The 261,404-nt window shown below is 43.5% G+C and overlaps 2 protein-coding genes across 2 annotated transcripts; both read left to right on the top strand.

Annotated features, from left to right (window-relative positions):
• The first annotated feature begins 81,478 nt into the window (after positions 1-81,478).
• rpn1 (ribophorin I) lies at positions 81,479-117,070 on the top strand. The gene is made up of 10 exons (XM_060835326.1): positions 81,479-81,815; positions 92,646-92,710; positions 100,327-100,633; positions 102,263-102,472; positions 104,471-104,663; positions 105,188-105,287; positions 107,364-107,502; positions 108,314-108,433; positions 112,665-112,910; positions 116,276-117,070. Exons 1-10 carry the CDS (start codon positions 81,579-81,581, stop codon positions 116,456-116,458), a joined length of 1,800 nt encoding a protein of 599 aa, XP_060691309.1. The 5' UTR covers positions 81,479-81,578; the 3' UTR covers positions 116,459-117,070.
• A 4,734-nt stretch (positions 117,071-121,804) lies between these two features.
• On the top strand, positions 121,805-237,563 carry LOC132822224 (host cell factor 1-like). The gene is made up of 26 exons (XM_060835325.1): positions 121,805-122,139; positions 146,420-146,568; positions 157,749-157,909; positions 161,261-161,466; positions 164,736-164,820; positions 164,921-165,027; positions 172,114-172,293; positions 176,182-176,544; positions 179,160-179,335; positions 183,636-183,833; positions 184,594-184,821; positions 191,166-191,267; positions 192,469-192,688; positions 195,671-195,807; positions 196,525-196,672; positions 202,197-202,390; positions 205,244-205,502; positions 206,626-206,786; positions 210,184-210,571; positions 216,722-217,024; positions 221,282-221,400; positions 223,916-224,059; positions 227,646-227,834; positions 229,448-229,745; positions 233,154-233,211; positions 234,152-237,563. The coding sequence occupies exons 1-26, from the start codon at positions 121,980-121,982 to the stop codon at positions 234,195-234,197; spliced, it is 4,779 nt and encodes a 1,592-aa protein (XP_060691308.1). The 5' UTR covers positions 121,805-121,979; the 3' UTR covers positions 234,198-237,563.
• The last annotated feature ends 23,841 nt before the right edge of the window (positions 237,564-261,404 follow it).

Genomic DNA, 261,404 nt, shown 5'->3' with positions numbered 1-261,404 from the left:
CTTACAGTTCCTCAGAAAACTGAAACTGACGCAAATCGTGCTTGAATGTTATCTGTCTTTCTTAAAATAGAGGCACTTTTAAAAGTCTCCTGTTGACAGGTAAACATCTCCCTTTCCCCTTTCCGGCCAGCCCTGGGTTGTGTTGCATAGCTCTCTCTGCTAACACCTCAAATCATTTCCTCTGAATGATTGTCCTGATCACTCCCTTTACCAGTCTCTCTGCTCTCAGACTGAATTCACTATTCAGATTTGTAAAACTTCCTTTTTGTTGCTGGCATTTATTGCCCATTCCTAATTCTTCTTAAGAAAGTTGTGGGGAACTGCCTTTTTGAACACTGTAATCCTTGGATACAGATATATGTGTATGGAAGGACAAGGATATTTCCAAGTCAGGATGGTGAGGGGCTTGGAGGGGAACTTGCGGGGAGTGGTGTTCCCATGTATCTGCCGTCCTTGTCCTTCTAGATGATATAGGTCACAGATTTGGAAGGTGTTGTCTGAGGATCTGTGGTGAACTTCTGCAGTGCATTTTGTACACACTACTTAGGATAATGCACACTGTCTCTACTGAGCGTCGGTAGGGGAGGGAGGGGGTGTTTGTGGATGTGGTGCCAATCAAGCGGCTGCTTTGTCCTGGATGGTGTTGAGCTTCTTGAGTGTTGTTGGAGCTGCCCCCATCCAGGGCAAGTGGGGAGGATTCCATCACCCTCCTGACCTGTGCCTTGTAGATGGTGGACAGGTTTTGGGGAGTCAGGAGGGGAGTTACTCACTGTAGGATTCGCAGCCTATAACCTGCTCTTGTAGCCACTGCATTTATGAGGTGAGTTTAGTTGAGTTTATGATCAATATTAAGTCCCAGGATGTTGGTAGTGGGCACTCAGCAATAGTAACACCATTGAATGTCAAGGGCAGTAGTTAGATTGTTTCCTATTGGCAGGGACTGCGGTGGTATGAGAAGGCAGCTCACCACCACCTTCTTAAGGGGCAGCTAGGGAAGGTCAACAACCACTGGCCAGCCAGTGACACCCACATCCCATGAGTGAATGCAACTCGCTGTCACATCTGACTGACCCTCTGACAGTGTGGCACATCTTCAGTACTGACCCTCTGACAGTGCAGCACTCCCTCAGTACTGACCCTCCAACAGTGCAGCACTCCCTCAGCACTGACCCACCAACAGTGCATCACTCCCTCAGCACTGACCCTCCGACAGTGCGGCACTCCCTCAGCACTGACCCACCAACAGTGCATCACTCCCTCAGCACTGACCCACCAACAGTGCAGCACTCCCTCAGCACTGACCCTCCGACAGTGCGGCACTCCCTCAGCACTGACCCTCCAACAGTGCGGCATGCCCTCAGCACTGACCCACCAACAGTGCAGCACTCCCTCAGCACTGACCCTCCGACAGTGCGGCACTCCCTCAGTACTGACCCTCCAACAGTACGGCACTCCCTCAGCACTGACCCTCCGACAGTGCAGCACTCCCTCAGCACTGACCCTCCGACAGTGCGGCACTCCCTTAGCACTGACCTCCGACAGTGCGGCACTCCCTCAGCACTGACCCTCCGACAGTGCGGCACTCCCTCAGCACTGACCCTCCGACAGTGCGGCACTCCCTCAGCACTGACCCTCCGACAGTGCGGCATGCCCTCAGCACTGACCCTCCGACAGTGTGGCACTCCCTCAGCACTGACCCTCCAAGTGTGTAGCTCTGAACCGACTGTGAATGTATCAGGGATGCAGTCATTGCCTGACTCTCTCTAGCTGATCTTGAGCTTACAATCCTATGATAGACCGGCAAGAAAGGAATAGCTACCAACTGTGACACAGCTTCCGAAATATAATGGTGTGAAAATTAATCTTTGTAATCCTTTGCTGCCCCTTTCTCTGTGTTTTGCTCGGTATGTCTTTTCAAGGGGAAACCCTGAAAAGTAGGTCCAGCCTCAAAAGAGCAAGGGCAGCTTCGAAGAACAATTCATCAATCTTGAATTGTTTTCCGTCTCTCTCCAGTTACTATCACAACCTCAAGCAATGGGGCACTGTGCAGATGGTGTCAGGGGAGCAAATAAATGGAGGGACAGGAAGCAGGTGCTTGGGGAATGGTTCCTGCTGCTGGTCTCTGTCAAAGTCTGTTTCATTGTTTGTCTTATTTCTCTCTGTCTCTCTCTCTCTCCTCTGCAGCTGGGCTTTAGGTTACAGCTGACTGGAAATGAGTAAAAAAGCACCAGACCCTTCTACTGTTACTAATGAGCCCAATAGAACTTGTGAGATGACCACAAATTATGTGTCATGTTTCTGTTTGCTTCAACTTGCTCTCACTCCTGAACTCAGAAACAGTTTAAAACCCAATCATCTGCAAAAGCTTCAGCTAAGGTCTCTGATTTAATCTTTCTCTCATCCCTGCCTCCCAAAAATCCTTCGATTTTTAATTCAGAATCTACATTTCAATTTTATCCAAACCTTGGCCTATGTGTCATTTTCTGCCTTCAGTCCTCCAGCTTGACTTTTTTCCTCCTTCTTAAATTATACACTGGCCTCAACAAACTAAACCTAAAAGCCAAACTGCAGGTATTGTTTGGTCTTATACCCTAAACCCTATACGACCCAAGGCCATTTCCTTGTGAGCTTAATTCAGGGCTGCTTTCTTGAGACTTTTTTGTCCCATTGAGCTCATTAGCTCCTTCAACCATCTCTCTCACGGAGCATCAGTGTTTTCCCTGTTCTCCAGTTTATCAAAGGCTCAGCAAAGTTTTCCAGAAGGCACATTCAGATCGAGCCTCTGGCCAATTACTTCAACATTGAGAATTTTGTGATACATTCTCCTTGATCAGCAATTACAATTTAATAATAGCTCAGGAGATAACGCACCACAGGACCTCTCCCCTCCACACACACTGCAGGCAGGAGTAACACTGTCGGCAGATGTTGGTTCATTTGGGGACACTCACAAGATTACAAATTCAAGATTCATTCCACAGATGCTGGGAAGCTCTGGAGGGGGCTGCAATGATCATCCGCTCAGTATTTCTGGCTAAATATTGTTGCAAATGCTTCACTCTTGTCCTTTGCACCGATGTGCTGGGCTCCCCCATCATTGAGGTCAAAATCATTGGGCACCTCCTAGCAGAGCGCTTTAGGGCTCATCTCCGGGACACCCGCACCAATCAACCACACCGCCCCGTGGCCTAACATTTCAACTCCCCCTCCCACTCTGCTGAGGACATGGAAGTCCTGGGCCTCCTTCACCGCCGCTCCCTCACCACCAGGCGCCTGGAGGAAGAATGCCTCATCTTCCGCCTCGCAACACTTCAACCCCAGGGCATCAACGTGGACTTCAACAGTTTCCTCATTTCCCCTTCCCCCACCTCACCCTAGTTCCAAACTTCCAGCTCAGCACTGTCCCCATGACTTGTCCGGACTTGTCCTACCTGCCTAGCTCCTTTTCCACCTATCCACTCCACCCTCTCCTCCCTGACCTATCACCTTCATCTCGTCCCCCACTCACCCATTGTACTCTATGCTACTTTCTCCCCACCCCCACCCTCCTCTAGCTTATCTCTCCGCGCTTCAGGCTCTCTGCCTTTATTCCTGATGAAGGGCTTTTGCCCAAAACGTCGATTTCACTGCTCCTTGGATGCTGCCTGAACTGCTGTGCTCTTCCAGCACCACTGATCCAGAATCCCCCATCATTGAGGATATTTGCTGTCAGTTGCTAATTGTCCATCACCTTTCATGACGGGATGTGGCAGGACTGCAGAGCTTAGGTCTCACCTGTTGATTATGGGATCTTTTGTCTCTACCTTTCACTTGCTGTTTCTGCTGTTAGTCGTGCAAGTTCTATACTTCCACCTCATCTTTGGCTCCTCTGTGCATACAAAAACATGTCGTCTGTTAGATTTGTTTCCGATGTTGGAATTTAATAATTCCACTCTTTATTAATTGAATTTAAATTCCTTCAGCTGCCATGATGGGATTTGAACTCCTCTCACCTGAATGCTCCCCCTTCCTCTTGCAGGGTAATCTGAGGTAAGTCTGGGCACCATTTCAGGGCCAAAAGTGAGTGTTTGTGATATACAATGAGTGATGATTCCATCAGGATTACCATCATCCTGTAGGATAGTTTTGCTATACCCTATCTCCGCATCATATAAACACAACAAGCAGGTAGCTATGATCCTAGAATCCCTACAGTGTGGAAACAGGCCATTTGGCCCAACAAGCCCATACTAACCCTCCAGAGAGTAACCCATCCAGACCCATTCCCCTACATTTACCCCTGATTAATGTCACACAGCCCTGAACATTATGGATAATTTAGCATGGCCAATCCACCCTAACCTGCACATCTTTGGATTGTGGGAGGAAACCATAGCAAACCCACACAGACATCACCCGAAGTTGGATTCAAACCTGGGTCCCTAGCGCTGTGAGGCAGCGGCGCTAACCACTGAGCCATCATTCCGCCCTGTTCACCAGGTTGTTAATAAGATTATGGATTCTGGATCAGTGGTGCTGGAAGAGCACAGCAGTTCAGGCAGCATCCAACGAGCAGCGAAATCGACATTTTACCTTGTTAATAAGATTAATCCTGTAGTGTGTGGGAATGTAGGAATCCTGAATATTGGCCAGTGAACATAGGCTTTCAGTCGATAACAGCAGTGATAGTAGGAGGGAGAGGGAGGTGATAGCTTAGTGGTACTATGGCTGGACTGTTAATCCAGAGACCCAGAAATTATTCTGGGAACCTGGATTTGAATCCTGCCATGGGTGGTGATGGAATCTGAATTCAATAAAAGAATCTGAAATTAAGAGTCTAACAATACCCATTGTCAATTGTACTAATGTCCTTTAGATTGGATTAGATTCCCTACAGTGTGGAAATAGGCCCTTTGGCCCAACCAGTCCATGCCCGACCCTCCGAAGAATAACCCACCCAGACCCATTTCCCTCTGACTAATGCACCTAACGCTACGGGCAATTTAGCATGGCCAATTCACCTGACCTGCACATCTTTGGACTGTGGGAGGAAACCGGAGCACCTGAAGAAAACCCACGCAGACACAGAGAGAATGTACAAACTCCACACAGACAGTCGCCCGAGGCTGGAATCCTTTACTGCCTACCTGGTCTGGCCTATATGTGACTCCAGACCCATAGCAAATGACTCTTAACAGTCCTCTACAAAGTTAGGAATGGGCAGTAAATGCTGGTCAAGTCAGCAATGTCCACAGCCTGCAAATGAATAAACAAAATAACTAATTTTCAGACTTTCCATCTCGTCATCGAGGAAGGGGAGCTCATTTGATGCTTCATTTCGATGGAGGATGGAGTTTATTAAGAGTGAAGCAAGCTGTCTCACATTGTTACAATGCAATAAATTCACAAGTGATCTCTCCACTCACAGTATGCTGATGTCAAGTCAGAACAACATTTTGCCTACCGTTCTAATAAGCAATGTGTTTTGAGTTCTAGTGCCAGTAGGTTGGACGTCCCAATGACTGGCAGGCTGCATGAAACAACAAGTCCACTGACCATTCACAGCTGGCAGCATGCTGACTGTATTCAACCAGCCTGTTTTTGCAAATCTCAGAAAAAGTATAATCACCATTAGATGTGATTCTCACACTGAAAATCATTTATTACAAAAACATAGACTGTGCCAAAAGTTACACCGGAATCCTGCAGGATAATTTAAGGCCATCAGCTTTGCCAGGAGTGTTTGCATGTGCTCGGAGCTACATACATGAATACTCAGGACCCTCTTTTATGGAAACAAAGGGAATTCGAACATAAATTGCACATTTTTAAAAATCACTGTCTGGAATCAGCCTAATTCTGCTGCATCTTATTCAGAACCTGCCTCTCTGATTTGAGGATTAAGATTGATAGTTAATGTCCTTGCTGTATCTCAATGCCAGTCGTGGATTACAGATTAAAATCTTTGTTCAAGACTGTTCCTTTACATCCTAATTCTGATGAGGACAAGATAAAAAGTTCAACTTCTGGGTTCCAAATTATCTTTATATGACTTTGTTGTTTTATGTAATAAACTTGTGTTCCTCTGTTAAAAGTACGTTGACAGCCTCATGTGAATATGTTCAGTGACTGACCGTCACAGTAACCAAATTGCAAAACTGGAACTTTATAGTTCATCAAGCCAAGTTTCATTCTGGGACCTGACTTGTCCAGTATTACCACAAACTGAGTTCATTACAATACCAAAACTCAAAGTAAGGGCAATCATATACACATTCACGCAGGGCACCATCTCCCACTGGTTGGACTTGAGGAGGAACCAGGCCAGAACATCAGATGGCGGGAGGAAGGGGCGTGAGGTTGGTGAGATGGTATCACTGGGGAATGTAGTTTCGAGATGGTCAAATCTGAGTTTAATAAAAAGTATCTGCAGTAAGAACTTAACCCATTGGCCAACACATAACTATTCTCAATTGCTGCCAAAAGCTATCTGGTTCACCAATGTCCTTTAGGGATGGAAACTGCCATCCTTACTTGGTCTGTGATGACATGTGGCTCCAGACACATCAGCAACATGGTTGCCTCTTAACTACCCTCTGGGCAAGTAGGGATAAGCAACTAATGCTGGCACAGCCAGTGATACCTACATCCCATGATAAGACAAAGAAATGGTCCCTTCCTCCCAAAAGGTTCTGATGACTGAGGGGGTCAATGGGGGGGGGGGGGGAAATGTGTGAATCAACTAGACCTTTCAAAACTAAAAAGTTTGAGCGATCTTGGCTGGGTAAACAATGTAATGGACAATCATTTGTTTTAATGTATCTTTTGACACTGTGTGGAAAAGGATATACACATTTCATTTATGTTAACTAGCCCATTCATCTCTCAGCCAGGAATCCATCTGTTTACGATTCACTCCATGGACATCAGCACAACGAATCTAACTTAGCAGGTCACCACTGGGGGAGTGCTGCACTGTTAGAAATGTTGTCTGAGAACTTTCAAATCAAAACCCTCACAATTTGAAATCAAATTAAAATGCACCCTCTAAGCAAAAGGATCTACAGTGCTTTTTCAAAGCGAGAGAGGGAAAGCTTCACACTGTTTCATCCAGCATTTTACACCAACGGCGATTATTTGGTTGCCACCACATTACTGGCTGTGGGATCTTGCTGTGCATAAAATGGCTTCTATGTTTCCTAATGCAAAAGTGACGAAAGATTATTCTAAAAATTCCTTGTGAAACATTTTAAGCCCAGTTGCTTCTTTGCATGCTGCTGTTACATTTTCAATGTACGTTCACCCTATCGTAAACAGGAGGAGCATTCGAGTGACTGGTGTAACATCTCGATAATTGCTGCTCACTCAAGCCTGGAGACAATGCAGCAATAACAGTGACAGAAACTGCACTTCAAAGTTCCCACGTATCTCCTCATGTGGCTCAGTGTCCCACTTTGGGCGATAAACATTCCTGTCAATAAAGGTTTATAAAATCATGAGGGCCATGGATAGGATAAATAGACAAGTTCTTATCCCTGAGATGGGGGAATCCAAAACTAGAGGGCATAGGTTTAGGGGGAGAGGGCAAAGATATAAAAGAGACCTCAGGGATAACTTTTTCACACAGAGAGTGATGCCTGTATGGAATGTGCTGCTAGAGGAAGTGGTGGAGGCTGATAGAAATACAGCATTTAAGAGGCATTTGGATGGGTATATGAATAGGAAGGTTTAGAGGGTTATGGGCCAGGTGCTGGCAAATGGGACTCGATTAGGGTAGGATATCTGATCGGCATAGACGAGTTGGACCGAAGGGTTTGTTTCTGTGCTGTACATTTCTATGACTCGAAGTAGAACATAGAACACAGAACATTACAGCGCAGTACAAGCCCTTCGGCCCCTTGCACCAACTTGTTGAACCAATCTGAAGCCCATCTATCCTACGCTATTCCATTTTCATCACCAAAATTGGAGGTGTGGTGGACAGCGAAGAGGGTTACCTCAGATTACAACAGGATCTGGACCAGATGGACCAATGGGCTGAGAAGTGGCAGATGGAGTTTAATTCAGATAAATGCGAGGTGCTGCATTTTGGGAAAGCAAATCTTAGCAGGACTTATACACTTAATGATAAGGTCCTAGGGAGTGTCGCTGAACAAAGAGACCTTGGAGTGCAGGTTCATAGCTCCTTGAAAGTGGAGTCACAGATAGATAGGATAGTGAAGAAGGCGTTTGGTATGCTTTCCTTTATTGGTCAGAGTGCTGAGTACAGGAGTTGGGAGGCCATGTTGCGGCTGTACAGGACATTGGTTAGACCACTGTTGGAATATTGCATGCAATTCTGGTCTCCTTCCTATTGGAAAGATGTTGTGAAACTTGAAAGGGTCCAGAAAAGATTTGCAAGGATGTTGCCAGGGTTGGAGGATCTGAGCTACAAGAAGAGGCTGAACAGGCTGGAGCTGTTTTCCCAGGAGCGTCGGAGGCTGAGGGGTGACCTTATAGAGGTTTATAAAATTATGAGGGGCATGGATAGGATAAATAGACAAAGTCTTTTCCCTGGGGTCGGGGAATCCAGAACTAGAGGGGATAGGTTTAGGGTGAGAGGAGAAAGATATAAAAGAGACCTAAGGGGCAACTTTTTCACGCAGAGGGTGTTACGGGTATGGAATGAGCTGCCAGAGGATGTGGTGGAGGCTGGTACAATTGCAACATTTAAGAGGCATTTGGATGGGTATATGAATAGGAAGGGTTTGGAGGGATATGGGCCGGGTGCTGGCAGGTGGGACTAGATTGGGTTGGGATATCTGGTCAGCATGTACGGGTTGGACCGAAGGGTCTGTTTTCATGCTGTACATCTCTGTGACTCTATGACTCTATATGCCTATCCAATGATTATTTAAATGCCCTTAAAGTTGGCGAGTCTACCTCTGTTGCAGGCAGTGCATTCCACGCGCCTACTACACTCTTGAGTAAAGAAACTACCTCTGACATCTGTCCTATAAACTCCTTTTTATGCTAACATGACAGCTACATAAGTTCAAGCTGTTGTTGTTGCATGTGCCAAAAAGATATCACCGTATAATTGAGAGATTTCTTAAAATTTCACACCCTGAACAGTTAGCTGCAGCCAGAGTTAAATAAACAAAGCGGGAGCCTGGTGGTGACTGCATCATTCTCCATTTTCCGATCACTATTATATTTAGACAATAATTCCATTTGACACGTAGGTCACAGCTGGAGACACTTTAACAGCCAAATGTACTCAGATGGAAATTGAAAACAAGCTACAGTGATGTGATGCTTGTGGTCAGTCATCCCCCTCTATTAACTCGACCATTTCTTTTGAACTGCAGAGTCCAGGTGATGAGCCAAGACAAAACAGCGCCAGAAGTTGCCTTGATTTAGCAGCTGGTACAAAGCAAAGATGTACCAAAATACATCAGAGGAGATGGGCCAATGAGACAGTATCTGAAAACTAAAACGCAAAGAAATCGAACCAAAAACAGAAATTGCTGGAGAAACTCAACAGGTCTGGCAGTATCTGTGGAGGTGAAGCAGAGTTAACGTTTCAGGTGCATTGACCCTTCTTTGGATCACAGTTTCTATTTTTCTTTCAGACAGTATTCGACAGCAAGCCAGATAAGGACGTATGAGGGCAGATGACCAAAGACTTAAAGACGTTTTTTTTTTAAGGAGCATCTTAAAGAAGGGAAGAGGGAGAGAGGTTTAGGGAGGGAATTCCATAACTTGGGCTCCATGCAATGTAATACACAGCCTGAAACATTGAAGTGGTTAAAATTAAGGTTGTGCAAGAGATCAGAAATGGAGGAGTGCAGAGATCACTGGTGGGTGGGGGTGTGAAAGGAAATTGCAGCTACAGGGGGTGGTCACAAAAATGCAGGGCTCCGAAAACTAGAGTGAGCTTTTAAAAACTGAAATATTTCTTGATTTGGAGATATTTCTTAACAGGGACACAATGTAGGTCAGTGAGCATTGGGTGATGGGACTCGGTGTCAGCTAATGCGTCTGGGTACAGACTAGACACCAGAAACAAGAGGGCACAAATCAGACAAAAAGTTTACGAAGACTTTCCTGTGCAGACAGCAAGCAAAATGTGGGACTTGCTGAATGAAGCAATGAATATTGATGCATTTACAGGAAGGTTTGATGCATTCACTGCATAGAGGGAGAGAAGGATACAGTAGCAGGGAGTGGATAGGAATTAAAATGGCAAGAGACTTCAAACACTAGAATAAACATATTTCTATTTGTAGATTTCATAAAATTCAAGGATCCCAGCACATCACCCAGACATTGGTTTTAGTTCTTTTATGGGACATGGCCATTTCTGGTAAAGCCAGCCGCTGTTGCCTATCTCAAAAACTGAACATCAAGAGAGAAAATGCTGGAAAATCTCAGCAGGTCTGGCAGCATCTATAAGGAGAGAAAAGGGATTACGTTTTGAATCTAACTGACTCAGTTAGACTCAAAACGTCAGCACTTTTCTCTCCTTACAGATGCTGCCAGACCTGCTGAGATTTTCCAGCATTTTCTCTTTTGGTTTCAAATTCCAGCATCCTCAGTAATTTGCTTTTATCGAAAACTGAACAGTTTGCCTGGGCATTTCAGAAGACAGTTAAGAGTCAACCACACTGCTTTGGCACTGGAATTTCGTGCTGCTACTGCACAGGACATTAGTTCTGTCTATTCTGAAGAATAGACAGAAGAAGTACTTCTGTCTATCTCAGATTAACCTGGAAGGTGAGGATGTCTCTAATATTTGAGCAAGGTCACTATTTCGAGCTGCTACTATGCAGTAGCAACACAAATCGTATTTACCACTAACAGGATGCTGCTGTCAAACCACAGAGATGCTCTGTTCTTGATATATGAATTTCAGTGCCAGTGTGATGCCAGGTTTGTAGGTTAGTCAGATTAGATTGAACAGCCTATCCCCTTGGCTGTTCACAATAAGCAGGTTGTTGACTGCATCCAACTAGTTCATACATGCAAAACTCAACACACTGTGTCCAACATTAAATGTTATTCTGCGATTGAACAACATTTGCTAAACAGTCCATGTGTGTAAAGACTTATGCTGACAACTAATTGAGGATTATCAGTAAGCTCACATCGTGGCTAATGTGCACTACCGGAACTTACATACATAATTATAGAAGGCTCTGCTTTTTCCAGACAGAATGAACTTGTAGACACATTGCACCTGATTCAACTCAACAAAACAGGCAACAGCTATCCCCTGGGTCATTCTTCAGGCAATGTTTTCACAATTCAGTGTCATCCTGCCTCTTTTATATCTAAGCAAAGATGGGCAGTTATCTGTCAGTCATCATCTAACTGGTGCATTTTCCAGGATAAATGTGATTCTCCTGCTGGGAAAAAGATTATTCTCTTTTACACTGAACTCTTAAGTCCTTCTGAACTAAAAGTTTTGAATATTCTGATCTGAAGTTAAAGCTAAATTAATTGCCTTACTGTATTTCCTCCAGCTATCATAAACCCAACAGAATAACCATTATCCATTAACACCGCAGGGATTTTCCAAGGTACTTTACCACAGAGACATTCTTTCTTGGAACTAATGTACTTCACTCATTGATCCAAATTTACTTTCTACCAAAAACACCTTCACAGAACTGACCAACACATCTGTCTTTGTTACTATGCACCATACACACTCTCAACCTCACTCTTTTATAGCTCTGACTTTGTTGTTTATTTGTCCATGGAATGTAGACGTCACTGGCCCCACATTTATTACTAGGAGAAAGTGAGGACTGCAGATGCTGGAGATCAGAGTCGAGAGTCTGGTGCTGGAAAAACACAGCAGGTCAGGCAGCATCCAACAAGCATCCTTCTCCTCGGATGCTGCCTGACCTGCTGTGCTTTTCCAAGACCACACTCTCGACCCACATTTATTACTCATCTCCAATTAACTCCAAGGGCAGTTCAGAGTCAAACTGCATTGCAGGGGTCTGGAGCGAGTAGACTTCCCTCCCGAAAGGGCATTAGTGAACCAGATGGGCTTTTAGTGGTTACATGGTCGCCATGTAATATCACTCCTCCACACGGTGGCACAGTGGTTAGCACTGCTGCCTCACAGCGCCTGAGACCCGGGTTCAATTCCCGACTCAGGCGACTGACTGTGTGGAGTTTGCATGTTCTCCCCGTGTCTGCATGGGTTTCCTCCGGGTGCTCCGGTTTCCTCCCACAGTCCAAAGATGTGCGGGCGAATTGGCCATGCTAAATTGCCCGTAGTGTTAGGTAAGGGGTAAATGTAGGGGTATGGGTGGGTTGGGCTTCAGCGTGTCGGTGTGGACTTGTTGGGCCGAAGGGCCTGTTTCCACACCGTAAGTAATCTAATCTAATCCAACCCCAAATATACTCTCAATTCCATTCCCATTCCAAACACACTCTCAATTCCATCCTCATTCCACATAGACTCTCAATCACATTCCGTATTCCAAAGTTACATTCACTACCCCATTCCATATTCCAAATACATTCGCTATTCTTTATTCCACACACACTCTCATTCTCATGCCATGTTCTATATACATTTTCGACCCCATTCCTCATTCCAAATCCACATTCAATCCAATTCTTTATTCCAAACACACACTCAATCTTGTTCCTCAGCCTATTCACCCTCTTAAATAATGATAAGAAATGTTAATTCTCCTGTTAATATCCACTGTGGACTCACCTTATTCACTTCAACCATTGTCATTCCCTTTAACGTTTGTTCTGTGAAACTAGTGCCACCTGATCTCCTTCATTCGCTAATCTTGCCTGATCTCCCTATCTGTTCCACTTCCTTCTCCCCATCTTTCTTCCAGTGTTAAACTCATCGCTCCACACCTCTGTCTCTTCAGCTCTGAGGAAGAATCATATGGGACTTAAAACACTAGCTCTGTTTTTCTCTCTCCACAGATGCTGCCAGACCTGCCGAGCTTCTCCAGTGCTTTTTGCTTTCATTTAATCAATGATATTTGTTTGACTTTCACCTTGAAAGGCAGCTGAGGGAGGAGAACTGCAGCACATGAGGCTTCGAGCTCAGAGTCATAGAGAATGAGCTGACAAGATTGGAACGGGTCCAAAAATTAACAACAAAAGGCTGGTCTGTATTCACCCATGCAGAGCTGAGGGATCTGTGAAGGGTAGGCATGGAGAGACTGACAGATAACTGTGGATGGGAAATAAGCTTGGTTGAAAGATGGATGTTATTCAGGGACAGTGTAACCAACTACTTCAAACAAAAAGGGCCGATCTCTGTATGCATTCTCTGAATGATTGCATTCACTCATCAACAGGGATGTCTCTTTAAGATGCAGTCAAGTTTTGTATCTGATGTTGGAATATTTGCTGTGACATTCTGCCCCCCTGTGGTGACAGCGCTACCACTGCAGGATCATCCTGGATTTATTTTTAAAAGTCGGTCCGGTTTTCTCACCATCACTCTTTTGCTTTTTCTTTTCCGGGGGAGGGGAGGGTGATTTTCTACTTATACCCCACATTTAATCAGTGATAAGTCTCCAATCTTTCTGCAAGAAAGGTCCGTCATTCCCATACACACACAGCTCCAGGACACCTCTGCAGGAGTTCCTCAGGGCAGTGTCCCAGGCCCAACCATCTTCAGCTGCTTCATCAATGACCTTCCCTCCATCATTAGGTCAGAAGTGGGGATGTTCGTCGATGATTGCATAATGTTCAGCACCATTCACATCTCCCCAGATACTGACGCAAATGTGTTGCTGGTCAAAGCACAGCAGGTTAGGCAGCATCTCAGGAATAGAGAATTCGACGTTTCGAGCATAAGCCCTTCATCAGGAAATCCCCAGATACTGAAGCAGTCTGTGTTGATGTGGTGTATAAGGATTTCAGTAAGGCATTTGATAAGGTTCCCCACGGTGGGCCAATGCAGAAAATATGGAGGCATGGGATTCAGGGTGATTTGGTGGTTTGAATCAGAAATTTAGCGAGCTGAAAGAAGAGAGAGATTGGTGGTTGATGGGAAAAGTTCATCCAAGAGTTCAGGTACGAGTGGTTACCACAAAGTTCTGTTTTGGGGCCACTGCTGTTTGTCATTTTTATAAATGACCTGGATGAGGGCATAGAAGGATGGGTCGGTGGATTTGAGGACAGTGCTGAAGGATGTTGCAGGTTACAGAGGGACATAGATAAGCTGCAGAGCTGGGCTGAGAGGTGGCAAATGGAGTTTAATGCAGAAAAGGGTGAGGTAGTTCACTTTGGAAGGAGTAACAGGAATGCAAAGTACCGGGCTAATGGTAATATTCTTGGTGGTATAGATGAGCTGAGAGATCTCGGTGTCCATGTACATAGATCCCTGAAAGTTGCCACCCAGGTTGACAGGGTTGTTAAGAAGGTGTATGGTGTGTTAGCATTTATTGGTAGAGGGATCGAGTTCCGGAACCATGAGGTTATGCTACAGCTGTACAAAACTCTGGTGCGGCCGCACTTGGAGTATTGTGTACAGTTCTGGTCACTGCATTATAAGAAGGATGTGGAAGCTTTGGAAAGGGTGCAGAGGAGATTTACCAGGATGTTGCCTGGTATGGAGGGAAGGTCTTATGAGGAAAGGCTGAGGGACTTGAGGCTGTTTTCGTTTGAAAAAAGAAGGTTGAGAAGTGACTTAATAGAGACATCTTAGATAATCAGAGGGTTAGATAGGGTGGGCAGTGAGAGCCTTTTTCCTTGGATGGTGATGGCTAGCACGAGGGGACATAGCTTTAAATTGAGGGGTGACAGATATAGGACAGATGTCAGTGGTAGTCTCTTTACTCAGAGAGTAGTAGAGGTATGGAATGCCCTGCCTGTAGCAGAATCGGCAACGTTAAGGGCATTTAAATGGTCATTGGATAAACATATGGATGAAAATGGAATAGTGTCGGATAGATGGGCTTCACTGGTTGCTGCAACATCGAGAACCAAAGGGCCAGTACTGTACTGTTTTATGTTCAAATGCAACAAGATCTGAACAATATACAGGCTTGGACTGATAAATACATTTAGTCTACACAAATGACAGGCAATGGTCATCTCCAATAAGTGACAATCTAACTTTCACTCCTTGATACTTCACAGGGTCCCTCTTATTGAATCCCTCACTATTAACATTCTGGGAGCTACCATTGACCAGAAACGCAACTGGACTTGCCACATAAACACAGTGGTTTCATGAGCAGGTCAGAGGCTGGGAATCCTTTAGTGAGTAACTCCCCTCCTAACTCCCCGAAGCCTGTCCCACCATCTACAAGGCACAAGTCAGGAGTGTGATGGAATCCTCCCCACTTGCCCTGGATGGGGGCAGCTCCAACAACACTCAAGAAGCTCGACACCATCCAGGACAAAGCAGGCCCTGCTTAATTGGCACCACATCTACAAATATCCACTCCCTCCCCCACCGACGCTCAGTGGCAGCAGTGTGTACCATCTACAAGATGCACTGCAGAAATTCACCAAAGATCCTCAGACAGCACCTTCCAAACCCACAACCCCTTCCATCTAGAAGGACAAGGGCAGCAGATACATGGGAACACCACCCCCTGCAAGTTCCCCTCCCCATCCTGACTTGGAAAAATATTGCCATTTCTTCAGTATTGCTGGGTCAACATTTTGAAAACCCCTTCCAGACAGCACTATTGGTTTATCAACACTACATGGTCTGCTCTCACCAGCACCTTCTCAAGGGGCAACTAGGGATGGACAATAAATACTGGCCAAGCTAGTGATACACATATTCTGAAAGTGAAGGAATTAATAAAAATCTTACCATGCCTGAGGGACAGTCAGTACCATTGTTGGTGATGAGGAAATCTGTTAAGACTTGAACTTTGTATAATTTTAACCTCAACTTCCTTCCTTCTCACTACAAAGTCCTGGATGAGCATCAAGCTGTTTAGAGAAACGTTTTATTCTCAGTTCTGGCCGTCACTTTATAGCAGCTAAGATTTCCTGCTGAGTCCTCCCTGACCAAGGGTCACCCTGTGACAGGATGAACCACCTTCAGAGGAGGAACATTCAGGGGGTATCCTTGCCCCTTCATCCTGCCCTGCCAGCACCCTGTGGATCAAGGAGGTTTGAGGGCCCAGTACCAGGATTGGACAGGGTTGTTAAGTTTCTGGTGGGGATAGTGGAGCAGGTTGTAATCAGGAATCTCAATGTGATCACAGCACAGAACTGGTAGAGTGCTGTAGTGTTATCGCATTGGACAAGAAACCCAAAGGTCATGAGATAAACCATGTATTTCAATTTACTGAAGATGATAGTCGGTTCTCGAATGATAAGATGAAAGAAATAACTTGCAGTACATAGCACCTTTCACAACCTCAGGACACCTCAAAGTGCATTACAGGATGGTGAGGGGCTTGGAGGGGAACTTGCAGGGGGTGGTGTTCCCATGTATCTGCTGCCCTTGTCCTTCTAGATGGAAGTGGTTGTGGGTTTGGAAGGTACTGTCTGAGGATCTTTCATGCATTTCAGCAGTGCTTTTTATAGCTAGTATTCACTGCTGCTACTGAGCGTCGGTGGGGGAGGGAGGGGGTGTTTGTGGATGTGGTGCCAATCAAGCGGCTGCTTTGTCCTGGATGGTGTCGAGCTTCTTGAGTGTTGTTGGAGCTACCCCCATCCAGGGCAAGTGGGGAGGATTCCCTCACACTCCTGACTGGTGCCTTGTAGATGGTGGACAGGCTTTGGGGAGTCAGGAGGGGAGTTACTTGCTGTAGTATTCCCAACCTCTGACCTCCTCTTGCAACTGCAGTATTTACATGGATGGTCCAGTTCACTTTCTGTTCAGTGGTAACTTCCAGCTAATGAATTAAATTCTAGTTCCAATAGCAATAATGATCATGAAACAACTAAATTGTTGTAAACAGCGAGCTGTCATTACACAGTTCTGTCTTTATTTGGCTGTTAACAGTCCTCCAGGCTACAATCATTGGCTTACCATATCAGAAACACAGAAACATAGGAAATAAAGAGCAGGAGGGGACCATTCAGCCCTTGAAACCTGCTCTGCTATTCATTATGATCATGGCTGATCATCCAACTCAGTCCCTGTTCCCATTTTCTCCCCACATCCTTTGATCCTTTTAGCTCTAAGCACTAACTGCTAACTGCTTCCTGAAAACCATTACCTTCTCCAGGGCAGATAGACACCGGCAATAACCGTCAGCCTTGTACATTCTAGGATAGAAAGAAGATATCGGAAAAGGGGAAAGTGTTTCTTGTGATTGGAGCATTCTTTCCCAGCCAACCAGGCACAGTGCTTCAATATAAAAAAGATTATGGTTTTAAACTGGGTCACACAGAGTCATAGCCGAACGTGTCTGCGACTCCCTGACTGAATTGGATTTAATCGAGGTGACTCACACTGGCATCTTTTGTTATCTGTATGTCATATAAAAAGTACCTGTCTGGTTACACACAGACCACATGTCTTGGTTTCCAAGCCTTACTTTTTCACATTGTAAGGTAATAAACCTCTTTTGAGATGGAGATAAGGGACTGAGAGCTTCATTGATGCACAGTCAGGTCAAAAACAACCGAAAGGTGGAGATAACGTCAGCAATCGTGGAGCCCATGAGCGCAGCGGCAGACAGGAAACCTGCCCAATGGAGCTAAAACCCATAGAGCTAGGTACTGATTTGTGATCAGGTTATTATCAGATCATCAGTTTTAACAGAGAAAAGTCCTGATTGATACTTACAATGCAACATCAGCACTTACAAACAGCATTTCTTAAAGGGAAAATACGTTCCCACCAACATCTTTCAACCAACACCACCAAAACTGACTGTTTGACCATTTGGCATGGTGCCAATGTGGGATCATGCTATATGCAAAATGGCTCTGCACTCCCCTTTATATCTGTTCTCAATGGGGTTTTGAAAGATGAAGGAGGAAATCTCATTGAAACTTGAAGGATACTGAGAGGCCTGGATAGAGTGGACCTGAGCAAGACATTTCCATCAGTAGGAGAGACTCAGACCCAAGGGCACAGCCTTAGGATAAAGGGACGATCCTTTAGAACTGAGTTGAGGAGGAATGTTTATTAGTCTGAGGGTGGGAAATCTGTGAAACTCATTACCGCAGAGGGCCGTGGAGGGCAAGTCATTCAGCGTCTGTGAGATGGCGATAGATAGATTCCTGATTAGTAAGGGGTCAAGGGTTATGGGGAGAAGGCAGGAGAATGGGGTTGAAAACCATATCAGCCAAGATTGAATGACAGAGTAGTCTTGATAGGCCGAATGTCCTGATTCTGCTCCAAGACCTCATGATGTTATGATAACGATGCTGTCAGTTCCGGCTCAATGCGTAATGCACACTCACAGCTCTGAGCCCGAAGGATTTGGGTTCAATCCCTGCAGTAGGGTGATATTCACCTTGAGCTGAAAATGTGTTGCTGGAAAAGCGCAGCAGGTCAGGCAGCATCCAAGGAGCAGGAGAATCGACGTTTCGGGCATGAGCCCTTCTTCAGGAAAGGGCTGAAGAAGGGCTTATGCCCGAAACGTCGATTCTCCTGCTCCTTGGATGCTGCCTGACCTGCTGCGCTTTTCCAGCAACACATTTTCAGCTCTGATCTCCAGCATCTGCAGTCCTCACTTTCTCCCTGATACTCACCTTGTCGTACTGAGGGAGTGCTGCACTGTCAGAGATGCCAGCTTTGAGACGAGTTTTTAAACCAAGGAGCTCTGTGGTTTCTCAGATGGTCTAAAACATCTCAGGCCCTACTGAAGGAGAGCAGGAAAGATCTTCTCAACACAAACCCTAGCTGATATCTATCCCTCAACTAATATTGAAAAACCCTCTGATCAATGGTAACCTCCAGTTAGGGAATAAATCAGGTCACAATTCCTGGTTTCATTGATAATACTGAACATGGAACAAATCGTCGTAAAAACATTTTGCAGAGAAAACGAGTTGTCCTTATCAACTCTTTCCCATGTATAACTCTTAAGTTCATAACCTTAAAATAATCTTTCTATTGTATGTGGAGATTTACTGTACAATGATCACTACACTTCAAAAAGTTCTTCATTCAATGTAAAGCATTTTGCAAGACCTTAAGGTCATGAAAGGTGCTATATAAATGCAAGTCTTTCTTTAACTCATATAACTTACAATATCATGGAACTCTGTCAGACAGGTCAGATGCTTTAATATTACAAATTATCCTGGATCAAGCCTAAATCTAGTGTGATTTTACCTGAGTGGTTATTCTGCACATGTGAAACTGGGCACCAAATATTGGCTGGCTATTCACCTGTGGAAGGCTTTGCAGCTTTCCTCATCCTGTTCACACCTTAGACTCAGGTAGGTGCATACAGGGGGACAGGAGGCCATTCTGATACCTGTACCTACACAGGTACAGGCTCTCAGAGTTTGAGAGTCCATTCAGTATACTGTAACACAGTAGGGTAGAAACTGTTTTGAATCCGGCTGGTGCATGTGTTCAGGCTTCTGTACCTTCTCCCCGATGGTAGAAGTTGTAGAAAAACATTGCCAGGGTGTGATGGATCTTTGAGAATGCTGGCAGCCTATTCTCGACAGCGGGGCCTGGTAGATGGATTCTGTAGATGGGAGGTTGGCCTTTGTGATTGTCCAGGCCGAGTTCCCCACTCTCTGTAACCGTCTCCGATCTTGAATGGTACAGTTGCCATACCAGGTAGTGATACATCCAGACAGAATGCTCTCGATGGTGCACCTATAAAAGTTGGCAAGGGTATTCACCGTCATGGCAAATTTCCTCAGCTGCCTGAGGAAGAAGAGACGTTGTTGGGCCTTTGTAACCAGTGCGTCCACATGAAGAGTCCAAGAATGCTTGTTGTGGATGACCACCCCCAGGAGCTTGACACTTCTGTGCCCAGGAGGCACAAAGAACCTCAGGAGAGCTTTCTAGAGCATTCAGTCTAGACAGCTGAAGGCATCGTTACCAATGGTAGTGTGATGAGAGTGGGCTGTGCAAGGAAACTGTTGCAACGCTGAGTCCTTAGGAAGCTGATGGTGTGTGAGTTTCGTCCAAGTACAGCGGTGTCTTCCCACGTTCCAAAGATGTGTAGGTTAGGGTGCATTGGCCATGCTAAATTTCCCATAGCGTCCAGGAATGTGCAGGTTAGGCAGGTTAGCCGTGGGAAATGCAGAGTAACAGGCATAGGGTGGGTCTGGGTGGGATGCTTTTTGCAGGGTCAGTGTGGACTTGATGGGCCAAATGACCTCTTTCAGCACTGGAGGGATTCTATGAAAAAGCAGGCCACAGAAGGATTTGAAATTAAGGACGAGAATCCTTAAAAATCCACAAACCAGGAATACCCAAAGGAATACAATTTTAGGAAAATGGGAATGAAGAGATGGAATTGGATTCATAATGCATATAAGAAAGTAAAAATTGAACATGCAACATTAAAAATAGGGCAGTGAATGGGAAAACCTAATACAGTAAGCAGGACCCAAAGCATTAACTTTGATTTCTCTCCACAGGTGCTGCCAGACCTGCTGAGCTTTTCCAGCAATTTCTGGCTTGTTTCTAATTTACAGCATCTGCAGTTTTTTTTAAAGATTAGATTCCCTACAGTATGGAAACAGACCCTTTGGCCCAACAAGTCCACACTGACCTGCCGAAGAGTAACCCATCCCCCTAACTAATGCAACTAACACTACGGGCAATTTAGCATGGCCTGAGAGAGGAAACCAGAGCACCTGGAGAAAACCCACGCAGACACGGGGAGAATGAGCAAACTCCACACAGACAGTCGCCCAAGGCCAGAATCAAACCTGGGACCCTGGCGCTGTGAAGCAGCAGTGCTGACCACTGAGCCACCACAAAGCTCTTGCAGCTTTTATTTAGGCAGGACCAAGGTCTAACTCCGCACAGGGAATTCACTAGTAAATTTTAAACCAGAGAGACAGTGGGGCAGTGGGGTGGTGGGCAGTGATGCAGTGGGGCAGTGGTGCAGTGGGGCATTGGGGCAGTGGGGCAGTGGGGTCGTGGAGCAGTGGGGCAATGGAGCAGAGGGGCAGTGATGCAGTGGGGCAATGGAGTAATGGGGCAGTGGGGCAGTGATGCAGTGGGGCAATGGAGTAATGGGGCAGTGGGGCAGTGGGGCAGTGGTGCAGTGGGGCAGTGGTGCAGTGGGGCAGTGGGGCAGTGGGGCAGTGGGGCAGTGGTGCAGTGGAGCAGTGGAGCAGTGGGGCAGTGGAGCAGTGGTGAAGTGGGGCATTGGGGCAGTGGGGTAGTGGTGCGGTGATGCGGTGGGGCAGTGGAGCAGAGGGGCAGTGGGGCAGTGGGGCAGTGGCATAGTGGAGCAGTGTGGCAGTGGAGCAGAGGGGCAGTGGGGCAGTGGCATAGTGGAGCAGTGTGGCAGTGGAGCAGAGGGGCAGTGGGGCAGTGGAGCAGAGGGGCAGTGGGGCAGTGGAGCAGAGGGGCAGTGGGGCAGTGGAGCAGAGGGGCAATGGAGCAGAGGGGCAGTGGGGCAATGGAGCAGAGGGGCAGTGGGGCAGAGGGGCAGTGGTGCAGTGGAGCAGAGGGGCAGTGGAGCAATGGGGCAGTGGAGCAGTGGGGCAGTGGGGCAGTGGAGCAGAGGGGCAGTGGGGCAGTGTGGCAGTGGAGCAGAGGGGCAGTGGGGCAGTGGAGCAATGGGGCAGTGGGGCAGTGGGGCAGTGTGGCAGTGGAGCAGAGGGGCAGTGGGGCAGTGGGGCAGTGGAGCAGAGGGGCAGTGGGGCAGTGGTGCAGTGGGGCAGTGGGGCAGTGTGGCAGTGGAGCAGAGGGGCAGTGGGGCAGTGGTGCAGTGTGGCAGTGGGGCAGTGGGGCAGTGGAGCAGAGGGGCAATGGAGCAATGGGGCAGTGGGGCAGTGTGGCAGTGGAGCAGAGGGGCAATGGAGCAATGGGGCAGTGGGGCAGTGGAGCAGAGGGGCAGTGGGGCAGTGGAGCAGAGGGGCAGTGGGGCAGTGGAGCAGAGGGGCAGTGGGGCAGTGTGGCAGTGGAGCAGAGGGGCAGTGGGGCAGTGGAGCAGTGGGTCAGTGGAGCAGAGGGGCAGTGGGGCAGTGGAGCAGTGGGTCAGTGGAGCAGAGGGGCAGTGGGGCAGTGGAGCAGTGGGGCAATGGTGCAGAGGGGCAATGGTGCAGTGGGGCAGTGGGGCAGTGGGGTAGTGGGGCAGTGGTGCAGTGGTTCAGTGGTGCAGTGGTGCAGTGGGGCAGTGGGGCAGTGGTGCAGTGGAGCAGAGGGGCAGTGGGGCAGTGGTGCAGTGGAGCAGTGGAGCAGTGGGGCTGTGGAGCAGTGGTGCGGTGGTGCGGTGATGCAGTGGGGCAGTGGGGCAATGGTGCAGTGGGGCAGTGGTGCAGTGGAGCAGAGGGGCAGTGGAGCAGTGGGGCAGTGGTGCAGTGGGGCAATGGAGCAATGGGGCAGTGGTGCAGTGGGTCAGTGGTGCAGTGGGGCAATGGAGCAATGGGGCAGTGGGGCAGTGGGGCAGTGGGGCAGTGTGGCAGTGGAGCAGAGGGGCAGTGGGGCAGTGTGGCAGTGGAGCAGAGGGGCAGTGGGGCATTGGGGCAGTGGAGTAGTGGGGCAGTGGTGCAGTGGGGCAGTGGGGCAGTGGTGCAGTGGGGCAGTGGTGCGGTGGTGCGGTGGGGCAGTGGAGCAGTGGTGCAGTGGGGCAGTGGTGCAGTGGGGCAGTGATGCAGTGGGGCAATGGAGCAATGAGGCATGAGGCAGTGTGGCAGTGGGGTAGTGGAGCAGTGGGGCATTGGGGCAGAGTGGCAGTGGGGCAGTGGTGCAGTGTGGCAGTGGAGCAGTGGGGCATTGGGGCAGAGTGGCAGTGGTGCAGTGTGGCAGTGGTGCAGTGTGGCAGTGGTGCAGTGGGGCAGTGGTGCAGTGGGGCAGTGGGGCAGTGGTGCAGTGGGTCAGTGGTGCAGTGTGGCAGTGGTGCAGTGTGGCAGTGGGGCAGTGGGGCAGTGGGGCATTGGGGCAGTGGTGCAGTGGGGCAGTGGTGCAGTGGGGCAGTGGGGCATTGGGGCAGTGGGGCAGTGGTGCAGTGTGGCAGTGGTGCAGTGGGGCAGTGGGGCATTGGGGCAGTGTGGCAGTGGTGCAGTGTGGCAGTGGTGCAGTGTGGCAGTGGTGCAGTGGGGCAGTGGTGCAGTGGGGCAGTGGGGCATTGGGGCAGTGTGGCAGTGGTGCAGTGTGGCAGTGGTGCAGTGTGGCAGTGGTGCAGTGGGGCAGTGGTGCAGTGTGGCAGTGGTGCAGTGGGGCAGTGGTGCAGTGGGGCAGTGGGGCAGTGGTGCAGTGGGGCAGTGGGGCAGTGGGGCATTGGGGCAGTGGGGCAGTGGTGCAGTGTGGCAGTGGTGCAGTGGGGCAGTGGGGCATTGGGGCAGTGTGGCAGTGGTGCAGTGTGGCAGTGGTGCAGTGTGGCAGTGGTGCAGTGGGGCAGTGGTGCAGTGGGGCAGTGGGGCATTGGGGCAGTGTGGCAGTGGTGCAGTGTGGCAGTGGTGCAGTGTGGCAGTGGTGCAGTGGTGCAGTGGTGCAGTGGGGCAGTGGGGCAGTGGTGCAGTGGGGCAGTGGGGCAGTGGGAGAGACAAGACTCAGGGAAACAATGATGGAAATGAACGGTAGAAAAGTCGGAAGGCAGAAGAAAGACAGAGGCAGCAGAGGAAAGGCAGGGGAAGCAGAGCTCAGGACTGGAGTGTAAACAAAATGAATGAAAACGTCAAAAGACAAAGTATTGTATCTGAATGCATGGACCATTGCAATTAAGTTGATGAATTCACATCTCAGACTGTTGCATGTGGTCTGCAATATGATTGTAATTACAGCTGACTGCAGGGTCACCACAGCTGGGAACTGTCAAAGGCATTCAATTTTCAGGAAGGATACACAAACCAGAAAGGGAGGTGGGATGGCATTGTTAGTGAAAGATCAAATCAGTGCAATAGGGAGAATAGATACTTAAAATAACTCCACAGAGGCTGGTATCCCATCCCCAAATCACCCTTTATTTATGCATGGAGAGTCCTTGACACTGAACTCGCTCCCTCAGAGCCAGCTCTCAGAGTGAACCTGAACCTCTGACACTCCTGTTCATATCTGTCAGCCAGGGCTCCTTGATTGGGCCAGATTAACAGCCCCCATCAGAGTACTCATATTTTATGAAGTCTACCTGGCTGACCTCATTACAGCTTCTACATCCCTCCGGCTTTGAATCTGAGGACATTGACTGCTTTATTTTGTAGTTTCTTCTGGGTTGTTTTAGCACCAGGTCAGGTTGTCACTTATCTCAAAAGGGTTGGAATATAAAAGCACCGTTGTGCTACTGAGACTTTATAAAGCTCTGGTTAGGCCCCATTTGGAGTACTGTATCCAGTTTTGGTCCCCACACCTCAGGAAGGACATACTGGCACTGGAGCGTGTCCAGCGGAGATTCACACGGATGATCCCTGGAATGGCAGGTCTAACATACAAGGAACGGCTGAGGATCCTGGGATTGTGTTCATTGGAGTTTAGAAGATTAAGGGGAGATTTAATAGAAACTTACAAGATAATACATGACTTGGAAAGGGTGGATGCTAGGAAATTGTTTCTGTTAGGCGAGGAGACTAGGACCCATGGACACAGCCTTAGAATTAGAGGGGGTCAATTCAGGACAGAAGTGCAGAGACATTTCTTCAGCCAGAGAGTGGTGGGCCTGTGGAATTCATTGCCGCAGAGTGCAGTGGAGGCCGGGACGCTAAATGTCTTCAAGGCAGAGATTGATAAATTCTTGATGTCACAAGGAATTAAGGGCTACGGGGAGAATGCGGGTAAGTGGAGGTGAAATGCCCATCAGCCATGATTAAATGGCGGAGTGGACTCGATGGGCCGAATGGCCTTACTTCCACTCCTATGTCTTATGGTCTTATAGGTTCCTCCAACCCTGCCTCTGATACAGACAGGTTGTAACGTACAGGAGCTCTCCTCTTGCAACTCTCTTCTTCAGGCAGCAAGGACGGCAAGGCAGTGACACCCGCCATGTCCCTCCAGATTCCGAGATATCATCAACACTTGGAGAGGGAGAACCCACCTGTTCCAGAATAATTGGAAAGGATTGAGGAGTAATGCATATTTTGCTACTGCAATGTTTGTGAGTTTGGAGCTTTCAAATGATCCATGTGCTTGTTCAGGATTTCTGAGCTGTATACATCTCTGGATCAGAACTTGCATTGACCAAGCCTCTTACCCATGCAGGGCCATTCCCGTGATCCTTACACCTAACTTCACCCCCTGAAGTAAACTGGTTCTCTCACTTAGCAGAGTTTTGTATCTGGCATTAGTGTTTCTGATGCTATTTCACTGTCCCTCCCGTGACAGAGAAGATCATATTTAACCTGATGCAGAGTCTTCTCCTCATTAGAGACTCCCTGTAGTTGCATGAGGGCTGGTTCTATAATTAACTAGGAATGGGGAAGTTTGCACTGTTTCTTTAAGCCTGCTTTCAAAGTTTGGACTGTTCACTCTGCCAAACCAGTGGATCATGGGTATGGAGCTGTCCTTATATGTCAAATACCATATAACTTTAGGAAATACCATATAACTTTAGGAAATACCATATAACTTTAGGAAATATGCAAATTCCCTGCTGTTAGACAATGGCCCGTTTACTGTGAGCAACACTTTTGGGAGTCTGTGTATTGCAAAAGGTGCACGCAGTTTCTCTATCGTCATCCTCGTGCTTGACGAATGAACTCAATGCACACCCAGCCACTTTGAGTAGGTAGATGCCTACAATGACTAAGAACAGTGAGCCCATAAAATGACCTGCATAGTCGATGTATAACGAAGCCCCGGGTTTACCCAGCCTTTCCAATGAATGTTGGGGAGCTGCTGGTGGTAGTTTTTTTCCTTGTTGGCACTGCCCCACTAACACAGCTACGTCTGCATCCAATCCTGGCCATCAGACATAACTTTCCACCAACATCTTCACTTTGGACACCCTTAGAGACCACAGTGGAGTTCAGCCAGTATCGGGTGGTAACCTTTGCTCGGGACATTCACTCTTGCTCCTCATTATAACATGCCATCCTCTACTGTGATCTGATCTCTCTGGGCCCACGGAGGTTTCAATTCTAGTTGTGATTAAGAGGGGAAAAATAGATGATGAAAATAAACTTACAAGAAACATAAATACAGACTGTAAAACTTCTATAAGCATATCAAAAGAAAAATATTAGTGAAGTCAAATGTAGGTCCATAAAGTCTAAATGAAAAAAATTAATCATTCAGAACAAAGAAACCACAGAGCAATTAAACAATTATTTTTGTTCTGTCTTCATAAAAGAGACAAGCAACTTCCCAAAAGGGAGGAGTTTAAGGAAATTAGTATTCATAATAAAAAGTGCTGGAGAAATGAATGGGTCAAAAATGTTGATAAATCTCCAGGGCCTGATAATCTACATCCCAGGGTATGATACCTCTTAATTACCTAGAATTATCTTGCCATAATCTCTCTGCCTATATATTTCTGGATCAGTGGTGCTGGAAGAGCACAGCAGTTCAGGCAGCATCCAACGAGCACGCGTCTGTGTACACTTCCCTCCACTTCACCTGACAAACGAGCAGCACTCCGAAAGATTGTGATTTCAAATAACCTGGTGTTATGTGGCTTCTGACTTTGCTCCCACTCGCCAACCCGTACCAACACCAGCACCTACACATCATGAAAAATAGGGATGGAGAAAACTTGGAATTACAATTAGCCTAAGATCAATTGGAGGAATGCTTTGGATTCTAGTATAAAGAATGTAATAACATAACGCTTAGAAACACCAAAATAAAGCAAAGAACAGTGGATGTGTAAATTAAAAACAGAACTTTTGTATTCAATGATGGGATTAGACTGACATTTATTGCCCATCCCTAATGACCCACATTGCTGTCAGTCTAGAGTCACATGCAGGCCAGACCAACTAAGGATGGCAGAAACAAAGACAGTAATTGCTGGAGAAATCCAACAGGTCTCACAGCATCTGTGGGGAGAGAAACAGAGTTAACATTTTGAGTCTGGGGACTTTTCACCAGGATTGCTAGCAGCGAGGAAAAAGAGATATTTATGCTGAAGCCAAAGTTGGGGTGTGGGGAGGCATAGGTGAGCAGATAGGTAGGTGGCACAGTGGTTAGCACTGCTGCCTCACAGCGCCTGAGACCCGGGTTCAATTCCCGACTCAGGCGACTGACTGTGTGGAGTTTGCACGTTCTCCCCGTGTCTGTGTGGGTTTCCTCCGGGTGCTCCGGTTTCCTCCCAAAGTCCAAAGATGTGCGGGTCAGGTGAACTGGCCATGCTAAATTGCCCGTAGTGTTAGGTAAGGGGTAAATGTAGGGGTATGGGTGGGTTGCGCTTCGGCGGGTCGGTGTGGACTTGTTGGGCCGGGGGGCTTGTTTCCACACTGTAGGTAGTCTAGTCTAGTCTAATCTAAGATAGGTAGAGATGCGCCCAGAAAGAGAGAGAGAGAGATGAAAGGGATAGGTAAACAAGGAGATAATGAATAGGACAGAAGAAAAACTGACTAAGTGAAATTAAGAGCTAAGAGTAGCAGATAATGGGTGTGCTGAATGCATCCTTTGTAATGTAATGAGAATGAGTCTGAGAACTGAAGATCTGAGGAAGGATCACTGGACCTGAAACGTTAACTCAGCTTTCTCTCCAGATACACTGACAGATCTGCTGAGTTTCAGCACCATTTTCTGTTTTTGTAACAAAAAATACCAGTGGGATTTCACAAAGTCAACATGGATTTATGAACAGGAAACCGACAAACCTTTGAGGATTTAGCTAGTGGAATAGATAATGGATGTGATGTATTTGGATTTTCAGAAAGAAAGCACCTGGGAGTGGTGGTAATGTACTGGCATGAATTGGTGATTGGCTAGCAGACTGGAAACAGTGAGGAGGAATAAAGAGGTGATGTTTGGAGTGGACGGCAGTGACAAGTGGAGTACCACAGGAATCAGTGTTTGAGCCCCAGCTATTCACAATATACATCAATGAAGTGGGTGAGGGAATTGAGTAATGTGTCCATATTTGCTGATAACAGAAACTGTGTAGAAGTGTGGCTGGTGAGGATGAGAAAAAGAGGATCCAGGGTGATTTAGACAAATAGAGTGAATAGTTGAACAGTGTGGTGCCTGACCAGCTGTGCTTTTCCAGCACCACACTTTTTGACTCTGATCTCCAGCAACTGCAGTCCTCATTATCTCCAAGTTGAGTGAACAGGCAAATACATGGTGGACTGAGTACTGAGAACACTGAGCAGACCTGGGCACCATAATTCAGAAAGGATATATCAGCCTTGGAGGGAGTACAATGTAGGTTTACAAGAATGTTACTTGAACTTCAGGAGTAAAGTTATGAAGAGAGATTCAACAAATTAGGTCAGTTTTCTCTGGAATTTAGAAGCTTAAGGGTGATCTAATCAAAGTCTTCAAGATATTAATAGGAAACGACTGGGCAGATAAAGATAAACTAATTCCAGTGGTTGGAGACTTTAGAACTAGGGCATGTAGTCTGAGAATTAGGACCAGACCGTTCAGGAGAGATATCAGAAAGGACTTCACAAAGGGTGGTGGAGGTTTAGAACTCTCTTCCATTAATGGCAGGGAATGCTGGATGAGTAGTTAGCTTTTAAATCTGAGATGGATTATTTCTTGTTAAGAAAATGTATGAAAGGTTACGGGCTAAAGGCTGGTGTATGGAGTTAGGCCACAGATCAGACACGATCTCAGGCTCGAGGGGCTAAATGGCATCCTTATGTTCCCAGGTTCCTAAGAATGCCTTATAACGTGGACACATGTGAAGTTGTCCACTTAAGTCAGAAACACAGAACGGCAGAGTATTATTTAAATGGTAATAGATTGAGAATGGTTGACGTACAAAGGGACCTGGGCGTTCTTGTACACCATTTGTAAAAAGCCAGCATGCAGATACAGAGTGCAAATTGTATATTGGCCTTGATTGCAGTTGGATTTGAGGGCTGTCTTACTGCAACGTACAGGGCCTTGATGGGACCGCACCCAGAATATTGTGATCAGATTCCATCTCCCTACTTAAGTAAAGATAAGCTTTCCATTCAACAGGCCAAGTGAATGTTCATCAGATTGATTCCTGGGATGGAAAGTCTGTCATATGAGGAGTGATTAGAACAACTGGGCCAGTACTCACTGGAGTCTAGAAGAATGACAGGGAATCTCCTTAAAATGTATTAAAATTCTGAAAGTGTGGGACAGACTGGGTTCAGGGAGCTTGTACCTGCCAACTGGGGTAATCTAGTACAAGGGATCACTCCTTGTCTCAGGACCATTTCAGACTGAGATGAGGAGAAATGTTTTCACTCAGAGGTAATGAACCTGTGGGATTCTCCACCACAGAAGGCTATAGACATAAAACTACTGAATATATTTATGAAAGAAATATAAAGATTTCTAGAAACTAAAGGTATCAAGGAGTGTAGGGAGAGAGGAAGAGTATGACATTGAGGTAGAGGATCAGCCATGATCATGTTGAATGACAAAACAGGCTCAATGGGCCAAATCGAATCATAGAGTCATCATACAGCACAGAAACAGACCTTTCACTCCAACTCATCCATGCTGTTCAAATTTCCCAAACTAAAATAGCCCCATTTGACAGCACTTAGCCCATATCCCTCTAAACCCTTCCTATTCATACACCCATCCAGATGCCTTTTAAATGTTGTAATTGTACCAGTCTCCACCACTTCCTCTGGCAGCTCATTCCATACACTCAATACTCTTTGCATGATAAAGTTGCCCCTCAGGTTCCTTTTAAATCTTGCCCCTCTCGCCTTAAACCTATGCTCCTAGTTTAGGAATGCCCCTCCCTAGGAAGAAAACCTTGACTTTTCACCCTGTTGATGCCCCTCGTGATTTTATAATCCTCTAAAAGGAGTCTCTGATGCTCCCGGGAAAAAATCCCCAGCCTATCCAGTCACTCCCCATAGCTCAAACCCTCCAGTCCCAGCAACATTCTTGTAAATCAGTTCTGCACCCTCTGAGGTTTGACAACATCTTTCCTATAGCAGGGAGACCAGAATTGTACACAGTATTCCAAACGTTTGGTCTTCTCTTGCTTATGTTTTCCATGATTATAAAGACTGTATTTTATGGGAATGTAGGAAGGGATTGCAGAATCCTTCAATGGTTGATGAAGTTCTTTAATAAATAATATAAAATCCTTAGCTCCATAGACAGAGTACAGCAGCAGGGGCATTTAATAATCATTGGCCTGTCCTCTGTAGGAATGTCCAACAGGGGCACCTTGGCTTTGAACTGATGTCACAGATACAGAGAAGTCCAGAGAAGACTTTCAGCATGTTCCAGGACTAAGGGATTTCAGTTACAAGGTGAAGTTGGGTCTGTTCTCCTTAAAACACAGCAAGTCAAGAAATGATTTGATCAAGATATTCAAAATTATGAGGGAGTTCAACTGGATTAATAAAGAGAAACTGATTCATGTAATGGAAGATTCAGTAACTAGAGAACACAAAGTCACAAAGATTGGCAAAGGATCCAAAGGGAATAGACAATAGGTGCAGGAGTAGGCCATTCTGCAATGAGGGTAATGTTTTACACAGAGAGCAGTTGTGATCTGGAATGCTTTATCTGAAAGGCCAGTGGAGGCAGATTCTAGCAGATCTCTCCAAAAGGGAATAGGGCTTTTATTATGTAGAAAAGAAGTTTATTCATAAAACATCTCAAAATTGATTCCAAAACATTTCAAATTGAACATATTGGCAAATGCAATGAAATTAACTATCCTCCATTGATCATGTTACATTCATGGGTGTCTCAACCCAATTGCAAAACAAGTGACATTTACTCTGTATGTTCAGTGACAAGGCGTTATATAAGTTACCATTAAGGTGTTATATAAGGTGTTATATAAGTGTTATATAAGGTGTTATATAAGTTACCATTCCCCAAAAGGGAGAGTGTGCTGGACTGATTCTCAAAAAAGCTGGGCCACACTCTATAATCTTTTATCTGATGGAGGTAGACATTACAAATATGCCCCAATAATAGCTCCTAGGTCCAATCAGTTGCTATATATACAAGTGAACCCCTGTTTATTGATTATCTAGCATTGATTATAATTAAAACCGTATTAATATACAATTAACATAGACTATCTAACTCATGATGTGGAGGTGCCGGTGTTGGACTGGCATTGACAAAGTAGAAGTCACAGGACACTAGGTTATAGTCCACAGGTTTATTTGAAACCACAAACTTTCATAAAATAGTTGGTGTTATTGCCTGACTGAAATGTTTCCAGGTTGAGACTTTAGTTGGAAACTGTTGAAGCCCAGGCAGACCAGATGGAAGTCCTCATAGAATGACTGTAATATCTTTTTTTTTGCTTTATTTCTTACTTTCATAACTTATACATTTGTGGGATGTGGGCACCGCTGGCTGGACCAGCATTTACTGCACATCCCTACTTGCCCCCAAGATAGTGGTAAGCTGCCTTCTTGAACCGTTGCAAAATACCTTTGTAAATCTGAATGTAGTGTCACTTTCTTTCTTTATTCTCTTTATTTTTTGCACCTAAGATTTGTACCGAGGTACTTTATACCTCAGACGTTGCTGTGTGTTAGCGACATTGTACATTTTTCACTGTGCCCCTGTTCTCTTGTACATTGAGTACAATAAACCTAATTCTAACTCTCAGAAGTGAATCCCATAAAAGATAGAAAGATCATGTGTTTCACAAAGTGCAAAGTGCTTCACAGATGTTCAGTTTTGAAATGTGGTACAGGTCGTTCTGCTATAACACAAGTTTCGTTCACACAAATTCGCTGTAACGCAATGGACGAATTGGGGACACTGTACGTAAAGCACAAACTTTTAAAACATGTGTTGGCTGTAACCTGATTACATCAACAACATTGCACAAGAATCTAATTCATGTATCATTGGACATCGGAGTGCAGAGGGTGGTACGTGTATGGAATGAGCTGCCAGAGGAAGTGTTGAAGGCTGGTACAATTGCAACATTTAAGAGGCATTTGGATGGGTATATGAATAGGAAGGGTTTGGATGGATATGGGCCGGGTGCTGGCAGGTGGGACTACATTGGGTTGGGATATCTGGTCGGCATGGACGGGTTGGACTGAAGGGTCTGTTTCCATGCTGTACATCTCTATGACTCTATAACACATCCATTGCGTTATAGAAGAACTACCTGTATAGTGGTATGGAAAATGCAATTACTGGTGTTCAGCTTTACACAGAGCAAGATTCCACGAACAGCACTGTGACAATTCAAGACACTTTTCAGTATTCCTTTTCGTTATGCTGATTGATGGATAAATATTTGCCCCTTGAGACAATATTTACAAATCACCACTTTGAAAGAGAGGACCAAGAAAGGCCTTGGGGCTTTAGTTTAATATCTCATCCAACAGACAACATTCACAACAATGCAGCACAGCCTTAGTACTAGCGGTAGAATATGACTGAAGAAGTAAGGGACAACACAAAATCGAAAGATAAAACGTTGCAACAATCTATAAATATTGGTGTCCGTAAGTAAAGCCCTGCAAAAGGTGACCAAACAAATAACTACAAAAAACAAATAACTACAAAAACTACAAAAAAACTACAATAGGAGAAAAACTTGCAAGGGACATCAAAATCAACACAAAACAACTTTACAATTATGTTAGGAAATCAAGGATGGGTCAGTGTTAATGTGAACCTCCTCCCCCCCAAAAAAAAAGCTGATACAGTCAAAATAAAGACATGATGGACCAGCTGAAAATGATTTTGCATCAATGTTGGTGGCAATGAATTTGTGGCAAATAGATTTCAATGGAGGTAAACGTACCCAAAATGTAGAAAACATGGGACACACTAAATGGGGGAATGCAAGAAACTTCAATGTTCAGGTAATACAGATTATTAAAATGCAAAGAACAGGTACAAAAAGTAATCAAAAAACCCCAGTGGAATGCCAGCCTTTATGTTTAGAGGGGTGGAACACATGGAGTAGAGGTGAAGATTCAGCTGTAAAGCCCAGGTTACATCACACCTGGAGTTATTGTGACCTTAGGAAGGACATATTTGCCTCAGAGGGAGTGCAGTGTAGATTTATCGGGTGATATTTGGAGATCAAGAGTTAAATTTCAGAGAATAACATATAACACATAAAACTGGAACAGGCTACTAGTGCTTGTGCTTCATTTGAGCCTTTTCCCATCTTCTCTTACTCAAATCGATCAGAGAGACATTCTCTTCCTGTCTCTCTTTATCCAGCCTCTCCACAAATGTGTTGTTACTATCCTCCTCAACTGTTCCGTGTGGGAGCACATCCAGATGAAGAGCAGCAATTACGAAATCGAAGATTATGCCCCGTGGAATTTGGAAGATGGACAGATGATTTGATCAAACGTTAAGGGGAAGGTTGAGTTGAGAAAACCGTAGGTTGGGGAATCTAAGACTGGTCCACAATTGGATCCAACCTTTAAGGAGCAAAACGATGCAAGATGTTTGGGACTTCCTTCCATCAATAGCAATGGATCAATTATTAATTTGATGACAAGGTTCAATTGTTGTTCTATTTCCACAGGAATAGGAGGCAAAGGTGTGTGGTGTTACACTGCAGATTGATTTCATTGAATGAACAGAGTGGAGGAGCTAACTGACCTCCGTCTATTCCTATCCTCTAGGTATTAACCTGGATTAAATTCTGATATCTCTCAAGTAGGACCTCAAACCCAGAGCCCCAGAATATCTGATCCCAGCCTCATTCTAATGATTAAATCTCCCCATCCCACACACTTGCTCAGGCACATAACATCAACAAGAGCTGAACACAATCACCATGTGCTCTGTCAGCTCCCAGCATGGGTGGTATTTTACCGCATTGCCCTCCTACACATGTTGGCAGTTAAATGCCAAAGATTCAGGACTTTCATTGATGTATTGTTCTTGTGTTTTTCTAATAATATTGAGGCTGTGGTGGTTGAGGAGGTTTGAAGAATTCCGTTTAGCGAGGGATTAAGGGGTGGGTGGTGGTGGATGGGTGGGGGTTGGGGGGGGTAGCGAACGTGTCTTTATCCTGATGTGGTAACGACACTTGTATGTGAGACAGGCTTCCGCTGACAGAGGAGAATGAGATAAAACCCAAAGCTAGGGCCTGTTGGTCACCATGAGCTTCAGTCCGGAAAACATACCATGACATGAAGGGAACTGTGATAAAAATGAACTTAACTAGGATATGAAAGCAGAGAGATTAATGATAAAACTGTCACAATAGCTTAATAAGGCTGTGGCTTCAACTTAAAAAAAAGGATCCTAAACAGTTTATGAATCTTTAAGTGAGGCTTTGCCAGTATTTGTGTTTTGTTTTATTTTCTAGTCACACATGCACATATCTAATTGTCTCTGAGTGATGTGAGAAGTCACTCAGAATAATTCAGCCATAGGAGCCAATTGTAACGTTCATCACAATTACTCTTATTGATCTGACAGACATTTATCACTTAATGTTTTAGAGATTTTGCCAGGTAAGGAATGTTATACACAAGAAGATAACAGCATTGAACTAATTCAAAAACACTTTTAGTGAGAGCTTTATTTAAAATAGTCACACTCCCATAAAACCCACTCCCCAATGATTACTAGCTCCTCATATTTATCCAACCGGCTCAAACCCAATTAAATCTAAATTAGTATATCCATGACCTTTTAATTCATTCTGTTAGTACTCAGGCATTCCTTCAGACCCTGTTAAATATAAACAAGAGAATGAAGAGACGTGCGGGGTGGAACAGGATGAAGGGGCTGAATGGCCTCTTCCTGATCTACAGATTTTATTTTGTTATTTTCTGCTGAGCCAGAATGTCCTGATTAAAAGTTAAGGCCCAGAGATTTGCAACAATAATCGGTCTGGTCTGATCTCAGATCAGAATAGGCTGACCTGCCAGCAATTTAACCCTTTAAGGGCCGAGGTGCCGAATATATAAAGTTGTGCCCGTTGTTTTTCTCCCCCTGTCCACCTTTCACAAGGTTATGGCTTTCCGTTAAACAGAGACTGCCGCTGTCAATCCAGGAGTTCCGTTGGAGTTCTGCATAGCAAAGACACTACCTTTCAGATGAAATGTTTAAGCCTGTAGGGATATGAAAGCCAACGATAACATTTCGAAGGACAGCAGGGGAGGTTTCCACAGTGCCTGGTCAGCATTCATCCCTTGATCTCAAGTCAAGTTACCTGGTCATTTACTCAGTGCTTATGACGGGATCTTGCTGTGTACAAATTAGCTGGCATGTTTCCTGTATTACATCATTGGCTACCGTTCAAAGCATACTTCATTGGCTGTGAACCACTTTGAAACATGCTGAAGCTGTAAACGGGGCTACAAAAATGCAATTACTTCTTTCTAATGTTCTTTCCATATCATGCCCAGTTCACCTTAAAGTTGTGATCTATTGCTAGCTTACTCTTAGAGGAGGGCAGGGCATGTGTTGTGTTGATCTCTGCATCGTGACATTATTCAGAAAGGACTGCCAGAAATGATACCTGAGTGACAGAGCCATCTGTTCAGATGTGATCAAAGATGCTAGCATTGCTGCCACTGGTGTCTGTGACAATCTTTGGAAAATTGGCCGTGGACAAGATCTGACCGATACGTGCCTTCTTCAGAACTAAGTGTCAGGCAATGACAATCTCCAATAAGAGACAATCTAACCACTGCCCCTTAGGATTTAATGGAATTACCATCACTGAATTCTCCACTATCAACATCCTTGGTGTTACCATTGACTAGAAGCTCAATGGGACTTGCCACATAAATGCAGCAGCTATAAGCATAGGTCAGAGGCTATGAATCCTGCTGTGAGTAACTCCCCTCCTGACTCCCCAAAGCCTGTCCACCATCTACAAGGCACCGGTCAGGAGTGTGATGGAATACTCCCCACTTGCCTGGATGGGGGCAGCTCCAACAACACTCAAGAAACTCGACACCATCCAGGACAAAGCAGCCGCTTGATTGGCACCACATCCACAAGCATCCATTCCCTTCTCCACTGATGTTCAGTCACAGTAGTGTGTACCATCTACAAGATGCCCTGCAGATATTCACCAAAGTTTCCTTAGCACGTTCCAAACCCATGACACTTCCATCTAGAAGGACAAGGGCAGCAGGTACATGGGAACACAATCCCTGCAAGTTCCCCTCCAAGCCCCTCCCCATCCTGACTTGGAAATATATCACCGTTCCTTCAGTGTGGCTGGGTCAAAATCCTGAAATTCCCTCCCTAAGAGCATTGTGGGTCAACTGACAGCACATGGACTGTAGCAGTTCAAGGAGGCAGCTCACCCCCACCTTTTTAAGGGGCAACTAGGGAGGGTAATAAATGCTGGGCTCAGACAGTGGCATCCACAACCCATGAGAGAATTTTAAAAATCTTGATCTCCCTGTCACCACATGCACTGTCAAACTCTGCTTCCACTGACTGGGATTAACATCACTACTGAAAGATCACTTCAAACAATCTGAATCATCCTCTGTAAATCTGAAATTGTTGCATGAAATCCCATTCAACTACTTCAGTCCAGCAAGATCCCAACTATAAAACTCTTATCCTTGTTTCCGCATCCACTGGGCTGGTCTCACCTCCATCCTATTCCTTCTAGCCTCTGCAACCTTCCAAGGTAGTTACAGAATAGAATAGTATCCCTACACTGTGAAAACAAGCCCTTCAGCCCAACAAGTCCACACAAAGTCTCTGAAGAGTAACCCATCCAGACCCATTCCCCTATCCTATGACTCTACATTTACCCCTGACTAATGCACCTCACTGACACATCCCTGAACACTATGGCCAATTTAGAATGGCCAACCCACCCTATCCTGCACATCCCCTGCAAGTGGGAAGAAAACAAAGTACCTAGAGGAAAGCTACACAGACACAGGGAGAATTTGCAAACTCCACACAGATAGTTGCTGAGGCTGGGATTGAACCTGGATCCCTAGTGCTGTGAGGCAGCAGTGCTAACTACTGAACTTCTGTGCCACCCCTATCTGCACTTAACTCATTCTGGCCTCTTGTGAATTCATGATTTTAGTTGCTCCACCACTGGTGGCTGTGCCTTCAGCTTTGGAATTCCTTCTCTGACCCTCTCCACCTCCTTCTCTTCGAAGAGCTCCTTGAAGCCTATGACTATGTCTTAACACCTCCCAGTTTGGCTTGATTCATGACAGTCCCTATAAACGTTGATGTTTTCTGTGACCATTCGTTACAATGTACCATACATTTAAATATTTTTGCAAGCAAATTAATTGGATTGGCACAATGGCCTCCTCCAGCTTTTTTTTCACTCCATCATTCTGCAGCTTCCTCCTTCAGGCAATAAGCATGAATAAACATTTAACAAATCTTTTAAAATAAATTAGTAGGGGGGGAAAAGCCACAATGCAAAACAAAATGGGAAAGGCATCATTAAACTCAAACAATTTGCAAATCCTTCATCTCAATCTTCTGATTGCAATCTGCTCTTTGTACAAACAAGTATCTTCAGCGGGGCTCCCTGTGATCCTGCTGCATTCTTTGTGGTGACCACTCCCTGCAGCTGTGGTTTCCAGATTTCTAGGTTTGTGGGGCAGACTCTCCAAATCAGGGTCCTCCCAACCCACATCAACCACCACCCCAACCCAAAGAACTGCTCATGTAAAGCCAGTCAATCAAAAACACAAAGGTGCAAGGAGCATGGTGATAGCCAAGAGAGCCTGCATTGTAACCACACCCAATGGGTCTCTGGGATACTTGGCTACTCCCTCCTTTACGAACACTCACCATCACTCACCCACTGCCCATATTGGGGAGGTAGTGAGTAACTTAACTCCTCTCCAGAAGGATCCTGGAACACGTGGGTACAGTCTTTAAAGTTTTGGTCCAAGCCTTTCAAGAGTGATATCAGGAAGTAATTCTTCACTCAGAGGCAGGGGGGAGATCACCGACCCTCCCATCGCCTCCGGAAGCTGCGGATCAATTGAAAACTTCAAAACTGAGACTGAGAGATACTTGTTGGGCATTGATGGTTACAAGATGGTTACAGACACAGACAAGCTGTGATCAAACTCAGTCGGGGGCCGAATGGCCTCCTCCTATTCCTACCTTTGGAATAACACGAAATTTTTAAATCCTGTTTTAATCCTGCTCTCACAGCTCAGACGTTTCTTCTGATACTTAACCCAGACATGTCTCCTGGACAATACACAGGACAAAATTGCCATCTGATTGGTGAATCCAGTATCTGGCCTTTGTGTTAGTCTCTTAGTTGCGGCTCTCATTATCCAATTAGGTATATGCTCCTCTGAACTTCTACTCCTCCTAAACCAGCATTCTGCAAAGAAATAATTCCCAGGATGTGAACATTACTGACAAGGCCAGTGTTTAATGGGGCATTTCAGAGTCAGGCACAGAGGGTGTGGGCTTGCACTCACATTTAGGCACAGACTGGGTAAGAATGATAGCTTTCCACTTATAAAGATATTGACAAGACAATTGGATTTTCACAACCATCTGGCTAGATATTTTTCCAAATATTAGACGGAAATAATATTTTCAAGCAGCCTTGTGGTGATTTGTTTTCACAGGACCACCTAATCTTTACACTTGTCCGACATTGTCTCCCTGGTTTCTGCATCTGTATATTCAACTAAAAACAAGTTATGGAGTGATGGATTCCTACAGCACGGAGACAGGCCCTTTGGACCAAACTGATCCATGCTGACCAAGATGTCCATCCACACTAACCCCATTTCCCTGCACTTGGCCCATATCCCTATGAACCTTTCCTCTCCATGTATTGATCCAAATGCCTTTTAAATGTTGTTAATGTACCCGCCTCAACCACTTCCACTAGCAGCTCATTCCATATTCATACCATCCTCTGGGTAAAAATGTTGCCCCTCAGATTCCCTTTTTTCCCCCTCTAACCTTAAACTGATGTCCTCTACTCCTCAATTCCCTCAATTTTTGGGAAAAAGAGTGCATTCACCCTATCGAAGCCTCTCATAATCTTATACACTTCTATAAGATCCCCCCTCAGTCTCCTACACTCCATAGAATAAAGTCTGTTTGTCCAACCTCTCCCTATAACTCAGACCCTTGAGTCCTGGCAACATCCTTGTAAAGTTCTCTGCACTCTTTCCAGTTTAATAACATCCTTCCTAGAGCAAGGTGACCAAAACTGAACATAATACTCCAAGTGCAGCCTCACCAATGTCCTGTATAACTGCAACATAACTTCCCAACTTCTATACTAATGCCCTGACTGATGAAGGCCAGTGTGCTAAAAGCCTTCTTCACTGCCCTGTCTACCTGGGACTCCACTTTCAAAGAATCGTCCACCTGAACTCCAAGGTCCCTCTGTTCCACTAATTGTAGATTCTCTTGAAGTAAAATGATTCCACTCAGTTAAACATATATTTGGATCCACTTACTTTACTCAGTTCGCTAAGGTTGGTTAGTTCGTTTGGCAGGATGGCTGGTTTCCAGCACAGAGTGATGCTAACAGTGTGGGATCAATTCCTGCACCAGCTGAAGTTACCATGAAGGACTGTCCTGCTCAATCTCCCCCCCTCGCCTGAGACATAGTGACCCTCAGGTTAAACTGTCACCAGTCATCTCTGTCTCTAACACCGAACTGGGACTATGATGACTTTACCTTTACCTATTTTGCTCACAAGTCTCCCAGTGGGTCACAATTACATTTCTCTTCACAGACCACACATTTCTCACTCATGCAAAGCAAATTCTTTATGACCACCACTACATCCAGTTTAGTCTCTGGACTCGAAATTGATTTCTCATCAACAATGTTGGATCATAGGAGCAAGAGTAGGCCGTTCAGCCCATCAATACTGCTGCACTGTTCAATTAGTGATGACTGACCATTCAAGGAGGAAATCACAAGAGGACAGCGTGGGACCAAGACAGAAGAACCCTGGATGGCAAGGGACGTAAAGGTTAGAGTTAATAAAAAACAGAAGCTGATGGCAGTTACTGAGGGCTTAATATGGCAGAATCCCTAGAAGAATATAAAAAGTGTGGAGGTGGGGGAGGAATCCTTAAAAAGGAAATTAGGAAAGCAAAGAGCGTGTGTGAGAAAATATTGGCACGTAGGATAACAGAAAATCCAAAAAGTTTTTTATAAATATATAAGAAGAAAGAAATTAATGAGGGAAAGGGTAGGGACCATTAAGGGCCATAGAGGTAATCTGTGTATGAACCCAAAAGACAAAGCATAGACCTCAATGAACACTTTATGTCAGTCTTCACAATGGAAAAGGACGACACAGGCATAGATTTCATGGAGGAGGACCGTGAAATATTGGAAGAAATTAGCATAGAGCGAGAAGAGATACCAACAGGTTTTGTAGCCTTAAAAGTAAGCAAATCTGCAGGCCTGAATGAGATGTATTCCAGGCTGTTCAGGTGGGGATGGGGGGGGGGGGGGGGGGGGGGGGGGAGAGGGGCAAGGGAGTAGACAGGAAAGGCCCTAGCAATAATTTTCAAATCTTCTCAGGTCACAGGTGAGGTATTAGAGGACTGGAGCTCTGCTAACATTGCCCCATGTTTAAAATTTCTCTGTTCACGGACACTGCCAGGCCTGCTGAGTTTCTCCACCATTCTCTGTGGTCTTTTCAGATTTCCCACATCTGCAGTATTTTGTCTTTATTCATAGATTTAATAATTGAATGTTTTGAAGAGGTAACCAGGAGTGTTGGTGAGGTTAATGCAGATGATGTGGTCTACAGGGACTTCAGCAAGACCCTTGGTAACACGATCCCTCATGGCAGACTGCTCAAGAAAATAAGAGCCCATGGGATCCAAGACAAAGTGGCAGTTCCAACAACACTCATCCAGCTCAACACCATCCAGGTCAAAGCAGCCCACGTGGTTGGCACCACATCCCCTCCTTCCACCACCAACACTTAGTAGCAGCAGTGTGTACTATCTACAAGATGCACTGCAGAAATTCACCAAAGATCCTCAGACAGCATCTCCCAAACCATCAAGAAGGATGAGGGCAGCAGATAGGAACACCACCCCATCTGTAAGTTTCCTTCCAAGCCACTTATCATTCATGGGCAACAAATACCAGATTTCTCCAGTTTCCTCATTTCCCCTCCCCCCACCTTGTCTCAGTCAAATCTCTCGAATTCAGCACCGCCTTCCTAACCTGCAATCTTCTTCCTGACCTCTCCGCCCCCACCCCACTCTGGCCTATCACCCTCACCTTGACCTCCTTCCACCTATTGCATCTCCAACACCCCTCCCCCAGGTCCCTCCTCCCTACCTTTTATCTTAGCCTGCTGGACACACTTTCCTCATTCCTGAAGAAGGGCTCATGCCCGAAACATCGACTCTCCTGCTCCTTGGATGCTGCCTGACCTGCTGCGCTTTTCCAGAACACATTTTCAGCTCTGGTCTCCAGCATCTGCAGACCTCACTTTCTCCTCAAATACCAATAATACCCCTGAATCAATGAAACAAAAACTTACATGTTTGCTTATTTGATTGTTGACCTGCAGTTTTAGTGCCAGTTCTGTCTCACCTGGAACCATTTATGCTTCTGAACTGGAAGTGTGTGTGTGTGTTCAAGTCCCAGTTGGGAGAGCTGAGCACATGCCCCAGGATGACAGCCCCACTGCAGTTCTGGCTGTTTTTGGTAAGATATTCAGCTGAGCTCTTACTTGCTTTCTCACACAGTTGGCACGATTGTCACAGAAGGGGACATTTTCCCAGCCCTTATTTATGTGACACATTTGATGTCACATAAAGTGGGAGTTGGCTTGCAAAGCAGTTGGATGCCAACAGCATGAGTTCAATTCCCATCACCAGCTGAGATTACCATGAAGGACTTTCCTTCTCAACCTCTCCCCTCACCTGAGTCATAGTGACCCTCAGGTTAAATAACCATCAGTCGTCTCTTTCTAATGAGAGAATAGCCCATTGGTCTGTTAAGACGATGGCGACTTGACTTGATCACATCAAACAGGATTGCCTTTTGTAACCACGTTGGTGTTTGCAAGATCTTGAAAATGTGTTGCTGGAAAAACGCAGCAGGTCAGGCAGCATCCAAGGAACAGGAGAATTGACATTTCGGGCATGAGCCCTTCCCATGCCTGAAACGTAGACTCTCCTGCTCCTTGGATGCTACCTGACCTGCTGTGCTTTTCCAGCAACACATTTTTAGCTCTGATCTCCAGCATCTGCAGTCCTCACTTTCTCCATTTGCAAAATCTTGCCATACTCAAATTGCCTCCTGCATTTCCTACATTACAGCAGAGATGAAACTTTGAAAGTAAATTCAATTGTATTTTCCAAGTATTCCCTTAAAAGGGACTTAAAAGGGTCATGTAAAAACAGGTTGGCACTTCAATTTTGAATATTAGCCTTGAAATGACCCCTTTCTCTGTTTCAGGCATCTGTTGAAGACACCTAACTGATAGGGCTTTGATTTAAAACACCTGCACCAATGTTGAACTTTGAGACAACATGACAGATCAATCAGAAGGCAGTATATTCCAAGGTTCAAAGACTCTAGCCATCCCAAGGTAGAGCCTTGTTTTGAACAGACTTTAATCATCTGGCTTTGCCAATTTGAAATGCAAGCATTGAGATCTTGGTTCTCAGAACACTTGAGCAAATAATCCTGGCGGACAGTCCCAATCCAGTCCTGAGGGAATTCTGCACTGTCAGAGGTGCTCTCATCCAGGTGAGATGTTACACCAAAGCCTATCTCAGGTCCATGGATGATCTCACAGCATGTCGAAAATGAGCCTGCGAGTGCCCCCAGAACCAACAACTAACCCCCTAATAACATCACAATGCGAAGGCTTATCTGGTCCACATCAGTGAGCCTGCACCTGGAGTATTGTGTAACATTTTGATCCCCTTACTTGAGAGATGCTGCTGTTTCGGAGGCAGTTCAGTCTGCACAGTGGAGTTTGACGCCTCATGTCTGGCTGATAGAAAGTGAGTGTTAGCTGTTCACTAATCACTATGGCTCTGCTTTTTCATTCACTTGTGACACTTAGGTATCTCTTGCCAGTCAGCATGTATTGTCCCTCCGTAGTTGCCTCTTGACAAGGTGGTGGTGAGCTGCCTTCTTGAACTGCTACTGTCTACAGGTCATGGGGTCACATACAATGCTGTAAGGGATAGAATTCCAGGATTCTAATTCAGCAACACTGAAGGAATTGTGATATATTTCCAAGTCAGGATGGTGAGTGGCTTGGAGGGGAAGTTGCAGGGGATGGTGTTCCCATGTACCTGCTGCCCCTGTCCTTCTAGTTGGAAGTGGTCATTGGTGTGGAAGGTACTGTCTGAGGGTCTTTGGTGAATTTCTGCAGTACATCTTGTAGATGGTACACAATGCTGTTACTGAGCGTCGGTGGGGGAGGGAGGGGGTGATTGTTGATGTGGGGCCAATCAAGCGGCTGCTTTGTCCTGGATGGTGTCGAGCTTCTTGAGTGTTGTTGGAGCTGCCCCCATCCAGGGCAAGTGGGGAGGATTCCATCACACTCCTGGCCTGTGCCTTGTAGATGGCTTTGAGGAATCAGGAAGTGAATTACTCGCCGCAGTATTCCCAGCCTCTGTCCTGGTCTGTAGCCACTGCATTTAAATGGCAAGTCCAGTTCAGGCTCTAGTCAATGGTTACCTCCAGGATATTGAAATGAGGAATTCAGTACTGGTAACGTCACTGACTGGCAAGAGACAGTGTTTAGATTCTCTCTTATTGGTGATGGTCATTGCCTGACACTACGTAACTTGCAGTGGGAGGCCACTTGTCAGTTCAAGCCTGGATATTGTCCAGATCTTGTTGCACTTGAACATGGATTGCTTCAGTGCCTGAGGAGTCACGAATGGTGCTGAACACTGTGCAATCATTGGTGACCATCCCCACTTCTGACCTTATGATGGAGGGAAGGTCATTGATGAAGCAGCTGAAGATGGTTGGGCCTAGGACACTACCCTGAGGAACTCCTGCAGAGATGTCCTGGAGCTGAGATGACTGACCCTCCACAACCACAACCATCTTCCCGTGTGTCAGGTATGACTCCAACCAGCGGAGAGTTTTCCCTGATACTCATTGATTCCTGTTTTCCCAGGCTCCTTGAATCCAGCCTTGATGTCAAGGGCTGTCCCTCTCCCCTCCCCTCTGGAATTCAGCTCCTTTGTCCATGTTTGACCCAAAGCTGGAATGAGGTCAGGAGCTGAGTGACCCTGGGGGAACCCAAACTGGGCATCACTGAGCAGGTTATTGCTGAGCAGGTGCTGCTTGATAGCACTTCCATCACTTTACTGATGAGTGAGAATAGGCTGATGGGGGTGGGAATTGGCTGGGTTGGATTTGAGATTAGAGTGGTGCTGAGAAAGCACAACAGATCAGGCAGCATTCGAGGAGAGAGAAAATAAACATTTCAGGCAAAAGCCCTTCATCAGGCTTTTGCCCGAAACGTCAATTTTCCTGCTCCTTGATGCTGCCTGACTTGCTGTGCTTTTCCAGCACCACACTAATCTTGACTCTAATCTCCAGCATCTGCTGTACCCACTTCTGTCTGGGTTGGATTTGTTCTGCTTTTTGTGTCCAGAACATACCTGGGCAATCTTCCACATTGTCGGGTAGATGTCAGCGTTGTAACTGTACTGGAACAGCTCGGCTAGAGCAGCGGCAAGTTCTGGAGCACAAGTCTTCCGTACTAGTGCTGGAATGTTGTCAGGGCCCATAGTCTTTGCAATATCCAGAGTCTCCAACTGTTTCTTCTTATCATGTAATGTGAATCAATGCTATACAATACAGCACGGAACAGCTCTTTTGTCCCACAAAGCCTGTACCAATTCCTAATCCTTATTTAGACCCAGAATTCATTGCCCATGCATGGTTTCTATATCTCTGTTCACCTCCTGATCATGGGTCTATCAAGAAATGCCTTAAACATTGCTAATGAGACTGGCAGTGCATTGCAGGCACCCATCACCCTCTGGGTGAGAAATTTTCCCCACACTTCTCTCCTAAACTCTCCCCCTCTCACCTTGAACCTGTGCTCTCTTGTCATTGACCTTTCCACTCTGGGAAAAAGCCTCTGACGATCCACCTTATCTATGCCTCTCATAATTTTATAGACCTCTACCAGGTCGTCCCTCAGCCTCAATCTTTCCAGAGAAAACAATCTGAGTTATCGTGTAAAGTGAACAGTAGTGACAAGTTAGGGTTTTTCCAACAACAACAATTTTGTGGAGACTTTTAAAGGTATTAACTTTCTTTATATTAAACCGAATTGAAACTCTCAATCTGCTCAGGGTGGGATTTGGATTCATAACCTCTATATTGTTAACTCACTAACATCACAACTACTCCTTTAGGGCGTTGTAGCATTGTAGGATAATGTCACTAAATTGATCATTTATCACCCCAGGTAAATGTTCTGGTGACCTGGCTCCAAATTCCTGTGTGGCAGAACAGAAATGTGAATTAAAATTTTTTAAATCTGGAATGAAAAATTGACTTAGTGGCAATTTCTTTGGTTTACTAATGCCCCTTAGTGAAGGGAATCTGCCACCTTAATCTGGGCTAGTTTACAAGAGCACCAAAAGCAATGTGGTTGACTCTGAATTGCCTCTGAAATGGTCTTGTGACCCACGCAGCTCAGGGGCAATTAAGGACAGGCAATAAATGCCCCTGCCAGGTTCAAATAAAAAAAGAGCTGAAAATGTGTTGCTGGAAAAGCGCAGCAGGTCAGGCAGCATCCATGGAGCAGGAGGGTCGACGTTTCAGGATTCCTGAAGAAGGGCTCATGCCCGAAACATTGATTCTCCCGCTCCTTGGATGCTGCCTGACCTGCTGCGCTTTTCCAGGAACACATTTTCAGCTCTGATCTCCAGCATCTGCAGTCCTCACACTTTTTCCTCAAATAAAAAAGATCAAAGCCTTGACGTATTTTCTTTATCTCAGGATGTGCTGAGTTCAAGCCCAGCAGCTTTTAGATCCAACATGGTGTCTCTCTGAGGGAACAGTTGAATGGCCATCTCCTGCTTTGCACAATTATATGGGGTACAAGGGACAACAGAAAATTATGTGATGAGGAGGAGCTGATGTTGGACAGGGGTGGACAAAGTCAGAAATCACACGATACCGGGTTATCGTCCAGCAGGTTTATGAGAAATCATTAGCTTTTTAAGCGCTGCCCTTTGTCAGGTGAGGTGAGAGGGAAGCACACAGACACAGAATTTATGGGCAGGGACATCAAGAGCATAGAGATCAAAGTTCAGACAGATGGTGTGAGTGGAGTCGGATAATAAATCTCTGCAGGTGATCAAGAGTGTCAGACAGTGTGAGTAAAGTGTCAACAGCTGAATAACAAGTGAAGGGATGATCTATAATCCGACTAAATATGGCAGAGACATAATTACAAAAAATTAAAAGTAAGGTGGTGCTGGAGACAAACCAAATGACTGGAAATAACATGATAGGTATGCTGAGGGTCTAACCAAAGTAATAAATAATACATAAAACTGGACAAACTAATTAAGGTAGAGAGATCATAACAAGTGGATGAAAGCTTTTTGAAGAAGTAACAAAGAGGATTAATGAGGGCAGAGCAGTAGATGTGATCTATATGGACTTCAGTAAGGCGATCGACAAGGTTCCCCATGGGAAACTGTTTAGCAAGGTTAGATCTCATGGAATACAGGGAAAACTAGCCATTTGGATACAGAACTAGCTCAAAGGTAGAAGACAGAGGGTAGTGGTAGAGGGTTGTTTTTCAGACTGGAGGCCTGTGACCAGTGGAGTGACACAAGGATTGGTGCTGGGCCCTCTACTTTTTGTCATTTACATAAATGATTTGGATGCGAGCATAAGAGGTACAGTTAGTAAGTTTGCAGATGACACCAAAATTGGAGGTATAGTGGACAGCGAAGAGGGTTACCTCAGATTACAACAGTATCTGGACCAGATAGGCCAATGGGCTGAGAAGTGGCAGATGGAGTTTAATTCAGATAAATGTGAGGTGCTGCATTTTAGGAAAGCAAATCTTAGCAGGACTTATACACTGAATGGTAAGGTCCTAGGGAGTGTCGCTGAACAAAGAGACCTTAGAGTGCAGGTTCATAGCTCCTTGAAAGTGGAGTCGCAGGTCTAAACCCTTCTATTCATATACCCATCCAAATGCCTCTTAAATGTTGCAATTGTACCAGCCTCCACCACATCCTCTGGCAGCTCATTCCATACACGTACCACCCTCTGTGTGAAAACGTTGCCCCTTAGGTCTCTTTTATATCTTTCCCCTCTCACCCTAAACCTATGCCCTCTAGTTCTGGACTCCCCAAACCCAGGAAAAAGACTTTGTCTATTTATCCTATCCATGCCCCTCATAATTTTGTAAACCTCAATAAGGTCACCCCTCAGGGCCGGGTGGTGGCAGGTGGGACTAGATTGGGTTGGGATATCTGGTCGGCATAGACGGATTGGACTAAAGGGTCTGTTTCCATGCTGTACATCTCTATGACTCTACGACTCTAAGTGAGGACTGCAGATGCTGGAGATCAGAGTCAAGATTAGAGTGGTGCTGGAAAAGATCATAACAAGCTATCAAGGTGATAGTGTCAAAACAGGACAATAAGGAAGATTTTACAGATACAGAACAGTATAGTGGGGTTACAGTCTTGGTCACCTGCAGAGATCTAATATCCGACACTCCACTCACACCATGTGTATGACCTTTTCACCTCTCTGCTCATACATTCCGGACTTGGACTGGGGTTTTCAAAGTTAAAAAGCACACAATACCAGGTTATAGTCCAACAGGTTTATGTGGAAGCATTAGTTTTCAGAGCGCTGCTTCTTCATCAGGTACCTAGTACTTCCAAATAAACCTGTTGGAGTATAACCTGGTGCAGTGTGATTTTTAACTATAAATTCTGCGCCTGTCTGCTTCTCCCTTACTTTGACTGGCAATGGAACAGCGCTCCGTACGCCTGTGATTTCAAATAAACCTGTTTGTCTCTAACCTGGTATTGTGTGACTTCAGAAAATGATGTCTCAGAGTATATGAAGGCATGTGGTTTATTTGTTGATGAAATGTGTCATCTAGTGGCCAGGAAGTTGTTGACAGAGACTCAGCAGTGGTTCAGTGCTGCAATCAAGAGGCAGCATCTACTCAGCAACAACAGTGACTTGCATTCTTGTGGTGCCTTTGATATAGTAAAAGCTGCAAAGCGCTTAATAGAAGCTTAAATATAGTTGAATACATGGGAGGCCTTGCAGTGAAGCAGCACACTGGCTCAGTGGTTAGCACTGCTGTCTCATAGCACCAGGAACCTAGATTCAATTCCACTGTTGGGCGACTGTGTGGAGTTTGCACATTTTTCCCCGTGTCTGTGTGGGTTTCCTCCGGGTGCTCCGGTTTTTCCCCACAGTCCAAAGATGTGCGGGTTAGGTGGATTGGCTGTGCTAAAGTGTGCAAGAAGATTTGCCATGAGAAATGCAGAGTTACAGGGATATGGGGATAGGTCTGGGTGGGATGCTGTTTGGAGGGCCAGTGGGCCAAATGACTTGCTTCCACATTATAGGGTTTCTAAGGAATGATTACAGAAATCAAACAGGATGTAGGTATTGATCAGGATTTATTGCCAATTCCTAAATGCCCAGAGCAGTTCTGTTCATTGATTAGATTAGACTTACAGTGTGGAAACAGGCCCTTCGACCCTACAAGTCCACACCGACCCGCCAAAGCGCAACCCACCCATACCCCTACATTTACACTACGGGTAATTTAGCATGGCCAATTCACCTGACCCGCACATCTTTGGACTGTGGGAGGAAACCAGAGCACCCGGAGGAAACCCACGCAGACACGGGGAGAATGTGCAAACTCCACACAGTCAGTCACCTGAGGCAGGAATTGAACCCGGGTCTCTGGCGCTGTGAGGTAGCAGTGCTAACCACTGTGCCACCATGCCACCCACAAGGCTGAGGACCTGGAGTTACATGTAGTCCAGATCAGGTAAAGACAGTAGATTTTCTTCCCTAAAATACATTGGTGAACTAGATTTTCTTTAACATGGTCAACATCAGGCCAGCTTCTACCTCAGAGAGTTCTGAGGCTGCCAAATGTTGCAGAAATAAGGAAGAACACAGCCATGGAGGGAACTATACTCCTGTTCTTAACATTGTGACTGTATGATTTTTAAGTCCACCCGGGAGAAAAGATATAGTCTAGTTTCATGGACCATCTGAAAAACAGTTCCTCTGACTGTGCAGCATTCCCTCAGTTCTGCAAAGGAATGTCAGCCTAGAGTGAGCACCACTTCATTGATACTACTCCAGGGCATCTAACATCAACGTCAAAAAGGAAATGATGTTTGAATCCCAGCTCTATTTCCTGAGAGTGCCCTTACACTCTCATGTTTTAAATGATCTTTGTGTTCCCATACACTGCATTACTCTGCCTACTGTCACTTGGGATTCAGCAGGTTAGTCCAGCTCTGTGAACGGAACATTGTCAGGTTGGATCCCACTGCGTAATTCTGCATCCATAATCCAGAAGCCCACTGCAACATAGAGGGAGTACTGCACTGTTGGAGGTACTGTCTTTCAGGTGAGACATTAAACTGTCTCATCAACTAAATTGAAGGCTCTGAGAAGTTAACACAAGACAATGCTCGGCTAAATCCTAGTGAATATTCTTTTCACATTTCACAGCTTATGTTCATCGGTTGACTGGCAATTGCTACTCACAGAAAATGTCTCTAAGTTGCAAACAGTCCACCTTGTACTTTATACATAGCCATACCTTACATCTGATCTGGAGGGGCCGGCGTCGGACTGGGGTGGACAAAGTTAAAAATCACACAAACACCAGGTTATAGTCCAATAGGTTTATTTGGAAGCACTAGCTTTCAGAGCGCTGCTCCTTCATCAGGTGGTTGTGGAGAATATTTCACCACCACCTGATGAAGGGACAGCTCTCCGAAAGCTAGTGCTTCCAAATAAACCTGCTGGACTATAACCTGGTGTTGTGGGACTTTTAACCGTGTTATATGTGTGTGAGAGACAGCTTGTGTTTATTGTGTGAGAAAGTCTGTTCTATATGACAAAATGTGCATGGGTGTGTTTTTGTGTGAGAGAGTGTGTGTGAGGAAGCGTGTATGTATATGAGTGTGTTATGTGTGTGTTGTGAGAGAGTGTATGACAAAGTTTGTATTTGTGTGAGTGTGTACGTGTGTGTGAGAGAATGTGTGTGTGTGAGAGAGAGAGACAGAGAGAGAGAGAAAGAGAGAGAGAGAGAGAGAGAGAGAGAGAGTGAGCGAGTATGAGTTTTCCTTCCGTAAAACAGTTATATATAAAATCTGCAATTTGTCATTTGGTGAATAGTCTAAATTAAAACGGTTGGTGACCACAAAACCAGACGTGTGAAGAGCTGAGAAGCCAGGAGAGATTTTTCAAGCAGTCGTGGAAGCATATTTTCACCGAACATCATTGCGGCTTCATCCTGTGAAATTAATGAATCCAGATCCAGATATCAGACAGACTTCCTCAAAGTTACGTCTTATTCATTTAAGGGATGTGGGTGTTGCTGACAAGGTCAGCATTTATTGCCCATCCTTAATTTCCCTTGAAGTGTAAAGAAATGAGGAAGAAGCAGTCAGCTGGACTGTGAAACCTGTTCCTTTCCAGGGTCTTCAGGTAGCATGGGATGAAGGATCACCTTCTGATGTTGCTCCCAGCCTCTTGACCCTCTATACAACATCCAGCTGTTAGTCAAATGAAACTTCACTTACCCGTCCTGATTCAGCTGTTGCAAGTTGGTCAAAGTGGCCGATTTACTCCTTTAACAGTTTTGTTTCAGCTGTGAAACCCAAAGTGCAATTATGTCCTGGAGATTGATAGCATATCTGCTGAGTAAGGAGAAAGAGAGGGGGACAAAGAGAGAAATAGAGCAATTAAATTGAATTTGAAATGAATTGAATTGATTGTCCCGTGTACTGAGGCACAGTGAAAAGCTTTGTCTTGCGCGCAATCCAGGCAGATCACAGAGTTAAACAGCATCAATAAGTAAATAATAGGTAAACAGCTGCAAAAACAAAAACACAGGTACAGGCGAATGTTAAGAGTTTGAGAGTCCATTCAGTATACTGTAACACAGTAGGGTAGAAACTGTTTCAAAAATGGCTGGTGCGTGTGGTCAGGCTTCTGTACCTTCTCCCCGATGGTAGAGGTTGTAGAAAAACATTGCCAGGGTGGGATGGATCTTTGAGAATGCTGGCGGCCTTTCTTTGACAGCGGGCCTGGGAGGTGGATTCTGTAGATGGGAGGTTGGCCTTTGTGATTGTCTGGTCTGAGTTCACCACTCTCTGTAACCGTCTCTGATCTTGAATGGTACAGTTGCCATACCAGGTAGTGATACATCCAGACAGAATGCTCTTGATGGCACACCTATAAAAGTTGGCAAGGGTATTCACCGTCATGGCAAATTTCCCCAGCTGCCTGAGGAAGAAGAGACATTGTTGGGCCTTTGTAACCAGTGCGTCCACATGAAGAGTCCAAGAATGCTTCTTGCTGATGACCACGCCCAGGAGCTTGATACAGTCCACTCTGTTAATGTGTAGAGGGGGCATGAGTAACATCCCGCTGAAAGTCAATAATGAGTTCCTTGGTTTTGCCGGCATTGAGAGCTCAGTTGTTCTCAGTGCACCAATTTTCCAGGTCTTCCACCTCCTGTCGTTGTCTGTTTCGTCGCCATCTGAGATTGGACGACTATGGTGGTGTCATCAGCGAACCTGTAAATGGCATTGGTCTGGTATTTGGCGACATAGTCATGGGTATACAGTGAGTACACAGCCCTGGGGGGCTCCAGTGTTGAGTGTTAGTGAGGATGAAATATTGTCCGCAATCTTCACTGATTGTGGCCTGTGGGACAGGAAACTGAGGATCCAGTTGCAGAGAGTGGGGCTTAGTCAGAGATGACTAAGTTTAGCAATCAGTCTCGAGGAGGTAATAGTATTGAAGGAGGAACTGTAGTCAATGAGTAGGATTTTTACGTAGCTGTTCTTGGTGTCAAGACGTTCTAGGGAGGAGTGAAGGGAAGTCATATGACATCTGACATGGATCAATTGGTCCAATAGGCAAATTGGAGGGGATCAAGAGTAGTGGGGAGGCTGGAGTTGATTAATGCCATGATCAGCCTTTCAAAGCACTTCATAACCATCGAAGTTAGGGCAACTGGGTGGTAGTCATTGAGACATGCTGCATGAGCAAGGGTGAAAGAAAGCTAAAGAGAAAAGATAGGTCAAAGAAAAGGAGAGAAGAAAGAAAAAAAGATGAAGTGAAGCAAAAGAAGAGATGAAAGAGGGAAAAAGAATACACAGAGAGAAAGAGAAAAAGTATTTTTGTATTGCCTTCCACAATCTCTGGGTATCTCAAAATGTTCAAAGACATTTGGAACTGTTGTCACTGATTTTTTTTTGTATTAATTTATTCTGAATCTGCCATCATCACAACTTCTGGATCAGTGGTGCTGGAAGAGCACAGCAGGTCAGGCAGCATCCAAGGAGCAGCGAAATCGCCATTTCGAGCAAAAGCCCTTCATCAGGAATAAAGGCAGAGAGCCTGAAGCATGGAGAGATAAGCTCGAGGGGGGTGGGGGTGGGGAGAAAGTAGCATAGAGTACAATGGGTGAGTGGGGGAGGGGATGAAGGTGATAGGTCAGGGAGGAGAGGGTGGAGTGGATAGGTGGAAAAGAAGATAGGCAGGTAGGACAAGTCCGGACAAGTCATGGGGACAGTGCTGAGCTGGAAGTTTGGAACTAGGGTGAGGTGGGGGAAGGGGAAATGAGGAAACTGTTGAAGTCCACGTTGATGCCCTGGGGTTGAAGTGTTCCGAGGCGGAAGATGAGGCGTTCTTCCTCCAGGCGTCTGGTGGTGAGGGAGCGGCGGTGAAGGAAGCCCAGGACCTCCATGTCCTCGGCAGAATGGGAGGGGGAGTTGAAATGTTAGGCCACGGGGCAGTGTGGTTGATTGGTGCGGGTGTCCCAGAGATGTTCCCTAAAGCGCTCTGCTAGGAGGCGTTCAGTTTCCCCAATGTAGAGGACACCGCATCGGGAGCAACGGATACAATAAATGATATTAGTGGATGTGCAGGTAAAACTTGGATGAACGTGGAAGGCTCCTTTAGGGCCTTAGATGGAGGTGAGGGAGGAGGTGTGGGCACAGGTTTTGCAGTTCCTGTGGTGGCAGGGGAAGGTGGGTTGTGGGGGGGCGTGGACCTGACCAGGTAGTCAGAGAGGGAACAGTCTTTGCGGAAGGCAGAAAGGGGTGGGGAGGGAAATATATCCCTGGTGGTGGGGTCTTTTTGGAGGTGGTGGAAATGTTGGCTGATGATTTGGTTTATGCCAAGGTTGGTAGGGTAGAAGGTGAGCACCAGGGGCGTTCTGTCCTTGTTACGGTTGGAGGTGTGGGGTCTGAGGGCCGAGGTGTGGGATGTAGACGATATGTGTTGGAAGGCATCTTTCACCACGTGGGAAGGGAAATTGCGGTCTCTAAAGAAGGAGGCCATCTGGTGTGATCTATGGTGGAACTGGTCCTCCTGGGAGCAGGTACGGTGGAGGCGGAGGAATTGGGAATACGGGATGGCATTTTTTGCAAGAGGTAGGGTGAGAAAAGTTGTAATCCAGGTAGCTGTGGGAGTTGGTGGGTTTGTAAAAAATGTCAGTTTCAAGTTGGTTGTCATTAGTGGAGATGGAGAGGTCCAGGAAGGGGAGGGAGGTGTCAGAGATGGTCCAGGTAAATTTAAGGGTGGAATGTGTTGGTGAAGTTGATGAATTGCTCAACCTCCTCGCGGGAGCACGGGGTGGCGCCAATGCAGTCATCAATTTAGCGGAGGAAGAAGAGGGGAGTTGTGCCAGTGTAATTACGGAAGATCAACTGTAGTACGTAGCCAACAAAGAGACAGGCATAGCTGGGGCCCATACGTGTGCCCATGGCTACCCCTTTGGTCTGGAGGAAGTGGGAGGATTCAAAGGAGAAATTGTTAAGGGTAAGGACCAGTTCGGCCAAACGAATGAGAGTGTCGGTGGAAGGGTACTGTTGGGGACGTCAGGAGAGGAAAAAATGGAGGGCTTGGAGGCCCTGGTCATGGCAGATGGAGGTGTAGAGGGATTGGATATCCATGGTGAAGATGAGGCGTTGGGGGCTAGGGAAACGGAAGTCTTGGAAGAGGTGGAGGGCATGGGTGGTGTCTTGAACGTATGTGGGGAGTTCCTGGACTAGGGGGGATAGGACAGTGTTGAGGTAGGTAGAGATGAGTTCAGTGGGGCAGGAGCATGCTGAGACAATGGGTCGGCCAGAGTGGTCAGGCTTGTGGATCTTGGGAAGGAGGTAGAACCGGGCAGTGCGGGGTTCCCGAACTATGAGGTTGGAAGCTGTGGGTGGGAGATCTCCTGAGGTGATGAGGTTCTGTATGGTCTAGGAGATGATGGTTTGGTGATGGGGGGGTGGGGTAATGGTCGAGGGGACAGTAGGAAGAGATGTCCTCGAGTTGACATTTAGCTTCAGTGGTATAGAGGTCAGTGCGCCACTGCACCTCCTTTATCTGCTGGCTTGATGGTGAGGTTGGGATTGGAGCAGAGGGATTGGAGGGCTGTGCGTTGTGAGGGTGAGAGGTTGGAGTTGGGGAGGGGGGTAGACAGGTTGAGGCGGTTAATGTCCCGGCGGCAGTTGGAAATGAAGAGGTCGAGGGCAGGTAATAGGCTAGCGTGGGGTGTCCAGGTGGATGCAGTGTGTTGGAGGTGGGCGAAGGGGTCCTCGGAAGGTGGGCGGGAGTCCTGATTGTGAAAGTAAGCTCGGAGGCGGAGACGGCAGAAGACTTTGTCGACGTCACGGCGTGTATTAAATTCATTGATGCGTGGACAGAGGGAGATGAAGGTGAGTCCTTTGCTGATCTTTCGTCCCCTCAGTGAGGGGGAAGATCTGGAGGGATGGTGAAAACTTGGCAGGGCTGGGAGCTGGGATCTGGTGTGGGTGTGGAGCTGGGAGTGGGCGGGGAACCTGTAACTGGAGTGGGTGTGATGGTGGGGGGAATGGGGGTGGAGTAGTGAGCAGATGTGGTGTTCCCCTCAGGGTCCTGGGTGCCGGGAATGGTGACAGTGGGATCTGTGGGGGGCGTGTCAGCAGAATGCAGGTGAGTGGCGTTGGTGGGGGCGGAAGTGGTAGCAAACATGGCAGTAGGGGTGGCGGAAATCACTGAGTGTGTGACATCAGCGATGATGTGAGGGGCGGAATTGGCTGTGGGAGCGGCCGTGATGGGGCAGAAGTGACATCATCAATCAGAGTGAGGGTGGCAGCTGTACCAGCCGAATGGCTAATAGTGTCCGAGCAGTTCCAGAGGCCGGGGGAATCTTCTGGAATGTTTGAGGAGTGCTGGTTATGGAAGTGGGTAGATAAAAGTTTGTTGTACTTACAGTTTTTTATGTTTGAGATGGAGTTGAAATATTGTTTGTTGAGAGTATGAATTCTCCTGAGGATGTAGTACAGAGTGGGTCCTTTGCAATTCTGAGAGAGTGTGGCCCTCAGCTGAGGCAGGGCAGACTGTAGAGAGGTTAGGTGCCGGTGCATTGCTGTGAGCGTGGAGCGGAGGATCTTGAAGGAGAACCGTTGCTGGTGTTTATAAATCTGTAGTCTGTACTGTTTGTCCTGTTCGGGTCCAAGCTCTGCTGGTTTAAAGGTGGTCCACAGTCCGTGTGGGGTGAGTTGGTTAGGGAGGCAGGCAGTGAGGAAGCAAATGTAGCTGTGGTACCGAGTTTGTTTCATGACATGGTTGAAGAGCTTCAGGGCAGAGGAAATGACCTGGGAGTTGCAGTGGGAGAGGGACTCCCTGAGATTCTTGTAGAGAGAGGAGGAAAACTTCTTCAAGGCAGGCATCCTTGCAAGACCCTACTACCATCATCCCAACTCCCTCCTCCCACCAAGTATCAATCCATCTCATTGATAAAGTAACTCTCTTCTTTGCCCTTTTCAGTAAATGCTCCCTCAACTGATTGAGGATTTTTTCCTTTCTGCCTTGCAGATTAATATTCATATTCAGTCATAGATCTTTTTACATTATTAGATGGTTAACAACATAATATTTTGGTGATGTTGACTGAGGAATAAATATTAGCCAGGAACCCAGAGAGAACTCCCCAGTGTCATGGGATTTTTTACATCAACCTGAACAGGTAGAGGGGGGTCCTCTGTTTCTACCTGAACACGTAAGAGATCTTCCGAATAATACTACACCTGAAGGACGATGCAATGTTCTCTCAGTATAGAAGTGGCAGCCTCAGTTTTTACACTCAAGTGCTGGAGTGGGACTTGAACCTGGGAGCTTGATGATTCAATGGGAATAGGACTGACCAACTGAGTTATGCTTACTTGATCTAATGATCTGAATCCCAAATGCCGAATAAAATCCAGGCGATACAGGCCATTCAATCAAGCAGTTGCAAATCTCACTGTGTTTCTTGGATGAGACGGTTTAACCAAAGACCCCACAGACAGTTGTAAAACATCCCATTGGCATTATTGTGATTAAGAGTATCATGGACAATATCATAAGAAACACATGAACTGATCATTATCTGATCTCTGTGTGGAGTTTGCACATTCTCCCTGTGTCTGCGTGGGTTTCCTCTGGGTGCTCCGGTTTCTTCCCACAATCCAAATATGTGCAGGTTAGGTGAATTGGCCTGGCTAAATTGCCCATAGTGTTAGGTGAATGGGTAAAGGGTTTGGGTGAGTTGCGCTTTGGCGGGTCAGTGTGGACTTGTTGGGCGGAAGGGCCTGTTTCCACACTGTAAGTAATCTGATTGCTGTTTCTGTGATTATGCCATGCTGCCACATTTTGTCCCACCCACACTGTGTCACCATAGTCTTACCAGACCATAGGGGCTGCTTTCTCATTAGAGAGAAGCGACTGGTAGTGATTTAACCTGATGGCCACAGGTGAGGGAAGAGGTTGAGAAGGAGAGTCCTTCATGATAACCTCAAACCAGTTGGCGGGAATTGAACCCATGCTGTTAATATCTCACTGCTCTGTAAACCAACAATTCAGCCAACTGAGCTAAACCAATTCCCCACATTTTATCCATTACAGCAGTGACCACACTTCAATATTACTTCACTGACCACAAAGAACTTTAGGGTATCCTGAGATTGTGAAAGGTGCTATATAAATGCCAGTCTTTCTTTCTTGCTAGATGTTACAATTTTAAAAGGGCTAAAACAATAAAGAAATCTTGTAATGGGTAAGTACAAATGCTAGGCAGCCCCTAGTAACAAGACAAAGGTATTGATCTAGAACCCAGCTAATATACAGAAAAACTCTGTCTAATATTCATAGGGATACAGGTGTGAATCCCACATTGGCAGAGAGTGAAATTTGAATTCAATTAAAATCTAGAAATCAAGATAAGCAGGTAACCATTGTTGTAAAAACCTATCTGATTCACTAATGGAGAAGGAAATCTATCATCTTTCCTGGTCTGAACAAATGTGAATCTGGACTCACAGAGATATGGTTGACTCTTAACTGCCCTCTCAGCAGTTAGGGATTGCAAGAAGTGTTGGCCCCTCTAGTGACGCCCATATCCTGTGAGAGAATGAATTAGGAAGAATTGCTGAGCCTTTATAAGGTGTAAGTTTGGATCCTGTTCTGGGCATCACACAGAAAGTCATGAAAGTTTTGTAAAAGGTACCTGAGGTTTTTTGGAATGCTTCCAGGGATTTGGAATTGTGTACATGTAGATAGACCAGAGAATTATATATTCTGTCACAGGTCCTTTTCAAAGCTGGTCTATAGCTTGTTCCCAGCCAGTGGTCTCCATTCTTCCTCTCGTGATAAAGCTGACAATCTGGTACAAGTCATGGCTCTGAAAATTTCTCCCAAAGTTCTTCATTTCTCTCCCAACTTTAATGGACAGCACTACACCTTTGAGGACAAGTTGCATAGACTTGGCATGAATAAGGCAGATTAATGGGTGATCAACTTGAGATGTATGAGATGATTTGATCACTAGAAAATCTCAACAAAGAAATGGAAGTAGATAGAGCACCAGCATTGATTTGGACAAGAGCAGAAACAGCCCTTTCAACTCTGCAATGCCATCCTCATTAACATCTAGGGCTTGTGCCAACACTGGGAGAGCTGTCTCACAGACTAGTCAAGCAACAGCCTGAAATGGTCATACTCATAGTCCCAGGTGAGTCCCAGACACCACCATTACCATCCCTGGATATGTCATGTCCCAGTGGTAGGATGGACCCAGCAGAAGGGGCAGCACAGTGGGATACAGTTGGGAGGGAGTTGCCCTGGAAGTCCTCAACATTATTCTCCAGCAAGAGTGTTTTGGCAGCAGCACTATTAATCGAGCTAGTCGGGGCTGAAAGGACATAGCTGCTAGACTGGGTCTGTGGCAGGTGGTGAGGGGACCACCAAGAGGGAGAAACATACCTGACCCCATCCTTACCAATCTGCCAGCTGCAGATCCATCTGTCCATGACAGTATCGGTATGAGCGACCACTGCATAGTCCTTGTGGTGACAAAGTCCTGCTTTCACATTGAGAATAACCTCCATTGTGCTAGCTAGCACTATCACAGTGCTAAATGGGACAGACTTCAAACAGATCGAGCAACTCAAGACTGGGCATCCATGAGGTGCTGTGGGCCATCAACAGCAGCAGAATTGTACTCCAGCACAATCTGTAACCTCATGGCCTGGTATGTTCCCCACTCACCATGACCATCAAGGCAGGGCATCAACCCTGGTTCAGTGGAGAGTGCAGGAGGGCATGCCAAGAGCAGCACCAGGCATATCTGAAGATGAGGTGTCACCTTGGTGAAGCCACCAAACAGGATTGCTTGCACACCAAACAGCATAAGCAGCAAGTGATAAACAGAACTAAACGATCCCACAATCAATGGATCAGATCTAAGCTCTGCAGTCCTGCCACATCCAGTTGTGAATGGTGGTGGACAATTAAACAACTCACCGGAGGTGGAGGCTCCACTAATATCCCCATCCTCGGTGATGGAAGAACCCAGCACATTAGTGTAAGAGATAAGGCTGATATATTTGCAGCAAGTTTCACCCAGAAGTGTCAAGTGAGTGATCCATCTCAGCTTCCTCCAGTGGTCCCCAGCATGACTGATACCAGTCTTCAGCCATATTGATTCACTCCATGTGATATCAAGAAACTGTTCGAGACTCTGGATACTGCAAAGGCTTTGGTTCCTGACAACATTCTGGCAACAGTACTGAAGACTTGTGCTCCAGAACTCGCCGCTCCCCTAGCCAAGCTGTTCCAATTAAACTATACCACTGGAGTCTACCTGGCAATGTGGAAAATAGCCTAGCTGTGTCCTGTACATAAAAAGCAAGACAAATCCAACCTGGCCAGTTACTGTCCCACCAGTCTGGTCTTGATCATCAGTAGGAAGGTGTCAACAACAGTGTTAGCAAGTGTGGCATCAAGGAGCCCTAGAAAAGCTGGATTCAAAGGGTATCAGGGGGCAACGCTCCGCTAGCTGAAGTCATACCTGGCACATAAGAAAATGGTTATGGTTGTTGGTAGGTCAGTCAACTCAACTCTGGGACATCTCTGCAGGAGTTCCTCAGGGTAGTGTCCTAGGCTCAACGTACCTTCAGCTGCTTCATCAATGACCTTCCCTCCATCGTAAGGTCAGGCGTGGGGATGGTCACCAATGATTGCAAATGTTCAGCACCATTCATGAATCCTCAGATACTGAAGCAGACAATGTTCAGATTCAACAAGACCTGGACCGTATCCAGGCATGAGCAAGAAACATTAATGCCACACATGTGTCAGGCAAGACCATCTCTAATAACAGACAATCTAACCATCATCCATTAAAATTCAATGCTGCTACCATCACTGAATGCCCAACTATCAACATTTTGAGGGTTACCATTGACCAGAAACTGAACTGGACTCATTACATAAACATAGTGGATATAAGAGCAGGTCAGAGGCTAGGAATACTGCAGCGAATATCTCCCCTCCTGACTCCCTGTCCACCAACTACAAAACACAAGTCAGGAGTGTGATGGAATACTCCCCACTTGCCTGGATGAGTGCAGCTACAATAACACTCAAGAAGCTTGACACCATCCAGGACAAAACAGGCCATTTGATAAGCATCACATCCACAAACATCCACTCCCTCCACTTCTGACTTTCAATAGCAGCAGCGTATACCACCTACAAGATGCAAAAATTCAATGGGATCCTTAAACAGCACCTTCCAAGCACACAATCACTTCCATCTACAAGGACAAGGGCAGCAGATACATGGGAACTCCACCCCCTGCAAGTTCCCCTCTAAGCCAATCCCAATCCTGACTTGGTAATATACCGCAGTTCCTTCACTGTCAGCTTGGTTAAAATCCTGAAACTCCCTCCTCAATAGCATTGTGGGTCTACCCATAGCAGATTGATTGCAGCAGTTCAAGAAGGCAGCTCACCACCACCTTCTCAAGGGGCAACTAGGGATGGGCAATAAATGGCGATATATTCCCAAGCAGGATTGTGATGGGTCAGAGAGAAATGCAGGGAGTAGCGTTCACATATATCTGCTTCCCTTGTTTTTCTAGAAGGAAGTGATCATGGATGTGGAAGATGCTGTCTGCAAATCTTTGATGAATTGATGAATACCAGACAAATGTTTCTACCCTGCAGATGCTGTGCTGTCGAAATGGACATTTCTGTGTGAAATTATTCCATTGGATCCTGGACCTATTTTCTTATCCTGTTCCCAAACTGGTATTGCTGCAGAAAGGCATCAGAGTATTCCCCTTTGCTCCCAATGGCAAGCTGACTCATGCTGCCAAACAGGCGTTGTACATTGCAACAATGAGGCATGATGGCACAGAAAGGGTACCAACTGGGTCACTTGCCCCAGTTGGTGAAGTGCTATTACTGATCTCAAGTGAAGCAATGTTAGGGTATGAAATGCTTTTTGCTTGATTAGCTATTGAAGTGAGACCATCATGTCTGCTAAAGGAGGAATTGAAAGGAGGAAAAGGAAGATATCAAATAAATATGAATACTGGGGAGTGAAATAGAATTACAGTGGCCAGCAGCTCCATTGAAGAGTGCTGAATCCTATAAATTCTGTGAATAGTGGTGAATTCCAGTCCAATCTATGCGTGAAGTCCCAGCCAAGTGAATACATTTCTGACACTGACTCTCTAAAGCCTCTGCGGTTGCTTGAGCATGAATCAGGACGTTTATTCCGAAGTACGGAAACAATAGTGTGCTGCCCAATCATGTCCTCCTCCTCCCGAACCATCCCCACGCCTCTCTAAACACCCCCTCCCCCTTCCCACCTCCCCCACCCCCTCCATCCCTTGGGCCAGCTGCTTCAGCATGAGCAACTGAAGACAAGCATTCCACACAAAGCTTCCTGTGTGAATCTAGACAGAGCCTGTGTTGCCAGTCCTGGGTTTCCGGTTAATAGTTCTGCCGCTGCCAGTCTTGGGTTTATCAGTGGGGTGCCAGGTGGTGGTCAGGATACTGTGGTAAAACTGGAGAACAGGAGCCATCATTTGGGGTTTTCTTGAGTGTCAACTCTAAGACAGATTGGAGTTCCCGCACGCGGCCTTGACAGTTAGGATTGCATGAGCTGGGTTGTTTATGTCATTCCTTGACATCTTCAATCAACATGTAGACACTTTATCAAATATTCCAATAGCTACATTGTGAGAATTAAGAGATTACACAACCATTTCAGCCATCCAATTGCATGTTTCACAGTGTGGGAGCCAAACACATCAGTCAACTTATACACAGACATCATCAAAGTATCTTTAGTGCTTATTCAATCAAAAGAAGATATAAACAGAAATCTACACATTTTTTTTCTTCACTTATATTATCAAGTACGCCTTTGGTCAGTTCCCATGTTAGAATGTCCTCGTGTTACCATTTTATTTTCTCCTTCTAATTGCTTACTCACTTATCTCTAGGTCAGAAGGAACAGACGTCTTGCTTTGGCATTTCAGGTCAGGACACACAAAGGTGTATAAGAGTCCCACATGCCAAATACCACATGGCCCTGATACTGAAGACATGTCTATAGTGGCCAGATCATGCACTGCAAATGTTTGATAAGCAAATCCTGAATATTGTTTATGGTACTTTGACAATTACAAGGCATTGAAGTTGGTCAAAACGGATATTTTTTCATTCACTCATGGGACATGGGTGTCTCTTGCCCTGAAGCAGGTGGGGGTGAGCTGCCTACTTGAACTACTGCAATCCATGTGCTGTAGGTAGACCCACAATGCCCTGAAGAAGGGAATTCCAGGACTTTGAATCAATGAGGGAATGGTGATATATTTCCAAGTCAGGATGATGAGTGGCTTGGAGGGGAATTTGCAGGGGATGATTTTTCTTGAGTATGAATCAGGTCACAGAGTGCTATCAATCATCTCCTCCTCCACCACCTAACTGTCTCCACCTTAAAAGCTACACTGAAATAATACAATATAAATGCTCATATGTGAGAAATCCTGTCCAAATTACGGAAACAATAATGAAAAACACCCATGAAAATGCCTCCTACTATGAGACTATGCATTGCTGGCATTGAATGTACACTGCTGCTGGGGTCGACCTGCATGGACAATGAACATCCCAATCTAGTGCATTGTCACAAGTGTTACCTCTCAGATGAGATATTAATCCAAGGTCCCAACTACCTCTTTGAGTGGTCACTTATGCTAAAGCGCCCATGGAAACCATTTGTTGAAAAGCAAAATGCCTTGGTCTAGCATTCCTCCCTCATCATCCAAAATAGATTGTCCAAGTCATTTATATCATGACCAGTCGTTGGATCTTGCTAGGTATGTTTTCACACTTAACAGCAGTCATAATATCGCAAAATGTAATTCAACTCCTCATGAGAACTTTTTTAACATGTTTATAAGAAACCTAATAGGATGGAAGGGAAATTATACAATTTCTTACAACTGGAAATGTATCTTCTCAAGGTTTATCTCAGCCTTGATCTCATGAAAAATTCCTACTGCATTGTTAGGATATTCAAACCTATTCTCAACAACCTCTGACCTCTCAGGGTATTAATGTGAACGTAGTCCATGCTATTCTCATGGTATTGTTTCCATAGAAATAAATTTCTGCACAGCCCTCAGTTTGCTCCTTTTTATTTGTCTTCTGCTGTTGTTGTTGTTATTACAAGTTGTTGTTCTGGTCTTTCTCACACTCCTGGATAAAATACTGCCCATCATAAATTATTTCATAATTTATATGTTTTGGAATATAACTTGTGGTTTTAAGAATTAAAGTTTAACAAAAGTGAGGGGGTCCTAATCAGAACTGGTAATTATCTGATGTGATGCAACTCAAACACATCTGGGTTAAGGGATTGTGTTCAAATAATGACCGAAATCGGTGAGTGGCAAAAATGACTTCTTTATTCAGCAATCCCAGCTCAAGTTTGAGGCAGTAATAGAATCCCAAAATACAGTTCTTACAAGAGCCCCTTTATACACAGTTCTTACACATGTTAACATTCCATTACTGTAGTGTTACATTCTTTAATCTACAGTACACAAAGATTTGATGCATTCATATTAATTGTCTCTAACTGCATTGGAACACAAGACGAATTTTGTGTACAACAGTTAATATCTCTCTCACATAAAATCTCCAAACTTTTTCCTTTCATCCATTTCTTGATTCACTCAACTGTATTGCTATGAGAGTAATAGTAATAGAATACAAGCAGGAGTAGACCATTTGGCCCATCAAGCCTGCTCCACTCTCTGTTAAGATCATAGCTGATCCATCCATCGCCTCAGGTCCTCTGCAATATCCCCATAGTCTTTAATTCACTTCCCATGCAAAAACCCAACCAATTCTGTCTTGAATATATTTAATGAAGCTGCCTTGTCACAAAGCTGGTCCCATTTATTCTAAAAGCTGTTCCTTTTCTGTGTCCTTGCCTTTCTTCAGAGGGGTCGCAAACCCTCCCAGTGCTGATTAGACTGGTTTGGTACAGAGATTGAAGGGTATTGAGAGGCCTTTTTTGTTTATATGTAAACAGGTAAGACTTCAGGCCAAAGTGGTCATGTTTTAGAAGTGACCTGTATAATGAAAGAGGAGTGGTCAGCTCTCCAGCTGAGCAGTTCAGTCCAGAACCAGTTGGGAGTTCAGCAGTGAGCTGAATGGAAACTCTCTCTCTCTCTCTTTTTTTGCCCTTCTTACCAAACTGTAAGCATCTGTTCCATTTTTTAAAACTGTGTTTTAAGTGGATTTGCTTATTGGGACTATTTGGAACAGCATAATTAAGTCTAGTTTGGATAGACTGAGCTCTGTAGTGATTCTTTATTCTGTTCATTGCGTAATTTTGTGAGTAAATTTCTGTCTGTTTTAAAACCTAGTAGTCAACCTAGCTAGTTTACGCTGGGTAATTCTCACTGTACACTAACCAAAACAAATTGCGAAGTTATGGTCTGGGTTACCGGCTCAAGAATATTTTGAGTGGTCCGACCTAGTCCATAATAGCCTCTACTGCTTCCTTCGGCAAAGAATTTTATAGATTCACTTCTCTCTGGGAAAATCAGTTCCTCTTCATCTCTGTCCTAAATCTACTCCCCTAATCTTGATGTCTCCTAGTCCTAGTTTCACTCACCAGCAGACACAACTTGCCTGCCTCTCTAACTTATCTATCCCTTTTATAATTTCATATGTTTTTACAAGATCCCCTCTCATTTTTCTAAATTCTAGCAACTGCCCCAGTCCCAGGTGGCTCAACCTCTCCTCAGAGGGTAGTTCCCTCATCTCTGCAATCAACCTCCTTCGCACCACCTCTATAGCCAGTATATCCTTCCTCAAGTAAGGAGACCAGAACTGTACACAATACTCTAGGTGTAGCCTCACCAACACCATGTACAACTGCAGCATAACCTCCCTGCTCTTACATTCAATTCCTCAAGCAATGAAACCCAAAATTCTGTTTGCCTTCCTGATTACCTCTTGCACCTGCAAATCAAGCTATTAGCGATTCATGTATAAGCACTCCTAAGTTACTCTGCACAACAGCGTGCTGCAATCCTTCACCATTTAAATAATACTCTGACCTATTATTTTTATTTGCAAAGTGGATAACCTCACATTTACCAACATTGTATTCCATTTGCCAGACCCTTGCCCACTCTCTTAACCTACCTAAATCTCTCTGCAGACCCTCCACACCCTCTGAACAGTTTGGTCAAGTTAGTGTCATCTGCAAACGCGGATATATTACACTTGGTCTCCTCTTCCAACTCATTTATCTATATCATAAACAACTGCGGGCCCAACACCGACCCCTGCAGCAACCAGAGAAACACCCATTTATCCCAATTCTCTACTTTCTATTGGTTGAGCAATCCTCTATCCATGATAGTACATTCCCCGCAACTCCAAGCATCCTTATCTTATGGATCAAGTCTTTTATGCAACACCTTCTGGATATCCACGTATACAACATCTACCCGTTCCCCTCCATCCATCACACTTGTTACATCCTCAAAGAAGTAAAAAATAAGGTCTGCAGATGCTGGAGATCACAGCTGCAAATGTGTTGCTGGTCAAAGCACAGCAGGCCAGGCAGCATCTCAGGAATAGAGAATTCGACGTTTCGAGCATAAGCCCTTCATCAGGAATAAGAGAGAGAGAGCCAAGCAGGCTAAGATAAAAGGTAGGGAGGAGGGACTAGGGGGAGGGGCGATGGAGGTGGGATAGGTGGAAGGAGGTCAAGGTGAGGACATCCTCATCCTCAAAGAACTCTAGTATGATTGTCAAACACAACCTTTCCTTTCTGAATCCATGCTACGTCTGCCTGATGGAACTCTTTCCATTCTGATGCCTCACTATTTTTTCTTTAATGACAGCTTCCAGAATTTTCCTGACTACAGATGTTAAGCTAACAGGTTTATAGTTACCTGCCTATTGCCTACATCCTTTTTTAAACAGCAGCATGACATTTGCTGTCTTCCAGTCCACTAGAACCTGCCTGGAGTCCAGAGAATTTTAGTAAATGACCACTAACGCCATTTGTTTCAGCATCCTGGGATGTATTCCATCAGGACCAGGGGACTTATCTACCTTTAAAGCCTCAAGTTTGCTCAACACTACCCCTTTAGTGATAGCAATTGAATTGAGGTCCTCACCTCCAATTGTATCCTTAACACCATTCATTGGCATTTTAGACATATCTTCTACTGTGAAGACTGACACAAAATAGTTATTCGAGACCTCAGATATTTCCACATTACCCAATATTAATTCCCTTTTCTCATCCTGCAAGGAACCTATGTCCACTTTTGCCACCTGTTTCCATTTTCTATATTTATAAAAACTTTTACTATCTGTTTTTATATTCTGTACTAGTTTGCATTCATAATCTATCTTTCTTTATTGCTTACTTTTGTTGTTTCTTCAAGTTTTCTCAATCTTTCTGTTTCCCACTTCTCTTGGCTACTTTGTAAGCTTGAGCTTTTAATTGGATGCCTTCCTTTGTTTCTCTAGTTATCCAAAGCTGGCTCTTCCTACCCTTGTTATCCTTGTTTTTGATCGGAATATACTTTCTGTGAGCGCTGTGAAAAATCTCTTTGGAAGTCCTCCACTTTTCCTCAACTGTTCCACCATATAACTTGTTATCCCCATTTAATTTAGCCAACTCCTTTCTCATTCCATGATAGTCTTCCTTGTTTAAAGGTAACACCCTGGTTTTAGATGATACCATTTAACCCTCCATTTGTATCTGAAATTCGAACTGTGATCACTCTTTCTGAGAGGATCCTTAACTATGAGATCATTAATTTTACCTGTCTCATTACATTGGACCAGATCTAAGATTGCACGTGTCCTTGTAGGTTCAATAACATGCTAAGTCAGTTATCTCATTTTGTGCCCGCGATGTTTTGGTGCTTGTTACAAAGTGCTGGTGATGAAGTGTTTTGGAACTCATATTCTGTAGGGTCCAACTGGCTGACCTCATTACAATCACTACGATGGCAATGCATTCCTGAGGCCAACTCCATTTCTCTTGACCTCCATTTTCATGACAGTGAGATAGCATTTGTGTAAATGTAACAATCATCCTAATCCAACAGACTACACCACATAATGAAATGTTTTTGTTTCTTCATTTTCTCTTTCCATTGTAAAGTATTCCCCAATAACCTGGCGTAGTTGTATTAAATCATCTAAAAATATGTTAATCACCAAAATGAAACATTTTTATTCAACTTGTCCAGTCCTCCAAATAATCTGATTGCTGGAAATCACTTTACTGAACCGATTAAGTTACAGTGGTGTACACCAGATAGTTTTGGCAGTAAATTAAATCACTTTTTGTCTGAGAATGTGTTAAAAATGAGCTGACCAAAGCCTGTGCACTTCACACTATGAGTGCAATTAAAGAGCGCTAACCAATCAGAGCAATCCCCAGATACTTACTGGTTTGACTAGGGTGGAATGGACTGTTTTATGCCCAGGGTCTGATTCAGACTAATTGATTCGTGAACTGGTCAAATATTGCAGGAAACCAGAGCATTAGCTGTTTCAGGTGTAACTCACTCACATTAGCAGCATGTTGCTCAGTGGTTAGCACTGCTGCCTCACAGCGCCAGGGTCCCAAGTTCAATTCCAACCTCACGTTCTCTCCGTGTCTGCGTGGGTTTCCTCCAGGTGCTCCAGCTTCCTCTGTTACAAAGGTGTAGGTGTGTACTGTACATATAACATGTAAAGTACAGGCCCTTCGGCTCATGATGTTGTGCTGAGGATTAATCCTAATATAAAATAAAATAACCTAACCTATGCATCTCCCCAAAATTCACTGTTGTCCATGTGCGTGTTCAGCAGTTTCCTAACTCTGCATCCACCACCACTGCTGGCAACGCATTCCATGCATTCACAACTCTCTGCATACAGAACCTCCCTCTAACATCTTAAAACTATGATGCCGCGTAGCAGTCCTGGGGAAAAGTCTCTGGCTATCAACTCTATCCATGCCTCTCATTACTTTGAACACCTCGATCAGGTCACCTCTCTTCCTCCTTCTCTTCAGAGAGAAAAGTCCAAGCTCAGTCAACTTCTTCACGTAAGACAAGCCCTCCAGTCCAGGCAGCATCCTGGTAAACATTCTTTGCACCGTCTCCAAAGCGTCCACATCTTTCCTATAAAAGGGCATCCAGAGCTGGACACAATATTCCAAGTGTGGTCTCACCAAGGTTTTGTAGAGCTGCAGCAAAATCTTGCGGCTCTTAAACTCAATCCCCCTGTTAATGAAAGCCAAAACACCATATGCTTTCTTAACGACCCTAACCACTTGGGTGGCAACTTTGAAGGATCTGTGCACTTGAACACCAAGATCCTCCACACTACCAAGAATCCTGTCTTTAATCCTATATTCAGCATTCGAGTTTGACCTTCCAAAATGCATCACTTCACATTTATCCAGGTTGAACTCAATCTGCCATTTCTCAGCCCAGTTCTGCATCCTGTCAATGTCACACTGCAGCTTGCACTACCCCTCAATACTATCAAAGGCACCACCAATCTTTATGTCATTGACAAACTTACTAATCCACCCCTCAACCTCTTCATCCATGTCATTTATAATAACTACAAATCACAGAGGCCCAGGAATCGATCCCTGTGGGACTCCACTCACCACTCACCTCCAGGCAGAATACTTTCCATCTACAACCACTCTCTGCCTTCTGTCAGCTAACCAATTCTGAATCCAGACAGCCAAGTCTCCCTGTATCCCATACATCCTGACTTTAAGAATGAGCCTACTGTGCTTTGCTGAATTCCATATACACCACCTCCACTGCTTGATCTTCATCAACCTGCCTTGTCACCTCCTTGAAGAACTCAATAAGATTTGTGACCTTGACCTGCCCCTCACAAAGCCATGCTGACTATCTTTAATCACGCTATGCTTTGCCAAATTGTCATAGATCCTATCCCTCAGAATTCTTTCCAAAACCTTGCTAACCACAGACAGAAGACTGACTGGTTTGTAATTGCCAGGGATTTCCCTATTCCCCTTCTTGAGAAGAGGAACAACATTCACCTCCCTCCAATCCTCTGGTACGACCCCCGTGGAGAGTGAGGATGCAAAGATCTTCACCAGCAGCTTAGCAAGCTCCTTTCTCGCTTCCTGGATCAACCTAGGATAAATCTGGTCTGGTCCTGGGGACTTAGCAAGCTTACTGTTTGCCAAAATTTCCTGAACATCAACTTCCTCAATCTCAATCTGTTCAAGCCTGTTTCCCCACTCCTGAAAGTTCTCATTCACAACAAGGTCCCTTTCCTTAGTGACACCAAAGCAGAAAATTCATTTAGGGCTTTCCCTATCTGCTCAGACTCCACACACAAGTTCCCTATGCTATCCCTGGCCTTACCTTCTCTCTGATCATTCTCTTATTCCTCATGTACGAGAAAAATGCCTTTGGGTTCTCCCTAATCCTTCCTGCCAAGCCTTTTTTGTGCCCCCTCCTGGCTCTCCTCCGTCCACTTTAGAGCTCCTTCCTAGCAAGCCTGTAATCTTCTCGACTCTTGCTTCTTCGACCTTACATAAGCTGCCTTCTTCCTCTTAACGAGAAGCTCCTCTGTTTTTTTTCAGATTAGATTAGATTACCTACAGTGTATGGGTGGGTTGCGCTTCGGTTCAACAAGTCCACACCGACCCGCTGAAGCGCAACCCACCCATACCCCTACACTTACCCCTTCACCTAACACTACAGGCAATTTAGCATGGCCAATTCACCTGACCCGCACATCTTTGTGACTGTGGGAGGAAACCGGAGCACCCGGAGGAAACCCACACAGACACGGGGAGAACGTGCAAACTCCACACAGTCAGTAGCCTGTGAACCCGGGTCTCTGGCGCTGTGAGGCAGTAGTGCTAACCACTGTGCTACCGTGCCGCCCACTAATCATCCTTAATATTACACCTTCTTCCCTGTCTCTGAGGAACACATTTATGCATCACTTGCAACAACTGCTCCTTAAACAGCCTCCACATGTCTGTTGTGCCCTTTCTGTGGAACAATTAATCCCAATCTGTACTACCAACCCCTGTCTGATAGCGTCATAATTTCCTTTTACCCAATTAAATATCTTCCCTTGGTAACTGCTCCTTTCCCTCTCCAAGGCTATGCTAAATGTGAGGCAGTTGTGATCACTGTCACCAAATTGTTCTCCCACCGCGAGATCTGACACCTGTCCTGGCTCGTTGCTGAGCACCAAATCCAAAATGGCCTCTCCCCTTGTCGGCCTGTCTACATACTGAGTAAGGAAACCTTCCTGAACACACCTGACAAAAACGGCTCCATCCAAACCATTTGCACTAAGGAGGTTCTAATCAATATTGGGAAAGTTGAAATCACCCATAACAACAACCCTGCTATGTCTGCACTTTTCCAAAATCTATCGGCCTATGAGTTCTTTGATTTCCCTACTGCTATTAGGAGGTCTGTAGAAGACCCCCAGTGAGGTGGTTGCTCCCTTGCTGTTCCTAACTTCCACTCATACTGACTCAGTGGACAAAACTTCCTCAACAAACTTCATTTCTGTAGCTGTGACCTACTCTCTGATTAGCAATGCTACACCCCCTCCTCTTTCTCCCCCCTTCCTTGTTCTCTTGTTCTTTTTAAATGTTCTAAACTCTGGAGTATCTAGCAACCATTCCTGCCTCTGTGAAACTGATGTCTCCGCTAGGGCCACAATATCATAGTCGCAAATACTGGTCCATGCTCTAAGCTCATCACTCTTAACTCTGACACTCCGTGCGTTAAAACAGACATACTTTAACTGATCCCTTTGTTCCATCACATGAAAAACCTTTAAGAGAGAGAGGAAGCTAGCAAGCATTGACAGAAAGCAAAGAGAGTGCTGAACATAGTAAAACTGTAACATTTGGTTGAAACAAATAGCTGGAGTTGTATTACCATGGAACAAAAACAAATTTAAATTATGCCCCAGATACCAATTTAATTTAATTTAGAGTTTTGATGACATCAAGCCAATGAAATTATCCAATGTTTTGAGGTATAAAAACATACGTTTTGAGCAGCTAGGGGAGAACTGCCAAGCCACCAACAAGTAAAGACTGCTAGCCGAAAGTCTCTCTGAAAGGCACCTCTCCATAACAGCAGAACACCAAAGAAGGGACGACCCAGGAAAATACAGAGGCAAATCTACAGAGGCAAATCAACAAAGCTGACTGGTTTTGAAACATAAATCTTAATCGGGTTTTTTTTTATCAGACCAGTATTGTAAGTGGGAGGTAAAAGATAGGTTTAAGAGAAAGGAGTTGTAAATAGTGATTTTAATGTTCTCTGTTGGACTTTAAGAATAAAATTGTTAATTTTTACTCTATTAGTAAAATCTGGGATGGTTCTTTGCCTCTTGAAATGTAATAGATTACAGTGCGTGGTGAACGTCTCTGTGTGGCATGTTTAAATTAGCATAGGGGTTTTCCCCATGATGTGACACCTCCCACAGTCCAAAGGTGTTCAGGGTAGGTGGATTGGACATGCTAAAATGCCATGTAGTGTGTGTGTAAGCTAGGTGGTTTAGCCATGGTAAATGTGGGGATATGGGTATCAGGTAGGAGGCTAGGTCTGGGTGGGATGCTATTTGGAGGGTTGGTGCAGACTCAATGGACTGAATGGCCTGAATCTGTGCTGAAGCGATTCTAAGATTTAAAACTTCCGTGATCTTTTGTTTTGAGTTTATTTACAATTCCAATATCATTCCACAATTTAAATTTAGCCCCAAATTCTATGCATCCTGATTTCTTAGAATCCTCTTCTGCACCTTCTCCACCAAAACTTGTGGCCACTTATGCAAGAAGTATAAGGACTTCTTTCAGATTAGCTGCCTCTGCAGTGTCTGCTCCTTCCAGTGGCCTGCTAGGAGACGTTTCCTTTAAACTGCCTGTGCCTCAGGCTTGAAGTTGTGTCCTTCTCTTGTTTCTCTCAAAAGCTGATTGAGGGCAGATGTTCGCAGGTAAAGGGACGGCTGGAAACTGGGAAGTCTTCAGAAATGAGATAGCGAGAATCCAGAGAACGTATATTCCTGTCAGAGTGAAAGGAAAGGCTGGTAGGTATAAGGAATGCTGGATGACTAAAAAAATTGAGGGTTTGGTTAAGAAAAAGAAGGAAGCATATGTAAAGTATAGACAGGATAGATCAAGTGAATCCTCAGAAGAGTATAAAGGAAATAGGAGTATACTTAAGAGGGAAATCAGGAGGGCAAAAAGGAGACATGAGATAGCTTTGGCAAATAGAATTAAGGAGAATTCAAAGGGATTTTACAAATGCATTAAGGACAAAAGGGTAACTAGGGAGAGAATAGGGCCCCTCAAAGATCAGCAAGGTGGCCTTTGTGTGGAGCCGCAGAAAATGGGGTAAGTAAGGCGTTCGACAAGGTTTCCCATGGGAGACTGATTAGCAAGATTAGATCTCACGGAGTATAGGGAGAACTAGCCATTTGGATACAGAACTGGCTCAAAGGTAGAAGACAGAGGGTGGTGGTGGAGGGTTGTTTTTCAATCTGGAGGCCTGTGACCAGTGGAGTGCCACAAGGTTTGGTGCTGGGCCCTCTACTTTTTGACATTTACATAAATGATTTGGATGCGAGCATAAGAGGTACAGTTAGTAAGTTTGCAGATGACACCAAAATTGGAGGTGTAGTTGACAGCAAAGAGGTTTACCTCAGATTACAACAGGATCTGGACCAGATGGGCCAATGGGCTGAGAAATGGCAGATGGAGTTTAATTCAGATAAATGCGAGGTGCTGCATTTTGGGAAAGCAAATCTTAACAGGACTTACACACTTAATGGTAAGGTCCTAGGTAGTGTTGCTGAACAAAGAGACTGTGGAGTGCAGGTTCATAGCTTCTTGAAAGTGGAGTTGCAGGTAGATAGGATAGTGAAGGCGGCGTTTGGTATACTTTCCTTTATTGGTCAGAGTATTGAGTACGGGAGTTGGGAGGTCATGTTGTGGCTGTATAGGACATTGGTTAGGCCACTGTTGGAATATTGCGTGCAATTCTGGTCTCCTTCCTTTTGGAAAGATGTTGTGAAACTTGAAAGGGTTCAGAAAAGATTCACAAGGATGTTGCCAGGGTTGGAGGATTTGAGCTATAGGGAGAGGCTGTACAGCCTAGGGCTGTTTTCCCTGGAACGTCGGAGGCTGAGGGGTGACCTTAAGAGGTTTACAAAATTATGAGGGGCATGGATAGGGTAAATAGGCAAAGTCTTTTCCCTAGGGTTGGGGAGTCCAGAATTAGAGGGCATAGGTTTAGGGTGAGAGGGGAAAGATATAAAAGAGACCTATGCGGCAACTTTTTCACACAGAGGGTGATACATGTATGGAATGAGGCTGGTACAATTGCAACATTTAAGAGGCATTTGGATGGGTATATGAATAGGAAGGGTTTGGAGGGATATGGGCCGGGTCCTGGCAGGTGGGACTAGTTTGGGTTGGGATATCTGGTCAGCATGGACAGGTTGGACCGAAGGGTCTGTTTCCCTGCTGTACATCCTTATGACTCTATGACTCTCCTGTGTCCCCTCTGAGCTCATCTTGTCCATGAGACCCAAGTCCTGATCCCTCAACTCTATTCCCAATCAACTGTTGATGACTCAACACCATCGTCGCTATGCTAGCCAATACTTTTAATTATTTTCTTTCATTAGGTGTTGTTTCTCTCATTTAAATCTGTTGACAAGATTCCTCTCCTCAAAAAACAACTCTTGATTCTACACATCCTAGCAAACCACCCTCACTGTGAAAAGGACAGAAGGAAGTTGCCAGCAATTATAGATCGGTTGAGTGAGTTAACAAAGTTTAGGTGATTAAGTATAATTTGAAAAGAATGTAGAATTGTTCAATTTGGAAGGAAGAATAAAAAGTGGAGTGTTATTTATGAGGTGTAAAGGGATCTAGGTGTCATAGTGCAAGAGTCTCAGGAGGTTAGTATGCAGGTACAGCACATAATCATGAACACTTTTGTCAGCAAAACAAAATAACTGACCATTGACTTCAGGAAGAAGGGGACACCGCCATCCACATCAATGGAGCTGAGGTACAGAGGGTTGAGCACATCAAGTTCTGAGGAGTGACGATCACCAACGACCTGTCCTGGACCTGCCACATCGATGCTACGGTCCAGAAGGCACAACAACACTTCTTATTCCTCAGGAGGTTCAGAAAATTCTGCAAGTCCATAAGGACCTTCACCAACTTTTACACATGCGCCATTGTAAGCATCCTGTCCTGATGCAGAACACTTTGGTTTGACAACTGCTCTGCCCAGGACTGTAAGAAACTACAGGGAGTTGTGTGCACAGCCCAGACCATCATAAAAGCCAACCTCCCATCTGTGGACTCCATTTACACTTCTTATTGCTGTGAAAAAGGCTGCCAACATCATCAAAGATCCCGCCCACCTTGGTAATACTCTCTTCCAACTTTTTCCGTCGGACAGTAGTTACAGAAATTTTGAAACACATAGCAACAGGTTCAAGAACAGCTTCTTCCCTGCTGTTATTAGACTGCTGAATGGACCTCTCACATTCCAAATCTAATGTTGATCTTGCTTTTGTGTACCTTTGGTGCTAACCTTATCTTCCTTGCTCTGTCTAACACCCTTATGATCTGTCTGTACCACTTGCAAAACAAAGCTTTTCACTGTACTTGAGCACATATGACAACAATAATTCTAATCGAATCATATCCAATCAAATCAATCAAAGGAATGTTATCCTTTACTGCAAGAGGAATTGAACATAAAATTAAGGATATTATGCTGCAGCTATTTAGGGCATTGGTGAGACCACATCATGAATACTACGTATAGTTTTAGAATATAGAACATAGAAAAATACAGCGCAGTACAGGCCCTTTGGCCCTCGATGTTGCGCTGATCCAAGCCCACCTAACCTACACTAGCCCACTATTCTCCATATGCCTATCCAATGCCCATTTAAATGCCCATAAAGAGGGAGAGTCCACCAATGCTACTGGCAGGGCATTCCATGAACTCACGACTCACCTTATGTAAGGAAGGATGTAAATCCATTGGAGGTGGCTCAGCGAAGGTTTACCAGATGGATACCTGGATTAAGCAGATTGTCTGATCTGGAAAGATTGGACTGACTGGGCTTGTTTCCACTAGAGTCTAAAAGAATGAGGAGTGACTTGATTAAAGTTAATAAGATTTTGAATGGTCTTGACAAGGTGGATGCAGAAAGTACGTTTTCTCTCGTGGGACAGTCTGCAACTAGTGAGCACCTGGAGGACAGAGATGAGGAAAATATATTTTTCCTCCAGAAGATTGTTCAGTTTTGAAACTCTTTTTTTGAGAAGGTGATGGGGGCAGGTAGCGCCAGTCCCTATACACTTCCATCTGCCATCATGAAGGCATCAAAGCCTTCCGCTTCTTCCGCTCCCGCCGCACCAACCAGTACCCTTCCACTGACACCCTCCTTCGACTGACTGAACTGGTCCTCACTCTTAACAACTTCTCCTTCCAATCCTCCCACTTCCTCCAAACCAAAGGAGTAGTCATGGGCACCTGCATGGGCCCCAGCTATGCCTGCCTCTTCGTTGGATATGTAGAACAGTCCATCTTCCACAGCTACACTGGCAGTATCTTCTACCTTTTCCTCCGCAACATCGATGATTGTGTTGGCACTACCTCGTGCTCCCACGAGGGGGTTGAACAGTTCATCCACTTTACTAACACCTTCCACCCTGACCTCAAATTTACCTGGACCATCTCAGACTCCTCCCTCCCCTTCCTGGACCTCTCCATTTCTATCTCGGGCGACCGACTCAAAACAAACATTAACTACAAACCGACCGACTCGCCACCAGGACAGAACCCCACTGGTCCTCACCTTCCAACCCACCAACCGCCGGATACATCGTATCATCCTCCGTCATTTCCGCCACCTCCAAACAGACCCCACCACCAGAGATATATTTCCTCCCCACCCCTATCAGTGTTACGGAGAGACCACTCCCTCCGCCACTCCCTCCACACCCCCCACCAACCCAACCTCCACTCCCGGCACCTTCCCCTGCAACCGCAAGAAATGCAAAACTTGCACCCACACCTCCCCCCTCACCTCCCTCCAAGGCCCCAATGGATCCTTCCATATCTGTCGTAAATTCACCTGCACCTCCACACACATCATTTATGGTATCTGCTGCAGCCGATGTGGCCTCCTCTATATTGGGGAGACAGGCCGCCTACTTGCAGAACGTTTCAGGGAACACTTCTGGGACACCCGCGCCAACCAACCTAACCACCCCGTGGCTCAACACTTCAACTCCCCCTCCCACTCCGCCAAGGACATGCAGGTCCTTGGCCTCCGCCATCGCCAGACCCTGGCCACACGACGCCTGGAGGAAGAGCGCCTCATCTTCTCCCTAGGAACCCTCCAACCACACAGGATGAATATAGATTTCTCCAGCTTCTTCATTTCCCCTCCCCCCCACCTTATCTCAGTCCCAACCCCCGGATTCAGCACTACCCTCTTAACCTGCAATCTTCTTCCCGACCTCTCCGCCCCCACCCCCTCTCCGGCCGATCACCCTCACCCTCACCTCCTTCCACCTATCGTATTCCCAGCGCCCCTCCCCCAAATTCCCCCGACCCCTACCTTTTATCTCAGCCCGCTTGGCACACCAGCCTCATTCCTGAAGAAGGGCATATGCCCGAAACGTCGATTCTCCTGCTCCATGATGCTGCCTGGCCTGCTGCGCTTTTCCAGCACCACACTTTTCAACTCTGGTCTCCAGCATCTGCTGTCCTCACTTTCTCCTCATATAGCGTGGAAACAGACTCTTCGGTCTAACTAGTCCATACCGACTATGTTCCCAAACTCAATTAGTTCCACTTGCCATATCCCTCCAAACCTTTCCTATCCATGTACTTATCCAAATGTCTTTTAAATGTTCTACCTAGACCTGCATCCACCACTTCCTCTGGCAGTTCATCCCACATGCTAATCACTTTCTATGTAAAAATGTTGCCCCTCATGTCCTTTTTAAATCTTTCTCCTCTCACCTGAAAAATATGCCCTCTAGTCTTGAACTCCCCTACCATAGGGAATGCTCCTCATGATTTTATAAACCTCTATGAGGTTTATCAATAGTGCTGATAGAATGTTTTTAGGAGCAAAGCCACAAACAGTTAAAGGGGCAGAATAAGACAAAAAGTGTGAGAAAGAATAGACAGAGTTGTAGTGAATGGGGAAGGATTGAGAAAGGGAGAGAAAGAGGTAAAGAGTTAAGAGTGTGATAGATCAAAAGGGGAAGGGGAGAGAAGGAAAACAAGTTGAGAGAGGAGAAAACCACATGTTGGGAGTAAATTCACTTCCAACTTCCACTTTTATGTAAATGCAAAAGGCCAGCTTGGAGTGTGCCCCATCAGAGACATAGATTCACAGACATGTACAGCCCGGAAACAAATCCTTCAGTCCAACTCATCCATGCCAACCAGATATCCTAAATTCATCTAGTTCCATTTGCCAGCATTTGACCCATAAACCTCTAAACCCTTCCTCTTCATATATCCATCCAGATGCCTTTTAGATGCTGTAATTGTACCAGCTTCCACCACCTCCTCTGGCAGCTCATTCCGTATGTGGACCACCCTCTTGTGTGAAAGTTCCCCTCAGATGTCTTTTAAGTCTTTCCCCTCACCTTAAACCTATGCCCTTTACTTTTGGACTCCCCCACCATGGTGAAAAGACCTTGTCTATTTACCCTATCCATTCCCCTCATAAAAGATCACCCCCAGCCTCCAACACTCCAGGGAAGATGGCCCCAACCTAGAACAAAGAACAAAGAAAATTTACAGCCCAGGGACAGGCTCTTCGGCCCTCCAAGCCTGAGCTGATCCAAATGTCTAAATCTGTCGCCCAATTCCTATGCATCTGTATCCCTCTGCTCCCCACCCACTCATGCATCTGTCCAGTTGCCTGCCTCTATCACATCTGCTGGCAATGCATTCCAGACGCCCACCACCCTCATTTATATAAATGGCAAAAGTAATGTGAAGTACTTGCCGGTGTATCCCTTTAACTATTCCACTTCTCAACTTGAAACCGTGACGTCTCGTTATTGAATCCTTCATCCTAGGAAAAATCTTGTCTCTATCCACCCTAACCAGCCTCTCCCTATAGCTCAAACCCTGCAACCCCAGCAACATCCTTGCAAGTCTTTTCTGAACCCTGTCAAGTTTCACAACATCTTCCTATTGCAGGGAGACCAGAACTAAACTTAGTATTTCAGTGTCAAACCAATGTCCTGTACAGCTGCAACATGACGTCCCACCTCCTATATTCAAAGGCAAGCATACCAAATGCCTTCTTTACTATCTTGTCTACCAGGAACTCCACCTTCAAGGAACTATGAACTTGCACCCTAAGATCTCTTTGTTCAACAACACTCCACAAGACCCTACCATTAAGTATATACATCCTACCCTGATTTGCCTTATCAAAATGTAACAACCCATTTTTATTTAAATTAAAGTCCATCTGCCACTCCTTGGTCCATTGGTCCATCTGATCAAGGTCTTGTTGCACACTGAGATAACCTTCTTCACTCTCCACTACACTATCAATATTTTTGTCATCCGGAAACTTACTAACCATACCTCCTATATTCACGTCCAAATCATTTATATAAATGGCAAAAGTAATGGACTCAGCACTGATCCTTGCGGCTCATCGCTGATCGCAGGCCTCCGGTCCGAAAAGCAATCCTCAACCACCATCCTCTGTCTCCTACCTTCAACCAATTTTGTATCCAAATGGCTAGCTCTCCCTGGATTCCATGTGATCTAACCCTGCTAACATGTGGAACCTTGATGAACACCTTGCTGAGGTCCATATAGATCACATCCACCACTTTGTCTTCATCTTCTTTTATCACTTCTTCTAAAAACTCAGTGAGATATGATTTTCCACACACAAAGCCATGTTAGTAATTCCTAATCAGTCCTTGCCTTTCCAAATACATGTAAATCTTGTCTCTCAGAATCCCCTCCAACAACTTACCCATCATCGATGTTGTGGACATCAGTTTTCCGCTTTTCCTTATCATCTTTCTTAAATAATGGCACCACGTTAGCCACCCTCCAGTCTCCCGGGACCTCACCAATAGCTATGGATGATACAATTATTTAGGCAGGTGCCCAGCAATCACTTCCCAGCTTCCCACAAAATTCTGGATACACCTGATTAGTCCTCGTTATTTATCCACTTTTATGCATTTTAAGCTATCCAGCAGCTCCTCCTCAGTAATGTGTACACTTTTCAAGATATTACTATTTATTTCTCCAAGTTCTTTAGCTTCCATATCCTTCTCGACAGTAAAAACTGACACAAAATACTTGTTTAGTATCTCATCCATCTCCTGCAGTTCCATACATAGATAGCATTTTTGATCTTTAAGGGGTGCTATTCTCTCCCAGTTACTCTTTTGTCTTTAATGCATTTGTAGAATCTCTTCAGATTCTCTCCAACTCTATTTGCCAAAGCTATCTTATGCCCCCTTTTTGCCCTCCTGATTTTCCTTTTGAATATACTCCTACTGGCCTTATTCTTCTCTTGGGATTCAGTCAATCCCTGCTATCTGTACCTGACAAATGCTTCCTTCTTTCTCTTGACCAGTGCCTCAATTTCTCCAGGCATCCAGCATTCCCTACATTTACCTTGCCCTTCACACTAACACGAATATACTCACTCTGAACTCTCATTATTCATTTTTAAAGGTTGCCCACTTTCCAACCATCCATTTTCTGCAAATGGACTCCCCTAATCAACTTTTGAAAGTTCTTGCCTATTGCCGTCAAAATTGGCCTTACTCTAATTTAGAACTTTAAATTTTAGACCAGGTCTATCCTTTTCCATAACTATTTTAAAACTGATAGAGTTATGATCACTGGACTGGTCCCAGAGTGCTTCCCCACTCACACCTTAACCACTTGCCTTGCTTTCTTTCCCAAGAGGTCAGGTTTTGCTCCTTCTCTAGTAGATACTTCCACATACTGAATAAGAAAATTTTCTTGTACACACCTGACAAATTCCTCAACATCCAGGCACTTAACTGGCAGTCCCAGTCTATGTTTGGAAAGTTAAAATCCCCTACCATTGCAACCCCATTATTTTTACAGACATCTGAGAGCTCCTTACAAATTGTGGGGTCTGTAGTACAAGTCCAATAAACCACCTGATGAAGGAGCAGCGCTCCGAAGCTAGTGCTTCCAATTAAATCTGTTAGACTAAGTCTAGCTATCACCATTGTTAACAGCTAAGCTGAGAATGCAACTTTTTTTAAAAAAGGTTTTGTGATTTACACATGAAAGAAGTGAAACTGTCATGGTATTCTAACAGATGAAAGGCTTAACAAACAATCAATTTTTCAATGTATAATTTCAGTTACATCACATTCTAAATTTTTGCTATAAATTCTGTGTTAGGATTGAGCACTCCACTACCATCTAATGAAGGAGCGACATTCTGAAAGCTAGTGTGCTTCCAATTAAACCTGTTGGACTATAACCTGGTGTTGTGTGATTTTAAACTTTGTAAACCCAATAAAGCGATCATCCCTTTCTTATTTCTCAGTTTCATTCAAATGACTTCACTGGACATCCTCCCAGAATATCTTAAGTACAGCATAATGTTATCCCTAAACAAAAATGCCAATCCCCTCCTTTCTTGCCCCCCTTTTTAGCCTTCCTTTGGCATCCAAATCTTGGAACATTAAGCTGCCAGTCCTGCCATTCCCTGAGTCATGTTTTTGTAACAGCTATGATAAACCCCCTAGTTTCACCCAGTTGCCATGCTCTTCCCTGGTGTTCATGAATGGGGACTGATTCTATCTCTTTCTGGCTCTGCTTCCTAAGCAAAAAGAAAGTTGGCTTTATTGTTAAGCTTTGCTGCTTGGCACTTTGTAATGATCTTATTCTATTAATTATTCACTTAAATGTTCAATTTACAGTTTTTCTTATTTTTTTGCTTAATGAAGTTTCATGGTGACTTCTGTGGTGATCATTGTATTTTACTTCCCCACCCCACCAAAACCCAGTGGCCTTTCAAATCTAAACCCAAATAATTCTGACAGGAAATGAGGCAGTTCTGTGGAAGGATCACTCGAGCCGAAACGTTAACTTTGATTTCTCTCCACAGATGCTGCCAGAACTGCTGAGATTTCCCAGCAACTTCTGTTTTAGTTACTGACAGGCAGTGAGTTAGCCGCTATCCGTTGCTAAGGGTGGGAGGGTCCTTCAAGGCAGGCGCCGCCATCTTGTTGTGGGATGGGGGAGGAGAGAGCGAGGGAACCGGCAGCCGGGCGGAGCTGATCAAAATCTGTCTCCATCCGTTCTTTATGTAAGGATGAAGGTTCCCTTCTCCCACATCATCCTCTTCTGCGGGCTCTGCTCTCCCTTGCTGCCGGTGTATGGCAGCTCCCTGGTGAACGAGGATGTCAGGCGCTCGATAGATTTGGCGACTCACTTGGCAAAAATTACCGCCGATGTGACGCTGTCCAACAGCGGGCCGTCCCCGGCTTCATCCTTCATCCTGGCGGTGGAGCCGGGCCTGGAGAACCACTTGGCCTATATAGGAGTCACCGTAAGCTTTTTTTTTAGTTTAATTTGTCCGTTCAAGTTCAGTTACTTTAATTGCATTTTTATATACTTTGCTTACAATATACAAATGTACGGTAAATGCAACATATTTATTCCTTTGAGCATTGGGCTACACGGTTTGCGTTTTGCAAAAAGAGAAGGCTAACGTGTCTTTGAAAGTTTTTTTGTGTGTGTGGCTGACCCTGGGGTTTGGTGAATGAATGATACTGAGCTTTGCTTCCGTGTTGGTGTAATTCCAGGAGTTTGACACGTATGCATAAAACTCAAGCACTTCAGGGTCAGATACTCACATGTTGCAGAGTTAAATATATTTTAACCCTACTGCAATTGTCGACTAAATGTACAGAAATACATATTTAAATTGCAGTTGCAGTTTAAGAAAACAATTTAATGTCAAAAAGCCAAACCTTATATTCGAATATTTAGTTAAAAATCTCACAACATCAGGTTATAGTCCGACAAGTTTATTTCGAAGTACTAACTTTTGGAGTGCTACTCCTTTGTCAGGTGGAGCAGAATCATCGGACACAATTTATAGCAAAATATCAGTGTTGTACAACTGGTCCTGTATTGAACAAACACTTAAATTAATATTGTTGGTCTTTCATTTTCTCTCACATTGTTCTCAAACACTCCCTAAATTGTTGAATCTTAAATTTGTTTGCCCTAGTTCATAGAGATGTACAGCATGGAAAAAGACCCTTTGGGCCAACCAGATATCCCAACCCAATCTAGTCCCACCTGCCAGCACCTAGCCCATATTCCTCCAAACCCTTCCTATTCATATGCCCATCCAAATGCCTCTTAAATGTTGCTATTGTACCAGCCTCCACTACTTCCTCTGGCACCTCATTCCATACACTTAGCACCCTCTGTTTGGAAAAAGTTGCCCCTCGGGTCTCTTTTATATCTTTTCCCTCTCACTCTAAACCTATGCCCTCCAGTTCTGGACTCCCTGACCACAGGGAAAAGCCTTCACCTATTTACCCTATCCATGCCCCTCATAATTTTGTAAACCTCTATAAGGTCACCCCTCAGCCTCCGATGCTCTAGGGAAAACAGTCCCAGCCTGTTCAGCCTCTCCCTATAGCTCAAATCCTCCAACATCCTTGTATATCTTTTCTGAATCCTTTCAAGTTTCACAACATCTTTCCGATAGGAAGGAGACCAGAACTGCACGCATTATTCCAACAGTGTCCCAACCAATGTCCTGTACAGCCGCAACATGACCGACCAACTCCTGTACTCAATACTCTGATCAATAAGGGAGAAAGTGAAGTCTGCAGATGCTGGAGATCAGAGCTGAAAATGTGTTGCTGGAAAAGCGCAGCAGATCAGGCAGCATTCAAGGAACAGGAAATTCGACGTTTCGAGCATAAGCCCAAAGAAGGAATTTCCTGTTCCTTGGATGCTGCCTGACCTGCTGCGCTTTTCCAGAAACATATTTTCAACTCTGATCAATAAAGGAAAGTATACCAAACGCCGCCTTCACTATCCTATCTATCTGCGACTTCATTTTCAAGGAGCTATGAACCTGCACTCCACGGTCTCTTTGTTCAGCAACACTACCTAGGACCTGACCATTAAGTGTATAAGTCCTGCGAAGATTTGCTTTCCCAAAATGCAGCACCTCGTATTTATCTAAATTAAACTCCATCTGCCATTTCTCATCCTGTTGGCCCATCTGGTCAAGATCCTGTTGTAATCTGAGGTAACTCTCTTCGCTGTCCACTACACCTCCAATTTTGGTGTCATCTGCAAACTTACTAACTGTACCTCTTATACTCGCATCCAAATCATTTATGTAAATGACAAAAACTAGAGGATCCAGCACTGATCCTTGTGGCACTCCAGTGGTCACAAGCCTCCAGTCTGAAAAACAACCCTCTACCACCACCCTCTGTCTTCTACCTTTGAGCCAGTTCTGTATCCAAATGGCTAATTCTCCCTGTACTCAGTGAGATCTAACCTTGCTAATCAGTCTCCCATAGGGAACCTTTTTAGTTCTAGACTTAGAAAGTATTTTCAAAGCACAAATTCTGATTCACTTCTATCAAAACTACAAAAGATTTTCAGCACTTTTTTGTTTGTGATGTCTGCTAACTCATCTGGAGTTTTGACAGGTAGTTTTATTCATAATGCCTGTCTCCAAGTGAAATAAACTAAAAGGAAGATTTCCATCTGTATTGCACCAGCCACAATTGAAATGTGCCAAAATGTTTGCAGCAAGTTAAGTGTAGTATTGTCACTGTTTATATCAGGAATTTGTGCACAGCTAGTTGCAACAAATTTCAAGTAGAAAAAAGTGCTTGTATACAAATAGCACTTTTTAACCCCACTGTCTCAAAGTGCTTCACTGCCAATGAAGCATTTCTGAAGTATAGTCACTACCAAGCAGCCAATTTGGACACATCAAGCCTTAGAAACAGAAATGTGATAATATCCATGTGATATTGCTTTTAGTAGTGTTAACTGTTGAGAGATAGATATTGGCCAGATAACTGAAATAGAACCAAGAGACTGTTTACCTGAAAGATCAGATGTGACCTCTGCTTCATGTCTCATCTAAGCAATGTACTCACCTCTGTACTGAGTGTTAGCCTGATTGGACGCAAGTAGTGGATAATTCCTCGATCTAGAATCTGAATGAGAGGTCTAAGTGTAACGCACTGAGACTTAGCTGTTCCAGAAATATGTTTACTAATGGGAATTGAAATAAAAACTTTTAGTGGAGATCGCCAAAGTATTCTGGTCAGTAACGTCACAAGATGTTTAGAATCTGTTTTCAGATTGAGAAATGTCTACACATTTTGTTATATAATGTCCCACAAGCCTGTTCCAGCCCTGTTATTGCTGTAGCTCGTATTGATGAAGCGCTCATTTATTTCTGGAGCTGGCATGCTGTTACAGTACCTGTCGACTTGACTATTCCACTGTTACTCTCCCACATTAAGTTTATTAAATTCACTTATTCCTGCCAAAGCTGCAGTGTATGGTCTGTATGTGATAATGTCAAAAGGCACTGCAGTCTCATCAGTGAAGGAAACTGAGGGTAGTGTCTTTTTCAACTTCATGTAGACTTGACTTTGCAAATAATTTTTTTTTCTCCTGTTTGTTTAATCTGTGTTGACAGGAGGAAGTAGGAATGCAGATGCTGGAGAGTCAGAGTCAAAAAGTGTGGTGCTGGAAAAGCACAACAGATCAAGCAGCATCTGAGTAACAGGAGAGTCAACGTTTTGGGCATAAACCCTTCATCAGCCTGCCATTGGTGTTGACAAGTACAGTCATCCTGAATCAAACCCATCCCATTGGCCAGTGCTTGCTAACCTCTGCTGGCTTCCAGTCCAGTGCCTCAACTTTACAATTCTTCTCGATGGCCTCACCTGCCCCTAACAATGTAAATTTCTCCAATCTCACAACAATCAAGCATTCCATCATTTCTGTGCAACCTTCATCCCTAACTTCCTTGCACTACCATTGCTGGATGTACCTTCAGCTTGCAAAGCTCTGAGCTCTGGAATTCCTGTTCAGTTCTCCACATAAAAATAAAAAAATCATTCCTGATGAAGGGCATTTGGCCAAAACGTTGATTTTCCTGCTCCTCAGATGTTGCCTGACCTGCTGTGCTTTACCAACACCACACTCGACTCTAATCTCCAGCATCTGCAGTCCTCACTTTTGCCACATAAATAGTGTCCAACTTTGCATTATTGCACTTTACTGAATGTCTCATGACTCTCTCTTGCTCTCAGCTGTCCTCCACATTAAAAGGTGGCATCTAGATAAAGGATAATAAGAATGATTTGTTCAATGCTAGGAAACTAAATTGTTAGTAGAGAACTTTTGGAGTACTGAAAACACAGAAGAGTACAGTACAGGCCCTTCAGCTCTAGATGTTGTGCTGTCCTTTTATACTACTCCTAAGATCAAACAAATCTACATACCCTTTATTTAACTATCATCCATGTGCCTATCCAAGTGTCGTTTAAATGTCCCTAATGTATCTGACTCTACCACCACTGCCTGCAGTGCATTCCACGCACCCACCACTCTCTGTGTAAAGAACAGACTTCTGACATCTCCCCTAAACCTTTCTCCAGTCACCTTAAAATTATACCTCCTCGTGTTAGCCATTTCAGCCCCGGGGAAAATGTCTCTGGCCATCCACTCTTTTTCTCATCATCTTGTACGCCTCTATCAAGTCACCTCCTATCCTCTTTGCTCCAGTAAGGAAAGCCCTGCCTCCCTCAACCTTTCTTCATAAGACCTGCCCTCTAGTCCAGGCAGCATCCTCTAAAGTTTCCACATCCTTCCTATAATGAGGCGATCAGAACTCAACTCAGTGTTCCAAGTGTGGTCTAACCAGGTCTTTGCAGAGCTGCAGTATAACCTCTCCGCTTTTAAACTCAACCCTCCCCTGCTAATGAAAGCCAACACACCATATGCCTTCTTAACAACCCTATCAACATGTGTGGCAACTTTGAGGGATCTATGGACATCGGCCCCAAAATCCCTCTGTTCCTCCACACTACCAACAATCCTGCCTTTAGCCCTATAAACTGTATTCAAATTTGACCATCCAAAATGAATCAGTTCACTTTTCCAGGTTGAACTCCAACTGCCACTTATCAGCACAGCTCTGCATTCTGTCAATGTTCCATTGCAACTTACAACAGCCCTCCACACTATAACTCCATCAACCTTTGTGACATTGGCAAACTGACTAACGCACTCTTCCACTTCCTCATCCAAGTCATTTAAAAAAAAATCACAAAGAGCTGATGTCCCAGAATAGATCCCTGCGGAACACCACTGGTGGCCGAGCTCCAGGCTGAATACTTTCCGTTGACTACCACCCTCTGTCTTTCATGGGCCATCCAAATCTGTATCCAGATAGCCAAATTCCCCGATATCCCATGCCTCCTCACTTTCTGAATGAGTCTACCATGGGGAACCTTATCAAATGCCTTGCTAAAATCCATGTTGACCACATCCACTGTTCTACCTTCAATGTGTTTTGTCACATCTTCAAAGAATTCAGTAAGGCTTGTGAGGCTTGACTGGCTCCTCTCAAAGCCGTGCGGACTATCTGTAATCAAACTATGCTTTTCCAAATAATCATAAATCCTGTCTGTCAGAATCCTCTCCAATAATTTGCCCACCACCAACGTAAAACTGACTGGTCTGTAATTCCCATGGTTATCCCTATCCTTTTCTTTAACAAGGGAAAAACATTTTTCACCCTCCAGTCATCTGGCACGACTCCAGTGGAGAGTGGTGACGCAAAGATCACCATCATAGGTGCAGCAATCTCTTCCCTTGCTTCCCATAGTAACCTGGGGCATATCCTGTCTGGGAAATCTCCTCCCACCCTATCTCCTGTAAAAACACTATCCCTTACTCCCAAGTCCTCCACCTCTGCTATATCTCCTCCAAGGAGTACCAATTCTACCATAAAACATCCCAGATGGCCTCCTTCAAAGACCACGATTTCCCCTCTCACGTGGTCAACAATACCTTCCAGTGCGTCTCCTCCACTTCACATACCTCTGCCCTTGAACCCCATCCCTCCAATCCCAACAAAGACAGAACCTCCCTGGTCCCCACCTTCCGCCCCACCAACCTCTGGGTACAACGCATTATCCTCTGCCATTTCTGCGACCTACAAACAGATACCACCACCAGAGGTATTTCCCTCCATATCTCTTTCTGCTTTCCGCAGAGACTATTCCCATCGTGACTCCCTTGTTAGGTCCATGCCTCCCACCAATCCACTCTCCTCTTCCAGCACCTTCCCTTGCCCACACCTCCCCTTCACCTCCATCCAAGGCCCCGAAGGATCCTTCCACATCTGACAGATTTTCCTGCACCTCCCCACACGTCATCTACTGTGTCCGTTGCTCCTCTACACTGGGGAGATAGGATACCCACTTGTGGAACATGTCAGAGAACATCTCTGGGACATGCACTAAACAACTTCACTCCCCCTTCCACTCTACCAACGATATGCACGTCCTGGGCCGCCTCCACCACCAGATTCTAGCCACCTGACGCCTAGAGGAAAAACACCTCATCTTCCTCCAACCACACAGGATCAATATTGATTTCACCAGTTTCCTCATCTCCCCTACCCTCCCCTTATCCCACATCCAACCCTCCAACTTGGCACCTCCCTCTTGAATTATCCTACCTGTCCATCTTCTTTCCCTCCTATCTGCTCCACCCTCTGCTCTGACCTATCACCATCACCCACCACCTTCATCTATCTATCGCATTCCCAACTACCATCCTACCAGCCCCATGCCCCTCCCATTTATCTCTCAACCCCCTTGGGCATCCTCCACATACCTGATGAAGAACTTATGCTTGAAAAGTCGACTCTCCTGCTCCTTAGATGCTGCCTAACAGGCTGTGCTTTTCCAGCACCACACCTTTTGACTCTATTTCCTGTCTGGCCCAGGACACTTATCAATCTTTGTTTTTCAAAATTTCCAGCACGTCTTCTTCCTTAACATCAACCTGTTCGAGCATATCAGCCTGTTTCCCACTGTCCTCAAATGACAAGGTCCCTCGTGAATACTGAAGCAAAGTATTCATTAAAGACCTCCCCCACCACCTCTGACTCCAGGCACAAGTTCCCTCCATTATACCTGATCAGCCCTACCTTCACTTGCAATATTTTCTTGTTCCTCTCGTAAGTGTAGAATGCTTTGGGGTTTTGTTTAATCCACCCTCCAAGGCGTTTTCCTGCCCCCTTCTAAGTCCATTCTTCAGTTCCTTCCTGACTACCTTGTAACCCTCGAACCCTGTTTGATCCTTGTTTCCTTCTTCCTCTTGACTAGATGTTCCACATCTCTTGTCATCCAAGGTTCCTTCAACCTCCTGTTCCTTATTTGCCTCTGTGGCAGAACTTATTCAGCACTCGCAGCAAGTGCTCCCTAAACAATCTCTGTATTTCTGTTGTGCATCTCCCTGAGACTGTCTGTTCCCAATTTATGCTCCATAGTATCTGTCTAGTAGCATTGTAATTTCCCCTCCCCCAATTAAATACTTTCCCGTACTGTCTGCTCCTATCCCTCTCCATGGCTATAGTAAAGATCAGTAAATCCCTAGCCTCACTAGGGATTTCTTTTAGAAAGGCAAGTAACTGACATTCATTATATGTGAGAATCTAGGACGACCACTTAACAGATGTTCTTAATATCCTAGGTGGCAACAAGATGGCTTCTCGATGCAACTAATATGACAAAATGGCTTCTAGGCTGCAAACTGACAATTCAGCTAAACCTGCATAAAATGGTTTTTAAGTTACTAAATGCTAATTCTGCTGGAGCTGCCTAAGTGGCTCACCACAGTCTGCTTCAATACAGATTAGCAGACAAAGCACCCTTTAAAGCACATAAATAACTCGACTCCGGTGGCACAGTGGTTAGCACTGCTGCCTCACAGCGCCTGAGACCTGGGTTCAATTCCCGACTCAGGCGACTGACTGTGTGGAGTTTGCACGTTCTCCCCGTGTCTGTGTGGGTTTCCTCCGGGTGCTCCGGTTTCCTCCCACAGTCCAAAGATGTGCGGGTCAGGTGAATTGGCCATGCTAAATTGTCCGTAGCGTTAGGTAAAGGGTAATATGTAGGGGTATGGGTGGGTTGCGCTTCGGCGGGTCAGTGTGGACTTGTTGGACCGAAGGGCCTGTTTCCACACTGTAAGTAATCTAATCTAAATTACATTACTAGTCATCCTGACTGACCTTCGGGTGCAGGTGCAGTGGCTCAGTTCATGAGGTAAGAGTGGCCTAAGCAATGGAAAATAAAGTTGGTTCCCAGGAAATATCATTGGAGCAAGTGACTCAAATAAAGCAGTGTTGTGTATTGATTGGTAATTGTTTGAATGTACAATGCGATCATGGCCTGTACCCTTCTTTAAGAAAAATATTAAAATGTTTTAAGCCATTTGTGCAGATCCTCTGTGGAAAACAGAAGTGCTGGACCCCCACGGGTCCAGATCTTCATAAGTAAATTTACACAGCTGCTGGAAAAATAGTAGTACAGAGGAACCTCTTATTCGAACGTCGATTATCCAAACAAGATCTCTGTCTCGATGTAAACTGTATTTTCCTAACGTTCGCTTTCTCCGAGCAAAATACTCCCTGCCCGTGTCTTTCAGATAATCAAGATTCTTCTGTAGGTGGTTTGCATGCAAGCTGGAGCCAAGCCTGAGATTCAGCCAGCAACAAGTAGCTGGTTATTTTGTGGATTAGTGTCCAGCTATTGATGAGAAAGGCTTTGTGCCTGCTAGCAACAATGTGATTGGTTCCCAGGAAATTGAACAGAGGGGAAGAAACCATCACATCTCCATTGGCTTAGGAGTTGTTTCTGTTTACAACTTTAAGCCTGAGGGAAACCAGTCTCTCTTTATTTTTCCCTTCAGTTGCTGTAAATTATTGCTTTTAATTAATAACTTCAAAACCTTTTTCTAAATGTGAATCAGACTCCTGGGTATCCTGCAAACAAATGGAAGTACACAGAGGGAAGATCTGATCAGCACAAGAATCACCTCAGCAAGCCCTGTGAACAGGGACCATTGAACAGCTTTCCCAGTTTTACCCTCTGCCCATAACACCTGTGTTTTTTTAATACTGTGTTTGGAAGGGGAGTTTAAGGGGGAGTTAATGAGTTTGAAATCATAGAGTTACATGCTGATGGTTCATAATTAGTTCAGGTAGACAGTCTTTGTATAATAAATAGTAATTCTTGTTAAGTACAGAAACCTGCTCTCTGCTTTCTGTCAGCCTAGGTCTGAAAGGCAGGTAAATGTGTGAATTCTGTGTAACTTTTCAAAATATTCAACTTCTGTTTGTATCAGGATTTGATTTCCAGCACATTACCCAGCGAGGCATAACAGTGTGAAACCAATGTTGAGGCTTCAATTTGCCAGTCTTGAATCAGGTTAGATAATCTTGCCTGAGAGCTGAATGTTTTTGTTCTTAAGTCTAACTCAAGACTGCAATCTAACCCAACAATTACAGTACCAATATCCAAGAGTACTTCATTGAATTGATTTATTGTCACGTGTACTGAAGGCACAGTGAAAAGTTTTGCCTTGGGAGCGATGCAGGCAGATCACATAGTTAAATAGCATAGATAAATAAATAATAGGTAAACAGCAGCAAAACTCAAAACACAGGTATAGGCAAATGCTAAGAGTTTGTGGGTCCATTCAGTATTCTAACAACAGTCAGGCAGAAACTGTTTTGAAACCGGCTGGTGTGTGTGTTCAGGCTTTTGTACCTTCTCCCCAATAGTAGAGTTGTAGAAAAGCATTCAGAGTGGGATGGATCTTTGAGAATGCTGGCAGCCTTTCCTCGACAGTGGGCCTGGTAGATGGATTCTGTAGATGGGAGGTTGGCCTTTGTGATTGTCCAGGCCGAGTTCACCACTCTCTGTAACCATCTCCGATCTTGAATGGTACAGTTACCATACCAGGTAGTGATACATCCAGACAGAATGTTCTCAGTAGAGCCCCTATAAAAGTTGGCAAGGGTATTTGCTGTCATGCCAAATTTCCTCAGCTGCCTGAGGAAGAAGAGACATTGTTGGGCCTTTGTAACCAGTGCATCCACATGAAGAGTCCATTGTTAGACATGCCAAATGTTGGATATGTTAAACCAATGTCTCATCAGATATAAATATTCACAGAGGAGTGGGGAAGCTGTCTCCTGTCATACACATTGATGATCCCTCATCTAATATCATTAAAGATATATCTGGTTATTAGTTTATGCTGTAGTCTGTGTCCAAACTGCTGAATTGTCCTTAACAGCCACTTTACTTCCTTCCTTTTGAAACTCAACTATACTCTGCTGTAACTGACAGATTTCAATAAATGCTAACTCTTACGTCTGTTTCTCTGACCTAGTGTCTGGCTACTTGTCCTATTTTATCATCACACTTTTTCTTGTATGAGTCAATGGGTTGTGTGGACCCCTGGTTGTTCACTACAACTGGTCCCTGTAGTAAATTATTCCCAAGAAGCCGCAGGACTGAGCCCTTCTGTAACCCCTATCTTTTTCCTAAATCTGTGCAGAGTTATCTGATTAAAATCAGCACACTGTTGAACAGTGAGTATGTCCTTCTTGCTTCACTTGTGCTTGATCTCAGAAAATTCAAGTGATATTTGTGAGACTTGATATGTTATCTAGATTGAGATTGCAAGGTAATACTGAGAGGCTGCTGAACTGATTTGGCTCTTGGGTGAAGTATTAAACCAAGTCCTTTGCCATGTCTGTCTGAAATGCGCTTGTTTGCTCTTAGGCCATGAAAACACGATTGCCGTACCAATTTATTAATGATTTTCATGTTTGTGGTTCTAACCCTGTGTTGAACAGAGGGAAGAAACCAATGATTTCTATCTAGTGGTGGAAAGTATTCTGTATGGACAGATTTCATCCCTTTGTAAAGCTTGCTGAAATTAGTATCTGGATCCCTACATATTGTTCACTTGGCTGAGAAAGCAAATGATGCTTGTAGCAGTGAGACAACATCCCAGCTGGAAGTCAGTGCCTTCAGGGAAGTGGGGAGCAAAATAGCAGTGAATAAACCGTGCACTGCAGCTGAGAGTGGGAGCACAATCCTTAGACTGAGGTATCAAGCTAATGTCTGTAATACCCTACCATGAGCCTTTTGTCCCTACCATGAGCCTTTTGTCCCTACTGTTTTCACCATTCCTTATTTTTAACTCTAAGTTATTTGGGAGGGTGGTTTGTTAAGTGTTTGAACTCCATTTTACAATTAATTTGACTTCTCATTTTATCCAGCTGAAAACTGATGACGAAGAAGAAACCTCATTGGTATTGGAAGAGACGCGTGTCACAGGGCAGAGGTAAGTAACTTATCTCTATCTTGTTTGTATCTATTCCCTATCAAAGGGTTAGCACTTTTATTTGCACTTTAACCTGGTAAAATCTGCACTTTTAACTATATAGAGCAGTCTTCAGCAGTCTCTGACTAGTTCAGGACATGAGACGTGAGAAAGAAGGAATGTCTGCGGTTCTGCTGTGTCCTGCCCAATGATTGCTGCTGTTCAGATGAACAGCTCTCATTAGCTGATTGGTCAGCCAGTGGAGATAATCCACTGCACCAAATTGGCTGCTCTGGGTACTGACCATTTTATTGACATTACTTGGCCAACCTGCCCAGCTGTGTTTTTTTTTTCGCACCTCTGCACTAGCTATTCTGGACCATACTGCATTACATAGCTGTCATTACAGATTTGGGAATCACAACCCCCACCCCACAAAAAAATGTAAGCAGCTAACACAGCTGACACTTCTTGACAGCCCCCTCGCAATTGCTGCACATTGTCTTGTCTGCTTGATTTAAGACTAGTTGTAATGTTACTGCTGTCCCCATCTCTGCCAAATTCTCTTTTTAGCCAAGTGGATACAGGGAAGTTGCTGTAGTGAACTAGGCCAGAGGTTCTCAACCAGGTGTCATACAATCCATTCAGCAAAGTCACTGGCAGCTGAGTGTGATATATCTGAAGAAGTCAAAGCACAGCAGGTCAGGAGAATCGTCTGAGGAGCAGGAGAATCGTCACTTCAGGCAAAAGCCTTTCTTCATCAAGATATCTGAAGAAGGGTCACTGGACTTGAAATGTTAACTCAGATTTCTCTCCACAAATGCTGCCAGACCTGAGTTTTTCCAGCAATTTATATTTTTGTTTCTGATCTTCAGCATCGCGGTTATTCTGACTTTTGAACATAGAAGTACAGTGCAGTACAGTTCCGCCCTCGATGGTTTCACATGGTGGTGAAACCAATCTGAAGCCCACCGAACCTACACTATTCCATTCTCGACCATTTAAATGCCCGTAAAGTTGGCAAGTCTATAACTGCTGCAGGCAGTGTGTTCTATGCCGCTACTACTCTGAGTTTAAAAAAACTACCTCTGACATCTGTCCTTTATTTATCACTCCTCAATTGGAAGCTATGCCCCCCATGCTAGCCATCACCATCCGAGGAAAAAGGCTCTGTCTACGGGATCTAACCCTCTGATTATCTTTGTGTCTCAATTAAGTCACCTCTCAACCACCTTCTCTATAACGAAAGCAGCTTCAAGTCCCTCATCCTTTCCTCGTAAGACCTTTCCTCCATACCAGGCAACATCCTAGTAAATCTCCTCTGAACCCTTTCCAATGCTTCCACCTCCTTCCTATAATGCAATGACCAGAACTGTATGCAATACTCTTACGTGTGGCCGCTCCAGAGTTTTGTACAGCTGCAACATGATCTCATAGTTCTGGATCCCTCTACGAATAAAAGCTAACACACTGTATGTCGTCTTAACAGCCCTATTAACCTGGGTGGCAAATTTGAGGGATCGATATACATGGACACCCAGATCTCTCTGCTCATCTACACTACAAAGAATCTTACCATAAGCCCACTACTCAGCGTTCCTGTTACTCCTTCCAAAGTGAATCATCTTTCACTTTTCTGCATTAAACTCCATTTGCCAGCTCTACAGCTTATCTATGTTCAAAGTTTGTGAGAAGATTTGTAGCTCAGGTGCTCGTTGTTGTGGTTCTGTTCGCCGAGCTGGGAATTTGTGTTGCAAACGTTTCGTCCCCTGTCTAGGTGACATCCTCAATGCTTGGGAGCCTCTTGTGAAGCACTTCTGTGATCATTCCTCCAGCACTTGTAGGGGTTTGAATCTGCCGCTTCCAGTTGTCAATTCCAGCTGTCCATTGCAGTGGTCGGTATATTGGGTCCAGATCGATGTGCTTATTGGTTGAATCTGTGGATGAGTGCCATGCCTCTAGGAATTCCCTGGCTGTTCTCTGTTTGGCTTGTCCTATAATAGTAGTGTTGTCCCAGTTGAATTCATGTTGCTTGTCATCTGCATGTGTGGCTACTAGGGATAGCTGGTCATGTCGATTCGTGGCTAGTTGGTGTTCATGGATGCGGATCGTTAGCTGTCTTCCTGTTTGTCCTATGTAGTGTTTTGCACAGTCCTTGCATGGGATTTTGTACACTACATTGGTTTTGCTCATGCTGGGTGTCGGGTCCTTCGTTCTGGTGAGTTGTTGTCTGAGAGTGGCTGTTGGTTTGTGTGCTGTTATGAGTCCTAGTGGTCGCAGTAGTCTGGCTGTCAGTTCGGAAATGCTCTTGATGTATGGTAGTGTGGCTAGTCCTTTGGGTTTGGCATGTCCTCGTTCCGTTGTCTTTCCCTTAGGCATCTGTTGATGAAATTGCAGGGGTATCCGTTTTTGGCGAATACATTGTATAGGTGTTCTTCTTCCTCTGTTTGCAGTTCTGGTGTACTGCAGTGTGATGTGGCTCTTTGGAATAGTGTCTTGATGCAACTTCTTTTGTGTGTGTTGGGGTGGTTGCTTTCGTAGTTCAGGACTTGGTCTGTGAGTGTGGCTTTCCTGTATACCTTTGTGGTGAATTCTCCATTCGGTGTTACATAGAACATAGAAAAATACAGCGCAGTACAGGCCCTTTGGCCCTCGATGTTGCGCCGACCCAAGCCCACCTAACCTACACTAGCCCACTATCCTCCATATGCCTATCCAATGCCCGTTTAAATGCCCATAAAGAGGGAGAATCCACAACTGCTACTGGCAGGGCATTCCATGAACTCACGACTCGCTGAGTAAAGAATCTACCCCTAACATCTGTCCTATACCTACCTCCCCTTATTTAAAGCTATGCCCCTCGTAATAGCTGATTCCATACGTGGAAAAAGGTTCTCATTGTCAACCCTGTCTAAACCCCTAATCATCTTGTACACCTCTATCAAGTCACCCCTAAACCTTCTTTTCTCCAATGAAAACAGCCCCAAGTGTCTCAGCCTTTCCTCATACGATCTTCCTACCATACCAGGCAACATCCTGGTAAACCTCCTCTGCACCCGTTCCAGTGCCTCCACATCCTTCCTATAGTATGGCGACCAAAACTGCACACAATACTCCAGATGCGGCCGCACCAGAGTCTTATACAACTGCAACATGACCTCAGGACTCCGGAACTCAATTCCTCTAAATAAAAGCCAGTACGTCATATGCCTTCTTCACAGCACTATTTACCTGGGTGGAAACTTTCAGAGATCTGTGTACATGGACACCAAGATCCCTCTGCTCATCCACACTACCAAGTATCCGACCATTAGCCCAGTACTCCATCTTCTTGTTACTCTTACCAAAGTGAATCACTTCACACTTACCTACATTGAACTCCATTTGCCACCTTTCTGCCCAGCTCTGCAGCTTATCTATATCCCGCTGTAACCTGTCACATCCTTCCCCACTGTCAACAACTCCACCGACTTTCGTAAACTTGCTCACCCAACCTTCTAGCCCCTCCTCCAGGTCATTTATAAAAATGACAAACAGCAATGGTCCCAAAACAGATCCTTGCGGAACACCGCTAGTAACTGCACTCCAAGATGAATCTTTACCATCAACTACTACCCTCTGTCTTCTTCCAGCCAGCCAATTCCTAATCCAAACCTCTAACGCACCCTCAATGCCATACCTCTGTATTTTTTGCATTAGCCGACCATGGGGTACCTTATCGAACGCCTTGCTAAAATCCATATACACCACATCTACCGCTTTACCCTCGTCCACCTCCTTAGTCACCTTCTCAAAGAATTCAATAAGGTTTGTGAGGCACGACCTGCCCTTCACAAAACCATGCTGACTATCCTTGATCACATTATTCCTATCCAGATGTTCATAAATCCTGTCCCTTACAATTCTTTCTAAGACTTTGCCCACAGCAGAAGCGAGACTCACTGGCCTATAGTTACTAGGGTTATCGTTACTCCCCTTCTTGAACAAGGGAACCACATTTGCTGTCCTCCAGTCTTCTGGCACTATTCCTGTAGACAACGACGACATAAAAACCAAGACCAATGGCTCTGCAATCTCCTCCCTTGCTTCCCAGAGAATCCTAGGATAAATGCCATCAGGCCCAGGGGACTTATCAATTTTCACCCTTTCCAGAATTTTCAACACCTCTTCCCTACATACCTCAAAGCCATCCATTCTAATTAATTGTGACTCAATATTCACATCGGCAACAATGTCCTGTTCGTGAGTGAATACTGACGAAAAGTATTCATTCAGTGTCTCCCCAATCTCTTCAGCCTCCACGCACAACTTCCCACTACTACCCTTGACTGGACCTATTCCTACCCTAGTCATTCTTTTATCCCTGACATACCTATAGAAAACCTTTGGGTTTTCCCTAATCCTACCAACCAAGGACTTTTCATGTCCCCTCCTTGCTGCTCTTCGCTCTCTCTTTAGATCCTTCCTGGCTACCTTATAACTCTCAATTGCCTCAATTGAACCTTCACGCCTCATCTTTACATAGGCCGCCCTCTTCCCTTTAACAAGGGATTCTAATTCCTTATTAAACCACGGCTCCCTCACATGACCCTTTCCTCCCTGCCTGACTGGTACATACTTACCAAGGACACTCAATAGTTGCTCCTTGAACAAGCTCCACATATCGATTGTGCCCTTCCCTTGAAGCCTACTTTTCCAAGCCACACATCCTAAGTCATGCCTCACCGCATCATAATTTCCCTGCCCCCAGCTATAACTCTTGCTCTGCAGTGCGCACTTATCCCTCTCCATAACTAGAGTAAAAGTCACCGAATTGTGGTCACTGTCCCCAAAGTGCTCACCTACCTCCAATTCTAACACCTGGCCTGTTCGTTACCCAGAACCAAATCCAGTATGGCCTCACCTCTTGTTGGCCTGTCTACATATTGTGTCAGGAAACCCTCCTGCACACATTGGACAAACACTGACCCATCTAACATACTCGAGCTATAGCTTTCCCAGTCAATATCTGGAAAGTTAAAGTCCCCCATAACAACCCCCTACTACTTTCACTCTTCTCCTGAATCATCCTCGCAATCCTTTCTTCTACGTCTCTAGGACTATTAGGAGACCTGTAGAAAACTCCTAACAGGGTGACCTCACCTTTCCTATTTCTAACCTCAGCCCAAACTACCTCAGATGGCGAGTATTCATCCATCGTCCTTTCAACCGCTGTAATACTATCCTTGACAAGCAATGCCACACCTCCCCCTCTTTTACCCCCACCTCTGACCCTACTAAAACATTGAAACCCTGTAACCTGCAACAGCCATTCCTGTCCCTGTTCTACCCATGTCTCCGTAATAGCCACAACATCGAAATGTTCTCTGTACCATCACGTCTAGGAATGGAAGTTTGTTGTCCTTTTCTTCCTCTCTAGTGAATCGGATTCCTGTGAGTGTGGCGTTGATGATCTGGTGTGTGTTGTCTATTTGTGTTTTTAATGATTACAAAGGTGTCATCCACATATCTGACCCAGAGTTTGGGTTGAATTTGCGGTAAGACTGTTGGTTCTAATCTTTGTATTACCGCTTCTGCTATGAGTCCAGAGATGGGTGAGCCCATGGGTGTGCCGTTGATTTGTTCGTATATTTGGTTGTTGAATGTGAAGTGTGTTGTGAGGCACTAGAGATTCACCATTAGTACCTGAACTCCTGCATGAACATTTCCCATCAAACACCACCCTCTGTCTTCTGTCAGCTAGCCAACTTCTGATCCTAAGTGTATATCTTGTGGGGTTTTTTTTGCATTTTATCCATTTGAACAATGACAAACACTCAGCAAAATGACGAATTCTGAAATTACCAGTGTCATGGAATACTGTATTGGAATGTAGTATGTTTGCATAGTGGGTACTAGTCTCAGTGATATTAGAAGCAGTGAGATCAGAGTAATTTAGTTCACAATCTCGTCTATTCACTTACCTCTATCCCACTATTATTGGCTCTGCCATTGAATCATCATGGCCCTTCTTCCCAGAATTTCTCCCCGCCATTCTAACATCCTTCACGTGGGATGTATCTGTGCTAGATATCCTATTTGACCCAACCAGTCTGTGCCAGTGTTAATGCTCCATTCAAACTTCCTTCCAATTTTCCTCATTTAAACTTGTCATTGTAATCCTGTTTTGCTTCCCTCTTGTGCTTGTCTATCCATATATACCAGTGTATGCCATATACAATATGCACTGCAGGAACTTGCCAAGGCTTGTTCCCCAACACCTTGCAAATCTTTGTTATCTCCCACTTAGACTAGGTGGCAGCAAGTGCTTGGGAACACCACCAGTCTCACTTGACAGATACCAACTGTTCCCTTTTTTTGTCATAGTCAATAACCTGGAATCCACTTACACAGTTGAAGGAAAGGGGTGGGCAGCAAATGCTGGCCTAGCCAATGACCCCCAAATCCTGTCAATTTTTGTTTTAAATTACCAGGAATAGTTGTGTAGTCAGACTAGAGTTCATATCCCAACAGGGAAAGTTATGAAACTCATGGAAATAGAGCCTGAGGAAAATTGACTACTGATTGAGCAAGACTTTTTTTCTTTTGTTTAAAAAAAATCAGTCAGACACCTTGCCACTCTTACCTGCATAGTCTACATGGGACTCCGATCCCTTGTTGTGAATTAGAACATAGAACAGTTCAACACAGTACAGGCCCTTCGGACCTCAATGTTGTGCCGACCTTTTATCCTTATCTCAGATCAAACCAACCCACATTTTGACATTTTACTATCATCCCTGTGCCTATCCAAGTGTTGCTTAAAATGTCCCTAATGTATCTGACTCTACTACTACTGCCGGCAGTGCATTCCATGCACCCACCACACTCTGTGTAAAGCACCTACCTCTGACATCTCCCCTAAACCTTCTTCCAATCATCTTAAAATTATGCCCCTTTGTGATTGCCATTTCCACCCTGGAAAAAATTCTCTGGATATCCACTCTATCTATGCCACTCATCATCTTGTGCACCTCTATCAAGTCACCTGTCACCATTCTTCACTCCAATGAGAAAAGCCCTAGTTCCCTCAACCTTTCTTCATAAGACCTGCCGTGCAGTCCAGGCAGCATCTTCGTTAACCTCCTCTGCAATCTCTGTAAAGCTTCCATGTCCTTCCTATAATGAGGTGACCAGAACTGAGCACAATATTCCAAGTGTGGTCTAACCATGGCTTTATCGAGCTACAGCATAACCTCGCAGTTCTTAAACTCAGTCCCTCTGCTAACAAAAGCCAATATACCATACATCTTTGGCCAAGAAAATTACTCTGTTATAAACATGAATTCAACTGGAAAGCTGAGTGTATGTTATGGAATTAAAGCCTTGTTGGGTTAACTGGTCGAAAATTTGTGGATTGGATTGTGTGCAATCCAATTTGTGGATTGGATTGTATATTTAAAACAGATAAGTTCTTGATTGTCATGGGGATCAAAGGTGATGGGCAGAAAGTGGGAAAATAGGGTTGAAAAACCTATCTGGTATGATTGAATGGCGGAGCAGAGTTGATGGACCAAATGACCTCGTTTCTGTTCCTGTGTCCTATGGTCTAAAGAATCTCTTTGGATCTATCTGAGCACTTTCTATTTTATTTGCAGTGGCAAGTTCTTCAAAGTTAAGCTGGGAACGCAGTTGGCTGCTGGTGCCAAAGTCAAGCTCGCACTTGAATCCGCATTCACACACGTTTTGCAGCCTTTCCCCACCCACATTGCCCAGGCTGAGAAGCAATTTGTCGTCTTTGAGGGCAGCCATTACTTCTACTCGCCGTATCCCACCAAGACCCAGACCACTCGGGTCAAGCTTGCTTCGAAGAACATCGAAAATTACACCAAGCTTGGTAATCCTAGCAAATCTGAAGACACCATTGATTATGGACCCTTCAAGGACATCGCTGGCTTCAGCCAGGTGAGGATAACACTTTTATCCCCTCACCAATCACCTTGTCTTTTTCCTAATTTCCAGGATTCAAATTTGACATACAAAATGTGGGCTTGCATAGTTTTTCAATTAAGATTTTAGAGATGTGACCAGCCAACACATTGCCTACTCTAATTAACTTGGATGTGTATCTCCTGCATATTTTTAATTTTATTGTAGAGCTGCGTAGATGTTTGGCAATGCTGCTTATAGTGATTTGGCCATCTGTTGGAAAAACCACTGCTGTGACTGTGCCTGGAGAGTCTAATAAGATCAGAAATTACAGAATTGTACCATATTGAAAACCTGGTCAATTTTACGGAGAAAATTGAAAAGAATCATAGACTGCAGGGAAAGAGCAGTGGAGTGAAGTAATTGGATAAGATCAGCATAGACACCCTGTTTGCTCGATTGAAGTTCTTGGCTGTGACATTTACATAGGGTTGTCCTTGGTACTGTTGCCTCCATGGTAAATAGATTTCAGTTTATCTGCTTCTATAAGAATGGAAAAGCATGCACTTGTTCATTGCATGTCTCACAAATATCTTAAAGCATTTTGCAAATCAAGTAGTTGGTTTTTAGAGGATTGTTATATCAGCAAATGTGACTGTCAGTTTGCACAAAGCAAGTAATAGGTCTGTGGTAATTTGCATTTATTTATTCAATCTCTGATTCATACACATTCTGAGAGTCTGAAATGATATGCCCTTTATGGTGAAGAACTGCTTGCCCCAACCCCAAGAAAGTTGCCACTCAGGTGGATAGAGCTTGTAAGAAGGCCTATGATGTATTAGTGTTCATTAGCAGAGGGATTGAATTCAAGAGTCGTGAAGTGATATTGCAGCTGTACAGGACTTTGGTTAGGCCACATTTGGAGTACTGTGTGCAGTTCTGGTCGCCTCACTTTAGGAAAGATGTGGAAGCTTTGGAGAGGGTGCAGAGAAGATTTACCAGGATGTTGCCTGGAATGGAGAATAGGTCGTACGAGGATAGGTTGAGAGTTCTCGGCCTTTTCTCGTTGGAACGGCGAAGGATGAGGGGTGACTTGATAGAGGTTTATAAGATGATCAGAGGAATAGATAGAGTAGACAGTCAGAAACTTTTTCCCCGGGTTCAACAGAATGTTACAAGGGGACATAAATTTAGGGTGAAGGGTGGAAGGTATAGGGGAGATGTCAGGGGTGGGTTCTTTACCCAGAGAGTGGTGGGGGCATGGAATGCGCTGCCCGTGGGAGTGGTAGAGTCAGAATCATTGGCGACCTTTAAGCGGCAATTGGATAGGTACATGGATGGGTGCTTAATCTAGGATAGATGTTCGGCACAACATCGTGGGCCGAAGGGCCTGTTCTGTGCTGTATTGTTCTATGTTCTATGTTTTAACCCCTGACTCAGATTGGCAACATGTCAGAGATACATGATGTGGTTTGGATTACATTGTGACAGTGCCAGAGACCTGAAACAAGCTGTCAAACCTGTTCCCTCCAGACTGAGAAAATGTAGCTCAAGTGTTTTGGAAACATATGTGATGGACTTAGACAAGGCAAGAATCCAGGATCTCTTCTGTGATTGTTTTTCATGGCTGATGTCATGTCCTATGATCTGTCCTTGACATTTCAGGATACACTGAGGGTGCATTATGAGAACAACAGCCCTTTTCTGGCCATCGTCAGTATGACCCGTCTCATTGAAGTGTCACACTGGGGAAATATTGCTGTAGAGGAGACCATTGACCTGAAACACTGCGGCGCAGTCCTGAAGGGACCATTCTCACGCTATGACTATCAGAGACAGCCTGACAGTGGGATCTCTTCGGTTAAATCTTTCAAGGTAATTTTCATGTCTTGAGTACAACGGTTATTCAGTGTGCAGCCCCGCCACATTCAAGATTTAAGAGATGCCATAATACACTGTGCTGCAGCATTGTTGAAGCACTGATATCTTGGGTCATTTGGCCTAGTGGCTGGTCCTTTTATAGAATTCCACAGATTTAAATGGCAAGAGTATAGGGATCGATTACAGAAAAACCTACTTAAGCTAGCATACGTGCAGTGGGCTGAATGGTTTCCTGCTGTGTTGTCTCATCCTATAACTATAGGAATGGATGTTCAGTCCTAACCCAGATTTCAGGGTGGTTATACACAAAGCCTTGAAGGTGCAGGGTAATTTTTGGCATGGTTTGCTGGATTCTGGGCTTTATGCTATCGGAATTAGGACCATGAATAGGCATAGAGTACAAAAGCCAAGAAGTAGGGCTAAACTAGTCCTGCATAACTCGTACATTGTATTCCATTATGGGTAGCACATAGCTTATACAGTCGTTTACACTACAGAAAATATTTACGTACATTCCTTGTTAGACATGTACTCGCTACTTGTTGAAAAATGTGGTGCTGGAAAAACACAGCAGGCCAGGCAGCATCCGAGGAGCAGGAGAATCGACGTTTCGGGCATAAGCCCTTCTCGCTACTTGTAGATGTGCATTCTCATCAGATTGGCCCAGACCCGATGATTTTATTTCCTAATTGACAGGTTTTGATGGATCATACACTCCCTTGCTGTAGATAGTGGATTTCTCTTACTGTGCTAGTCCTGTTTTTGTGTTATCTATAGGAGTTCCGTGCCCCTATCCCTCATGGATGACCAGGATTTATAGATGGTCAATTAAAATGATGCTTAAGATGAGAGATTAGTTTTGTGCAGAGACTGAGTTCTCCTTGGAAATTTGATGTTTTGCAAGATTTAGAGAATGGGCGACTCAGTGGTTAGCATTGCTGTTTCACAGCGCTGGGACCCGGGTTCCATTCCCACCTCGGGCAACTTGAATTGAGTTTACACGTTCTCCCCGTGTCTGTGTGGGTTTCCTCTAGATGCTCCGGTTTCCTCCCACAATCCAAAGAAGTGTAGATTAGATTAATTGGCCATTCTAAATTGCCCATAGTATAAGGTGCATTAGACAGGGGTAAATGTAGGGTAGGGGAATTGGTCTGGGGGTGGATTACTCTTTAGAGGGTTGGTGTGGACTTGTTGGGCTGAAGGGCCTGTTTCCATAATGTAGAGAATCTAATGGGACATAACTGTTTACATGGCTAAAGGGTTGATAACCTAACACAGGTGATTGGTAAAAGAATCATAGTATCCATAAGGAAAAGCTGCTTTTTAGGATTTGAAGTGGTGAATACAAGTTCATTAGTTCAAAAAGGAATTGGAGAAATACTTCAACAAGAGTTGATAAGATATGGAGTTGGAAAAAGCACAGCGGGTTAAGCAGCATCAGAAGAGCAGGAGAGTTGACATTTTGGGCAGGACCCTTCATCAGGACTTGTTTAACAGTGATGCTCTACAGACTTTGCTAGCCCGGTTTACTGTTACGGTTACTTCAAGAAGAAAATAACTTGCGAGGTTTGGGGTAAATGGTGGTTCAGGGATTAAACTGAACCATCTAGATTGATCTCATGCAGACTTGATGGGTTGAATGGACCATTTGTGCTATACTGTTCTGCAAAAGATTACAGTAATCTATATGAGGCTGCTCAGTGGAACTGAACTCTACCTCTAGAATTACATCATTCAGCTTGTGTTGTCTATCCACATTCCTCCTACAAAAACGTATTGCCTCAAACTTTTTCAAGGTTGAATTTCCTCCCTTACTCATTCACCCATTCCACCACTTACGCTCTGCTTCTTTGACGTTCGTCACTATCTTCAACTTAGTTCTTTCACGTTCTGTATCATCTGCAAACTTCAAAATTGTATGTATGCATGCCTGATTCATTAATATTCTTCAGAAAGAGGAGTGAGTCTAGTGCTATTTCCTGTTTCTTGCAGACCATCCTGCCTGCTGCAGCCCAGGACGTATACTATCGTGATGATATTGGAAACATCTCCACCAGCCACCTGATTGTTCTGGATGATTCTGTGGAGATGGAGGTCCGTCCACGTTTTCCACTCTTTGGCGGCTGGAAGACTCACTATGTCATTGGATACAACCTGCCCAGCTATGAGTATCTTTACAATCTCGGTTAGTATCAGTCCTGACTTCTTAAGTGGGGAAGAGAGGTCTAACGATGAGTGATGTTTGTTCTGAGCATGTTTGTATGATGCTTTGTATGATGTTTGTATACAGCATCTACCTGGAAATTTTCTTTGCGCCCTACCTGTGGTAATACTTTGTGGAGGTACCCATGGTAATCAGCCTGAACGGAATACGTTTGTGGATGGTGGCTGAGATAGGGTTGAGGGCCAGATTGAAGCCTGTTAACTCTGGGGAAAAATGCCCCAAAAGCCCAGTTCTTGTTCTTTTTCTCTCTACTCTCCTGCAAACAATAAATTTTGCTGAGCCTTCCAAGTAGTACCTCTGCCAAATGACTGGCCCGCACTTGCATCACATCAGTCTGCGTGGGTGATGTCTCTGGCTCTGTGTCTGGCTCTCTTCAATCACCATGCATTCCATTCCTGGAGCCTGCTTCACTACTGAAATTGGTCACTTCAGCACGTGTTGTAATTGATTTGATTCCATGTCTGTTACACTTTGTCTTCTGCCAGGTGACCAGTATGCACTGAAGATGAGGTTCGTTGATCATGTGTTCGATGATCAAGTAATTGATTTTCTGACTGTGAAACTCATCCTACCAGAGGGAACGAGGTGAGTGATTGATCAGATGTTACAGAAGGGGGTCATTTGGAAATTGTTTTGACTATTTTCTTGACGGCTGGAATTGTGTCCCTCCTGGGTGTTCTACGTACTGCATCCAGCAAAGGAAGCACAGGTCTCCAACAATGTCCTTTATTCTTTCTTGGGGTTTGAGCATTGCTGGCAAGACTAGCATTGTTATCCTTCACTAATTGCTGTTGAACTGAGTAGTTTACTAAGGTATGTCACAGGGCAATTAAGAGTCACCCACATTGCTGAAAGTCACATGTCAGCCAGACCAGGTAAGGACAAGGGTTTTACGGTGGTCACTCACAATTTCATGGTCACCATCACTGGGATAGTTTTCAATTCTAAGTTTTTATTGGTTTAATTTCCACCAATTACCATGGTGGGATTTGAATCCATGTCCTGAAACTATAAACCTGAGTCTTTAGATTACTCATGTCACAACATTACCACTACACCACAATATTCACCAGTCCACGTCTGGTCAGGGCTCTCTCATTATTCTAGCCCAGTGCCAAACTTAGTCCTGCACTCTTCAGACAGATGAGTGTTCACCAGCACACACTCTATTACCCCTGTTCTCACTGTTGTACATTAATTCCCAGTTAAACAATCATTCAGTTTTAAAATTCTCATCCTTACTTTTAAGTTACTCCATGACCTTGCCCCTCTCGTCTCTCCATACCAGTTCCAATTCTAGTACCTCTGAGATTTGTGTTCCTCAAATTCTGTCTTCTTGATCACCTCATTTTAATCACTCCAAAGTGGACGATTGTGTTGTCAGCTACTTGGGCACCGAGTTCTGGGGTTTCCTCCCGAGACAAATCTCACCACTCACTCTGTCTCCTTCATTTGAGGTGCTCCTTAAAACTTGCCTTCAGTCATCTCCTTTAACAAATTTACTGGCTAGTATCTTTGAGTTAGGCCTCCTCTAAGTGTAGAGATCTTTTGACTTGAATGTGTAAAGTTGATCTCCCCCTTTTCCCACTATTTTGAGGTGTCTTTCATCAAGGCATTTGAGTTAGGTGGAGAACCAAGATTCACCCAGAGTTCCGAAAGACCTGTTACTCACCGGAGACCGTTGCTCCTGATTTCCTCCTCCAGCACCTTTGTGATTTACAAATGCCTTTCTCACCTCTTAACCTTTTCTGCTGTAAACCATCCTAATCTCCATAGGGAACTGAGTTCTGTCTTCCCTTGAATACAACCACTTGCAAGTTTTCCTCCAAGCCACTCACCATCCTGACTTTGAAATATATCACAGTTCCTTCAGTGTTGCTGGGTCAAAGTCCTGGAATTCTGTCTCAAGCAGTATTGTGGATCTATCTACAGCACATAGACTGTAGCAGTTTAAGAAAGCAGCTCACCACCACCTTCTCTGGGCAATAAAGGATGGACAGTAAATGCTGGCCGAGCCAGCAATGCCTATGTTCAACAAATAAATTTTAAGAGAAAGTTGTCTTGGTACGCTGGCCAAAGTTATGACCACATAGCTGCAAGGGTCTTTTGTAAATTTGCACATCATCGGGATCATACATACCGCTCAAAGGGGCAGAAATTCCCTATATATCATCAGAATAACAATTTTAACATGACCATTTAAATTGTGGATGTTATACATCTAGATTTAGATGCAATTTTTCAGGCTGTGATTATGCGCTTCCAAAACTGCAAAAGGTTTGGTTGGGAAATGAGTAATCTCTTGTGGTGGTTGGTGGGAGAAAGGGAAAGGGAGTGTAGTAGGGGTGCACCATGATTTGGCTGAGACAGATATTAAGCAAATCTAGTTAGAACCTTTTATCTAGTCCAGTGTTGTACCTGTCCTGGGAGTCTTTTGAGGACTGTGCAGAGGAAGCGTTACTGTATTTAACCCTTTGCTGTACTTAACCTGGAAGTGTTTGATAGGGAAGCTTTACTCTGAATGTAACCATGCACTGCACCTATCCAAGAGTGTTGGAGAGATACTATGCAGAAATAATGGAGAATTCCATTTTCCAGCACTATCCTCCTTGCCTTGAGCATGTAATTCTAAATAGTTCATTTTGCCCTTCAATTCCACAGGAACATTCATGTGGACACTCCATATGAGATAGATCGAAAGCCTGATGAGCTTCACTATACTTACCTGGACACTTTTGGACGGCCTGTAATTATTGCTCACAAGTCTAACCTGGTGGAGCAACATATTCAGGATATTGTAGTAAGTTGACTAGATGGGAGGTTACCTGTGATTGTGGCACCTCATGGTTGATACAGTGAGTGGGGTGGGAAGGTGAGAACTGGCATCATGTACAGTGAGCAAAAGGTTCCTGCTTTGGTACTAACGATATTCATGTATGCTTCTGAAACTGATGTCTGTGATACCAGGTTCTCTTAGCCTTTCAGTTACCTGACTTTGGTAATAGTGAGGCTGTGTTTGTCCACCCATGGGCCATTCCAAAGCCATTGCCATTTAACAAAACAGTTTACCTGGGCTGGTGTTTTAACTCCTTCAGGTTTACACAACGATCATCATGGCTTTGGGAATGAGGCGTGTCCTATTGCGTTCTTGCTCTCCTCCTCTCCTCCCCTCCTCTCTTCTTCCATCTCCCCACAACCCCAGCAGATGTGCAGCTCACATTCAGAACCTACATCCATCATGATCAGAGCGTCAATACATTGCTTAACAGTGGCCCATTTGACTAACAAGGCATCTCAGTCCAGCTTAAAAGAATAGACGTACCTGTAGTTTGTAGCAGTAGACACTGACCTATGACCAGGAACTTTGTTTCTACCCTTCGTGAAAGTTGGCTGAGACCCTTTACTGCTCTCTGACAGGTGGCTCATCTGGGTTGTCACCTTTTGTAGAGATCAAGGATGTGCTAATGTGTGACTCAGTGCCCTCCATTGTAGGTGTGATTGGTTTGGTGCAGGAGCAGGGGTGTTGCGTGAAACTTATGAGGAAATTGTCTGCAATAATGACCACATTGGTTGCTCAGGCGTGTGTTCACGTTTTCTCTCCCTCTCCTCAGGTCCACTACACGTTCAACAGGATCCTGATGTTGCAGGAGCCGCTTCTTGTGGTTGGAGCTTTCTACATTCTCTTCTTCACCGTCATAATTTATGTACGGTTGGACTTCTCCATCACAAAGGTGAGCCTGTTAAATGATTAAGACATTTTTTGTCATGGGACTGCTTCTTAAGTTGGTCCCCAGAAAAGTTTGGCTTGTGTAGAATTCAGCTGCCCATATCCTATTGTTGCAAATTCCAGTTCCCCATCACCCACAGGTGCTTATGCGCTAGATTTTGCTCCTTGACTGTCAAAAAGTTGTTTTTGTAATCTCCCACTAAGTTTGTGCTTTTGCCATCATGTAACATTTTTGCCTTTGAGCTACAAAGTTGTGGGTTCACTCCTGAATTTGAGTCCAATAAAAATCAAGGCTGATAAGAGTACAGTACCAAAGGACTACTGCCCTGTTGAAGTTCATCTTCCAGATGCAACATTAAATATAAAGCCCCACGTGCCCCTTCAGGTGGAAATAAAAGATTCTGAAGTTATTATTTTGAGGAAGAACCAGAGAGATACCCCTGTATCTCATATAACTATCGATCCCTTCATCAAAACACAAAAGCAGCCTATTGGTATTCTGTTGCTGTTTGTAGGATCTCCGTGTACAATTTGGCTGCCATATTTCCAATGTTACAATGGGAGCTCTATTTTATACAAGTTCTTCATTACTCATAAAGCAGTTTGGAACAGTCAGTGATTGTCGAGAGCATTTTGTCAACTCAAACCCATCTAATCTCTGAATCCCTCCAGAGCCTCATTTCCCAATCTGTATCGTTCTTCGAACCGACAAACTTTTAAAGACCACTGTGTTCTTTCAGTTCTGGCCTGTTGAATATCTTGGATTTTATTTGTTCCAGCAGTGGAGCTGCCTGGGCCATAAGCTCTGGAATTCTATTCCTCAACTTCTTTGCACCTGTACCTTGCTGTCCTTTTTAGGATGCTGCTTAAAGCTAACCTCTGAGCAAATTTTTGTTGTGACTTGCTGTCAGATTTGATTCATAATTATTCATAGAACATTCCAGCGCAGTACAGGCCCTTCGGCCCTCGATCGATCTTGCATTGGCATGCGGAACCAAACTGAAGCCTATCTAACCTACACTATTCCATTCTCATCCATATGCCTATCCAATGACCATTTAAATGCCCTTAAAGTTGACGAGTCTGCTTCTGTTGCAAGCAGTGTGTTCCTTGCCCCTACTACTCTGAGTAAAGAAACTACCTCTGACATCTGTCCTATATCTATCACCCCTCAATTTAAAGCTATGTCCCCTTGTGCGAGCCATCACCATCTGAGGAAAAAGGCGGTCATGTCCACCCTTTCTAACCCTCTGATTATCCTATGTCTCAATTAAGTCGACTCTTAACATTCTATCTAACAATAACAGCCTCAAGTCCTTCTTCATAAGACCTCCCCTCCATACAAGGCAACATCCTAGTAAATCTCCTCTAAACCCTTTCCAAGCCTTCCACATCCTTCCTATAATGCGGTGACCAGAACTGTATGTAATACCCCAAATGTGGTCGCACCAGAGTTCTGTACAGCTGCAGCATGGTCCCATAGTTCTGAAATTCAATCCCTGTCAATAAAAGTTAACACGCCATATACCTCCTTAACAACTCTATCAACTATCAACCTGTGTGGAACTTTCAAGGATCTGTGTACCTGGACACAAATCTCTCTGCTCATCTACACTGACAACAATCTTACCATTAGCCCAATACTCTGCATTCTTGTTAGTCCTTCCAAAGTGAATCACCTCACACTTTTCTGCATTAAACTCCATTTACCACCTCTCAGCCCAGCTCTGCAGCTTATCGACGCCCCTCTGTAACCTGAAACATCCTTTGTCACTATCCCCAACTCTACCGACCTTAGTGTCATCCACAAATTTACTAACCCATCCTTTGCTGACCTCATCCAGGTCATTTATATAAATGACAAACAACAGTGGACCCAAAACAGATCCTTGCGTTACACCACTCGTAACTGAACTCCAGGATGAATATCAACCACCACCCTCTGTTGTCTTTCAGCTAGCCAATTTCTGATCCAAACCACTAAATTCCATGCCTCCATATTTTGTGCAATACCCTACCTTGGGAACCCTTATCAAAGGCTTTACTGTGGTATATACCTATCCCTTTCCATCACTGAAGTAAACATAACCGAATTGTGGTCTCTATCACCAAGGTGCTCACTTACATCCAAATCTTAACATCTGGCCGGGTTCATTCCCCAGTACCTAATCCAAAGTGGCCTCGCCCCTTGTTGGCCTGTCTACATACTGTATCAGGAAACCCTCCTGCACACATTGAATGAAAACTGACCCATCTAAGGTACTTGAACTATAGTATTCCCAGTCAATATTTGGAAAGTTAAAGTCCTCCATAGTGACTATCCTGTCACTCTTGCTCCTGTCGAGGATCATCTTTGTTATCCTTTCCTCTACATCTCTGGAACTATTTGGAGGCCTATAGAAGACTCCCAGCAGGGTAACCTCTCCTTTCCTATTTCTAACCCATCTACCTTGCAACTATAATACTGTCTTTGACTAACAGTGCCATGTCACCTCCTCTTTTACTATTTTCTCTGTTCTTACTGAAACATCTAAATCCTGGAACCTGCAATAACCATTCCTGTCCCTGCTCTACCCATGTCTCTGAAATGGCCACAACATCAAAGTCCCAGGTTCCAACCCATGCTGCAAGTTCACCCACCTTATCCTGGATGCTTCTGGCGTTGAAGTAGACACATTTCAAACCAACTTCTTGCGACCTTGAAATCTTAGTTCTGACTTCACTACTCTCATTCTTACATCTACTTGAACTACAATTTCAGTACCCATCCCCCCTGCTGAATTAGTTTAAACCCACTCGAAGAGCTGTAGCAAATCTCTCTTTCCCACACCCCCCCTCCCCCAAGGATATTGGTACTCTGCTTCAGGTGAAGACCATCCTGTTTGTAGAGTCCCACCTACCCCAGAAAGAGCACCAATTATCCAGGAATCCAAAACCCACCCTCCCTGCACCACATGTTCAACTCCTGTCTCTCCCTATTCCTTGCTTCACTAGCATGTGGCACGGGCAACAAACCAGAGCTAACAACTCTGTTTATTCTAGCTCTAAGCTTCCACCTTAGCTCTCTGAATTTCTGCTTTAAATCCGCATCCCTCTTCCAACCTATGTCATTGGTGCCTGTGTGGACCACAACTAGGGGTAACTTCCCCTCCCCTGCAAGGATCCTGAAAACACGATCAGAGACATCACGTACCCTGGCACCTGGGAGACAACACACCAAACATGAGTCTCTCTCGTTCCCACAGAACCTCCTATTTGTCCCCCTTACTATGGAGTCCTTAATGACTAATGCTCTGCTCTTCTTCCCTTCTGAGAAACAGGGACAGACTGTGTGCCAGAGACTTGTGCCCCATTGCTTATTCCTGGTAAGTCGTTGCCCCCTCCCCGACAACCGTATCCAAAATGGTATACTTGTTGTTGAGGGGAACGGTCACAGTGGATCTCTACACTGCCTGCCGGTTTCCTTTCCTGCCCTCGATGGTAACCCATCTACCTTGTTTTACCCGAGGTGTGACTACCTCCCTGTAAGTCCTCTCAATAACCCCCTCCACCTCCCGAATGATCCAGAGTTCCAGCTCCAATTCCCTAATGCGGTTTCCGAGGAGCTGGAGTTGGGGGCACATCCCACAAATGCAGTCAGCAGGAGCACTACTGGTGACCCACATTCTGCAGGAGGAATATTCAACTTCCCTAACCTCCATTCACACTATTCTAAATTCGCAACGAAATTACTTAAAAAGTTTTTTAAAAAAATAAACCAGTCAACTTATTAATTGGCGTACAGAACTTTTTTTTGGTTAGAGGAGGAAGACAGGTGGGAGACACGACCTAAGTAGTGTTTCAGGTAAAGCAACCACCAAAATATAAAGCTTCACTTACCCAGCAGTCCTGTGCCTGCTCTGCAAATTTACCTTCCCGTCAGGTCTCTGGTACTCGCTGTCGCTCCTCCCACTCCAACTGCTGCCATTCCTGAGAGTTGTCTTGGGGATATTTACTATGATAAAGGTTGTATTGTTAATTTCTAAGATTGCATCACCACACCTTTTCTTAAACTTGCTGAATCAGAATTAGCTTTGTTCTCTTTAATATTCTTCCTCCTCGTTTCTAGAGCCTAAGGAGACATTAAATTATAGGCAGGCCAATTTGAAGCACACAGTTTTTATTTTAAACATTGCAAGCAACATTTCTTTCTTTTGTTTTATTTCTCACTTGTTTCCACACTCTTGCCCATGCAGGACCCAGCAGCAGAAGCCAGGATGAAGGTAGCATCAATTACAGAGCAGGTTCTGACTTTGGTGAACAAGAGACTGGGATTGTATCGCCATTTTGAAGAAGCTGTGAATAAATACAAGCAGTCGAGGGATGTTGGCACACTGAACAGTGGCCGCAAGACCCTGGAGACAGAACACCGAGGGCTTTCTGCTGACATAAGCTCCCTGCAATCCAAGCTAAAGGCTGAAGGATCAGATCTGGCTGAGAAGGTAAGGGATTTGTGCTTCGTGTAACCTGGGATACATTACTGAAGTCACGTTTCCATCATTTAAAGGCCAGGTTCAGCACAGGGCTAGATACAGAGTAAAGCTTCCCCTTTTAAACTGCAAATAAAGCTGCTTGTATGCTGTCCTCATCAAATGCTCCCAGGACAGTTAAAGTACAGGATTAAGTAAGAGTAAAGCTTTCCTCTCTACTATTTTAAACTGAAAGTAATGCTCCCGTGACACAGTCCTCATTCAAACACTCCCAGGAGAGGGACACAGTGGGGTCATATGCAAAGCTTTTCTACTCTTCTTTTAAAGTAGATGTAAACTAAAAGTAAAGCTCCCTCAACACTGTCTCCATCAAACCCACCCAGAACACGACAGAATGGGACATCTACTCTTTTTAACCTGAAAGTAAAGCCCTTTCCACGCTGTCCCATAACACTCCAGAGACAGCTAACTGCTAGTTTTTAATGAGCTGATTTATTCGGAAACTGAGCAACACATTTTTTTCAATCTACACATTTCTGAAGTTAAATCCTAAAATCCATTGAATTCATTGGGGGAGGCAAGGGATTGAAAGAAATCTACTTTGTATCCTGTCTTTCACTCGCGAAGGCTGTGGGTCCCTTGTTTGGAGGACAGTTTTTCACTATGTATTCTCCAGTCCAGCTGTATTCAAAAAGATTCTTAACAGGATCATATGAACATATTGAATTAAGATAGGCTGTTCAGCCACTCAAACCTACTCTGCCATTCATAATGGTTATTGCTGATCAGTTTGTGTTTTGAATCCCACTTGCCCACTGGTAACCTTGGAATTTTGTTATGCAAGGTCTGTCTATCTCTGCCTTTAAAATACTTTAATGACCCACCTCCACTGCTTTGAGGCAAAGAGTTCCAAAGAGTCTCAGTGCTGTGAGGAAAATATTCTTCTCATCTGTCCTAAAATGGCAAACCCCTATTTTGAGAGTGCACCCTGGTTCTGAACTCACCCACGAGGAGCCATCCCTTTCACAATCACCATGTCAAGATTGTTCAGGAAGTGGTGTACTTCAATCAAGTCATCTTCAACTCTTCTAAACTCCAATGAAAACAAGATCAGTCTGTCCAACCTTTACTCATGGAACAATCTGCTTGTTCCAGGGATCAAGCTAGTTAATTTCCTGCCTCCAAAACATAAGAGACAAAACTACACGTAGTATTCAAGATATGATCTTACCAATATCCTTTATAACCTCTAACCTGTAATGTTCAATTCCTCCTGTAATAAGGATAGTATTCCATTAGCCTTAATTACTTGATGTACTTGCATAGTAATGTTTTGTGACTTACGTATTAGAACACACAGATCGCTTTGCACATCAAACTTCAGTGGGTTATTCTCCATTTTAGTAATACTCTGCTTTCTTATTGTCACATGATACTTTCTTTCTGTCAGATGTTTGCCCTATCTAAACTGGACTGCAATCTTGTGTCTTCATAATGTATCTTCCTACCTATCCCTGTCATCCAGCAAATGTAGGTATCATGCCTTCGCTTATCTAAGTCATTACTGTAAAGTTATGTAAAAAGTGAGGGCCCAGCACGGTTAATGGGGGACTTCTCTCTCTATCCCTACACAATTTGTTTCTATTCTCTGCAATGATCCTTTTTTTATGTGAAACCTTGTTAGAAGCCTTCTGAAACTCTGGTAGAATATGTCCACTGGCTTCCCCTCTCCTCCACAGAGAACTGTGCTGACTCTTCCTACTTACCTTGAGTTTTTCCAGGAACACTGTCACAATCTCTTTAATAATAATTCTAACATCTTCCCTAAAATAGACATTAAGCTAACTGAAAACTGGCCATAGTTTCCTGTTTTCTGCCTCCCTCCCTCCTTGAATAGAGGAATTCAGTTTGCTACTTTCCAGTCTAATGGAACCTTTCCAGAGTCCAGCAAATTTTGGAAAATTAACATCGATGCATCTTTTACCTTTATATCTACCTTTTTGAAGACCCTATGGTGAAGTTATGGTTAGGACCCAGAAATTTATTAGTCTGCAGCTCCATCATTTTGCTCAGTGCCATTTTATTAGTGATAGCAATTTCGTACCCTTATGTTATAATATGTCTAATTATATAATACCAAGTCTAATGTAACCTATTCCCTGGTTAGTCCCACAATATGCTGCTCTGAGAACTCTCTCAAGCATTCAATGATCCATTCATCCAGGCTACCGTTAACATTTTGATTTTTCCAGTTTATATGTGAAGTCACTCATGATTATCGCCACGCCTTTTTTACGAGGACCCAACATTTCTCTTGTTTGTTTTGCCCTACATTGTAGTTACTGTAAGGATCTATAGATGACTAGTGGGATCATCCTGGAATGTCCTGGTTTCTCTTTAATACAAGCCAACTCCTTAAACCACACTGTCCTCTTCCTTCTGTATGCTGACCAACGTGAGAGGAACTCCTGGGCTTCTCTTACTGAGAGTGAGAACTTGTCACTTCCTTCCTTCCTTTCCCTATGCCAAACTCTACTAAATGGTTCTCTTCTGCTCAACCTTGAATTCACATTGTCTCCTATCTCCCTTCATCTTCTCTGAGCTCCCTTTCTCCATGAGAACCACCTTCTTGTTCCACCTGGGGTGTTTTGTTCCATTAGTAGTTATCATCGAACATAAAAAAGTACAGCACAGAACAGGCCCTTCAGCCCACGATGTTGTGCTGAGGATTATTCCTAATCTAAAATAAAATAACCTAACCTGTGCACCCCTCAATTCACTGCTATCCATGTGCATGTCCAGCAGTCGCTTAAATGTCCCTAATGACTCTGCTTCTACCACCACCAGTGGCAATGCATTCCATGCATTCACAACTCTCTGCGTAAAGAACTTACTTCTGACGTCTCCTCTATACCTTCCTCTTAATATCTTAAAACTATGACCCCTTATACCAGTCAATCCTGCCCTGGGGAAAGTCTCTGGCTATTAACTCCAACCAAGTCTCTCATTATCTTGTATACCTCGATCAGGTCACCTCTCTTCCTCCTCCTCTCCAGCAACAAAAGTCCGAGCTTAGTCTACCTCCCCTCATAAGGCAAGCCCTCCAGTCCAGGCAGCACCCTGGTAAACCTTCTTTGCACCTTCTCCAAAGCCTCTGTATCTTTCCTATAATAGGGCAACCAGAACTGGACATGATATTCCAAGTGTTAGTGACTCCGGCGGGATGAGCTTGATTTTTAAGGAAAACTGATTCACTTCATACTGTTAGTGAACAGTCATTTTGCTTGATGGCTATGATGTGTTGTTGGGTGGGTGTTGTTCAGGAGAGGTGGAAGGTTTGGGCTGTGCAGAACTCACTGGCTGATTCTCTTCCACAGGTGGCCGAGATCCAAAAACTGGATGGCCAGGTGAAGGATCTGGCACTGAAGGCTTCTCAAGAGGCAGAACGGCTGGTGGCTGGCAAAGTGAAGAAGGACGCATACATAGACAGCGACAAACAGCTGTCCTCCAAGCGGCAAGACCTGGTGTCCAAGATCGATGTTATCCTGGACACCTTGTAGTAGCAATCAGCAAAGCCCTGTGTGCATTTGATTAATCACCTCCTCTCCTGTAAATGCAAGATCAGATGGTATTAAATCAATTGTTTCTTTTTCTTTTGATGTATAACAAGAGTCAAGTATAAATGGGTCAGGGGACAGTGACTGCTTCAGGGATTGAAGTTTTTACGGCATGTGGGAGAGATGGTTCTTTTCAATTCTTAAGCAATCTGCTCCCCTTGACCCTGACTAGTTTGAGGTGTTGACAGCAGCTGCCAAAAGAACATGGTGTTGGAAAGGGCACCAGTGGTTGGGAGGGCTGGGGAAAATATGGGTGGCTGTTGGCATGGAGCAAGATGCAATCTGAGGAGCTGAGTCTGTAATCATTTGATTTTTTTAAAAAAAATTTTTGTAACACAGATAAGAAAAGGCTGTTTTGTTTTACTGCAAATCTTTGTGGAACTTCCAAAGCTCTGCAAGGCTGTTCCTTGGGGTATGGTCTCTCCCACCCTAACTCAGCTTCCACACTCATACCTTTCTCCCACTCTACTCACCCAATGTCTAAAACAAATTTTCAACACACGTAGATTTTTTTTAAATGGAAGGAGCAAAAATTAAAAGTACAACAAAACCAAATTTCCTGTGTCTCTGATGATTTCCATCTCTCTCACTCTTGTACTTTGGGGTGATCTGAGGGAGGATTGAGTTAGAGGTAGGAAGGAATAGTTCAAGGCATATTGAACACTGTACATGCATCAAGAAGTCTGCTTGCAGTGAGGAAAAGAGAAACATTTGAGATATCTGATAGCTGTAAAGTAGCTTTTGCAGGGAAATGCGTGTCTAACGATCAGCTGAGGTCCATTTTAGATTTGGTAGCAGGTGTACCATCTAACACACATGACAGATGGTCAGTTGAGTACTTGCTGTCTACAAACAGTCAGTTACCAAGGGAGATTGTACACGTGTGTATGTGCACATAAATACCGCAGCCAGCAGTCCTCAGCACCCAGAAAGAGTTTGGGGAGCAGAAGATGAGAAATGTGCAATTCACTTTTATAGTTTGCCTCTTGTTGATTGTAGAACAGTAAATGATACACTTCACAATTGAACTCATTTAGATTCTCTAACATTTTGATGAAACCAGAATCTCTGCTATTTAAAAAAAGCATAAGACTCATAAGAGAGAGAAGCAGAATTAGACCATTCAGCCCATCGAGTCTGCTCTGCCATTTGATCGTGGCTGATCTGGCGATTTCGTTTGTGGATTCTTGCTTAGCATAATTTCCTGCTGTTTCCTACATTTGTAAGTACAATTCCAAAACTCTTGCCTTAGGATGTCTTTTGGAGCCACGAGGTGAATGCAAGAATTGCTATTCTTTGAAAAACTGATGGTTAAAATTGTTTTATTTTGCTGATTTCTCTCTAGCTCATTGTTGCCAGTGACATTAGATGCACACAAGTCCACAACTGAAATCCTTAGCCTATGTAATTTGTGTGTATAGTTAGTGTAAATGATTAGTTACTGCCATCTAGCAAAATGACTGTTGACTACCAGTGTGAAGTGTATCAGTTTTCCCTAAAGATCAAGTGTCTGAGAGTTCTACTATATTGCCAAATTCCACTATATATGAAGTCAGCTAATTGCTGAAAGTAAAGCTGTAACTGTCCTTGGCAAAGAAAAACAAATCAGCCCAGGCTCAATTGTTCCCAGGATGATGACTACAGTCTAATAGTTGGGAAGACAACTGGCAGGAACCAAAACTGTTGGAAAATAGCAGAATTATTCGATTGAAATTGTCAATTTTATATGGGACAAATGAAGAATACAGTTAACTTTAAATTGTTTTGACCTACCATGATGGCAATAAGAGGTTTGCGGAGTGGGATGACATTGCAAGGAATGAGTTGGTGGGTATTTGTGTGGATGGGGGGGGGGGGGGGGGACACGAGTTACTTGGAGGCAGAAGCTAAGGTCGAGTGAAACTCTGTTCACTGTTTCATCAAACACTCGTCAGGTACTTGTCACCTTTACCTGGAAATGATTGAAAAGTACCTCCATTCCTACTGTTTCCAGGTAAGAAATTGAATGTCTCTGACAGCTTCTTGATTGTACCACATCTCCTAATTGATCATATTTGGCCATAGACCCAACTAATAAACAGTGACAGTGTTACAGGCCAAAAATAACACATGGATTTTTAAAATGTAAAAAATACTGTGGGTGCTGGATATATTAAGCAGTTCAGGCTGCATTTATGGATAGAAAAATAGGAAACCGTTGCTCTGAAAGTAAAAATGGCATGTAGGTACTTGGTAATGCAACCAATTAAATATAAGAATTTGTTTATTAATCATTTTAGAGTCAAAACTTATTTCTGACTTGAGAATAATGGATTCCTTGTGTTTCTGATCTCACTGCTGGATGCATTTACCAATTAAACCACTAGAGAGAGCCCTTGAAGTATTTTCACATCTGTTGTCCTAAGATTCGAACCAGCTCCTGGATCTTTCATGCTCAGAATTGTCAGACATTTAAATTTGATTATTTCCTAGTTTGTGTACATACCAGATAAAGCTGAGTTAAAGGGCTAAGTTGGTACATAATCACTCTTGTTTTCAAATCCCTCTGTGGTCTCGTACTATAGAGTCATGGCCTTTTTCACCTACGCTAACTCTATTTCCCTGCACTTGGCCCATATCCTTCTCAACCTTTCCTATTTACGTATTTGTCCAAATGCCTTTTAAATATTGTTAATGTACCTATTTCAACAAGTTCTGCCGGTAACTCATTCCATGTGCTTACTACCAAAAAAGTTGACCCTTGGGTTGACTTTTATTCTTTCCCCTCTCACCTTAAACTGATGCCCTCTAGTCTGCTATTCCCCAATCCTGGGAAAAAGACTGTGCATTCACCCTATCCATGCCTCTCATGATCTTGTACACCTCTATAAAATCCCCCCTCAGTCTCCTACGCTCTAAAGAAAAGAATCCTAGCTGCTTATCTTCTCTCAATAACTCAACTCAACCATTGAATCCTGGCAACATCCTTGTAAATTTCTTTATGGTTTAATACCTTCCTTCCTATAGCAAGGTGATCAAAACTGATCACAACACTCCAAATGTGGCCTCACCAACATCCTGTACAACTGCAACATAACTTCCCAACTTCTATACTCGATGCCCTGACTGATGAAGGCCAGTGTGCCAAAATCCATCTTCACTGCTCTGTCTACCTGTGACTCCACTTTCCGAGAACTGTGCATCTGAACTCCAAAATCCCTCTATTCCACTATGCTCCTTAAGACCCTACCATTCACCAAGAAACTCCTATTTTGATTTGACTTTCCAAAATGCACGACTTCACAATTAACTATATTAAACGCTATTTGTCATTTCTCAGCCCATTTCCCCAGCTGGTCAAGGTCCTGCTGCAATGTCTGATAGTCATAGAGATGTACAGCATGGAAACAGCATGGACCCTTTGGTCCAACCCATCAATGCCGACCAGATATCTCAACCCAATCTAGTCCCATCTGCCTGCACCCGGCCCATATCTCAGATTCTTTTCTAGTAATTTACCCACCACAGATGTTAAGCTCACTGGTCTATAGTTCTTAGGTTTTTCTTTGCAGCCCTTCCTGAAAAGGCCACAATATTTGTTACTCTTCAGTCTTCCAGTACCTCAACTGGTCTAATACTGGTGCAGAAATGTCAGCCAGGGCCTCTGCAATTCCTGCTCCAGCCTCTTGCAGTGTTCTTGCATATATCTGGTCAGGAGATTTATCCACCTTCATACATTCTAATATGTCCAACACCACCTCTACTGTGACATAGACTGCCCTTACGATATGACCGCTAACTTCCCCAAGTCTTCATGTCTTTCTCCACGGTAAACACAAGTGAAATATTCATTGACGACTTCTCCCATCTCCTGCGGTCTCCATATACATGTTCCCTTTGGTGTGTCAAATACGAGTGTGTTTAAAAGGATGTGTCCCTATGTGGGTTTAGGATTGTTCCTCCTATTTGCATGCTGTCCAATATTTATCATTCAAACATCACAAAAACAATACTCAAAAGAAAAGTCTTTGTACTTATGTATCATATTTAGCAACTAATGCATTCCAAACTGCTTAGTAAACAAAGCAGTTTGGAGTCGAGTCACTGCTGTAATGATGATGCAAAACCCAATCGCCCTCTGCAAGCTCCTGGGGCATGTGACAACTAACTAATTTCCTGATGCTGATGGAAGGATAAACACTGAGAAGAACATTTGCACTGTTCTTCAATATAGCACCTTGGGATCTTTGTCCATTCAAATGATTGATTGATCTCATTCGAAAGACAGCACCTCTGAGTACCGCAGGTAATGCACTAGAAGTGTCAGCTTTGATTTGTGTTTTCGTTCCTGGATTCAGATTTGAACTCATGACCCTCTGACTCAGGACAAGTATTGGATATTTATTACGTTTTGTGAGATCATACCATCTCCAAACTGGTGACCACGCCCCGTTATGATTATAACTACATTATGAAAAAAAAACTTCAGTGAGTTTAAAGCATTTTAGTACCGGACCCCAGCGTTTATATGTCTCTGTCCCTCCAGTGAACAGATGTGTAACATTCCAGGGCCAGTAACACTTAGCTCCATCATCTCTCATCTGGACCCAACAATGAGCTGACCAACTCCTACGCCTGATTGCAAAAGAAGCATTTGTCTGGTTAATACGTATTAAACTGTGTAAATTCCCACATAAATAAACATTTCTTTAAAAAAAAATTAAAATGCCAAATCGTTTTAAACAAATGTTTTGATTAACATTAAGGTCTTCTTGTGGCCAGCCTTTTTATAGGTGGCTAATGTATTAGCCTAATCTATCAAGAAACATTTTCACTGGAACTCGTACTTAGTAGAGCCGTCTTTAAAACTTTATTTATGTTTAAATTATTTGGATTTTAAATATATATATATATATATTCTGCTGTCTTTCCCTATTTGGTATTTCGATCATCCGGGGATTCATCACTTGTCTTTCGGTGTCTGCAGAAATTGCCTGTCACTGAATTATTGTTCAATTCGTGTTATTTTCACAATATGACTGGGCTTATAAAATCTACAACTTAGAAGAACATTATTTTTCACCCACGTGAGACCACCGCCAAAAAAAAGACAGAAATCCTCCAAACCCCACCCTGGGGGTGGGGGGGGGTCCTGTGTGACATCCGGGTATGCCACCGTACCAACCCCGCCAGTGTTTAGTTGTCCGGAATGTTTGCCTGCGGAGAAAAAAGGAACCTGCCATAAGAAAGTGAACGCTGCCTCAATAAGGCTTTTAAACTCGTACGAAAATGTTTATTTTTAATTTAAGAGAAAGCAGTAAGGACAGAGGATTCGACGGGAATAGTTCTCCGGGCGAAGTGTTGCAGGCGGGCGATTAGGACAGCCCTGATCGTGGGTCTTGTCAGTGGGGAAGGGTCCTGCGCTGACAACATCCGGGCTCCGTTCTTCTTCGCCCGCCGCCTTTTCGGGGAAAGCGGCGCCAAGATGGCGGCTCCCATACTGAAATGGAAGCGCGTAACCAACTCGAGCGGGCCGGTCCCCCGGCCTCGCCACGGCCATCGCGCCGTCTCTATCAAAGAGCTGATGGTTGTTTTCGGCGGGGGCAACGAAGGGATCGTGGACGAGCTGCACGTTTACAATTCAGGTAGATACAAATAAGTGACGATATAGCCCGTGATGTGTTTTCTTCTCGCAACTCGCGTCTGCCTTCAGCAGCTCCTCTCCCTCCCAACCCCCACCTTCCGGACAACAGACGTGGGAGGAGGAGGAGGAGGAGGGGCGGGGGGTTTGGAAAGGGGCGAGTGCGCGCGCGCGCCGGGCCATCGCTGCCAAAATGGCGGCAGAGAGAGAGAGAGAAATGGTGGGAGGGAAATGGGTGAGGAAAGTGGGAAGGGTGAGAAGCTGGAGAGGGGGGGGGGGGGCAGAGAGGCCGAAATATACAGAGAGGGAGACACACACACACACACCTCCACCCGCACACGGACCGGGCGGCGGACTGAATCCAGCCGCTGCCGCTCTGCCCCTCCCCCGGGGTCCGCCTCAAAATGGCCGCCGCACCGTCCGGAGCGCGCCTTTTGGCGCCAAATCTCTCCCCCCTTCCCCCCCCTCACACCCTCCAGTAATAACAATTATTATAACGGTTTACTTCAGGGAAGAAAATAATATCTGCCCCCCCTCCCTGTAAATTTAATAAACACATCCTGAGGTAAATGTCGGCCTGAGGCGATTCCCGTGAATTGTTTGTCCCCTCCTGAGGGAAAATAAACTGCCCGCTTTGGTGTCTGCTACACGGCAGTCCGCGCAATATCGAGAATTGGTATTTGTTGCGCGTCTCTGCGCAGGTTTTTTTTCCTCCTTGTTTGCCCCATTCTCAGGGATTCTCACGGCAGAGGGAAGCCCCAGGGGTTGGATTTGTTCATTAATTTATTGAGAAATGTCAAACCCTCTTTCCCGCCGGTTCCGTTTGTCACGGGAACGCAACATGGCGGCGCCCGGCCGTCAGTGTGCCGCCTTCTATTTCGGTGTGAGGCGGGTCTCTAATGGTTTTTATCGAATAAAAGAAACCCGACCCGTTTTGTTGCCCCACCACCTTTTAAAGTAAATGTTTGCTGTGCCGAGTCTGTGTTTTATTTCCCTTCCCAGTGGCAGTGTTTTCCTCTCTCTGTGTAATGTGTACAAACAGGGCGCCATTTCTGATCGGTTGTCAGGGGAAGGAGCTTCTAAAGCTTCATCATGTGTCCAGGGAGGTTTTAAAAGGCATTTCAACATCCTCCTGCAATAAAGGAAGCCGGGAAAAAAACACACACACAATTTTGAAATCTAATCCTCCTTACCTTTTGAACCTTTTTTAAAAAATCTGATGCATCATTTTAACCTTTTTTTTGTTTTCGCTGTTTTTTCCTCTCTCCCCCCCGCCCCCCTCCATGCGATAGATATTAATCTCGCACTGTTTTCAGATTTTTGTTTTCGTTGAGCGAGTTCCAACATTCACATTGCAGTATTGTTAACGCGCGTTGGGATATTTGGTTGGTTGGTTTTATTAAGCTTATTGCAGTCGGTGTGGTATCCACAGTTGCTGAAGGGTTTTTGTTTGAATGCTCGATTTGGTTTTTCATCTCCTTTTAAAGTTGCCTCATTCGAGCTTTTGTATGATGTGTTATGTAGGGGCTAATTCAGTTCCTCTGTGCTACCGTCTAAATATGTTTTTTTTAAATAGTTAGCTTAATATTCCTACGCATAAATATTATTGCATTGCTTCTGAAGATGCTCTAAATAAGAGCTTATTACTACAAGTTGCAATTAATTTCTCATCGTCCCAGTTCATGCCAATTGATCCTTACTGTCGAAGTTACACAAACATTTGCAGTTTTTCATGAACAGCTCTTTACATGGGTCTTTGGCAGCACAAAACAATACACCAAAGTGAATCATTTTTAAGATCGTGGCATTGATGACAGCACAAGTGAACATGAATTGTTAATTTATTTTGTATGGCTAGAGCTACGGAGACTCGGGTCAATTTATGCAGCCCCTTCTCCCTGAAACCCACATACCCTTTCCTACCAAGTGTCTGACTTTCCCTCCTACTTATATGTAGGTAATGCATTTGATTATAAAAACCTTTATCATAGAAGTTTTAAAAGCTGGAATCCAGATTAGAAGTTAAAAGTCTTGCTGAATTTTATTTCCTACCAAGTCAAATTGTGCAAGTTGTAAGATGCTGAAACTGTAAGAGCCAAAAAGGCATTAATCCGGACCTTTCCTTGGGTTGTGAGTTGGTGATAATCTGCCCTTAGTTGTGAAGGTGTTTTCCAAATTAGAGATGTGTAGCAAAACACAGGGTTGTTGTTGGTGTATGTAAATATCATACCCATGCTGACTTCATCCCTCTCGTGATATAAATAGACCAGGAAAGTGGTTCTGCTGAGCTAATATGAGTAGCTAGGGAATAAATTTTAAAAAGCAGAACCAAAAAGGTTGTAATCTCTAGATTACTACCTAAACCACAAGGTAATTGGCACATAGTCGACAACTACTAAAGAGGTAAATGATTGGGAGAGTAAAAAGTGAGGTCTGCAGATGCTGGAGATCAGGGCTGAAAATGTGTTGCTGGTTAAAGCACAGCAGGTTAGGCAGCATCCTAGGAACAGGAAATTCGACGTTTCGGGCCAGAGCCCTTCATCAGGAATGAGGAGAGTGTGCCAGGCAGGCTAAGATAAAAGGTAGGGAGCAGGGACTTGGGGGAGGGGCGATGGAGATGTGATAGGTGGAAGGAGGTCAAGGTGAGGGTGATAGGCCGGAGTGGGGTGGGGGCAGACGGGTCAAGAAGAAGATTGCAGGTTAGGAGGGCGGTGCTGAGTTGAGGGAACTGACTGAGACAAGGTGGGGGGAGGGGAAATGAGGAAACTGGAGAAATCTGAGTTCATTCCTTGTGGTTGGAGGGTTTCCAGGCGGAAGATGAGGCGCTCTTCCTCCAACCGTCCTGTTGTTATGTTCTGCCGATGGAGGAGTCCAAGGACCTGCATGTCCTCGGTGGAGTGGGAGGGAGAGTTAAAGTGTTGAGCCACGGGGTGGTTGGGTTGGTTGGTCCGGGCACCCCAGTAGGTGGCCCGTCTCCCCAATATAGAGGAGGCCACATCGGGTGCAGCGGATGCAATAGATGATGTGTGTGGAGGTGCAGGTGAATTTGTGGCAGATATGGAAGGATCCCTTGGGGCCTTGGAGAGAAGTAAGGGAGGAGGTGTGGGCGCAAGTTTTACATTTCCTGCGGTTGCAGGGGAAGGTGCCGGGAGTGGAGGTTGGGTTGGTGGGGGGTGTGGACCTGACGAGGGAGTCACGAAGGGAGTGGTCTTTGCGGAAAGCTGATAGGGGAGGGGAGGGAAATATATCCCTGGTGGTGGGGTCCGTTTGGAGGTGGCGGAAATGACGGCAGATGATACGCTGTATACGGAGATTGGTGGGGTGGTTGGTGAGAACCAGTGGGGTTTTGTCCTGGTGGCAGTTGGAGGGGCGGGGCTCAAGGGCGGAGGAGCGGGAAGTGGAGGAGATGCGGTGGAGGGCATCGTCGATCACGTCTGGGGGGAATCTGCGGTCTTTGAAGAAAGAGGCCATCTGGGCTGTACGGTATTGGAACTGGTCCTCCTGGGAGCAGATGCGGCGGAGACGAAGGAATTGGGAATAAGGGATGGCGTTTTTACAGGGGGCAGGGTGAGAGGAGGTGTAGTCCAGGTAGCTGTGGGAGTCAGTCGGTTTATAGTAGATGTCTGTGTTGATTTGGTCGCCTAGATAGAAATGGAAAGGTCTAGGAAGGGGAGGGAGGAGTCTGAGACAGTCCAGGTGAATTTGAGGTCGGGATGGAAGGTGTTGGTAAAGTGGATGAACTGTTCAACCTCCTCGTGGGAGCACGAGGCAGCGGCGATACAGTCATCGATGTAGCGGAGGAAAAGGTGGGGGGTGGTGCCAGTGTATTGCGGAAGATGGACTGTTCCACATATCCTACGAAGAGACAGGCATAGCTGGGGCCCATGCGGGTGCCCATGGCAACTCCTTTAGTTTGGCGGAAGTGGGAGGATTGGAAAGAGAAGTTATTCAGGGTGAGGACCAGTTCAGTCAGTCGAAGGAGGGTGTCAGTGGAAGGGTACTGGTTGGTGCGGCGGGAAAGGAAGAAGCGGAGGGCTTTAAGTCCTTCGTGATGGGGGGTGGAGGTGTACAGGGACTGGATGTCCTTAGTGAAAATAAGGCGTGGGTGGTGTCCCGAACGTAGGTGGGGAGTTCTTGGACTAAAGGGGACAGAACCGTGTCAAGGTACGCGGAGATGAGTTCGGTGAGATATTGAACAATTCTTCCGCCGCCTTCGCCTCCGTGCCTACTTTTACAACCAAGATTCTCGCCCACCCCCTGACGACCCCTTCCCCCGGCTCCAACACCCCCCATCCACCTGGACACCCCATGCTGGCCTCTTACCCGCCCTCGGATCTATTTATAGCCAACTGCCGCCGCGACATTAACCGACCCAAACTGTCTATCCCTCTCACCCACTCCAACCTCTCACCCTCAGAACGTGCAGCCCTCCACTGCCTCAGCTCCAACTCCAACCTCACCATCAAACCGACAGACAAGGGAGGCGCGGTAGTAGTTTGGCGCTCCGACCTTTATACCGCTGAGGCCAAACGCCAGCTCGCGGACGCCTCCTCTTATCGCCCCCTTGACCATGACCCCACCTCCCACCACCAAACTATCATCTCCCAGACCATCTATAACCTCATCACCTCAGGGGATCTCCCATCCATCGCCTCCAACCTCATATTCCCACAACCCCGCACCGCCCGTTTCTACCTCCTGCCCAAAATCCACAAACCTGACTGCCCCGGCCGACCCATTGTTTCAGCCTGCTCCTGCCCCACCGAACTCATCTCCGCGTACCTCGACACGGTTCTGTCCCCTTTAGTCCAAGAACTCCCCACCTACGTACGGGACACCACCCACGCCCTCCACCTCTTCCATGATTTTCGCTTCCCCGGTCCCCAACGCCTTATCTTCACGATGGACATCCAGTCCCTGTACACCTCCAACCCCCATCACAAAGGACTCAAAGCCCTCCGCTTCTTCCTTTCCCGCCGCACCAACCAGTACCCTTCCACTGACACCCTCCTTCGACTGACTGAACTGGTCCTCACCCTGAATAACTTCTCTTTCCAATCCTCCCACTTCCTCCAAACTAAAGGAGTTGCCATGGGCACCCGCATGGGCCCCAGCTATGCCTGTCTCTTCATAGGATATGTGGAACAGTCCATCTTCCGCAACTACACTGGCACCACCCCCCCACCTTTTCCTCCGCTACATCGATGACTGTATCGGCGCTGCCTCGTGCTCCCACGAGGAGGTTGAACAGTTCATCCACTTTACCAACACCTTCCATCCCGACCTCAAATTCACCTGGACTGTCTCAGACTCCTCCCTCCCCTTCCTAGACCTTTCCATTTCTATCTCGGGCGACCGACTCAACACAGCCATCTACTATAAACCGACTGACTCCCACAGCTACCTGGACTACACCTCCTCCCACCCTGCCCGCTGTAAAAATGCCATCCCTTATTCCCAATTCCTTCGTCTCCGCCGCATCTGCTCCCAGGAGGACCAGTTCCAATACCGTACAGCCCAGATGGCCTCCTTCTTCAAAGACCGCAGATTCCCCCCAGACGTGATCGACGATGCCCTCCACCGTATCTCCTCCACTTCCCGCTCCTCCGCCCATGAGCCCCGCTCCTCCAACCGCCACCAACCTCCGTATACAGCGTATCATCCGCCGTCATTTCCGCCACCTCCAAACGGACCCCACCACCAGGGATATATTTCCCTCCCCTCCCCTATCAGCGTTCCGCAAAAACCACTCCCTTCGTGACTCCCTCGTCAGGTCCACACACCCCCACCAACCCAACCTCCACTCCCGGCACCTTCCCCTGCAACCGCAGGAAATGTAAAACTTGCGCCCACACCTCCTCCCTTACTTCTCTCCAAGGCCCCAAGGGATCCTTCCATATCCGCCACAAATTCACCTGCACCTCCACACACATCGTCTATTGCATCCGCTGCACCCGATGTGGCCTCCTCTATATTGGGGAGACAGGCCGCCTACTTGCGGAACGCTTCAGGGAACACCTCTGGGGCGCCCGGACCAACCAACCCAACCACCCCGTGGCTCAACACTTTAACTCTCCCTCCCACTCCACTGAGGACATGCAGGTCCTTGGACTCCTCCATCGGCAGAACATAACAACACGACGATTGGAGGAAGAGCGCCTCATCTTCCGCCTGGGAACCCTCCAACCACAAGGAATGAACTCAGATTTCTCCAGTTTCCTCATTTCCCCTCCCCCCACCTTGTCTCAGTCAGTTCCCTCAACTCAGCACCGCCCTCCTAACCTGCAATCTTCTTCTTGACCTCTCCGCCCCCACCCCACTCCAGCCTATCACCCTCACCTTGACCTCCTTCCACCTATCACATCTCCATCGCCACTCCCCCAAGTCCCTCCCCCCTACCTTTTATCTTAGCCTGCCTGGCACACTCTTCTCATTCCTGATGAAGGACTGTGGCCCGAAACGTCGAATTTCCTGTTCCTAGGATGCTGCCTAACCTGCTGTGCTTTAACCAGCAACACATTTTCAGCAAATGCTTGGGAGAAACAAGTTTGAATTCGTGATGTCTTGGCACCATTACTGTGGAAAGAGGGAGCAGTTCCAATGCAATGGACTCCACCTGAAACATACTGGGACCAGAGTCTTGGTGAATTGCGTGGATAGGGTTCTTAACTTAACAATGGGATCAGTTGCTGGGAAAATTATGGATAAAGTTAAAGGTGTAGTTGGGGGGGGCTTCGCAGAGGTTATTAGTTTCCAGAACAGGTAATAGGGCAGAGAGTTTGAAAAAGCTCAGGAATGTAACTTCAGGTATAGCAGATAAGCAGAAGGTGTTGTACTTAATCTACACTGCATACAAAACAAAACGAATGAGCTTTTAGTGCAGATTGAAATTGATGGGTACGATTATGGGCATCAGAGATGTGGCTGCAGGGGAATCAGGACTGAGAACTAACTATCCAAGGGTACATGTCCCATCGAAAGGACAGGCAAAGGGGTGGGGTTGCCTTTGCTAGTAAGAAATTTATTTCGATAGCATGTATTTATACAGAGTTGGAAAGCACAGAATCTATGTGCATAGAGTTGAGGAGCTGCAAAAGAAAAAGAAGTTCTATATGGGAGTTGTGTGCAGGTCTCCCAGCAGTAGTCAGGATGTGGAACAGAAAATACGTCAGGAAATAGAAAAGACATGTAAGAAACGCACTATTACAATAATCATATAGTGTTAGAGGCAAAGTATTGGCATGGATAGAGGATTGGCTGACTGGCAGAAGGCAGAGAGTCGGGATAAAAGAGTCTTTTGCATAATGGCAGCCGTTGACGAGAGGAGTTCTGCAGGGGTCAATATTGGAACCACAACTGTTCACATTATAAATTAAAGGGTCCGGAGGAAGGACTGACAGCTTTTTTGCGACGTTTGCAGATGATACAAGGGTAGCTGGGAGAACAGATTGTAATAAGGAGGAGGCTGCAGAAGAACTTGAACTGGCTCAGGGAGCAGGCAAAGAAGTGAAAGATGGAATCAAGTGTAGGAAAGTGTGAGGCTGTGCACTTTGGTAGAAAGAATAGAAGCGTAGATTATTTGCGAAATGGGGGCAAAGGCTTTAGAAAACTGGAGCTTATTCCTGTTCAGGATTTTCTTAAGCTGGCAGTTAAAGCAAGTGCAATATCAGCATTCATTTCAAGAGAGCTTGAACACACGAGCAGGGATAGGCTGCTGAGGCTACATAAGGCTTCACAGGAGGCTCCCAAGCACTGAGGATGTCACCTAGACAGGGGACGAAACGTCTGCAACACAAATTCCCAGCTCAGTGAACAGAACCACAACAACGAGCACCCGAGCTACAAATCTTCTCACAAACTTTGAATATATAAGGCTCTGCTCAGACTGCATTTGAAATATCGTGACCTGTTTTGGTCCCTGCATCTAAGGAAGAATGTATTGACGTTGCAGGGTTCCAAAGGAGCCCTACAAGAAAGACGTCTGGGATAAAGGGCTTGTCACATGAGGAGTGGTTGAGAACAGTGGCTCTGTACTCTGAGTTTAGAAGGATGAGGGGGATCTCATTGTAACTTAAAGTAAACTGAGACACCTGAACATAATGGGCGTGGAGAAGATGTTTTCGCTAGTCAGAGAGAGTAGGCACAGCCTCAGTGAAGGGACGACTCTTTAGAACTGCGATGAGGCATTTCTTCAGCCAGAGGGTGGTGAATCTGTGGAGCTCATTACTGTAGAATGCTGTGGAGGCCAAGTCATTCTGTGTCTTTAAGAAATGTGTTCTTGATTAGTAAAGGGATCAAGGGTTACAAGGAGAAGGCAGGAGAATGGGGTTGAGAAACATCAGCCATGATCAAATAGTGAACCAGACTAGATGAGTTGGATGGTCTAAGTGTCCTTGATTGCTTTCTGAAGCTGGACAAGACCATATGTAATATGTCTGTATTCTTTTTGACCACGATCACCTTCCTCTTCTGTAGCATCACCATCTCCACCATACCCTAGAGAAAATGACCTTGCTATTCACCTTATCTATGCCTCTCCTGATTTTATAAACCTCCATAAGTCAACCCCCCCCCCCCCCCACCCCCACCAATGAAACAAATCCCAGCCTATCCAGCAAACTTTTATAACTCAAGCCCTCCATTACAAGAAACATCCTGGTAAATATTTTCTACATTTAATAATATCTTTCCTGTAGCATGATGACCTAAACTGCACACGCTTCTGCAAAAGAGGCCTCTCCAAAGACCTATCCAAGCTCAACGTGATGTCCCAACTTTAATACTCAAAGATCTGAGTAATGAAGGCAAGCGTGTTAAAGCTGAAAATGTGTTGCTGGAAAAGCGCAGCAGGTCAGGCAGCATCCAAGGAACAGGAAATTCGACGTTTCGGGCATAAGCCCTTCATCATGAAGGCATCCAAGGATCCGAGGCCCCAAAGGATCTTTTCACACCCGGCAGAGAAATTCCTGCACATTCTCATTTACTGTGTCTGTTACTTTTGATGTGGTTTCTCTATATTGGGGGACAGAACACCAACTCGTGGTGCATACAGGGAACATGTCTGGTCACATTCACTCAACAACCGTACCACCCTGTAGCTTAGGGTGAGTCCAAGCCACCTGACAACTGGAGGAAGAACGCCTCATCTTCTACCTTGGAACTCTTCAATCACATGGCATCTACGTCAACTTCACTAGTTTCCAAATCTCCTCATCTCAGATCCAAACCTCCAACTCAGCACCACCCTCTTGACCTGTCCCACCTGTGTATCTTCCTTCCCACCTATCATAATTGCACCCCCCCCCCCCCCCACCTGCATCCACCTTCCCAGCTACCTTCTCTCCCCCATCCCAGCCCCATTCTCCTATTTATTTCTCAGCCCCCTTCTCCTCTGCCTGCCCAATCCCCACGTTGCTGATGAAGGATTTATGTCTGAATCGTCGATTCTTCTGCACCTTGGATGCTGCCTGTGCTTTTCCAGCGCCATTTTTTTTACTCCAGAGTATTAAATTCAATTCTGCAGTCCCCAATTTTGGAAGGGAGTAGATCAAAGAAACTAATTAGTTCTTTCTGGAGAGGAAAAGGTTAAGGAAGGATTTGACAATTTCAAAATTGTGAGCAGTCTTGACAGAGGATGAACTAGTGATAAACACTCCTGCCAATATAGAAAGATACAGATAAATTAATTGGCAAGAGAGCCAGAGGTAACCTGAGGGAGAATTAGTATTTACACTGCAGTTGTGATCTGAAATACATTTTCATTTAAAGCATTTTGGAAGAAGATTCATTAATAATATTCAGAAGGGAACAAGTAGATCCTTGAATAAGGAAAACCTACTAAGTGGGAAGAGCAGGAGTGAAGTGGGATGCTTGGATAGCTGTTTTATAGAGAAAACAGCCATTATGTTTCGAATGAATACTCACTATGTGGTAAGATCCTATGATCAATAGAGGAATGACGCAGTATGAGGCGTGATGGTGTATTTTCAAGCTGAGTTCAGCTTGCTTCATTACAATAATGAACTGAAAACAGTGGCAGTAGACTCTCACTGAGTTGTCTTGCAATTCCTATACGGGTCTTTTTGTTGACAATGTTGCTTGGAACTTAATGCAGGCATTTTCTGAAAATGTTGATATTTTCAGGTTATGGCTCATACCCTTTTGAAATTTGAGATCAAGACAAAGAGAAATGTTGTTGAAGGCTCTTGTATTTCTCAGAGCAAATGCAAGAATGTCAAATTTCAAATGATCACAACAATTGTACCACAGTGATAAGATTGCTGATTGGTCTCTGCGAACAAAAGGATTGTATTTAAGCTTTGCACTTCTAAAAAATATCCAGGAGCTTGTGGAGTCTGTCATTCCTCATTACGTTCTCCATGGCAACACCTCTGCTAATCATCGTTCGCTTGCCAACTAATCAGCACTCTGTTTCCCTGTGATGCAAGTGATTGTTTGAAATTTGGCATTCTTGTTCTGGTCCTGATGAGTAAAAGATCAAAAGCTTCAGCATATCATTTTTGGCAATATTTAATTATTCTAGGAGAAAGTGAGAACTGCAGATGCTGAAGATCAGAGCTGAACATGTGTTGCTGGAAAAGCGCAGCAGGTCAGGCAGCATCCAAGGAGCAGGAATTCGACATTTCGGGCATGAGCCCTTCTTCATTCTTGAAGAAAGGCTCATGCCCAAAACGTCGACTCTCCTGCTCCTTGGATGCTGCCTGACCTGCTGCGCTTTTCCAGCAACACATTTTCAGCAATATTTAATTATTGCACTACGAGTTCCAATATGTAGGCCAACCATTTTGTTTTTAGTTACGTTTTCTTCAATCAGCAGAGCCTCCTAGAAATATAAAGTTAACTTGTAACAGCCCTGTCAGATTGCCATGTGCTTTTTTGCCTCCCCCACCACCACCCCAGTTATAAATATCAGCGTAGCAATTGCTAAGAATTTTCACCTGTACAAGTTTCAATGTTGTAATTATATTACCTTGCTGCATGGTCTCCTTGTGATTTACCGTCGAATAACTCCTATGAACAATTTCAAAACCCAGGGTGCAATGTTATTTTGTTTACATTAAAATTTGTTCTTCAGTCCAATTTTAAACTTCCCTGTATCTCTGATTGTTTCATCAGTTTACCCTGTCCCAAAGCTGTTGCTGGCCCTTTTAAATTGTGAAGTTGTCTATTTACTTCTACTCCTCATTCCTGAAGAAGGGCTTATGCCCAAAACGTCAATTCTCCTGCTCCTTGGATGCTGCCTGACCTGCGCTTTTCCAGCAACACTTTTTTCAGCTCTCATCTCCAGCATCTGCAGTCCTCACTTTCTCCTATTTACTTTTACCCCATCTTGCTAAGTATCATCTTTTCCTCTTCTAGTCACTTTGTTGCACTTCCATTATAATTGTATTTTTTTTTAATGACGACAGCTTATCATTTGAAGAAGTGTGAATTTCAGATTGCAGTCCCCTCCCCAGTTCGCTGAGGGTTTGGTGAGAGGATGAGACATGGTGGGGAAAGACAGCGGAAAGTATCCCAAATACTCTATTCTTCACCTTTTGAACCACCATTAATGGTATGGTTGTTAGTAACACTTGATGTTTTCGAGTTCAAGCCCAACCTCAGAGACTTGACATGAAATCTAGGCTGACACTTCTACTGTTCTGTTGAGAAGTGCAGCACTATTGAAGGTACTGCATTTCAAATTGACGAGTGTGCTGAAAATCAAACTTCAGGAGTCATTGTTAAGATTTTGAAGAGTGTGCAAAATCCCTCAATTTACTGTCTTTTAGGCCCAGGTTGACTGAAAGCATGGGCCAAGTTTGTGTACTTGACAGGAATAATTATTTATTACAAGTAAATAGAGTCCAGCTAAAGAGAAACTAGTATGAACGATTGGCATTTATATATCTTGACTAGTTAACTTGCTTTTCAAGCTCCCCTTACACTTGCATGTGCACAATCAGAAACATAAAGCAAGTATGATGGGCAGAGAGACAGAAACTGGGGAAGCAGTTGGAATGGTTTCTGTTCACATAGTTTGCTGATATGGTCCTTTTTGCTTGTCAGTAAATGCTGCTTCCTGATTCTCCTTCCTTAAAGACATGCGCATGAGTGCAGACATTTTTGGCTGGTTCACGTACAAAACTTCTGGCCTACTGGTTAAAAGCCAAAGCTTACAACAACTGATGGCAAAATAAATTGGCTATCTTCAAGCTTAAGGTTGTCTTTACTGCAGAGAAAAGCAATTGCTGCTCCCCTTATGGAATTCTGATGGCTTCTTTCAAACACTCTGATCCCTAAGTTGCTCACTGGGAGGCAATCACGTAGTTGTTGGCAGGTGAAAGACCGTTGTCATTGGTTACTTGGCTCCAGCTTCTTTGCAGACTACCTGCACTGCATGACTTTCCCCCCCCCCCCCCCCCCCCCCCACACACACACACACACACACACACAACTTAAGTGTTAGATGAGTTTTACAATGTGCAACAATCCTTCAAAAGATTTTAAAGTGTTCTTTTCCCATTTCAATCCACAATCAAAAGTACAGAAAAATAAGAAATGGACATTATCCTGTTCACAGAGACGTGAAGATTTCTATAATTGCCATTTCAAAGAAGAGCAGGAAGGTTCGTCCTAGTGCTATGACTAATTTTTACCTCTCTGCCAAAATCTCAAAAACACATTGCATTTTCAAATTGGTATGTAAAAGATTTAAACATCACCTTTGTTTGCCACTGTTTAAGTTCTGTAATTTGTGTAATTACAGCAGTTGTTGCACTTAGGTATTTCAGTGCTTGGAAAGTGCTAAGGAGATTCCAGATGTTATAAAAAGCACTAGAGCAATGCATGTTTTTTTATCTTAATAGTTTAAACTCAGTATCCTACTTTCCCTAACTAGGGGTTTGTATGTTGTTCCTTCTCTGGATTAAGTCAATGACCCTTTTGTTGGCCGCCCTAACTTGCAAAGGCCACTTCAGAGGTCATTGTGAGCCAACCGTGAACAGAACATAGTTATGTCATCTGTAGGCCAAACAGTCTAGGGCTATCAAGTTTTTATTTTGCTTGAAGATTATTGTTGAAACTGTCAAGGGTTTTAATAGCAGTCCAGCTTGTTCTGTGGCTATTGTCCAGATGACAGTGACCAATTTATCGAAATCAGGAACTAAGTGGCCCAGGCAGTATCTATGTGCAGCTTATTACTATGTATGTGTCACTTGATAGCGTTACTGTTGATCAAGAATAAATTAATGTATTGCATTGATTGGCTGGATGGGATTTTTCCTGCTTAATATGGACAGGATATATCTGAACCATTTGCCATATTGTTGGGTAGATGCTAGTGTTGTCATTGTACTGGAATGGCTAGGCTAGAGCTGCAACTGGTTCTAGAGTGCGTGCACTTTTTTCAGTGAGGAAGTTTTTTAGATTAGATTACTTACATGTGGAAACAGGCCCTTCAGCCCACCAAGTCCACACCGACCCGCCAAAGCGCAGCCTACCCATACCCCTACATTTACCCCATACCTAACACTACGGGCAATTTAGCATGGCCATTTCACCTGACCCGCACATCTTTGGACTGTGGGAGGAAACCAGAGCACCCGGAGGAAACCCACGCAGACACGGGGAGAACGTGCAAACTCCACACAGTCTGTCGCCTGAGTCGGGAATTGAACCCGGGTCTCAGGCTCTGTGAGGCAACAGTGCTAACCACTGTGCCACCGTGCCGCCCAATATGTCATTGTCATAGAGATGTACAGCACGGAAACAGACCCTTTGGTCCAACTCGTCCATGCTGACCAGATATCCCAACCCAGTCTAGTCTTACTTGCCAACACCAGGCCCATATCCCTCCAAACCCTCCTTATTCATATACCTATCCAGATATCTTTTAGATGTTGCAGTTGTACCAGCCTCCACCACTTCCTCTGGTAACTCATTCCATACACGTACCACCCTCTGAGTGAAAACGTTGCCCTTTACGTCTCTTTTACATCTTCCCCCTCTCACCGTAAACCTATGCCCTCTAGTTCTGGTCTCCCCACACCAGAGAAAAGACTGTCTTTTTACCCTATCTATGCCCCGAATGATTATATAAACCTCTACAAGGTCACCCCTCAGCCTCCAAAGCTCCAGGGAAAACAGACTTGCCTATCCAACTTCTCCCTATAGCTCAAATCCTCCAACCCTGGCAACATCCTTGTAAATGGTTTGTTGTAGCTAGTGTAAATAGAAATATGTTAAATTCACTGAAGAGTGGCATCTGTGAAGCTTGACACATCAGGAGGAGGCCATATTGGATCATCCAGTCAGTACCTCTTGCTGTAGATGGGGTTGCAAATATATTTTGCTCTGATGTTGACTCAGCAATTATTGAAGACTTGGGTTTAGCAGTTTCTCCTCCTCCCATTTGGGAATTATCCAACACCATTCACAACTGGATATGGTAGGACTGCAGAGCTTTGATCTGATCCTTGAATTACAAGATTGTTTAGCTCTGTGAGCAAGTATTAAGAAGATCTGTAGCTCAGTGAGTGAATCTTCTGGGGGTGGCTGAGCTGGAAGGTTCATTTTCAGACATGTCGTCACCGTATTAGGTAACATCTTCAGTGAGCCTCCGGACAAAGCACTGTTCATGTTTCCTGCTTTTTATTTATATGTTTGGATTCCCTTGGGTTGTGATGTCATTTCCTGTCATGACATCATTTCCTGTTCCTTTTTCAGGGGGTGGTAAATGGGGTCCAAGTCAATGTGTTTGGTGATAGAGTTGGAATGTCATGCTTCCAGGAATTTTCGTGCGTGTCTCTGTTTGGCTTGGCCTAGGATGGATGTGTTGTCCCAGTCGAAGTGGTGTCCTTCCTTATCTGTCCGTAAGGATATGAGTGAGAGAAGGTCATGTTGTTTTGTGGCTAGTTGATGTTCATGTATAGTAATGGCTAGTTTTCTGCCTGTTTGTCCAATGTAGTGTTTGTTACAGTTCTTGCACGGTATTTTGTAATTGACATTAGTTTTGCTTGTTGTCTGTAAAGGGTCTTTCAAGTTCATTAGCTGCTCTTTTAGTGTTGGTGGGTTTGCAGACCAAATATTGAACTACAGAGCAATCATCCCAATGTCCACAAATGAAGCTGCATCAGAACATTATTTAAACGAGCCACCACACACTGCAGCACAGAGGAACTACGCAGAGCAGAGAAAAACCATCTATACAATGTATTCAAAAAGAACGGGTACCTACTATACATTCGCATATAGTAGTTGGTGTCCTTATATTTTAATTAACTAAGAATGTAGCATCAGTAATGATGAACACACAAGAGCAAAATTGGTTAATGATAACCCATTAGGGAGGGAAATTACTCTGGCCTATGCCTCATGCAACAATGTGGTTGATTTTAACTGCCACTTTTTTTAATATATTCAAGAAGGCAGCCCACCAACCAGCTTAAGAAATTGAAGATAAATGTTGGCTTTGCCAGTGAACAACTTTTATTTTACAAATTTAAAAGTTTGTAATATGCGCTTTAGTGTGCAGGTAATTGTAGAGCATTCTCATGTAGACAATCTCACTGCAAATTTGGGGAGAAAGTCTGAAGCCCCTTTGCCTGCACAGAATCATAATTGGTTGTTACTGGGGTTGTTTACATTATTGTCACCTACAATAGAACCCAAACTAAAATATTGCCTTTGCTGTTTGTTCAAGTCGTTTCTCCTTCTAGTACCAGTACTGTTATAGGTGTCCTAGAGTTTCAAGTAGATACAGTCTTTTGTCTAACCTTCATCGCACTGACCTTGACTGTTCTTAACCCTCACTTTTGGGGAGGTGGGAAAGAGCTAGGTTCATCCAATTATCTGTTGAGCTAATCTGATTATTTAAGTTGTCATTGCGTCAGAATGTTATGGTTTAGATCTCACTAGAATTGAGCATTTATTTATCTGACACTGTTTCCTGCATTCTTGTGTGCATAGTAACGCATGAAGAACAATTCAGTGTGCTGGCTACACTCTGAATAAGATGGCTGCTCGTGTGTAAAAGGAATACTGCATTTGTTTATTTAGCAGATTTTAAACAGTGTTTGTCTTTCAGCCGCAGGATAACTGTGAGCTAAGATATGCAGTTCTTAGCAAATAATACTAGAAAATATCTTTGGTCTCAGTTCATGTTTGATCTTACTTTGCATAGTCAGTTTAGACCTTCGAAAGAAACAGGAGACATTAACTGGTTTGATTTCGTTGGACTTGGATGTCATGTTTAAAGTTTTAGAGTCATGAAATATTCTCCTTTTTTAAAATTCTGGTTTTGGCATGTTGAGTATAAAATAATCTTAAAACCTGAAGGCATCATCACCATGCTTCAGTCAGTAACTTGATTATCATTGTATTGTGTTTTTTTTGTTCAACCTAGCAATTCCTACATTATCTACAAAAGAAATTGCAGTTAGTTTTGCTTTTCAATCATCATAGTTGTCAAGGACAAGTTAGATTAGAATTTATATTTCAGCTTACAATTGTATTTTCCCCATCTTCACTTTGTGTAATTCACCTCTTGCATTTGATATAAATGGGCGCCTAAAAGGTATTTGATAAGCTGTCACAAAAAATTTGAAAGTCTTGAAAATCATGGATTAAAGGGATAACAATGGTGTAGACACAATAATGGCTAAGTGGACATTACCTTTAGTTATGGTTAAAAATAAAGTTGCCATTGTCTCACTAGACCATAGGGCTTCTCTCTCATTAGAAAGAGATGACTGGTGGTATTATAACCGGAGGGTCGTCATAACGTTGGGCAAGATTTATAAGGAGTGTCCTCCATAGTGCTGTGAATGCAAGAACGGGTTATGAATCCTGCAGCGTGTTAACTAACCACCTGTCTCCCCATGGCTGGAGCACCATCTACAAGGCACTAGTCAGGAGTGTGATGGAATACTCCCGACTTGTTTAGTTCTAACAACACGTGAGAAGCTTGACACCATTCAGGACAAAGTAACCCAGTTGATTGTACATGCATTGCCAATCAGTCCCTCGACCATAGACGTTCAGCAGCAGCAGCAGCAGCAATATGTACCTTGTACAAGATGCACAGCAAAAATTCACCAAGGCTCCTAAATCTGCACCTACTAAAAGGATAAGGGGAGCAGGTCCATGGGAGCACTACCACCTGCAAGTTCTTCAGTATACAGGTCAGTAAGGGTGGAAATCAGAAACAAGAAAGGAGCCGTCACTTTATTGGGAGTTTTCTACAGGCCTCCTAATAGCAACAGAGACCGAAGAGGCAGATTTTGAGACACCCGTTGGGAGGCAGATTTTGGAAATGTGCAGAAGTAACAGGGTTGTTGTCATGGGTGACTTTAACTTACCTAATATTGATTGGAACCTCCATAGTACAAATAGTTTGGATAGAGCAGCTTTTGTCAGGCATGTCCAGGAAAGATTCCTGACTCGATATGTAGTTAGGCTGACTAGAGGGGAGGCCATATTGGATTTGGTGCTCAGCAATTAACTAGGCCAGGTGTCAGATATTTCGGGAATAGTGACCACAACTCCCTAATCTTTACTAAGCCATGGAGAAGGATAGGAGCAGACGTTATGGGAAAATATATAATTGGGGCAGGACGAATTACAATGCTATTAGGCAGGAACTGGGGCACCTAAATTGGGAACAGATGTTATTAGGGAAATGCATGACAGAAATGTGAAGATTGTTTAGGGAGCACTTCCTGATAGTGGGACAAACCTATCCAGCACTGAGGCACGGAGAGGGTGGTAGGGTGAACGAACCTTAGATGACTAGGTTTATGGAACGTTTAGTCAAGAGGAAGAAGGAAGCTTACTTAAGGTTAGGATGCAAGGATTAGACAGGACTCTAGAGGGTTACAAGGTAGCCAGGAAGGAACTGAAGAATGGACATAGAAGGGGCATGAGGGATCTTGGGGTCCAGGTCTGTAGATACCTCGAAGTTGCCACCCAAGTTGATAGCGTTGTTAAGAAGGAGTATGGTGTGTTGGCTTTCATTAACAGAGGGACTGAGTTTAAAAGCTGCGAGGTTGTGCTGCAGCTCTGCAAAGTCCTGGTTAGACCACACTTGGAATACTGTGTTCAGTTCTGGTTGCTTCGTTATAGGATGGATGTGGAAGCTTTAGAGGGGGTGCAGAGAAGATTTACCAGGACGCTGCCTGACTGGAGGGCATGTCTTATGAAGAAAGTTTGAGAGCTTGGGGTTTATTGATTGGAGCAAAGAAGGATGAGAGGTGATTTGATAGATGTGTACGAGGTGATGAGAGGCATAGATAAGAGTGAATTTTTCCCAGGGCAGAAATGGCTATCACAAGGGGGCATAATTTTAAGGTGATTGGAGGAAGGTATTGGGGAGATGTCAGAGGTTGGTTTTTTATAGAGTGGTGGGTATGTGGAATGCACTGCCAGCAGTGGTAGTAGCGTCAGATACATTAGGGACATTTAAGCCACTCTTGGACAGGCACATGGATGATAGTGAAATATAGTGTATGTGGCTTAGTTTGATCTTTTGAGTAGGATGGAAGGTCAGCACAATATTGAGGGACAAAGGGCCTGTACTATACTGTTCGATGTTCTCCAAAACACTCAGCATCCTGATCTGGAAATATATCATTCAGGAAGTGTTACTGGGTGAAAATCCTGGAACTCCCTCCCACAACAATGTGAGTCCAGGGCTTCAGTAGATCAAGAAGACAGTTCATTAACTCCTTCTCATAGGAACATTCTAAAGAAGAGTTCTGAGGAAGGGTTACCGGACCCGAAATGTTAATTCTGATTTATCTTCGCAGATGCGGTCAGGGCTGCTGAATTTTTCCAGCAACATCTGTTTTTGCTTATGATTTACAGCATCCACAGTTCTTTTTGGTTTGTATTTGAATTTTTTGAACCCTGTTTCTCTCTCGACAATGCTACCAGACCTGCTGAGTTTCTTTTGCATTTCCTATTTTCATGTCACCTTTCCAGTTTCCTCAGTATTTTGCTTTATTTGAGTAATTTACAGATGTCACGGGAATAAAAACCGAGAAGAGAGTGTTAGTTTGGGTTATTTCTGTCTGACTTTTGACCGTACAGGTATATTTTGTTATTCTGTGCTCCTTGGGGTGTCTAAGTAAGATCTATATGGCCAGTTCCTTAAAAGAATATGCATAAACCATAATACCAGCCCTAATACAAAATCTATTCTAAAGGTGCCTGGAATGAGAAATGGAAAAATATTGCCTTCTGTTCAATGGAAAGCTGAAATTTTAGAGTTTGGCCTTTTTGAATTGTTGCTTTCCCTGGAGGAGATTTGCAGTTTCATCAGAACGTAATTTTGTATTTTCCTACCAGCTGTTTTCAGTTAGAACTTTCCTCCATTTACTCCATATGTGCAAAACATAAGCACATGTTCCTGCATATTCACCACTTTACCCCGTCACTCGGTGTGTGTCATCCTCTTAACATTGCAGTAAGCTCCTAGAGCATTCCAAAACCTTTGTAGAGTCGCGGTTTCTGTCCTTCACCAAATTTCGCTGTTTAACCATTTTGGGAAAGCAAATCCTAGCAGGACTTATGCACTTAATGGTAAGGTCCTAGGGAGTGTTGCTGAACAAAGAGACTTTGGCGTGCAGGTTCATAGCTCCTTGAAAGTGGAGTCGCAGGTATATAGGATAGTGAAGAAGGCGTTTGGCATGCTTTCCTTTATTGGTCTGTGTATTGAGAACAGGAGTCGGGAGGTCATGTTGCAGCTGTACAGGATATTGGTTAGGCCACTCTTGAAATATTGCGTACAATTCTCGTCTCCTTCCTATTGGAAGGATGTTGTGACACTTGAAAGGGTTCAGAAAAGATTTACAAGGATGTTGCCAGGGTTGGAGGATTTGAGTTATACGGAGAGGCTGAGCAGGCTGGGGCTGTTTCCCTGGAGCATCGGAGGCTGAGGGGTGACCTTATAGTGGTTTACAAAATTATGAGGGGCATGGATAAGGTAAATAGGCAAAGTCTTTTCCCTGGGGTCAGGAGTCCAGACTAGAGGGCAAAGGTTTAGGGTGAGAGGGGAAAGATATAAAAGAGACCTATGGGGCAACTTTTTTACGCAGAGGGTGGTACGTGTATGGAATGAGCTGCCAGAGGAAGTGGTGGAGGCTGGTACAATTGCAACATTTAAGAAACATTTGGATGGGTATATAATTAGGAAGGGTTTAGAGGGATATGGGCTGGGTGCTGGCAGGTGGGACTAGATTGGGTTGGGATATCTGGTCGGCATGGACGGGTTGAACCGAAGGGTCTGTTTCCCTGCTGTACATCTCTATGGCTGCCATGTAGACCAACCGTGTAGAATTCTCTCCCTAAACTCCTCTGCTGCCCTATGCCAATGCCTGTGTCCTGATAGTTTCTTGTGTCCTTTTTTTTACAATTTGTTAATGCTTACTGGGTTATTTTACTACATTAAAAGTTAGAAATTTTAAAATGGAAATTGTTGCGCAATTAGTGAGCACAGGAAATTCTGACCGGGTTTGTAATTGGCAAATCCTCCCTGAATATAATTTATTTTAAATATGTGACACAATCATTGTCCCATGATAACTTGAAATAACAGTTCAAGAAGTAAGACTATTTTTCTTGCGATGAAATTATTTTGTTTAATGCATTGCCATTGGCGATGGTGCATCAATGCAAATTGAATTATGTCATTTTCTAATCACTATAATGAGTTTTGCACCGTAACTTTTTTCCCAAATAAATTATTGAAATCAGCATCTTCAACTTTCTTCCCACAGCAACAAAGCAGTAGTTTTGTTTTGTTGAGACAAACAAAGTGGAAGGTTTCAGATTTTGGAGAAGATTTGTAACTCAATCATGATAAGGTTGTAAGTTTGCTCTCTGAGTTGGTGGATTTGTTCTCAGACGTTTCATCACCATCGAGGCAACCTCATCTATGAGCCTCTGGTGAAGCAGGAATAGCAAGCAGAACAGAACACCAACACTTCGCCGGAGACCTTCTGATGATGTTACCTAGCATGATGACAAAATGTCTGAGAACAAATCCACCACCTCAGCAAGCAAGCTTACAACCTGAAAGTGGAAGGTAGTCAAATGTTAAACTCTATTCATCAAATGTAATCTTTTTAACATGTGACCTGACTAATGATACCTATAGTTCTATTTGTGACACCAATTACGGTTTGTCTACTAGTATCACTTTATAACGGTGATACATTGATCTTAACTCAGAAGTCTAATCTATTTATAATAGATCCCTATGATCTTTTCTTACAGTATTTTGCTCTACTAGAAATTTGAGTTGCAGGTGAGAACAAAAAGGTTTGGGAAACACTAAGTTTGTTTTCACCAACAGTCACCTTGTCAGTGAACCAATCTTCCTTAATCGCAGCATGTCTAATTTTAGGGTAAAAGGCATGGGGGAGTTGTTTTACTGATAAAGGAGTATCTCACAGTTGTATTGATGGAGGATACATCAGAGGACTTGTGCAGTAAGGCAATGTAGAAGTCAGGAATAGGAAAGGTGAAATCACAATGCTGGGGTATTCTATAGGTCTCCCAACAGCCAGTGGGAGATGGAGGAGAGAATATGTAGATAGATGATGGAAAGACATAAAAACAGCAGGGTTGCTGTGGTGGGTGATTTTAACTTTCTCGATATTGATTGGGACTGACTACGTGCTAGGTGCTTGGATGTGGCAGAATTTGTAAGAATTCCGGAGGGATTCTTGACAAATAAGTAAAGTCCAACCAGAGATGGGATTATACTGGACCTAGTTTTGGGAATTGAGCCTGACCAAGTGAGCGACCTTTTAGTGGAGGAGCATTTTCGAGAGTTTTAATATACTCGCCGATAAGGATAACAGCAGTCCTCGGGTGAATGTGTTAAACTGAGGGAAAGTGACCTATAACAATTTTGGGCAGGAACTGGAGAATGTTGATTAGAGGCAGCTGTTTGAGGGTAAATCCACATCCAACGTAGGAGTATTTCAAACAGCAGTTGAATAGGAGTTCAGGATAGGTACGTTCGTGTGAGAATGAACGATAGGTGCGGCAAGTTGCATGAACCTTGGATGTTATGACCTTGGTGAGAGAAGAAAACAAAACATATGCTCGGTCTAATAGGATGGGAACTGATGAAGCCCTTGAAGTATATAAGGAAAATAGGAAAGAACTTAAACAAGGAATTTAAAAACGCTAAAAGGGGTCAGCAAAAGTTGTTAAACAGAACTAAGGAGAATCTCAAGGCTTTTTATACATAAATAAAAAGAAAGAGGGTAGCCAAGGAAAGGCTTGGCCCACTTGAGGACAAATCTGTGAGTGGAACCAGAAGAGGTAGGTGAGGTCCTAAATGAATACTTTGTGTTGGTATTCACCAAAGAGTAGGAATTGGTGGAGGATGATCTCAAGGAAGGAAGTGTTGAGTTTCTAAGCCAAGTTGCTATTAAAAAGGAAGAGGTGTTGTCTGTCTTAAAAGGTAGATAACTCCCTGGGCTCTGATGGGATCTATTCTAGAATATTGAGAGAGACAAGAAAACAAATTTCTGGAGCATTGACAGCCACCTTTTGTATCCTCTTTGGCCACAGGTGAGGTCCCAGAGGACTAGAGAATAGCCAGTATTGTCCCACTGTTTAAAAAGGGTAGCAGGAATAATCCTGGCAATCACCGACCTGTAAGTATCACTTTGGTAGTAGGGAAATAATTGGAAAAGATTCTCAGGGACAAGTTCTACACACATTTAGAAGCAAATGAACTTATTAGCAATAAATAGCATGGTTTTTGTGTGGGAGGCGGGTCATGTCTCACTAATTTGATAAAGTTTTTTGAGGAGATGATGAAGTGGATTGATGAGGGCAAAGCGGTTGATGTTATCTACTTGGAGGTCAGTAAAGACTTTGACAAGGTCCCTCATGACAGGCTGGTACAAAAGGTGAAGTTGCATGGTATCAGGGTGAGCTGGCAAGATGGATACAGAACTAACATAGTGAAAGGAGACAGAGGGGGGCGGTGGATGGATGCTTTCCGGAATGGAGGGTTATGACTAATGGTGTTCCACAGGGATCAGTGCTGTCACCGTTTGTGGTCTACATAAATGATTTAGAGAAAAACATGGCTGGTCTAATTAGTAAGTTTGCAAACGATGCATAGATTGGTGGAGTTGCATAGTGAGGAGGATTGTCAGAGGATACAACAGGAGGCATGGGCAGAAAAATGGCAGATGGAGTTTAATCCTGACAAATGTGAGGTGATGCATTTTGGCAGGTCAAGTACAGATGAAAGTTATACAGTGAACCAAAGGCAGAACCGTTAGGAGTATTGATTTGCACATTCAATGTGATCATGGGTGATCATCTGATTCAGTCCCCTCTTCCTGCTTTCTCCCCATTCCACTTGATTGGTTTAACCCAAGGAGCTTATGACTAACTACTTCTTGAAAGCATCTGATGTTTTGACCTCAACCACTTTCTGTGGCTGAGAATTTCACAGGCTCAGCACACTCTGGGTGAAGAAATTTCTCCACCTCTCAGTCCTGAATGGCCTACCCCATATCCTAAACTGTGACCCCTAGTTCTGGGCTCCCCTAGTCATTGGGAACATTCCACCTTTGCACATGAGCACATGCAGACTCACAATTAATCTCTCAACCTCCACCGGGGTTTGCTGATACAGTAATCCATGTCAAAATTAACATGTCAGAAGCACTTTTTTAAAAAAGATATTTTAGAGCTGGCAATGGCTCAGTTGCAACTCACTTGCCTAAGAGGCAGAAGATTCAAGATCTGTTCCAGGATTTGAACTCAAAAATGTGCTAATGGACAATACACAGCAAAGTTGAGGGAATATCACTTTGTCTGAGGAGCCATCTTTCAAATGAGATGTTTAACCTGGGCCCCATCTGTGAGCTTGGGTAGAAGTAAACGATCCTATGACAGCATTCCAAAGAAGCACCGGGAAATATCTCTGTTCTGGCCAATGCTTATACCTTAATCAACAAATCACATTATTTGGTCATTATCAAATTGCTATTTGCAGGGGTTTGCCGTGTGCACATTGTCTTGATGTGTTCCTTATGCACGGCGGCTGAACTTGCAAGGGCGTACTTCACTGGCTGGGAAGCACTTTGTGAAATCTAGTGACCATGCGAGCACCTCATCAACACCAGTCTATTCTGTGTTTGCTGTGATAAAGTACTATATAAGTACAAGCAATAGGCCTTATTTTGTACATTGATATTGGGATAGAATAGAGAAATGTCACTTTCTATCTTTTTGTCTGCTTTTAGCAACCAATCAGTGGTTCATTCCAGCGGTGAGGGGGGACATTCCTGCAGGCTGCGCGGCCTATGGATTCGTATGCGATGGGACTCGACTGTTGGTGTTCGGTGGCATGGTGGAGTATGGAAAATACAGCAATGAGCTCTATGAGCTACAGGTAATGTAATGCATGTGAAATGTTTTGAGACATCCTAAATCAACATATGTATCTTCCATTTATATATGAATACATTTTTCTTTGTTAACGGCTGATATCATCTAATGTTTATAACATAAATTAACTCTCTGTAAGAGCACAGTTTTCCTTTGGGGAACCAGTAGGAATTTGCGCTTTCAGCAGCGGTTGTCTCCGGTTTCCTCTTTCCTCTGGCTGTAGACCTCCCTAGGTCGTCTTCGGTCTTTTGCTACAAAGATGGATCTACCTTTGATAGAGAGTCTTTTGCTCGCAGTTACTTTGGCGAGGACAGTTGGCCGCGCTCTCTGGCTAACTCAAACCTCCGGCTTCGTTATACCTCAAACGTCGGATCATCTCGTTGGTTTGATATTGGCAGAACAGTAAAATTCAAACTTGATTGGGTTTTAGTATCTTGTGGCATAATTTAAACTGGTTAAATTTGAACTGTTGTGGAAACATAGTAACCAAAACTCAGGTACTTGTTTCATAACCAAATAATTTCAATTTTCCAGTACACTGAGACCACTAGTCAGTCACATGGTGCCTGCAAGCTCTGTAAAACCGCTTTCACACTCCCTTAAAGGTACAGTGTACACCATCAACTTCATAATACCTCTCCCCTTCAGAAAATAATGAAATGTTGGCTTCTATTTTTCTTAACCCCATTACAATGAAATACATAAGACATTAATCTAAGTTCATATTAATTTCTGCGCACACATATATTACATTGGTATCGGTTCAATCTTTTCTGTACTTTATCCATTTAGTCCACAATAACGCATCTGCTATCACAATTGTTATGACCCGCAATATGTACAATTTGTAAATTCAAAGACTGCAACATAAGACTCCAACAAAACAGTCTCATATTCTTCTCTTTAAATCATGCCAAAAATGTAAGAGGATTGTGATCCATGTATGCAACTGTCTCGGACAGTTTGTCACATAAATGCTGTAAGTCTAGTACCAAACTCAATAATTCTGTTGCGATGGTAGTGTTATGACGCAGGGTAAACCCTCCTGCTTAATTTAAACCAGCAACATAGAAATAATTTATCCTGTACAGTCATCTGTGAAGATTTGTTTGGCCAAGAACTATTTAAGGTAAAAATTAGCAACTTTATTTCTTGAAGTATAACAGAGAATAATTAACTAACAACCATTTACAACTCCTTCCTCTGAGTATTTTGTACTTTCCCTTCTATAATACTAGACCGATAAAAACCCCCAATTAAGATTTAATGAATAGTTCAAATTTCAAAACCAGCCAGTTGTCGAATTTTCTCTTTGCAAATTTGCTATCCTGGACAGTGTTGATGGTTTTCTCTGTGCAAACTCTTCTCTCATCAGGTACCTCTCAGGCAGTCTACATCTGTTAGTCTTGTGGCAGTTCTCCTCTCAACTGTTCAATTTTTCTGTCTTATACCCCTCCCCAAAAAAAGCGTTGGATTGTGTCATTGGCTTTTAAGATTGTTAATATACTCGATTCAAACTTAATTGGAGTTTGGTATTTTTTGGGGGTATAATTTAAACTGATTGGCCTAAGTAGAATCTGTTTTGACGTTTCCAGGCAATTAGCTACTGAACCACATGTTCAGTATACAATATAATGTTACATTATATCTTGTTCAGAACATTTGGTGCTATCAGGTAGTTCTGCTAGCTTTTAACTCTATTTAACAGTACAGTACTTCCATATCTTCATAGTATAGTATGGGTGTTGAGTTTCTTTAAAGAGTAACCAACTGGCTGTTCCATTCCATCATCACCTTCCTGTAGCAGTACAGCACCAACTTCAATGTTGCTAGCATCGATTGCAACTCTGAAGGGTTCAAAAAGTTTGGTGTAGCTAAAACTGGCGTGGTAGTTAAAACTGCTTTTAAATTTGACAAATGTGCTGGAAAAAACAGCAGGCCAGGCAGCATCCGAGGAGCAGGAGAATTCTCCATAGTCCAGATAGACTGCACAGTTTGTTAACCCAGCCATAACTCTGTCCATGAGTCTTTGGAACGTGGCTGGTGCATTCTTCATTCCAAAGGTCACCTCTTTGAATTGATATAGTCCATTTGGGGTTACAAATACAGAAATTTCTTCGGCTTTCTCCAATAAAGGGACCTGCCAATAACCACGCACTAAGTCCAACTTTGTGATGTAACTGACTTGACCAACTTTTTCTATGCAGTCCTCTGATTGTGGTTTTGGGTGTGAGTCTGATTTTATTATGGTATTGACCCTCCAATAGTTCACACAAGATCGTTGAGTCCCGTCATGTTTGGGAACGAAGACACTCGGCGAGCTCCACTCGCTCTGACACTGTTTGATTATATCTTTGAGCATTGCATCACTCCTTTCTGGACATGTGTAGCTTTGAAAGGATTAAGCCTTCGGGGAGTGTTGTTTTTATCAGAACAGCATTCCCTACTTTTACCTCATGCACAATAGCATTAGTCCTCCCCATCTTATTTCTGCATATGTCCTCATACTGCTGCAACAAACGTTCAGCTGTGTAATTTGCTCCTGAGGCTGATAGTTCACTAAATTATTCCACTCCTTAAGGACCACCTCATTGTTTAACGTATTTTGAGGCACATCAAACTCCACAGCATCTGGATTTGATTCCTCACTCTGCAGGGCAGTAATGAACACCTGTTTCTCCAGTTCCTCCTGTCTGCTATTAATAAGGTTTCAACATATTCACAAGACCTACCCAGTGCAGTTTTTTCCTATCTGGCATCTTTACCAGATAGTTTACATGACTCAACATTTTCTATATTTGGTAGGGACTGCTAAACCTAGCTTGGAAGGGATCTCCTACCACTGGTAATGATACTAATATGTGATCCCCATGGGAAACGTCCAAATTTTATTTATCTGTCACTTGCTTCATTCTACGCTGTGTCCTCCTCAGGTGCTGTTTAGCCCTCTCACATACCCAATTTATTCTCTCCCTCACCTCCAATACATAATTCAAGTGTGAGATCTCCGACTTCGGTCCTGTCCATTTCTCTTTAATTTCAAAGGCCCTCTCACTTAATGTCCGAATATTAACTCAAAGGGAATAAACTGATCCAAAAGGGATAACTTTATCCCAATCATTCGGGTAATCCTGGCAATATGCTCTCAACATGATCTTCAGGGTCTGATGTCACTTTTCCCTGGCATACTGGATGATAGTATCATCTGGGTGGACGGTGGCTCATTGCTTATCACTGCTGCCTCTCCATACCAAGGTCCCAAGTTCAATTCCAGCCTCTGGTGACTGTCTGTGTGGAGTTTGCATATTTTCCTCGTGTCTGCATGGGTTTCTTCCGGGTGCTCCGGTTTCCTCCCACAGTCCAAAGATGTGCGGGTCAGGTGAATTGGCCACGCTAACTTGCCCATAACATTAGATGCATTAGTTAGAGGGAAATGAATGTGGGTGGGTTACTCTTCGGACAGTTGGTGTGGACAGGTTGGGCCAAAGGACCTGTTTCCATACTATAGGGAATCTAATCTAATATGTGCTGGATTTGAAGTGCTGTCTGCCTAAGCTATCCATGACTTCGTTAAACAATCAAATTAGACACTCGGTCTGACTGAATCTCTCTGGGTAGCCCATACCGCATGAAGAAAGCTACCAACTCCTCTACCACCCTTTTTTTGCCTTAATACTCTGTAATGGAATTGCCTCCAAAAATCTGGTAGATACATCCATTATGGTTAGCAAGTACTGGTTCCCATTTTTACTTCTTGGGAGGGGACCTAGACAGTCAATCATAACCCGCATGAAAGATTCTCTGAACGTAGGAATTGGCAACAAAAATGTTGGTTTTATTACTGCCTTTGGCTTACCTAATACTTGGCATGTATGGCAACAGTTAGCCACACCCATATGCATTCCAGGCCAATAGAAATGCTTTTGTACCTTAGCCAGAGTCTTCATACACTTGGGTGACCTCCTACAGGTAATTCATATGCTACCCATAAAACTTCCTGTCTGTATGCTACTGGCAAAACATTTTTGTGCGCTTCTGCCCATTTCTCCTCTTCTCTAACCTGCTGCGGTCTCTGTTTCCGTCTTAGGATTCTATGTTTAAGATAAGCTTCAGGAATATTCTCTGACTCCTTTTCTGAGTATGCATCAACATATATATCTTTTTATTGTCTAGTCTTTCTGTTGTAAGTCCATTAGCTTTTCAGGACTATATACCTGACCCTCTGCCTGTTCAGGATTTTCCCGTACCATTATGTCAAATGGGGTATCCACTAAATAAACTTCAACTCCTTCATTTTTCTCTTTAGTTTTTGCTTTGTGCTGTATAGTAGTGGGATCTTGTTACTGCACAATCTGAGAAAAATACCCTGGAATTTTCCTTTAACTCCTCAGTTCCCTGGTCTTTTGGCTTCTCCACAGCCAGGGTTGTCACTACCACCTTGGATCCTACTAAATCATTCCTAAGAACAAACTGTTCCTGGAACTGACACTCTGTCAATCACTCCCACTGTTTCTTCCCCAGTCTTGAGTTGACACTCCAACCTGATCTTACATGGACAGAAATTTAGCATTCCCTATCAGAAAAATTACCACTCTCTCTGGTAACAGGTCCGAAAGAATGTAAGTGTGTTCATCTCTTATTATTAGAAACTGACTAGGTGCTGTATCTCAAATTATGACTTCATTCCCTTCCCCTCTTCTTTCTGAGTAAACTTGACCCACAGAGGCTAATTCTTTATGAAGAGCAGGCACAAACTCCATTCCCAGCCCCTGCCTAGGCTGTGCTCTCTGCTGCAGCTCCTCTACCTTTTCTTGGGGTTTCCTTTACTACTTTCACTAATGCCACAGGTTTAGCTTCTTTTACCATGCCTTTTCCCACAGAGCCTTTCTTTAACGACCAGCACTGTGTCTTTGCATGTCCCACTTTACCACAGTGGAAACACCTGAGGCCTTTCACCTCCTTTCCACCCTCTTGGGCCTCTTTTTTAACCTGTGGTAAACAATTACCAGTGTTGTCTACTCTTTGTTTTGTAGTGTAGGATCTCCCCTTCTCCCAATTTCTATCCCTCACAGGATGAAATTCTTGCTGGAAACTAAACTTTGCCTTATGCATCAATATATATTCATCTGCCATCTGTGCTGCTCTTCACACTTCTTGAACTTTCCATTCATCCACATGAATTCTTACCATCTCTGGAAGTGAGTTTGTGGGAAAAGATCTGCCACCCTGCCTGCCCATAGCATGCCCACACATAACACAGGAAATCAAACCTATCCAAATCATTCCAGAAACACCCAGAATACCTCCGTATTGACCAAACAAGCTGATAAGAGACTCGCAGACAAGGGATTTCACTTCCCAAGGCAAACTAACAATAAGCTTCCTGGACCCGGTGAACACAGCTGTCCCAAAGCCCCGAGGGCAGTCTCATAACCCAGTGATACCAAAGCCCCACACAGGACAGATCAGATGGAGAGGCACCAGAATACCTCGCTCACAGGATAGAAACAATGGAAACACCTTACTGTTCCAAAAGATTTGGAGACGCCAGTGTTAGACTGGGGTGAACAAAGTTAAAAATCACACAACACCAGGTTATAGTCCAACAGGTTTATTTGGAAGCACTAGCTTTCGGAGCATTGCTCCTTCAGGTGGACAACCGCCTGCTGAAGGAGCAGTGCTGCAAAAGCTAATGCTTCCAATTAAACCTGTTGGACTATGACCTGGTGTTGTGATTTTTTTTAACTTTGTTTCAAAAGAGAGATTCTCGCCTACCTGCAAAGAGAGCTGGAATCTCCTCATCCCATCAGGCACTCATTGGTGCTGGCAGGATGTTACATTGTATCAACAATCAGGACATTCTTCTGATAACTGCTTTTCAATTATCATCAAATTTTCAAATTAATTTTCAAGTACATTGTATTTTCCCCCATTTTAATTAACTTTATTGTACAAGATTCCTATAAAACCTGGCTTGATTCTCCACTTGAGGAAGAGAGGTTTCTGCTATCTGGACAGACTGTCTGTCTGTGCTGTTTCAGCTTAATCAATTTCTCTTCAGCAATATCACCATACTAATTAACTGTTTGTTAATTTCACTTCGATCTGTATTTTGTGATCTCTGCTTTATTGGGCTAATTTCGCCGACCTGAGTTTTTAAACTCCTCCAACAGAATGATCTCTCTTAGAACCTCATAGGTCTTGGGTTACACTCGTTTATCAAAAGTACTATGTTTAATTATTTCAAATTCAACGTGAGTCTGACCTGGTTCCTCCTGTGTTTCTGAACTGCTGTCTATACGCTTCTGGTACCAACTCATAAGCACTTGAAGATGTCAAACAGGCTACTTTATGATCTCTTGATCCCTCATCTGATAGTGCTGCAAATACCTCTCTAGCTCTGCCTACCATCTTAGTTTGAATTGGCATTACCCAAAAGTCCATCTGCCTAGCCAATTTTTCCAACTGAAATAAAGAAGACTTCAACATCTTTCTCAGCAAAATGTGGCGGTGTTTTATCATATTTGTATGTATCATTACTTTCTCTCTTCATCTCCATCCTATTAACTTGACTTTCCTGACTAATTCGCAACTTCTGAAGTTCACAGTCTCTCTCGCGCTGTCTCTCTCTTTTTTTCTCTGTCTCTCCCTTTCTTTATCTTCCAACTCCATTTTTCTCAATTCTGCACATGTCTGTTTCTCTGACACACCTAATGATTGACTAACTCCCTTACAATTTCAGCTTTAGATTAGATTACTTAGTGTGGAAACAGGCCCTTCAGCCCCACAAGTCCACACCGACCCTCCAACGAGTAACCCACCCAGACCCATTCCCCTACATTTACCCCTTCACCGAACACTGCTGGCAATTTAGCATGGCCAATTCACCTAACTTGCACATTTTTGGACTGTGGGAGGAAACAGGAGCACCCGGAGGAAACCCACGCAGACACGGGGAGAATGTGCAAACTCCACACAAACAGTTGCCTGAGGCAGAAATTGAACCCAGGTCTCTGGCGCTGTGAGGCAGCAGTGCTAACCACTGTGCCACCGTGCCGCCCATTTTTGTCCCTGGTTAAACCAAATTCTAACTTCTTTGCTAATTCCAAAAGTATAGTCTTTCTCTGTCCTTCTAAATATCCATGGCAAATTTGGGAATCATCTTCAAACCATAGAACTACTTTAACAATTTTAGGAGCCATTTCTCTCACTTTTAATTTGTTACTCATGGGTTGGTTGAATTAAACAAATTCTCTCACCTGTGTTTTATTTAAAGATCTAGGACACTAATCAGCAAGTATTTAAATCTGCTAGGATCTTTCATACCCCAAATCTCAGCGTGGATCTGTCTAAACCTGTCCAAATCAAGGACCCAAACCCCCAAACTGTTACAACGCAGCAGTGAACCCCTCTGTTAATTAAATCAAACACCCAGTAAAGCTCACCTCGCCTTGTATTCTGTTAAAGTATGTGACAGAGAACTCTGAAATTCCACTATTTAAAGAAAAATATCAATTTATTCCTTTAACTCTAAAAGTGAACATTAAACAACAACTATTTACAACTCCTAAGCCTCCTTTTCTCCTGACCTCTTCTTATCTGACTCCAACTCTATAACAATATGCTGTTCCAATAACCACCTGCATTAAAATTATATAAATGTAATTTTCAAAACCAGACAGCGGCGGTAGACTCTGTCATCCTCCCTCTGGCTGTAGATCTCCCTGGATCATCGGTCTTTTGCTGAAAAGATGTTTCATGTGAAAAAGATACCTTTGATAGAGTTTTTTGTTCGCAGTTACTTTGGCGATGGCAGTTGGCAACTCTGGCTAACTCTCAAAATACCGGCTTTTTTATATCCCAAGCATCAGATTATCTCATTGGCTTGATGTTGGCAAAACAGTAAAATTCAAATTCGATTTGGTTTTAGTGTCTTGGGGCATAATTTAAACTGGTTAAATTCGAACTGTTGTGTAAACATAGCAACCAAAACTCAGGTACTTGTTTCATAACCAAATGTTACATATTTTCAATTTCCCAGTACACTGAGACTGCTAGTCAGTCACATGACTGGCGCTGCAAGCTCTCAGTGCAAAACCACTTTCTCACACACTCTTAAAGGTACCATACATGCCTTCAACTTCATAGCAAACTGATCTTCCGATTTGTGTTTTTTTTTTAAATGTGGTTTCCACCACCCCTTCCCTGCTTAAAGTTTGGGAGACATTGAGACTTTTTGTAGGAGCTTGCTGTGTCCAAATTGGCTTGCTGTGTTGCTTATACACGCTGTCTGTAATTGAAAGGGAGTACATTACTTCATTGGCTGTGGGTGAAAAAAAATGTTTCTCCATCTGTTATTGTTCATCTGACATTAGTCAAAAGACTAGAGATTGAGCCCGAGGTTGAGTAGTACACGGATTTATTATATGTAGCTACTGATTCATTAGGCAAGTTTATCTTTATTGGTAAGTTCTTTGTATGTGTTCAGTGAAATATTCTTCATAGTTCACAACCTTTTACTTACAATCTAAGTTTTTTTTTCTGTTTTATTGTGTTTTTGGGCTCGTTTCACATGAAGGCTCTTCAGCCAAATATTACCACCGCTGGAATACTTTATCCAAACTCTTCCATTCCAGGAATTTTTTTCCAAAATAAAGTTATTGAACTCCTGGAGCTGTCAGCACGTTCACACTGTTCTGGTCAAACCAAATTTGCTGTGACCCAGACTGAATAAATCACAGAAATCATACAGTATAGAAGAGGCCCTTTAGCCCATTGAGACTGTACTGCCAAAACAGCACTAAATCTACAGTCTTCCCATTTTATCGATCTAGGCAAATAGCCTTGATTATTATGCCATTGTCAGTGTTCATCCAAGTATTTAACTACTCTCTTAATCTCCCTGCCACTTTCAGGGATTTGTGGACACACACCCCAAGATTCTTCTGCGTTTCCTAGTATTCTAGCATTCTTCAAGTTCTTTCTTATCTGATGCCTTCTTCCAAAGTATATTACCTCACACCTATCAGGATTAAATTCCATCTGCCACTGGTTTGCCCATCTGACCAGTATGTTTATATTCTCCAGCCATCTAACACCACCTCTCTCCCTGACAACCATCCAGCCAATCTTCATGTCAAACTTAGTATATAAAATATATCGTGAGCAATAAAGTACCCTGCAGTGATCCCTTGCACACATGCGCTTCCAGTCACACAACCAATCTTTGACCACTGTGTTCTGTCTCCTCCCACTCAGCCAATTTTGGATCCAACTTTCCAAGTTACCCTGGATGTCATGTGCTTTAACCTTTATTTATTAGTCTGTTATCTGGGATCTTGCCAAAGGCGTTGCTGAAATTCTTCTAAACTACAACTGCATTATCCTCATCCAAACACTTGATCACTTCCTCAGAAAATTCCAGCATGACCTTTTTTTTTCTGAGAAAGCCATACTGCCTATCCCTGATCAAACTTTGTCTCTCTGAATGAAGATTTAATTCTTTCCTTCAGAATTTTCTCCAGTACTTTTCCTACCACTAATGTGCAATTCACTGGTCTGCATTATGTCTATCACCTTTCATGAAAAGTGGAATCATGTTAGTCATCCTCCAGTCCTCCGGCACCTTCTCTGGATCTTGTCTTTTTTTCTCAATAGCCGAAGGGTGTGGTGCTGGGAAAGCACAGCTGGTCAGGCAGCATCTGGAGAGCAGGAGAATCTGCGTTCAAGCAAAAGCCCTTCATCAGGATAGAGGCTCATTCCTGATGAAAGGCTTATGCCAGAAACGTTGATTCTCCTGCTGTCTAATGGGTTTTGATTTTGCAGCATCACCCTCTTGACACTGATCTCCAGCATCTGCAGTTCTCACTTTCTCCCTTTTGTTTACAATAGAAGCATTTTTTTTAAAAAAAACAAAAAGACATTGGACTCTTTGCAATGACTTTCTAATGACATGAGTAATTTAAGCATTTTGATGTGGAGCTATAAACTTTAAATCAGCTAATGTTATTTGTCTATTGTCCTGAAGTTTTCAGTGACCAGAATACTTCCTTCGGGACATTGCGTTCACAGGAATAGAGGACAGGAAATTTTCTCTCTCTTGAAGATTTTGGGAGGTGGACGGAGGAGTACCAGCTCTGAGATCAGAAATTTCTGGCTGTTTGTATAGTAATCCATTTGTCCAAGAACAACAGGTTATTCCAGATTATTAGGTTCTGCAGTAGTGTAGTAGGTACATGCATGGGTCTTCAGTCTTGTTCAAAATCTAATAGTGTTATTGTACATTTAGTTTAAATGTTTAGCAGTCCATGGGACATTAATTACATTTTGCCTGCTCAAAGAGTAATGATCTAGGCTAGATATAATTCCACTCAGCAGGTAGTCACTCTGCACAACTGCTCAGTCTTTTTGGCACAAGTCCAAACTTAAAATCTGTCTTATCATGGAACCTTTCACAGTCAAGCTATAATTATTTTTAAATCCATCTGTTTGGACAGGTTAGATTTCCAGAGCAGGTAGGACATGAAGCTGGATTTTCTGGCTCAGAGATAGGTGTAGCACAACAACCCTCAAATGCTTTATTTTGGTGCGCATGAGAATGCAAGTAGCAGAGAATGCCAAATCCACCCCACCATATGTGCAATTTTGGAGGAACTGGAACATTAATGAGAAGGGAGGAAAATCATTGGCTGATTATTAGTGGCTCCTCCAGTCGATTTTCATTTTTACCCTGAAAGTGCAACGGTTATTTACAGAATCTGCCTGGCAGCTGATTTCACCACAATCAATCAAACTTGGATTCCTACTGCTTGAACAGGGAGGTTTTTTTTCCTCTTCCCCCGAATAAATCCAGGAAATTGCAGTAATAGGGTGAAGAACCATACTACCCTTTTTTAGAAAATTATTTGGAGGCATTTTTAAGTTGTGGATTAGAATTAATGAAACAAATCTATCAAATGTATTGCAAAATACAAAGGACTGTTAACTATCCATGTTCATGCTGGTAAAGTGTGTTTTGGTGATACAGCTGTTCTCCTGTGAATGAGACTGTTGTCCAAGGTTAGCATGCAGTACTTATTTTGACATAATTTTGATACTCTTAAGGCTTTGAAATTGACACCACAGCTGGGTAATATTCAGGTAAAACATCAACAATCATTAATGTTACTGTGCTTTATTTTTCAGGCAAGCAGATGGGAATGGAAAAAGTTGAAGGCCAAAGCCCCCAAAAATGGTCCCCCACCATGTGCCCGTCTCGGACATTGCTTTTCTGTAATTGACAATAAATGTTATTTATTTGGGGGATTAGCCAACGACAGTGAAGATCCAAAAAACAATATTCCACGGTAAGAAACCTGGGTGATTACTCTTCTTTAAAACTTTTTTCCTTTTTCAAACTTGATATTAATCCAGAATTCAAGAGGTGATACTGAGTTAATTCCAAGAGAGCAACATAGTTGATTGGGTTGTGAATAGGAAATGAAAGATTCTTTCTGGTTTAGTGTTAAAGAAGCACAGCTGCATCCTGGAATTGGGAGGGAAACCAGTTCAGCTTTGAGTTTCCGCTGGCTGAGAGTCTATTGTCAAGGTCATGAGACCTGTCCTGCAATTATAAGAACACATGATGCAGGGATATCATCATGCACTGTCTTAAAAACGAGTCAATTTTGTTTCTTGAACTTGCACTTCAAGAAGATAAATGCATACCTTTTGTGCAGGGGGCAAATGAGAAATCAAGTACATGCAGTTGTTATTGCATCAGCAGCTCAAATTATAGGCTTTTCACTGTCTAGCTTCTCAACTGCAGCAGCTTAGAAGGTACTGTGGAAGCCTGATTCAAATGGGTATTTCTATCTTAAGTGCCGCTGGTGTTATTTCTACGGTGAAGTGTGCATTTTGGAATGTTTTGACTGTGGTCTTGTATAACAGTGCCTCGATTACATTGTGCATGCAGAGTGCAGTGAAAATTAGCACAACATTGGTTAAAATTTAGATTAATTTCAGTTAAGTTACTCAGTCATCTTCCTCCAATTCTTATGATAATCATTCTGAAAAAGAATAGGTAAGGTACAGAAAATCTTTAGTGGGGAAAGCCAAAACAAGAGGACAGAATGTTAAGCTTGCATGTCATATGCATGCTGTATTGAACTAAACTTGTGGAGGTGTAGCAAGTAGAATGTTAGAGTGATTCTGTGAAATCAGGAAACCCGTTTTCATGAAAAAAATAGTGTAAAGGTAAAACTCTTTCCACAATAATCTATAGTGATTCAAATTCTATGGGACCGAGATCAAGATGATTTTATTAGGTTAGGGTGTCAATGCATTGAAACAAAGACAAGTAAATGGAGAAGAGTCACTGGACCAGAAAGATTAACTCTTCTTTCTCTCCACAGGTGCCAACAGACATGCTGAGGGTTTTTTTTTAGCTATTTCTGTTTTCGTAGAAGTAAATGGAGTTTAAGGTGTCAGTTGAGTATCATCTAATTGAGGGGCTGAATAGCTCATTTTGTTCCTGTGGTCTTCTCAGATTGTAGTCCTTATAAGCCAGACAAGTTAGGAACTGTAGGTTCCCTTTTCCGAAGGCTGTTAATAACAGTTTTGTATTCATGATAGAATGGTAGCATTCTTTCTCTTGGTTCTGTCCAGAAATTACTGAGTGCAGGCTTGGCCAGCATTTATTGCCCATCTGTGTTTGACTTTGAGAAGGTGCTGGTGAGCTGCCACCTTCAACTGCTGCAATCCATTTAGTGTAGACACACCCAAAAGCCATTCGGGATATGATTCTCTGATTTTCGTCCAGCAACACTGAAGGAACAGCAATATATTTCGAAATCAAGATGCGTGAGTATCTTTGAGGAGATCCTGCAGGTATTTGGTGGTTTTGGAGTTTGCAAGATACTGTCCAAGGAGCAGTTGTGATTTTCTGCAGTGTAACTTGTAGATGATGCACATTGCTGCAACTAAGTGGTGGAGGGAATAAGTGTTTCTGGATATTATACCAATCGAGCAGACATCTTCTTCATGGATGTGTCAAGCCTCTTGAGTGTTGTTGGGGCTGCATTCATTCAGGCATGCGGGGTGTATTCCATCACACTCCTAACATTTGCCTTATAGATGGTGAATAGGCTCTGGGGAGTTGAGAGGTGAGTTACTCGCTGCAGGATTCCTAGCCTCTGACCTGTGCTTGTAGCCACAAGATTTATATGGTGAGTCCAGTTCAGTCTCTGGTCAATGGCAACTTCTTGAATGTTGATGGTGGGGGAATTCAGCAATGGTCATACCATTAACTGTCAAGGATGATGGTTAGATTCTATCTTGTTAGAGATGGTCATTGACCTTCAATTGTGTGGCGTGAACTTACTTGCCAATTGTCAGCCCAAATCTATTTAGATGTGGAAGCAGAAGTAAGCCATCCTGCAAATCAAGTCAATTCTGCTATTCAATGAAATCATGGCTTTTTTTTTAACCTTTCTCCCCCATAGCCTTGATTTTCCTTGATATTGTCCAGATTTGTATTAGAGCTTAAACTACTCCATCTGATTACATTACCTGTTCAGTAAGGTGTGATGGATGGTCCGGTTTACGTATGTTTTAACATAATTTATTTTTGAGATTCGAACTGTTTGCATGATTTATTTGTTAGTATTCTGTAACTATGGTGCTTTATTTTAAAACACAGTATTCAAGAGACTTTCCTGGAATTTTCATTTACATTGGAAGAATTTGTGTTAAAAAGTAAGCAATTGTCCACTCGGCTCCAGTTTTAACTACTGGGCAAGAATTGATTTTTCTTTAGGGAACACACCGAGCTTGGAGTAAAAGGGTTGAGTTTTATGTTCAACTTGATTCTTGGCTGAGGCTGGGTTTGTAAAGCAGTTGCACTTGAGAAAGGGATAATTTAGAATTGTTAAAAATCAGTTACCTCAGTGTAAATAGTTTGGTAAGGGTTCCTGACAAGAAGTGCTTGTTTAAAATCCTGAAGCGGTTATTTGAAGCTGAGCAAGTTTTTAAGCTCAGTTGTATGAAGGCCCCAGGAAGAGACCTTATCAAATTCTCAAGACTAAGTGTTGAAGTCACAGTTACATTAAGCCCTATAGGGGTGATAGAGAAGGGAAATCTCTCTAGTATGCATATTGTAAATGCTTTTGACATTAATGGAATTACATTTTTGCATGCTTTGGAAGTTTTTATTTGCATAACTCCGGTTTAAAAGCAAAATACTATGAATGCTGAAAATCTGAAAGAAACACAGAATATTGGAGAAATTCAGCAGATTTGGCAGCACCTTTGGAGAGAGAAACTGAGTTAATATTTCAAGTCCAGTATGACTCTTCAGAATCCAACTCAAAACATTAATTGTTTCTCTCTCATCAGATGCTGTCCGATTTGCTGAATTTCTCCAATGTTCTCCATATGTTTGTATCTGAATGGTTTGGTTTACTCTATTTTATCTTCATAATAACTTCAATTTTATTACTGAAACCAAATATGCAGCATTGCATAATTATCTTTTAAATGAGGCTAACTTGTTAAAACAAAGAAAAAAAAACAAAATTTGATCTCTCAAACAGTCTGGGTCTGTCTTGACACCAGTAGTGATGTCAGCTGGATTCGTGACAAAGATATCTGCAGAATTGAGGGTAAAATCTAAAGATTCTGGTTTTCATTCAAAAACTGTTATTTTTTTTTGTAAAAAGGTATTTAAATGACCTGTATATATTGGAACTAAAGCCAGGATCGGGAGTTGTGGGATGGGACATACCAGTCACCCATGGCACACCACCACCACCCAGAGAGTCTCACACTGCAGTCGTGTATCGCAACAAAGAGAAAAAACCAAAGCTTGTCATCTATGGTGGAATGAGTGGCTGTCGACTTGGAGATCTGTGGATACTGGATATTGGTAAATTTGTATTTTATTTCTCTGCAGTTGACAAATCTGTTTTAGGAGCACTAAAGTTTAAAAATGCACTCATGAAGCAGGAAGTATGACTTCTGCACGCTGTTTTCTAGATAATTATACCACAATGAGTGAGGACTTGCTGAAATCGGAGACCTCTGTCTCCATTGTTATAAGCTAGAGAAATGGATTTTTTTTTGCTTTCAACTTTACATAGAGGCCTGATTCTGACTTGAGTCTCCCCTAAGAGTAAAGAATTCTGTGTACCTGTATTTTATATTCAGAAGGTCACTTTATGGTAGAAGCAGCTTGTGTATGCCATCTATTGCATTTTCTCAACACAAAAACATTTAGGATGTTCGTGTACTCAATTCAGCATTTAATGGAAAATGCAGAAATCTGAAAGTTTGGCATTCAAAAGCACGATTGGAAGATATTGCAATTAAGCCTGTTCAACAATTACACAACCTTTAGTTAAGTTTGCTAATGATGCAAATAAGAACTACTCTTGGTGACATTTGGGCTGACCATAGGTCAAACTTCAGAGCTCTGATCTCTATGGTTACGCCATGTACTGAACTGTAGAAATTTGTTACTTGTTCCCACCAGTTAGTTAGATTTCTCCCTGCCCTGTCTGCTGACAGTGCTTGCTGATCTATGTGTCTGATCTCCAGCACCTCATCAGATTGAATATATAAAGTGACTTCGTGCTCTAGTCTAGATAATTTGGGAGAGGAGGAGGTCACTGTCAAGTTGGTCGTGATCTGTCCTAATGTACTGTACATGCATATACGCATGTGTGGTTTCCAGAAGAAACTGCTGATAGAGACCCACTTCCGTCCAAATGGCTCCTAACCTGTGTGTGGTAGCACTATTTTCTTTCCAGCTCCATTTACTCATTAAATTAATTCTCTAATTATCGAAGCTTTAAAGTTGGAGAATTTGTTAACATTTTTGAAAGTGAATATTGGAAAGATGTTTCAATTGTAGGATGATATACAACACAGAAGAAAGCTATTTGTCTTATCCTGAACCAGATCTTTGTAAGAGGCATGCAATTAGTTCTGTTTGGCCTGCTGTTTCTTCAAGTTGTCCTTCACCTCCCCACAAAACTCCCCCACCCCCATCATAAGACCATAAGACATAGGAATGGAAGTAAGGCCATTCGGCCCATCGAGTCCACTCCGCCACTCAATCATGGCCATTGGGCATTTCAACTCCACTTACCAGCATTCTCCCCTTAGCCCTTAATTCCTTGTGACATCCTGAATTTATCAATCTATGCCTTGAAGACATGTAGCGTCCCTGCCTCCACTGCACTCTGCGGCAATGAATTCCATAGGCCTACCACTCTCTGGCTTAAGAAATGTCTCCGTATTTCTGTTCTGAATTGACCCTCTTTAATTCTAAGGCTGTGTCCATGGGTCCAAGTCTCCTCGCCTAACGGAAACAATTTCCTAGCTCCACCCTTTCCAAGCCATGTATTATCTTGTAAGTTTCTATTAAATCTCCCCTTAATCTTCTAAACTCCAATGAATACAATCCCAGGATCCTCAGCCATTCCTCGTATGTTAGATCTACCATTCCAGGGATCATCCGTGTGAATCTCCGCTGGACACATTCCAGTGTCCGTATGTCCTTCCTGAGGTGTGGGGACCAAAACTGGACACAGTACTCCAAATGGGGCCTAACCAGAGTTTTATAAAGTCTCAGTAGCACAACAGTGCTTTTATATTCCAACCCTCTTGAGATAAATGACAACATTGCATTCGCTTTCTTAATCACAGACTCAACCTGCATGTTTACCTTTAGAGAATCCTCGACTAGCACTCCCAGATCCCTTTGTATTTTGGCTTTACAAATTTTCTCACCGTTTAGAAAGTAGTCTATGCTTTTATTCTTTTTCCCAAAGTGCAAGATCTCGCATTTGCTCACATTGAATTCCATCAGCCATTTCCTGGACCACTCTCCCAAACTGTCTAGATCCTTCTGCAGCCTCCCCACTTCCTCAGTACAACTGCCTATCCACCTAACTTTGTATCATCAGCAAACTTCGCTAGAATGCCCCCAATCCCTTCATCCAGATCATTAATATATAATGTAAACAGCTGCGGCCCCAACACTGAACTCTGCGGGACACCGCTTGTCACCGGCCGCCATTCCGAAAAAGAACCTTTTATCCCAACTCTCTGCCTTCTGTCAGACAACCAATCTTCAATCCATACCAGTAGCTCACCTCAAACACCATGGGCCCTCACCTTGCTCAGCAGCCTCCCGTGTGGCACCTTAGACTTCCAAAAGGCCTTTGATAGACCACATCCACTGGGTTTCCCTGGTCTAACCTACTTGTCACCTCTTCAAAGAATTCCAACAGGTTTGTCAGACACGACCTCCCCTTACTAAATCCATGTTGACTTGTTCTAATCAGACTCTGCTCTTCCAAGAATTTAGAAACCTCATCCTTAATGATGGATTCTAGAATTTTACCAACAAACGAGGTTAGGCTTATTGGCCTATAATTTTCCATCTTTTGTCTTGATCCTTTCTTGAACAAGGGGGTTGCAACAACGATCTTCCAATCATCCGGGAATTTCCCTGACTCCAGTGACTTTTGAAAGATCTCAACCAATGCCTCCGCTATTTCCTCAGCCACCTCTCTCAGAACTCTAGGATGTATCCCATCGGGGCCAGGAGATTTATCAATTTTAAGACCTTTTAGCTTTCCTAGCACTTTCTCTTTTGTAATGGCAACCATACTCAACCCAGCTCCCTGACTCCCTTTAATTGTTGGGATATTACTCATGTCTTCCACTGTGAAAACTGACGCAAAGTACTTGTTAAGTTCTCCTGCTATTTCCTTATCTCCCATCACTAGGCTTCCAGCATCAGTTTGAAGTGGCCCAATGTCTACTTTTGCCTGTCGTTTGTTTCTTATGCATTGAAAGAAACTTTTACTATCATTTCTAATATTACTGGCTAGACTACTTTCATATTTGATCCTCTCCTTCCTTATTACTCTCTTTGTAATCCTCTGTTTGTTTTTGTAGCCTTCCCAATCTTCTGATTTCCCACTGCTCTTGGCCACTTTATAGGATCTCTCTTTTTCTTTAATATATCAAATATCAAATATATTTATTTTTAAATGTTCTCTTTGAATCTCCGCAGGTTCTTTAGGCAGTTACCAAAATAATGTTTTGTATATTTATTTACCAAATGCTTGTAGTCTATCTGATTAACAAGTTTCTTGAATATGTTTTATTTGCACGATGCAGAGAGCTTAACGTGGAACAAACCAGAAGTTGCTGGAGTTCCACCACTGCCCCGAAGTCTACATTCTGCCACGATGATTGGGAGCAAGTGAGGATCTATTCTATGAAACATATCAAATTCTTAAGAATTGCACTGCCAGTTATGCTCACAACACAGAGTTTTATTGTACAATTTGTTCCCATCCCAGAATGTATGTTTTTGGTGGCTGGGTCCCCCTTGTGCTGGAAGATGTCAAAGCTCCCACGCATGAGAAGGAGTGGAAATGCACAAATACTCTGGCATGTCTGGATCTGGGTACGATGTATTGCATTGTAACTATTCCATTTATTAATGCTCTTTAATCATTGTCCTTATATTGTTTTATTAATTGTAAATCTTCAGTGTAACTGAGTAAGTGCCAAAGTCAGTATTTTGTATATTTGTCATTAAAAATTGATTGTAACTTGAGAATTCTAACAAACTATTGTGCTCTTGCAACTGAGTGTGAAGGAATCATGCAATATAAACCAGTCAACTTTGATCTTCTCTGTCATTTGAATCATGGATTGAGATTAATGTCATAAGCAATCGTATATATCTCTAATTTTTCAAAGGTATTATAGAAATGTACAACGTGAAAACAGACCCTGCGGTATAACTCGTCCATATCAGCCAGACAACCCAACCTAACCTAGTCCCACTTGCCAGCACTCAGCCAATACCCCTCAACCCTTCTTATTCATATACCTATCCAGATGCCTTCTAAATGTTGCAATTGTACCAGCCTCCACCACTTCCTCTGGCAGCTCATTCCATATGTGTACCACCCTCTGCATGAAAAAGTTGCCCCTTGGGTCTTTTTTATATCTTGCCCATCTCACCTTAACCCTATGCCCTCTAGTTCTGGACTCTCCCACCCCAGGGAAAAGACTTTGTCTATTTATTCTATCCATGCCCCTCTTGATTTCATAAACCTTTTATAAGGTCACCCCTCAGCTGATCTCACCGAATGGCAGAACAGACTCAATGAGCCGAATGGCCTATTTTTGCTCTGCGTTATGGTCACACCATCTCACAGTCAACCACATGCTCACTATGCTTCAAATTTAAGATTTTCCCTCTTGTTTAAATTCTTTCAACACTATAACCTAGGTGACCTCTGCAATTCTCAGATCTGTCCGCCTGTGCCCCGCCCCCATTTTTTTTCACTCCACCACTGTGGCTGTCCCTTCAATCATCTAGATGCCATGCTCTAGAATTAACTTAAACCCCCAGCCTCCCTTTGCTTACCCAAGATCTCTCTGACAAAGCTTTCACCCACATTCTACCTCAGAATCCATTTTTGTCTGATTATGTGAAGCAGCGTGATAATTTTTCTGTAAATTGAAAGTAAACATTTAATTCAAAGTCTAAATTGTTTTGCTGCAAGAATACAAGTTGCAATTCGTTGGAGATTGAAAAGAACATAGAACACTACAGAGCAGTACAGGCCTTTCGGTCTTCGATATTGCGCCAACCTGTGAAACCAATCTAAAGTCCAGCTAACCTACACTCTTCCATTATCATCCATATGTTTATCCAATGGTCATTTAAATGCCCTTTTAATGTTGGCGAGTCTACTACTGTTGCAGGGAGGACATTCCGTGCCCTTACTACTCTGAGTAAAGAACCTACCTCTGACATCTGTCCTATATCTATCACCCTTCAATTTAAAGTTTTGTCCCCTCTTGCTAGCCATCATCATCCGAGGAAAAAGGCTGTCATTTCTCCATCCTATGTAATCCTCTGATCATCTTGTATGCCTCTATTAAGTGTGACGACACTGGGCAAACCCTCCTGTTTATATTAAAACCAGCAACACAGAAATGATTTATCCCGTGCCATAATCTGTAAACATCTGAGTGGTCAAGAACTGTTTAAAGTAAAAAGTAACAACTTTATTTCTTAAAGTAAAGCAGAGAATAACAAACTAACCACTGTTTACAATTTATTCCTGTAACCTGTCTTTTGCCTTCCCTTCTATAATACTAGTCTAATAAAACTCCCAATTAAGATTTACAAAACCACACTTCTTATCTCAAAACCTGGTAGCTTTCGTGTTTCTATTCAGATCTTCTTGTGTCGTCTTATCGTTTTCTTAGGAATTTCTGCGTTACAGGTTACTGATCGAAAAGGTACTTTGAAGAGAGCTATTTTCAAGCATTCTGTTTATATACTGGGCTTGGCAGTTCTCCTCTAAACTGTTCAATTTTCCCCAGTCTTGTATCCCCAAAGCATTGGATAGTCATTGGCTTTTAAGATTGTCAATATACTCAATTCAAATTGGATTGGAATTTGATATTTTTGGGGGTATAACTTAAACTGATCGGCCAAATTCGAATTTATGTTTTTTGTCTCAGAGCAACTCAGCAAGAGCTGTTTGTTCTTAATCAAATATTACTTTGTAAATTCTGCAGCACTCAGTGTACCTTCAAAGAACACTCACATCTTCATATCAAGTCACCTCTTAACCTTTCTCTTTCTAATGAAAACAGCTAAAGTCCCTCCGACTTCCCTCCATACCAGGCAACATTCTGGTAAATCCCCTCTGCACCCTTTCCAATGCTTCCACATCCTTCCTATAACGTGGCAACCAGATACTCCAAGTGCAGCCAGTCCAGAGTTTTGTACAGTTGTAACATGACCTCATGACTCTGAAACTCAATAACACACTGTAAGCCTTCTTAACAACATTATCAACCTGGGCGACAACTTTCAGGGAACTATGCACATGAACACCAAGATCTCTCTTGAGAGTGTGATGCTGGAAAAGGACAGCCAGGCAGGCAGCATCTAAGGAGCAGGACAATTGATGTTTCGGCATTAGTCCTTTATCAGGAATGAGGCTTGTGGACCAAGGGGGCTGAGAGATAAATGGAAGGGGGCTGGGGCTGGGCGAAGATAGCTGAGAGTGCAATCGGTAGATGAACGTGATGGTGAAGGTGATAGGTCAGAGAGGAGGGTGGAGTGGATAGCTGGGGAAGGAAGATTGACAGGTAGGGCAAGTCTAGAGGGCGGTGCCTAGTTGGAAGGTTGGATCTGGGATAAGGTGGGGGGGGGGGGGGGATGGGGAAATGGAATCCACATTGATCCCTTGTGGTTGGAGAGTCCCAAGCCGGAAGATAAGGTGTTCTTCCTCCAGGTGGCATCTGGTAAAGGTTTGGCAAAGGTGGAGGCCCAGGACCTGCATGTCCTTGGGGGAGTAGGAAGGGGAATTAGTGTTCCGCCACGGGTTGGTGAAGTTGCTTCATGTGTGTCCCAGAAATGTTCTCTGAACTGTTCCGCAAGAAGGCGTCCTGTCTCCCCAACGCAGAGGAGACCACATCAGGAGCAATAGATACAGTAAATGGCTTGTATGGAAGTGCAGGTAAATCTCCAATGGATATGAAGGCTCCTTTGGGGCCTTGCATGGAGGTGAGGGGGAAAGAGTGGGCGAAGGTTTTGCAATTCTTGTGTGGCAGGGGAAGGTGCCAGAAGAGGAAGGGAGGGTGGATTGGTTGGAGGGGGAGATGTGGACCTGACGACAGAGTTACGGAGGGAATGGTCTTTACAGAACGCAGATAGTGGTGGGGAGGGAACTATATCACTGGTGGTGGGATCTGTTAGTAGGTGGCAAAAATTTCGGAGGATGATGCAATGTATCCGGAGGTTGGTGGAGTGGAAGGTGAGGACCAAGGAGGTTTTGTTCTTGTTGCGGTTGGATGGATGGGTTTCGAGGGTGGAGGTGTGGGAAGTGGATGAGATCCCTTGGAGAGCATCATCAACCACATGGGAGGGGAAATTGCAGTCTTTGAAGAAGGAGGCCATTTGGTATGTTCTGTGGTGGAATTGGTCCTCCTGGGGGCTGACGCAGAAGAATTAGGAATAAGGGATAACGTTTTTACAAGAGGCAGGGTGGTAGGAGTGTAGTCCAGGTAGCTGTGGGAGTCGGTGGGTTTGTAGAAGATGTCCATGTTGAGTCAGTCACCGTTGATGGAGATGGGGAGGGAGGTGTCCGAGATTAGTTTGCCTTGACTAAGGTCAGGGTGCAATGTGTTCATGAAGTCTATGAACTGTTTGACCTCCTCATGGGAGCACAAGGTAGCGCCAATACAGTCAACAATGCAGCAAAGGAAAATGTAGGGAATGGTGCCATTGTCGCTGTGAAAGATGAATTGTTCCACATACCCGATTAAGAGATAAGCAAAGTTCCAAGAACATCTCCGGGACACGCACACGAAGCAACCCCACTGCCCTGTGGCCGAACACTTTAACTCCCCCTTCCACTCCCCCAAGGACATGCAGGTCCTGGCCCCCTCCATCATGCAACAACCTGCAACATCCTTCCACACTTTCCTTAACTCCACCGACTTTATGTCATCCACCAATTTACTGACTCATCCTTCTAAGCCCTCATCCAAGTCATTAATAAAAATGACAAACAGCAATGGACCCAAAACCGAACCTTGCGGTACACCATTAGTAACTGAACTCCAGGATGAATATTTCCTATCAACCACCACCCTCTGTCTTTTTTCAGCTAGCCAATTTCTGAACGAAACTGCTAAATCACCCTCAATCCCATGCCTCCGTATTTTGTGGAATAGACTACCGTGGGAAACCTTATCAAATGCTTTACTGAAATTCATATACACCATATCAACCACTGTACCCCCATCCACCTGTTTGGTCACCTGAGGCTTGTGAAGCATGACCTACCCTTCACAAAACCATATCAACTATCCGTAATCAAATTATTCCTTTTTAGATGATTATAAATCCTAGCTCTTATAATAATCCTTTCCAAAACTTTGCCCGCAACAGAAATAAGGCTCACTAGTCTATACCTACCAGGGTTGTCTCTACCCACCTTCTTGAACAAGGGGACAACACTTGCTATCCTCCAGTCTTCTGGTACAATTCCTGTAGACAATGATGGCATAAAGACCAAAGCCAAAGGCTCTGCAATCGCTTCCCTCGCTTCCCAGAGAATCCTAGGATAAATCCCATCCGAACAAGGGGACTTATTTATTTTCACACTTTCCAGAATTGCTAACACCTCCTTATGACCCTCAGTCCCGTTGAGTCTAATAGTCTGTATTTCAGTTTTCTCCTCAACAACATTGACTTTTTCTTGTGTGAATACTGACAAAAAATATTCATTTAGTGCCTCTTCTATCTCTTTGGACTCCAAGTACAATTTCCCACTACTGTCCTTGACTGGTCCTAAGCTTCATTCCTGATGCAGGGCTTATGCCCGAAACGTCAATTCTCCTGCTCCTCTGATGTTGCCTGACCTACTGTGCTTTTCCAGCACTACGCTCTCGACCCAAAGCTTACCCTAGTCATTCTTTTATTCCTGACATACCTATAGAAAGCTTCAGGGTTTTCCTTAATCCTACCAGACAAAGACTTCTCATGTCCCCTCCTGGCTCTTCTTAGCTGTCTCTTTAGGTCCTTCCTGGCTAACTTGTAACTCTCAAGTGCCCTAACTGAACCTTCACGTCTCATCTTTATGTAAGTCTGCTTCTTCCTCTAGACAAGAGATTCAACTTCTTTAGTAAACCACGGTTCCCTCACTCAACCACTTTCTGCCTGCCTGACAGGTACATATCAAGGACACACAGCAGCTGTTCCTTAAACAAGCTGAATATTTCAATTGTGCCCATCCCCTGCAGCTTCCTTCACCAACCTATGCATCCTAAATCTTGCCTAATCGCAACATAATTGCCTTTCCTCCAGCTGTAACTCTTGCCCAGCAGTATATACCTTTCCCTTTCCGTCACTAATATAAACATAACTGAATTGTGGTCACTAGCACTTAAGTGCTTACCTACTTCCAAATCTAACATCTGGCCTGGTTCATTACCCAATACCAAATTTAGTGTGGTTTTTCCTCTTATTGGCCTATCTACATTCTGTGTCAGGAAACCATCCTGCACACATTGGACAAAAACTGACTCAAACTATGGTGTTTCCAGTCAATATTTGAAAAGTTAAAATCCCCCATAACAACTACCTTGTTACTTTGGCTCCCATCCAGAATCGTCTTTGCAATCCTTTCCTCTACAAATCTGGAACTATTTGGAGGCCTGTAGAAAACTCCCAACAGGATGACCTCTCCATTCCTGTTTCTAACCTTAGCCCATAATACCTCGGTAGATGAATCCTCAAACATCCTTTCTGCCACTGCAATACTGTCCTTGACTAACAATGCCACAGCTCCCCCCTTTTACCACTTTCCCTGATCTTAGTGAAACATCTAAACCCTGAATCCAGCAACAACCATTCCTGTCCCTTCTCTGTCCATGTCTCTGAGATGGCCACAATATTGAAATCCCAGGTGCCAACCCATGCTGCAAGTTCACCACCTTATTCCGGAAGCTCCTGGTGTTTAAGTAGACACACTTCAAACCACCTTCCTGTCTGCCAGTACGTTCCTGCGACCTTGAAACCTTATTCATGACCTCACTACTCTCAACCCCCTGTACACTGGAGTAACAATTCAGGTTCCCATCCCCTGCTGAATTAATTAATACTCCCTCCAAGAGCATAAGCAAATTTTCCCTCAGGATATTGGTGTCCCTCTGGTTCAGGTATCGACTATCCTGAATAGCTTGACCTTTGGGAGCAGGGCGGTGCTGGGTGAGATTAGAAACTTTTTTTTTGAATGAATCCTCATTCCCTTTCCTTTATTTCTCCAATGAAATGTCTGCATTGTGGTCACTAACGCCAGTGCTTCACCGGAGGCTCACTGATTATGTTACCGTGTGTGGTGACGAAACGTCTGAAAACGAACCTTCCAGCTCAGCGAGCAAACTTACATCCAGGACCTCAACCTGAGCTATAAATCTTCTCAAAAGTTGCTAACTTCCTGGAGTCCTTTGTACTCATACCTGCCAGAAATGGCAAATTTTCTTCCCTAAAGTCATTTGTGAACCAGATGGGGTTTTACAACCTTTTATGTTTATTTTGTGATCACCATTATTGAGGCTGCCTTCAAATTCATACTTACAGAAATTTCTGGAAAAACTCAGTGGGTCGAGCAGCATCTGTGAAGAGAAATCAGTGTTTCAGGTTGAGTGACCCTTCCTCAGAACTTAATGAATTGAACTTAATTTGCACTACCTGCTGTGGTGGGATTTGAACTCGTGCCCCCACAGCATTAATTTGGGCCTGCAGTTTACTAGTTCTTTACCATCGCCTTAGATCATTGCCACCTTCTTACACCTTCTCTCTCCCCACCTCCCCCCCCCCCCCCCCCCCCCCCCACCCCTGCCAGCAACCCAAAATAATTCCTTGGACAACGTGACATGTGAATGTGTTTTCTGCACCAACATGCCTTCAAGAACCTATCGATCTCCCATTTCTTTCTTGAACTAGAAACAATGACTTGGACTCAGATCTCCACAGAATCATTTGAAGATAGTATTCCTCGTGCAAGAGCTGGTCACTGTTCAGTTTCCATAAGTACACGGCTGTACGTGTGGAGTGGGCGAGATGGCTACAGGAAAGCTTGGAACAATCAAGTCTGTTGTAAAGACCTGTGGTATCTTGAAACGGGTAAGTGTATTTTAGGGAAATCTATTTACAGTGCTATACGTAAAACTGCATACTAGAAAAGATGAAAATATGGAAGAGAAGATTGAAAAGGTATTTTAGAGATCCCATTGAGAGCATAAGTCTATATTAGTGTGCTCAGCAACATTCATCCTTCAACCAACTATGTTAAAGCAGGTTACCTGATCACTGTCACATTACTAATTTTGATCCTTTGCATGCGTTTTGACTGTTCTATGATGACAATTGTGTCATGCCCCATTTGGGAAAGTGTGCTGATTTTAGCATCCAACTACTCTTTTGGTCATCACAAAAGTTAAAAGTCCACAATTTGCCCACCTCGTGGACTAAGTTTTACAGAAAATGCTGACCATGGTTCTGTACTTAACATGAATTAGTATTTGGTGCAAAGTAGTAATTTTAACCACAGGATATACATGAACATATATGAAGTGTCAACATGTAACTTTAAGAACGGGTTAGAGTTTTAGTTAATAAACCGCAACACATGCATGCAGTCAGACGCAAACTGTCTGTTTGTGTCTGACTGCATGCATGTGTTGCGGTTTACAAGCATGGATGGAGGGAAAAGTACTGGGCAAACACAGCTCAATAGCTCCAATACACTGATTTGACGAGGTGTTCCTTATGTTCTTTCTAAGTCCTTCTGATCTCCAGTCTCCTTATTTTCAACTTCTTTAATTTTTTTTTAAGTCACAGGGTGTTTGACACACCAATTGTTCTCTTTTTCCAGAATCTAGTTAGATGTAACAATTCCAACAAATGGTGGAGGAGGATAGCTAGCTTTCTTTTAAGTTTCTCGTTATGTTACTGCAGAGGGAAAGAGACCTATTTCTTTTTGCAGCCTGGAGGTTTCTGGTGTGCTATTCACACACAAACAGGCCTCCACAACTTAGAGCATAGAACATAGAAAAATACAGCGCAGTACAGGCCCTTCGGCCCTCGATGTTGCGCCGACCCAAGCCCACCTAACCTACACTAGCCCACTATCATCCATATGCCTATCCAATGCCCGTTTAAATGCCCAGAAAGAGGGAGAGTCCACCACTGCTACTGGCAGGGCATTTCATGAACTCACGACTCGCTGAGGAAAGAATCTACCCCTAACATCTGTCCTATACCTACCTCCCCTTAATTTAAAGCTATGCCCCTTCGTAATAGCTGACTCCATACGTGGAAAAAGGTTCTCATGGTCAACCTTATCTAAACCCCTAATCATCTTGTACACCTCTATCAAGTCACCCCTAAACCTTCTTTTCTCCAATGAAAACAGCCCCAAGTGCCTCAGCCTTTCCTCATACGATCTTCCTACCATACCAGGCAACATCCTGGTAAACCTCCTCTGCACCCGTTCCAGTGTCTCCACATCCTTCCTGTAGTATGGCAACCAAAACTGCACACAATACTCCAGATGCAGCCACACCAGAGTCTTATACAACTGCAACACGACCTCAGGACTCCGGAACTCATTTCCTCTATCAATAAAAGCCAGTATGCCATCTGCCTTCTTCACAGCACTATTTACTTGGGTGGCAACTTTCAGAGATCTGTGTACATGGACACCAAGATCCCCCTGCTCATCCACACTACCAAGCATCCGACCATTAGCCCAGAAACCCCATCTTCTTGTTACTCTTACCAAAGTAAATCACTTCACACTTAGCTACATTGAACTCCATTTGCCACCTTTCTGCCCAGCTCTGCAGCTTATCTATATCCCGCTGTAACGTGCCACATCCTTCCTCACTGTCAACAACTCCACCGACTTTCGTATCATCCGCAAACTTACTCACCCAACCTTCTAGCCCCTCCTCCAGGTCATTTATAAAAATGACAAACACAAATGCCAAACTGGTCCCGATTGCATAACTAAATCATCTCTGTCTATGGAAGAAGCTTGCTCTGTGCCTACACTCATGGTGAGAGCAATATGAGATTATGAAGGACATAGCGCGATTAGAAAACAACTTTCTCCCTCAGTTGGAGGGTCAGTAAACATAGGACATAATCTTAGAGTGAGCGACAGGAAATTTAGAGGGAACTTGAAGGTGGTGGTATGGAATGCACTGTCTGGAAGGATAGTTGAGGTGGGCAACCTCACAACCTTTTCAAAAGTACTTGAATGAGCATTTGAAGTGTCATAGCATTCAATGGGCCTACTGCTGGAAAGTGGGACTAGTATAGCACGTAGTACAGACTTAATGGGCCTAAGGGTCTCTTCTGTACTGTATGATTCTAAAAAGGTGTAGTTTTCACAGTGGCTAGACTTGAGTGGCTGTGCAATGCTTTGATAAATTCTGAAGTTGTGAAATGGACTATATGGTTTCAAGTTCTTGCCTTTTATAAAAATGAAGAAGTAGAACTAAAGCATATGATGGTGCTGTCACTTTAAAAATGTTATTTTATCCTGGGTTTTTGTTTGGGAGAGGTTGTAAAGGCAGAGGTGCAGAACAGTCTAGGTAGCTAGAAAGATAAAACAATCCAACAATGGAAGGGGAGGGCCAGTTCTCCCAGTTCAGGACTTTCTAGATTTTTTTAACTGTAGCAGTCACAAGATGTTGAAGTGCCAAAGAGTTGCAAGTTTCAGTAGGTGATTCCTAACTGACACTCTCTCGATGTTGTTCCCTCCTGCCTGTAAGAATCTGTCTTTGAATTTTTGGTAAGGGGTGCGTTTATGGGATATTATTATGTTGGAACAGTTAATTAGTTAAGATGCTGTATCGAGTTGGTTAAGTTAATCCATAGTTATGTTATTCTTTTATTTTGTTCATTTTTCAATTCTGTTTTGTTTAAAGCTAAGTGGTTTGACTGGAACACCCACTTCACACCTACCTTTAAATTAACAAAAAGTTAGGGTCTAGGCTACCTTAAAATAACTTCAGAGGCCTGGTCCATAACAAGCTCTACAAATGATTGATTACACCATAATTATGAGAGAGACCAGTTTTAGACCTCTATTTCAATTAAACTGCCAAGGCACAAAGATGGTGCTAAGGATAGGATTGAGTGGCATTTGGTTAAAATGGAAAAACACAACTGAACCATGAATGTTAAAAAGAGAACTGATAGAAATGTTCAAAATTTATAAGGGTTTTGATGATTTAAGTGGGTTGGGGATAGCTGATTTACATTATTCAGGGATTACATTTGAGTGCATCACCAAAAGAACAAAGGGAGAGGTTAGGAGGGATTGTGTTAGATTGTTAGGAAATGGAGGGCCTTACCTGAAAAACTGTGTCAAATTAATCCATTGCAGCTTTTGAAGAGTATTAGTTAAATGCTTGGAAATAATTGAACTGCACTAAATAAGAAGTGTTTTGAAAGCTGGTACATACTCAGGGTAGGCAAATGGTCTCCTTACGTAATATTCTAAGCAAGAAATCATCACTGTAGATCAAGACACTTGGGAGTAAGTTATTGATGCTGAAAAATGTGTTGCTGGAAACGTGCAGCAGGTCAGGCAGCATCCAAGGAGCAGGAGAATTGACGTTTCGGGCATAAGCCCTTCTTCAGGAATGACTGAAGAAGGGCTTATGCCCAAAACGTCGATTCTCCTGCTCGTTGGATGCTGCCTGACCTCCTGCACTTTTCCAGCAACATATTTTTCAGCTCTGATCTGCAGTCCTCACTTTCTCCTAGTAAGTTATTGATTCACATCTTGCAAATCCAAAGACAGGAAACATCATTCAATATTGACAGCAATACATGAAAAGATAGTGGGCTCAAAAACTCTAAAGCAGCATGCTGTTTTGGGTGGAAGGGTGAGCTAGATTGATCAAATGGCCCATCCATCTTAACTACTATCTTATCTCCCATTCTAACTGTACCTACTTCTAGGGAAAATAAATTTTCCATTTTTTTCCTTCATAGAAAAGCCACCTGCTCCTGGCAAAGTCCAACTGGTTCGAGCAAGTACCAACTCACTTGAGGTCAGCTGGGGGTTGGTCTCCACTGCCGACAGCTACTTGCTTCAGCTTCAGAAATACGATGTTCCAACGGTCACTGCTGCTGTTACTCCTTTGCCAAGCTCTGCAGTTACGGGCATCCGGCCATCCTGTAGTCCCGCTCCTGCGGCAGCAGCATCAGTATCGCCTTCTCCAGTACAATCAGGAGTCCGCTTTGTTACACAGACGACCCCTGCTCTGGGAACACAGGCTGCATCCCTAACCACCAGTGCAACATCACCTTCTGTAGTCCGGATTCCCACGGCGGCAGCTTCTCCACGTGGGCCAGGTAAGATACTTCTAACTTTATTTGGTAGAAAAAAGCACTAGTGAAATCTTTGTACGTGTTAAAGTCACCCTTTAGTCCCAGAGGCCCGCTCTCACATTGGGGAGACAACTGGTGGTACATAACTTGAGGGTCACTGCGTCTCCAGTGAAAGGTGAGGACGAGAAGGTGGACCCCTCAAGGTGACCTCAATTGGTATGGGAAGTGGACCCTTCATGGTGACAACACTGTGTATCGCACGATAGGCATTCAATCCAGCCAAGTGAACTCGCTCATCTTTGTGCACGTGTATGATGATGTGCAAGAGTTGCCTTTTCTGACACACCGCAGTGAATTTAAAATACTTGCTATTAGTGTGTAAGGAACTAAGCTATTCCTAGTGTAGATGTACAAATTGTTGTAACCCTAGTAAAAATGGCATTGTGCCTTCATGCTCACCCATGCGTTTCTAGAAATTTCTATAATTGTGCTGTTTAAAGCAAATTAACTCCCCACAAAGAATGTGTGGGCTGGCATTTCAATTATTTGTTTCAAATCTATCAAACCCTGAGAACGTATTGAAGCCAGCAACTCAATTTTTCCTTAGTGCCTTTTAACACTCCCTTAATCCTTAATATTTTTCTTCTCTAATTTGACTGTAATTCACCTGAATTCTTTGTCATTGTTTGCTGTTTCTTTAAATTGCATTGGGTTAAAGAGGTTGACTGTTGGCTCATTGCTCATCAAAGTCAGTATTGCACTTCCACTTCTACCAATCCATGGCACAACTATTTTTAAAGCTGATGGTTGAGAATGGAAGCATCTTGACAAAAAAGATACATGACCCCACTCAACTAATTCTAGTCAATGTTCTCACTGACAGGAGCAATGTGTTGATTATTGTTCCAATCACACCATTGGTATGAATGTGTTGGTTCCGTTACCAAATTGGCAATTGATTCTCTTGTACTACTAATCAGAATAAAAGAAAAATTCCCCAGACCTCTTTAGTAAACTCCCCTAAATAAAACTTGCTATTTAAAGCAAAAATAGAAATTGTGCTAGAGAAACTCAGTAGGTCACCTTGGACCTGAAAGCTTAACTCTGCTTTCTCTTCGCACGGCGGCGCAGTGACTCAGTGGTGAGCACTGCTACCTCTCAGCATCAGGGACCCAGGTTCAATTCCAGCCTCTGGGGACTGTCTGTGTGGAGTTTGTACATCCTCCCCGTGTCTGCGTGAGTTTCCTCCGGATGCTCCAGTTTTCTCCCGCAGTCCAAAGACATGCAGAGGTTTGTAGAAGTCTCTGAGCAGTCAGAGTTGGAAAGAGTGGGTTGAATCAGAAATCTTCAAGTTAAAATGGGAATGATGCTTCACTGTGATTGAGTATCTGTGTAAAGGGAAAAAGATTTGAATTTTTCTTTTTGCTATTTATGTTAAGATTTTTCTAATTGTTAATGTTTTATTATCAATTTATATAATATGTATGGAGCTGTTTTAGTTTTCTTTTTATGTAATAGCCTGTGTCCTTTTGTTAAAAGACATGGCCAAATCGGTATGAATATATAACCACGACAGTAACCAAACTGCAAAAATAAAGCTCTTGTCTTATCAAACCAGGTTTCACTCTGAGATCTGACTTGTCCAATATTGCCTTCAGGTGAGATCAGGATAGTGATATAGAGCAATACAGAGCAGAAGTTTAACTGAACATGGTCAAAAGAAACCCTTGGGCACTGAGTGCCATCAGAGATGGAACATATTTCCTGCAGCTTTTAATGAACAGGAATTCACCTGGAGGTCCCTGCACCATTAGCAACAATAATGGGCCATTAGATGTCTTTATTGCTTGCTATTTGTAGAACCTTGCTAAAGTGTGTATTTGCCCGTAGATCAATAGTGATTACACCCCAGAGATCATCCATTCATGAGAAGTGCTTTGGGACATCTTAAGAATATGATGATGCTACAAAAATGAGGCATTGTTCTCTTTTCCTTTATCTCCAACCTTTGCCTCTAACTCAAATTAGTGAAAATACGTAACCTTAGATTTATGCAGAATAATGGCAAAGCTAACAAAACGTTTCATAAGGATTGGAAAGTTCCTTGTGTTTCCCCAAGAGATTTGTGAGGTTAAAATGCAACAAAGTGTCAGCTGTGGTTCAAAAGCAGTTCTTAATTCAAAGTGCAACATTTAAGATGAACGTGCCAGTGTACTACTGGGGGATAGCTCCACTGTCGCAAGATGCCACTTACACAAGACATCTCATAAGTCTTCTCAGAGGAGCAGTGAGTCCTTATCAATGTACTGATCAATTTTAAGCCTAAATCGAGAAAAGAAATGGTCTGATTGTGATCGTATTGTTGTCTGTGAAGATTAGATTAGATTACCTACAGTGTGGAAACAGGCCCTTCGGCCCAACAAGTCCACACCGACCCATTCCCCTACATTTACCCCTATTCTGTGAGCAAATTGACTTCTACGTTACAGCTACATCATCAATTCCAAACAGTACCTCATTAACTGTAGAATGCTTTAGGATGTTCTTGAGCATAAGAAAGCACAATAAAAATACATGTTTTTCACTTTTGAGGTTAACTGGTTTCTTTGGACTGACGTTTAATTGATCTCTCAACATAGCCTCACCGATGATCAGAGCCACAACAGGGCAGCCAGCGGTTGCGTCAGCAGCTTCAGCAGCACCCCTCATCACTGTACAACGGCAAGCTGCACCTCAGAGCAAAACACCCAATACTGTGGCAGCCCTTCCACCAGGTGTTCGCATGGTGATGCCAGCACAGACTGCAGCAGGAACTGTAAGTTTTTTATGTTGTGGTTTTTGAAGAGTAAAGTCTTCAGTGAACTGTTTTGCAGGTGCAGAATTATAAATTATCTCTTATGTTTGTCCCAAAGCTCTAATTTCTGGTCAAACTTTTCAGCATGGGTAACTGTTGATGCAACTTAAATTAATCAGGATACTAACTCCAGCTGCCACTTTATATAAACAAAGCTTTTGGTTTAATGGTCAACATTCCAGGCTGTGTAATTTTTATTTTGGAACATTACACCAGAAAAATGTTTTGTGGATATTTCAGTAAACCATTAATCTGAGAATTTTGCATGTACTCAAAGTCCCTGCCCTGTTCTCCATTCAATTGACAGATATTAATTTGTAAATTTAGCCTGGGTGAGACAAAGGGGAAGAAGATCAAGCAGCATACATATCATTACTTACTATCTAATAATTGTTACAAGAATGAAAAAGGAATGCTGGAGGAAGTATTCAGCATGTTATTCAGTATCTCCATAGGAAGTGGGCCAAATGGTCATGTTTCCGTGCTGAACAGCTCTATGACTCAACAACTCGATTTAAAAAGTTACAGATTTGTTCTGAATTGATGACCTTTCATCAAACCTGGAAGATGTTAGGTTTTTTTTTGTAGATATTTTTATTGAAATTTAACATTTTTGCAAATTTACAAAAATAAACAAAACACTCAAATACAAACATTGATGTACAATTAAATCATATATACAATAGTCATAATTTAACAAAGAAAGAAAACAAAAAAAGAAAAAAAGAAACGAAAAAAGAAAGAAAAAAAAACTCAACTTTCTACTAATCTAACCTATAACTAACCAGAGTGTATACCTAAGTCTCTTACATGCTCGGAATGTATAAACATCAAATATAATAAAACCCGTATTCGCGCAGGATTCCTCTCCCAAGGGGCCACGGAGCAGCCCGGTCTGAAATCTTCACTAAATAAAAGCCCTTGTTAGGATAGCCGAAATATCTGCATTTGTATAATTCAAAAAGGGCTGCCATATTTTATAAAATAATTGTCTTTCGGTGCACCATATTTGAGATGTTAGGTTTTAAGTAGAAACACATAGAGCTAATGGCAGGAGATAATGGGAAAAGCCAGTGACAGGATAGAGGACAGAAGCGATTAAATGACAAAAGGGATGATGGAATAAGGTAGGGGAAAGGGTAACAAAGAGACAAGTATAAAGCAAAACGTGGATCCAGACGAGATGATCGGTTAAAACTGAATAACAGTGGCCGATGGAGGGAGAGCTTATGGTGGGTAGCACTGAGTCTTATCAAGTGAGTTTAGGCAAAGTCCTATTGCCTGGGAATGGTGGATGATAAGCTGGTAGACCTCTGATATACAGTCAGTCGTGTATATCAATGAGCCCCTCTGACTAAGAAAATGGGAGCAGTTATTAAAATAATCTTGTATTAGAAATATATGAATGACAGGCTATATCTTGCGGACTTATCTTTTATTCTTTCATGGAGCATTCCTGTCGTTAGCATTTGTGACCTATTGCAAATTGCTCTTAGACCAATTGATTTGGTGGGATGCCATTTCAGAGAGCAGTTGAGGGTCAGGTAAGGACTGTACATTTCCCTCCTGAAAGATTGTGAGTAACTGGATTTTTTTTTAATGACAATTGATCATAGAATATCAGTTATAGAATCTCAGAATTTTTACAGTGCATTATGTTTGCATTGGCTGCCAGAATGAGCAATTCACTTAGTGCCATTCTCCTGCTTTCTCCCCAAATCTCTGCATGTTCTTTCTTTCTTGAATGACAGTCTAGTTTCCTTTTAGAATATTACAATCGAGCTGCACATTAGGCAGTGCATTGCAGGCTTAACCATTTTAGTATGAAAAAGTGTTTTCCTGATGGCACTTTTTTTTTGTTTGTTTGCTGCTTGCGCCGGTTACTTCAATCTATGCCTCGCCCTCTTTATTAGTGGGAGCAATTTCTCCCCATCTACTCTGTTCATTGTTTTGAATAATTCCATCAAATCTCCTGTCAAATTCATTCTCTTCAGCGTAAGTAGTCCTAATGTCAAGTGACCTCTCCGCTCTTGTACTTTATCCGCCTTTGATAAAGCTATTTAAAAGATACTGTATGCTTTATTAATTGCTTTCTCAACCTGTCTTGCAACTTTCAATGACTTGTGCACACATACACCCAGGTCCCTGTGCTCCTGTTTACAACTCTTGAGGGGATACTTCATTTAAAATTGTGTGTCCATGTTCTTACTACCAAAATGGTGTACTTCATATTTCTCCACATTGAGCTTCATCTGCCACCTGTCTGCCAACTCCCCCAACTTGGCTGTTCTTCTGAAATTCTACGCCATCATTCAAGATTCATATCAAGGGCAGCACGGTGGCTCTGTGATTAGCACTGCTGCCTCACGGCGCTGGGGACCCAGATTTGATTCCAGCCTTGGGGTGACTGTGCAAACTCCACACAGACATTCTTCCCATGTCTGCGTGGGTCTCCTCCGGGTGCTCCGGTTTCCTCCCACAGTCCAAAGATGTGCAGATCAGGTGAATTGGCCATGCTAAATTCCCATAGTGTTAGGTGCATTAGTTAGAGGGAAATGGGTCTGGGTGGGTTACTCTTCGAAGGGTTGGTGTGGACTTGATGGGCCGAAGGGCTTGTTTCCACATTGTAGAGAATCTAATCTAATGCAACAGGCCATCGTTAGTCAGAGTAGCTTTCAGTTTCCGATTTTATTAATTAATCATCCTTAAATTCCACCTGTGGTATGATTTGATCCCATGTCCCCAGAGTCTTAACCTGGGACTCTGGATTACTATTCCAGTTACATTGCCTAACAGTGTCTCCCCAGCTGTGATGGCCTTCTGAACTGGTAACCAGCTAAAACTCCTATGATGCCTGTGCAAGTTCTTCGAAAGATCTGGCAATTAATCCCACTCCTGTTCCCTTTCCCTATAGGTCTACTCATTTTTTTTTCCCCTTCAGGTATTTATCCCTTTTAAATGTTGTTACTGTGTCTGTTTCCACCAACTTTTTCATGTACTGCATTCACAGCGTGTTTTTCTTTGTATCATTGCTGGTCTTTTGCCAATTGCCATCTGGTTTCTGTAAATTGTACTGGAAACTGGTTCTCATTATTTACTCCATGAGATTCATAATCTATTTTTGAACTTCTATCAAATATTCCTTCAATCATTCCTGTTTAAAGAACTGGTTGAATTTTCTGAGGAGGTAATGAGGAGGAATATTGAGGACAGTGTCTTTCTGGGGTTTACACGGATCATTGTTAGGGTTTGGTACTGGCTTCCTCGTTGTTCCTGGTACATATCAATGATTTGACCTATGGAGGGGGCATGATTTTAAAAGGTTTGCAGATAGAAATTCAGCTTGGGAAGAAAAGACTGTAGACTGCAGGAAAATATTAAAGGACTGGTAAGAAGAGTAGCGAAGTGGCAATTGGAATTATGTGGCAGAAGTGTGCACCATCTCCAAGGTGCACTGCAGAAATTCACTAAGGCTTTTTAGACAGCACCTTTCAAATCCATGATCACTATGGACTGGAAGGATTAGGGAGGCAAATGCCACTTCCACGGTTTCCTCCAAGCAACTCACCATCCTTACTCTGAAATATATCAGATTCCTTCAGTGTCATTAGGTCAAAATCCTACAATGTTCTTCCTCATGGAATTCTATTGCAACAGATCTAATTTTTCCCAATGTTGGGTCACTTGGCCAAAATCTCAAAAGTCCCTTCTGAACAGACTGTACCACATGGTCTGTGGAGGTGCCATCACCTCCAGGGAAATTTGGGATGGGCAACATATACTGGCCCATTCAATAACATCAGCCTCCACAATTATTTTAATTTTTAAAAATTGCAGTAGAGAGGTCACAGAGGAAACTTCCAAGGATTTGCCAGGAATGGAAATTATTTGTTCAGACGAGATAAATCTATTTGCTCTTTTGTGTTAAATTTCATCCACCAATTCCATCTCCTGAGTACATTATAGATCAAGAACTTTATGCATATCCTATTGTTTGTTTCTGTTTTGTCTCCGTACTGTTTAGTCTCCACTCTTTAGAGAAAGGGGAAACATGGGAAGTCAGAGGACGCATCCAGGACCTCTACCAACTGAAAGCTTTCTTATAGATTTTTTGTTTGTCTTTACAAACTTGATTTAGAAGATGTTCTCTCTCCTTCCTATTTACTCATTTTTGTGAAGTTGTTGTAAGTGGAAAGGAGGTTTGATTTTGTGTTGTGAGGTGAGCATTACATTCCACTCATTTTAACCATTCTTTTCCCAGGCACTCACTTCCAGCCCACAGATGAGTGGAATGGCAGCTTTAGCTGCAGCAGCTGCTGCTACTCAGAAGATTCCTTCCAGCACGGCAGTTACCTCAGTTGGACTTCACCCTAGCACAACGGTGGTGAAAACAATCGCAGTTGCTCCCGGAGTCAGTACCTTGACAACCACTGTGAAGGTAGCCACTCCATCAGTCATGGTATGTCATTTCAAAAAGCCATTGTGAATAACTTTTTTTTTGTACCTTATTCTTTGGAGAGTTGTGTAAAGTAGGATTTGCAGACTGGTTAACAGTGACCGTGGATTCTGTTTCCATGGTCATAGTTGTCTTTATATTGGCCAATAAAGTGTTTAGAAGCAGAGAGGATTTTGACCTCCCATAAAACAGAACAAAAAACAACTGACTAGATTTACAGCTGAGCACCACACAAGCTATGCAAATTCAGAAGGCCTGTTGGAGCCGTCAATAAATGCTCACTTTACAGTGATGGCCACTTTCTGAAAATGGAGAAAAAAAAGCTAAGATTGAAGCATTAACTGCTTGGTCGAGTTTGAACCAGGCACTTATCACACGCTCACTGCATTCCCAGTCTTCTCTCACTATACTGCCGTTTGAAAACTTGGACATGTTACATTAACTTGTTATATTTCTACTGCCATCCCTTACCCCCTCAACAACTTTGCACAACGCAAACTCAGTGTTATAGTTTCGTAGATATATCACAGTTCCAGGAGTGAAATGAGTTAAAATAAATTTGACCATCCACCAATTTCTGAACAACCCGGGTAGCAAACATGGGTCTGTGTTACGCTGGACCTGACTGCTTTTTTTTGGGGGGGGGGATGCTGTTGGGCTTTATTATGGAAGTGGTTGTGCCACTGTGTGTTATCAAAAATCCTTTGACCATAATATCTTCTTATTACCGTTTATCGCACAACTTGGTTTGCATGTCTTCCAGGTCAACACACCGGCGACCTCCATGTTGAAGACGGCTGCTGCCCAGTTAGTGACACCGACCCATGCTGCCACTTCCACTGCTTCAGCTAGACCCATCATCACAGTGCACAAATCAGGAACAGTCACTGTGGCTCAGCAGGCACAAGTGGTGACCACTGTAGTAGGTGGGGTCACAAAAACAATTACACTAGTCAAGAGCCCTATCTCCATGGCTGGAGGAAGCACATTGGTAAGGATGTCAACATTCAATTGTGTTCCTGTTTACTTTAGCAGCTCCAAAATTGATGAGTTCCTGAATGTTCTGTTATGGATAGAAGAATAAGATATTACCTTGTGCTTTCTGAAAGTTTAAATCATGAGCCTTTACTCTCACCTGTTTAAAGGAGTACAAAATGGGAGGCTTTGAAAGTCCTTTAGAACTAGTCCTTGCATATATGCTGTTGCTGCATATTGAGACTAAGGTTTGGTGCTGCTTAATGCATTTTCTGACCTTGCTGTACATCCAGAAGTCAGGCAGTACTTTATCTTCTGACCTGTGTTATTTTTACATTCTGTGTCAACAGTTCCTTGAATCACTATTTCGGGAGGGAAAGAGTCAAGATGACATTAGGCCTATCAAGTCCATGCTAGGTCTCTGTAGTACAATCCAAGCAGTCTCATTTCCCGATCTATCCGCCGAACGCTGCAAGGTTATTTCTCTCAAGTACACGTCAAATTTCTTTTTAAAATCATTGTCTCTGCTTCCAGTGACTTCAACATGAGTGAGTTCCCAGCCTTTACTGTGTACCGCATAAAAGGCTTTCCCTCACATCCTCCTTATTTCTTGCCCAAAACCGTAAATCTGTCCTTTCAATTCTTTGTGACATAACTTGATGGATACAACTTCTGCCTACCTTATCTGAACCTGACTATAAAATTGAACACTTCTATCAAATCACCTATCAATCTCCTTAGCTCCAAGAAAATAACCCAATCTTCTCCAACCTAACCTTGTAAATAAAATACTGCATCACTGGAGCTGGTTGGAAAATTTGCTTTGCACTCTGTCATCCTTCCAATGTGTAGTGATAAGAGCTGGACACTACTGTACTATTGTTGGTTTTATCTATAGAGTTACTTTTATTACACCTCGCCCAAGCAGCCATGATTACTTATTCAACTTGGTGCGTGTCAACAGACCATTTCATAGTATGGGAAAAGACTGATCCTCTCCCTCTCTGAACTTATCCTGCAGTCAAAAGTAGTGATTGAGGTTTCTTTAACCTGTTCAAGGGATGTTTGCGTGAATTTTAATAGGAAAATATTCCTGAGTATATCTCCAATTAGCTGCCCCCTAAGGAAGTCACTTTCATCTCTGGATACAAAATTCATGTGAGAAATGAGATTCTACGCAAAGGGTGATGATCTCCAAAAATGTATTACTACAGGGCAAGTCCTTTTAAAATGGCAAATTTCAAAATCAGATATTTGAACAGCCATCAAGTCATACAGCACAGAAACAGACCCTAAGGTCCAACTCATCCTCTGATCAAGTTTTCCAAACTAAACTAGTCCCTCTATACTTTCATATTCATACATCTGTCGCAATATTTTTTAAATATTGTAACTGTATCTGCATCTACCACTTCCTCTAGCAGTTTATTCCACATATGAACCATCTTCTTTGTGAGAAGGATGTCCCTTAGGCCCCTTTCAAATCTCTCTTCTCTCCCCTTTAAAATATCCCCCTAACTTTGCACTCCCCTACCCTAGGGAAGGATGTTTGCTATTCACCTTATCTGTGCTCCTCATAGAGAAATAGACGTACAGCGCAGAAACAGACCCTTCGGTATAAACCTCTAGAATCACCTCAGCCCTGCTCCAGTGCAAAAATGTCCCATTCTATCCAGCCTCTCCTTTTAATTCAAGCCAGTCTCCTCAACCTTAAATCTTTTTCTGAACCATTTTTGTGTTGCTTTAAAGTGTTCTTTTTGTAAGCTTCAGAATTATTGTCAAATCTTTCAATACATTTCCCAAGTCCCAGAATTGTTGTGGTGTCGTTTGGTGCATCATGTCTGTATCATTTATATTCTTGTAAGCCTCCTCTCAATGCATTCACATCCTTCCTGTAGTGTAACATCCAGAACCATACATAATACTCTACAGAAACTGAAAATGGGCACAGGAGTAGGCCATTTGGGATTTTTGAGTCTGCCCCACCATTTTAATATGACCATGGTTGGTTGACTTAATCGGTACCTTGTTTGGCTTTTGCCTCAAACCCTTTGATCCTTTTAGCTCTATGTAGTACATCTATCTCCTTCTTGAAAATATTCAACATTGATATTAATTGTGGCAGACAGTTACCTAGGCTCACCACACTTTTGCTGAAGATGTCATTCCTTATCTCTGTCCTGAATGGCCAACCCATATCCTTAAGCTGTGATCCCTGGTTTTGGATTCCTCAGTCATTAAGAACATCCTACTTTCGTTTATCCAGTCTAACCGTGTTAGAATTTTATAGTTTGTATGAGACCCTCCCCAACATTCTATATTCACAGGCATTTAAAAGAATTGTAGAAGAATAAGAGAACCTAATGATTCTAATCCCATTTTCCAGCACTTGGCCCATAGCCTTGTACACTGTGGCATCACAAGATCATATCTAAATACTACTTAAATGTTAGAAACTTCCTGTGTCTACTACCCCTGTAGGTTACTGAGTTCCAGATTCCCAATGTCAACTTAATTGGAGAGATTTTCCTATAAAATGGCAGGTGCTGCAAATGTTCAGTACATCTGGCAGCCTCTGTGCCAACAGCAACAAAATCAATATTTCATGTCAATATCTTTTCTTTCTTTTTACTGTGTAGAGAGAGTTGAACTGATTATTTGCTTATTCATGCATGAAATGTGGGAACTGCTGGCGAGCCCAACATTTATTGCCTTTCTGTAAATAGTCTTGAGAAGGTGGTGGTAAACTCGAACCATTGCAGTCCATATGGTGAATACACTTGGTGCTTTTAGAGAGCAAGTTCCAGAATTTTGACTGAAATGTTAAAGCCAGTGCTGAAGATCAATTTTTTTTCACTTTTGTTTTAATTTGCTTTCATGGGATGAGTGTGTCACTGGCAAGACCATCATTTGTTGCCCATCGAGTTGCTCTTGAACCAAGTGCCCTGCCACGTCAATTGAAAGAGTGGTGTACTGCAAGGATCTGATTTGGGTCCACCGCTGTTTGTCGTTTTTATAAATGGCACAGATGAGGGCATAGAAAGATGGGTTACTAAATTTGCAGGTGACACTAAAGTCAGTGGGGTTGTGGATAATGCTGAAGGATGTTCCAGGTTACAGAGGGACATAGATAAGCTGCGGGGCTGGGCTGGGCTGGGCTGAGAGGTGGCAAAAGGAGTTTAATGCGGAAAAGGCTGAGGTGATCCATCTTGGAACGAGCAACAGGAATGCAGAGTACTGGGCTAATGGTAAGATTCTCAGTAGTGTAGATGAGCAGAGAGATCTCTGTGTCCGTGTACACAGATCCCTGAACATTGCTAGGATTGTTAAGGCGTCCAGTGTGTTAGCTTTTATTGGTAGAAGGATTGGTTTTTAGGCCACAAGGTCATGCTGCAGCTGTGCAAAACTCTGGTGCGGTCACACTTGGAGTATTGCGTACAGATCTAGTCACCGCATTCTAGAACAAAGCCTTGGAAAGGGTTCAGAGGAGATTTACTAGGATGTTGCCTCGTATGGAGGAACGGGCTGAGTGACTTGAGGCTGTTTTCATTAGAAAGAAGGAGGTTGAGAGGTGACTTAATTGAGACATAAGATAATCAGAGGGATAGGATAGCGATAGCTTTTTTCCTCAGATGGTGATAGCTAGCACGAGGGGAGCTTTAAACTGAGAGGTGATAGATATCAGACAGATGTCAGAGATAGTTTCTTTACTCAGTAGTAGTAGGGGTATGGAATGCCCTGCCTGCAACAGTAATAGACTCGGCAACTTTAAGGGCATTTAAATGGTCATTGGATAGACATATGGATGAAAATGGAATAGTGTAGGATAGATGGGCTTCAGATTAGTTCCACAGGTTGGCGCAACATCGAAGGCCAAAGGACCTATACTGCACTGTAATGTTTTATGTTCTGTGTTCAAGGGAAGGAGGAAGCTTAAGTTTGAGGAAGCAAGGATCAGACAGGTCTCCAGAGAGTTACAAGGTAGCCAGGAAGGAACTGGAGAATGGACTTGGAAGAGCTAGAAGTGGGCGTGAAGAAACCTTGGAGGGTAGGATTAAGGAAAACTCCAAGCATTCTACACTTACGTGAGGAACAAGAAGTTGGCCAGAGTGAGGGTAGGGCTGATCAAGGATAGTGGAGGGAACTTGCACCTGGAGTCAGAATAGGTTGGGGAGGCCCTTAATGAATACTTTGCTTCAGTATTCACTCGTGCGAGCGCCCTTGTTTGTGAGAACAGTATGAAACATGCTGATGTTAAGAAGGAACATGTGCTGAACATTTTGAAGAACATGAGAATAGAGGAGTCACCTGGGCCAGACCGGGTATACCCAAGGTCACTACAGGAAGCGAGGGAAGAGATTGCTGCACCTTTGGCAATGATCTTTAGTGTCCTCACTGTACACTGGAGTAGTACCAGATGATTGGAGGGTGGCAAATATTATTCCCTTGTTCAGTCTTCAGAATTACAGACCAGTCAGTCTTGTGTTGGTGTTGGGCAAATTATTGGAGAGGATTCTGAGATCAGGATTTATGATTATTTGGAAAAGCATAGTTTGATTAGAGATAGTCAGCATGGCCTTGTGAGGGGCAGGTCATGCCTCTCAAGCTTTACAGAATTCTTTGAGGATGTAACAAAACACATTGAGGGTAGAGCAGTGGATGTGGTGTATGTGGATTTTAGCAAGGCATTTGATAAGGTTCCCCATGGTAGGCTCATTCAGAAAGTGAGGAGGCATGGGGTATAGAGAAATATGGCTGTGTGTTTACAGAATTGGCTGGCCCATAGAAGACAGAGGGTGGTATTTGATGGAAAGTATTCAGCTTGGAGCTCGGTGACCAATGGTGTTCTGCAGAGATCTGTTCTGGAATGTCTGCTCTTTGTGATTTTTATAAATGGCTTGGATGAGGAAGTGGAAGGTTGGGTTAGTAAGTTTGCCAATGACACGAAGGTTGTTGGAATGGTGGATATGCAACAGGACATTGACAGGATGCAGAGCTGGCCTGAGAAATGGCAGATGGAGTTCAACCTGGAAAAATGTGAAGTGCTTCACTTTGGAAGGTCGAATTTGAATGCATATTACAAGGTTAAACGCAGCATTCTTGGCAGTATGGAGGAACAGAGGACATCTTTGGGTGCAGGTCCATAGATCCCTCAAAGTTGCCACCCAAGCTGGCAGGGTTATTCAAAAGGCATATGGTGTGTTGGCTTTCATTAGCTGGGGGGGGGTTGAGTTTAAGAGCCGCGAGGTTATGCTCCAGCTCTATAAAGCCCTGGATAGACCACACTTTGAATATTGTGTTCAGTTCTAGTCACCTGATTGTAGAAAAGATATAAAAACTTTGGAAAGGGTGCAGAGTAGATTTACCAGAATGCTGCCTGGACTGGAGGGCATGCCTTTTGAAGAAAGGTTGAGGGAGGTAAGGCTGTCCTCAGCATGAACCGAGCAGAAGACCAGGAAAGTTTCACGTTTGCTTCCCAGATTAAATTTGTCATTGGTGACATTATCGAGGAGAAAGTGAGGTCTGCAGATGCTGGAGATCAGAGCTGAAAATGTGTTGCTGGAAAAGCGCAGCAGGTCAGGCAGCATCCAAGGAACAGGAAATTCGACGTTTCGGGCATGAGCCCTTCAGGAATGGCTTATTCCTGAAGAAGGGCTTATGCCCGAAACGTCGAATTTCCTGTTCTTTGGATGTTGCCTGACCTGCTGCGCTTTTCCAGCAACACATTTTCAGCATTGGTGACATTATGGTAGAGGTTGTCATGTGGTCAGCTAAATTCATAAAATATCCAGGATTCCTGCTTCTAACTCATTGTGCAATGCAAGAGGAGCAATTAGTTGACTTCACTGTGATGCAGTTGACCATAGAATAGCTTGTTGGTACTGACTTTTCTTTGATTAGTGAACTGTAATTATTTAGGTATAGTGCCAGTGACATTTTAATCCAATAAGATTTTCTGCTACCAGGAGGAATGGGAGTCAGGGAGCAACTGCAACCATTGTGCTGCACAAATTTAGGAAACAAAATACATTGCTTTTTAATTTGGTGACCTGGTAGTGTACATGTGACTGCACAACAATAGTCCTAGAATTGAGTCGCAGAATTTATGCTGAGAAATATTTAACACGTGAGTATTTAGACCACATTTCACTAAGGTAAAATTACTTATGCAGTTTGTGGTGGCTTAACATGGGGAAGGTCAGGTAAAGTCTGCATTGGTAATTATAAAGGAAAGTAACGCAAAGATGAAAAGCACTGTAGGTGAGACTTGGTATTTATTACAATTAAATGTCTTTTGGGTGGTTGATGTAATGATTTCTCCAGTATTTTACTAATGTTACAGTTTTCCTCGTATCCTAGATTTCCAATCTGGGAAAAGTGCTCACCCTGCAGGCTAAACCAGGGCAACAGGCCACCATCTCAAACCCAGGCTCCACTGGGCCACTTACACAGATCTTCCAGGTTAGCATTTCGTGACATTGCTAATGTGTTCTACAGGTTAACATTATGCTTTTTAAAATGGCCTTTACTGGAAAACATTATTTATAATAGAGGTAGAAGCTATGTCAACTTGAGTGAAACAAGCAACGGGTTTGATGGATCATCTGGTCTTTTCCTTGCCATCAATTTTGTATGGTTGCGTATCATGAAAGTGCACTAAAATAAGTGGATTTGCATGTCCCTTGAATGGTATTGAGTAATTACAACTCGCAACTCTTAAGGTATCAAACTTCTTTCATTTGTGGGCTTTTCCATGAGCCTTGGGTGCCACAGATTCATGCATTCCCTTGGCCTCCCAGCCATCCCCATTTCTCTTCACTGAGATTTATTGACCAATTGGATGTGACATTGGCAAGCAGCTATGATGCCAGCCATCTCCACCCACGCTTCGAGAGCTAATCCATTTCTGTTTGTTTCAGAAAGAAACTTGCCTTGCTTCCAAGAAAATCCGTTTGTTTCAGAACAACAGTTCAATTAATACGAGCACTGAGCCAATTCATGATGAGAAATTGAATTGTCTTATGACTTGCATGAGATTCCTGAAAGGACTGTGTAAACCCTACTTTCAAATATGCTGCTATAGACCTATCCAGATTATTCTCAAGTTACGCATCAAGTGTAAAGCTTGTATATACAAAGAACAAAGAAAATTTACAACCCAGGAACAAGCCCTTCGGCTCTTCAAGCCTGAGCCAATCCAAATCACTGTCTAAACCTACTGCCCAATTCATAATCACCTGTATCCCTCTGCTCCCCACCACCTCCTGCATCTCTTCAGACGCTCCTTGAATGAATCCACCAAGCCTGCCTCTACTACCTCTGCTGACAACATGTTCCAGCACCTACCATCCTCTGTGTAAAGTAATAGAACCTAACTAATGCCCAGCATGTTTGCTGAAATGCATGTGTTACAAACAAATAAATTTTATGGTGTTTTGGCTGACTGCAAAAAAAAAGTTTTGTCAGAAGTTAACTATTACAGCTGTTCTCTCAATCCTGTTTCATATATTAGTGGAGATTTTATTTTAAAACTTAAATAAGATTCCTTTTCACGCATTGTCAGGCTTCTGTGAGAGGCGTGATTGTCCAGATTGCAAATGATATTGAGGAATTGGATTTGTTCTGCAATATAGCTAATAGGTTTATTTTTTTAATTCATCAGACCAAAGGTCAACTGCCTCCAGGAGCTACCATTTTGAAACTTGTTACTTCAGCAGATGGGAAGCCTGCCACTATCATCACCACCTCACAGGCTGGGAATGTGGGCCTTAAGCAGACATTCGTCAGCCTCGGCAATGTGTCACCTGCTTCTTCGAAACCAGCGACCACCATTCTCAAAACCATCCCTATGTCTGCACTTATTTCACAGCCCGGAACTACGGGTATACACCAGAGAAAAGCATTGATCTGTCTAATATAGCTAAGTATGGGGTGATGCATTTGAACAGAGGAATGAGGAGGCAACTTGCTGCTTGGAAAGCAGGTGTCTAAATGAGCGACAGAAGAAAAGCGATTCAGGGAAACTGATGCGCAAATCATTGAAATAGCAACACAGTTTAATGAGACCATACAAATGCACCAAAGCACGGGTATTAATTTCTATGGGAATATAACCCACGTATCTGCGTGGGTTTCCTCCGGGTGCTCCGGTTTCCTCCCACAATCCAAAGATGTGTGGGTCAGGTGAATTGCCCATGCTAAATTGCCCGTAGTGTTAGGTAAGGGGCAAATGTAGGGGTATGGCTGGGTTGCGCTTCGGCGGGTCGGTGTGGACTTGTTGGGCCGAAGGGCCTGTTTCCACACTGTAAGTAATCTAATCTAATGTTCTGATTAGTCCATTGTTAACTTACTGGACAGTAATGTTCAGTTTAGAAATTATTCCGATTTCTTCCTCTCTCATTCTCACTCTGCTTTTCACCCACAATTGTCCTAACTACCTGACACGTGTGTGTATCCTCCACCCTGGTAACGGTACTATTTTAACATATTCAACAGATTGCTCTTTCTGGCGAGCTGAAGTACAAGTTGAATAATTTGCTTTACTAATGATCTTGACTGCCTTATGTGAACCATTAAATTGTACTTTCAATGGTTTACTTTGTATCCCCTGGTTCATGATTGTGAAGCTTTAAAGGTTTCCTGAGCCACTTTATAGGCTTCCACAAGCTGTTCTCCGAATGGAAGATTTGTTCTTCTGTACGAAGACCTTTGTTTGATTAGTTTGAGGATCATCTTGTCTCTTATCCATGAACTAATTCAAACAGCCACTGGTAGATTGATTAGGTGACTTTCAGGTGGGAAACAAAGAAATTTTCAGACCTTTATCCTAATCACAGCGCTATTCATAACAGTATACTCTGATCGTTGCTATTAGGATTGGATGGTACCATTCTAAGGCTGTTTGTGTCTGTGTTGAAAACTTTTAACTGTTTTGTGCCCAGATTAGGCTCATCAACTTTTGAAAAGGTTTAAACATAAATTTGGAACCTTGATCCAACTGGATCTGTTGATAATCAATACTGCACAAAGAACTAGGTAGCTTTGTTCCCATTCTCTTAACGATAATTGTTGTCGAGGGAATGGTCTCTTGGAACTGACTAGCCATATCCATATTAGCATAGAATACAGGTGGTGCCAGTTTTTGGCAAAGGTCATGAACGGTCATATCAGACTTGAAAATTTAATTCTCTTTGTCTCTCCACAGATGCTGCCTCACTTGCTGAGATTGTCCAGTATTATCTGTCTTTGTTTGATAATTAGAGGTGCCTGTTTGATTGTAGGTTGTGGTTTTTCCACCATCTGTCACATATGGCACATTTAACAAAACTGCACCATCTTCCAGTGAAGACCTGACTAATTAAAATTTTGATTTGTATTTATTTGGGTCTTCTGAAAAAGTCTTTTGACATGCTTTGCCATAGAAATTTCATGGGCTATCCTTAACATTTCTTGACTGTTTGGCCAGAACTATTTTCTGATGAATGACCACCCACTAAGCATCCTCAAGGTGCAAGTGTAGGATAGCACTGGGACATGTGAATTCTGCCACTACTTCTGCCTTGCACCACACTGGACCCATAACAAGGTTAATTCTCAAGAAGCAGGTAAACAGCTGAGAAGTGTTTTGTTCTTTTGAGCTGGCTTCTCCCCAACTAGTTGAATCAATATCCAAAGCAGAAGTTGGAAACTGATAATTGTGGATATTTTCTAAACCACCTGCTCAAAACTATTATTCTACATCTTTGGAGCAGGTGAGACTTGAATCCAGGTGTCCTGATTCATAGATATGAACATGAGGTGGGAACAAGCTAAGCAGCAGGTCTCCCATGAGAGTGTCAGTTGTTTGGTGAAAGGTGAGCAAGTGAGCTCTGAGTTTCTTTCTTCTTTTGTGTATGATCGCATGTTGGTGCTGCATTCAGTCCAGATAGACTGTTATGTTTCAACTGTATCCAATAAGAGCTTTGAATAAGATTTCACCTCATGATTTTTAACTTGAGAGGCATATGCTCCTGATTTGTACCACCTTAGTGTTTTAAGCATCAAAAATATGTTTACCCCCTCCTAGGTGGGACAGCCCTTGAAAGTATCTGAGGCAGTACTTGGCTACAGGTACTTAGTTGCCAAATAATGTTGCCTGCCAACGCTGTGAGCTGAATGATGGCAGGTTTGATGGAGGATAAGGATTTATGCCTAACACCCATTTTAGCATCTTCAGAAAAAGGAAGTCAGTTCTGTCCAGGAAATAGTGCCACAACAATGAAGGTGACATCATTCGGCCACATTGGGAGGAGGAAAGTTTTAAAAAGATAACTATGCCAGCCTTGTTTTGTTTATTGCTTTCAAGGACTGGAGGACAAGAATTTGGGACAATTCCACTATGAAGTTATTGTATGGGCTAAAATAATGAAATATTTTTCCCTCAATTCGATAGATGAATGTTCAAATAGTTGTTCCTCAAGCAATGTCACTAAATCAGATTATCTGGTAATTAGTTAGTTTTGGTTTTTGTAGGTTCTTGCTAAATATAAAATAGCTACTACCTTCCCTACACAGCAACAAGTGACTACACTTTAAAGCAAAAACAGAAATTACTGGAGAAACTCAGCAGGTCTGACAGCATCTGCGGACAGAAAGCAGAGTTAGCGTTTCTAGCCCAGTGTCCCTTCTTTATTTCACCCTTTGTTCTGAAGAAGGGTCACTGGGCTGTAAACATTAACTCTGCTTTTACGTAAATGCTGCCAGACTTGCTGAATTTCTTCAGCAATTTCTGTCGTCTTCACCTATAGGTGAATGTACTAAGAATTCATGCCTGAGTGTGGTGAGTGATTTTAATTTCACTATATTTTCTGCGCTTTCCATTTCAGGTGTAACAGGAAGTCCTGGTATGAAATCCCCAATTACCATCATCACTACAAAAGTAATGACCTCCGGAACTGGAACACCAACAAAATTCATCACTGCTGTACCCAAACTGCAGACAGGGCAACAGGGACTTACCCAGGTTGGTACAGGATATGGACTGCTGTGAATCATTTTCTGATTTAAAATTCTTTCCTTGCCCATTTTCTCAAAAGGAAAAGTAATATGGATAACAATCTCAAACACCACGGATTAGGTAGTTTTAAATGGGCAGTGCACAAGACTTGCTTCTTTTTTTTCCTTTGCAAAGAAATCCAACTGCACAGGAAGATTATAGTATAGAACTTGGCCTAGGTTGTGGAATATCCTAATTACTGGAGAGAGCTTGGATAAATTCCTCGTAAGAAATTGAGAGTGTGGAGGCAACATGGCAGGGTGCGAGAAGCAAAGTCTTGAACATTGTAGTATATGAAGTGTTGGGAAATGGAGATGTTGATGAGAAATAAATGAGTAGGAAAGTTTTCTGAGTCATCCATCAATTCAAAGATTGGAAGTTATTTCTGATGTTTGCCTTGATGATCTGCTTTGATGTGTTTTTTTCTTTACAAGTCCAACAGAAACCATTTAACACATTTGCCAAGAAAATGTCTCGCTTTCTTTTCTGCATGTAGATATTAGTACAAAATGACTCATTCAGAGCAGATACCTTGATGCCAAAACTGCTAACGTTCCTGGAAAGTAGGATTGAGTCAAAAAAGGCTTCATCTTATTATTTTGATGATTTTGAGCATTGATTAGTATATGCTTTTGCCTGCTTGTGTAATTTAAACGCCTTTCCCTTCTCCTGACTCCCCCCTAGGTGTTGCTGAAAGGTGCTGCAGGACAGCCTGGCACTATCCTGCGAACGTTATCTGGAACACCAGTGACTGGTGTCAGACTGATCACTCCAGTAACTGTATCTGCCGCCAAACCAGCACTTACAACTTTGGTAGTGAAAGGGACCACAGGTATGACCAACACCATGTATTGATAGCTTTTGTTAAGCAGTCTGCTAACACCATATGACATATTTATGCCTTCTTTCTTAAATGTTTTGCAACATTCATTACATTTGGAGTAAAAGGCACCAAGCAGTGTTGGTTGTGGGTTGGGCAAATTGACCAAAGATGTGGTCAAAAAGATATATTTTAATCCATTTCCAAGGAAGTGAATAACAGAACAAAGGCTTTTAAGGAGACCATTGTGAAGTGGGCCCAGCTGGCTATGGATTGAACAGAAGGAAGAACTGAGTTGATACCACAGTTGGAGAATAAGATAGTGCGTTCATATTTTAAAACTGGCAGAAATTACAAAGAAAGGGAGGAATGACGTTTTGTAAGGAATTGTGGAAGAACTTAAGGATTGTAAACATTGTCCCAAATTTTGCCATTGTACAATAACAAATGAGATGATCATTCAGTTTATGCATGGTGTAATTAGAAGATTAGCAAAGTATTGAACAGATTATGTTTAACGTTAGGGCCTGGCTGAGGGCATCATTAGAAGTGAATGTATCCTTTCTTGATGTCTTGACTGAGAGGACAGTGGTACAGATATGCTCACTACAGTGGCGTGGAATCAAGGGATCAATACCACAGATAAATGACAGTGGTGCATGCAAAATGATTAAATCCCACAACAGCTGAGGGGAACAAGGATGAAAGAGGTACCACAGTGATACTGAAAGAAGGCATGTATGACCTTGAGAAGAGCAGTCCTACAACGGAACTGAAAAGAACAGGAAGAATTTTTTAAAAGTTATGGTATTAGGGTATGGATGGCGCAGTTTGGTGGCAAATTGTTCAGCATCTGAAAGGGGCAGAAAGTTGACCATTGGTTGATTTATAGAAAAGAACAAAGTGGTCAAAAAACCCTTTTTTAATAGGGTGAATAGATTTTGATCAAAGGAAATCATTATCTGCCCCCAGGTGTTGAACTGAAAATTATGTAATGGAGTGTTGGGGTATGAGAGAATTGATAAGTGCACCTTGTTGAAAATTTGAATTAAAATAATTTTGGGGAACTGACATTGGGGAGAGAAGCACAATACGTACAGTGTGATTTGTTTTTCCAAAGCTGAAGAAAATCTATTGGTTCTGTTGACTTAATTTTGCAGGTGTGGAAGGCTTAGAACATTTTGATCAAAAGAGATGGTTTATAATGGAGAGAATATGTGTGGGTTGTCCTTTTCTGTCCACATTATCCCAAAGTAGTAGGGAAGATTTGACCACGTTTATGTAGAATCATAGTGGTACAGCATGGAAGCAGACCCTTTGGTCCAACGTGTCCATGGTGACCAAGTTTCTCAAACTAAATTGATCCCATTTGCCTGTGTTTAGCCCATATCCCTCTTAAGCCTTTCCTATTCATGTAGCAGGTACAATCCAGCCACCCTCCCTTTTAAATTGCTTTTCTTATTCAAGAAAAGCGGCCGTCACTAGGTGGGCCAACATTTCTTGCCCATTCCTAGTTTCCCTTGGAAAGGTGATAATAAGCTGTCGTCTTGAACCACTGCAGTCATTTTGGTGTAGATACACACAATGCTATCGGGAAGAGGTTCCAGGATTTTGAAATTGTGATACTGAAGGAATGGCATTCTAGATCTAAGTCAAGATGGTGAGTGCCTTGGAGAGGAATTTGCAGATGCAGATATTCCCATTTATCTGCTGCACTTTTCACCTTCTAAAGGCTGATGGTCATGGCTTGGAAGGTGCTATCAATGGAGACTTGCTGAATTTCTGCAATATACCTCATTGATGGTGCACACCTGACCCTATCATATCTGTTGAGAAGGGAATTAATGTGGTATTAGTCAATTGGTCTGCTTTGTCCCAGATTATATAAATTGCTTTGAGTGCTACTTGCCAGTTGTCAGCCCAAGGTAAAAACAATGACTGCAGATGCTGGAAACCAGATTCTGAATTAGTGGTGCTGGAAGAGCACAGCAGTTCAGGCAGCATCCAAAGTGCAGCGAAATCGACGTTTTGGGCAAAAGCCCTCCATCAGGAATAAAGGCAGTGAGCCTGAAGCGAGCTCACTGCCTTTTATTCCTGATGAAGGGCTTTTGCCCAAAACGTCGATTTCGCTGCACTTTGGATGCTGCCTGAACTGCTGTGCTCTTCCAGCACCAGTTGTCAGCCCAAGCCTGGATATTGTCCAGATCTTGTTCCATTTGAAATGGACTGCATCAGTATCTGAGGAGTTGCAAACGGTGCTGAACATTAAACAATCATCAGTGAATATCCCCACTTCTGACCTTTATGATGGAGGGAAGGTCATTGATTAAGCAACGAAGGATGGTTAGGCTGAGAACACTACCCTGAAGAACTCCTGCAGAGATGTCCTGGAGCTGACCTCCAACTACCACAGCCATCTTCCTATGTGTCAGATACGACTCCACCAACCAGTGAGTTTTCCCCTGATACCCATTGATTCCAGTTTTTCTAGGTCTCCTTGATGCCACACTCTGTCAAATGCAGCCTTGATGTCAAGGATTGTCATCCTCCCCTCTCCTCAGGAATCCAGCTCTTTTATCCATGTTTGAACCAAGGCTGTAATGAGGTCAGGAGCTGATTGGCCCTGGTGGAACTCAAACTGAGCGTCGCTGAGCAGGTGCTGCTTGATAGCCCTGTTGATGTCATCTTGTATCACTTTACTGATGATAGAGAGTAGACTAAAGGCAGTAATGGGCCGATTTGGATTTATCCTGCTTTTTATGGACAGGACATACCTGGGCAATTTTCCACATTGTCGGGTAGATGCCAGTGTTGTATCTTTGTGGAACAGCTTGGCTAGGGGAGCGGCATTTTCTGGAGCACAAGTTTTCACTACTATTGCCGGAATGTTGTCAGGGCCCATTGCCTTTGCAGTATCAGTGTCTCTAACCATTTCTTTAATTCACATGGAGTGAATCGAAGTGGCTAAAAACTGATATCATTATACTGGACACCATTGGAGGGGGCCAAGTTGGATAATCCATTCAGCACATCTGGCTGAAGATTGCTGCGAATGTTTCAGCCGACTTGTTTGCATTAATTTTCCATCATTCAGGATATTTGTGGATACTGCTCCGCCATTCACAACTGGATGTGGTAGGACTGCACAGCTTAGATCTGATCTGTTGCTTGTGGGATCACTTAGCTCTGTCTATCACTTGCTGTTAATGATGTTTACCAAGGAGCATGGCTAGGAAGGGATGGAAGACGTGGACTTCGAAGCTGGAGATGAGAGAACAGTTGAGTATGTGAAAAGCAGGTGGAGAGTCACGGCAAGCTGCAATACTGCTGTCCTAAGATGGAGAGGCCCAACAAGATTCCACTTGCAATTTTAGTAAATTGCATCTAATTAGGGCAAGACAGTGGAGAGAAAGAAGGTGTCACTCTGATGCCCTGAGTACAGCTGCAGCTTCTATTAGTACAGAGGAACCTCGATTATGCAAAGCACACGGGCGGGGAGTGTTTCGTTCGGTTAATCGAATTCTGGATAATCAAATGCTGGAGTTAGCCAATTATCAGGACCTTGCGATCTTGCCGGTTAATCCGATATTTGGATAGTTGAGGTTCCGCTGTATACTGTCTTTAACATAACAAATTACTGAAGGCACTTCACAGGAGTATTTTAAAACCATGAGCTTCTGAGCCATGTGAAATGATGTTTGGTCAGATGACCAAGAGCTTGCTTCAAGAGATAAGGAGTGCCCTAATGGGGAAAATGAGCTGGAGAGGCAAGTGTGTATTCCAGTGCTCTGGGCTTAGGCAATTGAAAGCACAGCCCCCAGCAGAGGTGCGATTCTGATTGGCAATGCATGAACAGTCAAAATCAGGAGAGTATCAATATTGTAGGATAGGACATTGCATAGACTGGGGAAGCAAGGCTATTGCTGGATTTGAAAATGAGTGTAGGAGCCTTAAAGATGTTGCTTGATTGTGACCCAGTGTGGTTTGGTGTTGCTCAGAAAATGGAATTTGTTGCAAGGTAAGGCATGAGTAGCAGAGATTTGGATGACCACTTGTTTATGGAGGATGGAGAGTAGATTGTGGCAAAGCAGCCTGAAGTATGTCAGAATAATGTAGTCTAGAGGAGTTGGTAAAGGATTGAATTAACTTTTCAGTAGTAGATTAACTGAGACATGGGCAAGTAAAGCAGTATTACAGTATTATAATAGGTAATTATAGTGATAGCACAATTGAGGTCAGAAGCACATCTCATCAACTGCAACACCAAGATTGCATTCAGACTGGCTTAAGCTGACTGTTGACAAGGAGACCAATAGAGGTAGTATTGAAGGAATGGAGTTTGTAGCGGAGATTGGAAACAGCAAGTCTGACCTTTCCAATATTTAATTGGAGGGAATTTCTGCTTAACCAGGATTGGATGTCAAATAAATAATCTGATATTTTAGCAACAGTGGAGGAATTCAGAGGGCTGATGGTGAGGTAGAGTTTGGTGCCATCAGTACATGCATGAAGACTGTGAGACCGACTTTTATCCAAGTGGCGGTAAATAGATGAGAAATGGGCAAGGATCGAGAATAGATTCTTGAGGGACCCCAGAATAACCATAAAGGGAGCAGGAAAAGAAGTCAGTTCAAGTGATTCTGTGATTTGTGTTTTCATTCTTATCTATGGCATGTGCAACCCAAATAATAACATTGATGTGATCCTCCAGCCCCTGTTCAAAGACTGTAGACATCTGGAGAAGGACAAGGATGAAACACTTGCCTTTTGTTTCATTCACATAGGATGTCATTTATGACTTTGAGACAGTCAGTGCTGTGGAGGGAAACCTGATTAGAATGACTGAATCATAGTGATGGTAAGATGAGAATGGATTTAGAAGATGACAATATATTCGAGGACTTTGGAGGAGAAATAAAAGTTGGATACGAGGCCAGATGTGCAAGAATAAAGGAGCCAAGGGGTTTTTTCTTTTTATTTTTGAGGGATGAAGAGAAGGTCTAACTTCATCCAGCAGAAGAGTGTGGCTGATGAGAATCTTGCTTTCAATTCTTTTTAGGACAACGTGATTTTGAATGATTAGCAGGAAACCTGCTCAGATCATGGCTCAGCATGCAAATATGCATGCAGTCTTGCTGTACCCTATATAGAGGCCGGGAAGATCTTGTTTTTGATCAATCATTCTCTAGTGAGTCAGTCAGCATGTCACTGTAATTGACTGCATAGACCAGAGGTTGGAAAAGTACGAGCAAGAGTTTGTACTCAACATCTATATACAATCCCAGATCCTTGGGAGTTGCTACAAGAGCTATGTTCTCACCTGTGTTTGTCCCTTCTTCATGTGTCAGGCCAAATAGACAAGGAATAGACAATGAAAAAACTTGCCAAAAAACAGAAATTGAACAGGAGTCTGCAAGTATTTCTCAAAGAAATGTAACTTAAAATGGAATTTGGTTCACTTGTATATTTTTTTATTTTGATGTTTGGGAATTGATTGTAAACTGTGTTGTTCAAGTCTTGTCATAATTGTCTTTAGGTGCAAGTACATTGGGGACGATAGCAGGTACAACACTTGCAGGAGTGTCCACCGTTTCACCAACACTCAACACTCCCATTGCCACTCTTGGTACCATTGCCAACCTTACGGGCCAGATAATCAGTGCTTCCCCTAACACCACTCAGAAACTTACTGCTGTAACTGGAGCTACTTCCCCCATCATCACCATTCAGGTAGGAAAGACCCAAACTTTCAAAATGTTACTGTAATTTCAGTTCAATGGAAATGTTGTGACTTTGACAAGATAATGAGGCTTGGCTGCTAAACAACCCTCTGGGTCCTCGAAACAAACAATGGGAATGCAATGTCTACCATGTTAGTACTGTCCTTTAGCCTAAAGATGGCATTGTGGCTCAGTGGGTTCGCACTGTTCCCTCACAGCACCAGGGATCCAGGTTCAATTCTAGCCTTGGGCGACGCTTTGTGTGGAGTTTGCACATTCTACCAGTGTCTGCATGGGTTTTCTCCGGGTGTACCAATTTCCTCTCACAGTTTAAAGATGTGCAGGTTAGGTTAATTAGCCATGCTAAATTGCCCATTGTGTTCAGGAAAGTGTAGGTTAGGGGTAAGATAGAGTAGGGGAATGTGTCTGGGTGGGTCACTCTTTGGAGAGTCAGTGTGGACTTGTTGGGCCGAAGGGCCTGTTTTCCCCACTCTATAAAAATTCTATAAATGGTATCATGTTAATGTCACTGAACGAATAATCCAGAGACTCGAATAGAATTGTGATAGTATTTAAAATGCAATTAATAAATGTTGAGTACAAAGTGTGTCTCAATTTTGTTTATCATTCATGGGATGTTGATGTTACTGGCTGGGCCTGCAGTTATTGATTATCCTTCATTGCCCTTGAGAAGTTAGTGTTGAAATGCTTACTTTGTTACAATATTGAGTAAACCCCTTGGCTAATTTAAACCAGACATACAGAAAAATACACCTCGCACCATAATCTGTTAAATTTTAAGTGGCAAGAACTACCCCAAATGTTGCTATTTAAAGAAAAGTTTAACCATTTTATTCTTTTAAATCCAAAGGAGAACATTAGACCGCAACTATTTACAACTCCTTTCTCTTAAACGTGTCTTTTATCTCCCACCCTACAATACTGATCCAATAAAAATCCCAATTAAGATTTACAAAAACAAATCACGTTTCAAAACCAGCCAGCGGGGTTGATTCGCCCCTGTAGATTTTCCTGGGTTATCTTTTCTTTGGTCTTCTGCACAAATTTTTTACGGACAGGTACCTTTCAGAGAGCTATTCTGCTAGCAGACTGCTTAGCTGCTCTTTGCCTTTCTCCCCAACTATTCAAAATACCCGATTTTTATATACCCCAAAACATTGGACTGTCTCATTGGTTTGATGTCATCAAAATATTCAAATTCAAATTTGATTGGATTTTGGTATCTTGGGGCATAATTTAAACTGGCCGAATTCAAATTTGTTATGTACCATGGCACCCAGCTCCACCTATTTGCTTCACAACCAAATGTTGCATTTTTTTAATTATTCAGCACACTCTGTGCTTTCAGTCAGTCCTTGCCAGCTTTCATTCTCTCTTAAAGGTACAGTATGCGCCTACACCTTCATAACAACTTGAACCACTCCAACCCAAGTTTGAGTAGACCCACTATGATGTTGAGGAGCACGTTCCAGGATTTGTAATGGTAACAATGAAACTATCATCACGTGTAGGAAGAACACACTTTGGGTAATGCCCTCTAGGGAAGGAAGTTTGCATCCTAAGCCTGATTTAAAAACTAGGAGAAGGAATAGGACACCAGGCCCCTCGAGCGTGCTCTGCCATTCGATAAAATCATAGCTGATCTTTTCATGGACTCAGCTCCACTTATCTGCCCTCTCACCATATCCCTTCTTTTGTTTATTGTTCAAAAAAACTCTGACTTTAAAAACGTCTACTGCAATAACGTCAACTACTTCACTTGGCAGGGAATTCCATAGATTTACAGTACTCTGGGTGAAGAAGTTTCTTCTTAATTCAGTCATAAATCTGCTCCTCCTCATTTTGAGGCTATGTCCTCTTGTCCTAGTTTCACTGGCCAGTGGAAACATTCTCTCTACTTCAATCTTATCGATTCCCTTCATAATTTTATATGTTTCTGTAAGATCCCCTATTCATTCTGAGAAATTCCAATGAATATAATCCCAGTCTACTCAGTCTCTCCTCATAAGCCAACCCTCTCAACTCCAGAATCAACCTAGTGAACCTCATCTATACCCCCTTCAGTGCCAGTACATCCTTCCTCAAATAAGGAGACCAAAACTGTACGCAGTCCTCCAGGTATGGCCTCACTATCACCCTGTACAACTGCAACATAATCTCCCTGCTTTTAAACTCAATCCCTTTTAACAATGAAGGACAAAATTCCATTTGCCTTCCTAATTACTTGTTGTACCTGCAGACCAATCTTCTGTGATTACATATAACTCCAGATCCATAACAATGTGCTTGACTCTTAGCTGCCCTCTGAAATGGCCTAACCAATGGCATTTAGGGATGGACAACAGACATTGGCCTTCCAACAAATACCCATATCCTATGAAAGAATAAAGGGGGAAAATACACGACCCACTTGCTGAAATTAAGCCTCATGTTGGGTTTCACTATTCTAAAGCGGAGGTTGATCTCTATACTCGACTCCCACGTGTCCGTAAATCTATATTTCTAGGTCTGTGGATACTCCACTGGTAAAAGGGAGCCACAATTTGTAGTGTTACTGGCACTGTGGTTTTATGAATAATACTGTCCAAAAATGCAAATTAAAAGAGAAATGTAAGGAGTAACAAATTCGTCACTAACTCATAGCCAGCTATAACAGCCTCTGAACTGAAATTAGCTTTGTGCAAACCAGGTGTTTTTATCTTATATCGTAGTCTGCATCATATTTGCCCACTGATTCATCACTCTGATTTGTTTGGATATTCCTCACCTGTGCATTGTCTCATTGGCATTGTTTCTCCTTTTTGCATCTCTTACCTGTGTCTGTGAATTTTTCTCCTTTCAGCCTGTGTCTGAGCCAAACCGTGTCACGATTGTCGCCTCCCCTGGTGGCATGGTTGCACAACAAGCGCAGCAGCTTGTAAACTCAGGATCAGCTTTGGTGGCGGCACCTCGAGTTGCTACTGTGAATTCAGAAACTCAGACCCACAGACTTGAGTTTGTTGAAATGCCAGTCAGATGTTCAAATCCTCCCCATGAGACGTCAGAAACCAACACCACCAACACATCTACAACTACTACAGCAAACATTGCAGCAAACCAAGGCAAGTATACCAGAGGAACAAGAACATTAGGAATACTTTGGTTTACTGATTTAATGGTTATTTTTGCTGATCACTTCTGTGACCCACAGAACTAAGGCAAATAGATGACGTTTTGATTCAGATCAGCCAATATCTAATTGAATAGTGGAACAGGCTCAAAAGACTGAATGGCATCCCATTCTTATGCTTGTATGTCAGTTACATATTTCATGCATATGTCAAGTGACCCTTCCTCAGAACTGTAATAATTTGTTGTGAATTAACTGCTCATAACAGAGTACTGTCAGCTGTGGTTCAGTTGGAGGCAGACTTGCCTCTGATTCAGAAATTGTGGATTCAGGCTATAAGTTTGTAGAGGCAAGTAGCGTGGAAACAGGTGTTTCACCCCAACTCATCCATGGCAACCAATCTCCAATTCTGAACTAGTCTAATTGGCCTATAACCCCTCTAAACCTTTCCTATCCAAATAATTATAAATGTTGTAATTATATCTGCCTGTACCACTTCTGCTGGCTACTCGTTCCACGTAGATACCATCCTCTGTGTGAAAAAGTCAAACCCTAGGGACTGAAATGCACAAGGGTTTAAAGGGTTAAAGCTGTTAATGCAATGCTGCATTGCTGGATGCACTGTCCTTCAAACAAGGCATTAAATCAAGACCTTGTATGTTCTCTGAATGTAAAAGATGCCATTGTGCTAATTTAAAGAGCAGGCGAGTTTCCATCACTGATGTTGTCAATAGTTATCCCTTAATCTGGAAAAGCCAAGCAGCTTATTCTGGTCATTATTGCACTGCTGTTTGTGGGAGATTGTAGTGTGTAATTTAGTTGCCATGTCTCCTACGTTGCTACAGTGACTTCAGTAACAACGTCTGCTACGTTGCTTCAGTAGTATTTCACTGGCTGTCATGTGTCCTGAGATTGTAGAAGACTATATATAAAAGCGAGCCTTTTTGTTTCAACTATGATGGTGAATTTATCATGGGAGGTCTTGTGTTGTGTAGCACATTTTGTTTCTACACTGCGTTGAGGCATGTGTTAAGTAAAGCTTGTTACATAATTGAAACTGTAACTTAACTTAATGTTTAATCATCATCTTTTTTTGTGCTCATCCAACTCTGCAGTCCAGCCACCTGCCATGAATGCACAAGGTATTCCTGAAAGTGTGCATGGTGAAACAGCAACAGCTGGAACAACAAACACTGCAACCACTGCATCTACAGCACAGAGTGGGGCAGTTACCATGGTAACACAATCCACACCTGCCCCTGGACCTTCCACACAGGTAAGGCAAGGAAGAAATCCATAGGATTTGGGACTGTACGGGGATGTGGGCTTAAAACTCAAGTAAATGCTTTTGGATAGCAAGCAATCATTAAACAGTGTCCTCTGACACAAGATGTAGACTACTAGCACTGTAGAGCTGTACATAGCAAATGTTGGAGGAGCCATGTTTCAGATGGGACTTCAAAACAATTAGATGTAAATTGTATTAATCAGAGTATGGCATGGCCTGGCACGCAAAGCCTGATTCAAGTGGTGCTTCGTTCATTGTACTTGGCCATACAGAACCAGATACTGCTGTAATCCACAGAAAACAAACAACCTCTATACTTGGAGTAAAAGAATTTAGACCTTGAATTAAATTTTAACTTTAATTTACAGAAACATTTATGCTTCACATAATCAGACAAAAATGAGGTAGAATGTGGGTGAAAGCTTTGTCAGAGAGATCATGGGTAAGAAAAGGGAGGCTGGGGGGTTTAAGTTAATTCTAGAGCATGGCATCTAGATGATTGAAGGGACAGCCACAGTGGTGGAGTGGGGAAAAAATGGGGGCGGGGCACAGGCGAATAGATCTGAGAATTGCAGAGGTCACCTAAGTTATAGAGCTTAAAAGGTGAAGTGCTGAAGGAATTTAATCAAGAGGGAAAACCTTAAATTTGAAGCATAGTGAGCATGTGGTTGACTGTGAGATGGTGTGACCATAACATAGAGCAGAATGAGGCCATTCGGTTCATTGAGTCTGTTCTGCAATTCGGTGAGATCAGCTGAGGGGTGACCTTACAGAGGTTTATGAAATCATGAGGGACATGGATAGGATAAATAGACAAAGTCTTTTCCCTTGGGTGGGGGGAGTTCAGAGCTAGAGGGCATAGGTTTAGAGTGAGAGGGGCAAAATATAACAGAGACCTTAGGTGTAACGTTTTCACGCAAAGGGTGGTACATGTATGGAATAAGCTGCCAGAGGATGTGGTGGAGGCTGGTACAATTGCAACATTTAAGAGGCATTTGGATGGGTATATGAATAGGAAGGGTTTGGAGGGATATGGGCTGCATACTGGCAGGTGGGACTAGATTGGGTTGGAATACCTGGTTGGCATGGACGAGTTGGACCGAAGGGTCTGTTTCCATGCTGTACAGCTCTATGAATCCTCAACTCACTTTTCTTTCATTCCACATAACCCTTGATTCCCTTGCTGATTTATCCTTCAATATAGTTAATGAACCAGGATCCACAGCCCTCTGTAATTTAAATAAAATTCTACAGATTCACCACACTCTGAGGGAAACATTCCACCTCATCTCTGCCCGAACTGGGTGGCCCCTTAGTCTGAGATTATGTACTTTGGTCTTAGACTGACCCACAAGGGAAATCAGCCTCTCCATATCTAACCTTGCAAGCTCCTAAGCATTTTGTATGTTTTCAGTAAAGCCACCTGTCATGCTCTAAACTGTCATGAGTATAGGCCCACCCCATACAACTTGTTCTCCTGAGACAATCTCGGGATCAACTTAGTGAACCTTCTCTGCCTCCAGTCCTGTCTATCTTAGATAACAGGATCAAAACAGTTCATGATAACTTATGCTTTGAATCAAGACTTCCCTATTTTTATACTACATTTTCTTTGAAATGAAGACTGACATTCCCTTCCCTGTTACCTGCTAGCTTTTGGTATATTGCACAAGGACACTCAAATTCCTCTTTTGCTGAAGCTTTCTAGAATTTTCCTGTATTCATATGATATATTCAGCTTCTCTGTTCATCCTGCCAAAATGCATAACCTTACATATCCCCATACTCTATTCCATCTCTTAATTTTTTTACCCACTCACTCAACCTGCTTATATCCCTCTATATGTTTTGTGTTATCACTATTTGTGTTCTCTCTTATATTTGTATCATCCATAACACTTGGCAATAGTACACACTTGTCTGGCCAATCCATTGACTTGTCCTTTGAAGTTGTGCACCATCCTCTCAATTCACAATGCTTCCAAGTTTTGTATCATCTGCAAACATTGAAATTGTGTTATGTACACGAAGATCAAATGATCAAGGAAAGCTTGAGTCCCAATGCTGATCACTGGAGAACACTGCGACAATCCTTCCTCTAGCCCAACAAAGCAATCAATACTGCTACCTCTGCCCTTTTTCTTTCACACCCGAATACTTTGTTTCCAGAAATATTTAAGAACTTAGCCCTGCCTTTCTTTGAACCAGGTCTCCATTATTGCATCAGAGCATTCCATTAGAGCATTGCATTTCAACATAGCAACCTGCATGTGTAACTTATCAATTTTATTTACCACACTCCATGCACTCAACTATATGCAGAGTAACCTTGATTTGGACAGTTACTTTCTCCCTTACCCTCCTATTAATTTATTATCCCTTATTCTAGTGCTAGTATTTTCTGCACCTTGGTGCTCCTTTCATCCTGGTTCCTCCATCCCTGCCAAATTGGTTTAAACCCTCATGATGGCATGAGTGAAATGTTTTGTAAGGAATTCCATTCCAGCTCTATTCGGGTTGAAGCTGTTCAGTTACTCAAGGTTCTCAAGAATTCATTGTTGCACCACCTTTCCAGTCCCACATTCATCCCCTTTATTCTCCTATTTCTCAACTTGTTTGTATGTGGTGTTGGGAGTAATCTGGAGATTACTTTTGAGGTCCTATTCCACCTGACACCCTAAACTCTGCCTGGAAGACTACCTCCTTAATACCTGTATCATTTATACCAAAGACCTGCTGACTGTTCACCCTCCCATCTCACGCCCCTCAGTCACATTCTTGATTATGGCACCAGGGAGGCAATCCACCATTCTGGAATCATGCCTATTACTTCAGAACTCCTATCTTTGTCCATAATATTGAATCATGTATCACTATTGCACTCTGGTATTCCTTGTACCTGTGCATAAGCTGACAACCCAATAGTGCCATTAACATGGCTTATGCTGCACTCCCCAGATGAACCATTACTTTCATGAGTATTCAGAACTGAATGCATTCTGGGTGTTGTTGCATTAACTGTCTATTATATTTTGATTGCCTAGTGGTCATCCATGTATTTTCCATGAAGTTCTTCGCCTCAGTGAAAGCTTCAGAGCTTCCCCACCACTTCACTGAAGCTGGGAGCCAATACTGGGGATCAGGGAAGTTTGAGTGAACAACTTTGCTATTTTCTATAGCGAAGATGCATATGAGCTGTGTGAACCTTTGCTTGAACATCTAAATAATAACCTGAGCAAGCTGGAGAACAGACACCTGAGATTTCTGACTAATTCCGTCTGAAGATTCAAATCGATTAATTGTTCTGTGCAGCAATTAGAACTGGCACCATGACTTAATTACTACAATGTAAATGAGCTGTGAAATTATTTTTCTGTTCCTACAGGCAATCTCATCAACTGAAGGACAGTCTAATAGCATTGAGCAAGGTTCTGTGTCTACAATGGGACAGAATGCTGTACAGATTCTGCCTACTAGCTCCACTGGTGTTGGTGCCACAATAGCGGTTAGGGTCTCCAGTACAAACCAAGAAACAGCAGCGGCCTTGAATTCTCAACCTAGAGTCAGGTTGCAGCAAGATCAGCTCCTCCCTCCCCGAGAGCTGCTGGCTGATAGCCGGCCAGAGACCCTTGCTGAACTGGGACTGTCTCCTGAGGAGCTGGCTGTAGCAGCTGCCGCTGAGGAAGCAGCCCGTTTCGCAGCACTGGAAGAAGCGGCGAAGGCAACAACAGCGACACAAACATCTCTGGTCTCTAAAGGGGCTGCCCCTGCAGGTAGGTGTACACAGAGGTTTGAGTTCCCAGCTACAAGGTTAGCAATAGTAAGTGGGAAATTGAGAAGCAAATTTGTAAGACCTCGGATTTGTGCAAGAACAATAAGATTTTAATGTAGGGGATTTAACTTTCCAAATATAGACTGAAACTGCCAAAGTGTTAAGGGCTTGGATGAAGAGGAACTTAAGTGTCTACAAGAAAATTTTCTTTTCTCAGTATGTGGGTGTACCTACTAGACAAGGAGCAAAATTTGATCTTCTCTTGGGAAATAAGGTTGGGCAAGTGATTAAGGTGTTAGTGTGGGAGCATTTTGGGGTCAGTGATCATAATTCTATCAGTTTTAAAATAGTGATGGAAAAGGATGAACTGGATCCAAAAGTTAAAGTTCTAAATTGGAATAAGGCCACTTTTGATGAAATTAGGCAAGAACTTTCAAAAGTTGATTGGGGACGGTATTTGCAGATAAGTGAGAGTTGGAAATTGAGAGGCTTACAAAATGAATTAACGAGAGTCCAGAGGCACTTTCTGGATGTCTAGAGAAACTGAAGCTCTGGTCAAGAATAAAAAGAGGCATGTGACAGCTTGAGACAGGTAGCATCGAGTCATACTCTAGAGGAGTATTGAGGCAGTAGGAGTGTACACAAAAGGGAATTGAGGAGTGCAAAAAGGGGACATGAGACATCTTTTAACTATAGGTTTATAGAGAAGCCAAGAGATTCTACAAATACATTAAGGACAAAAGAGTAATGAGGGAGAGAATAGGGCACATTAAAGATCAAGGCTAACTGTGTGCAAGTGAGGTCTGCAGATACTGGACATCAGAGTCTAGAGTGTGTTGCTGGAAAAGCACAATGGGTCAGGCAGATTGCTACTCCTTCACCACTTGACGCCTGGAGGAAGAACGCCTTATCTTCTGCCTCGGGACCCTTCAAACGCAGGGCATTAATGTGGACTTCACCAGTTTCCTAATTTCCCCGCCCCTCCCCCAGTTTCAACCTTCTAGCTCAACACCATCCTCATGACCTGCCCCACCTGTCAATCTTCCTTCCCACCTATCTGCTCTACCCTCCTCTCCAACCTATCACCTTTACCTCACCTCCATCTATTGCACTCTCAACTACCTTCGCCCCAATCTCACCCCTCTTCCATTTATCACTCCACCCCCGAGGCTCCCACCCTCATTTCTGATGAACGGCTCCAGCCCGAAATGTCGATTCTCATGCTCCTCAGAGCAACACATTCTCAAGGCGAACTGTGTGTCTGACCACAGGAAACGGTTGAGATACAAAACAAGTTTTTTATGTAAGTGTTTACTGTGAAGCAGAATATGACAGCTAGAGATCTGGGAGAAGGACATGGGAAATATTGAATGTGAGGAAATAGATGGTGACTTCTTGAAAAATATCCAAATTACAGAGAAGGGGGTGCTGGATTTCTTAAAATGCACAAAGGTGGATAAATCCCCAGAACCTGATCAGGTGTACCGAGAACTCTGTGGGAATCCAGGAAAGTGATTACTTGGCCCCTTGCTGAGACATGTGTATCATCGATAGTCACAGGTGGGATGCTGGAGGTTGGCTAATGTCATGCCACTATTTAAAGGTGGTAAGGAAAAGCCAGAGAACAATAGACTGGTGACCCTGACATCAGTGGTGGACAAGTTCTTGGAGGGAATCCTAGGGAACAGGATTTGCATGTATTTGGAAAAGCAAGGGCTGACGAGGGATAGTCAACATGGCTTTGTGCATGAAAAATCAAGTCTCATGAACTTGATTGAGTTTTTTGAAGACGTTATGAAGAGGATTGTTGAGGGCAGAGCAGTGAACATGATCTATATGGACTTCAGTCAGGCATTCGACAAGGTTCCTCATGGTAGACTGGTTAGCAAGGTTATATCACAAAGCATACAGAGAGAACTAGCCATGTGGGTACAGAACTGGCTCAAAGGTAAACGACCAGAGCGTGGCATTGGAGGGTTTCTTTTCAGACTGGAGGCCTGTGACCAGTGGAGTGCCACATGGATCGGTGCTGGGTCCACTGCTTTTTGTCATATATATAAATGATTTGGATGTGAACTTAGAAGGTATTGTTAGTAAATTTGCAGATGACACCAAAATTGGAGGTGTAGTGGACAGCAAAGAAGGTTACCTCAGAATGCAATGGGACCTTGATCAGATGAACTGAAGCGTTCCAAATAGTGTTTATTTTAGAGAAATATGAGATGCTGCATTTTGGAAAGGCAGATCAGGCAGGACTTGTACACTTAATGGTCAGGTCCTGGGGAGTGTTGCTGAGCAAAGGGACCTTGGAGTGCAGGTTCGTAGCTCCTTGAAAGTGGAGTCACAGGTAGATAGGATAGTGAAAAGTTGTTTGGTATGCCTTCCTTTATTGGTCAGAGTATTGACTACAAGAGTTGGGAGGTCATGTTGCAGCTCTACAGGACATTGGTTAGGCCACTTTTGGAATATTGTGTGCAATTCTGGTCTCCCTTTCAAAGGAAAGGTGTTGTGAAACTTGAAAGGGTTCAGAAAAAAATTACAAGGATGTTGCCAGAGTTGGAAGGTTTGAGCTATAGGGATAGGCTAAATAAGCTGAGATGTTTTCAATGGAGCATTAGAGGCTGAGGGGTGACCTTATACAGGTTTATAAAATCATGAGGGGCATGGGCAGGGGAAACAGGCAATGTCTTTTCCCTGGGGTACGGAGTCCAGAACTAGAGGGCATAGGTTTAATGTGAGAGGGGAAAGATTTTAAAAGAGTCAACCTTTTCATGCAGAGAGTGGTGCATGTATGGAATGAGCTGACAGAGGATGTGGTGGAGGCTGGTCCAGTTGCAACATTTAAAAGGCATCTGAATGGGTATGTGAGTAGGAAGAGATTAGAGGGATATGGTCCGGGTGCTGGCAAATGGAACTAGATTAGTTTAGGATATCTTATTAGCATGGACGAGTAGAACTGAAGGGTCTTTTTCCATGCTGTACATCTTTATGACTCAAAATAAATAGTAATATCTTGAAAAGTATACATATTACAGAGGACATGGTGTTGGACATCTTAAAACACCTAAAAGTGGATAACTCCCCAGATCCAGATCAGGTTTGTCCCAGAACTTTGTGGGAACTAGATAAGTGATTGCTGGGCCCCTTGCTGAGATATTTGAATCATCAATGGCCATGGGTATGTGCTGGTAGACTGGAGCTTGGCTTATGTGGTGCTATTATTTAAGAAAGGTGGTAAGGAAAAGTCAGGGAACTATAGACTGATGAGTCTGACATTAGCGATGGGTAGGTTGTTGAAGGAGATTCTGAGGGACAGAGCTTTACATGCATTTGGAAAGGCAAGGACTGATTAGGGATAGTGAACATGGCTTTGTGTGAGGGGAAATTGTCTCACAAACTTGATTGAGTTTTTTGAAGATAGCAAGGTTAGATCTCACGGAATATTGGAGAACTAGCCAATTGGATACAGAACTAGCTCAAAGGTAGAAGACAGAGGGTGGTGGTGGAGGGTTATTTTTCAGACTGGAGGCCTGTGACCAGTGGAGTGCAACAAGGATTTGTGCTGGGTCCTCTACTTTTTGTCATTTACACAAATAATTTGGTTGTGAACATAAGAGGTACAGTTAGTAAGTTTGCAGATGACACCAAAATTGGAGGTGTAGTGGACAGCGAAGGTGGTTAACTTAGATTACAACAGATTCTTAACCAGATGGGCCAATGGGCTGAGAAGTGGCAAATGGAGTTTAATTCAGATAAATGTGAGGTGCTGCATTTTGGGAAAGCAAATCTTAGCAGGACTTATACACTTAATGGTAAGGTCTTAGGGAGTGTTGCTGAACAAAGAGACCTTGGCGTGCAAGTTCATAGTTCCTTGAAAGTGGAGTTGCAGGTAGATAGGATCGTGAAGGCAGCGTTTGGTATGCTTTCCTTTATTGGTCAGAGTATTGAGTACAGGAGTTGGGAGGTCATGTTACGGCTGTACAGGACGTTGGTTAGGCCACTGTTGGAATATTGTGTGCAATTCTGGTCTCCTTCCTATTGGAAAGATGTCGTGAAACTTGAAAGGGTTTAGAAAAAATTTCCAAGGATGTTGCCAGGGTTGGCGGATTTGAGCTATAGGGAGAGACTGAACAGGCTAGGGCTGTTTTCCCTGGAGCGTCAGAAGCTGAGGGGTGATCTTATAGAGGTTTGTAAAATCACGAGGGGCATGGATAGGATAAATAGACAAAGTCTTTTCCTTGAGGTTGGGGAGTCCAGAACTAGAGGGCATAGGTTTAGGGTGAGAGGGGAAAGATATAAAAGAGACCTAAGGGGCAACTCTTTCACACAGAGGGTGGTGCATGTGTGAAATGAGCTGCCAGAGGAAGTGGTGGAGGCTGGTACAATTTCAAAATTTAAGAGGCATTTGTATGGATATATGAATAGGAAGGGTTTGGAGGGATATGGGCTGGGTGCTGGCAGGTGGGACTAGGTTGGGTTGGGATATCTGGTCAGCATGGACGGTTGGACTGAAGGGTCTTTTTCCATGCTGTATATCTATATGACTAAGTACAAAAGAGGCAGAGCGGTGGATGTGGTCTGTATGGACTTCCGCAAGCTGTTCAATAACTCTCTGCATGATAGACTGGTTAACAAGGTTGGATCACATGGAATCCAAGAAGTAGATACATTTGGATACAAAATGGCTTGAAAAAAGAAGACTGGATGATAGTGGAAAGTTGTTTCTCAGACTGGAGGCAAGTGACCACTGAAGTGCTGCAAGATCAGTGGTTTTTGTCATTTATGTAAATGATTTGGATGTGAATGTAAGGAGATATAATTATAAGTTTGCAGATGACAGCAAAATTAGTGGTGTAATGGACAGTGAAGAAGATTATCTCAGAGTACAATTGGATCTCAAAACACATGGGCTGAGGAGTGACTGTTAGAGTTTAATTTAGGTAAATGTGGGGTGTTGCATTTTGATGAGGCAAATCAGGGCAGGATTTACACACTTAATGGTAGGGTTCTGGGGAGTGTTGCTATACAAAGAGACCTTGGAGTGCAGGTTCATCGTTCCTTGAAAGTAGAATTGCAGGTAGACAGATAGTGAAGAAGGTATTCTTGCCTTTATTGGTCAGTATCGTTGTGTTTAGGAGTTGGGATGCCATATTGCAACTGTACAGGACATTGGTTAGGCCACATTTGGAATGCAGAGTTTAATTCAACACTCTCTGCTATAGGAAAGATGTTGTTGAACTTAAAGTTCAGAAAAGATTTACAAGGAAGTTGTTGAGGATTGAGGGTTAGCATTATAGGGAGAATAGGCTGAAGCCGTATTCCCTGGAGTGTTGGAGGCTGAGGGGTAACTGTATAGACGTTTATGAAATCATAAGGGGCATGGGTTGGGTAAATAGCCGCGGTCATTTTCCTAGGGTGAGTTGGACCAAAGTGTCTGTTTCCATGCTGTATGAGTCGAAGTGGGACAAGACCTTAAGAATGGCTTGAAGCTAAATTTAACTCATGATCATCCTTTCATAAATATTACATGCTTGATGTGAGCATTAAGTGCCACTGGACAACAAATTTACAGGGCTGGGCATTATTATGATCACCTCAACGTTTCAGTCATTGATCAATGTATAAATAGGGAGCCATTAGGTCTGTCTGATCTCCAATGCAATTTGATTATGGCCTGTATATTAACTCCATTTACGTTCTTTTTTTCCAAATACCCTGATCTCCTTATAAAAATCCAAAAAACTGCAGTTGCTAGAAATCTGAAACAAAAACAGAAATTGCTGGAGAAACTTGGCAGATCTGGCAGTATCTGTAGAGAGAAAGCAGAGACAACATTTCAGGTCCAGAGACCCTCCTTCAGAGCTGAAGAATTAGTTTTGAAATTAAACTTCTCAGCTACAACTATGGTATTTGAGTTCATCTTTCCACGCCAGTTGTCAGGCCTCTGGATTACTCATATAATACATGACTACACTACACCTACCTGCTGTACAGTTTCTTTCTTTAAAAAATGATTTTTCTTTATAAACTGGCATTTGTAGTTCTGCTGAATTGTTAACAAATCTTTGTACTCTTCAGTCTACTCTTGACTAACTATTAATAACACTGAAGTAGTTTTAAACCTTTTCTGCCCCTTTGATTTACAATACAGCAAGGCAAGAGACCATGGATACCTCAACAGCAGAATTAACAACAATACAACCAGCACAGCTGTCGCACCAGGCACTGCAGACATTGGTGTCTCTTCAGTCGATTGTACCATTGGCTGAACTTGCACAGCAGGACATAGAAAGAGCACACCAGCAACAAGCAGCAGAAAGCAACCAGCCCTCCCGACCAGCAGAGGCGCTAGCTCCAGCAGACAGTCTCAATGATTCTACCTCTGAGACCAATGGGCCACAGGAACTACCTAGTACAGTTTCAAGTGTTCAGTTACCTATTCTGAAGACCACAGGTGTGTGTTCTTCTTCAGCTTTTCATCCAAAGCTCTCTTGTCCTCATTCTAACTAATTTTACATTTCATCCCCTTGATCACTGATCTGAATTAGCTCTAGTATTGTTCTGAAATTCTCATTCTGCTTTGCCAATCCTTCATAGCCTTATGCTCTGAACTGTGTCTTATCTGTGGTCAAGGAGAGGTCTCTGATGTTCACCCCTGGAGTAGTTAGGACTTAAGCTCTGCAATTTCCTTGGTATCTCTACCTTGCTGTCCTTCCATTTAATACACTTCTTAACACCTACTCTGGCCAAATCCTTGAGCTTTCCTAACATCCCATTATTTGATAAGTTCTAAAATTTTGAGGGATTCCCATTTGTCTTTGGACATCTCACTATGTTAAAGATGCTGTATAATGCAAGATGTTTACAGGATATACACAATGATGGTCAGCCCACATGAAAGGAGCACTATGGCTTTCTGCGCTGTTGTTTAATCGAGTGGCTTGTTAGAGCTTTGCACTTAAATGAACAGTTCAATGTCCTCAGTCTGGGTAGGAGATGACAGCTTCCTAACTGCACATCAGTGAACTAGTTAGGTTGTTGTAACAATCTCTCGGCTTTTGTGGTGACTTCTTCCCTATCCTTGTTGTTATCATGCAATGCAGTTTCATAGAGTGTCATGGTGCAATGTCACTTTGTCAGTTTTGGATTAGTTCTCCAATCTCTGATATCACAGTGTTAAACAGCAGTAGTTAGGAAAATGCTATTGATTGATGGTTAAATATCCAAAGTAGCTTGTAAATGTGCAGGTACTTATTTTTAAAATGCGCTAAACAAAAAGTTGCCTCTTGGCTCGTGTATATTATTGACTTTTTTTAATCAGAAGAAACCTTATATTTGTAGTGCATTCTAAATGAAAGAGTGACTCGTATCAATGTAATAAATAATTAACAGTCTGTATCCTGCTCCAGAATTGTATTATTTCCATCCTATGCTGAATAAAACTCTTGCAATTTTAGAACACTATGGCTGAAACCCCTCAAAATACTTGACTAGCTTTTGGAGTGCTGTGTTAACTAGGTTATAAGTGAAGCTTTTCCAATAATTAACCACAGATAATAAATAGGTTATAGTTGTTGGAACCATGCATAGAATCTTGTGTTCTATTCCTGTAATAGTCTAAAACAGAGTTTTGATCATCTGTCATTTTAAAAGACATGAACACTTACTCTCTACTCCAAAGACCATTTGCAGAAGGAAATAATTAGAACATAGAATTATAGAGCATAGGAAGAGGCTGTGGACTGACCAAGTCTGTGCAAACCCATGTTGCAATTCTAAACTAATCCCACCTACCTACACATGGTGCTTATCCCTTTATTCCCTGCTTGTTCATGTGTCTGTCAAGAATCTTAAGAGTTATGCAGCACAGAAACAGACCTTTTAGTCCAACTTGTCTGCACTGACCAGATATGCTAAACTGCTCTCGTCCTATTTGCCAGTATTTGGCCCATATATCTCTCACCCCTTCATATTCATGTACCCATCCAGATACCTTTTAAATGTTGTAATTGTACCCACTTCCACCATCTCATCTGGCAGCTGTTTTCATCCATGCACCACCCTCTGCATGAAAAGCACCCCACAGGTCCCTTGTTAAACCTTTCCCCTCTCACCTTAAACCTATGCCCTCTAGTTTTGGACTTCATTATCCTGGGAAAAATAACATTGACACTTCCGCCCTATCCATGTCCCTCATGACTTTATAAACTTCTGAGGTCACCCTTTGGCCTCCAATGCTCCAGAGAAAATAGCCCCAGACTATTCATTCTCTCCCGATTTGCTCAAACCCTCCCTTCCTGGCAGCATCCTCGTAAATCTTCTCTGAATCCTTTCAAGTTTAACAACATCTTTCCTATTGCAGGGAGACCAGATTTAAATGAAGTATTTTAAAAGTGATCTCACCAATGACCTGTACACTGCAACGTGACATCCTAATTCCTAAATGCCTCTTAAACATTTCTATTATATCTGCTTCTATCACCTCCCCTGTTTCCGTGCTGCATGCTTGTGACTGTCATCCTCTGCGGAGGCGGGGAGGACTTGCTTCGCAATCTCTTTTAATCTTTACTCCTCTCACCTTAAACTATGCTCCCTTGTATTTGACATTTCTACCCTGGGAAGAAGACTATGACTATCTACCTTGTCAATAAAGTCTGGTTGAAGATTTGTAGCTCGGGTGTCCGTTGTTGTGGTTCTGTTCGCCGAGCTGGAAGTTTTTGCTGCAAACGTTTCGTTCCCTGGCTAGGGAACATCATCAGTGCTATTGGAGCCTCCTGTGAAGCGCTGCTTTGATGTTTCTTCCGGTATTTATAGTGGTTTGTTCTTGCCGCTTCCGGGTGTCAGTTTCAGCTGTAGTAGTTTGTATGTGGGGTCCAGGTCCATGTGTCTGTTAATGGAGTTTGTGGATGAATGCCATGCCTTTAGGAATTCCCTGGCTGTTCTCTGTCTGGCTTGTCCTATGATGGTAGTGTTTTCCCAGTCAAATTCATGTTCCTGGTTGTCTGAGTGTCCTATATAGGACAAACAGGAAGACAGCTAACAATCCGCATCCATGAACATCAGCTAGCCACAAAACAACACGACCAGCTATCCCTAGTAGCCATACACTCAGACAACCAGGAACATGAATTTGACTGGGAAAACACTACCATCATAGGACAAGCCAGACAGAGAACAGCCAGGGAATTCCTAAAGGCATGGCATTCATCCACAAACTCCATTAACAGACACATAGACCTGGACCCCATATACAAACCACTACAGCTGAAACTGACACCCGGAAGCGGCAAGAACATCCATCAACAGACACATCGACCTGGACCCCACATACAAACTACTACAGCTGAAACTGACACCCGGAAGCGGCAAGAACAAACCACTATAAATACCGGAAGAAACATCAAAGCAGCGCTTCACAGGAGGCTCCAATAGCACTGATGAGGTTCCCTAGCCAGGGAACGAAACGTTTGCAGCAAAAACTTCCAGCTCGGCGAACAGAACCACAACAACCTAGTCAATGCTTCTCATAATTTTATATACTGCTATTAAGTCGCCCCTTAGCCTCTGACTGTCTAGCAAAAATCATCCAAGCTTTGTCCAACCTCTCCTTTATAGCTAATACACTTTTTAATCCATGCAACATCCTGGTAAACCTTTTTCTGCATTTTCTTCAAAGCCTTCACATACTTCCTGGAGTGTGGCGACTTGAACTACACACAATAGTCCAAATGTGGTCTAACCAAATTTCAATACAGCTGCAGCACAACTTTCTAACTTTCCTGATAAAGGGCTTTTGCCCAAAACGTTGACTTTCCTGCTCCTCGGATGCTACCTGACCTGCTGTGCTTTTCCAGCACCACACTCCTGACTCTAATCCCCAGCAGCTGCAGTACTCACTTTCGTGTTGCTAACTTTTATACTCAGTGCCCCGACTGATAAAGGTAAACATGCCATACACCTCCTTTGTCTCCTTATCCACTTGTGTTATTACTTTTGGGGAATTATAGATTTGCACCCAACAATCCCTCTGAATATCTTTGCTTCTGTGTCCTGCCATTTACACTATACTTTCTTCCTGCATTTGACCTCCCAAAATGCATTACCTCACTCTTGACCAGTTTAAACTCGATCTGCATTTCTCCACCCAACCTTTCAACTGATCTATGTCCTGCCAAGTCATTTGACAAGCTCCCTCACCATCTGCAGCTCCACAAATATTTGTGTACTCTACAGTTTTAATAATTTGATAAAAATGTATTTTATTGAAGTAGAACTGATCCTGTTGTGGTATTGCTACCTTGAAGTATTTGTTTTCCCTGTCTGCCTTTCTTGACTAACTGCTTCATGCTGGCCCACCCTCCTTGGCTGCTGCAGTGGCCTATTGTCCTGAACGTAAATCATTTATTCCTACCTTTCTCTTGGGTTTATTGTTCTTCCTGTTGTTCATCTTACTTATTAGTCATTATCTAATAATCAATGAGTTACTCCTCAACTTTTTGACTTAAGCTTTTTCGTCTTGGCTTGACACAACTGTCAACTAATCAGTGCAGTAAATGTGAGCTCCTTAAGTTAACTGAATTTCCATTGTTTACTGGTTGAGAATGTTAGAAGGATGTGGCATAATATCTGAATGCGGGGATTTTGAAATTTCCCACTATCCGACAGAAATGCAGTAAAATTGACCAGTCCTTTCCTTTTTATTGCAAACCAGGATTGACACCATACACTTCTCTCCTGACATCTACAACCAACCAAAACTCTAGTCCAATACAAACACAGGCAGCCACAACTTTAGCCCAAGTAGCCAATGGAATTGGCCTACCTGCTTCGGTGAGTACCCCTGTAAGGATGGGCAATTTGAAGTTGTTACCTCTCTTTGAAGTTATAGGTTGGATTATGCAACTAGTCTTGGAAATTTCAAGATGAACAAAATGAAAGTCAGCAATTTTTTTTTTAAATCTGCATTTATATCATGCCATATTACAATATGTAAACATCTGAACTTCTCACAGTTAGTGATAGGAAGTCTGATTCAGAGTTTTGTTTGTTTTTGATTCTGGGTCATAAATTTTGAGAATTTACATTTTTTTTGCTGATTTGGACAGTTCTTCAGTGACTCCACAGTACCTGTAGGATCTATAGTAGAAACCTGACTCCAATTCTGTCTTTTTCTGAAATCTAATGAGAATATGACCTGTTGATATTGCATGGGTGCTTCTTCAAGATATCACTGAAATATATGACTCTAGGAGCAGTGAAATTATCCTCCATGTTCACTTGGGATCATCCATACTGGGGATACTTTGATTTTTTGGGGGGGCCACCATAATGGGAAGGTATTGCATTTCTCCATTTCAATTCATTCACTGAGGGTAAGCATGTGCTGACAAGTTGCCATGCCATGAGAATTCTGCCATCTGTCTAAAACCAGTAATGTATACAATATAAAAGTTGGAAAATGATTCTCTGCCATAGATTTAAAGTTGGAGAAAGTGAGGACTACAGATGCTGGAGATCAGAGTCGAGTGTGTGGTGCTGGAAAAACACAGCAGGTCAGACAGCATCCGAGGAGCAGGAGAATCCTGATGAAGGGCTTATGCCCGAATCATTGATTCTCCTGCTCCTCGGATGCTGCCTGACCTGCTGTGCTTTTCCAGCACCACTCTCTCAACATAGATTTAAAGTTGGACTACAAGCATCCTTTTATTTGCGGTCAAGTAGTAGCTTATCACATTCCTCTCTCCTCCCTCTCTCCCAACTTCACTATCCAATAAACGGACAAAAGTAAAACACTTAATTTTATCCAGATTATTCACTGTATTTCAGAGTAGTTTAAAGAAACATCTGAGAACCATTTTTTGCATAGCAAAATCGCACCCCTCTCCAGGTTTGATTGATCAGTTAGTATGTTTTAGTGGTATTGATTCATGCAGAAATCTTGATCAGGATGCAACCTGAAGTAGTTAACACAGAGTTGCTGTTGATTGGCAGCAATCATTATGTAGAAAACGTTGGCAGTCATTTTGTGTTAGTGTTGCTATTTTAGAGAGTTTCAGTTTACCAGGGAACTGTGTGCCCATTCTGTGGATCTAACCCTATCCAAAGAACAAGCGGCTCTGTGGACTTGGAATCAACCAAATTTTCACCTAACACCAACATACAGAGCTGGCTATTTATCCTTAGTTATGTCATGTTACTGTAATAAATATTGGCATATTTTCCAAAATAAACAGGCACCTAATTTTTCTTCGAAAAGATTCTATGGGACTAGCACTCTGTATGGGTGTGTTATTCCAATAATTTATTTCACCATTCGAGTAATTGCATAGCATGGTGAGGCTCAAAATTTGTTGCAACTTTTGTGTTGCAAAACAGAAGTTGGAGAGCTGAAGGCAAAAAGCATAAACAGTTAAAATTCATGATCACAACGCTAAAATTCCACCTGGACACACACTGGTGCTGGAGACAATTTAACACAAACTAGGATATCTTGTAATCTCTCTGCCTGTTCGAGCTTTGCCAACAATTGTTGCCACCAGGTTATCAACAGGCAAGGAAATTTTATTGAAATGTTACCTGTTAAAAAATGATGCTATTGGATCAATAGATCAAAGGAATGTGGCTGGGAGATGTGAAGCAGCATGCAAGTAAAATCCAGACTGGTATAATTCTAATGTAGAGAGGCTAGAAAGTATGAAGTGTGTTATTCAGGAAAATCCCAAAGAAGATTTGGAACATGATGGCTCAGTGGTTAGCACTGCTGCCTCACCGTGTTACAGCCCTAAGTTCAATTCCACCCTCGGGTGATCGTGCAAGTTCCAAACAGACATTCTTCCCATGTCTGCATGGGTTTCTTCCGGGTGCTCCACTTTTCTCCCATAGTCCAAATATGTGCAGGTTAGGTAGTTTAGCCATGGGAAATGCAGGGTGATAGGATAGGGGGATGCTTCTGGGGTGGGATGCTCTTCAGAGATTGGTATGGAATCAATGGGCCAAATAACCTACTTCCAAACTGTAGTGATCAGACCATCTTTGAGGTCTGGTTCTAAGATGTGTCTTACCTTGGGATATTTAACTGAGTTAGACGTGCTAATTAGTTCACATTGCAGAAGGAGGGTAACCTTGTAACCTTTTGTCTGTGTACTTTTTAGAACAGAAATTGTCAGAAATGCATAGACCTGCTAGCCTCTGTAAAACCGAACGGTCAACATTCCAGGTTTATGCCCCATCATCTGCAGGGTTGTCTTTCTGATTAGTTCAGGTTTGCCCCATTTTGTTCTCCAGCTCTCATACAGAAATGTAAAGCTGATTACTTTTTGGGTGATGGATATTCTTACTTCCTCAGAAACAGGATGCGTCTCCTAATACCCAGCCAAAACCAACAGCCAGGAAGGAACCCAATCAGTGGTATGACGTCGGTGTATTCAAAACGCTGAGCACAGTCGTGGTTTCCTACTTCCTGCCTGCAGAGGGCTCTCAAGGAGAAGAGGTAAGATATGTATGCAAATTTAATGGTTTGAAAGTGTCCACGCCCTTTTTAAATTTTTTCTTAATATTGTCAGTCCTCCCAAGTACTGAAAGATTTTACAGTTTAAAAGTATCTTTTATTCCCTCTTGCTGGTCTCTTAAAAACACCAGATATTTTAAGCATGTGGTTCAACGGACACCAGCTATCTTCCACCCACTCCCAACACCCCCATCCCCACATTATCTATTCCCTTCCCCAGTACTACCACCAAGTGGCTATTCTTCTGATATGAACCAAGTGTTGTGCTTGACTGTGTCAAGAATTGGGCACCATCTGAGCTGTAGGCTGTGCAGTGTCCCCAGTTACTGAAACCCAGAAAAGATGAAAGCGACAATTCTTTTGTTCCCTCCTGCTCAGTACTGCACAATACCACACAATACATCACAATACATATCTGCTGTTGACTGTCTGGAATAAGGAGGGGCGGGGGATGAATCTGTTCCAGAATAAGTTGTCTGACTGGAGAAGGTGACTGATCTCATTGGCTTATTTAATTTCTCCTGTCTTTTCTGTAATGTTGTCAGTGCCATAATTTAATCTCCTATTTTTGAATCTGTTACTTTGTAACAGACAAATCTTTTTTTAATCAAGTAATGTAACTGCTGAGAATTATGTGGAATCTTACAGAACAGTAATAGGTCACTCCCCTCAGTTTTTTTTCAGTGTTTCTGTTGTTTATAAACAGGCAGCGTTTGCTGACACTAATGCATGTGTATTTATGCAGTTTAAATTCACTGCTGTGCATTGAAGCCATTTGTGTGGGGGTGGGGGAGGAGATAGCTTGGGGATGGGTCCCTGGAGAGGGCTGATAGGAGCTGGGAGAGGATAGAAAGGGACCTTCCAGATCCTCCTTCACTCTTCCCTGCATTCGCACTCCTTTCCAACACCACACGTCTGTCCCTCCGTTCTAATTCCTCACTCCCTGCTGCTGAACCAGAATGGTGGAACAAAAACAGAAATCACTGAAAAAGCTAAGCAGAACGCTGCGTATATGCAAGGTGGCCTTTGTGTATGACTGCCTGTGTGAGTGCATCTTGAGTCTGGTATTAGGCATGCGCAGTTGCAGATGCCAGGCAATGCCTTAAATAAATAAATGGTAGTACAGAAAACAAACCTTTTTGGTAAAAGAACACTAGAAGATGAAGCTCTTTACCTTGTACTCATCAGAACTAGGACTAAAATAAAAACAGATTTGAACGAAGAGACACCATTTTATACAAAATGAGAAAAAGAGTGTTTTATAGTTGGGCCTCTATCAGCAAGGAGCTACTACAGCAAGAAAGTTAACTATCAATCTTAATTCTTAAACCAGAGAGACAGATTCTGATTACAAGTGCAGTAGAATTAGGCTGTCTCCAGATACTCTTTATTTTGAAAAGGTGTAATTCCTTTGAGGCTTTTTCGCAGGGTGAAACTACCAAGGGGGCACAGATTCAAAGTGAGCAGGGGAAAGTTTAGGGGAGAAGTGTGAGGAAAATTATTTTACAGAGTGGTGGGTGCCTAGAATGCACTTCATTTAGCAACATTTAAGACATATCTTGATAGACTCATGAGCGGGAGGTGAACAAAGGGATAAAAACCACGTCTGGACAGTAAGATGAGGGTCTGAATAAAGATGAGGATGGGTTGTTTGATGGGTTGAAGGGCCTGTTCCTGTGCTGTGTTTATTGTATTGTATGATCAAATTCCTTTTGTTTACATAAAAGCGAATCCTGAGTATTTAAGTATGTAGCTCCTAGCACATGGAAATACATCTTACTACTGGCAAGGCTGATCATTTTAAATTGCTTTCTGGTGTAACTTTTGGCACAGTCTGCTATTGTAATAAATGATTTTCAGTGTGAGAATCACATCTAATGGTGATTATACTTTTTCTGAGATTTGCAAAAACAGGCTGGTTGAATACAGTCAGCATGCTGCCAGCTGTGAATGGTCAGTGGACTTGTTGTTTCATGCAGCCTGCCAGTCATTGGGACGTCGAACCTACTGGCACTAGAACTCAAAACACATTGCTTATTAGAACGGTAGGCAAAATGTTGTTCTGACTTGACATCAGCATACTGTGAGTGGAGAGATCACTTGTGAATTTACTGCATTGTAACAATGTGAGACAGCTTGCTTCAGCTATTGTTCACATTTTTAAGACCCCTTCCTCTTGCAGGGTAATCTGAGGTAAGACTGGGCACCATTTCAGGGCCAAAAATAATGGATGTAGATACTTTAATGAGTGTTTGCAATATACAATGAGTGATGACTTGATTGATATATCCATCATCCTGCAAGATAGTTTTGATATGCCCTATCTCTGCATCGTGTATACATGATGCGCAGGTAGATAGGATTCTATTCCTGAGGTTGTCAATAAGATTGATCATGAAACGTGTGGGTCTGCAGGAATTCCAGTGTATATTGATCAGGGAACATAGACTTTCAATTGATAGCAGGAAATAACTCATTTTCAGATTTCCCATTTCATACATTGAGGAGTAGGAGCGCATTTGATACTCCATTTCAGTGGAGTTTATTAAGCTGTGCAAGTAGTCTTTCAGCTTTGAATTGAAATTTCAAAGAAGTGTCACATACATATTGGAAGAATGTGAAGTGGTAAGAGGTTAATGATCTACCATTGAAGATGTGCTTTTCACAATAATCAACAAAGCCATTCACAAAAGCTGGGCCTATAGGGTATTCCATGGCAGCAACATCAATTTGAATGTACATGATATCGGTGAAACGGAACTCCACATCAAGTGTTCCTAAGTTCATGAGTTTGAGCACAATTCAGATACCAGTTACAGTTGTCACGGTATAGTGGTATTGATTAAAGATTAATTGTTTCTTTCCATGGTATGTTGGTAGGTAAGTTGGCAATGTCAAAAAAAAGCATGAGGGTATGCTATTGTCTTGTATGGTCTTTCGAGGTGAAAGAATCTTTAATTGGATATATGGAAAATTCATTTGGAATGAGTTACAATAGCTCACACTGCTGTTTAGCCGACGCATATTATTACATATATTAGGCCACTCTTCAGTCTTGTGTCCTTGAGTAATATGCCCTGGGCTGTTTGTATTTTCCCATTGAGCATAAGCGGTCAGTTCTGTTTTTATCTGAAACGACAGTTGAGCTTTTGCACCTTGTATTCCATTGTTGTCACCTAATTAGATTGTGATAGACAAGAAAAGTATATTCATTCTTAGACTTGGTCATCTTGAAACACTGATTCAAAAGTAGCCTTTTACTTAGATTATTAATTCTTCTGCATCACGGCATTTTAAAAGAGAGCTTTTTATTTATTTTGACTTGGCATGTAATTCACTTGTCAGCTAAAGCTCCTTGCTGTCCTCCTTGCTTTTCTTGTCAGAAGGTTGTTGGTTTGACCCTTACTGTAACTTGATTGTGTAATCTGGACTGACAATGCCAGCAAAGACCAATTGGATTAAATGGCCTCTCTTTGTGGAGTACACTCTGTGTAATTGGGACCTTCTAATTGTGAATAAAGGTGAGATCAATTTAGAGATTCATTCAGTGAGTTTTTTTTTCCCATAGGATGGCAGTGGAGATAACATCCCTGACCACAGCAATCTAAAGACTGAGAGACTGGAATCGGGCACTGCTTATAAATTCCGAGTTGCTGCTATAAATGCTTGTGGACGGGGTCCATTCAGTGAAGTCTCAGCTTTTAAAACCTGCATGCCAGGATTCCCAGGTGCACCATCTGCCATCAAGATCAGCAAGGCAAGTATTGATGGTCTTAAATCCCAACTCCAATCTGAATTTTGACATCTGATCTTGAACCAGAATAGCCATTGAATAATTGAAAATAGTTTATTGTTTGAGTGGCCTTGCACTCAATTTCTCCTGAATGCTGCTACATTTTTGTCGATGCTCATTTTAAACATCATTCCAGAGCAGAAGCCTCTCTGTAGGGCACAGGTATCCTCAGAGTTGGGTTTTTCAGATTTTTGAAAGCTCCCTGATATAGCTGTGGTGAGCAGTGTTGTCTGAGTCTGTATCTCTTTACTTCTCCCTATTGGTTGACTGAGCTGTCATTCCATTTCTGTTGCTGTTAGCAAATACTGCTGATGCTAAACTTGGGCTGGCCTCCTATCTTTAGTTTATAACCCACCATGTTCTCCAAAATGCACTCATTTTAATGCAATCAACCTTACCAATGGGTTACTGGACTGTGGGCAGCATAACTGGGTCCAATTTTATCCAAATCAGATGTCAGTTTGTGCACTCCCAGCAAAGGGTGGTGGATCAGGGTGGGTGACCTCACTGGTTAGCCCTCAACCGATTCCACTTGCCCCACCATCCCAGAGACACTCAGCCAGATGGTAACTGCAATATGGCTTAGCCCTGTTGCTTGCTTCTAGCAAACGCCTGTTGCTGAGTATTTCCTGACCCAGGAGTGATTTAATCAAGAATAGTCAGTCAAGATTGTGCAATCTGCTTACATAAAGATGTTGTCATTTTCAAACCAGATAATGTCAGAAGCTTAATGATTGACTGCGAGAAGTTCAAAACCAGCAAAAGCTGATCATTTGATACCTTCCATCTATTTAAAAAAAGAAATTGTGTCACCATTTGCAGCTTTGTGCATTTCTAAGCTCACAACTACTTTGCTTGCAAATGAATGATTATGCTACTGATGCAGCACCTAATCTATATAGAACAACATTCCACATGTAATAGGAGAAAGACTAACAATTCAACTACTTTGGGCAGTTTGGGAGGCGGGTGGCTGGGTGCATTGTAGATGGCAGTGACATGAATGAGTGCAATGTGGTAAAGAATTCCTCTGGTTTTAATTAGTGCCATGGAGTTACTTGAACATGCGGATAAGGTTTAGTGTTCCATTTTGAAAGATGCCGCTTTCAAATTTGTCCCTTAATACTATACTGGGATTATGTGCTTGAGTTCCTGAATTTGAACTTAAATCCATAAATCCAGAGGTATGTGGTTCAGTAATTTCCTTTTGGGGAAGGAGATTTACCATCCTTGTGTATTCTGGCCTATGGGTGACTCCAGGCTATTGGCAATGTGGTTGTCCATTGTTCGGTGATTTCAGAGGGCACTTAAGCTCCCAGGTTATTAAGGCAATTCACCACCACCTTTCTGAGGGCAGTAAGGGATGAGCAATAAGTAGATTTACCAGCACTGAATTCCTCCACTATCAGCATACTTGAGGTTACCATTGACTAGAAACTCAACTGGACTCACCACACAATTCGACTCTGAGCCAGATCAATCCCTGATTGTTTTATGTTTATAATAGGGGATTTTTGAAAATAATTCAGAATTTCATTTAACAAGATTGGTAATTACAGATAAATTTTATTTTATAGGTTGCTGAAGGTGCACAGCTCTCCTGGGAACCTCCTGCTGTTACTTCTGGCACCATCATTGAATACTCCGTGTATCTGGCACTTCCAGGGTCACAGGCAGCAGATCCCAAACCTGCAGGGACTTCCCATCTGCTCTTCGTCCGTGTTTACTGTGGACCTGTACCCAGCTGTCTTGTGTCTTCATCAAACCTAGCAAATGCACACATCGATACAACCACAAAGCCTGCTATAATCTTTAGGATAGCAGCCAAGAATGAGAAGGGCTATGGGCCAGCCACCCAGGTCAGGTGGCTGCAAGGTGAGCTGGGATGATTCCATATTATTGTGCATGAAGTGAGCATCAAGTGTAAGCATGAATAACCTACAGTCTATAGCTCCATTGTACATTTATTCTTTTAATAATACTTTAAACATAATGTTGCAAGGTACTTCACAGGAGCTTGTACAAACAGGCAGTAATCGGATACAAGACCAAAAGGATGAGCGAGAGGTAGGGCTTAACAAGCATCCAATGAGAAAAAAGAAGCAAAGAAGTTTAGGGAGGGAACTTCAAAGCTTGCTGTGCAGGGGGAATAACAAGGGGATTTGTTGGATGTTTTTAGACCAAGTTCAAATTGGGTAGAATTTTGCTGGATAAGGGATTCCAGGGATATGCAGAAAGGGTAGCTAAACAGAATTGTGGTACAGATCACCAGCTGTCTAATACGATAATCAAACTGACTTGAGCAGAATGGTGTGCTCCTGTTTATTTTTCTTTCCCTCCTCCCTTCATAAAATGCAGACTTGTGTGGGTTGCTGTTCCATTGTCTACCTTCACCCATTGCTTCCTCCCGTCCATGAAACCAAAACTCTCAGAGACCAGCAAATGGTACTTGCCATTCAGTTCTTTGCTTCCCTTTTGTTTAGTTTAACTCATTTCCAATTATCAGGTTAAGTAGCTTTTTTCTAGTTGAATAAGAAAATACATTGAAGCAATATATTTGAAGATGTACAGCACGGAAACAGACCTTTCAGTTCAACTCATCAGTACTGATCAGATATTCTAAATTAATCTAGTCCTATTTGCCAGCGCTTGGCCAATATCCCTCTAAATACTTCCTATTCATATACCCATCCAGATGTCTTTTAAATGCCGTAATTGTACCAGCCTCCACCACTTCCTCTGGCTGCCCATTCCATACACGTACCATCCTATGTTTGAAAAAGTTGCCCCTTAGGTCCCTTTTATATCTTTGCCCTCACACCCCAGACCTATGCTGTCTAGTTCTGGACTCACTCACCCTAGGGAAAAGATCTTTGTCTATTTATCCTATTTATGCCCTTCATGATTTTATAAACTTCTATAAGGTCCCTCCTCAGCCTCTCGATGTAAGACATTTATTTCAAGAGCCCTAATTCTCTACCTCACCTTATTTCACTTGTAAAGAATTTTATGTCTCATTTTTTTGTCCATATTCCAGCATTTTGTATTTGTTCAAAGTTGTTCACGTTGTGGCAGTTCTCCACAGGAAGGCTTTATTCGCTGACTTAGACAGCTAATTTTAAAATCGACTGTTTTCCAATGGCTGAGTTGATAAATCCATCATCTGGTTTGACACCAAAATATATAGAGCGAGGTATCTGATTCATTCCAAATCTAAGTTGACTGATAAAAGAGCATAGAGTCATAGAGATGTACAGCACGGAAACAGACCCTTCAGTCCAACTTGTCCATGCCGACCAGATATCCCAACCTAATCTAGTCCCAACAGCCAGCACCTGGTTCATATCCCTCCAAACCCTTCCCCTTCATATACCCATCCAGATGCCTTTTAAATATTGCAATTGTACCAGTCTCCACCACTTCATCAGGCAGCTCATTCCATACACATATACGTACCATGCGTGAAAATGTTGCCCCTTAGATCTCTTTTATATACTTCCCCTCTTACTTTAAACCTATGACCTCTAGCTCTGGACTCCCCAACCCCAGGAAAAAGACTTTGTCTATTTATCCTATGCATGCCCCTCATAATTTTGTAAACCTCTATAAGATCACCCCTCAGCCTCCAACACTCCAGGGAAAACAGCCCTGGCCTATTCAACCTCTCCCGATAGCTCAAATCCTCCAACCCTGGCAACATCCTTGTCAATCTTTTCTGAATCCTTTCAAGTTTCACAACATCTTTCCGATAGGAAGGAGATCAGCATTTGCACGCGATATTCCAACAGTGGCCTAACCAATGTCCTGTACAGCCGCAACATGACATTCTAACTCCCGTACTCAATACTCTGACCAATAAAGGAGCTATGAACCTGCACTCCAAGGTCTCTTTGTTCAGCAACACTTCCGAGGACCTTACCATTAAGTGTACAAGTTCTGCTAAGATTTGCTTTCCCAAAATGTAGCACCTCACATTTATCTAATTAAACTCCATCTGCCACTTTTCAGCCCATTGACCCATCTGATCAAGTTTCAGTTGTAATCTGAGAGAACCTTCTTTGCTGTCCACTACACCTCCTGTATTGGTGTCATCTAGAAACTTACTAACTATACCTCTTATGCTCACATCCAAATCATTTATATAAACAACGAAAAGTAGAGGACCCAGCACCAATCCTTGTAGCACTCCACTGGTCACAGGCCTCCAGTCTGAAAAACAAACCTCCACCACCACCCTCTGCCTTCTACCTTTGAGCCAGTTCTCTATCCAAATGGTTAGTTCTCCCTGAATTCCATGAGATCTAACCTTGCTAACCAGTCTCCCATGGGGAACCTTGTTGAATACCTTACTGAAGTCCATATCCACCATTCTGCCCTCATCAATCCTCTTTGTTACTTCTTCAAAAAACTCATTCAAGTTTGTGAGACATGATTTCCCACGCACAAAGCCATGTTGACTATCCCTAATCAGTCCTTGCCTTTCCAAAAACATATACATCCTGTCCCTCAGGATTCCCTCCAACAACTTGCCCACCACCGACGTCAGGCTCACTGGTCTGTAGTTCCCTGGCTTGTCCTTACCACCTTTCTTAAACAGTGGCACCACGTTAGCCGACCTCCAGTCTTCCGGCGCCTCACCTGTGACAATCGATGATACAAATATCTCAGCAAGAGGCCCAGCAATCATTTCCCTAGCTTCCCACAGAGTTCTAGAGTGCACCTGATCAGGTCCTGGGGATTTATCCACTTTGATGCGTTTCAAGACACCAGCACTTCCTCCTCTGTAATATGGGCATTTTTCAAGCTGTCAAATTGCATTTAAACAGTATCTTTCACAACATCATGATATACCCAGAGAATTGTACACCAGTAGCATTGTTGTAATGAATGAAGAATGACAGCCAACTTTCACACATCAATGAGAAAATAAGTAGAAAATATCTTTTACTGATGATATTTGTTGAGGATAAATATTGTCCAAGACACCAGAGGGGACCCCGGATCCTCTTCGAAATAGTGCTGTGGGAAGCTTTGTTCTGCCCCCTCATCCAAGAGTTAAATGATAAAGCCTTGATTTAACATCTCATCCAAAAAAGCACCTTCAACAAGATAGCACTCCCTCCGTACAGCACCACCTGGATTATCTCTTCAAATCTCTATAGTTTGATTTTGACCCACAACCTTCATGTTGAGATGTGAGCTATCTATTTATGGTCAGTACCTAAAATTAATTTGGGGAGAAGGGAAAAGTTGATTTTGACAAGTTTCTGTTTCATTTTCTAGATACAAGCAAAGATGGAGCAAGACCCGCAACTAAGCGATCTGTTGCATCCTCTGATGAGTGAGTACTGTGGAAACTGCTCCTGTTAAGAATTCAATTAAGGCTCATTATGTGCCTTCTCACACATTGGGTTGTTTACATGTTGCCCCAGTTAGCCATTGAATCAGTTATGTTGCAAAGTTCGGAAAGTATTGGACTTAAAGAAAATACATATTGTATCAAATACATTAAAGGGCTCTTCTGAAAATGGGATTAATGCAAATTGAGGTAATGTGGAAGGAGCATTTCTGTGGCTCTAACCCCATGCAGTACATGTCCTGGGAATGTTTAGGGACAGTACAGGCAGAGCTTTACTTTCTGTGTGCCCTGGCTAACAAATTGACTGAACAACTTCATCCTTTTTTAGGCCAGAGCCAAATCTAGAATCCATGGCACTCAAGGATAACAAGCAGACCATCCACTTCTCCTCTTCCATGATTAAAAGCTGACTTCATTCTAGATCTGTGTTTTATGTCTGATTCTTCATGTTAAGTATCAACAGGCTACTTAGCTGAAAATCACAGCCCATCCTGACCGTAATCCAGAAGAGGAAAATGATAGTTGAATTTATTTTGCCTCTTTCCCTCCTGTGTTGAGGTCAGGTGGAATGTCCATGTTATTGCTGAGCCTGAGATCAGCTAACGTGGTTCACACCAGGGGCACTTGGGATCTGTTTAACTTGACAGTTCAGAGGTGCTTCAAATCTGTCTTGCAACAGGTCACCAGCAAGAATTACAGGAACCAAAATTTCTCTGATCATGGTGGTGAACTGATACCAAAAAAAAATTGTTGAGTTCTTTTTCTGGAAAGGTCAGTTCAAAGGAATCAAAGACCTGTTTTCTTGAGGGTTTTAACTTGACCTTTTGAGTAACCCATTTACTATTGTTTGTAAGGTGATACAAACTTGAATTCCTTTTGTAACATTAACACTCATTCTCTTCTCTTCCTTTCACCGGGACAGCCGGCTATTAAGCGTGAATAAGAAGCCAAGAGGAGATGGGTCCTAAATTCCACATGCATTATGAACTTGCGCCTTTTTATTTTAAAAACTAAGAACTTGACTAGATTCAGAACCTACCTTGGTATACCGGCACACCACCCAGCAGGAGGATTTTGCTTCGGAAGAACCAAGTCCTTACTTTTATTATTGCTCATTTTAAGAGGACAAGAATCTCATTTGAAAGTACCTGCAGTGAACTGATGGTATTATTTGAAGGAAAGACACCCTGTTGTATTGAAGTGTATTTACCTGCCAAATGATCCAAATCGCCAAACGTATTTTATTCAGATTTCTCATCAGAGTACTCTATTTTCAAAATCTATAACTGTCTAGTTCTTCCTCATCATCCTACAGCCATTTTCAAAGCAGCAATAATTTCTTCCAGCATGTTATGTGACTGTCTCTAACTCATTTTGTTTTGACAACCTGAAAATGCTGAGACCAGTGTGTACATCCAGCATTATCAATGATTTTGCAGTCTTTAAAAGGAATTGTCATTTAGAACTTCAAATGACCATTTCTCTCTCATAGACCTGATGAGGATTGAAAATTACTAGCTTTTTAACTTTGTAAGTGAACCGTTGTGTCTCTTTCTCTGTCATAGTGTCTCTCCCTCCCTGTCTCCTTTTTACTGCCCCCTCAATTCCCAAAACTCTTAACCCTTGAATCCTGAACAAACATTTTTCAATACAGGCATCTTCACTCCATCCCCAAACCCAACTTAATGCTTCAGCTGTCTCCTGCTTAGCTCTCTGTATGTGTGTGTATGCTATTGCGTTATACTTATTAGAGGGAATTGTGAATATCTAAAGTGTTATGGTTTAGTTTGACACTGCACTGGATAATTCTGTCATAGGTTTACACAAAAGGAAACTGCAGTGTTGGCTGCTTGTCAGGACAGTTGGGCCATGTTTTAGAGTGAGTTCAAGTTTTATATTAAAATGGGGTTGAGAAAAGCGGTTTTAACTCTGACCAGAAATGAATTAATTCAGGTGTGGATTTTTATGGAGGAAACTGAAATTTTTGTACCTTCTAACATGTACAGCTCTAAGATTGTCTGAGGTAGCATCCCTCTGTATTTCAGTGTGCTATTGAGATGATTTCTGATGTTAACTCAAATAACTTGCACCATCCCAGACTGAAAGAGAGAAGCATAACATGTATTTGTGTATGGGTCCAGCCATTCTTCAAGTTGTTCTCAGCCCTTGAATGTGCCCTCTTGTTCAGAATCTTGGTTTTCTGCACCTCCCCCACAGTTCTAACTTAATTGTGATGTAAAAGGTTTGAGATTGAGATTAGGTTTGAAGGGTGGCTAGGTAGGCAAAACCAACCTCCCTGCTTTACTGTTGTGCAGCCATGTCACAAGGAAATAAAGGACATTGTGACTGGATCTTTGTAAACAACTGAAGCAGTCTGTGGCATGACTGTATGGGTGTGTCTAACCTTTTCTTTGATATGTAGGGCTGTGACCCGCACGCACATTCCCACGATCACATCACCTGTTTTCAGAATGGTCTTTGTGCGTGTATCACATTCCTAAGTAATCTAATCTAATGAGTGGGGTCATGGTTGGAAAGATTTGCCAGTTGGATTGATGGCTATTCACACAGCCTACATTTGGCACAGAGTCAGGGAAGAGGACCAGTAGATCCAGTAATCAACTACAAGACTTCTCCTGAGGTACTAGGTGGTTCCACAAGGGCTCCGAGGAATTTTGGCTGGCTTTGATGATCACCCAACAGTAACTGCTGGATCTGGTCAGACCACTCTGGGCTTCAGGACCATGCCTTGATGAGAGTGTAACATTTGTTACTTAGACTCATGAAGAGCATCAATTAATGACATCAGATGTCTGAAACCAAAGCCATGTCAGAGAATCATAAGGGAGAATTGAGGTGGGAGGGACCTTTTTTTGTAGCTTTCATGCTCCAACTTTGAATAACCAAATGTGCTCAACTTCACATGTACTTACTGTCCATACTGTCTGCTAAGCATGCGGCACAACCTTTTGTTTTCCAAATCCTTTCACTTTTGTATTGGGTGGGTAGATTCTTTCCAGATCAATGTCTTGTACTGTTGTCTCTCAGATTTCTTTCACATTTTGGTGCCATTACACTAATGAAATCTGTCCTGCATTGACATGATGCTGTCATGTACCTTCATCCCCTCAAATAGCTTCCACCTCCATTGAACATGTACCCATTAGGGTCTGTACTGTTGTATTAATGTACTCCAATGTGATATAATTACAGACCTATACACACCACTACCATATCCCAGTATTATATAGAAACTAATCTGTACCCTGGCATTTTACAGATCCCGATATTCTGTCCAGATACCAATGTGGAAGAACGATGTGTGATTTGAATCAGGAATATTTAGTTTCAAATGAATGAAAATTTTACCTATCCATTGTTACTCTGTACCAAAATCCTGGGCATCTTGCAATTTATGCATAAGCTACATTTGACTTCTGATTAAAATGGAATTTTTTAAAAATGTATACATATATTTATATGGATTTAAAACGATACCCTCCGGGATTGTTCCCTGTGCAAATATGACCCATCTGTTCTGAAAGCAAATACTTGTCATTGGACAAAACCTTGAAAATGTTTTACTTTTTTTTCATGAAGCTCCTACAGAAGAATCCAGCGTATTGGAAACATCCAAGTTACTGCTGGAATAAGAGCCAAGCCCCATTTTAGTATTTTTGTTTCTTATTCTATTATAAATAATCATTTCTATTTAACTATCAGGATAAGTGTGGACAAGGTTGGGGGATGGTGTGAAGCATTGCAGTCCTCAGCTATGAACAGCCACTCATTTCGTTCAGCAAGATACTCCGAACGACATCTCCAATGCAGTGTAATAATTGCCAGGGTTTTGTTCGTCGGTGCATGGAAACCTGAGATTTTTTTTAAAATATACAATAATTAATCTGCAATTTTAACCTATATAAGTTTGGGAGAAGGAAAAATGCTGATGTTTTCTCCCACTATCTTTTATTTCTTTACAAAACAAAATATATTCGATGTGTCCATCTAAATTTCATAATTTTGGAAACCGTACATTTTAATTTTCTGGATCTCTTCTAGATGTTGATGTTCAAAGGGTATACCCCTCCCTCTGGTCATATGTCAGAAGTCTTTTGCTTAAGCTTTCAGAAAGATATCCTATGATTTATTGTTTCTTTTGACAGGTAGGCTACTGGTAAGATTGGAAGGGTTTTGGTTATCTTGAGAGAGCGGTTCTCTCTGTACAGGGTATGTCTTTAAATGATGCAAAAAAAAAAGGCCCAAGTTTGGCTCAAGTCATTTTGTAATATTGTGTACAGCTTGGATAGGAAGTGTGCTAATGTGTTTTTTTTTTAAAGAAAAGGGTTTTGTATAGTTTTTACATGTTTAAACTGGGCAGGGAGGGAGGTGGGGGGAAATGCAAGTAGTTTAGAATTCGCTCTCTAAAAGATGGTATTTCCCTCTTTCTCCCGCCCTGAATTCTGTATGTAGCTATGTTTCCCCATGCTGTGAAGTTGGTACCATTTATATGTACTTCTCTGCTGCTTTCACCAGTTGTAATGAATTTATATTTTTTTGGATTTAAAGGAAAACGCGGAAAAAAACATTGTCCATTGTAGAAAAGTCAAAATATAAATCATTTTGCTACCTTTTTGTGCTTTTTTTTTGAATAAAACCTTTTTTGAATAAACTTTTTTGTTTCCCTGAAATGTTCAACTTAATCCTCTTTCTTTTCTTGAATCTATATTTTCAGTTGTCTTGGTTTGATGTCTTTGTTTGTTCCTCCCCAGTGTTGTCCAAATGTTCTAGGTAAAAACAATGACTGCAGATGCTGGAAACCAGAGTCTAGATTAGAGCAGTGCTGGAAAAGCACAGCAGTTCAGACAGCATCCAAAGAGCAGGAAAATCAACGTTTTGGGCAAAAGGCCTTCCAAATGCCCATCTTGAGAAATGTATCCTGAGGCTTTGGAGTATTGCTAAACTGTGTTGGCATTCCGATCTAAAGTTCATTTCAGTAACAACTCTGACATTGTAATGTACCCCAAATTACAACACCTCTTTCCCCCCCCCCCCCCCAACCCCATAAATCAAAGAAGGCACATACGAACAATATTGGGCCAGATGATCAAAAGCTTGGATGAAGAAGTAGGTTTTAAGATGTATCTTTAAGATTCAAGAGCTGGGGACTTTGGGACTTAATCACCAACGGTAGTGTGATTAATGTCAGGGGGCATGACAGACTAGAATAAGAGGAGGCAGAGATCATAGGGCTAGAAGACATTACTAGGGAGAGATGCAGCCATGAAGGGATTTGAACACAAGGCTAACACTTAATATTGAGACATTGGGAACAAATGTAGACCAGCAAATGCAGGAACAGGCTATTCAGCCCCTTGAGCCTGTTCCACCATTCACTGAGATCGTGGCTATTCTGTGTCACTCACTCCATGTACCTGCTTTTGATCCAACCCTCCATACCTTTCGCTTAACAAAAATTTCCATCTTAGATTTAAAATTAATAACTGATCTGCCACTGGGTGCCATTTGTGGAAAGGAGTTCCAACCCTCTAGCATTCCTTGTGTAGAGAAGTGCTTCCTAATTTTTCTCCCAAATGGTCTAGTCCAGATTCTTGAACTATGCCCCCGATTCAAGAATCTCCAACCGTTGCAAATAATTTATTTACCCTGTCTGTTCCTTAATAACTTGAAGATTTCAATCAAATCACCCTCAACCTTCTAATTTGTAGCAAAAACAAGACTAATTTGTACAACTTCTCTTCATAACCTAACCTTTGAAATCCAGATATCATTCTTATAAACTTACATTATGCTCCCTCCAAGGCTAATATTTCCTTCCTAAGGTGTGGTGCTCAGATCTGCTCACAGTTTTCCAAATGGGGTCTAAACCATGGTTTTTATGTAACTGCAGTATAACTTCTGTATACTTACACTCCAATCCTCCAGATATCAAGGAATATATATTCCATCTGCACCAGAAGGTGGTGAATGGAGCCTGATGCAAATTGTTCCCTGTCTCAAGGAGACTAATTTCAACCAGGTTAAGTTGTTAAACCGGCCGCTGTTGACTCCAATTTACAGAAAATTCAGGCAGAGTAACCCGAAACATGGAAATGTTAGTGTGTGAGAGAGCATAGTGTTTCTGATGGTAATTCTTCACACAGTTTAATCCGATAGAGACAAATTATCCAAAATACTGCAATCCCCAATGCATCACAAACCAGCACCGTTCCCTTTTAATATATATTATTTGCAATAAACTTAGATGTGCAAATAGGCAAATAAACAGAGGAATTGTTCGTAAGTTCATGCATGATGTATAGCCAAACCCCCAAAGCTCAAAGAGGAGGCAGGAACTAAACACGGGAAATAACTTACTATGGCCCAGTATTAAATGTTATGAACCAAGTGCAGGTAAATAGGATTAGTATAGTTTACATTACATGTAGACAGGGTGGTTAAGAAGGCATTTAGCATGCTTGCATTCTTTGTTCAGACCATTGAGTACAGGAGTTGGAACGTCATGTTGAGGCTGTACAGGGTGCTGGTGAGGCCTCTTCTGCAGTTCTGGTTGCCCTGCTGCAGGAAGGATATTATTAACTTGGAGAGGTTCAGAAAAGATTTAACAGGATATTGCTGGGAATGGAGGGTTTGAGCTATAGAAATAAGCTGGGATTTTTTTCACTGGAGCAGAGGAGGTTAAAGGAGGAGGGTAGGTGTGGAGTCTACACCAAATGGCCTACTTACACAATGTAGGGATTCTACAATTCTATGATTCTAAGTAGCTTTGAGAAAAGCAAGTAGCAAACAAGAGGGAATTTAAAAGAAACATCCACCTGGATATTAACTCAAGGTTTGTCTGCATGCTGTTGTTTCCATACCAAACCCCTGTCTCAAAGTCAATTTCAGTGACAGACCACACTTCCTGTCAGCAATGAGCACTGTGAAGCAGGTCCCAAGTCAAGTTAAGTTTGATGCATTCTGATACATCAAATCCTCATCCTGTAGAGCCTTATATAGGTGAAGCCATTTTTATATTGTCAGCCTGCCACCTGGGAGTTAACTGTTTGACTACACCTGGCCCGAGCTCCATAAACTCTGAAGTGGGTAGGTTTAAGATTCCCTAATTTTCACACTAAGATTAAGCTTATGAGTTTAGTTCCAATTATAGGCACAAACAAAGGTACACCATTTTAAAGCTCACTAAATAATATTTGTCAATTTGGTCATGGGTTCAGGTTTCAGTATTGAAGCAATGAGTATATTGTAATTAGTTGGCCACTATGATCCTTTGCTTTTCAAATACTATATTCTAGATACTTTCTAATCAACCTGTTGAAGGTTGCTATGACAAACATCTGGAGCAGGTAGAACTTAAGGGTGGCACAGTGGTTAGCACTGCTGCCTCACAGCACCAGGGACCCAGGTTTGATTCCAGTCTCAGGCAACTGTCTGTGTGGAGTTTGCACACAGTGTCTGCGTGGGTTTCCTCTGGGTGCTCCAGTTTCCTCCCACAGTCCAGAGATGTGCAGGTCAGGGTGAATTGGCCATGCTAAATTGCCCATAGTGTTAGGTGCATTAGTCAGAAGGAGATGGGTCTGGGTGAGTTACTCTTCGGAGGGTCGGTGTGGACTGGTTGGGTTGAAGGGCCTGTTTCCATACTGTAGGGAATCTAATCCAATCAAAACCTTGTGCCCTGGGCCATAGATTAGGACATTACCACTGTACCACAAGGTCCAAGTGCTACATTCTTTTGTCAGTATGTGTTAATAAATATTGCTAATTCAGCACATTTGCTGCAACTTCAATCATATCTTATGTTGCATTTGCAGACAGAACAACTGAAAATAGTATTATGTTTATTTGGTCTTTTGTAATACTGGTTTAATAAAAGCATTTTGAGATCATATGAACATGAACAACATGACATTTCCATGAATCAAATAACATTCCAATAGTTTATGAATATTACAAGGCATTCTAACTTTTTTTGAACTTTTGGGGCAGCTCAGTGGTTAGCACTGCTGCCTCACACACCAGGGACCCGTGTTCAATTCCAGCTTCGGGCAACTGTCCGAGTGGAGTTTGCACATTCTCTCTGTGTCTGTGTAGATTTCCTCCCACAATCCAAAGATGTTCAGGTTAGGTGAATTGACCATGCCAAACTGACCATAGGATTCAGGGATGTGTAGGTTAGGTGCAATAGTCAGGGAGAAAGGTCTGCAGATGCTGGAGATCAGAGCTGAAAATGTGTTGCTGGAAAAGCACAGCAGGTCAGGCAGCATCCAAGGAGCAGGAAATTCGATGTTTCGGGCATAAGCCCTTCTTCAGGAATGAGGAAAGTGTGTCCAGCAGGCTAAGATTAAAGGTAGGGGGGAGGGGCGATGGAGATGTGATAGGCGGAAGGAGGTCAAGGTGAGGGTGATAGGCCGGAGTGCATTGGGGGCGGAGAGGTCAGGAAGAAGATTGCAGGAAACTGAAGTCTTGGAGGAGGTGGAGGGCATGGTTGGTGTCTTGAACATATGTGGGGAGTTCCTGGACTAGGGGGACAGGACAGTACGAGGTAGGTGGCGATGAATTCGGGGTGGGGCAGGAGCACGCTGAGACGATGGATCAGCAGGGGTGGTTGGCTTGTGGATCTTGGGTACGAGGTGGAATCAGGCGGTGCAGGGTTCCAGAACTATGAGGTTCGAGGCTGTGGTTGGGAGATCCACTGAGGTGATGAGGTTGTGTATGGTCTGGGAGATGATGGTTTGGTGATAGGGGTGAGGCCATGGCCAAGGAGGCATTGGAAGGAGGTGTCTTCGAGTTACCGTCTAGCTAGTCAACCAGGAAGTGCAGTGCAATCCGATTCATGATTTGTCATCATGATCAACTCACATTTATAAAGGTACAGATGTGAGTTGGTGCAGAAGTATGGTAAAGATGACACTGAAGGAAGGCAGTCTCTTGCTAGAGGCAGAGCCAGTTGGAGATTAGAGAGTCTACACTGGATTACTTGGAGCCCAAATATCTTGGTTGAATATTGTCATTATTGGCAGTTCACCTGACCATTGAAATTGGATGTTGTTCCAGCCCCTGTCTTATCAATTAACCACTGGTTACAAATGTGAGGGCTTTTGTGGTACAGAATATGTCCTAACCTCTGAGCCAGGAAATCTAGGTTCAAGTCTGACCTAATCCAGAGGTGTATTATAACCTCACAGAACGAAAATTAGAAAATATTCTACGTGTGAATGTATTAGCTGTACACTGGGTTGTGGTGAATGTGTTTTTCACAGTATTCATTGGGGGATAGGTCCATGTACTTTCATATAGTGAAACTGTAATTAGTTGACATGGTACAGTGAGATGTACTGTGTATGAAGCAACCCAAACTTGGCATTGCCTTTTTTTAAAAAAAACCTCATCTTTGTTTTCAAATACTGCTATTGTGCCGATAGTACCACTCCCACCTCCCACACTCTGAAGGTCACCAGGCTGCAGGAGATCTCCAAGTTTTCAGAGCATATCCGGAGTTAGGAACAAATCCCAGTGCTGCAGTGAAAAGGGTGCCTTTTTAAAAATGATTTGTTAAACTGAAATCCTCATCTGCCTGGATGTAAAAGTCTACTTGGCACTATTTGAAGAACAGGCAAAACAAAAGGCTTCAACAGCACGTCTCTTTTGGGCAGTATTCAGGTTTTGTAGTCGCTGGCTTGCAGCTTATTAACAGGCAATGAGGGAACTATATCAGTGCTAACTAGCATCTGAAATAATGGTTGTCCCAGCTAGACTTGCTTTAAAACAAGTGCAAATACATTCAAGTAAAGGTAAAGATAATTATTTTCCTAAGCTGGTTTATGCGAAACATATGTTGGTTTTAGAAACAAACTTGTGATATTTAAAAATGTCTTTACAAAATGAACCTCCAGCACACATCCCCATCCACCCAGGGAGAGCTTATTCCAGTTTCTGCTCCAGTAGCAGCAGGTGGGGAAGATGAAGTGTGACATTAACCTATGTTCATTTTTTGAGGAGAGGTACAGATGAACCACACCACGCCAACTCCTCTCTGTCTGGTTGAGGATAACTTTGGATTGGACTGTTGCCCAGTTGCTGACCTTCAGTGATGATGTCCCTCCTGCTGCATGTGGTTCACCTGATGAAAATGGACGATGAGGCTGTCGACCAGTTTTGCTGAAACCCTTCAGGATTGGATGAGTGTTTGGGGAGGGGGGGGAGGTGGAGGAGTTCCCTGAAATGAGAAATGTTCAAAGCAACGTGTTCCAGAGGAAAGTGAATTTCAGTTCCTGTTTCATACAGTTGTATTAAACCCTTGCAGGCATGTCTGCAAAGCTGAACAATTTCCTGTATGAAAACTTCACTCCTACTCAAAGGGAAGTCCTGATTTTTGCAATCTTTTATCACCCTAGCTGCACAAACCTTGAATTGAATTACCAAAGTATACTTTGTGTTTCTATGTGAATAAATGGTGCTTATAGAAGCAATCTCGAGTCAGCAGTACCTGCACCCATCAAGGCTCTGTCAAAAATAATAAATTTCATTTTATCTGTCATCTCAATCTTCTGCCCACCAGGTCAGTAATCCGTGTCTAATTTGCAGTGGTGTAGCCACTCTCGTCCTTCACCTTTTTCTGCATTTTGGATAATGTTTCAGTATTTCCATTCAGCACAGCTAATCTTCCTCTAACATTCAACAGCATTATTATCAGAGTTGAAGCCTTCCTCATCAACTTTCTGGGGATCATCACTGACTTAGTCAGTAGGATAAAAATAATCGGAACTCCTGAAGCCTATCCCATTTTAAACCATAAAAAAATAGAAACAGGAGTCGGCCAATCAGCCTCTCGAGCCTGTTCTGCTGTTCAATAGGAACCTGGCTGATCCAACATTCCTCAGGTCTATCTTTCTGCCCTTTCCCCGTAACCCTTGATTCCTTGACTGATCAAGAAAGTATCTCTCAGCCTTAAATACTCTTGCAAGGTTTGTGAAGGTTTGTAGCTCAGGTTGAGGTTTAGGGTGTAGGTTTGCTCCCTGAACTGTATCAAACCTACACTCTTTAATACTCTGTATACACGAGGTCTCTGGCTCCATAGCGCTCTGTGGCAAGGAGTTCCAAAGGCACTCAACAACCTGAAACTGGCACCCCTTTTATTCTGAGACTGTGTCCTCTGGCTCTAGACTCCCCTGTGAGGAGAAACACCCTCTCAGCATTGACCCTGTCAAGCCCCATAAGGATCCTCTATGTCTCAATGAGATCGCCGCTCATTCCTGTAAACTTCAGTGAGCAGAGTCTCAACCTGTTTAGCCTTTCCTAATAACAGTCTCTCCATACTAGGGATTATCCTAGTGAACCTTCTCTGAACTGCCCCAATGAAATGATATCTCCTTTAATAAGAGGACCAAAACTGCTCCCACGAGGAGGTTGAACAGTTCATCCACTTTACCAACACCTTCCACCCCGACCTCAAATTCACCTGGACCGTCTCAGACTCCTCCCTCCCCTTCCTAGACCTTTCCATTTCTATCTCGGGCGACCAAATCAACACAGACATCTACTATAAACCGACTGACTCCCACAGCTATCTGGACTACACCTCCTCCTGTAAAAACGCCATCCCATATTCCCAATTCCTTCATCTCCGCCGCATCTGCTCCCAGGAGGATCAGTTCCAATACCGTGCAGCCCAGATGGCCTCCTTCTTCAAGGACCACAGATTCCCTGCAGACGTGATCGACAATGCCCTCCACCGCATCTCCTCCACTTCCCGCTCCTCCGCCCTTGAGCCCCGCCCCTCCAACCGCCACCAGGACAGAACCCCACTTTCAGTGAGCAGAGTCTCAACCTGTTTAGCCTTTCCTAATAACAGTCTCTCCATACTAGGGATTATCCTAGTGAACCTTCTTTAACTGCCCCAATGAAATGATATCTCCTTTAATAAGAGGACCAAAACTGTTCACGGTTCTCTGGATGTAATCTCACCAGCCCCTTGTACAGTTGCAGTAAGACTTCCCTACTCTTATAGTCCAACTCCCTTGAAGTAAGGGACAACATTCCATTAGACTTCCTGATTACCTATGCACTAATTTTCTGAGTTTTGTGCAGAAATTCCCCCAAGTCCCCTTGTGTTGCCACTTTCTGGTGTTTTTCTCAATTTAAGGAATGCTTTTTTTTTGTTATTCTTCCTTTCAAACTGAACAACTTCACATTTTCCCACACTATACTCCATTTGCCAACTCTTTTTTTTCCGTTTATTTAACCTATCAATATTTCTCTGTAAATTGTTTGTATCCCTCTCACAACCTGCCTTTCCAGCTATTTTTGTGTCATCTGCAAATTTGGCAACAGTACATTCACTCTCTTCCTCCAACTCATTCATATATTGTTATGCCACGGCGGTGAACACTTCTAATTAAACCAAACACACAGAAAAACTCACCTTGCCCCGTAATCTGGAGGACAAAGTGAGGTCTGCAGATGCTGGAGATCAGAGCTGAAAATGTGTTGCTGGAAAAACGCAGCAGGTCAGGCAGCTTCCAAGGAGCAGGAGAATCAACGTTTTGGGCATGAGCCCTTCTTCAGGAAACATCGATTCTCCTGCTCTTTGGATGCCGCCTGACCTGCTGCGCTTTTCCAGCAACACATTTTCTTGCCCTGTAATCTGTTAAAGTATGGGTGACAGAGAACTCCCAACTTTCATTATTTAAAGAAAAAAATATCAATTTATTCTTTAACACTAAAAGTGAACATTAAACAACAACTACTTACAACCTCCTTTCTCTTAGTTATCTACCTTCAACAATAGCGCTAGAACAATATACTGATTCAATAAAAGCCCCTATTAAAATTACATCAACTTAATTTTCAAAACCACTTAGTGACTGTCATCATTGGTGTCTGTCTTCTTTCAGCTGCAGACCTTCCTGCATTCTGTTCTGTCTTTTGTTGCAAAGAAGTTTCATATACAAAAGGCACCTTTGATCGAGATTAGATCCCCTGCAGTGTGGAAACAGGCCCTCCAGCCCAACAAATCCACACTGACCCTCTGAAGAGCAACCCACCCAGACCCATTACCCTACCTTATATTTACCCCTGACTATTGCACCTAACCTACACATCCCTGAATACTATGGGCAGTTTGGCATGGCCAATTCACCTAACCTGAACATCTTTGGATTGTGGGAGGAAATCTACACAGACACAGAGAGAATGTGCAAACTCCGCTCGGACAGTTGCCCGAGGCTGGAATTGAACACGGGTCCCTGGTGTGTGAGGCAGCAGTGCTAACCACTGAGCTGCCCCAAAAGTTCAAAAAAAGTTAGAATGCCTTGTAATATTCATAAACTATTGGAATGTTATTTGATTCATGGAAATGTCATGTTGTTCATGTTCATATGATCTCAAAATAGTGGGCGGCACGGTGGCACAGTGGTTAGCACTGCTGCCTCACAGCGCCTGTAGACCCGGGTTCAATTCCCGACTCAGGCGACTGACTGTGTGGAGTTTGCACGTTCTCCCTGTGTCTGCGTGGGTTTCCTCCGGGTGCTCCGGTTTCCTCCCACAGTCCAAAGATGTGCGGGTCAGGTGAATTGGCGAAGCTAAATTGTCCGTAGTGTTAGGTAAGGGGTAAATGTACGGGTATGGGTGGGTTGCGCTTCGGCGGGTCGGTGTGGACTTGTTGGGCCGAAGGGCCTGTTTCCACACTGTAAGTCTAATCTAATCTAAAAATGTTTTTATTAAACCAGTATTACAAAAGACCAAATAAACATGATAGTATTTTCAGTCTGTTCTGTCTGCAAATACAACACTTACTGACAAAAGAATGTAGCACTTGGACCTTGTGGTACAGTGGTAGTGACCTAATCTATGGCCCAGGGCACAAGGTTTTGATTGGATTAGATTCCCTACAGTGTGGAAACAGGCCCTTCAACCCAACCAGTCCACACCGACCCTCCGAAGAGTAACTCACCCAGACCCATCGCCCTCTGACTGATGCACCTAACACTATGGGCAATTTAGCATGGCCAATTCACCCTGACCTGCACATCTCTGGACTGTGGGAGGAAACTGGAGCACCCAGAGGAAACCCACGCAGACATGGGGAGAATGTGCAAACTCCATACAGACAGTTGCCTGAGTCTGGAATCAAACCTGGGTCCCTGGTACTGTGAGGCAGCAGTGCTAACCACTGTGCCACCCTTAAGTTCTACCTGCTCCAGATGTTTGTCATAGCAACCTTCAACAGGTTGATCAGAAAGTATCTAGAATATAGTATTTGAAAAGCAAAGGATCATAGTGGCCAACTAATTACAATATACTCATTGCTTCAATACTGAAACCTGAACCCATGACCAAATTGACAAATATTACTTAGTGAGCTTTAAAATGGTGTACCTTTGTTTGTGCCTATAATTGAAACTAAACTCATAAGCTTAATCTTGGTGTGAAAATTAGGGAATCTTAAACCTACCCACTTCAGAGTTTATGGAGCTCGGGCCAGGTGTAGTCAAACAGTTAACTCCCAGGTGGCAGGCTGACAATATAAAAATGGCTTCACCTATATAAGGCTCTACAAGATGAGGATTTGATGCATCAGAATGCATCAAACTTAACTTGACTTGGGACCTGCTTCACAGTGCTCATTGCTGACAGGAAGTGTGGTCTGTCACTGAAATTGACTTTGAGACAGGGGTTTGGTATGGAAACAACAGCATGCAGACAAACCTTGAGTTAATATCCAGGTGGATGTTTCTTTTAAATTCTCTCTTGTTTGCTACTTGCTTTTCTCAAAGCTACTTAGAATCATAGAATTGTAGAATTCCTACATTGTGTAAGCAGGCCATTTGGTGTAGACTCCACACCTACCCTCCGAAGCGTGTCCCACCCAGACTCACTCCTCTACTTTGTCCCCGTAATCCTGCATTTCCTTTGACTAACCCAGCTAATCTGAACACTATGGGCAATTTAGCCTAGCCAATCCACCGAGCCTGCACCTCTTTGGATTCGGTTGACTTGTGTTGCGGTATAGTTCAAGGAAATTGGTTATTCTCTCATGTTGGAATAAATGGGCATTTTAACTCTGATGCTAGGCTGTCCATACAAAGGAACCATGAAAACCGGGCTTGAGTGTGTTTCCATGAGGCATATGTGTTCTGTCATAGGAGACATGCGTTTGATGACCTAACTTATTCATTAAAAATTTATTCCAATACTTACTCCAATCCTAACAGTAGATATTAGGCTCTACTAACCTGCTTTTTGCCTCCCTTTTTGAATATGAGTGTCACATTAGCAATTTTCCAACCTATAAGACGATAAGATATAGGAGTAGAATTAGGCCGTTCGATCATGGCTGATATGTTTCTCAAAACCATTCTCCTGCTTTCTCCCCATAACCCTCAATTCCCCTATCAATCAAGAACCTATCTATCTTTGTCTTAAATATAGTCAATGACTTGGCCTCTCCAACCCCTGGCCATGAGTTCCAACCCCTCTGTCAGAAGAAATTTCTCCTCATGAAAGGTCGTGCTTTCTCTCAGAGGCTATGCCCTTGGGTCCTCGTCTCTGGTACTAGTGGAAACAATTTTTCCGTGCCGACTCTATCCAAGCCTTTCAGTATTTTGTAAGTTTCAAGTCTTTGAAGTGACAAGCCCTTCATCCATGGGATTATTCTTGTAAATCTCCTCTGGACTTCCTCCAATGCCGGCATATCCTTACTTACATACAGGGCTCAGAACCCTGACAATATTCTAAATGCAGTCTGACCAGAGCTTTACACAGCCTCAGAAGTCCATCCCTGTTCATGCCCTCTCAAAATAAATGTTAATATTGCATTTGCTTTCTTAACTGACAGCCCTTAAGAGAATCCTGAACTGGAATTCCTGAGTCCATTTGTGCTTCAGATTTCTGAAGCTTTTTCCCATTTAGAAAATAGTCTACACCTAAACCTACCAAAGTGCATAACCTCGCGCTTTCCCATATCGTGTTCCACCTGCCACTTCTTCGCCCACTCTCCTAGCCTGTCCAAGTCCATCAACATCCACTCTGCTTCCTCAACAATACCTGCCCCTCCACCTAACTTTGTGTCATCTGAAAACTTAGAAACAATGCCCCCAGTTCCTTTGTTCAGATCGTCAATGTATAATGTGAGGAGTTGTGGTTCCAACATGGACATGCCATCCTGAAAAAAAAGCCCTTTATCCCCACTCTCTGCCTTCTGCCAGTCAGTCAATCCTTATCCATGCCAGTACCTTGCCCTTAACACTGTGAATTCTTATTTAGCAGCCTCCTGTGTATCTTGTCTGGAAATCCAAATAGGTCACATCTACGGGCTCCTCCTTTATCTAATTTATTCATTACTTCCACAAAGAAGTCTTGACAGATTTGTCAGGCATTTGTCACCTCTCCTTGATGGAGTCATGCTGATTCAGCCCTATTTTATAGAACAGTGTAGCGCAGAACAGGCCCTTCGGCCCTCAATGTTGTGCTCACCTGTAAACCCATCCAAGCCTGCCCCCTATACTATCCCATCATCATCCATACGCTTATCCAAGGACTGTTTAAATGCCCCTATTTTGGCTGATTTAACTACATTGGCAGGCAGGGCATTCCACACTCTTACCACTCTCTGAATAAAGAACTTGCCTTTGACATCTGTCTTGAATCTATCACCCCTCAGTTTGCAGCGATGCCCCCTTGTACAAACTGGCACTTTGAAGTAGCATGGAAACATACCCTTCAGTCCAACCAGTCCCTGCTGACCATGTTCCCAAGCCAAACCAGTCACACCTGTCTGCGTTTGGCCCATATCTATCCACACCTTTCCCATTCATGTCCTTATAAATATTGTAATTGGTAGCTGCATCTACCACTTCCTCTGGCAGTTCATTCCACACACCAACCACTCTCTGTGTAAAAAGGTTGCCCCTCATGTCTTTTTTAAACCTTTCTCCTCTCACCTTAAAAACATTGAGCAGTACAGCACAGGAATGGGCTCTCCGGTCCATGATGTTGTGCTGAACATAACACCAAATTAAGCCAATCCCTTCTTCCTGCCCTTGGCCAATCTCCCTCCATTCCTTGCATATCTGCTTCTCTGAAAGCCTCTTAAAAGCCTCTGTTATATCTGCCTCCACCTCTACCCCTGGCAGCATGTTGCAGACTCCTACCACTCTCTGTGTAAAACACTTGCCCCTCACATCTCCCTTGAACGTCCCCCCCCTACCTCAGCTTTATAGGTATGACCCCTAATACAGTATAAGACATTTCAACTCTGGGGAGAGAAATTCTGACCGTCAACCCTAGTTCTGCATCTCATAACTTTATAAACTTCTTTCAAGTTTCCCCTCAACCCCCACCACTCCAGAGAAAACAACCTGAATTTTTCTAGCTTCTCCTTATAGCTCATACCCTCTAATCCAGGAAGCTTCCTGGTAAATCTCTTCCGCACCCTCTCCAAAGCCCCTACCTCTTTCCTGTAATGTGGCGACCAGAATTGGATGCAGTATTCTAAGTGTGGCCTAACCAAAGTCTTATAAAGCTGCAACATGTCATTATGACTCTTGTACTAAATTCCCTGACCAGTAAAGGCAAGCATGCTGTATGCTTTCTTTACAACCCTATCTATGTGTGTGGCCACTTTCAGAAGCTATGGACTTGAACCCCAGATCCCTGATTAACTGTATACTTTTCCTTAACATTTGATCTCCCAAAGTGCAGCACCTCACACTTACCCAACTCCATCTGCCATTTCTCTGCCTATATCTGCAATTGATCTATATCCCACTGTATCCTGTGACATTCTTCTATACTATCCACAACTCCACTGATCTTTAAATTGTCTGCAAACTAACTAACCCGTGTAAAAAATGAGGTCTGCAGATGCTGGAGATCACAGCTGCAAATGTGTTGCTGGTCAAAGCACAGCAGGCCAGGCAGCATCTCAAACTAACTAACCCACCCATCTACAGTTTTATCCAAGTCATTTACATATATAGCACAAACAGCATGGATCCCTGTGGAACACCACTAGGCACAGACCTCCAGTCCAAATAAAAACCCTTCCACTCCTATCCTTTATGAGTAAGCCGATTCTGAATCCATGTGGCCAAGTCAGTGTGGATCCCATACATCTTAATCTTCTGGATGAGCCTACCATGAGGGACCTTGTCAAAAGCCTTAATGAAAACCATGTAGAAAAGATTCACTGTTCTACCCTCATCAATCACCTTCGTCAGCTCCTTTAAAAATTCAGTTGTTAGTAAGACATGACCTGCCCCACACTAAGCCACGCCGACTGTCCATAAGTAGGCCATGCTTTTCCAATATGGTCCCTAGTTTTGACCTGTTGCACTGTAGGGAAAAGACCTTGGCTATTCACCTTATCTATGCCCCTTATGGTTTTATAAATCTTTACTGTATCTGGTCACCCCTCAGCCTACTACACTCCAGGGAAAGAAAACCCAGCCTATCCAGCCTCTCTTTATAACTCCAACCCTCCAGTCTCCATAACATCCTTGTGAAACTTCTATCCACCCTTTACAATTTAATAACATTATTCCTGTAGCAGGGCTGTCACATCATAAAGACTGCAAGGTTCAGAATCATAGAATCCCTACAGTGTAGAAGCAGGCCATTCGGCCCATCGGCTCCACACTAACCCTCCAAAAAGCTTCCCACCCAGACCAGCTTTTTTTTAAAAGAGAATTAGTTTGTAGAAGTGAGGCTCCTCACCACCTTCTGAGGGGCAGTGTTTTTCATTTCAAAAATATACTTTATTCATAAAAATATTTTGATATTTGTATAATTGGTGATGCCATTCATTTGTATACATTGCATGTCTTTACGTACAGAGATCAGACTGACTCATTTGTCTCTGCAAGTCTGTGTGTTGACCATCCAGATATTCTGCTGAGGTGTCAGCAGAGCCCAATTACTGGGTGGGCCCCCTGTTCTTCTTCTGGATTAGTGGTGAAATTGACGTTTCGGGCTCCTCAGATGCTGCCTGAACTGCTGTGCTTTTCCAGCACCACTAATCCAGAATCTGGTTTCCAGCATCTGCAGTCATTGTTTTTACCCTGTTCTTCTTTGGCAGGCAGACCTTACACGGTGGTCTTTCCCCACCGCGCCTTGGCGGCAGCTGCCCCAAGCTTCAGCGCGTCCCTCAGCACATAGTCCTGGACCTTGGAATGTGCCAGTCCGCAACACTCAGTCGGGGTCAACTCCTTCAGCTGGAAGATCAACAGGTTTCGGGCCACCCAGAGAGTATTCTTCACCGAGTTGATGATCCTCCAGGCACAGTTGATGTTCGGCTTGGTGTGCGTCCCGGGGAACAGACCGTAGAGCACTTAGGGAGCTGCAAATGTTGGTTGTGCCCATCATTACACACTCTGTGAACAAGAGTACTGTAGGGTATTTCATTTTCACCTTTAAGAGATAGACAGGGTCTCAGTTTAACAGCTAAACCAAATCAGGAACAGTGGTGCTGGAAGAGCACAGCAGTTCAGGCAGCATCCAACGAGCAGCGAAATCGACGTTTCAGGCAAAAGCCCTTTACCTAGCTAAACCAAATCAGCTGAATGATAGATCGAACCTATAAGCAAAGTCATATAGATGGGGCATGAACCCGTGACCTTCTGATTCAGAAAGAGAAGAAATAGGTCCCAACAACATCAAGCTGATATCTGCGGGTCCTCAGACTCTTCCTGTCCACGACTGGATAGATATTAAAGGAAGCAGATAAACTGATATTTACAACGATGGAAGGAAAGGGCTTATTCAGCCTTGACATGTAGAACTAAACAGTGATAACCTGCATCGTCATCAAAGTATCTTCACGTGATTTGATGAGACATGAGTCAGGAGTAGGTGTTTGGATAAATACCGTGGTTTCCAACGTAACTATTGCAGAAGTCACAGGCAATTCCTCTGAATAAGAAGTGAGGTTACGCAATGAGCATTGAATCATCGAGTGTTTACAGCACACAGACAGAAGCACTGTCCAAAACAATGAGTGTAATCCTGCTTTCCAGTTCTTGATCCATAAACATGGAATTTCTGGGACTTAAGGATCACATCCAGACACCTTTTGTAAATGAGTTCAGGATTCATGCGTTCCAAAGTGCAACCACCACAAGGGGGAAAACAATTCCTTCTAATCTTTTGATCAATCACTGTCCTGAGTAACTGCTAAACTAAATAAGCCTTTCCTGTCCACTTCATTCAGATTGTACACTTCAATGAACCCAACCCCAGCCTGCTCTGTCCCATCTTTCCTCATTGCTGTATTAATCACTGACTTAACTCAACCCACCCTGGAGGAGGAGCATCTGGGAAGGTGTTGCTGAAGAGGATTGCTGAAGAGAAAAAGCAGACACCCAGCAACAACAGAATAAGGAGGGTGCTGCTACAACAGCACTCCACCCACCCCCTTCCTATGGTCACCACCTGCCCCAAGTGTAACACCGCCTGTGGCAGCCCCATCGGTCTACACGGAGGGTGGAAGAGAGTTATCCTTGTCAGTGAGGCACTGCCAATGATGTACCTTCCAGTCCTAGCAGCACCTTCATAAACCCTTTCTGTCCCGTCTCGAGTACAATTGTATCCTTTTCATAATGAGGTGACCCGAACTGCCTGAGCTGAAAATGTGTTGCTGGAAAAGCGCAGCAGGTCAGGCAGCATCCAAGGAGCAGGAGAGTCGATGTTTTGGGCATGAGCCCTTCTTCAGGAATGAGCAGGCTAAGATAAAAGGTAGGGAGGAGGGACTTGGGGGAGGAGCGTTGGAAATGCGATAGGTGGAAGGAGGTCAAGGTGAGGGTGATAGGCCGGAGTGGGGTGGGGGCGGAGAGGTCAGGAAGAAGTTTGTAGGTTAGGAGGGCGGTGCTGAGTTCGAGGGATTCGACTGAGACAAGGTGGGGGGAGGGGAAATGAGGAAACTGAGTTCATCCCTTGTGGTTGGAGGGTTTCTAGGCAGAAGATGAGGCGCTCTTACTCCAACCGTCGTGTTGTTATGGTCTGGCGATGGAGGAGTCCAAGGACCTGCATGTCCTTGGTGGAGTGGGAGGGGGAGTTGAAGTGTTGAGCCACGGGGTGGTTGGGTTGGTTGGTCCGGGCGTCCCAGAGGTGTTCTCTGAAACGTTCCGCAAGTAGGCGGCCTGTCTCCCCAATATAGAGGAGGCCACATCGGGTGCAGCGGATGCAGTAAATGATGTGTGTGGAGGTGCAGGTGAATTTGTGACGGATATGGAAGGATCCCTTGTGGCCTTGGAGGGAAGTAAGGGAGGAGGTGTGGGCGCAAGTTTTGCATTTCTTGCAGTTGCAGGGGAAGGTGCCGGGAGTGGAGTTTGGGTTGGTGGGGGGTGTGGACCTGACGAGGGAGTCACGGAGGGAGTGGTCTTTTCGGAACGCTGATAGGGGAGGGGAGGGTAATATATCCCTGGTGGTAGGGTCCGTTTGGAGGTGGCGGAAATGACGACGGATGATACGCTGTATACAGAGGTTGGTGGGGTGGTAGGTGAGAACCAGTGAGGACCATCTGACCAGAACTGCATACAGTAGACAAGTTATGGATCAATTAATTTGCATTGTGGGTCTACCTGCAGAACATGGCCTGCAGCAGTTCAAGAAAGTAACTCACCCCCCCTTCTCAAGGGGCAACTGGGGACGGGCAATAAATGCTGGCCCTGCTGCGCTTTTCCAGCAACACATTTTTCAGCTCTGATCTCCAGCATCTGCAGTCCTTACTTTCAGTCAGTAATGCCCACAGCCCAGAAAAATGATAAATAAACAATTACTAGTACAATTCCAGTTTCACCCCCATGTTCATATGTTTAATTGATAAAGGAGAGGATTCCATTTGCCTTCATAAGTATCCAATCAATCCTTCATTGTCCCTTCTGGGGATCTCAGTTGAAAATGTGTTGCTGGTTAAAGCACAGCAGGTCAGGCAGCATCCAAGGAATAGGAAATTCGACGTTTCGGGCATAAGCCCTTGAAGGGCTTATGCCCGAAACGTCGAATTTCCTATTCCTTGGATGCTGCCTGACCTGCTGTGCTTTAACCAGCAACACATTTTCAACTGTGATCTCCAGCATCTGCAGACCTCATTTTTTACCTTCTGGGGATCTGTCAACACTCATCCAAGATCCCTCACTTCCTATACATCTGTCAGTTTCCTCACATTTATTGTCTATTCCTTGTTTGACCTTCCCAAATGTATCATCTCACACGTCTCCATGTTAAATTCCCTTTAAGAGAGGGTTCACTCAGCTGATCTCGGGTATGGAGTCCCTGATCTATAAGGAGAGGTTGAGTAGGTTGGGCGTGTGCCCATTGGAATATGGAAGAGCCAACATTATTGATGCCTGTAAGATTCTCAGGAGACTTGGTAGGGTAGATGCAGAACGGTTATTTGCCATGTGGGAGCGCCGAGGCTCAGACAGCATCATCTCAGGATAAGGGTCACCCATCTGAGACAGAGATGGGGTGGAATTTCTTCTCTCAGATGATAGTAAATCTGTGGAATTCTTTAACACTGAGGGCTGTCGAGTCTGGGCTGTTAAGTGTATCCAGGCTGAGATAGACAGATTTTTAGTTAGGAGGGGAATCAAGGATTTCAGAGAAAAGACAGAAAAGTAGAGTTGAGGTTTATTGGATCAGCGATGATCTAATTGAATGGTGGATCAGACCCAATGGACTGAATGGCGTCCCAGCTGACCAGTTCATTGATATTCTCCTGTGCTCCTCAGTTATACTTCTCAATACTAACTGTGCGACCAACGTTTGTGTCGTTTGCAATGATCAGGTCCCCCTACATTTACATCCAAAGTGTTAATATTTACCCAAAAAGCAGGCAAAGAATAACGAGCCCTACAGAGCCTTAGCCTTGATGGTGACATCGAACATCCACCTGCTCAAATCAGCAGGTACTGGTCCTTCCGATTCACCCTAAATAAAGAATCCAGCTCCAGGGTCATTGTCCAGCACAACGACCTGATTTATGTAACCCCTTCTATAATATTGTAGCAGCATTGGTCCTGAGTCACTTCACCAGAGAGTATTTAAAAAAGAACTGAACTCATAAAGAATGTTTAACAATTATTTCATGGGACAACGGCATTGCCCCTAAACTGAGTGTCTCATTAGGGCCATTCCTGAGGACAGCTCTGAGTCACCCTCATTGCTATGAGTCTGGAGTCACATGTTGGTCAGACCAGGTAAGGACGGCAGATTTCCTTCCATGGAGGTTATTACTGAACTGGATCCGTTTTTCAAACTATTGACGAGTTTCATAAAAACCAAAAGAACTGTGGATGCTGTAAATCAGAAACAGAAATAGCTGGAAAAGCTCAGCAGGTTTTTTTAGATTAGACTTACAGTGTGGAAACAGGCCCTTGGCCCAACAAGTCCACACCGACCCGCCGAAGCGCAACCCACCCATACCCCTTACCTAACACTACGGGCAATTTATCATGGCCAATCCACCTGACCCGCACATCTTTGGACTGTGGGAGGAAACCGGAGCACCCGGAGGAAACCCACACAGACACGGGGAGAACGTGCAAACTCCACACAGTCAGTCACCTGAACCCGGGTCTACAGGTGCTGTGAGGCAGCAGTGCTAACCACTGTGCCACCATGCCGCAGGTCTGGCAGCATTTGTGAAGAGAGAGTGAGATGCTGGCGATCAGAGTCAAAAAGTGTGGTGCTGACAAAGCACAGCCAGTCAGGACGTTCCTGATGAAGAGCTTATGCTTGAAGCTTTGGCCCTCCTGCTCCTCCTTTGCTGCCTGACTTGTTGTGCTTTTCCAGCACCACACTTTTTGACTGTGAAGAGAAATCAAAGTTAACGTTTTGGGTCTGGTGACCCTTCCTCAGAGCTGATGGTAGCTCAGAAAATGTCACAAATCACACAACACCAGGTTATAGTCCAACAGGTTTAATTGGACGGACTAGCTTTCCACAACCACCTGATGAAGGAGCAGCGCTCCGAAAGCTAGTGCTTCCAAATAAAAATGTTGGACAATAAGCTGGTGTTGTGTGATTTTTAACTTTGTCCACCCCAGTCCAACACCGGCATCTCCAAATTTGGAAAGTATCGATTTATATGCAGAAGATAAGCTGGGGGCAGGGGGTGAGGAGTAAACGATAGGTGGGAATAGAGCTCAAAGAGAGAGAAGAACAGTTGGGCAGACAAAGGACTTGATAATGATCTGGTTTATTATCAGATAGTGTCCCATTATACACTACCTATTGTTAATCACTAACAGTCACCAATAACAGCTACTCATTCTCCCAGCCAGATTGGAGACCAGCTTTCAATTCCAAATTTATTCATTAAATTTAAATACCACCAGCTGCTAAAGTGGGGTTTGTACTGGTGTCTGGATTACCAGTTTTTAAAAGCCAGTCACTGTGTATAAGTACAGGAAATGTTTGTATGTCAGATTTTTAAAATCACACCCCAATGTGAGATTGCGTTCATAAATATGAGAGTTCATAAGTCATAAGTCCCTGTTTGTAAATCAGGGACCTCATGCACATGGGTCTTCTAACTCACCACTAATCTTTGTCACATTGTATGGTTTTATTCCAAATTTGATACTACCCTTTAACTCCCTTGGTTAGCCATGTTGGTTTATCCCTTCCTAGAATCCTACTTCCTCACTAGGAAACATCTTTATTATGAGTCTCCCATTGTTCACAAATATCTTTTCCTCGACTGTCCTCAACTGACCAACTCTGCCCTCATTTCTTTGCAATTACCCTTATTTAAGTCCAGCACAGTTATTTCGGAGCCAAGTTTCTCACTCTCAAACTGAATGTCAAATTCCACATGTTATGGTCACTGTTTCCTAACAGACCTTTTACACTGACATCATTTATTAAACCTATCTCACTACACGTCACCAGTGGCTCAGGTATCAATCCTGGTATTATTACCCTGGAGGTTTTGTTTTTGTTTTATTTTAGCTTCTAATGGTTCAAGTTCTTGTAACAGAGCCTCCTTTTGAATCTGGTGAATGTTGTTTCTATCAGGAGAGCCGAGGCATGGACCCTACACCAGATGGAGTGAAGCTTCATCATCACTTCCATCCTGTTGGTTTGAGTAGACTTGTTGCTCTTTTCCCACCTGATGCCTAGTGGCATATATGTCATCTGTTTCTGTAATTAAATCCCCATAAAGGGGCTTTCAGGGATGCCTCACTCCACATCAAGCACTGGCTGCCCCACAGGACTCTCCCAGTCTTATCTCCTGCCCCCTGGTGTATTGGATGACTGGCAGGCTGTTTGGCCTTATTACAAACACCCCTTCCACGAGCACCAAGCCCAGAAGTGAGGCTCGAACCCAGAGCATCTGACCCACACACAGAGAAACCACCCCCTCTACGCCAAGAGCACCCCCGCACCCCGAGACGTGACTTAAAAACGTTAATATTTCTGGGCCCTTCCATGGGTGCTGCATGTCTCACTGCAGCTTCAGAGCAGATGCAGTACTCTTTGAAGCAGTGTAGTCATTGTTGGCACAGAGTCATAGAGATGTACAGCACAGAAACAGACCCTTCAGTCCAACCCGTCCATGCTGACCCAGATATCCCAACCCAATCTAGTCCCACCTGCCAGCACCCGGCCCATATCCCTCCAAACCCTTCCTATTCATATACCCATCCAAATGCCTCTTAAATGTTGCAATTGTATTAGCCTCTACCACTTCCTCTGGCAGGAGAAAGTGAGGACTGCAGATGCTGGAGATCAGAGCTGAAAAATGTGTTACTGGAAAAGCACAGCAGGTCAGGCAGCATCAAAGGAGCAGGAGAATCAACATTTCGGGCATAATCCTGAAGAAGGGCTTGTGCCTGAAATGTCGATTCTCCTGCTCCTTTGATGCTGCCTGACCTGCTGCGCTTTTCCAGCAACACATTTTTCACCACTTCCTCTGGCAGCTCATTCCATACACGTACCACCCTCTGCGTGAAAAAGTTGCCCCTTATGTCTCTTTTATATCTTTCCCCTCTCAACTTAAACCTATGCCCTCTAGTTCTGGACTCCCCCACCCTAGAGAAAGGACTGTCTATTTATCCTATCCATGCCCCTCATGATTTTATAAACCTCTATAAGGTCATCCCTCAGCCTCTGACGCTCCAGGGAAAACAGCCCCAGCCTGTTAAACCTCTCCCTATAGCTCAAATCCTCCAACCCTGGCAACATCCTTGTAAATCTTTTCTGAACCCTTTCAAGTTTCACAACATCTTTCCGATAGGAAGGAGACCAGAATTGCGCGCAATATTCCAACTGTGGCCTAACCAATGTCCTGTACAGCCGCAACATGACCCTCCCAACTCCTGTACTCAATACTCTGACCAATAAAGGAAAGCATACCAAACGCCTCCTTCACTATCCTATCTACCTGCGACTCCACTTTCAAGGAGCTATGAACCTGCACTCCAAGGTCTCTTTGTTCAGCAACACTCCCTCGGAACTTACCATTAAGTGTATAAGTCCTGCTAAGGTTTGCTTTTCCCAAATTCAGCATCTCACATTTATTGAAATTAAAATCTATTTGTCACTTCTCAGCCTATTGGCCCATCTGATCAAGATCCTGTTATACACTCCACCCTGACCTTAAATTTATCTGGACCATCTCTGACACCTCCCTCCCCTTCCTGGACCTCTCCATCTCCATTAATGATGACCGACTTGACACGGACATTTTTTACAAACCCACCGACTCCCACAGCTACCTGGATTACACCTCTTCCCACCCTACCTCCTGCAAAAATGCCATCCTGTATTCCCAATTCCTCCGCCTCTGCGGTATCTGCTTCCAGGAGGACCAGTTCCACCACAGAACACACCAGATGGCCTCCTTCTTTAGAGACCGCAATTTCCCTTCCCACGTGGTTAAAGATGCCCTCCAACGCATCTCGCCCACATCCTGCACCTCTGCCCTCAGACCCCACTCCTCCAACTGTAACAAGGACAGAACGCCCCTGGTGCTCACCTTCCACCCTACCAACCTTCGCATAAACCAAATCATCCGCCAACATTTCCGCCACCTCCAAAAAGACCCCACCACCAGGGATATATTTCCCTCCACACCCCTTTCCGCCTTCTGCAAAGACCATTCCCTCCGTGACTACCTGGTCAGGTCCACGCCCCCCTACAACCCACCCTCCCATCCTGGCACTTTCCCCTGCCATCGCAGGAACTGTAAAACCTGCGCCCACACCTCCTCCCTCACCTCTATCCAAGGCCCCAAAGGAGCCTTTCACATCCATCAAAGTTTTACCTGCACATCCACTAATATCATTTATTTTATCCATTGCTCCCGATGCGGTCTCCTCTACATTGGGGAGACTGGACGCCTCCTAGCAGAGCGCTTTAGGGAACATCTCTGAGATACCCGCACCAATCAACCACACCGCCCCGTGGCCCAACATTTCAACTCTCCCTCCCACTCTGCCGAGGACATGGAGGTCCTGGGCCTCCTTCACCGCCGGTCCCTCACCACCAGACGCTTGGAGGAAGAACGCCTCATCTTCCGCCTCGGAACATTTCAACCCCAGGGCATCAATGTGGACTTCAACAGTTTCCTCATTTCCCCTTCCCCCACCTCATCCTAGTTTCAAACTTCCAGCTCAGCACTCTCCCCATGACTTGTCTGGACTTGTCCAACCTGCTTATCTTCGTTTCCACCTATCCAATCCACCCTCTCCTCCCTGACCTATCACCTTCATCTCCTCCCCCACTCACCCATTGTACTCTATGCTACTCTCTCCCCACCCCACCCTGCTCTAGTTTATCTCTCCATGCTTCCAGCTCATTGCCTTTATTCCTGATGAAGGGCTTCTGCTCGAAACATCGATTTCGCTGCTCGTTGGATGCTGCCTGAACTGCTGTGCTCTTCCAGCACCACTAACCCAAATAACCTTATTTGCTGTCCACTGCATCTCCAATATTGGTGTCATCTGCAAACTTACTAACTAAACTTCTTGTGCTCACATCCAAATCATTTATATAATTGACTCAGCACCGATCCTTGTGGCACTCCACTAGTCACAGGCCTCCAGTCTGAAAAACAAACCTCCACCACCACCCTCTGTCTTCTACCTTTGAGCCAGCTCTGTATCCAAGTGGCTCGTTCTCCCTGTATTCCATAAGCTCTAACCTTGCCA

This window comes from Hemiscyllium ocellatum, chromosome 14 (assembly GCF_020745735.1).
Source record: "Hemiscyllium ocellatum isolate sHemOce1 chromosome 14, sHemOce1.pat.X.cur, whole genome shotgun sequence".
Taxonomy (NCBI): Eukaryota; Metazoa; Chordata; class Chondrichthyes; order Orectolobiformes; family Hemiscylliidae; genus Hemiscyllium; species Hemiscyllium ocellatum.
The sequence above is the reverse complement of the archived record's forward strand: the minus strand, read 5'-3'. Positions and strand labels throughout refer to the sequence as shown.

Coding starts and splice junctions, on each gene's coding strand:
- rpn1 (XM_060835326.1), top strand. CDS start 81,579: ATGAAGGTTCCCTTCTCCCACATCATCCTCTTCTGCGGGCTCTGCTCT. Junction 100,634..102,262: donor ACATCGCTGGCTTCAGCCAG/GTGAGGATAACA, acceptor TTGACATTTCAG/GATACACTGAGGGTGCATTA. Junction 105,288..107,363: donor ATCCTACCAGAGGGAACGAG/GTGAGTGATTGA, acceptor TCAATTCCACAG/GAACATTCATGTGGACACTC.
- LOC132822224 (XM_060835325.1), top strand. CDS start 121,980: ATGGCGGCTCCCATACTGAAATGGAAGCGCGTAACCAACTCGAGCGGG. Junction 176,545..179,159: donor AGCTTCTCCACGTGGGCCAG/GTAAGATACTTC, acceptor CTCTCAACATAG/CCTCACCGATGATCAGAGCC. Junction 179,336..183,635: donor CACAGACTGCAGCAGGAACT/GTAAGTTTTTTA, acceptor TTCTTTTCCCAG/GCACTCACTTCCAGCCCACA.